Source organism: Delphinus delphis, chromosome 5 (assembly GCF_949987515.2).
Source record: "Delphinus delphis chromosome 5, mDelDel1.2, whole genome shotgun sequence".
Classification (NCBI taxonomy): domain Eukaryota; kingdom Metazoa; phylum Chordata; class Mammalia; order Artiodactyla; family Delphinidae; genus Delphinus; species Delphinus delphis.
In genome coordinates this window covers 35,199,926-35,488,283 of record NC_082687.1, presented here as the reverse complement: position 1 = coordinate 35,488,283, position 288,358 = coordinate 35,199,926, and the positions used below count along the sequence as shown (strand labels likewise).

The 288,358-nt window shown below is 38.5% G+C and overlaps 2 protein-coding genes and 2 pseudogenes across 3 annotated transcripts in view; 3 read left to right on the top strand and 1 right to left on the bottom strand.

Moving 5' to 3' along the window:
• Nucleotides 1-18,144, top strand: part of MSMO1 (methylsterol monooxygenase 1) — a 23,406-nt gene extending 5,262 nt beyond the window's left edge. Inside the window, exons 2-6 of one of the 2 annotated variants that reach the window (XM_060012186.1) lie at nucleotides 326-611; nucleotides 6,152-6,300; nucleotides 7,242-7,368; nucleotides 9,020-9,174; nucleotides 16,509-18,144. In XM_060012186.1, the coding sequence (XP_059868169.1) occupies nucleotides 357-611; nucleotides 6,152-6,300; nucleotides 7,242-7,368; nucleotides 9,020-9,174; nucleotides 16,509-16,704 (882 nt within the window). In that variant the 5' untranslated portion in view covers nucleotides 326-356 and the 3' untranslated portion in view covers nucleotides 16,705-18,144. The remainder of the gene's footprint in view (nucleotides 1-325; nucleotides 612-6,151; nucleotides 6,301-7,241; nucleotides 7,369-9,019; nucleotides 9,175-16,508) is intronic. The other variant, XM_060012187.1, reaches the window with a different exon arrangement.
• Nucleotides 18,145-47,549: 29,405 nt separating this feature from the next.
• On the top strand, nucleotides 47,550-159,933 carry CPE (carboxypeptidase E). Its single transcript, XM_060012184.1, has 9 exons — nucleotides 47,550-48,038; nucleotides 126,505-126,701; nucleotides 128,357-128,524; nucleotides 137,883-138,004; nucleotides 139,435-139,613; nucleotides 146,049-146,188; nucleotides 151,321-151,420; nucleotides 154,000-154,118; nucleotides 155,720-159,933. Exons 1-9 carry the CDS (start codon nucleotides 47,735-47,737, stop codon nucleotides 155,816-155,818), a joined length of 1,428 nt encoding a protein of 475 aa, XP_059868167.1. The 5' UTR covers nucleotides 47,550-47,734; the 3' UTR covers nucleotides 155,819-159,933.
• LOC132425836 (ubiquitin-conjugating enzyme E2 K pseudogene) lies at nucleotides 124,346-125,009 on the top strand (annotated as a pseudogene).
• A 4,099-nt stretch (nucleotides 159,934-164,032) lies between the features above and the next one.
• LOC132425350 (tetratricopeptide repeat protein 19, mitochondrial pseudogene) lies at nucleotides 164,033-164,812 on the bottom strand (annotated as a pseudogene).
• Nucleotides 164,813-288,358: the final 123,546 nt, after the last annotated feature.

Here is a 288,358-nt window from a genome sequence, read left to right as displayed (position 1 = left end):
ACCCAACTATTGCTCATTGAAATTACAAGTTTTTCTTGGAGACCACACTGAAAAGTCTCTAAAGATGGCTTGAAATTTCTTATCCACTATTGTTCTTTAGATCCTGCTCTTGAAAGTTAACAGGTGACTTTGAAATCATACACCACAAATGGAGGTGATGATGACATCCTGTAGACTGGGGTTTTTAATCATGTTTAGGACCTGAGCGATTGGCACTCCTATAGTAATTTAAAAATTAATCAGAAGCATTTTAAAAACTGTTTTCTTAGAATTTCATTGTTTAGCTTGCTTATTTATATATTTATTTATTTACTTATTTTTGCAGAATTATAAGGCTGTCTGCAGAGATTTGAAAAATGGCAACAAATGAAAGTATCAGCATCTTTAGTTCAGCATCCTTGGCTGTGGAATATGTAGATTCACTTTTACCTGAGAATCCTCTGCAGGAACCATTTAAAAATGCTTGGAACTATATGTTGAATAATTATACAAAGTTCCAGATTGCAACATGGGGATCACTCATAGTTCATGAGGTCCTTTATTTCTTGTTCTGTTTACCTGGATTCTTGTTTCAATTTATACCTTACATGAAAAAGTACAAAATTCAAAAGGTGAGTATGATGGACTTGCAGTGGAGTATTGTCATTAGTCTTGTTGAATATTTTTAAGGTAAATATAACTTTATAACTCAAAATAGACTAGATCAGCGCTGTCCAATAGACATACAATGAAGCCACATGTGTAATTTTCTAGTAGAATACATTAAAAAGTAGAAAGAAATAGGGAAAATAATGTTAGCAGTATATTTTATTTAATCCAATAAATCTCAACTGTTGCATTTCAGTAAGTAATCAAAATTTAAAAGTTTTAATGGGATATGTTATATTCTTATTCTTATAATAAGTCTTTGAAATCCAGTGTATATTTTACACTAATTTCAGCCCATCTCAGTTAAGACTAGCTGTATTTAAAATGTTCAATAGCCACATTTCTAGTTGCTAACATATTGGACAGCACAACCCTAGAGCATTTATTGTTAAGGTTTCAAGAATAATTTGTTAAATTGTACCTTAAGTAGATGTGATGTTTATCTAATTTGGGTTTATAAGTTTTAATTAAAAAAATTTTTTTTACTGAGATATAGTTGATATACAGTATATTAGTTTCAGATGTACAACATTGTGATTCAAAATTTTTATACATTATACTCCATTTAAAGTTATTATAAAATATTGACTATATTCTCTATGCTATACAATATATCCTTGTTACTTATCTATTGTATACATAGTAGCTTGTACTTCTTAATCCCCTACCTCTCACTCCTTCCCCCTTTCCTCTCCCTGCTGGTAACCACTAATTTGTTCTCTATATCTGTGAGTCTGTTCTGTTATATTTGTTCATTTATTTTGGGGTTTTTTCCCCACATGTAAGTGATAACATACATATTTGTCTTTCTCTGACTTATTTCACTTTGCATAATACCTTCCAGGTCCATCCGTGTTGTTGCATATGGCAAAATTTCATTCTTTTTTATGGCCAAGTAGTATTCCATTGTGTATATATGCCACATCTTCTTCATCCATTCATCTGTTAATGGACACTTAGGTTGCTTCCATATCTTGGCCATTGTAAAGAATGGTGCTATGAACGTTGTGGGTGTTTTCAGATTAGTGTTTTTATTTTTTTCAGATATATACCCAGGAGTGGAATTGCTGGATCATATGGTAGTTCTATTTTTAGTTTTTTGAGGAACCTCCATACTGTTTTCCACAGTGGCTGTACCAATTTAGATTTCACCAACTGTGTACTAAGTTTCCCTTTTCTTCACAACCTCGCCAGCATTTGTTATTTGTAGTCTTTTTGATTATAGCCATTCTGACAGGTGTGAGGTGAAATCTCATTGTGGGTTTTTTTGTTTGTTTTGTTTTTTTGCGGTACGCAGGCCTCTCACTGTTGTGGCCTCTCCCGTTGCGGAGCACAGGCTCCGGACACGCAGGCTCAGCGGCCATGGCTCACGGGCCCAGCCGCTCCACGGCATGTGGGATCTTCCCGGACTGGGGCACGAACCCGTGTCCCCTGCATCGGCAGGCAGACTCTCAACCACTGCGCCACCAGGGAAGCCCTCATTGTGGTTTTGATTTACATTTCCTTGATGATTAGTGGTGTTGAGCATCTTTTCATGTGCCTTTTGGCCATCTGTATGTCTTCTTTGGAAAAATGTCTGTTCAGTTCTTATGCCCATTTTTTAATCAGTTTTTTTTTTGATGTTGAATTGTATGAGCTGTTTGTATATTTTGGATATTAACCCCTAATCAGTCATATCATGTGCAAATATTTTCTCCCATTCAGCAGATTGTCTGTTTTGTCAAAGGTTTCCTTTGCTGTCCAGAAAAGCTTTTAAGTTTAATGAGGTCCCATTTGTTTATTTTTGCTTTTGTTTCCTTTGCTTTAGGAGGCAGATCCAAACAAATATTGTTACGATTTATGTCAGAGTATTCTGCCTATGTTTTCTTCTAGGAGGTTTATGGTGGTTACATACAAATTTTAAAATTATTTGTCCTAGTTCTGTGAAAAATGCCACTGGTGTTTTGATAGGGATTGCATTGAATCTGTAGATTGCCTTGGGTAGTGTGGTCATTTTAACAATATTGATTCTTCCAGTCCGTGAACACAGTATATCTTTACATCTATTTATGTCGTTTTCAGTGTCTTTGATCCGTGTCTCACAGTTTTCTGTTCTTTGTATTAATTTTGTATCCAGCAACTTTACCAAATTCATTGATGAGCTCCAGTAGTTTTCTGGTGGCATCTTTAGGATTTTCTCTGTATAGTGTAGTATCATGTCATCTGCAAACAGTAGCAGTTTTACTTCGTCCTTTCCAATTTGGATTCCTTTTCTTTCTTTTTCTTGTCTGATTGCTGTGGCTAGGACTTCCAATACTATGTTGAATAAAGTGGCAAAAGTGGTCATCCTTGTCTTGTTCCTATCTTAGAGGAAATGTTTTCAGCTTTTCACCATTGAGTATGTTGTTAGCTGTGGGCTTATCATCTGTGGCCTGTATTATGTTGAGATATGTTCCTTCTGTACCCACTTTATGGAGAGGTTTTATCATACATAAATTTTAATTTTAAAATTAGCTGCAAGGGAAGGTTATGGGGATTCATGAGTATTATTTTGCACTTCACTCCAGCCCTTGATATCTCAACTCTTAAATGTATGTTAATATGCTGAGACTTTGATCAAGACTGTTAAGGTTTTGTTTTTACCCTAAATATATCATGGTAATTCTGCAGCATTCATGTCATCCCCCCCAAAATGATGATGTTCCTAGCTTCTAGGTATTCACTTCAGTGTACTAAATGTTTCTTGAGAGCTTGCTATGCATGACAAAGTGTTGAGATATACGCAGTGCCTCTTCTCAGTTTTAAACATAGGGAAAATAGTGAACTCTAGTAATGTGTAGACTAATGAGTTTGACACAGTTCCCAGGAAGGAATCTGCACCACCTTGTTAGAAAAAGAAATGATTTGTTGACACTTGGTAAACCCACGATAGTTTCTAATGCTTACTGTTAACTTTTTTCAACAAGTCATGCCAAACTCAAACTCAAGGGCACACAGTCTTGGTGGAAAGCAGGCATCTTGGGAGTGTTCACCTAAGGAGACTGGTTTGTACTCATTGAGTCCATGGCGGGTGGCAGTCAGTGCACACATCCTCTCCGACCAGTCTCTTCTCTTTGTAGCCTCTCCCAGTGAGTCTCACTTCAAGCAAGTACTAACATTGATTCTCTCTGGGGATAGTGCAGAGGGTCAGCTGCCTGTGGACTCCAAGCCAAAGGAGGGAAGAACAAAGGGTAAAGGGAGAAGGAATTAAAAGGGCTGTGGCCTAAAGGAGAGTATCCTGTTACCGTAAATAAAGGGCACAACATTTCCAGAATACTTCTTATAAAAAGGCCTACTTTGAAAGGCAGAATTGAGTTTGGATGTCTAAGTTCTCATGCATGTTTGGAATTCTGGCTGCCACGGGTCACCCATTGGTTTATTTATGGGGCTGATTTGTTGTATGGCTGTCCAGGCCAAAGTATCCCTGTCTGTCTTCTGCCCTCTACAGTTGACTCACTGGTCAGAGGTGGTAACTTTTTCAGAGAGAGAAAGGCCTGTTTCATTCAAGGTTTTATGAAGACTTTAGAATAAAATGTGGCAAAAGAAAGGACGAAGTAATCTAGTTTACAACTAGTTACTGATAAACAGAGATCGAAAGCCTTCAAGTCTGTACTTAGCATGTCTTCCTTGACTTTCACAACCATTAAGGTCCCTGCTTTGAGATTTTTTGATACTAAAATTAGTTGTGAAGATAATCAGTACAAGTTTTCACAATATAAGGGGGTTTAAAAACAAGCCAAAAAATCAGTGTACACAGGTTTACACATTTTAAAGGCAGATACCCTGAAACAGTGAGGGTACAAGGAAAAAGTTGCTGGTGGAGCTAACACTGAAAACTCTGCTTTGAAACAGAATAGACAGCTAATGCACATGCTTGCTACTGGGGAGAATATTCACAGGAATGAGAGAGTAATGAAGTAGACCTTGCAGGATTTTTTTAAGTCTTACGTCTTGATAATTCTCTAGGGATTTTCCTCAAGGATTTATACACTAAAAACATTCTGTCTGAAGTCTGTGGGCCTGGTAAACAGTAAAACATGTGATTTTTTAGTTACAGTTGATTCATTTTTGTGTTAATTTCTGCAGCTACATCAGTATTAGAGTCTAGCCAGGATATCACAAGTCAGTTAAACATAGTTCTAGGGGAAAAAGAGTGCCTTTGCCGGCCCAAGCCAGAATCTTCCGTTTATTTTGTCCCCAATCACAGACTGGAAGTTTGGAGGAGCGGGGTCAGATCATGCTCAGAGTAGAAATAGACAATTATAAATTATCTCGCCTAATTTCCTCATTTTATTATTGAGCAGACTGAGATGTGAGCTTCACAGAGCCCCAGAGGTTAGAGCCAGCTCTCCAGACTGATTACCAGTTGAATGCTGTTTCTTTTTTGTCAGGGAAGGTAACTCTCCCAAAGAATTTCAAGAACAACACTGCAACCCTAGACTTTAGTTAGTCCAAGTTCCCCTAATAACTGCGTGTGTGATCCTGGGCAGGGAGGTTGACCTCTGGGCCTCTGCTGAGGTCAGTGGTTTCATCCTTGGGATATTACAGTTCAGTTAAAACACTTGCATTGGTAAGTTTCTGAATTTTTAGGTAAGGACATTTAAAACAAAGCAGTAACTATTTATTATCACCATCTTTTTGTAAAACCAAAAGCACTTTTTAACTAATTGCACCCCTTTAAATTGAATAAATTTTAGACTTTTATATATGGCTTTTTAAGCAAGTCGATAATCCTGATGAGGTTTTGTGAACGTTTCACTACAGTAATCTCACTTCCTCATTTTGACTTTAATCTGTGAACTTCATCTGTGGGCAGTAGCTCTCCGTTCTTTGGGAACCACTGGACACATTTGTTTTCTAAGTTCTTCCAGCTCAGAGAGTTTCTAATTCTGTCAATGTATAAGAACAAAAATGCACTTATTTCTGGGAATGAAAACCGCTGAATGGCTGGCAGTGTTGAGGTACCTGTGTAATAAGGCTTCCAATGCTATGTGTGCAGCTGCCTCAGCAATTGGGAGAACCCAACTGTGATCTTAGCGTAACACATTTCTTCCTCTGGCATTCCTGATAAAAGAAGTAAATGATCTGTGAGCAGCAAAGACAAGAGTTATTCGTTCTGTAGTGCTCCTTTGGTTTGTAGAGATCATTGGGACCATTATGCCTGGGTTTGTCTATTGACAATTTCTTCACCTATTTAAACTAGTGATAATATCGATAGTTGTCAAGGTTTTAGAAGTGCGTGTGTGTGTGTGTGTGTGTGTGTGTGTGTGTGTGTGTGTGTGTGTGTGTTGTGGTTCCTGGACCTTAGTTACTGTAACACAGCAATTATAATATAGAATTCACATAACATAGGATTAATTAAATAACATAAACTTAAGTCCCCATATAAACGTTAGAGAAAAAGCTAGGAATTTACTTCTAGTTTTCAGGTGAAACTCCTGATAGCAGAGGCTAATACTAAATATTTTGATTTTTTTCTCCATAGGATAAACCAGAAACGTGGGAAAATCAATGGAAATGTTTTAAAGTACTTCTCTTTAATCACTTTTGTATCCAGCTTCCTTTGATTTGTGGAACCTATTATTTTACAGAGTATTTCAATATTCCTTATGATTGGGAAACAATGCCAAGATGGTATGTAGATGAAGATTTGCTTTTTATACTCAGTCATGGTTTATCATTGAATTAAAATATCCTTAATGTTATTTTCTTTCTTCATTGGGTCAGTGTTTGTTTCTTCTAAACTTTGGAAATAAATAAAATGTAGAAAAGTAAACCGTAACAGAAACTTAAAATGTCCCCATTTTTATATGTTTCTATATTTTAGTGTAATATTTTTATTGGAAGGTGAGTTTCTTGCATCAGAAGTTTCCATAGCATCCATTATATGATTGTGTACAGATACACATGCTTATGCCAAGAAAAAATATATTGCATTTTAAGTCTAAAATGAAAGAAAAAATGAGAGAATAGTTTGTGAAGTTTATAAAAATTATGTCCATACAGACAGAAACATATATTATCTGAGCATAAATATTTGTGTTCAAATACTATTTGTATTCAACTGTCTGTTCTGACTTAACCTGAATACAGATGTACAGTATATAGATATGTGCTTTTCCTATTACTGTATATTCAACATATAAAAGAATTTCTGTGTATGTGTTCATATGTATATAAAATATATTTTGCCCATTGCACTTATATGCTTCTCTTTGTCAGGAAAAAAACGATGATTTTACTCTTATTAATCTTAATTCAAGTCCTTTATCAATGTTACTCTTTTCCTAGAAATTTTGAGTTTTGTTTCTTAACTCTGACTTTATACCTGTGACTTTTTTTTAAGCGAATTAGAATTGGTATAGTGGTCAGCTTCTTTAACCCTTCTTCAGGTGGTATCATATAGGTAGCTTGCATCTATATGTATTGTTTTGAGAATTTGTTGATCAATAAAACCAGTTAGGTCAAGCTGGTATTTGCTTTTATGCAGTGTCTCCAGCAGTGATCCCAGGTAAAAGTCTAGATTGTTTAAGTAAAAGTTATTTAATCCTCATTACAGTATTTTCATCTTAAAGGTACATGCTTTTGGCAAGATGCCTTGGCTGTGCAGTGATTGAGGATACCTGGCACTATTTCCTGCATAGGCTCTTACACCACAAAAGAATATATAAGCATATTCATAAAATTCATCATGAGTTTCAGGTATGTTAGAACTATATTTAATCCATTTTTTTCTATTAGAGGCAAAAATGTCATTTAAAAAAAAGTCTCCTGGACTTTAAAAAAAATTGTCAGTGATGTTTTTATTTCTTTTTCCTTTGGCATGATTGTTAAGAATATAATACACACACACCTAAACACAAAGGGAGTTCTACAGATTTTCTTTAATATCTTAATTTCATGGTAAATTGAGACCTGAAAGAAAAATGTTACGTGAAATCGTTCATTTTTGTCTTTGGGTCCAGAGCACTATCCTCACACAGTTGGGTCCCTGGCAGTTTGATAGAGGCCTCTAGTGCTGTTAAGGTCATTTAAGTGGGAACCCAAAACAACAAACCTTGAATCGTTAAATTCCTAAAACAATTTCCAAGTTAGTTTTAACACATTTCCACATAATTGCTAACTCCTTCCCACAAAACAGTGATTTTTATCAGAACTGCTTTGATGTTAGCTTTGTTGAATTTGTTATTTTGGTATGTTCTGCATTGATCCTAATTACATGATATGATAAACCAAACATCCCTTTCTTGGCAGAACAAATTCAGGTGCATAAACCAAAATTAGAATTCAAGTCAATTGTTTAATGCCTTTATCTCACACCATCAAAGACAGCTATTAAAATAGATTGTTTTAAGGACATCCCTAGACCTTTTAATGTTTGGTAAGAACAAAAAAAAATTTTATTGAGAATTACTGTTAATGTTTATATATGTATGACTAGATATATAGTTGATCCTCAGTATCCATGGGTTCTGAATTCATGAATTCAACCAACCGAGGATTGAAAATATTTGGGAAAAAAATTCCAGAAAGTTCCAAAAGGCAAAACTTGAATTTGCCTCGAGTGGACAACTATTTACATAACGTTTAAATTGTATTTACAACAATTACACAGCATTTACATTGTATTAGATATTACAAATAATCTATAGATGATTTAAAGTATATGGGAGGATGTTCATAGGTTATATGCAAATACTGCTCCATTTTATATAAGGGACTTGAGCATCCTTGGAGTTTGGTATCCATGGGGGTCCTGGAACCAATCCCCCTGGGATACCTAGGGATGACTAGGTATATGTTATGATATATCATAACATATAGAAGAGATATAATTTTATAAAACGATATACATAAATAAATTAGAATATATATATTAGGGTTCTCCAAAGAAACAAAATCAATAGGAGACACACACACACACATACACACACACACAGATTTATTTTAAGGAACTGGTTCATGCACTTGTGGGGGCTGGTGAATCAAATCTGTAGGGCAGCTCACAGGTTGGAAACGCAGGTGAGAGTTGATGTTGCAGGCCTGGATCTCAATTCCTTAGGGCAGCAGGCTGGAAACCAGGCAGGGTTTCTGTATTGTAGTCTTGAGAATTCCATCTTTCTTGGGAAGCATCAGTCTTTGCTTTTAAGGCCTTCATCTGATTGGATGAAGCTCACCTGGGTTATGGAGGGTCCTCTTCTTTACTCATGGTCTACTGACTTAACTGTTAATCACATCTAAAAAAGACCTTCACACCAGCATCTAGACTGGTGTTTGACCAAGCAGCTGGGCACCGTGGCCTAGATAAGTTGACACATAAAATTAACCATCACTGAATTCTTACTTATTTTAGGCTCCATTTGGAATGGAAGCTGAATATGCACATCCTCTGGAAACCTTAATTCTTGGAACTGGATTTTTCATTGGAATCATGCTTTTATGTGATCATGTTATTCTTCTTTGGGCCTGGGTAACCATTCGTTTGATAGAAACTGTTGATGTCCATAGGTAAGCTATGGTTTCTATTCAGGTAAAAGTATCATAAAATATCCTTTTTTCATGGTCATAGATTATCTTTATTTCTCTTTTTTTTTAATTGAAATGTAACTGACATGTAACATTGTGCTTTAGGTGTGCAACATAATGGTTGATATATGTATATATTGCAAAATGCTCACCACACTGTTCATCTCTACACAGAGTTACAAATTCGAGAACTCTTAAGATCTACTCTCTTAGCAACTTTCAGATTCACAGGATTGTTGATTTCAGCCTCCATGCTGTACATTACATGTCCAAGACTTATTCATCTTATAACTGGAAGTTCATACCTTTTGACCACCTTCACCCATTTCATGCACCGTAATCATTGTCATAGGTTATCTTTTTTCCTAAGTAGAGTAATAGGAGAAGTTAACCTTGTTAATGTTACTATTTTTAATAAACAGGAGAACATAATTGGATAAAAGTTCAAATCATAATTTTTGGGTTTTTTTACATTCCTATCTATGGCTGTAGTCATTTTTATGGTGAGAGTATATTCATGTATCATTTGAGAAAATGAAATAAAATTCTGATAAGTGCTGCAGAACTGCCCTCCAAAAGGGCCCCTCTCTACACGCCCAGCAGGAACCTGTAAGAATGCTTTCCCTGCACCCAACACCCTTTGCAAACTGAACATTACAGTCTTGTTAATCTTGGTCAGTAGGAGGGCAGAGAGCCTTCAGGGTTATGCACTGCATTCCCCAGGGGCTGGTGAGGCTGCATGGCTGTCTTTGTTCTGGGTTTTTTCTTTTTTATTCCCAGTCTCCCGATTCATCCCACCACCACCACCTCACCCCGCCGGCTTAGTGTCTACGTTTGTTCTCTACATCTGTGTCTCTATTTCTGCCTTGCAAACCTGGTTCATCTGTACCATTTTTCTAGATTCCACATACATGCGTTAATATACGATGTTTGTTTTTCTCTTTCTGACTTACTTCACTCTGTATAACAGTCTCTAAGTCCATCCACGTATCTGCAAAGGATCCAATTTCATTCCTTTTATGGCTGAGTAATATTTCATTGTATATATGTACCACATCTTCTCTATCCATTCCTCTGTCGATGAACATTTAGGTTGTTTCCATGACCTGGCTATTGTAAACAGTGCTGCACTGAACATTGGGGTGCATGTGTCTTTTTGGATTATGGTTTTCTCTGGGTATATGCCCAGTAGTGGGATTGCTGGGTCATATGGTAATTCTATTTTTAGTTTCTTAAGGAACCTCCATACTGTTCTCCTTAGTGGCTATATCAGTTTACATTCCCACCAACAGTGCAAGAGGGTTACCTTTTTTCCACACCCTCTCCAGCATTTGTTGTTTGTAGATTTTCTGATGATGCCCATTCTAACTGGTGTGAGGTGATACCTCATTGTAGTTTTGATTTGCATTTCTCTAATAATTAATGATGTTGAGCAGCTTTTCATGTGCTTCTTGGCCATCTGTATGTCTTCTTTGGAGAAATGTCTATTTAGGTCTTCTGCCCATTTTTGGATTGGGTTGTTTGTTTTTTTAATAGTGAGCTGCATGAGCTGTTTATATATTTTGGAGATTAATCCTTTGTCTGTTGATTTGTTTGCAAATATTTTCTCCCATTCTGAGGGTTGTCTTTTCATCTTGTTTATAGTTTCCTTGGCTGTGCAAAAGCTTTTAAGTTTCATTAGGCCCCATTTGTTTATTTTTTTAAATTTTCCATTACTCTAGGAGGTGGATCAAAGAAGATTGTGCTGTGATTTATGTCAAAGAGTGTTCTTCCTATGTTTTCCTCTAAGAGTTTTATAGTGTCCTGTCTTAACATTAGGTCTTTAATCCATATTGAGTTTATTTTTGTGTATTGTTGTTGGGGAGTGTTCTAATTTCATTCTTTTACATGTAGCTGTCCAGTTTTCCCAGCACCACTTACTGAAGAGACTGTCTTTTCTCCATTGTATATCCTTGCCTCCTTTGTCATAGATTAGTTGAACATAGGTGTGTGAGTTTATCTCTGGGCTTTCTATCCTGTTCCATTAACCTATATCTCTGTTTTTGTGCCAGTACCATACTGTCTTGATTACTGTAGCTTTGTAGTATGGACTGAAGTCAGGGAGTCTGATTCCTCCAGCTCCGTTTATTTCCCTCAAGACTGCTTTGACTATTTGGGGTCTTTTGCGTCTCCATACAAATTTTAAGATTTTTTGTTCTACTTCCTTAAAAAATGCCATTGGTAATTTGATAGGGATTGCTTTGAATCTGTAGATTGCTTTGAGTAGTATAGTCATTTTAACAATATTGATTCTTCCAATCCAAGAACATGGTGTATCTCTCCATCTGTTTGTGTCATCATTGATTTCTTTCATCAGTGTCTTATAGTTGTCTGAGTACAGGTCTTTTACCTCCTTAGGTAGGTTTATTCCTAGGTATTTTATCCTTTTTGGTGCAATGGTGAATGGGAGATTGTTTCCTTAATTTCTCTTTCTGATCTTTCATTGTTAGTGTATAGGAATGTAAGAGATTTCTGTGCATTAATTTTGTATCCTGGGACTTTACCAAATTCATTGGTTAACTCTAGTAGTTTTCTGGTGGCATCTTTAGGATTATCTGTGTATAGTATCATGTCATCTGCAAACAGTGACAGTTTTACTTCTATTTTGCAATTTGTATTCCTTTTATTTCTTTTTCTTCTCTGATTGCCATAGCTAGGACTTCCAAAGTTATGTTGAATAATAGTGGTGAGAGTGGACATCCTTGTGTTGTTCCTGATCTTAGAGGAAATGCTTTCAGTTTTTCACCATTGAGAATGGTGTTTGCTGTGGGTTTGTCGTATATGGCCTTTATTATGTTGAGGTAGGTTCCCTCTGTGCCCACTTTCTTGAGAGTTTTTATCATAAATGGGTGTTGAATTTTGTCAAAAGCTTTTTCTGCATCTCTTGAGATGATCATATGGTATTTATTCTTCAATTTGTTAATATGGTGTATCACATTGATTGATTTGTGTATATTGAAGAATCCTTGCATCCCTGGGCTAAATCCTTTTAGCCCAGGATAAAAGGATTTTATCCTTTGATCTGTCCATTGGTGTAAATGAGGTGTTAAAGTCCCCCACTATCATTGCGTTACTGTCGATTTCCTCTATTATAGCTGTTAGTATTTGCCTTATGTATTGAGGTGCTTCTATGTGGGATGCTTATATATTTATAATTGTTATATCTTCTTCTTGGATTGATCCCTTGATATTGTGTAGTGTCCTTCCTTGTCTCTCATAACATTCTTTATTTTAAAGTCTACTTTATCTGATATGAGTATTGCTACTCCAGCTTTCTTATGATTTCCATTTGCATGGAATATCTTTTTCTGTCCCCTCACTTTCAGTCTGTATGTGTCCCTAGGTCTGAAGTGGATGTCTTGTAGACAGCATATATACGGGTTTTGTTTTTGTATCCATTCAGGGAGCCTGTGTCTTTTGGTTGGAGCTTTTAATCCATTCACATTTAAGGTAATTCTTGATATTTATGTTCCTATTACCATTTTCTTAATTGTTTGGGCATTGTTTTTGTAGGTCCTTTTCTTCTCTTGTGTTTCCCACTTAGAGAAGTTCCTTTAGTGTTTCCTGTAGAGCTGGTTTGGTGGTGCTGAATTCTCTTAGCTTTTGCTTATCTGTAAAGCTTTTGATTTCTCTGTTGAATCTGAACAAGATCCTTGCCAGGTAGGGTAACCTTGGATGTAGGTTCTTCCCCTTCATCATTTTAACTATATCATGCCACTCCCTTCTGGCTTGTAGAGTTTCTGCAGAGAAATCAGCTGTTAACCTTATGGGGTGACCTTGTATGTTATTTGTCGTTTTTCCCTTGTTGCTTTTTTTTTTTTTTTTTTTAATGTTGAGTCTTCTTTTAATTAATTTATTTTTATTTTTGGCTTGTTGGGTCTATGTTTCGGTGCGAGGGCTTTCTCTAGTTATGGCAAGCGGGGGCCACTCTTCATCGCAGTGCACGGGCCTCTCACTGTCGTGGCCTCTCTTGTGGAGCGCAGGCTCAGTAGTTGTGGCTCATGGGCCTAGTTGCTCCGCGGCATGTGGGATCTTCCCAGACCAGGGCTCGAACCCATGCCCCCTGCATTAGCAGGCAGATAATCAACCACTGCGCCACCAGGGAAGCCCTCCCTTGTTGCCTTTTTTTTTTTTTTTTTTTTTTCGGTACATGGGCCTCTCACTGCTGTGGCCTCTCCCGTTGTGGAGCACAGGCTCCGGACGCACAGGCTCAGCGGCCATGGCTCACGGGCCCAGCCACTCTGCGGCATGTGGGATCTTCCCGGACTGGGTCACGAACCCATGTCCCCTGCATCGGCAGGCGGACTCTCAACCACTGCGCCACCAGGGAAGCCCCCTTCTTGCTTTTAATAATTTTTCTTTGTCTTTAATTTTTGTCAATTTGATTACTATGTGTCTTGGCATGTTTCTCCTTGGGTTTATCCTGCCTGGGGCTCTCTGCGCTTCCTGGACTTGGGTGGCTCTTTCCTTTCCCATGTTAGGGAAGTTTTCGACTGTAATCTCTTCAGATATCTTCTTGGGTCCTTTCTCTCTTCTCCTTCTGGGACCCCTATAATTCAAATGTTTGTGCATTTAAGGTTGTCCCAGAGGTCTCTTAGGCTGTCTTCATTTCTTTCTGGTCTTTATTCTGTTTCGTGGCAGTGAATTCCACCATTCTACCTTCCAGATCACTTATCCATTCTTCTGCCTCAGTTATTCTGCTGTTTATTCCTTCTAGTGTATTTTTCATTTCAGTTATTGTATTATTCATCTCTGTTTGTTTGTTCTTTTATTCTTCTAGGTCTTTGTTAAACATTTCTTGTCTCTTCTTGATCTTTGCCTCCATTCTTTTTCCGAGGTCCTGGATCATCTTCACTATCATTATTCTTAATTCTTTTTCTGGAAGGTTGCCTATCTCCACTTCATTTAGTTGTTTTTCTGGGGTTTTATCTTGTTCCCTTCATCTGGTACATAGTCCTCTGCCTTTTCATTTTGTCTGTCTTTCTGTGAATGTGGTTTTCATCCCACAGGCTGCAGGATTGTAGTTCTTCTTGCTTCTGCTGTCTGCCCTCTGGTGGATGAGGCTGTCTAAGAGGCTTGTGCAAGCTTCCTGATGGGAGGGACTGGTGGTGGGTAGAGGTGGGTGTTGCTCTGTGGGCAGAGCTCACTAAAACTTTAATCCATTTGTCTGTTGAAGGGTGGGGCCGAGTTCCCTGCCTGTTGGTTGTTTGGCCTGAGGCAGCACTGGAGCCTAGAGGCTCTTTGGTGGGGCTAATGGCAGACTCTGGGAGGGCTCACACCAAGGAGTGCTTCCCAGAACTTCTGCTGCCAATGTCATTGTCCCCACAGTGAGCCACAGCCACCCTCCGCCTCTGCAGGAGACCCTCTAACACTAGCAGGTACATCTAGTTCAGTCTCCTATGGGGTCAGTGCTCCTTCCCCTGGGTCCTGATGCACACACTACTTTGTGTGTGTCTTCCACGAGTCGAGTCTCTGTTTCCCACAGTCCAATTGAAGTCCCACAGTCAAATCTTGCTAGCCTTCAAAGTCTGAATCTGGGACTTCCTCCTCCCATTGCTGGACCCCCAGGTTGGGAAGCCTGATGTGGGGCTCAGAACCTTCACTCCAGTGGGTGGACTTCTGTGGTATAAGTGTTCTCTAGTTTGTGAGTCACCCACCCAGCGGTTATGGGTTTTGATTTTATTGTGATTGTGCCCCTCCTACCATCTCATTACAGCTTCTCCTTTGTCTTTGGATGTGGGGTATCTTGTTTGGTGAGTTCCAGTGTCTTCCTGTCGATGATTGTTCAGCAGTTAGTTGTGATTCCAGTGCTCTCACAAGAGGGAGTGAGAGCATGTCTTTCTGCTCAACCTGTCTTTGTGCTTGTTGACCAACAGTAATTTTTTCTTTGAATTACCATTTTATATCATTTGCCAGTTTTTCTGTTAAGGCTATACGTTTTATAACCTATTGGTTCATGTGTAAGCTTTGTTTGTTACCTATGTTGTAAATATTTTCTCTCCATCTGTCATTTGAATTTTAACTCTTGATGGTTCTTTTGCAGTTGTGAAGTTTTAAATTTTTATGTAGTAAAATCTGTCAGTTTTTTTTTTTACATCTTTATTGGAGTATAATTGCTTTACAATGGTGTGTTAGTTTCTGCTTTATAACAAAGTGAATCAGTTATACATATACGTATGTTCCCATATCTCTTCCCTCTTGCGTTTTGGATTTCATGCCTTGCAGAGTCTTCCTGAAACATTGTTCAAATGAAAATATTCTTGTTGTTTTCTTAAAAATTTGGTTAAATACTGTAATTCAGGAGCAGCAATTACTTTATCCTTCTGTAATGAACCTAAACCTAACTCTTACTTGAAAAAAATATTGAAACATCCACCGAATGGATTCACTGAATAAAACATTTGTGTACTCCACTGCCCAGCACTGATGAAAACTGCTTGTGATATGTTCATATTTCACATGCTTCCTTTCTGTTGATTGGAAGGCATTTTTTGGTAAATTATTTCTATTAAATGCCTTTTCAAATTCCTAATATCCTAATTTTTCATCATTTAAAAATGATTATATATTTATTGCATTTTTATTTGGGAATTTTCATCTGTGAAAGCAGAATATGAAATTCTAGGAATTGTTTCTGAGTCACTAAAGTAGCAAAATTAATGCTTCTAGTCTTAGGCAGAAAAGTGGTAGATGGTGTTTCCTTCAATCTTTCCTTCCATCGCTCTTTTCTCCTTCCTTCCCCCTTCATACTCCTTAAGGATGGGAAGGATTGGGGTGATTCAGACTGGTATAATTGTAGATATCAGATTTTAGACTTGTAGTTAGAAATAAAGGTGGGTACTCTAGAAGAAGTTGCAAAACAGTAATCCTCAGGTTTAACCTTTGTAATGCTTGGTACTAATTTTATATAAATTTAACTAAAAAAAATATGTAGTATTATGGGTGTTACAAACTATGGTGAGAAAGTCCTCTAAAACAGAAAAAAAAAAAGTCATGAAAATCTATGTCTAAAGATTCATTACTATAACCCCTCTTTCATCCCCTGATGTGTAATATTAATGTCTATTAATTGTTGAAGGTGTTTTTAAATTTCTTAAAGTGGTTTCTAGAATATGCACCATTTGCTGTGAGTTTTTGTCTTTTGTAAACATGTCAGAAATAAGTGACTTAGGTAAAGTGGAATGTTATTTGAATAGTTAACAAGCATATTACTATCAATGAAAATGTCGATTAAGGTGTATTTACTTTCTTAATACTCCTTATCATTTTTATTTCAGTGGTTATGACATTCCTCTCAACCCTTTAAATCTCATTCCTTTCTATGCTGGTTCTCGGCATCACGATTTCCACCACATGAACTTCATTGGAAACTATGCTTCGACATTTACATGGTGGGATAGACTTTTTGGAACAGACTCTCAATTTATTGCCTACATTGAGAAAACGAAGAAGGTTGAGAAAAAGACTGAATAAGCATCTCACATAAACCTTCCTGCAGATACACATTTCCTGAATTGAAGCTAGTAGCTAACATTGCTTCTGGGGAGTGGAAATAAACATGTGTCTTGGTTGCTAAGTGATAAAAAGAACATTAACAACTTTTAATTATCTTCCTAGTGGGAACTTTTATATGTTTAAGTACAGTTTCCCTGAGGAACCTTTAAAGGCCATGTTGCTAACTTTACAAAAAGGATTTAAGTAATGGAAGGAATATTAATGTATGTCTTTTTCCCAAGTTGTACCATAGGCCTGAAGCTGAAATTGGTCTTCAAACCTTTTAAATATATAGTGACCATTTCAAGAACTCTTAGTAGTACTGAACTTTAAATACTATTTTGGAATTTGCTTAAAGATCAGATGCCATGGGTTGAACCACACCAATCTGTATAGTGTGAGTGAGTGCTAACTCTGAAATAGCCAGCACCGGGAATTTCTGCTCGTATCTGGAGCTGACCAGTTTGGGGTGATTCTCTTTCTGAGAAGTCCTTTTTGACTGTAATGTACTACTCTTATCTATAAATTAAGGCATTTCTGAAAGACTATTTTAGTCTAAAGGTTTTCGGGTTACTTGAATTTTTTAAACATTGAGCTTTATTTCTGCTATTTACCCTTTCTTTTTTGTATATCAAGTTTTCATTATACTTAAAGCTGTATCTTGAAACTTTGTGTACTGACTTGCTGTATTTGCACTTGGAGCTATTGAAATAAATGTGATTTTGTTTGATTATTTGGTTTCCAATTTTGAACATCATTTGTCACCTTTTATTCTTATCAGGAAATGTATAGAAATCACTAAATTATTAAATTTTGTCATAAAAGGAATAGTTTTTATCTTTTTAAGTGCTTCATTTGCTAAACTTTTGGCAGTCTCAACATGTATTTATCAGGCTACCTATTGTGGGAAATTCTATTGACCTAATAAAATGGAGGATATCGAAGCAGGTCTTTTCTCCACTTAGAAAATGTAAAGAAGAATGGAGCTAAACTTATTAGGGCTGGTTTAATTTCAAGTATCTAGAGTCTGATTTAAAGCAAGAGGTGATAATTCTAACTTTGTATACGGTAGTACCAAATTATAATTTTTAAAAAATATGGAGCCATCTTCTGGTAAGTTTCTTTTTTCTTTTTTTTTTTTTGTTTGTTTTGTTTTTGGTTTTTTTTTTTGCTGTACGCGGGCCTCTCACTGTTGTGGCCTCTCCCGTTGCGGAACACAGGCTCTGGACGCGCAGGCCCAGCAGCCATGGCCCACGGGCCCAGCCGCTCTGCGGCATGTGGGATCCTCCCGGACCGGGGCACAAACCCGTGTCCCCTGCATCGGCAGGCGGACTCTCAACCACTGCGCCACCAGGGAAGCCCTCTTTTTTTTTTTTTTTTTTTAACACTTATACAGTAAAGAGGTTCAAATAAGAGTTGAGAAAGTTACAGCTGAGACTCTTGCTAGACCATGTTTTCTAACTAGTACCTGGTTCTATGGCCTTTTTCATTCTCCTTTTCCAACCCTTACTGCTGTGTGTGTGTGTTTGTGTGTGTGTGTGTGTGTGTGTGTGTGTGTGTGTGTGTGTGTGTGTCTATTTAATCAATCTCTTAAATCTCAAACAGCAAGTTGCGGGCTGTACCTAAAACTGTGCTGTTTAGTTGTAAGGTATATAAGGGAATTCTTTTATCATTTGCTTTCATTCCCTAATACTTATGGAACACACAGGTGTCTGAACTAACAGAAGGCAACGCCTTCCAGCACTTAGGGAGAGAGCGACACCTACTGTTAAAAATGGTGCTAAACATTTTTAAACAACTTGGTACATTCTAATTTTCTTTCATACTTAGTTATGTTTTACTGAGCACTGACAGTACACCCTGAATTGTGCATGGTCTCACTTATCGATCTGACGTAGATGCCATTTTTTTCCATTTATATTTGTGGGAATTGTCTGAGAGGTGAAGTTACCTCAGACCCACAGGACCAGACTTGACTTCAGAAGCCATGGTTGTGGCCACTACATTGACCATTCATGCACTGCAGACTTGCATCTGCGAAAATCTCAGGGGATACTTCCCAAATACCCCCTCATTCTTATGCACAGTCTTTAAGAAGACACTTGAAAAGAAAGAAAGTTCTAAGCCAGTAGCCATCCAGAAAGTAGTAAGACTCATTCACAAGCACTTTAGTACAAATGGATTTTGATATGATTCACTGGCCAGACTTAAAGTTACCTGAATTAAGCGTTCTGTCTTTTAGCACTTGACGGTGAGACAGAAATAAATACGAAGACTAGAGTACAAAAACAATACATAGATCTGAGTCTATTCTAGAAAACAAGAGATTCTTTGTTTCTTGGATTATCTATTTTGGATTTTGCTAATGTAATTTGAAAGCTTAAAGTTAATATTGTAATTAAAATGGATAGGATATGCTTAGAGTTAGTATCTACAAAGTCATAATTAACTAGAATTTTATTTTTTTCTATATAATCTAGCTAAAGACATGTAGACCTTTGGAAAAGCTTGGGTCTGCAATACTTAAATTCTCATCCCAACTTCCGATTCATAAACTCTCGCATAAAGCCTAGGGCTATTAAATTCCCCTAGCTGGAGAAAGACGCTGTTCAAGATCTTCATGCATGAGTGCACAGAGGGCTGTATGTTTGTCTCTGAGGATTTAGCTTCTAATCCATTCTTCGAAAAGATCAGAATCTTTCAGCTAATGTTCAGAAGAGTGACGTGCCCTTCGTCAAATGGTGGCTGTCAAATGTTGACATTCTTCCATAAAATCACCAGAGGACCATGGTAAAATGTCTTTACGACACACTTAGGAGTACTGTTGTGTTTCGAACATTGAAAGGAAGGATGTGAGAGGGTAGAACCCACTATATGAAATACTACCTTCAAACTATTGAGAAAATAAGCAAAAATCAGGATGGGTGGAGGCTCACTGCATACTCGGAGGCTCGGAGCCCAAGGTACCTTCCCAGGAGACCTGCTCACAGGAGACTGAACCCATCACCAGGCAGGACAGGGAACTGAGCTGCAGCCGCTGGGACAGCAGGCCTTGCCCCTTGGCTCCAGGTAACTGGTCCACTTCCTAGAAAGCCCTTCCCCCTCCTGCTACTCTACACTGATTTCCTCATCCGTGAAATGAGGATGATAACATTTCATAGGGAGTTTGTGAGGATTAGTAAGACGCTCCATGTGAAGTATGTGTTGCTGTGCACAATAAACGTTAGCTATTGTGTTATAAATTCCTTCCCCTTCTCTAATGAACCAGCTCCAGCCTCCCCACCCCAGCCCCACCTTCCTTACCGAGGTCCTATCCCTGCTTCAGGTGACAGCAACCTCTCGCCACTCTCCCTCACTCCTCGTTCTGCATCACTCACCTCTATCACACCTCAGCACGTGCTGCCTTGTATTGCTACTTCTTTTAATCCAAAGATTTCTATTTTGCACTATGTAATTTCATTCTCCTGTACCTTTTCTCATGCTAATCTCTTAGCCTGAAACAGGCTCAGTGAGGGTTATTAATAAGGTCAAAGTCATGCAGGTCATGAGTGGCTGCACTGACTGCAGAGCTAGGACTTTGCTATTCTCCATCTTTCCTTCCGTATCCTCTGTTCACCTGGCGCGATGCCTTGTACATGGTAGGAGTTCAAGAAATGTCTTACTGATTTTTTTTTTTTTTTTTTTTTGCGGTACGCGGGCCTCTCACTGTTGGGGCCCCTCCCATTGCGGAGCACAGGCTCTGGACGCGCAGGCCCAGCGGCCATGGCTCACGGGCCCAGCCGCTCCGCGGCATGTGGGATCCTCCCAGACCGGGGCACGAACCCGTGTCCCCTGCATCAGCAGGTGGACTCTCAACCACTGCGCCACCAGGGAAGCCCCTTACTGATTTTTAAAAGGGGAGAATATTGTAACAGCAACTTAATGTAGGATTTGGCAATTACATTGCCATTTAAACAATCAATTCAGAAAGTTTTAAATAATAACAGCATATAGTGGGGGTGCCAGAAGAGAGAGAGAGGGGTGTTTGATGTGCACTCCAAAGCCAGAGCCAGATGTGGGGCTGCCGGGGCCAGTTGAAGTCTGACTGCATGCTGATACTTCGGGATCCTAAGGTTTGACTTAATAAGTGCAGATTCTCATGGGATATGCAGCTTGATGTGTTCTTTTAGGGAACAAATTACAGGTTAGAGGGCGTGTGTGTATTTAACTTGAACAAAGACTGTATCTACCTGATAAGGAAAATGTAAAACTTTGTTTAGTCTTTTGGAAGATTTGAGCCAGACTTCTTGTATTCCATGAAGAGTCTCTGAGGGCTTCCCTTGTGGCACAGTGGTTAAGAATCCACCTGCCAATGCAGGGGACACGGGTTCGATCCCTGGTCCGGGAAGATCCCGCATGCCGCGGAGCAACTAAGCCCGTGCGCCACAACTACTGAGCCTGCGCTCTAGAGCCCGTGCTCTGCAACAAGAGAAGCCTGCAATGAGAAGCCCGAGCACCGCAACGAAGAGTAGCCCCCACTCACTGCAACTAGAAAAAGCCCGCATGCAGCAACAAAGACCCAACGCAGTCAAAAATAAATTAAAAAAAAAAAAAGAGTCTCTGAGATTTCTTTTGCTAGAAAATAATTCATCTGCTAGTGCTAGAAGAAGGTAAAAAGGAAGCCGTGAGAATAAAGCAGGGGCCACTCCTCAGGGGTAGGTGGCACACCATTAACATGCTAGGGGGCTTCAGAACAACTCAATTCTTGCACTCCTTTATCAAGGGAAAGCCATGTTCAAGGTGGAAAAGGAAGCAAAATAGCCCTGTTGGGAGGGAACTGAATCCCAATATAGTGGAGGAGATATTTCATCAAGCACCTAATAGATTTAAATTAACTTTGAAGTTTCCAGCTTCAAATGAGTTACATTTTTGAGGAGGGAAAGGATTTGAAATGTGATTCTGAAACCATTTTAGACGATCAGGCAGCACTCCATCTTTTCAGACTTTGTGTTTTTCTGTAGGTTGGTTTCAGTTTCTCCAGAGAAGAATTTCCTAATTTGTCTGGGGAAGAATATGCCCAGATGCCATCATTCTGGGGATCAGGTATGGAAAGGGGACCTAGGACCCCAAGTTTAGCAGGTGCCCTTTCACAAAATCCTTCTGTTCTCAGCCTCATGCCCACCTCACACGAGGCCTCCCCAGTATCTAGAGAGTCCTGAGCCTCTCTTGTTCAATTTCTATTCAACTTCTCCAGAGAATAAACCTGCTCCCTAGGAGGGGTGGCCATGCAGAGCTGGGGAAGAGGCCTGTGACCTAAAGCCTTTGTGAACAGAGTTCTGAATAGAGATTGCAATGCTGGATGTCAGTATTTTTCAATACTCTGTTAGAAAGTTTTAATTGAAGTACATCATACAAACAAAAGCCCACAGCTTGATGAATGATCACGTCCATGAGTCACTATCCAGATCAAGAACTTGACTACCTCCTTTTGACCAGGAATATAGTTATAGTTATAGTTATAATATAATATAATATAATATAATATAGTTATAATATTCTTACCTGGTTGAACAACTGAATACAAATTATCTTGATTAATGAGAGTTTCTAGTGTCGTGACAGGGGACTTTGCTGTGGCCTTGTCCTGTTAAACACATGTATCTTCCTTGCATAATGCCATTGAAGGTGAGCTTATCAAATTTATGATCAAGGCAAAGGAAAAACAGAAAGCTAACGCTCTGTCCTACATGACAGAGTCAAGAACCAATAAATTTTTGCCTTCATTTAAGGATCAGCTGTTCAAATGGAGGTTGAGAGTTACAGACTTGGATTAATAGCAACACATATCCAAAAAACTTAAGAATTTTAGTAGACTACAGGCACTAACTTACCCCAATGTTAAGACAATCTTAAACTGAATTATTGGCAAGCCCAAACTGCAGAGAAGGTAATCAATCATCTTATTTGGTTGCTTGGTTGGCTGCACACGGAAAAGCATATCATGTTTATTGTGGTGCATTTTGATTCAAAACAGTAACTAGGAATGGCTTAAGGCCTAGCAATAATGACACAAAAATAGTGTAAGTGAATGTAGAGACCTAGTCTAGAGCAGCTCTATCGAGTATGGGAGTGACTGGCTACATGTAGCTACTGACACATTGACAGAGTAGATTATAGAACATTTTCGTCATTACAGAAGGTCTTTTGGAAAGCACTGGTTGCTGACAATAGGACTAAATAGAAATATCAAAGTTGTCTTCAAATATCTGAGATGGTTTTCTGTAAAAGAGGGTGAGGCATTCTTTATTGCCCCAGATGGAAGAACTTTACTAGGAAATAAAGTTATAGAAAATTTTTTTAATAACTCAAACTTTGAAAGAACTTTCTAACCGTCAGAGCTTGTTGCCTGCTCCTTCCTTGATGGTTTAGGCAGCAGCTATAGGATCCTTAATCAGTATGTCACAGAGAGATCCTTGAAATGAGGGAGAGTTTGAACCAAGTTGTTTCCAATGATACCTCCAGCTCTGTCCGTTGTTCTAGTGGAGATATTTTACTTTATTGTTATAACAATTTTTCATATGGTTACAAGGTTTTGTCCCAATGGATCCTACTAGCACCGCTCCAGCTGGGTCCACACAGAGCTGCTCAGCCCTGCACACAGCCTTGTTCTCTCCTTCCTCTTGGCATTTTTATTTTCTCTTCCTGATGCCTAGAACAATCTTTCTTCTCTAAGAACTTTTGTCCTCTTCACCTAACTAATTAATTCCCACATGTTCTCCTGTCTCAGATCAGACATTTCTGGCGATCATTTTCTGATCTCTTCTCTCCAAGTCTGACGTGGGCACTTCTCTGATGTACTCTCTTAACACTGTTCTTCCCCTATCATGGCTCTCAGCACACTGCATTGCAAAGACCACTTTACTTGTCTGGGTCCCCCAGTAGACTGGAAAATCCTCAAGGACTGTCGTAGTGGTTATCTCACTCATAGTAGCCTCCCCAGTTCCTACACAGTGTCTGGGGTTACTAGGAAAGCCAAATAAAATGAAAACATGACTATTTGGGACTGAAACCAGAATGAGTTGACAAAAAAATGCCTAAAAGTTATTTCAGTGTAAATATTAAGTGGATGAATATTCAATCAATTGTTGACCAAAATCAGAATACCTGGGCTTCCCTGGTGGCGCAGTGGTTGAGAGTCCGCCTGCCGATGCAGGGGACACGGGTTCGTGCCCCGGTCCGGGAGAATCCCACATGCTACGGAGCGGCTGGGCCCGTGAGCCGTGGCTGCTGAGCCTGCGCGTCCAGGGCCTGTGCTCCGCGCCGGGAGGGGCCGTGGCAGTGAGAGGCCCGCTTACCGCAAAAAAAAAAAAAAAAAAAATCAGAATACCTATAGGTACACACACTTTTCAAGAAAGTGAAAATACTTGGCAGTGACTTGAGAGAGAGAGAGAAAAAAAAAATAGTAACTGTTTATCATTCAGTTAACACACATTCTATGAGACCAGTATTATGCCGATACCAAAAGCAGGCAATAATATCACAAGAAAGGAAAACTACAGACCAATATCCCTTATGACTATAGATGCAAATATCCACAAGAATATACTAGCAAACCAAATCCAGTAACATATAAAAAAGATTATATACCAACATCAGTGAGATTTATCCCAGAAATGTAAGGTTAGTTTAACATCCCCAAACCAACAAACATCATGTTAGTAGAATAAAAACCATGTGATCATCTCAATGAAAAAAGAGAAAAAAGCATTCAACAAAAATCCAACACTATTGTGATGAAAACACTCAACAAACTAGCACTAGAAGGGAACTACCTCAACCTGATAAAGAGCATCTACCATAAACCCACAGCTAATATATTTAATGGTGAAATACTAATGGCTTTTCCTGTAAGATTAGGAACAGAACAAGGATGTCTGTTCTTGCCACTTCTATTTATCATAGTAATGGAGGTTCTAGGCAGGCTAATTGAGCAAGAAAAAGAAATAAAACATACCCAGATTGGAAAAGAAGAAGTAAAATTACCTCCATTTGCAGATGGCATAATCTTTTATATTAAAAAATCCTAAAGAATCTACTAAAACTAATTAAAATAACTAAATGGGTTTATCCAGGTTGCAGAATACAAGACCAATATACAAAAATAAATTGTGTTTCTATACATTAATGAAACCAAGCAGGACACTGTGGGAAACTCCCAGGAACAAAAGCCCTTCCATGTCCCCTGTTTCTTGTTTGCAGAAAAAGGCTTTAGTCACTAGGGGCATCCCCTGAGTCACAAAAGCATCGCTCAAGAATTAATGATTGAAAAGATATAGACTTGTATGACAAAAATAGCTGTTAGGCCAAGAGAACTGGTAACAGTTTAAACAGTAAATTGGCCATATAGCAGTCACAGAATCTTTAGTTCCTCCCTGAAGGACATAGATAACACTGTCAGATGCACATTCCTGAGTTGTTTTGCAGATACTAAAACTGCCACCAGAGGGAAAAAGCTAACTGCATGGTGCCCAGACTGTAGCCATGACATAAGCTACTCCATCTTGAGTAGTACTAAATCTATGGCTAGGACAATTCCAGGAACTGGCCTCAAGGGAATGGGAAAAAAAACAACCTGGAACTGAAAATTAACTGCTTAAAACAATCAAGATGACCTTGACCAGAACATTGCATGACCAATTTTAAGATGATTCTCGGAACTGACTGTGCTGTTCTGCACATAAACCCCATCTGCATGTCCTTGAAGATTTACTTTAAAAGCTCTTGCACTCTGATTGGGAACTTGGAGCTGGTTTGGGGGATGCTAGTCCACCATCTTCCCAGGTTGCCAGCTTCCTGAATAAAGCATCTTTCTTTTTCCACCAACCCTTGTCTCTCAAACATTGACTTTTGAGTGACAAGCAGCCGAACCTGAGTTCAGTTCTGGTTCTGGCCAGTAACACTAAGAATGAACATTCTAAAAACTAAAAATAACAAAAAAATTACATTTCCAATAGCATCAAAAAGAATAAAATACTTGGGTATAAATTTAACAAAAGAAATACAAGACATACACTGAAAACTACAAAACATTATTGAAAGAAATTAAACATCAAAATAAAGGTAAAGACATCCTATATTTTCAGGGATCACCAGACGATATTGTTAAGGTACTTCCCCAATTTATCTATAGATTCAGTGCAATCCCTGTCAAAATCCCAGCTGTCGTTTTTGTAGAAGATGGTAAGCAGGATCCTATAATTTATATGCAAATGCAAGAGACCCAGAATAGTTAAAATAATCTTGAAAAAGCACAAAGTTGAAGGACTCGCATTTTCCAATTTCACAACTTACTATGAAGTTACAATAATCAAGACAATGTGGCACTGGCTTAGGAAAGACATAAGTAAAGGGAACAGAATTGAAAATTCAAAAATAAATCTTTAATTGATAATCAATTGATTTTGACAACAGTACCAAGACAATTAAATGGGTATAAAATAGTCTTTTTAACAAATGGTGCTAGAACAGCTGGATATCCACATGCAAAAGAAAGATGTTAGATCCCTACCCAGTCCATACACAAAAAATAACCCAAAATGGATTCTAGCACTAAACGTAAAAGATTTAAATATAAAATTCTTAAAAGAAAACATAGGAATTGGGTCAATCGTTCCTTAGAAATGACCCTAAAACACAAGCAACAAAAGAAAATAATAGATAAATTGGACTGTATCAAGGTTAAAAACGCTTGTGTGGCACACAACACTACCAAGAAACTAAATCCAATCCAAAGAATGGGAAAAAAAACATTTGTATATTCTATATCTTATAAAGGACTTGTATCTTCTATATATAAAGAACTCAAATTTAATAATAATAAATAACTCAATTTAAACTGGGCAGCAGACAATATTTATCTAGCACACTGAGTTAAACAGATGAGGCTGCTTGCCATCAGGGACATCTGTACCTCATTAATAGTACACAGGCTGCAGCACACTGATTGGGAAGCTCTGGGGTAGTAAACGCAATTTTCCAAAGTGTGGACAAGTAGTTTTTCATAATTACATATTTACCTTAACATATTAGAAAACAACTAGCCAGTACATCCTACACATCATTTCCTGGACATTACTGCTTAAGATAAAATTGAGTTAAAAAAAATGGGCAGAAGTTTTGAATAGACACTTCTCCACAGAAGATATATAAATGTCTAATAAGCACAGGAAAAGATGCTCAATATCATTGGTCATTAGGAAAATGTAAACCTAAGCAGCAGTGAGGTATCACTTCACACCCATGGAGATGGCTATATCAAAAAGACAAACAATAGCAAGTGTTGGCAAGAATGTGGAGAAATTGGAAGCTTCACACAATGCTGGTGGTTGCAGCTGCTTTGAAAAGAGTTTGGATTATTGTCACACTGGCCCTGGCGATGGCTGCCTTTAATACATCACAAATACATCTACACGTGGAACAACTCCTACAGAACACCTACTGAACGCTGGCAGAAGACCTCAGACCTCCCAAAAGGCAAGAAACTCCCCACGTACCTGGGTAGGGCAAAAGAAAAAAGAATAAACAGAGACAAAAGAATAGGGACGGGACCTGCCCCAGTGGGAGGGAGCTGTGAAGGATAAAAGGTTTCCACACACTAGAAGCCCCTTTGCGGGTGGAGACTGCGGGTGGCAGAGGGGGAAAGCTTCGGAGCCGAGGAGGAGATCACAGCAACAGTGGTGCGGAGGGTAAAGTGGTAAGATTCCTGCCCAGAGGATCGGTGCCGACCGGCACTCACCAGCCTGAGAGGCTTGTCTGCTCACCCGCCGGGGCGGGCAGGGCTGGGAGCTGAGGCTTGGGCTTCGGTCGAAGCGCATGGAGAGGACTGGGGTTGGCGGCGTGAACACAGCCTGCAGGGGGTTAGTGCGCCACGGCGGGCTGGGAGGGAGTCCAGGCAAAAGTCTGGACTTGCCGAAGAGGCAAGAGACTTTTTCTTCCCTCATTGTTTCCCGGTGCACGAGGAGAGTAGATTAAGAGCTCTGCTTAAAGGAGCTCCAGAGACGGGCGCGAGCCACAGCTAACAGCATGGACCCCAGAGACGGGCATGAGACGCTAAGGCTGCTGCAGCTGCCACCAAGAAGCCTGTGTGCGAGCACAGGTCACTTATCCACACCTCCCTTCAGTGGGAGCCTGTGCAGCCCGCCACTGCCAGGGTCCCGGGATCCAGGGACAACTTCCCCGGGAGAACACACGGCGCGCCTCAGGCTGGTGCAACGTCACGCGGCCTCTGTTGCCGCAGGCTCGCCCCGCATCCACACCCCTCCCTCCCCCCCGCCTGGCCTGAGTGAGCCAGAGTCCCCGAAGCAGCTGCTCCTTTAACCCCGTCCTCTCTGAGCGAAGAACAGACGCCCTCCGGTGACTTACACGCAGAGGCGGGGGCAAATCCAAACCTGAGCCCCGGGAGCCGTGTGAACAAAGAAGAGAAAGGGAAATCTCTCCCAGCAGCCTCAGGAGCAGCGGATTAAAGCTCCACAATCAACTTGATGTACCCCGCATCTATGGAATACATGAATAGACAATGAATCATCCCATGTTGAGGAGGTGGACTTTGAGAGCAAGATTTATTATTTTTTCCCCTTTTCCTCTTTTTGCGAGTGTTTATGTGTATGCTTCTGTGTGAGATTTTGTCTGTATAGCTTTACTTTCACCAATTGTCCTAGGGTTCTATCCGTCCGTTTTTTTTGTTGTTGTTGTTGTTTCTCTTAAAAAAAAGGTTTTTCCCTAATAATTACTTTTTATTTTAATAACGTTATTTTATCTTATCTTACATTATTTTATTTTATCCTTTCTTTTCTTCCTTCCTTCCTTCTACTTTTACTCCCTTTTATTCTGAGCCGTGTGGATGAAAGGATCTTCGTGCTGCAGCCAGGAGTCAGTGCTGTGCCTCTGAGGTGGGAGAGCCAACTTCAGGACACTGGTCAACAAGAGACCTCCCAGCTCCACAAAATATCAAAGGGCGAAAATCTCCCAGAGATCTCCATCTCAACACCAGCACCCAGCTTCACTCAACGACCAGCAAGCTACAGTGCTGGACACCCTATGCCAAACAACTAGCAAAACAGGAACACAACCCCACCCATTAGCAGAGAGGCTGCCTAAAATCATAATAAGTCCACAGACACCCCAAAACACACCACCAGACATGGAGCTGCCCACCAAAGACAAGATCCAGCCTCATCCACCAGAACACAGGCACTAGTCCCCTCCACCAGGAAGCCTACACAACCCAATGAACCAACTTTAGCCAATGGGGACAGAAACCAAAAACAACAGGAACTACGAACCTGCAGCCTGCAAAAAGGAGACCCCAAACACAGTAAGATAAGCAAAATGAGAAGACAGAAAAACACACAGCAGATGAAGGAGCAAGATAAAAACCCACCAGACCTAACAAATGAAGAGGAAATATGCAGTCTACCTGAAAAAAAATTCATAATAATGATAGTAAAGATGATCCAGAATCTTGGAAATAGAATAAACAAAATGCAAGAAACATTTAACAAGAAACTAGAAGAACTAAAGATGAAACAAGCAATGATGAACAACACAATAAATGAAATTAAAAATACTCTAGATGGAATCAATAGCAGAATAACTGAGGCAGAAGAACGGATAAATGACCTGGAAGATAAAATAGTGGAAATAACTACTGCAGAGCAGAATAAAGAAAAAAGAATGAAAAGAACTGAGGACAGTCTCAGAGACCTCTGGGACAACATTAAACGCACCAACATTCAAATTACAGGGTTTCCAGAAGAAGAAGAGAAAAAGAAAGGGACTGAGAAAATATTTGAAGAGATTATAGTTGAAAACTTCCCTAATATGGGAAAGGAAATAGTTAATCAACTTCAGGAAGCACAGAGAGTCCCATACAGGATAAATCCAAGGAGAAACACGCCAAGACACATATTAATCAAACTGTCAAAAATTAAATACAAAGAAAACATATTAAAAGCAGCAAGGGAAAAACAACAAAGAACACACAAGGGAATCTCCATAAGGTTAACAGCTGATCTTTCAGCAGAAACTCTGCAAGCCAGAAGGGACTGGCGGGACATATTTAAAGTGATGAAAGAGAAAAACCTACAACCAAGATTATTCTACCCAGCAAGGATCTCATTCAGACTTGATGGAGAAATTAAAAGCTTTACAGACAAGCAAAAGCTAAGAGAGTTCAGCACCACCAAACCACCTTTACAACAAATGCTAAAGGAACTTCTCTAGGCAAGGAACACAAGAGAAGGGAAAGACCTACAATAACAAACCCCAAACAATTAAGAAAATGGGAATAGGAACATACATATCGATAATTACCTTAAATGTAAATGGATTAAATGCTCCCACCAAAAGAAACAGACTGGCTGAATGGATACAAAAACAAGACCCATATATATGATGTCTACAAGTGACCCACTTCAGACCTAGAGACACATACAGAGTGAAGGTAAGGGGATGGAAAAAGATATTCCATGCAATTGGAAATCAAAAGAAAGCTGGAGTAGCATTACACATATCAGAGAAAATAGATTTTAAAATAAAGACTATTACAAGAGACAAAGAAGGACATTACATAATGATCAAGGGATTGATCCAAGAAGAAGATATAACAATTGTAAATATTTATGCACCCAACATAGGAGCACCTCAATACATAAGGCAAATACTAACAGCCATGACAGGGGAAATCGACAGTAACACATTCATAGTAGGGGACTTTAACACCCCAGTTTCACCAATGAACAGATCATCCAAAATGAAAATAAATAAGGAAACACAAGCTTTAAATGATACGTTAAACAAGATGGACTTAATGGATATTTATAGGACATTCCATCCAAAAACACCAGAATACACATTTTTCTCAAAAGCTCATGGAACATTCTCCAGGATAGATCATATCTTGGCTCACAAATCAAGCCTTGGTAAATTGAAGAAAATTGAAATTGTATCAAGTATCTTTTCCGACCACAATGCTATGAGACTAGGTATCAATTACAGGAAAAGATCTGTAAAAAATACAAACACATGGAGGCTAAACAATACACTACTTAATAACGAAGTGATCACTGAAGAAATCAAAGAGGAAATCAAAAAATACCTAGAAACAAATGACAATGGCGACATGACGACTCAAAACCTATGAGATGCAGCAAAAACAGTTCTAAGAGGGAAGTTTATAGCAATACAATCCTATCTTAAGAAACAGGAAACATCTCGAATAAACAACCTATCCTTGCACCTAAAGCAATTAGAGTAAGAAGAACAAAAAAAACCCCAAAGTTAGCAGAAGGAAAGAAATCATAAAGATGAGATCAGAAATAAATGAAAAAGAAATGAAGGAAATGATAGCAAAAATCAATAAAACTAAAAACTGGTTCTTTGAGATGATAAACAAAATTGATAAACCATTAGCCAGACTCATCAAGAAAAAAAATGGAGAACACTCAAATCAATAGAATTAGAAACGAAAAAGGAGAAGTAACAACTGACACTGCAGAAATACAAAAGATCATGAGAGATTACTACAAGCAACTCTATGCCAAAAAAATGGACAACCTGGAAGAAATGGACAAATTCTTAGAAGTGCACAGACTGCCAAAACTGAATCAGGAAGACATAGAAAATATAAACAGACCAATCACAAGCACTGAAATTGAAACTGTCACTAAAAGTCTTCCAACAAACAAAAGCCCAGGACCAAATGGCTTCACAGGCGAATTCTATCAAATATTTAGAGAAGAGCTAACACCTATTCTTCTCAAACTCTTCCAAAATATAGCAGAGGGAGGAACACTCCCAAACTCATTCTACGAGTCCACCATCATCCTGATACCAAAACCAGACAAGGATGTCACAAAGAAAGAAAACTACAGGCCAATATTACTGATGAACATAGATGCAAAAATCCTCAACGAAACACTAGCAAACAGAATCCAACAGCACATTAGAAGGATCATACACCATGATCAAGTGGGGTTTATTCCAGGAATGCAAGCATTCTTCAATATACGCAAATCAATCAACGTGATACACCATATGAAAAAACTGAAGGAGAAAATCATATGATCATCTCAATAGATGCAGAGAAAGCTTTCAACAAAATTCAACACCCATTTATGATAAAAATCCTGCAGAAAGTAGGCATAGAGGGAACTTTCCTCAAAATAATAAAGGCCATATGTGACAAACCCACAGCCGACATTGTCCTCAATGGTGAAAAACTGAAAGCATTTCCACTAAGATCAGGAACAAGACAAGGTTGCCCACTCTCACCACTCTTATTCAACATAGTTTTGGAAGTTTAGGCCACAGCAATCAGAGAAGAAAAGGAAATAAAAGGAATCCAAATTGGAAAAGAAGAAGTTACACTGTCACTGTTTGCAGATGACATGATAGTATACATGGAGAATCCTAAAGATGTTACCAGAAAACTACTACAGCTAATCAATGAATTTGGTAAAGTAGCAGGATACAAAACTAATGCACAGAAATCTCTGGCATTCCTACGCACTAATGATGAAACATCTGAAAGTGAAATCAAGAAAACACTCCCATTTACCACTGCAGCAAAAAGAATAAAATATCTAGGAATAAACCTACCTAAGGAGACAAAAGACCTGTATGCAGAAAATTATAAGACACTGATGAAAGAAATTAAAGATGATACAAATAGATGGAGAGATATACCATGTTCTTGGATGGGAAGAATCAACATTGTAAAAATGATTCTACTACCCAAAGCAATCTACAGATTCAATGCAATCCCTATCAAACTACCACTGGCATTTTTCACAGAACTAGAGCAAAAAATTTTACAATTTGTATGGAAACACAAAAGACCCTGAATAGCCAAAGCAATCTTGAGAACAAAAAAAGGAGCCGGAGGAATCAGGCTCCCTGACTTCAGACTATACTACAAAGCTACAGTAATCAAGAGAGTATGGTACTGGCACAAAAACAGAAATATAGATCAATGGAACAGGATAGAAAGCCCAGAGATAAACCCATGCACATACGGTCACCTTATCTTTGATAAAGGTGGCAGGAATGTACAGTGGAGAAAGGACAGCCTCTTCAATAAGTGGTGCTGGGAAAACTGGAGAGGTACATGTAAAAGTATGAGATTAGATCACTCCCTAACACCATACAAAAATAAGCTCAAAATGGATTAAAGACCTAAACATAAGGCCAGAAACTATCAAACTCTTAGAGGAAAACATAGGCAGAACACTCTATGACATAAATCACAGCAAGATCCTTTTTGACCCACTTCCTAGAGAAATGGAAATAAAAACAAAAATAAACAAATGGGACCTAATGGAACTTCAAAGCTTTTGCACAGCAAAGGAAACCATAAACAAGACCAAAAGACAACCCTCAGAATGGGAGAAAATATTTGCAAATGAAGCAACCGACAAAGGATTAATCTCCAAAATTTACAAGCAGCTCATGCAGCTCAATAACAAAAAAACAAACAAACCAATCCAAAAATGGGCAGAAGACCTAAATAGACATTTCTCCAAAGAAAATATACACACTGCCAACAAACACATGAAAGAATGCTCAACATCATTAATCATTAGAGAAATGCAAATCAAAACTACAATGGGGTATCATCTCACACCAGTCAGAATCGCCATCATCAAAAAGTCTAGAAACAATAAATGCTGGAGAGGGTGTGGAGAAAAGGAACACTCTTGCACTGCTAGTGGGAATGTGAATTGGTACAGCCACTATGGAGAACAGTATGGAGGTTCCTTAAAGAACTACAAATACAAATACCATATGACCCAGCAATCCCACTACTGGGCATATACCCTGAGAAAACCAAAATTCAAAAAGAGTCATGTACCAAAATGTTCATTGCAGCTCTATTTACAATAGCCCGGAGATGGAAACAAGCTAAGTGTCCATCATCAGATGAATGGATAAAGAAGATGTGGCACATATATACAATGGAATATTACTCAGCCATAAAAAGAAATGAAATTGAGCTATTTGTAATGAGGTGGATGGACCTACAGTCTGTCATACAGAGTGAAGTAAGTCAGAAAGAGAAAGACAAATACCATATGCTAACACATATATATGGAATTTAAGGGAAAAAAATGTCATGAGGAACCTAGGGGTAAGACAGGAATAAAGACACAGACCTACTAGAGAATGGACTTGAGGATATGGGGAAGGGGACGGGGAAGCTGTGACAAAGTGAGACAGTGGCATGGACATATATACACTAGCAAACGTAAAATAGATAGCTAGTTGGAAGCAGCCGCATAGCACAGGGAGATCAGCTCAGTGCTTTGTGACCACCTAGAGGGGTGGGATAGGGAGAGTGGGAGAGAGGGAGATGCAAGAGGGAAGAGATATGGGAATATATTTATATGTATAACTGATTTATTTTGTTATAAAGCAGAAACTAACACACCATTGTAAAGCAATTATACTCCAATAAAGATGCTAAAAAAAAAAACAACCAATGAAACAAATACTGCAGGGCATGGATATACTCCCCCACCCCAACTCCAAGCAGTTTAGCCTGTGTTTGCTGATTTTTTTTCTTTATTTCTCTTTTTGGCACATCAATAAACAGTAAGAAATTCAAGAAAAAAAAAAAGAGAAGAGTTTGCAACATACTGAACATAGTTACCATATGACCCAGCAATTCCCCTCAGTGCATATCAAAGAGAAATGAAAATGTATGTGAGCACAAACACTTGTAAGTGAATGTTTACAGAAACATGGTTCACAATAGCCAAAAGGTGGAAACAACCCAAATGTTTATCAACCAGTAAATAAGTAAATAAAATATGCAATATCTGTAGCACAGAAATCATTGTCATAAAAATGAATGAAGTACTGATTCGTACTACAACATGAATTGTTGAACCTTGAAAACGTGCTGAGCAAAGGAAGCCTGTCACAAAAGATCACATATTGTATGATTCCATTTGTATGAAATGTCCAGAAGAGGCAGTTTATAGAGACAGGAAGTAGAGTACTGGTTGCTTAGGTCTGGAGGTGGGTGAAGGATGGGAGTAGCTGAAGAATGGGAATTGACTGTTAATGGGTATGTAGTTCCTCCACGGGAAATGAAAATACTCTAAAATTAGACTGGTGATGTGGCACAACCCTGTCAATACACTAAAAGACATTGAATAGTATACTCTCAAAATGGTGAATTGTATGGTATGTGAATTATATCTCAACAAAGCTGTTAAAAACAAACGAACCTTAGTTAACGATGTGTTAGTTTGTCATAACAAAAGTACCACAAATTGGGTGGGGGTTAAAGTAGAGAAATTTTTGTCTCACAGTTCTGGAGGCTAGAAGTTGAGATCAAGGTTTTGCCAAGGTTGGTTTCTTCCATAGTCTATTCCATGAGGAACAGTCTGAGGGAAAGTCTGCTCCATGCCGCTCTCCTAGCTTCTGGTGGACTACTGGCAATCTCTGGTGTTCTGCGGCTTATAGATGCATTCCCCAGACCTATGCTTTCACGTTCACATGGTGTTTTGTGCGTGTGTATCTCTGTGTCAAATTTTCCCCTTTTTTATAAGGATACCAGCCCTATTGGATTAGGGCCTCACCCTAATGACCTCATCTTAACCTGATCTTCTGCAAAGACCCTATTTCCAAGTAAGTTCACATTCACGAGTCCTGCGGGTTAGAACTCCAAATTCTTTTGGGGGAACACATTTCAACTCATAAGCAACAGTAAGGACATTATTATTTTCTTTGATTCTAAATAGAAGGCCAGGATGCCAGAATCTTGCTTCCTTCTAAAGAACACATCCCATTCTCTTTTTAAGACTGTAAGACTGTAATACAGAGAGAAGATATTTTTCTACCTCCTATTAGCTTGAATACTTACCTGGAGGAAGTGGAGCTTTTCCAGAGTTGGTGATGAAATTTCAGAATGTTTCTGTATCCTTCAATGACCTTAAAAGTCATTTAATTTAATCACCTACCTAGACTTGAATCTCCTTTCTATAATGGATAGACCTGAAACCGGGCTTGGAAACGGGACCACTGGCAAGCAATTCACCATCCAGCAGTAGCTCCCTTGCCGATAGGTGACAGTATCTTGTTTGAAGCCCTGAGGTCTGAGGAAAGGACACAGGAACTACAACGGACCCTGGTTTGGAGTCAGTTTATTGTGCGGCCTGTCTGTGTGACCTGGGTGGGTTGCTTAACTGAGTCTCTGCTTCTTTGTCTATAAAATGGGACTAGTAATGCTTGCCTTGCACAGTTACCTATAAAAAACTTTTTTATAGCAAAATGCCCAACACAAAATAGAAACAATAGCAACAAAAAGCTGAAAATTAAACAAAGCAACCAAGGTTTGATTTTCTAAATTAATTGACTAATGTTTTTCAAATGCACTGTCAAGGAAATGAAAAATTTTGAACCAATATTGATCGTTTTCATTGGAAAGTCCTATTTTCCCATATGCACGCTAATTGATAATATACAGCCTTTACAAACATTTTTCTGTAAAATGTGGTGGATAGATATACTCAATAAATTAAATTGATATAAGTACCAAATGCACATTTAAACTTATAATAGTTATTAGTTCACAATATTATAACTTAGCATATTTATTAAAAATAACAACTTGAAAAATTTGTCTTCAATTTTTTTGACTTTTTTGGGGGGGAGGGTGGCATGCTGTGAGGCATGTGGGATCTTAGTTACCTGACCAGGGATTGAACCCGTGCCCCCTGCAGGGGAAGCATGGATTCCTAACCACTGGACCACTAGGGAATTCCTGATTTGTCTTCAATTTGATTGGAAAGTTTATGCTGGAATGATGTTTATCAGCCATTTTACCAGGTTTTCTTAGTCTAGACAAATCATGTTTTATTTTTCAGCATCTCTTATAACACTTCAAAAATGAAAGTGATTTTCCTGCTGGGAGGAGGACTGTTCTGGACTGAAAGCATAAAATAACTCTGGAACTAGATGGTCCAGGTGGCTATTCCCCCTGACAATTTAGTTGACCAAAGTTAATGGTCTTCTTAAATTGTGTTCATTCTATTCCACTTTATTTTTACATTCCCTTCCCTCCCTTCCTCCCTCTCTCCCTCCTTCCTCCCTCCATCCCTCTCTTCCTTCCTATTTACTTATGCAGTTTTGAATTCAGTTTATTTTAGTTGCAACAAAGCGAGTACTGATCAGTTCACCTACTCAGGACCTCACAGTCACTGGACTATATTCCAGGTTCTGTCTGGCTCCAGGTGTATTTCCACATAAACTGGCTGAAGTAGGCAGTGAGGAGGGGGTCCTTCCTCAAGCTCAGAACGCCACTCCTCTCAGATCTGCATTCATCCATAACTATGAGCTGCTTCCTGTGGTGACGGAAGTGGTTGCAGCTTAGTGAACATAGATTTTAACCAAGTTATTTTTGAATTGTTGAGGCGTAACTGGTGGTGTATCAGATGTCAACTGAGAGCAGAGCTTGATGTCTAAGAATTTATATATTCTTTCAGTCAAATTTTTTATTTATTTATTTTTTTTTTGCAGTATGCGGGCCTCTCGCTGTTGTGGCCTCTCCCATTGCAGAGTACAGGCTCCGGACGCGCAGGCTCAGCTGCCATGGCTCACGGGCCCAGCCGCTCCGCGGCATGGGGGATCTTCCCGGACCGGGGCACGAATCCGTGTCCACTGCATCGGCCGGCAGACTCTCAACCACTGCGCCACCAGGGAAGCCCTTTTCAGTCAAATATTTACTTAGTTTCAATTATGTATCAAACTCTTATAGGCACTGGGATACACTAGTAGGCGTGAGAGAGGTGATTCCTGCCTTCACAAAATGTAAAGTATAAGGGAGATAAAAGTTGATTAAACAAATAATTATGAAAGAGCTCTGAGAAGGAGAGAGGCACAAGGAACTTTGGGGTCACAGAGCAGCAGGATCTTTCTTGCCTGATGGAGGCTGTTAGAGAAGGTTCACATAGGAAGTCATGTTTATCTGAGACCTGAATGACAGCAAGTTACCCAGGAAGTGGGGGGGGAGGGAGGGCAGAAGGGGATGATTCATCCAAGTCAGGGGACTTCATGCTAAGATCTGGTGATGAGAGAGTATGGAATACAGTGCCATACACTGAAAGAAGGATGGAAGCAATAGGGGTGAAGGTGAGAGAAGCTGTGCTTGTGCTTGGAGTTGTTTGGGAGACACTTTAGACAAGAGAGATTGCCCTGCCCTGTGGCCGGCAACTAGAGGCCAGCTGGATGGAAGAATGGCCGAGGGTCATGTGGCTCATTTTCCATCAGAGCACCCGTGACTCTCACTGGCTCACTCTTTCCTCTCCTACGTAATCCCATCAGTTCAAGGTACCATTTCTGTGCTGCTGTTGCTCAGCCCCTGTCAGCTGCCCTGCTGAGCCTGAGTCACTCGTAGACATCCAGGGGTGGATGAATTAAATGGCTAACGAAATAGCAGAGGTTGGTAGGCAGCCTGAACAAGATAAGGAGATAAAAACTAGCTCCTAGGAAGAGGTGAAACTAGACTAAAGACGGGACAGTAGTTGGGCTATCAGGGTTTCGCAAGTGTAAAATAAAATATAAGCAAAGTCAAGAAGTCAAAAGGTTAATTTCCTGAGGCCAGGAATCAGACAGAAGTAAGACACTGAAGTTTGGAAGAATCTTTCATAAAACAATTTGAGCAATGTGGTGGCTGAACCTAATTTCTTTACCCAGCTAGGAAGACTTAATGACTCAGTGTGTTTGGTGACACTTCCTGCCACAGGTGGGTTACCAAACAGCTAGAGTGTAGTGCATTCTGAATCTGTGAATTAATTACTTGACCAATCTAGTTATTGGATATTTATTGTATATCGCTTTCCAGGTGTTTAAAACACTCAACAAGTCACTTCTTAATAGTATGTGTTTTTCCCAGACTTTAATTCTGCTAAATCCCAATTAAAACAAACTCTCCCATTCACAGTGAACACACTCATCATGGACAAGACTATCTTGGGTTTCCACACTGGAGAGTGAGCTCTGAGCGCCTCTCTGGCAGGAGCTATGTGTTAATCAATTTTGTATTCCTCACTGACCACATTCCACCAAGTAACTACCAAGTACCTGGTTCTAAATAAAAGTTTGTTGGATGAACGGGTGAATTTAAAGCCCTACAGTACTCCATGGAAATAAAGCCATGTTTCTCTACCATCTTGCTCTCATCACTTCCTATTCATATAAACTTGTACTAATTATTTAACCTCTCTAAACCTTAGTCTTCTTATCTGTAAAATGTGGTAAGTTGCTGGAGGATTAAAGCCAATAATTAGTACAGTGCTTAGTTCAAAGATTTTAGATATTGAGACTATTAGAAATGATACTCTTCTTTTAGAGGTAAATTGGTTATTTCCATGATATCTTTAAAGTTTAAAAGGCACAAAGTTCTTGTGGACTTAAATTAACATGTTAGGACGTGTCTCATTTTCCAACAAATATTTATTATCTTTTTTATGGGCTAGACTCTGGTGGTAGGGGCCTACCATTAAGTTGCTCACCTTCTCAAGGGAAAAGAGACAACACAAGTAAAGAAACATTACCTTGTGATGAGTGTGAAGATGGAAATGAGCCTGAAGACTTGACAGGTGGTAACAGGGGTGCCTGGGAGACCTAGGAGCGGAGATGGGAGAGAGGAGATGGGAGAGGGAGGGGGAGGGGAGGGGTGATGGGGGAGAGGAGATGAGGGAGGGATGTGCCATGCACACCTGGGCAATGTTTAGAGTTACCACTGTAGATTCCTGAGCAACTTAACTCACACCATAAATAAAGATCTTATTTATTTACAAGACTGGTTAATTTATAATACTTAAAAATTGGTAAGATGGTCAACATAAACATCATAGCTAAAGAGTGTATTTGTGACGTGGTAGACATAAACTGACAACATAGACAATAATAATGAAGACAGAAATAGGAACTACATTATATAAACTGAGAACATTAGCAAACGACTTGTTACATGCAAGCAACTTGGTAAATATGGTTGATGAGTGCAGAGGGAACTGAACTGGCTGTGTCACACCTAGGAAGGGATCCTGCAGGAGAATGTAAGAGCCCAGGAGTTTGCAGAGTGAGCAAAGCATTAAAAACACAGGCATAAGTCTGAGTGCCAAAGGTAGAAGGTAGATGGTGGCAGTAGTAGTTCATCCACTCATGGCAAGCATACTGAGCCCCAGTGGCCGTGGCTCTCACTGTGCTGGGCTGTGGAGGCAAACACACAAGCAGGCCAGTCTCTGTCTCTCAGTGGGAGGGAGTGGATATAGGACTCAATCTTAGGAGCTACAAACAGGGCAACAGAGAGGTGATACTTGACACCATGAGCACAGATAAGTTCACCCAGACAGATCACGTGAAGAGAGAGCAGAACAATAGGCTGAGTGTGGGCTTGAGGAAGCCCAGGCAAGGCCAGAGGACGTTAAGTCTGGTTGGGTGGGTAGAACCCACAGAGTAGAAGTCGAGTGGGAGGGGAATGAGCTATGAGAAAGTTGAGGTGTTTGGATGATAACTAATGGGGAAAGGAAACTCAAATGAGAATTTCAGTTTTTTTTTTCCAGAGGAGAGAAGAGGGTTGACCAAAGGGAAGTGCAAGGAGAGCAAAGAGGTACAGTTTCAGGAGAGAGGAAGCCTGCCTAGTGGGGACGTGGGGCAGGAGTTGGGTGGGGGATTAAGGCTGGCCTGGGGAGGGGGAAGGACGGCACAGCGTAAGGATGGGGTAGGTGTAACTACATTGTGGCTTGGGGGATGACGGTGCAGGAATTTGAGAGAGAAAGTGTGGTAGTGAAAGAAGCAGGAGGGGGCGCAGGAAGGAAGTGAGTTTTCCTAAGGCTCTCTAAGGAATTCTCCGAGGAAGAGGACCACGGCTTTGGCTTTGATCCCTGAGTGATGGACAGGACAGGATGGTGGATGGCATAATCAAGGTGAATGATGGAGAAGGTGGTTTTGGCAGCAAGATTAGAAACTGAGATTAACTGGTGATGAGAGGAATAATCTTCAGGGGAGGATGTTGCCATAGTCCAGGCAAGAAATAACCAGAGCCTGGACTAAGGCATTAACTGGGAAGATAAAACAGGAGGAATAATTTTAGAAGATAGGAATATAAGAACAGCAATATATCTCAACTGTCCAATACAGCTGTCACCAGCCACTTGTGGCCAGTGAGCTCTGGAAATATGGCTAGTCTGAATTGTGCTGATGTGCTGTGATGTGAATTACACAACAGGTTTTGAAGACTTAGTATGAAAAAAGTATTTCATTAATATATTTCTATTGTTTACAAGTTGAAATGATAATAGTTGGAATATATTGGGTTAAAAATTTTACTATTAAAATTAATTTCCCCTCTTCCTTTTTACTTTTTTTTTTTTTAACAACGTGGCTACTAGAAAGTTCCAAATTACATATATGGCTCAAAATGTATTTTTGTTGGGCAGTGCTGCTGGGAGGTCAGTAATACTGGGGTGGCCACTGGGATACGGAGGAATTGGTACAAGGCAGAGCTGTAGTGATAAACCATATTTAATTTGAGTTGGTAATTAGGTTTCAGGCTGTGATACCTATACATGGAGTTTTGTCCTGCTGATTCATTCAGGGGGTTCAGAGTACCTTTGGCTGTTACCTGTCTGCTATGGTACATCCACCCTCTCGGCTGATAGAACTGGATATGCAGTGGGTGGTTAATGGAAAAAAAATCAACTAAAGGAGAGAATCATAAAAAAAGAAGCACAGGGCTTCCCTGGTGGCACAGCGGTTGAGAGTCCGCCTACCAATGCAGGGGACACGGGTTCGTGCCCCGGTTTGGGAAGATCCCACATGCCGCGGAGCGGCTGGGCCCGTGAGCCATGGCCGCTGAGCCTGCGCGTCTGGAGCCTGTGCTCCACAACGGGAGAGGCCACAACAGTGAGGGGCCCGCATACCGCAAAAATAAAAATAAAAAAAAGAAGCACAAAGCACACTTTAATTAGTTTATTTAAACTTAAAACATGTGTCCACTCATCCATCAGTTGGTTGTTGGTTGTTGGAACGAGGCCTTCTCCCCACAATGTGTTTTCTACTGTTACGGTTTCTTTAAAGTGACAGGTTTTGAACAAATCTAAGAGCAGAATCCTTAAAGATTTTTATCTTTTCCTCAGTCCTTCACTGTTTTTTCATTCATACCTAATTCCATTTTTAAAGTTCAAGTGTTTCCTGGACTTTCCTGGTGGTGCAGTGATTAAGAATCTGCCTGCCGATGCAGGGGATACGGGTTTGAGCCCTGGTCCGGGAAGATCCCACAACCCGCAGAGCAACTAAGCCTGTGCGCCACAACTACTGAGCCTGCGCTGTAGAGCCTGCAAGCCACAACTACTGAGCCTGTGTGCCACAACTACTGAAGCCCACGTGCCTAGAGCCCATGCTCCATAACAAGAGAAGCTACCACAATGAGAAGCCCACGCACCGCAACGAAGAGTAGCCCCCGCTCGACGCAACTAGAGAAAGCCCGAGCACAGCAACGAAGGCCCAACGCAGCGAAAAATAAATTTATAAAAAAATTTTAAAAATTCAAGTGTTTCCAAAGCATCCAACTTTTTTCTACTCTTGTATTTATCAGTTTACCCAGTTTTTTAACTTAATTACACAATGACAAGTAAAAGTGGCATGAACATTTTGGTGACACCTGCCTGACGCTTGGTTTGCATACAACCCAGTGATGAAGGAAATGGGAAACGGGAGAAATGAGAGACCGGTGAGACCAGCTGCAGCCCCGGTCAGGTTGGGGACACAGGCTCCCGACAGTGGCTTCATGGTGTGGACGGGAGAAGGTCAAGCAGAGTTTGGTCAGAGAATTTCTTCAGGGCTTCCCAGGAACGCCCGGCACTGGTGCTGGGAGTTCACGGGGGAGGGAGGATTCTGAAGCAGGATGTCTGGATGGGGCTGCAGTGCCAGTGAGACGTACCACGCCTGAAGTCTGTCCCAGCAGGGAGTGAAGGGGCTCAGAAGGCTTTGTTTAGCCAGCACTCCTCTTGTGAGCGCCCGCCTTGCCGGCGTGGGAGGACGGGTATGACGTCGAGCTCAGCCCTGTGGACCAGGGCTCACTGAGTCTCCGCTGGCCCAGAGCCCCTTCTTCGAGGCGCTGTCTGGGCTGGGAGCCAACGAGCTGTACAGGAATGCGGGGACGACCACCTGCCGCCCTCGTGACCCGCGCCCGCCTGCGGGGCATCCATGCGGCCTCTGCGTCAGAAACAGAACAGTGTGGTCGTTGAGCTCTTTTACAGAAAATGAAGTGCGTTTGTATGTAGATAAATTCTTATTTATTCAGCACGTAAGCTGGGGAAAAAAAAACAAAAAAAGGCCTTAGTTCGTTTTCCATCTTCTTTCCCCGGCCTTCCTTGGCTTGGCGGCTCTTTCCTCCATCTTCCAAGCCAGGAGCATAGCATCTTCTCTCTTTAACTCTGCTTCCCTCTGCTTCCATTATCACGAGTTCATGGGATGCTCATCGTGCCCCTCATTTTGGGGTGAAGTCACTGAGCAGCTTCCAGAAACAAGCAGACCTGGGATTAGAACGCTGTCTGTCAAACCTCAACACCAGTCTCCTGAACCAGTGTCCCTCCAATCCTACTGTGCATCAGAGTCACCCTGAGGGGATGGGGGTGGGGGGAACTTATTCAAGTGCAGACTTCCAAGCCCCACACCCAGCTGAAAATTGGATTTAACCGGTCTGGCATGTGGCCATGCTCACCAGGTGATTCTGATGCAGCAGGTTCATGAACCCTGAAGTTCAACGCTACATGGCCTCTCTGGGGGGCCAGAGAGGAGGGCCAGCCGGAAAGGGATACTGCTGAGTGAGGAATAGGGCCTGGAGAGGGAAGAAGAGAGATTTGCTGGAGCCGGTCATACCAGCTTGTGTGGAAGGAAAATCAAATGCAGGCGGGACTGCTAAGAGAGCTCTGAAATGAAGCCTCAAGGCCACTGAGGAAGTGATTCCGGATGAAATCTGACCTTTTGACCACTTACTCTCTTAACGCGGGCATGCAGAACACCTGCCCAATGTTCCAGAAACTCGAGACGCTTATTGGACCCTTACCCCAAATATCTGCTTGCACCAGGGTCAATCATGATTCTTGCCAGACAACTTTAACAACCTTGTGGCTTTTGCCTTTATAAGCCCCTGACTCTTTCTCTTTCTTGGAACACTGGGTTTTATCTGAATCTGTGTCTCTGGTATTGTAATTCCTAAGACCCCCCAATAAACTCTTTTCTTATTTGCAGCCTTGTGTGTTTCTTGGTTGACACTTGCAAGAGCCAATTGTTAAAATTAAAGGAATCTTATGAGTCACTTGTTAAACACAGCCATTATTTATAAAAAATAAATTATATAAACTTGCAATTAAATAAATTATATGAAGAAAAAGGGAATAAACACTCAAAACCCACCACTTGTTCATTATGCTGCTATATTTTATTATCCTCTGTGCTCTCGAGGTTTTTGTGTCTATTGTATCTGTACAGGAGAGATGCTGTATGTAGTAGTTATCCTCAGCATATGGAGCTTGAAACAACACACATTTATTCTCTAACAGTTTCTGTAGGTTGGGAACCTTTTGCTGCCTAGCTGGTGGTTCTGGCTCAGGGTCTATAAGGAGGCTAGAGTCAAGCTGTCAGTCAAGCAGCCCTCCCAGACTTGACTGGGGCTGAAGGATCTGCTCCGTGGCTGTTGACAGCCCTCAGTAACTCACAGCTGCTGGGCTACAGACATAGGTCCCTCTCAGGCTTCCACAGAGGCCTTCCCAGTCCTTGCTGTGTGCATCTCCACAACATGGCAGACAACTTGCCCAGGACAAGTGATATGAGAAAGAGGGGGAGAGAGAGTTTTGTCATAACCTAATTTTAGTAGATATATCCCATCAGTTCTGCCATATTATGTTCATTAGAAGCGAGTCACTAAGTCCTGCCTAAACTCAAGTAGAAGGGAATTAAGCTCCCCCTCTTGAAAGGAAGGAGTGTAAAGAATTTGTATAAAAGTGTGCTGTGTGCCTCTCCTCAACGCTGTGCTCAGTGATATCACATCGGCAATTTGGAATCAGCCACGGTGGGAATATTAATACCACAGAAATCAGCAAACACTCTAAATCAGATTTTACCATGTATGGAGAGCTGAGTGTCAAACATTTACCAGCACACCACTAAAAGGATATAAAGCTATGTGTTTACTGAACCTTTGTGGACTAGATGAGTTTTAGACATGGCTTTGGAAGGAGGGAATACAGGGTTTGGGATATAGGAAGAGACGGTTTCTGGGTTTGAAAATAGTGGAGGTGATGCAGGAAGTGAAGGTTTGGGGAGCTTAAATATGCTCATACAGATGTTCAGAAATAACACAAAAAACAGATCTCTTCCTTGCATGCGTGTGCATGCATGTGCATGATTTAAAGTGTGGGTGCACACTAGATTTAACTATGGGTACACAGGGTCAAACACATTAGACAGTTAGCATGCAAGATTTTCTATGTAGCAATCGGGATGGGTATATAACCTTTTACATAATTGCTTATGAAACCACAAAAGTAATTATGCTCCGGTGAAGCTGTCCTACACATAAAATTGCCCAGAAATTTAAAGACAAAGTTTTAATTCCTTTGAACTGATTCCTTGGTGTATGTGGTGTGTCCCAGAGCTTTGGTGAGCAGGAACTTTTCTCAAAAAGAAAACTTCCAGGATCACAGCATTTGAGATTTGAAAAGACTTCAGAAAACCCATAGAACAAACACTTTGTTGAAGTATGTTTGTCAATCAAACATCAAAATCAGAAATACCTGGTATTCTTGTTAAAACCTGGAACATTGTTAACACCTGAAACCCATCGCAGACTTTCTGCATTGGTGGGGGATTGGGAATCTGCATACTTTACAAATTCTCTAGATGATCCGGCTGCACACAAATGAATCCAAATCTTTCATTTTATAGATAAAGAAAACAAACTTCTAAGATTCACAAAAATCTCCCTCAAGTGAGGCCACAGAGCTGGTGGGATTCCATCCATTTTCAAAAAAAGTTTAAAAAGAAATCCATAAAACTGAGATTTGGGAGAAAATAGAAAACACCCTTTGTTCGAAGAGAAGCTTAAGGGCAACAAGATTTCACTGAATCATATGTTGTTTATGTGTGTCATTACCAGTATATGGCCCACCTTGCCTCAAATTAGTGTGGTTACCTTAAATTGCTAACATGAAAATCCTAACCTTCTACTTCTGAAGTTATTGGCTTTGGCTACACTGTTTTCTTTTTCTAGATTTCCAAGATTGCTCTTTTGGGCATGATTTTAGAAATCTAAGTATAACTCTGGTTTCAAACTTCTGGACCATGTAATCAAACTCAGACTGGTCATAGAGAAAAATATATGGTTCTTAGCTCTGCCTACATTGACAAGGATCATGGTGGCGTCCAAATTCAACTGAGTGGCATGTCTTTATAGTGGCAGCTTTTCCCAAAAAAATCCAAAAAAGAAGATCCATTCTGCTGTGGAAACGTAGACAGTCAGAGGGTTTTGAAACCAACCTCTCCAGCAGCATTTTTTTTTTTGATCCAATAAAGTCATTTAAATATCTGGATTCTTTTCCAGGAGAAAGTTTTTATTCAGTGCACTGCACTGTTAGACAGGTGGAGAAAAGAGTAAGTTAAGAAAAAAAATGGCTAACATGAAAAATCACCCACATGATGTCCAGTTTTACTGTTTGGTTGAAATACCCAATGGATTATTTATTTATCTAGATTTGTGCTATTTTTTAATCCAAATGGCAACCTCTTCAGAATGACATCTGCTCCAGAGTTGTTCCAGGACTACAAATCCTGTGTAAAGGCTGGGTATTTAAAGCTGTAAATGATTTTATACTTTTGCAACAATTATGGGAATGGAGATCTTATCTTTCACCATCAGAGTTTTCTTTCTATAACAGGATTTGATCTTTTATTTTTTTCTTGGATGAAGACTCTCCAGCCCCATTCAAGCCTTTTAGATGACTGCACTCCTGGCCAACATCTTAGTTTCAACCAGGTAGGAGACCCTGAGCCTGAACCACCCAGATAAGCTGTTCTGGAAAGATTTAACCTTAATATCAAACTAAATCCCTTGTCCAGCACTCCCCAGAGGCACTCTGTTTTCCCCACAGGAGTTAGAGAAGGGGGTTGGCATAGGCACTGGCAGATGACATTATCTCATTTGTGCGTCCCCCCACGAAGAATCCAGGAATGTGCATAAATACAATTAAAGACAGTATCTACAAATTGATAGAATGCATTTTTAGTCTCTTAAACCTCTGAATCACAGTGCATTGTGTTCTGTTTTCCAGCCAGACCTTGCAATCAATGAACATCCAACCCGTGGGTTTGTGTTTGGACTATCAATACAGTTATTAAACACACATCACGGGGAGAAGGCAAGCGGCTGCCAATACTTCTTTTGTGCTTCTTTTTTCCTACAATATTCTCTAGTTTTTGGAGCATCAGGATAGAAACCTGGTCGGCTTGGGATTGATGGCACATTAAAAGGCTGCACTAACAATCCCAGAGTGTTTTTTCCATAGGCAGTAATCACGGCTCTCTCAATGACAGCAACATATCCAGACCCAACCTTAGCTGTCATCCCACATGGGTCGTTCCGGCGCCATTTGGCTCTGACGTAGCTCCGAGCCCGCAAATCGTGCAGCTGCCCCCGGTTATCCGCAAATCCGGCCCGCGGCACCGCCCCGCCCCGCCCCGCCCGCGCGCCCGCGCGCCCCGCCCGGCTCCGCGCCACCTCCCCTTCGTCCCGCGCTCGGCGGCGGTGCGTCCTGCGCTCCGCTCAGGCTCCGCGCTCGCTGCTTGGGTCTTCCCTCCGCTGCCTGCTCCAGGCCGCCGGGAGGCGAGGCAAGGGGACCCGCGGGCTGTGCGCCCCGAGGCGCCGGGCATACAGGAGGCCGCACGGGAGACGCGTGGCGCGATGGCCGGGCGAGGGGGCCGCGCGCTGCTGGCGCTGTGCGGGGCGCTGGCGGCCTGTGCGTGGCTGCTGGGCGCCGAGGCCCGGGGGCCCCGAGGGCCCCCGGCGGGCGCGAGGCGGCGCCGGCGGCCTCAGGAGGACGGCATCCCCTTCGAGTACCACCGCTACCCCGAGCTGCGCGAGGCGTTGGTGTCCGTGTGGCTGCAGTGCGCCGCGGTCAGCAGGATCTACACGGTGGGGCGCAGCTTCGAGGGCCGCGAGCTGCTGGTGCTCGAGCTGTCCGACAGCCCCGGCGTCCACGAGCCGGGTAAGGGCGCCGCGCTGGGTGGGCTGGCGGTGGGGGAGGAGGGAGAGGGGCACCCGGGGTGGAAGATGGGACGTGGAGGGAGGGATGGCGATGGGGATTGCCTTCACCTAGTCTCGGCCAGCCGCCCTCCCCAACCTCGAGGCCCCCCTTGGGTGAGCACAGGCCCGAGGGGCTGCGGCGGATGGAGGTAGGAGCGCAGCGAGCAAATCTGCGCGCCTGCAAACCCGCTGTCACCCCCACTTCGCTGTACCGAACACCGCAGGGAATAACTTCGAGGCCTCTGCAAGGAGGTCGCCCTTCCTTGCAGACAGGAGTAGAACGATAAGGTGCAGAAGGCAGGAGCTTGGAGAAAATGAGGAAAAGTCAATTATCATTTGTTTCCTAATTTCCAGTTTATTGGTGCTGATGACTCTACGTACCCGCCTCTACCTGTATGTGCGCATTAGGTACACGGGCTGCTGGGATACTCAGGGAATGTTAAGGACCTTGGCAACACTGGGTGGTAGAGGGTGAGAAAGTGGCCTCTGGCAGGCATTCGGATCTTGAAACTGCACACAGTTTTTCTAAGGAAAAAGGAATATTCCATTTTCTCTGCTCTAGCCCTTGGAGATGAGTAGTTTGTGACCAGGATTTTATTCCAACAGATGTTTCCGTATGGCCATTTTATGCATCTTCCTCCTGAGTGTGTTAGGGCACGTTTTAACTTATGTTAAATGTTATGCATTTGGTATTAATAAAGAGGTATTTTAAAAAATGTTCTTGGTGCTTCTTTTTCATTGCTTTTTGGAAATGATATAACTCTTAAGGCCTGGTCTTACATCTTATGATCATAAAGGTACTGTTGAAGTTATCTGGGCTAATGACATTAGCATGGGATGCTTGTTTTTTTGTTTTTAATGACAAAGAAAGCAAGAAAACAGGTAAAAATTCTCAATGTAGCGCCGGGATAGTTTTATAATGATATTTATAAACTGAGAAGGGATGAAAATAGGTGATCGATGGAGACACTTTGATCTTGAAATGGAAATAGTATGGGTTGATAAATAATAAATCTTCAAATGGGAAATATCTCTTATCTTCAAATAATGTATACAAAAATGTGTGATTTTGCAGTCAAAACCCTAAAATCAGATCCTAGAAAACATTTTCAGTAATGCTCTCTAGCAGGATTCAGCATGTAGAATTGGAAATTTGGAAAATTAGTTTCGTGTTTGTATCTAAAGATAAAGAAAAATTTTAAATGTGACAACTCATTTTCAGTTATTTCAGATAATCAAAGTCAAGACATCCTAGGCTTAGATAAAGATAATCTAAATATTTGTGATTCTCCTGCCTACTTAATTAGAGCCTTTGGTTATTCTGTTGTAGATTGCTCCTCACATTTTGTTAATTGTCTCTTCAAAGAGATTATATGAAAGCGAATGTTAACTTTTTGTTGTCTTGCTTCAAGTTTAGAAACAAGATTGTAAAGCGATATTATTGTTAGAATGCGATATGCTTTTGAAAATGAAAACCATAATTTTTTTGCTTAAATATCCGGAATGTATAGTCTGTCAAGATCTGCAGATCCCTCTCAGACTACAGGCTCCATGAGGTAGGGCTGTATCTCCAGCACCCAGGCCGGGTCTGGCACATAGCAGACACTCAGGTCACATTAGGGAAAAAATGAATCAGTCATTTGCTGAGTAACACAATGCCTTCAATGTTTTATTCCTTTTAAACACAAAATACACCAATTAAATTCATTTTAAGAAGGTGGACAAAGAAACGTTTACATGTTAAATGAGGGAAACTAAGTTCATGGTATTACTTAATAAATAGAATACAAAATGTCTACCCATTGTATTTTTAAAGGTTGAAGTAAACTATTATGAGCAAACACTAAAAAAACACAGGGTGATTTCCCCCTCCACCACCTTTTTAGAGGAGATGAGCAGGTTGGAAATCTTCAGGGAACTAGTGTTAAAAAAAAAATTCAACTGGGTAAATTTTAAAGATCTTATTGACTTTATTCAGTGATTCATGAATTAAATGTCATTCAGTCTAGCAGATAGAAAGGTGTTCTAAGATCTGTACAAAATGAAAGACTTTTATAGGCAGAAGGGAGCAGGAACAAGGAGGTTACACTAGGCAAAAGATGGGTTGGTTATCACAAGGTTACTTTCTTTTAGGGGATGGCAGGGGTCCTTGATTACCTCACTTGTGCTGATCACAGGGTTCCTGATTGACTGGTTTAAGATTCCATTTCTGGGAGAACCAAAACTGTAATTAAGTTTCAGTTTGGTGATGTGGGACTTAGCATAAGCGACTCCATTTGGGGCCTATTGTCTTGTTTTTAACATTAGTGAATGCAGAGATCTGATCAGTATATGAGTTTGATAGCACTTGTGGGGATTAACTTTTTGGGAAGTTTTGAATGAAGGTAAGTATTCACCATTCTTAAATGGCCTTCATATTCGTTTTTAGATTAAAATATTTTAAGAAATGAGAAGGGAATTTCCATACTTATCTTGAGATAGAAATGGATGCAATCAGTGTGTTTTGAACCATCCACACACACTGTAGATGGGGCAAGTTGTGTGGGCTGTGCAGCGATACACAGGATGGTCCTTGCCCTGTCGGGGATTGAGAATTGGGAGGTTGGAGGACAGTGTAAAGGTGGTCAGTGCTGCAAGAAGGGAGTGGGGGGCCCAGAGAAAGGAGACTGCGAACGTTAGGTCAGGGCATTTGGTTATTGAAGAATAGATGACAAGAAGCCAGGAAATGTACAGATTAGTGAAATTTACCAATTCCAGTGTAGCTCATACAGATGTATGTTTTAACAGAGCCCCTGCTTTTGAAAGAGGGCAACTGTCTTCACTGTTTTCACATTATAAGTGTTTTGGGGAAGGTTAAAATAATGTTTCTGATGATGCTATTCAGAAATAATATTTAGCTTAACAAATTCATTTACTTGACTAAAACTTTGATCAAGTTGCCCGTATTCATTTTATCCTCCAACAAGAGAGAAGTGTCAGGTTTGTTAGTCCTCTTAGTCTAAATTCTTTTTCTGAACTTTAAAAAAATAGAGCTAACGTCTAAGTATTTATCATAATAGAAAAACTCTCCCCAAACAAAACAACATATATACATCAAGTCTTTCCCTGTGGTAGAAGTTGATGTGGTTAGATTTGCAGATTATGGACAGAGGGAATTCCTGGATCCCACCAACTCCCTTCCTGAGCGGGAAAAAGTGATCATTGGACTTGTTTGGTACCAGGCCATGGGCTGAATTTGAACCGATCTCCTGAAAGTGATCAATTCTCTCAGATATTCCACATTTGAATTCATCAAAAGGGAAAGAAAATTCTATTTGGAATTGGTCAGGGAGGAATATCCATACCTATTCTGTCTGCTTGATTCCTGACCAGCTGGACGTTGGGTCTCAGTTTTCATTTTGATCACTTTGGAGGCCTGCACAAATCTACTGGAGGAGGGTGGTGGGTCTCAGCCATTCTCAGAAGAACTGCGCGTGGTCTTGGCCCCAGTCTCATCTCCTCACACATCATGAATCTGGACGCCAGACGTGGGGCTGGGATGGAGCATTGGCTAAGATTGAGTCTCTGCTCTTGGGTATGTTCCCATGAGGTGTGATAACTGCCAAGCCTGATCATGTTTCCCATTTTTCTTTCTGCTTGCTTATATTTTATACATTTAAAATGTTTCTACACATAGGGACTCATGTTCTCAAACCCAAATATATACGCTCCTAGGCATGCATAGCAATTATTGCATTACTCATAAAAGAAGCCTTTCTTAATTTATGACTAAGCAATGGAATCTGTATTCCCAGACCAATCCTCCTAGGGTTAAACGTGAGTTAAGATTAGTTTGTTTAAAACACTAATTCTTTCACGTGTAGTTTAAGATGGCTCTTGGGGAGAAAATCTGATTTATAGCTAAAATGTTATCTTAGAAACATTCTTTAGGGCATAGATTTTCCTCTCTCAAAGGCTGGAATGATTATTTTGGACTTGTTCCTCCCCAAATATGTTCACATTTAAAGTGTATGAATGCCAGTGTGCATTTGCCAAATATCGTGAGCAACATTAAATGCTGGCAAAATTTCTATACAACTCAAAAAAAAAAAGTGGGGTTTTGGTTATTTCGTATGGCCTCTTTTAATACCAGATTAGTGTGAACTAGTGGGCAATGATTACAGCTGAGTAGCACCTTATAACTGGTGAATATTGACGTTAGATTGTGGAGAAGGATCTAGATATACCACATGTGGTCAAGAGTTATTTTTAGACCCAAGTGAGTCAATGTAGCTCTTGCCAGAAATAATGTACTTGATTGACTTGTGATTGGCTAAAGGAAGAGAGGAAATTGAGCTGGCCCCTAACATTATATCCTGTACTCAGACAAAGTGTCTTTCTATGGAAACTGATTTGAGAGGTGGCAAAGGAATCATCTGCCCGCATCTCCCTCATTGTGTAGCACAGAGGATATTCCAATACCCACCTTTACCGTTCTTTGGGAAAGATATTTTTGACAAATACAAAAACAGCTCCAGTAAGAAGCGGTGATACATAAACCAGCTTTCCCCAAAGTGTATTCGATGGAACGTTAGTTCAGCTTGGTTTGAGAAGGATTAAGTAAACAAAGATAAACAGGTTTATATATTGCAAGACTTATCAGAGCCTTTAATATACTAATGTATGTTTCAAACCTCCAACTTAGATGTTTGCTGTACAGTATTTTCCAATCTTTTTCAGCATGGAACTCCCTTTTATCCCCCAAGGAGCTTATTTTGTACCTGGTATTGCACTAGTTAGAGAAGCACAGCACTAGCTCATTATTATTCATTATCATATTTTCAAGGATTGATTTGGTAATTCTGTAGCAGAGACACTCAAATAGGGAGTTCCTTAGGGGTGGGGAGCATATGTTTTCCATTTTTTTGCCCATAAACAGCTGACTTATTGATTTATGTAGAGTAAGCTCTTAAGTTATGCTTATTGAATTGAGAACATGATTTTTGAGGCAACGAGGCATAGGACAGATGCTTTCGATTGGAAAGATTAAAGTGACAAATGCATTACCATTGTTTTATTGTTACGTAGCTTCATGCTTTTAACTTCTGTGTACCTCCTTTTCTTGTCTATAAAATAGGAATACTTTAAAAACTCAAACCTCACAGGGCTGCTGTGAGGCCAAAGTAGTATAGAAAAGAATTTAATGCAGTTGCTTTCATCTGGTTATTAAGAACATGGGGTAATTTGTTAAAATGTTTCTTCCCAACTGGAAGTTGGTCTGGAGTGTGCTCCATCAGCTTTCATCATTGGGAGGGGGCCTCCTTGGTGTGTCATCACAGGAGACCTTGGATGCTTACGTGTTCCAGTGGAAGCCCATCTGCACAAGCCCGGCAGGCAGCCCTGATGGACTTCTACCCTCTCATCGTCAGTGTTTCCTTGTTCACAAACGTTTGTCTTCTATCGATTTTTAAAATGTAGGACATTCCTGCTTTGCTTCAGCTTGACATCTTATTTTGCTTCATTCAATGGAAACAGTGTAAGTGTTCATCGTTATTTGATGAACTATATCTTCAGGCAGCTAAACAAATCTAGGGCAATTCCAGCATTTACTTTGGCAAACTAACTTATTTTTCTGAAGAATTTATAATAAAACTGCTCAGGTCCTGACTACTTTATTCCTTTACTGACTCAGTGTAAGTGAAAGATCTTCGAAACCTCCTTTCTCACCCCTCCCTAATTTTCTTACCCCTACTGGGGTCTTTTCTTTGTGTTTCCACAGTTCTTCGAAGAGAGGTGAGGTAGCATCAAGGTTTACAGTATATGCTTCAATGTCAGGGGACCTGAGTTTAGATCAGGGCTTCCTATTTTAAACTAAATGTTCTTGGGCAAGTCACTTAACTTCTCTCAAAGCCCCAGATTCGTCACCTACAAAATGACAATAATGTGATGATTAAATGAAGTAGTAAATGTAAAGCTCTTAAGTAAGTATGTCAACAATTATTATTATCTCTATTATGGCATTTTCTGTTGTTGGTATACGTGTTCCCCCAGTAAGCTGTGAGATCCTTGTGGTCAGGAGTTGTATTTTGCACATTTCTTTATCCCAAATGTCTAGTTCTATGCTTAGGACATAGCAGCCACTCAGTGAATGTTTGTGGAATAATTGAAATTTCTCAAACAGGCAAGAATGGGCATCACAAAACAAAGCTGTGTTGAAGTTCGGTGTTGAGTTAATACATGTTAGCAAGCCAGAAGCATGATATCAAGAAAGGATAGAAATGGTATTTTCCTTATGTGAACACTTGTATTTTGTTGTGATGCATCCGGTTTTGCATAATGGAGAAATCCATCTACTGCACGTCTTTTCGAGTGTGTTTATTGTAAGTGAAGTAGTTTGAGGCTCGTTTCCTCTTGGCCTCTTTCCTCTTGAGACATTTTATTGATAGAAAGTTAAGCTGCTTTTTAAGCGTTAAATAAAAGTTCTGAAGATAATTAGTAAAAATTCACTTAGTAAAATTTTTGGCTTTTAAGCTATCTATTCTGATTCCTTAGTATGGCTGTTTTACACATAGAAGCCATACATCTCCAGGTTTTAACTTTCCTTCCCTCATGAAAATGGCATTCAAATCATGGACTTGAAAATGCTGAAGAGGAGGAGATTTATCTGAAAGTTAGCTGATGGGTCAAATGAGCTCAAATTTGAGACATGTTTAAATTTGCTCTTTCCTTCCCATCTCATTAATTACAGGAATTGCTGCCAGTCCATTGCTCTGCAAATGTTTCTTTTGAAATTCAGGATGTGGTGTTTTGTAGGCCTTCCAGCAGCCAGCTCTTTCTAATACAATGTGGCCTCAGAGAAGAGACTGTGTTGCCAGTACCTCTTACTATGTTCCAATGCTTTACCTACAACTTTAACTGTCCCTACGTAGTAACTTTTAGTAACTTTTAGGGTGGCTCGTGTAGAGAATTACAAAGTTGATTCTTAAACAAAAATAAATAAGTTAATTATGATAATAAACCCTGAAACAACTTTCTACTACTGGTAAATATTTTGTTTTTTTAATAGAAATCTGTTTACTATGAAATCACTCTGAGCATCATAGTTCAATAATAATAATGCCATTCACTTTAAAGCTGTTTGAGTTCAAACAGAAGCTGTTTATTTAAAAAGTGGATACAGATTACTTATTTTTTAAATGGGACCTTTAACTTAAATCCAGGTTCTAAAAAAATCCCTTGCTGTGGTGATTCATGTCAAGGTAATTGGGAAAAGCAACAATTATCTCATGTATTTGCACATGCAGGCAGCTACTCAGATGTTCAGATCCCAAAGTGATGCCACCAGAATGGGCCTACACAATTTCCCTTCCTGCATAGCCTAAAGTATTCAAAACCAGAAAATCTTCCTTCACTGCCATTCTGTAATTTTTCCCCAAGAAATATCTTGTTTCTAGAGCTCAGTTCAGCAACTTGTACAAATCATAAGCTTTGACCATGAGTTCAGGGTAGGAAAACTTGAATATACAGGTTGGACCATCACATCCCTGACCAATGTCCTCAGTACTGTTATTTTTATTTTCCTAGCCAAGGGGTAATTTTTAAAACAACCTTTTCTCATAACCTTTATAAAAATTGCTGTGTATCATTCTAAGCTAAAATTGACTTTCCAAGAGGAAAAGAAGCTGTAGGCTTTTGTCTATATAGCTAGTACTGTCAATTTAATTTAGGGAATAGTTAACAAATGCCCACTCTGTATATGCTATTTTACTCTATCTGCCGGTCACCCTTTTAAGCGGTTCCTTTGCATATTGAAATGTGTATTTGGGTACTGGTCTTGGATTCACTCTTTCGCATGTTGAGCTTAACTGACGTGTTTTATAACCAGTGGACATATCCCTTGATTCTACAAAATATGTGCTGCATATAGATGCAAGGGTCAAATAGTTCCCTATACTATTCTTGATGTAGCAGATATAAAGACAGTATCTGTAGGTGAAACTACTGGGAATGTTAGACATTTGCAAAATAGAATGTTTTTTTGCCCTTTTTGTGTTTTAGGTGTGGTGTCGGACATTTGATTTTAAAGTACAACAGATCTATTGAAATAGTTCTATTTGTCTTAAGTCGTGACATGGTTCAGCATAATTTTTAAAAATTTTATTGGAGAAAACCAGTGTTATTCATTGTGGGAACTCAGTAAATGTCAGGCCAGATTCTGCACATAATCAGCATCATGGGAATTAAGTTAATGTACTTTTGGAAACAGCACTAACTCTACGTAATCAGCAGAACCTATACAGCAAAATATATATAGAGAAATTGCTTGTTAAATGTATTTTCTGGAGTCAAATTCAGTTTTTGGAAGATGTTAAAGCAATACAAAATATAGGTAGATATTTCTCATGTGAATATTTTATAGCTGTATAGTGACTAATGCTATATTGACACATGGACTGAAATACTGTATAGACATGTAGGTTTTGTCTAGTTCTTGATGACAGCAGGATAATCATGAGTGGAGCCGTCATTTTACAGTATTTTAAATTTCACTTGCATCTATAAAATACCCTTCAATTTAATTGTTTTTACTTCTTTCTATAGCTTTTATCAGGAATTGAAGAATTTTCTCTTTTATCTAAGTGGCTTATATGGAAAAAATCATTTCTCAAAAGTTTTTTTCTTTCAGAAAGTTTTCTTGGGCTCTTGTTGCCTTCTTTAAGTATGGTCAGATATTCCACCAGGATTTTAAATATTTGGCCACATTTGCCTTTACTTTCATGAGGATTCTGACTGGGTACCCACTGAGGCGGGTTTGGAGACCCTAACAGATGGATGTGGCCCTGCCTGTTCTTCTCCCCCATACCCCTCTGCTTCCCCCTCTTCTGTGGGTATTAGAATAAGAAAGGGTCGTTGTCTGGGTGTCAGCTGGGAGGCTTTCATCTGATAAATGTGGGTCATGAACCCACTGGGACATGTGTTGGCTCATTTGTCAGCCATTTACTCGATGGTTCCCCATAAACAACCTCGTTTAGTCCTAAATGAACAGCTTTTTCATACCTATCACAGGTGAGGAATTAGATAATATTTACCTTTATGGGGACTTAAAGATGCAGGAAGAGTCTACCTATTGTTGAAAAGTATTTAAAAGAAAAATTAGAAATGTGGATTTTCTTGTTTTTTAAAGATCTTGTCACAATGATCTTAATTCCCTCTGAAAAGGTACATAAATTTATGGTACTGATATTTTTGGTGTTATTATGCTGTTATTTATGTTTTGGAAAATCTTGTGAGTCTTAAAATATGCACATTTTGGTTAAGTCTGTGTAGTCATCCCTCATTATCTACAGGGGATTGGTTCATATATGTGAGTTATACACAATCTTACTGTATCTCTGAAACCTACATTAGTGCCTCATTTGCTCTTCACTGGTACCTGTGGACTGGCCTGGAGAAACTTCGTTGACAGAGTATATTAATTTCACTTCAGTGTCTACATGGGGGGCTGTATGTTGAGGACAATGCTAAGCCTTGCACGAGTGGTAAAAGCCATGAACTATGTGATAAGTGTTTTTAATATTTTTGAGACCTCTTTTCCATTATTTCTAGATTTTTTGGTGTGCTTTTCATAGTTGATTCAAATTCCTGGATAGATGGGAGTTGGGGGCACCTGGTATTCTAATAAACCATTTCCCCTTCTCTTTGGACTCTACTTCAGTTTGCACAAACTGTATTTTAAAAAGTGACATGTAACTTTTAGGAACATCAAGCATTTTTCCTGAATAGTTTTAAAACTTGTATTGTTGCTGTTGTTATTTTAACATTGAAGCTGAATCGCTGGCAGCGGTAATTCTATGACCTGTGTGCACAGGGAGAGGGAATGAATGAGAATGTGTTTCTGAAATGAACGTACAGAGGGTGAGACTGGCTGGTATTTTCCCCAAACTTATAGAATAAAGGTAAAATGTTTTATAGCCTCTGTAAAGACAGTAGCATAAGCAAAACATTCATACACCTACCAGCATTTCCAAGAGGCCAAGAAGGCTCTCCTTTATAGCCCATACCACATTTTCCATGATGTCCTCAGTTCCCAGACCAAGGTAGTAACACTTTATTATTTTTAGACCCTACTAACAACTTGCAGGTATAAATCACCCTAATTGGACAAATCACCAAGAAAACTAAAGTCATTCATTCACTAGACATTTGGAAACACCAGATAGAAATGCTTTTAAATCAGTTCACGTTTAGAAATCAAACTCTTTTGAGTACTGCAGGTCAGAACGAAGTACATCTTTCATTACTGTGTGTGTTATTATATTTGTAGTTCGAATGTACTTCACAAGAGTTGCCAAGTACCTGCTATATTAGTGACATTTTGCAAATTGAAGAGATACTTACAAAAGGAGCAACAAACAACAGTATTTTACAGAGTACTTAAGATGAAGATATTAATTCAATTTCCACAGGAAGTTGAGAGAGATCATCAAAGGAGGGCTTTCAGAAGGAGGCGGGGACTTGAGCAGGTCTTAAAGGATGAACCACATCTGGAAAGTAGAAGAGAGGACTTCATTCTATGCCAGTGTAAGATCATTCACGCTTCTTGAGTCCTTTTCTCCACTATCCCCCATAGCGGTGACATACCAATATTCAGTAAGTATTGTGACAGATAATTACATTCCATTAACATGTGAAATTTCCACCTTGTTAGAGAGAATATAGTTTTTAGAGTGTTGTCCTTTAGGGTTGATTTCCCTCATCATGAGAGTAAAACTATTTGGGATGGAGATTATGATATATATATATATATATATATATATATATATATAAAATGATATGGCTATATATAATATAAATATAATGATATGAAGCATATAATGTATATTATATTGTAATAGGCAATAATTGATTACAATTCCTTTTCCCCTCTAGGTAGCTGTTATTGAACACTCTCTTGAAGGCATGGAGTAAAAAGATGTCAAGTAATTTTGATTTTATTAGGCCAATTTCCAGCAGTTATATACTGCTCAATTCATGTTCTGTTTTGATTATGCATTTCAAAAACTGTATTTAACAAAAATAAGAACCACAGTAAGAAAGTGCTATAGTCTGAGTTATTGAAGGAGGATGCAGCCCATAGCTGCATCCATGCCCTGCAGCCACTCCAGAGCATTCATCTAGCTGCTCTTGTCTAACACTTATATATGACCATGTAGTTTGTTGGATGCTTTTGGGAGAAAAATTCACTATGCAGAAATGTTTATTATTTAAAATTTCCAACTATACATTTTTGATTAGGGTAAATTTATTTTGAATCACTCCTTGTGTTAAGCCCAGTTTTCATTAGTGTTACATAGAACTGTGAACATTGAATTATAGTTTTTTTTCCTAGCTGGAAGGAACACTTTTATAGATGAATAAATTGAGTTTCAGAGAGATTTTAAACAACCTGCTTGAGCTTGTGTAGCCTCGGAGGAGGCTAGAACCCATTCCCTGATACAGGAAGTTGGGCATTCTTTTCAGAATATTCCTTTCAGAATATTCCTCACAGCAATGTATACAGATGGGGGATAAACATAACTTCTGTGGCCCTTGAGGGTCATGAATTATTTACGTGGACTGAAGTCTGTGAGGGAGTGTACAGGAATGTAACTTATCAGTGTGTTTTCAATTTCTTAGAGCAGTTTCCTGACCTATGTGCTGTAATGGGTATGGGTGTTTCCAGGTGGAGGGACCGGGCCTGGGTGGCGGGAGACTACGTTGAGCGGCAAAAAAATCCAGAAAGGATTGAAGTAAATCACTTTAGTATACTGTAAATATATACAGGAAATATTATTTTTCTTGGCAGTAGAATCCTCTCTCAAGGAAGAAACAAGCTTTTGTTGAAAGGCTGTTCTGATGAACTCTTTTGAGGTCTGGGCCTTCAGGGCTCAGGAATGGGCTAAACTTACTCAGTTTAAATACATAAAAATATTGAATAAAAAGAAGAGGCATATTTTCAGAGACTGGGTGGAGAGTCAGAGAGGGAGAAAAAGACTTAATGGCTGGTGGCTTACAAGAACTTTGGGGTTCACAGACATGTTGAATGGTGACGTCACAGAATCTTCTATGCTCTGTGATGCTTTGTGTGGTAGATTGCTTTGGGAGATGGGATGAAGTACTTAATCTTGCTTCAAGATTGGCAAAACCAGAGGTTGTCCAAGGAAGGACAGTTACACAAAAGTTATAAAACAAGAACTTATTAACCTTATTAATAAAGATCAGATATATACTATACTATAGTGCTTTCTAGAAGACATAAAGGCAATTTTTTTGGAATGTCAGCCAGACATCCCCCATCTCACTGACCATTTACAGTGAAATCCCACATTCCTGAGTTGTGTATTCCAAATTGGAATCCTGATCCCAGGAGAATGTAAACACTGGGAGAGAGCCTTTAGGTTATGGTTTGTAAGCCAATTCGAGGTTCGTGTGCGCCAAGCAGAATGAATTTTATGTTGGAGATTAGGGGCATGGAGTATAAATAACTTAAATTGGGTGAGGTTTCCTTTCAGGAAAATAGTGCTCATGTTGACCTGTTCATGTGTCTGCATTAAATATTAATGTTAAAAAAGTTATTTGTGCTAAAGAGGATTACGTATTTGTTCCGAATTTTTCCACACCAACGGTCAGCATCCAGTTTCTTAAAGAACTTTCTTTCCATATTTGTGAATCCTTTATAAAACATTACTATGGTATAAGAATTATTGATACATTACATATCTAACAAACAGCCTATATTAAAAGAATAAATATGTATAGGAACTATACCTGGAATAAAGTGCCTCCTTAAATTATTGTTCAGGGGCTTCCCTGGTGGCTCAGTGGTTGAGAATCTGCCTGCCAATGCAGGGGACACGGATTCGAGTCCTGGTCTGGGAAGATCCCACATGCTGCGGAGCTACTAGGCCCGTGAGCCACAACTACTGAGCCTGCGCGTCTGGAGCCTGCGCTCTGCAACAAGAGAGGCCGCGATAGTGAGAGGCCCGCACACCGCGATGAAGAGGGGCCCCCGCTCGCCGCAACTAGAGAAAGCCCTCGTACAGAGACGAAGCCCCAACACACACACACATACACACACACACACACACACACACAAAAGTATAAGTAAGGTAGAAAATAAAGTTTAACGATGAAATAGAAAGGCTAAAAACAAGCGTATTTAAATGTTGTGAAAATAAAACGCGTATACTTTTTCTCCCTCATACTTAAATAATGCTTAGTATATGTCAAGTACTGTTTAAAGGTTTAACTCATCTAATCCTCAACCCCTATGGAGTTGATACTATTATTAACCCCATTCTATAAAGTAGGAAGCTGAAGCACAGAGAGATAAGTGATTTGTTCCCTTACCTGAGAGATCATGGGCTTATAAGTGGCAAAACCAAGATACGAAAAATATATTTATATATAGCTACATTGTTAAATAAATACAAAAAATCAGTGCATTAGATACCATTTGCTTCATCCCCTTTCCTTCTTCTGAACTGTCTCCTTTCTTCTTGCCTTTCTCCCTTTCCTTTTTGGAGAATTCTTCTTACCATGTGATTTGAGTGGAAGCTGCTGCCATGTTCTAAGATACCCTGTCTCCTTGCTTCCAAAGTAAGCCTCCTTTCCACACACCCCCCATCATATCTTGATTCTACAATATATTTCCAAACATTATTTCAGATACCCTGCATTTTCATGAGGTAAAACAAGGTCATCTCCCTTGGGGAAAATTATCATTTCAACTTAAAAATGAGGCTGTATTAAAAGTAAGATTTAATTGTTACTTTGAACATTCATATTAGGTATCTTAGGTAACAATAGGAATGTCATTCTGGTCTTTCCACATTATTTATTTTTTTGATTATTCTCTTGAATCAGATATAATAACAGACTGATAAGAGTATGTACCGGTGAAAAATTTCTAAGACAGTAACGTTTGTCATTATATTTAGAACTGTTAGCCTGCAAGTATATGCACATACACACACCCCTTTAAATGGAGTGTGTTTATCTAGGAAGTCAATAAAGTTAGAAACTGAATGTACATAAATATTTTTAAATGGAAAGGCAAATGGCTTTTCATAGGTAGACCTGATTTGAGATGAGTGAGAAGATCTAGGCAGTTCTTTTAGCTGAAGTATCTGATCATAAGCTTGGAGGATACTGGAGTTTTAAGACGGGTGGCCCATTTATCTTGAAAATCCAATATTTTTTCTGAACTAGGTGTTGCCATGGTGACAGAAAGGCTTAGCAACTGAAGACTAATTTCATTGGTTGAGTGTCTGCAGACTTGCTTGTTGAGTAGCATTAATATGTTGCCTCCTGCTGTTTTGTTATTGAGGAGACCATCTGGCATTAGCCGTATTTAAAGGTACAGTTCTGTTGGACAAAGAATACCGGGTGACACACACTGAGGTGTTAAAAATAGGTTTTGCTGGCGTTCATTGTTTTAACTAGTCAGTGACTAAGAAGTTCTACTTCAAATCACTGCCTATTATAGCCAATTAGTAATTCATAATTCTAGGCTATGACACTAGGAATTAAAGGGCTTTACTTTTGAGCTTGCTTATGTTATACAAATTTAATTGTTTAAATATACACCTTTACGTGGTCACATTATTTTTGATGTACCTGAAAATGGACCCATTCAATAAAATGTTCTCTCACATTGCATGTCCATAAACTATATAGTTAGAGATATATTTTTCAAAATAATGATTACTAAGGATGCTTAATATGTCAGAGCATGAATAGTCAGTTTTTCTTTTGTATTTGAGGGTGATAAACATAATGGATTTTCAAGTAAGGAATGAAAAGATGTCAAGTGCATCTGTTACACAAATGACAACTATCCATTCTAAATAATAAATAGCTGTTGTGTGTCTATTAAGAGACATACCCTAATTTTAAGGAGCTTCCAAAATAGTAGGGAGGATAATGTACATGTTATGTACATGTTATGATAATCAAGACAGAATATGTCTTAAGGACTTGCAGTGCCATAGAAATACAAAGTTGAGTTTGAGATTACAGAATGACGTGGGACATTCAGTAAGGATACCAAGAAGTCCCTGTGGAAGAAGTGGGGCCTGATTGGCCAGAATCTTAGCCAGTGTAAGATGAAGGGAGAATTCTAGAAGAAGCAGTAGCATTCATTAAAGTTATAACCCCCACCTCTCTAAGAGTGGATTCCCACATAATGTGCAGTGAATACTGACAGAACACTTTGTGTCTAGAGCTTACTGCATGTGTAGTAGAAGCAAAGTCTTAACAGGTAGGCTCTAACCATACCTTGACTACCAGGCTGAGGGTTTAGATGTCATCTGTGTGGCAATTTGTAGAAAAGAAAACGTACAGATCGCTGGTTTACAAAGAAGGTAATGTGCAGTTTTGACAGGTTTGGTGATGTGTTGTGGACCAACTACTGGAGAGAGATGTATGGTCCTTCGTTTGAAATGAGGATCTTCATTTTAGGAGAAAGTTTTGAGGACAGAGGAAAAGATTTCAGATTCATTTGTGTGACTGGTGAAGGTGAAAGTGGTGATAGTGGATGAGACCACGAGGGAGAGAGAATAAACAAAAGAGAGAAGGTGTCTCAGGGCAGAAACTTAGGATCTATTGATGATTTTAAGGTTAGGAGAGGTAGATGAGAGCAGAGAGTAGTCAGAGAGATAGGGACAATTGATAAAATTCAGTGCCTCAAAATCACGGCAAGAGAGAGTTTCAAGGGCTAGCGGCGTAGGACAATGCAGATGCTGTGGAAGTGGTTGAAGCAGAGGACACTTATTCTCTGCCTGAGCTGGTTGGAAATCACTGGTGCCATTTGGGGAAGCAGTTTCAGTAGAGTTGAGAGGAAGGAGCCAGACAAAGGAAGAAGGAGGAAGTGGGGGGTGGATTCCCCTCCAACAGTAACCTTTTTGTTACCCATCAATCAAACCAAAGTTCTTGAAAGACTAGTCTCTCTCTCTCTACCTCTTCATCGCAGATTTCATTCTGAACGCACAGCAGTGTGTCTTGCACTGCATCTCTCTATTGAAACTGTTTGTATGAAGGGCACAGGTGACCTCTTTACAGGGTGTCCATGTGTCCTGGTTTGCACGGGACAATTTTCCATGGTCCTGGGATATTTGCTAATAGAGCCCTCTTTCACTTTGAAAACTGTTCAGGTTTGGATGATAAGTTCTGAGTCACCCTAGCTCTTAACCAACAATTCCAGTGAGCGGTTTTCAATCTTGACCTTACTTGACCTTACTTAATTTTTTTTGCTTTGTGGGTTGATCGTGCTCCTTAATTGTGACTTGAAATTCCTTTTCTCTGACTTGTGCTGGGTAAGTCTCCTGGTTCTCCTCACATCTTCTCAGTATTTTCCGAGCTCCCCTTTTGCTCAGAATTCTGTTCCTGTTTTTTCTCTTTTTATTATACTCCCTCTCTGTGGACAAGCTCATTCTTGGAGATAGGTACAGCTAACCATAAGACAATAACTGCAAAATATCACTCTAGTTTCTCTTCTTGAATTTCAGATTTGCATATTCATCTGCCCAGTGGACAGTTTCGCTGTAAGTGAAATTCAACACGTGGGCAAGAATTTGAGTGTTGGAGTAAGACAGACATAGGTTGCCAGCTGTGCCATTTAGTTGCTTAGAAACCTTGAAGAAGATATTTAATCTCTATGTGGCTCAACGTTCATTCTGTAAAATCAGGAAACCTCTCACACACACATTTATGTAGGGAGAGAATGAGATAGCACATGTAATGTGCTTTATGTCGTTCATGGCACATGATAATCTTTAGTAAATAATGGGGACTGTTATTATTCCCCAAACCTTATTGTCTTACCATATATCCCACCTTGATGAAATGTAGAACACCTACCTATCTGAGTGGAGGAGGGTCCATGGTTGCGGGAACACAAAATATTTTTGAAAAGACTGAGTGTTACCACAGTATGTGAGACCCTGAAAGCTGGACAAAGAAGCTTAGAGACGATGGTGGATAATAGGGGCATCCATAAGCTTTTAAGTATAGGGGTGGCTCTATGAAAAGTGGTGTTTTACTAAACTTAGTTATTTTATTATCAAGCCAGATGTATTAAAAGTTGGGACAGGGAAGAGGGCCAGGAGGCTGTTGAAATAATAGTGGCATAATTTGATGAGGACTTAGAAGAGGGTGGTGACAGTGGGATAAAGAGGAAAAGATAGGTAGGGGAAGGTGATAAATCTGTAGATTACTTTTTTTCGTATCAGTTTTTCAGAAGACGATAACTTCATTGATATATTTATTAAATATTTAGTAAAACTTCATTATAGATCAAGATATCATGACTTTTTTGAGCCACTATATGTGTGAGAGAGAAGGAGAATGTGTAATAATGATGGAAAATGTCTTCAGCCGGATTCACCCACTGTTTACTTAGGTGTTAATTTGCCTCTTCATATCTTGCATGACTTTTGTAAATGACTGTTTCCAGTTGTGATGTCTTTATTATTCTTACAGTTACAGAGACTTCTCCTGATACATAATTCACTTTTGGAGGATATTTGTACCTCAAGTGATTCTGGTCTGTTACATGTTACCATGTGAGTTAAGATATAGACTTTGAAATATATCACAGAAAGATTTATCTCTACTGAAGAGGAGGAATGATTCAATATGGAAATCTAATAAATTTGGCAAGTTGAAGAATGGAAAGGAGAAAACTACCGATGTCTTTAAAGTACTTGTAAAAGTTTTTCTTTTTCTTTGGAATAATTATTGCTTTGAAATCTGGAATGTAAATTGCCAGACTTCCTCCTCTTTTCAAGATTTGAAGCAAATACTGGGAGATGGTCTTGAACTGAAGTGTAGACACACCAAATTTGAGCTCAGATTTAAGAAGTCCAGCACGGGGAAAGAACTAAAAATGAATGGTGATTATGAAGAGTTTTTAGGTTGCTACTTGATTCTTTTGTAGTTCTGTGTAACTATCTAGACAAGATATTAAAAGGAAAAAGCTGAAGCGTGAATGATTATGATGTATGTATATCACAAAGAAAACCATCACCACCTACCAAAACAACAAAGGTTCAAATGAGCAAAGCTTGAAAAGAAGACAGTGTGAGAAAATTAAGATAAAAATAAATCTGCATACTTGAGGCCATAAAACACATGTTCCAGAAGACAACTTATTAGAATTGCATTAAGTAAAAACTAATGTTTGCATACTAGAGGGGAAGTAATGTGGAATGGTATGAAAAATGGTAGAGAAGTTTATTTTTGTAGAAACTGGGAGTTGAAATAGACAATCACTAGGGCCCCAGCTCCAAAATCTTGCCATTACTATTAATGTGACAATGGTTTAATTTTTGAACAAGATTTAAATGACAGTATATGCCTTGGGAGATGTATTTTCTGGTTGCTAATGACATAAAAAGATGAAGTCACTAGCTCCTTGTAATTCACATTTTTAATCTCATTTTCATCTTTTAAAAAAATTTCCTTTGACACACTGTAATCAAGAAGAATATAATTGAACTGACGTCACAGTTTTTTCCCTGAGATTTCAGTCATACTGTTATCAAGCTGTATCCTAAACCTTGCTTCTTTTATTTTAATGGCCAAAAAGCCTTGCTGTTTTATTATTATTTTATTACAGTATATTTATTACAATAAATTTTATTATTGAGATAGATATCACACACCAAACAATTCACACATTAAAGGATGAAATTCATTGGTTTCAGTGTATTCACAGTGCTGTGCAGCCATCACCACAGTCAATTTGAGAGCATTTTCATCTCCCTAACGAGGAACCCTGTATCCATTAGGAATCATTCTCCATTTCCCCATTTCTTCCAGCCCTCGGCAATTACTAATCTACTTTTTGTCTCTATAGATTTGCCTGTTCTAGGTATTTCACATACATGGAATCATACAATATGTGGTCTTTTGTTAACTGGCTTCTTTAATTTAGCATAATGTTTTCAAGATTCATCCATGTTGTAGCATGTATCAGTACTTAATTCATTTTTATTGCCAAATAATATTTCTTTATATGAATATGCCACAATTTATCCGTTCACCTTGATAGACATTTGGATTGTTTTCCACTTCTTGATGATTATGAACAATGCCACTATAAACATTCATGTACAAGTTTTTGTGTGGACATATGTTTTCATTTCTTTTAGGTATATTCCTAGCAGTGAAATTGCTAGGTCATATTGTGACATTTAGGTTAACATGTTTAGGAAATGCCTGACTGTTTTCCAAAGTGGCTGCACCATTTTACATTCTTACCATCAATATATGAAGGTTCCAATTTTTCCACATCCTACTGACCTTGTTATTTTCTGTCATTTTGATATGGCCATTCTACTAGGTGTGAAGTGGTATCTCATTGTTATTTGATTTGCATTTCTGTAGTGGCTAATGATGTTGAGCATCTTTTCATGTACTTATAGGCCATAGTTATATCTTCTTTGGAGAAATACCTTTTCAAATCTTTTGCCCATTTTTGATTAGGCTATTTGTCTTTTTAGTGTTAAGTAGTAAGAGTTCTTTATATATTTTGGAATCAAGTCTGTTCTCAGACATGTGATTTGGAAACTTTTACTCCTGTGGATTCTCTGTTCTTGATGGTGTTTGAAGCACAAATGTTTTTAATTTTGATGTAGTCCAATTTATCTATTTTATCTTTTGTTCCTTGTATTCTTGGTGTTACATCTAAGAAACTGTTGCCTAATCCAAGGTCACAAAGATTTACACCTATGTTTTCTTCTAAGAATTTTATAGTTTTCACTCTTTTACTTAGGTCTTTGATTCATTTTGAGGTAACTTATATATGGTATAAGATAGGGGTCCAGCTTTCTTCTTCTGCATGTGGATATCCAGTTATCTCAGCACCAGTTACTGAAAATTATTCTCTTAAAATAACCTTCCCCCACAGTATTTTCAGCTGTCATGAATGGGTTTTATTGGTTTCCCCAGATATCAGGGATAATTCTGTGAGGTCAAACTTTTCTAAATCCTGGACTACAATATGGGAGGAAAGTTAGCTATTTCCAACTGAAAGGAGTTATTTAGCAAATAACTGCTATAGTATAAAGTTTATGTGGGTACCATAACTTATTCCCAGTGAGTATTACAGAATTTGGGAGATTGATGGGATATTTATCTCTAACAGAGAATGGAATTCTTATTGTGGCAAAGATATGGCAGGAATTTGAGATTACAGGAGGGTCATTTTGAGACAAAGCAGTCAAGATTACTGACCTGGCATATTACCTCATTGGTGTTTTATGTGACTTTCCTCCTTATCCATTACCTGTATCTTTCAGTGGTGTTGCTTGCAGGTACACTACCGTTTGGTTCCCAGGGGTTGTGTCTATTCTTCTCATTCCATTCAGTTCATTTCATTCAATTAAGTAAGTAAGTATGGAGGGCAAAGTATTTTCACAGTGTTGACTAGACACCAGTTTTGAAGATACAAAATATAAAGGCAGTAGTATTTACTGAGGTCTTATTAAATGTCAGGCATTGTTTAATATTCTCTCCATTTCACAGATGAGGAGAGGCAACTCAGAGATGTCAAATGACTTGCTTAATGTCATCATCAGTGGTACAGTAGGAATTAGATTGTCTGCTTCCAAAACCCAGACTTGTTCAAATATACCAGAGGTTCTCAAACTTGACCCTGCATCAGAAGCACTTAGAGAACTTGTTGAAACATAGGTTGCTGGGCCCTACCTCTAGAGTTTCTGATTCAGTAGGTCTGATTTGGGACATGAAATTTTGCATTTGTAACAAGTATCCAGGGATGCTGATGCTGCTGGTACAGGGACCACACTTTGCGAGCCATTGTAAGACACTGTCATGCTTCCACTATGTATGATTCCTGATACTCAAAGAACTTTCAGTTGGGATGGAAGGAGACTTGAGAGAAAATAATATAAAGTCAATATAGATAAAAGGGGCCTAGAGGGCACAGAGGAGGGAAACATTAATTCTGGTTAGACAGTTGGAAAAAGTTTCTGTTGGAGGCATTATGGGAATGGATTAATTTATGGGTAAACTCAAGAGTGGGGAGAACAGGATCATATGGTAGCTCTATTTTTAGTTTAACGAACCTCTATACTGTTCTCCATAGTGGCTGTACCAATTTACATTCCCATCAAGAGTGTAGAAGAGTTCCTTTTTCTTCACACCCTCTCCAGCACTTATTATTTGTAGACTTTTCAATCATGGCCATTGTGACCAGAGTGAGGTGATACCTCACTGTAGTATTGATTTGCATTTCTCTAATAATTAGTGTTGAGCATCTTTTCATGTGTCTTTTGGCCATCTGTATGTCTTCTTTGGAGAAATGTCTTTTTAGATCTTCTGCCCATTTTTTCGTTGGGTTATTTTTATTTTTTTGATACAGAGCTATATGAGCTGTTTGTATATTTTGGAGATTAATCCCTTGTCAGTCATATCATTTGCAAATATTTTCTCCCATTCTATAGGTTGTCTTTTTGTTTTGTTTATGGTTTCCTTTGTTGGGCAAAAGCTTTTAAGTTTAATTAGGTCCCATTTGTTTATTTTTGTTTTTATTTTCATTACCCTAGGAGACAGATCCAAAAAGATAATTGCTGCGATTTACGTCAGAGTGTTCTGCCTATGTTTTCCTCTAGGAGTTTTATAGTATCCAGTCTTACATTTAGGTCTTTAATTCATTCTGAGTTTATTTTTGTGTATGGTGTTAGAGAATGTTCTAATTTCATTCTTTTACATGTAGCTGTCCAGTTTTCCCAGCACCACTTATTGAAAAGACTGTCTTTCTTCCATTGTATTTTCTTGCCTCCTTGGTCCTGCAATCCCACTCTTAGGCATATATCCAGAGACAACCGTAATTTGAAAATATACATGCACCTCAATGTTCATTGCAGCACTGTTTTCAATAGCCAAGGCATGGAAGCAACCTAAATGTCCACCAACAGATGAATAGATAAAAAGATGTGGTATATATGTACAATGGAATATTACTCAGCCATAGAAAAGAATGAAATAATGTCATTTGCAGCAACATGGATGGACCTAGAGTTCATCATACTAAGTGAGGTAAGCCAAACAAAGACAAATATCATGTGATATCGCTTATATGTGGAATCTAAAAAAAGGATACAAATGAACTTATTTATAAAACAGAAACAGACTCACAGACATAGAAAGCAAAGTTATGGTTACCAAAGGGAAGGGGGGGACAGGATAAATTAGGAGTTTGGGATTAAAATATGCACACTAGTATATATAAATTAGATAACCAACAAGGACCTACTGTATAGCATAAGGAACTATACTAAATATCTTGTAATAACCTATAATGGAAGGGAATGTAAAAAAAGAATGCATGTATTTACATGTATATGTATAACTGAATCACTTTACACCTGAAACTAACGCAACATTGTCAATCAACTATATTGCAATACAAATTTAAAAAGTTAAAAAAGAAACCACCTCAAGCCTTTGCCTCCAGCTGGTGAAATCACGGAGCAGAACTATCATGTTTGTTTTGTCACAAATATGCCTAGAGCAGCTGAGCTGTTGAGTGCATGGGCAAGCTTATTGTGGAGGGGGTGGTGGTTGGGGAGTGGTTGATGGGAGAAGTACAGAGAGAGCAGCTGGACTGTGAATCTGAATCAGGAAAGTAATGTGAGTGAGGCTGGTTATAATCTTCTATCCCACAGTCGGGTTCAGTGAATTGACGCCATTTGTATGAGAGACTAAAAATAAGTAATGGACTTAATTTGATGATTCTTTTTGGCTTTAAGTCTTTCAAAGTACAAATGAAATCTCGATAAAGAAAATATAAAAATAGCAGTGTATCAATGCTTTTCTAAGAAGCTATGAAATACTGTGGTGATCTCGCTCATCCTGCAGCAGACATGAATGGGCCAGTCTTTATTGTTTTACACTATAGTTTATTTAGCCTTTATGCTCACCTAGTAACCTTCATATTGCTGAGTTCTGTAAATTCATTGCAGAAGCAGTATTAATGGGATTTACAGAATCTCAGGATTGGACTGGTTGCCCCTCTATCAACCATACAAGGCTTTTAAATTAATAAATTAAAAAAAATCAGAGATCTTAATGGATCAGTCTTGAACTGTATGAGCAATCCATTTCAGAAGAACAATTCAATTTATAAGGATCAAAAAATAATCATTGATGCCCAGAGCTATGAACTGATCCCTTTTTGATGCAGCCTGACTATTAATGGTCCTATTCACAGCTGTGCCCAAAGTAGAACTCACACCCTTGCTGGGTGAGTAAATGAAAGAGACCAGTAACTCTCTCAGCTGCCAAAGACCCAGCTATTAATGGAGATTTATTTTCATTATACATTTGGATGGATTCTTGTCATCCCAGAATGTGCTGAAATAGAATCTCAGTACTACTTGAGTTGAGACAGAGGTTTTATAAGTTTGCCGCTATTAAAAAAAAAAAAGAAAAGATAACTAAGGGGAGTGGACCAAATTGTCTTCACTTTTGTTCCTTTCCCCAAATGGAAGGTGGAATAATTTACTAACAGATATTTTAAAGGCTTAACTGAAAGCCTGGGATTAGTTTAGATAATGAGAAAATCTTGCTCTAAATTTCTTTTCTTTTCGCTTATGGTGCTACCTTTTGCCCCTTAGGTACATGGTTTCTGTGTGTTTGTTGGGGTTCCCTTTCTGTGGATGCTACCGGATTGAGGCTAAATGACAACAGTTCAGCAGGAAACCTGGTTTGGGGGATGTCAAAGGTGATTGACGGACTACATGGGGAGATGAAACCAGGACCAGAGAGAGTATGAATGGAGGGCATTACTGTCTTTCAGACCTGAAGGAAATAGGGAAGTGATTATTTCAGCATTACCATAGGGGATCTTGACCACACTGTTACTTAAGATAATAATCTAGCTCATTGTTTCTGAGAGTTGACCTTTTTCTTCTCTGGAGGAAATATTTCTGCCCTTTTTCTCCTCTGTGAAGAGAAATTATTAAAACAAAGAAGTATTATCAGGGAGTTTTTTTAGTCACATAAGAGAGGTGCCGTCAGTACTTGTTTATTTAAGAATGGCCTTTCTTTGTCAACTTTTTTCCTCCATCTTTCCCATTTTCTCTTCCTTTTCCTCTTTCTCCCTCCCTTTCCTCCTTTCCCTCTCTCCCCTCCTCCTAACTCCTTCCTACTCTTTCCCCTCAACTTCCTATAATCCCTTGTTTCATTGAGTTTATCTCATTTTGGGGCTCACAGTCAACCATCTGGTAGAATCCACTTGACATTGAACACAGTTGGTCAGTCAGTGCCATAGAAATTGCTAAATGGCTAACAACAGCCTTGATCACTGAATGTACCTTCCCCTCCTTATTCTCCATTGAATGAAGAGGGAAACCAGGGTTTCCTCTTTTTTAGGTATGGCCGCTTGAATTCTAATTCTTTATGGTACACAGTGGAAACCTTGTGATGTGACTGAAGCTGCTTTCTCATGGGCATCTAGCTGCCTGTCAGGGGGTAGGGGTACATGGCAAACACATTTTGTTTATGATCAAGTGATTAATTCAATTTTATTCAGAGTGAAGACTTTGCTCTTATTACAGTATATGGTGAATTGTTCAGTGGATTCTGGCCCTGCTGGATGAAGCACTACACCTGTTGCTGGTGATTCGAGGAGAAAACCCTTCTTTACCCGAAAGAGTGGGGAGAGGGGTATGTGGAACAGTAGGGTCTTAGTATCTCTAAATTCCTCCACGAGAATGATCCCTCTCTTCAGATATGAAAGCCCTTTCTTTCTATAGCAGAACCATCTTTTTTGTAATCATTCATAACTTTTGGCACAGCAAGTGGCTGCCATCACCCAAGAAACAGCTCTTCTGGTGGAACAGCGTCTGTCCATGTGCAGAGCAGTTTTAGGTGATGTTAGAGGGCATTTGGGCCCCAGCCAGCCTGAAACTTACGGTTAACAAATGCATTCAACAGAAGGGGTTTTGTTTGAAAGAATAAAGCACATTATGGAAAAGTTAAGGAAGAAGCAAAGGAGAAGGATGTAAACTTACATTTTATGTTTAAAAGAACAGATGTGCTGTTAACAAAGATTGTGGATTTTTTTAGTACAGTTTGTTGGTGGGGAAAATTGGAGATGTTAAATACATTTTATAGTTATGGTGACTCCTTACAATTACATAATCCTTTATAATTTTCAACTTAATATTAACATTAATAAGCACTTACTACATACCAGGCACAATTCTAGATGCTGGAGATAAGGCAATAAATAAAACAGGCATTATTCCATTAAATCCTGTCAACAAACACAATTTATTAGGTACCAGTACTATCTCTATTTCACATATTAGGAAACCGAGACACAGAAAGGTGACATAACTTGCCCAAAGTTTCATAGAGAAGGCAGAGCAGACAGGATTGGAACCCAGACTTTCTCACTCCCGAGTCTGTGCTCCTACGCACCGTATGGCCCCGTCCAATGCAGTCAGCACCCCGACTGTGTGGTGTCTTAGCCTTAATGATGGCCCATGAAGCAGGCAGGGCAAGTATTTTTCTTCACATTTAAAAAATATGAAAAAATAAAAAATTTAGAAAGTGCCCTATTTGAAGAGGTACATCAGGGAAGTTATGGAGACTGCTCCTCATCTGTAGCTTGGTTAATGCCCCAGGCTGCTCACTGGCTTCCCAGCCTCCAATCAGCACATCCCTCCATCCCTATTCACCCCTCTGTAGCAGAGTGGTTTCCCCCAAACACAAATCTATACTGCTTCTCTGCTCAAAACCCTCCAATGATCCACTTGTACTCAGGTCGAACTCAAACTTCTTAGCATGTTCTCTCTCTCTCTCTTTTTAAATTGAAATTTAATTGCCATACAACTTATAATGGAGAGTCTGAGGGACTTCATAATCAGATAGCTGTTAATTGAATTACGGCTTTATCACTTACTACTTTTGAGACTTTAAGCCAGTTACTTAACCTTTCAGAGCTTGTTTTCTCAAATAAAAAAGGGATGACTAAAATGGCTTGGGAACTTTTGTGTGGGAAACTGACTTAACATAATTATGGCGCATGATGCATATTATGGGATAATGCTGTGGGAACACAGAGGATGGCAGCTAGGGCAGCCCAGGGGTCCGGGAAGCCGACATTGAAGCTTGTCTTCGTCCTCCTTAGAGCTTCTGGCATAGACGTGCCCAGAGATACTGAACATTGGCCAGCTGTTTATCTCTCTGGAAAAGTGTAGTCCAGGGTCTTTCTGAGTATTGAGATAGAGCAAGTGATCTTCCATTCATGCATATTTATGATTCTATTCTAGGTTAAATTATTAATAGCACTTGGAGACTACTGTTTTTAATATGGACAAGAAGAGTGTTCAGTTTGAAACATTTTCTGAGCTTTCTTATAGCTTACTGGGAAAAAAAAAGTCTTAGCTTTATTATTTTCTCAAAAGATTTGTTTATTTTTCCTGGAATAGAATAGCAAAATAAAATCCATGAAGGATTTAGAATTTTTAAAGCTATGTAATTCACATTTTAAGTTTTTACTCTTTCATCAGTTTTCCTAAAATAACTTGAGGAATTACTCCTTGAAGAGGCTTCATGTATCAAATTGGTCAGATGAACATATTTTGAAAATAGTTCTGCCTCTTTGGATAAAATTTATTTTATGCCAAAGGAAGCTTTTTCATGACAAATGCAAGCAAAGCTATAAATTTTAAAGAATCTTGTAATGAATAGGATGACCTGCTTTAAAGAAGGGTGAATTTAAATAATGAGTGTATTTGTATACAACTTAAAGCCAGATGTTCTTATTGAAAAACAAAATTTGTTATGCTTCTAAGAATAGTTTTTATGTAAGAAAAATGAAAAGTGATGCAGTCAGGAAGCTAAGAATATTTTTCTTGCATAAATTGTATGTATTAACAGGCTGAACAGTGATCCCTTGAAGGCTGCCTGGCTCCATCGTTATAGTAGTTTGACAAAAATCAACTGGTTTATACTATTTGTCCAAAGAAATGTTTGACAAAAATAACCTGGATGACATATATGTATATATACATATATGTGTGTGTGTGTGTGTGTGTGTGTGTGTGTGTATTTATGGAGTAAAGTAATTCAGACAAATGCATCCAGAAATAAAATTGAGCTTACCACCTCACATGACCACAGTGACAGCTGGTCATTTGCTTAGAATAATATTTGCATTTTGAAGTGAATTTTAGTGACTTTACAAAGTGCCAGATTGGGAGGGCAGGAAGACAGTTTTTTTGTTTGTAGCAAAATTAACACTAAGAATGAGTTTTCCAGTAATTACTTCATTATTATAAATTAATTCCAAATTAATATGTTTGAGGGCTTCTCTGGTGGCGCAGTGGTTGGGGGTCCGCCTGCCGATGCAGGGGACGCGGGTTCGTGCCCCAGTCCGGGAGGATCCCGCATGCCGCGGAGCGGCTGGGCCCGTGGGCCATGGCCACTGGGCCTGCGCGTCTGGAGCCTGTGCTCCGCGACAGGAGAGGCCACGGCGGTGGGAGGCCCGTGTACCGCAAAAAAAAAAAAACAAAACAATATATATATATATATGTGTGTGTGTGTGTGTGTATGTGTGTGTGTTTGAAAGAAACATTGGTCTAGAATCTTTATTTCATCCTTAGCCTTGCTGATCACAAATCTTAAACAGGTAAAATTAGTGAAAATGTTAATAATGCCAAACCTGAAAGTTTCTCTGCATCACTAACCTTCTGGTTGGGAAAACCTTCACAGAAAGGTTTTTACAGGTTTCTGTGGCAGTGAGCTAATCTGCTTCTAAACACACAGGAGTGTGTTTCTTCCCATGTCACTTGTAGAATCAGTTGTTCTCTAGGGAGCGATTGTGTAAGAACAGACTTGGGTTTTCTTTTAAAGCTACTACTACCTGGAGGGTAATTTTAATAAATTATTTTACCATTTGGATTAAATACAGCAAAATGAAAGCGTCATTATTTAGGATAGCTGTCACCACAGTCTTTAATACTTTAATACTTTCTCAGTATTATTTTCCCTGAAGGTATGTTTTGGGATAATTAACAATGACTAATACTTAAATTTTCACCACAAGTATAGCCTTTTTGGTGATCATTTATATTCTGTGTCTGTCTCTGTTTCCCTAGCATCACCTAATTATTTCATAACTTGAAAGTATATAATCTTGATTATGTAGAAATGTATAGATCAAAATTAATTCAAGTATATCTTTGTCACGCATAAGTCCTTTGTCTGCTTTGTAAGTAATATGGGAGAACTGGACTAAACTTCATTGTCCTATTATATATAGCTCTCAAAAGGAGACAGCCTTTTTGGTTGTTTGTTTAGTTTTTTTTTTTTTTTAGGATCTAGATCCACTAGATTTAAACAGTAAATGTAAAATAGAGAATTCGAACTTGGCTTGGGTTCTCCAGTTCTAGGCATGGCACTTATGCTGTTTTGGAGACTTAGGTGCTGGTCCAGGTGAGGTACGTTCCCACTTGTGCTCCCTGCCAGCTCAGTCACCATCCACACTCCTGTGCCAACTCAACCATAACTTTAACTGAGACCAAATCAGTGCCTTCTGGTTCAGTGCCAGGAGACTCTGGCCTCTTTAGTCAGCCTGATCTTCCATGCTGGGTGATGGAGGGAGAAGATGTTTCCACGGAGGGTGTAACCAAGCCTGGCCCTGACTCTGCCCACTCTCCTCCACTCACCTGCCCCTCTGTGCTCTCAGCAGTTACGCTGTCACCACTGGGCTGGTTCTGAGGGGCTGCTCTCTTAATGCTCTCCCCCACGTGGGGACACAAAATACTGTTTCAAATTTCCAGTAGCATAGCTCATAGCCGGGTGAAGCACTTACACATGGGGGAGGTAGGGTTAACAGATTGGAAACCAGAAAGGGGAGAAAATGCAATAGACGATTTGAGCCCTTCCATGTAACTTGCTTCATTTCCACTGCTCCAAAACACTGTTCCATTCCAGGCTTTGCACATGCTGTTTCTTTTGCCTAGACTACTCTTCCCACCATTGTCTGACTAGCTTCTTCTCATTCTTCAGATTTCACAGTCAGTAAGATGCCCCCAATTCCCAAGGCCTGGCTTAGACTGACCCCATAAGCTCTAGTAAACCCACAGCTGCCTGCTTATCACTCTCTTTTGCAGTCACACATCCCATTAGGCCTTCCATTTGGAGAGGTGGGCACTTTGTCTTTTCCAGCACTGTATCCTCAGCACCCAGAACAGTGCCTGATGCACAGTGGGCATTTAATAAATAGGACGAGAAAAGTCAGAATCATAAATCATTTTCTGTTCAGTATTAGCAAAGTCTTTTTCCCCCCCGTGATTCTGTGTAAGGGGCATTTCACTGAATGTAAATTATGAAGGACTTCAAGGATCAAATTCAAGTGCTACTGTTACACTCACTGTTGGAATGAAATTCTGAGAAGAACTGAGTTTCTTGTCCTCTACACCTTTACTCTAAGATGGAGGATTCCAGGACTTCACTGGTGGTCCCGTGGCTAAGACTCCATTCTCCCAATGCAGGGGACCTAGGTTCGATCCCTGGTCAGGGAACTGGATCCCACATGCCGCAACTAAGGGTTCACATGCTGCAACTAAAAATCCTGCATGCCACAACTAAGCGTCCGAATGCTGCAACTAAAAGACCCTGCATGGATCAACTAAAGATCCCACATGCCTCAATGAAGATCTTGCACATGACAACAAACATCCTGCATGCCTCAACTAAGACCCAACTCAGCCAAATAAATAAATAAATATAAAAAAGATAACAAGACAGCATACCAATGCAGCAGTCGTTCAGAATAATAGATACAGGAATTTAATAAATGTGTTGGCTTAAAACGCAAGCATCATCAGCTGGCAGCAAGGCAAACACATTTTGTGTGAATGAGAGCTTAGCCCATTGATTGACATTCAAAACCCACTGGAAAAACCAGGAACACATGAGTACGAAGAGCTGAGACTTGATCAGACTGCAGCAGCTCTCCAAAAATACAGAAGGCCAGGAGGTGGTGAGAAAAATGCCAGACAACAGACTGTGCAGAAAAGGAAGCAAGCCAAGAAATGTTCTATTTGGCCTTAAAAGAGGCAGAGGGTGACAGGAAGTATTCAGTGAGCAGTGATTGTGCTAAAAATCACAGACTATAAAATTATCCATCGGTATTTTGAAGTTTTGGAGAAAAGTTAAAACTCTTGGCTAGTATTTATTACAAGAAAGGGCGATAGTACAGAAACAGAATATTAAGTGTGTATTTGTGTCAGGATGCATTATTCCATTAGAAATTTTGTTTACTTAGAGATTGTGACGAAAATTATTTTAAAAGTTTTGTGTTTCATAAAAGGAAGGACTGATTTGTATTAAATCTGTCCCTTTCACATTTTTGATGTAAGAAACAATTCTCCTAAGAATGGTAATAAGTTGCTAGGATGGCAATAATAATTTTCCAACTGAAAGAATATACAAAATATTTTTTGATTTTTTTCCCCGTAGAAAGGTCTTTGGTGTGGGATATAGAAAAGGAGAAATAAAAATGTTGAGACTTAAGGTACAGAATTTTAATTAGAAAGTTGAGGAAAAAATATAACAGTGAGAACCGATCATTTTGCATTATTGGGAGAATTTGAAAAAAAATTCATTGTCAATATTTTAAGGCAGATGCAGTCAAAAAACATTTAGAATTAGGATTTGTTTTTAAGTAAATTAGGACCTAATTCTCTATGCTTCAGTTTTTTATTTATTTATTTATATTAATATTGCTTTATTGTCTTATTTTTGATTTTTCTGTGGACTTTCCCCCTCTTTTCTTGACTTCTTTTTGTTTTGACTTTTATTTATTTTAGACAGCAGGTTCTTATTACTTATCTGTTTTCTACATATTAGTGTATAAATGTCAATCCCAATCTCCCAATTCGTCCCCCCCCACTCCATTTCCCCCCCTTGGTGTCCATATGTTTGTTCTCTACATCTGTGTCTCTATTTCTGTCTTGCAAACTGGTTCATCTGTACCATTTTTCTAGATTCCACATACATGTGTTAATATACAATATTTGTTTTTCTCTTTCTGACTTACTTCACTCTGTACGACAGTCTCTAGGTCCATCCACATCTCTGCAAAGGACCCAGTTTCGTTCCTTTTTATGGCTGAGTAATATTCCATTGTGTATGTATGCCACATCTTCTTCATCAGTTCATCTGTTGATGGGCATTTAGGTTGCTTCCATGACCTGGCTATTGTAAATAGTGCTGCAGTGAACACTGGGGTGCATGTGTCTTTTTGAATTATGGTTTTCTCAGGGTAATGCCCAGTAGTGGGATTACTGAGCCATATGGTAATTCTGTTTTTAGTTTTTTAAGGAACCTCCATACTGTTCTCCATAGAGGCTGTATCAATTTACATTCCCACCAATAGTGCAAGAGGATTTCCTTTTCTCCACACCCTCTCCAGCATTTGTTGTTTGTAGATTTTCTGATGATGCCCATTCTGACTGGTGTGAGGTGATACCTCATTGTAGTTTTGATTTGCATTTCTCTAATAATTAATGATGTTGAGCAGCTTTTCATGTGCCTGTTGGCCATCTGTGTGTCTTCTGTGGAGAAATGTCTATTTAGGTCTTCTACCCATTTTTTAATTGGGTTGTTTGTTTTTTTAATATTGAGCTGCTTGAGCTGTTTATATATTTTGGAGACTAGTCCTTTGTCCGTTGATTTGTTTGCAAATATTTTCTCCCATTCTGAGGGTTGTTTTTTCATCATGTTTATAGATTCCTTTGTTGTGCAAAAGGTTTTAAGTTTCATTTGGTCCCATTTGTTTTGTTTTTATTTCCATTACTCTAGGAGATGAGTCAAAAAGATCTTGCTGTGATTTATGCCAAAGAGTGTTCTGTGTATGTTTTCCTTTAAGAGTTTTATAGTGTCTGGTCTTACATTTAGGTTTTTAATCCATTTTGAGTTTATTTTTGTGTATGGTGTTAGTGAGTGTTTTAATTTCATTCTCTTACATGTAGCTGTCCAGTTTTCCCAACACCACTTATTGAATGGGCTGTCTTTTCTCCATTGTATATCCTTGCCTCCTTTGTCATAGATTATTTGACCATTTGACCATATGTGGGTTTATCTCTGGTCTTTCCATCCTGTTCCATTGATCTATATTTCTGTTTTTGTGCCAGTACCATATTGTCTTGATTACTGTAGCTTTGTAGTATAGTCTGAAGTCAGGGAGTCTTGTTCCTCCACCTCTGTTGTTTTCCCTCTAGGTTGCTTTGGCTATTCGGGGTCTTTTGTGTGTCCATACAAATTGTAAGATTCTTTTGTTCTAGTTCTATAAAAAATGCCATTGGTAATTTGATAAGGATTTCATTGAATGTGTAGATTGCTTTGGGTAGTATAGTCATTTTCACAATATTGATTCTTCCAATCCAAGAATATGGTATATCTCTCCATCTGTTTGTGTCATCTTTGATTTCTTTCTTCAGTGTCTTATAGTTTTCTGAGTACAGGCTTTTTACCTCCTTAGGTAGGTTTATTCCTAGGTATTTTATTCTTTTTGTTGCAATGGTGAATGGGATTATTTCCTTAATTTCTCTTTCTGATCTTTTGTTGTTAGTGTATAGGAATGCAAGAGATTTCTGGGTATTAATTTTGTATCCTGCAACTTTACCAAATTCACTGATTGGCTCTAGTAGTTTTCTGGTAGCATCTTTAGGATTCTCTATGTATAGTATCATGTCATCTGCAAACAGTGATAGTTTTACTTTTTCTTTTCCAATTTGGATTCCTTTTATTTTTTTTTTCTTCTCTGATTGCGGTGGCTAGAACTTCCAAAACTATGTTGAATAATAGTGGTAAGGTGGACATCCTTGTCTTGTTCGTGATCTTAGAGGAAATGCTTTCAGTTTTTCACCATTGAGAATGATGTTTGCTGTGAGTTTTTCATATATGGCCTTTATTATGTTGAGGTAGTTACCCTCTGTGCCCACCCTCTGGAGAGTTTTTATCATAAATGGATGTTGAATTTTGTCAAAAGCTTTTTCTGCATCTATTGAGATGATCATATGGTTTTTATTCTTCAATTTGTTAATATGGTATATCACATTGATTTATTTGCATATATTGAAGAATCCTTGCATCCCTGGGATAAATCCCACTTGATCATGGTGTATGATCCTTTTAATGTGTTGTTGGATTCTGTTTGCTAGTATTTTGTTGAGGATTTTTGCATCTATATTCATCAGTGATATTGGTCTGTAATTTTATTTTTTTGGTATCTTTGTCTGGTTTTGCTGTCAGGGTGATGGTGGCCTCAGAGAATGAGTTTGTGAGTGTTCCTTCCTCTGAAATTTTTTGGAAGAGTTTGAGAAGGATTGGTGTTAGCCCTTCTCTAAATGTTTGACAGAATTCACCTGTGAAGCCGTCTGGTCCTGGACTTTTGTTTGTTGGAAGATTTTTAATCTCAGTTTCAGTTTCATTACCTGTGATTGCCCTGTTCGTATTTTCTGTTTCTTCCTGGTTCAGTCTTAGAAGATTATATCTTTCTAAGAATTTGTCCATTTCTTGCAGGTTGTCCATTTTATTGGCATAGAGTTGCTTGTAGTAGTCTCTAATGACGCTTTGTATTTCTGCGGTGTCCATTGTAACTTCTCCTTTTTCATTTCTAATTTTATTGATTTGAGTCCTCTTCCTCTTTTTCTTGATGAGTCTGCCTAAAGGTTTATCAATTTTGTTTATGTTCTCAAAGAACCAGCTTTTAGTTTTATTGATCTTTGCTATTGTTTTCTTTGTTTCTATTTCATTTATTTCTGCTCTGATCTTTATGATTTCTTTCCTTCTACTAACTTTGGGTTTTGTTTGTTCTTCTTTCTCTAGTTCCTTTAGGTGTAAGGTTAGATTGTTTATTTGAGTTTTTTCTTGTTTCTTGATGTAGGATTGTATTGATATAAACTTCCCTCTTAGAACTGCTCTTGCTGCATCCCCCAGGTTTTGGATCATTGTGTTTTTGTTGTAAATTGTCTCTAGATATTTTTTGATTTCCTCTTTGATTCCTTCAGTGTTCTCTTGATTATTTAGTAATGTATTGTTTAGCCTCCATGTGTCTGTGTTTTTTTTTCATTTTTTTCCCTGTAATTGATTTCTAATCTCATAACGTTGTGGTTGGAAAACATGCTTGATATGATTTCAATTTTCTTAAATTTACTGAGAGTTGATTTGTGATTCAAGATGTCATCTATCCTGGAGAATGTTCATGTGCACTTGAGAAGAAAGTGTAATCTGCTGTTTTCGGATGGAATGTCATAAATATCAATTAAATCTATCTGATCTGGTCTATTGTGTCATTTAAATCTTTTGTTTCCTTATTAATTTTCTCTCTGGATGATCTGTCCATTGGTGTAAGTGAGGTATTAAAGTCCCCCACTATTACTGTGTTAACTGTTGATTTCCTCTTTTATAGCTGTTAGCATTTGCCATATGTATTGAGATGTTCCTACGTTGGGTGCATATGTATTTATAATTGTTACATCTTCTTCTTGGATTGATACCTTGATCATTATGTAGTGTCCTTCCTTGCCTCTCATAACATTATTTTAAAGTCTACTTTATCTGATATCAGTATTGCTACTCCAGCTTTCTTTTGATTTCCATTTGCATGGAATATCTTTTTCCCTCCCCTCACTTTCAGTCTGTATGTGTCCCTAGCTCTGAAGTGGGTCTCTTGTAGACAGCATATATATGGGTCTTGTTTTTGTATCCATTCGGCGAGCTTGTATCTTTTGGTTGGAGCATTTAATCCATTCATGTTTAAGGTAATTATCCATATGTATGTTCCTATGACCATTTTCTTAATTTTTTCGTGTTTGTTTTTGTAGGTCCTTTTCTTCCCTTATGTTTCCCACCTAGAGAAGTTACTTTAGCATTCGCCGTAGAGCTGGTTTGGCAGTGCTGAATTCATTTAGCTTTTGCTTGTCTGTAAAGCTTTTGATTTCTCTGTCAAATCTGAATGAGATCCTTGCCGGGTTGAGTAATCTTGGATGTAGGTTCTTCCCCTTCATCACTTTAACTATATTGTGTCACTCCCTTCTGGCTTGTAGAGTTTCTGCAGAAAAGTCTGCTGTTAACCTTATGGGAGTTTCTTTGTATGTTATTTGTCATTTTTCCCTTGTTGCTTTTAATAATTTTTCTTTGTCTTTAATTTTTGTCAGTTAGATTACTGTGTGTCTTGGCATGTTTCTCCTTGGGTTTATCCTGCTTGGGACTCTCTGTGCTTCCTGGACTTGGGTGGTTATTTCCTTTCCCATGTAAGGGAAGTTTTCAACTATAATCTCTTCAAATATTTTCTTGGGCCCTTTCTCTCTCTCTTCTCCTTCTGGGACCCCTCTAATACGAATGTTGATGCGTTTAATGTTATCCCAGAGGTCTCTTAGGCTGTCTTCTTTTCTTTTCATTCTTTTTTCTTTATTCTGTTCCGTGGCAGTGAATTCCACCATTCTGTCTTTGAGGTCACTTATCCGTTCTTCTGCCTCAGTTATTCTGCTATTGATTCCTTCTAGTGTAGTTTTCATTTCAGTTATTGTATTGTTCATCTCTATTTGTTTGTTCTTTAATTCTTCTAGGTGTTTGTTCTTTAATTCTTTCCATGTTTGTTAAACATTTCTTGCCTCTTCTCGATCTTTGCTTCCATTCTTTTTCCGAGGTCCTGGATCATCTTCTCTATTGTTATTCTGAATTCTTTTTCTAGAAGGTTGCCTATCTGTACTTCATTTCATTGTTTTTCTGTGTTTTTCTCTTGTTCCTTCTTCTGTTACATAGTCCTCTGCCTTTTCATTTTGTCTGTCTTTCTGTGAATGTCGTTTTTATTCTACAGGCTGCAGGATAGTAATTCTTGCTTCTGCTGTCTGCCGTCTGGTGCCTATCTAAGAGGCTTGTGCAAGCTTCCTGATGGGAGGGACTTGTGGTTGGTAGAGCTGGGTGTTGCTCTGGTGGGCAGAGCTCAGTAAAACTTTAATTCACTTGTCTGCTCTTCAGTGGGGTTGAGTTCCCTCCCTGTTGTTTGTTTGGCCTGAGGCAACCCAGCACTGGAGCCTAGAGGCTCTTTGGTGGGGCTAATGGCGGACTCTGGGAGGGCTCACACCAAGGAGTACTTCACAGAACTTCTGTTGCCAGTGTCCTTGTCCCAGTGGTGAGCCACAGCTGCCCCCCACCTCTGCAGGAGACCCTCCAACATCAGCAGGTAGGTCTGGTTCAGTCTCTTACAGGGTCCCTGCTCCTTCCCCTGGGGTCCTCACGATGAGCACACTACTTTGCGTGTGCCCTCCAAGAGTGGAGTCTCTGTTTTCCCCAGTCCTGTTGAAGTCCTGCAGTAAAATCCCACTGGTCTTCAAAGTCTGATTCTCCGGGAATTCCTCCTCCCGTTGCCAGACCGCCATATTGGGAAGCGTAACATGGGGCTCAGAACCTTCAATCCAGTGGGTGGACTTCTGTGGTATAATTTTTCTCCAGTTTGTGAGTCACCCACCCAGTGGTTATGGGATTTGATTTTATTGTGATTGTGCCCTTCCTACTGTCTCATTGTGGGTTCTCTTTTGTCTTTGGATGTGGGGTATCATTTTCGGTGAGTTCCAGTGTCTTTCTTTCAATGGTTATTTGGCAATTAGTTGTGATTCCGGTGCTCTCACCAGAGGGAGTGAATGCACGTCCTTCTACTCCACCCTATGCTTAAATTTTTTAAATTGAAATATTGTTGACATACAGTATTATGTTAGTTTCAGGTATACTACATAATGATTTGACATCTCAGTACCTTATGAAATGATCACCATGATAAGTCTATTTACCACCTGTCCCCATACAACATTATTACAATATTATTGACTATATTCATTATAGTGTATTTTACATCTTAGGATTTATTTATTATATAACTGGAGGTTTATACTCTTAATCCCCTTCACCAGTTTCCTCCACCCATTCCCACTGCCCTCACTTTTGGCAACCACATTTGTTCTCCGGATCTATGAACCTGTTTTCATTTTTTTTGTTTGTTTGTTTTGCTTTTTAGATTTCACATATAAGTGAGATCACGCAGTATTTGTCTTTCTCTGTCTGACTCATTTCCCTTAGCATAATACTCTCTAGATCCATCCATGTTGTTACAAATGGCAAGATTTCATTTTGTATGACCGATTAATATTCCATTGTATATATACACCATATCTTCTTTATCTATTTATCAATTGATGACCACTTAGGTTGCTTCCATATCTTCGCCAATGTAAATAATACTGCAGTGTACATAGGGGTGCATATATCTTTTTGAATGAATATATTTTTTTTCTTTATATAAATACCTAGAAGTGCAACTGCTGGATTGTGTGGTAGTTCTATTTTTAATTCTCTGAGGAACCTCAATACCGTTTTCCATAGTGGCTGCACCAGTTTACATTCCCACGAAGAGTGTATCAGGGTTCACTTTTCTTCACATCTTCACTAGCACTTGTTATTTGTTTTCTTTGTTGATAGGTGTCAGGTGACATCCTGATAGGTGTGAGGTGGTATTCCGTGGTTTTGATTTGCATTTCGTTTTTGGTTAGTGATGTTGAGCATCTTTTCATGTGCCTGTTGGCCATCTGTATGTCTTTCCTTGAAAAAATGTCTATTCAGATCCTCTGCCCATTTTAAAATAGGGTTGGTTGTCTGTTTGATGTTGAGTTGTGAGTTCTTTGTGTATTTTGTATATTAACCCTTTATCAGCTATATAGTTTGCAAGTATCTTCTTCCATTCACTAGGCTGACTTTTCATTTTGTGGTAGTTTCCTTTGCTGTGCAGAAACTTTTTAGTTTGTTGTAGTCCCATTGTTTATTTTTGCTTTTGTTTCCCTTGCCTGAGGAGAAAGATCCAAAAAAATATTGGTAAGACTGACATCAAAGGGTGTACTATCTATGTTTTCTTCTAGGATATTTATGGTTTCAGGTCTTACATTTAAGTCTTTAATCTATATTGAGTTTAATTTTGTGTATGGTGTGAGGAAGTAGTCCAGTTTGATTCTTTTACACTTAGCTGTCCAGTTTTCCCAATGCTGTTTATTGAAGAAGGTTTCTTTTCCACATTGTACATTCTTGCTTGCTTTGTTGTAGATTACTTGACCATATACATATGGCTTCATTTCTGGGCTGTCTATTCTGTTCCATTGATCTATGTGTCTGTTTTTGTGCCAGTACCATACTAGCTTGATTAAAGTACCATTGAAGTAGAATTTAAAATCAGAAGTTTGATACCTTCAATGTATTTTTATTTCTCAAGTTTGCTTTGGCTATTCAGGGTCTTTTGTATTTTCATACAAATTTTAGAATTATTTGTTCTAGTTCTGTGAAAAATGACTTTGGTATTTAGATAGGGATTGCATTGAATCTGTAGATTGTATTGGTTAGTATGGTCATTTTAATAGTATTAATTCTTCTAATCTACAAGCACAGTATATCTTTCAATTTGTTTTATTGTCTTCAGTTTCTTTCATCATCTTATAGTTTTCTGAGCACAAGTCTTTTACCTCCTTGGTTAGATTTATTCCTAGGTATTTTATTCTTTTTGATGTAATTGTAAATGAAATTGTTTTCTTGATTTCTCTTTCTGATAGTTTGTTGTTAGTGTGTAAAAATTGAACAGACTTCTGTATACTAATTTTGTATCCTGCAACTTTACTGAACTTATTGATGAGTTCTAAGTTTTTTGGTGATATCTTTAGGACTTCTTATATATAGTATCAGTTGTGTGCGAACAGTGACAGTTTTACTTCTTTCCAATTTGGATTGCTTTTGTTCCTTTTTCTTGTCTGATTGCTGTGGCTAGGACTTCCAATAATATACTAAATAGAAATGCCAAGAGTGGGCATCCATATCTTGTTTTGTGATCTTAGAGGAGATGCTTTCAGCTTTTTTCCATCGACTATGATATGGCCTTTATTATATTGAAGTATGTTCCTTTAGGTGTAAGCTTAGAATGTTTATTTGAGATTTTTATTGTTTCGTGAGGTAAGCTTGTATTGCTATAAATTTCCTCTTAGAACTGCTTTTGCTGCATTCCATAGATTTTGTATCATTATGCTTTCATTTTCCTTTGTCTTCAGGCATTTTTTATTTCCTCTTTGATTTCTTCAGTGACCCATTGGTTGTTTAGTAACATATTATTTAGCATCCACGTGTTCATGTTTCTAGAATTTTTTTGTAGTTAATTTCTATTCTCATTCTGTTTTGGTAAGAAAATATGTTTGATATGATGTCAGTTTTCTTAAATTTGTTGAGCCTTGTTTTGTGTCCTAGCATGTGATCTGTCCTGGAGAATGTTCCATGAAAACTTGAGAAGAATGTGTATTCTGCTGCTTTTGGATGGAATGTTATATATATACTTATTAAGTTTATCTGGTCTAATGTGTCATTTTTTAAAATTTATTTTTATTTATTTATTTTTTTGTGATACGCGGGCCTCTCACTGTTGTGGCCTCTCCCGTTGCGGAGCACAGGCTCCGGATGCGCAGGCTCAGCGGCCATGGCTCATGGGCCCAGCCGCTCCGTGGCATGTGGGATCTTCCCGGATCGGTACACGAACCCGTGTCCCCTGCATTGGCAGGCGGACTCTCAACCACTGTGCCACCAGGAAAGCCCTAATGTGTCATTTAAAGCCAGTGTTTCCTTACTGATTTTCTGTCTGAAGTATCTGTCTATTGATGTAAGTGGGGTGTTAAAGTCTCCTAGTGTTCTGGTACTTCTATCAATGTATCCCTTTATGTTTGTTAATATTTGCCTTATGTATTTAGGTGCTCCTATGTTAGGTGCATATAGTTTACAATTTTATATCTTCTTGTTGGATGGATCCCTTTATCATTATATAATATCCTTCTTTGTCTCTTATTACAGTCTTGTTTTAAAGTCTGTTTTGTCTGACATTAAGTGTTGCTTCCCCAGCTTTCTTTTCATTTCCATTTGCATGGAATACCTTTTTCCATCCTCTTACTCAGTCTGTGCTTGTCTTTAGATATGAAGTGTGTCTCTTGTAGGAAGTATAAAAATGGGTCTTGTTTTTTTAATCCATTTACCCACTCTGTCTTTTATTGGAGTCCTGTTACCTTTAAAGTAATTATTGAAGGTATGTACTTATTGCCATTTTGTTAACTGTTTTCTGGTTGTTGTTGTAGTTTTCTATTTCTTTTTCTTCTTTTGTTCCCTTCACATGTGATTTGATGAGTGTCTTTAGTGTTATGTTTGGTTTCCTTTCTCTTTTGTGTGTGTGTGTGTGTCTATTATGGGTTTTTGTTTTGTGATTACCATGAAGTTCATACATGTATGAGATTATTTTAAATTGATCTTCTCTTAAGTTTGAACACATTTTAACAACTGCATTTTTACTCCCTCATTTTCATTTAATATTTTTGATGTTATATTTTACATCTTTGTGTTTTTTGTATTCTTTGACTACTTATGTAGATGTAGATGATTTTACTATATTTACTTTTTTACTATATTTACTTTTTACTATATTTACTTTTGTCTTTTTAACCTTCCTACTAGCTTTACATGTGGTTGATTTACTAGCTTTATTATATTTGCCTTTACCAATGAGATTTTTCATTTTGTAATTTTCATGTATCTAGTTATGGTCTTAGAGAAGTCCCTTGAACATTTCTTATAAAGCTGGTTTGGTGGTGCTGCACACTTTTAGCTTTTGCTTGTCTGTAAAACTTTTGATCTGTCCATCAAATCTGAATGAAATCTAAATGAAAGCTTTGCCAGGTAGAGTGTTCTTGGTTGTAGGTTTTGTCCTTTCATCATTTGGAATACATAAAGCCATTCCTTCTGGCCCACAAAATTTCTGCTGAAAGGTCATCTGAAAGCCTTATGGCAGTTCATAAGGTTTTCTCTTGCTACTTTTAAGATTCTCTCTTTATCTTTAATTTTTGCTGTTTTAATTATAATGTGTCTTGTGGTGGACTTCTTTCAGATCCTCTCATTTGTGACTCTCTGTGCTTCCTGGACCTGGATGTCTGTTTCCTTTCCCAGGTTTGGGAAGTTTTCTGCTATTATTATTCAAACAAGTTCTCTGCCCCTTTCTCTCTCTCTTCTCCTCTGGTACCCCTGTAATGGCAAATGTTAGTACACTGATAGTGTCCTAGAGGTCTCTTAAACTATCCTCATTTTTAAAAATTCTCTTTTCTTTTCAGCTTGGGTGATTTCCACTACTTTATCTTCAAGTTCACTGATCCATTCCTATGTATCATCTAATCTACTGTTGATTCCTTCTAGTTTATTTTTTATTTCAGTTATTATATTCTTCAGCTGTTTGGTTATTCTTTATATTTTCTAACTCATTTTAAAATTCTCACTTCCTTTCTTCTCCTGAGTTTATTGAGCATCTTTATGATCATTACTTTGAAATCTTTATTGGGTAGATTGCTTACCTCCACTTGATTTAGTTTTTTTTTCTGAGGTTTTGTCTTGTTCCTTCATTTGAAACATATTCCTCTATCTCCTCATTTTAATTCTCTGTGTTTATTTTTATGTGTTAGGTAGGTTGGTTATGTTTCCTGATTCTTGGAGTTGTGGCCTTATATAGGAGCCATCCTTTGGAGCCCAGAATCACTCTCCCCTCTGGTCACCAGAGCTGTATGATCTAGGCATGCCCCCTATGTGTGCTGAGTGGACCCTTCTGTTGTGGCAGGGTTAACTACTATGGGCATGCTAGTAAGCAGAGCTGGCCACTGGCATACTTAGCTGCCAGGATCTGGTTCATGCAGTGGCTGCTGGCCCACTGGTGGATGCTGCTGGGTCCAGGGACAGCTGGCTGTGGGGCTGGGTGCCGAGTGGTGGGCAGGGCCAGGTCCTGGGGTGGCTGCCTGCCAGGGCTGGGGGTCCCATGCTGGTTTTGGCTCACTGGTGGGTGGGCCCCAGTCTTGGAGTGATTGGATGCATGGGCTTGGGGGTCCATCCTTGCCTCCTTGTGGGTAGGTAAGCCTCCAGTGCTGATAGGCTACAGGGATGATTCTGAAATGGCACTTGCCAGTGCCATTGTCCTCATGGTAGAATGAGATCCTTAAAATGGCTGCTGCCAGCATCTGTATCCCCAGGGAAAGTCCCAGTTGCCTCCCACTTCTCTGAGAGGTTCTCCAAGATCAGCAAGTGGGTCTGACCCTGGCTCCTTTCAAAATGCTACTTCTGCCCCGAGTCTCAGCACATGTGAGATTTTGCACACGCACTTGAAAAGCCGAGTCTCTGTTTCCTACAGCCCTCTGGCTGTCCTGTACGGAAGCCCTGCTGCCCTTCAAAGCCAGACATTCTGGTGTCTCATCTTCCTGGTGCAGGACCTCTGGGATGGGGAGCCTTATGTGGGGCTCAGATGCCTCACTTCTTGGGGAGAAACTCTGCAATTGTGATTATCATCCTGTCTGTGGGTCACCTACCCAGGGGTGTAGGTCTTGAGTATACCATGTCTCTGCCCTTCTTTTCCTTCTTGTTGAGGTTCCTTCTTTATGTCTCTAATTATGGAAAACCTTTTCTGCTAGTCTTCAGGTCATTTCATAGGTAGTTGCTCTGTAAATAGTTGAAATTTTGCTGTGTCCACGGGAGGAAGTGAGACCAGGTCTTCCTACTCTGCCATCTTGGCCATGCCTCCTTCTATGCTTAAATTTTAATTCAAACCTACTTATTTCATTTTTTTAGGGCAGTATCCAATTTAAGGAATCAAAGAAGTCTGAGTTTTTATAGCCTTCTTCTAGACCACCTAAGCATTTCTGCTGTGTGCTTGAACATGTCTTTGATTTCATATGTAAGAAATATTAGATGCTTCACTCTCCTTTTTTAGAAGAAATTATTAATAATTTAATATATTGGATTCTTATCTATTTTTGTTGATTTGCTCTTGGATTTTTAACCATACTGACCAGTAAGTTTTGTGTTTTAAGTTTAAATGGCTACAGTGAAAGGCTGGGGGGTGGATTGTATAGTGGTGCTTCTGCCTTTTACCTTGAGAACTGAAGGCAAAAAAGCATATATAAAGTTGACCCTTGAACAACATGGATTTGGACTGCATGGATTCACCGATAGGCAGTTATTTTCTCAACAGTAAGTACTACAATACCTCTTGGTCCTCAGTTGGTTGAATCTGCAGATACAGAACTGCAGACAAGAGGAACTATGAATATGGAGGAACTTTGCATACGGAGGGCCGACTGTAAGTTGTACATGTATTTTTGACTGTGTGGAGGATTAGTGCCCCTAACCCCTGCATGGTTCAAGGGTCAACTGTATCATGAAAATTTATTTTACTTTTTAAATACATGGTTTTCCAGACAGAGAAACAAGCTTGTGTATTGGTATATTTTTAAATGAACCAGAATCATGATATCTAGACACTTTACGTAAGTTATTTAATCCTCAAAATAACATTTTAACAGTTATTATCTTCCCTACTTTATAATTGAGGAAACAAAGGATCATAAAAACCAAGTCAATGTCTTCACCTAATAAGCGACGGAGTCAGGATTTGAATTCAGTTTTGTTTGTCTCCCAGCTCTTTCCATTGGTAGTGCATCTTAATAGGGGGAGGGGTTTTGCAAATAAATCCCATTGTCCCCTAGACTGCCTGTCCTTTACACTTGTCCAGGGTAGAGCCTAAGCATATGTATATGGAAAACGTTTCAGAGGAGGTTCTGATTCCAGCCTTCAGTTGGGAAATGCTAAAGTTCAAAGTTTCCAAACCAACCAACCGACCAACCCACCCATCCACCCACTAAGTCTTTATTGTATGGTGGTAGGTGCAGACCTAAACATTATTTTCTACAAGTTGCTAGCCAATTGATCCAACCTCCTTTATTGAATACTATCTTTAAACCACAGATTTAGAATGTCTTTTTATCAGGTATTAAGAAATGTAATAGGTTATTTCTGAGAGATATATGTACATATACACATAATTGTTTCTCTCTTGTGCCCATATTTTTTTCACTTTTATGGCTTATATGTGTGGGTATCTCATAATATCTTTCAGGATTAGTGCTTTCCTCACCCTCATTCTCAGATCTCATCTCTTTAATTATTTTCTTTGTTTTGTTATTCTCACCATTTCTGTTCTATAAGAGAACTTCAGAATCATTTTATCATGTAACAAAAATATCCTCTTTTATACTGACTGAAAATGCATCAAAGAACGAATCTGGAAAAAATGAAAATATTTTATACCTTTTGTTTCTTAGAAAATTCTAGCAGTTTATTAATATTGGTAATATACTTTTCATTATAGTCATTCCTATATAAACAATATTTTTATTACTACTGTGGATGAATTGTCTTTCAATTATATTTTAAAGTTATTGCTGGAGTATAAGAATTATCGATTTTTTGTATATGTATCTTATTTTGGGCCATTTTGCTGAACTCTCAAGTCTAATAGTAGTCCAGTTGATTCCTTTCAGTTTTCCTGAATATATGATATAATTTGTATACAGTGTTTACATTTTATTTGTCAAAGTTTATATATCTTAATTTCTTCATGTGTGTATATTAAAAGTTAAGAATTTCTAGTGCATTGTTACATAATAATACCATTAGGTGTCTCTTTCCTCTGGCTTTTGAGAGAATCGCTCTTCTGTGTCACTGCATGATGGTCCACATGCCTACACTTCTGTACTTGCAGATTCAATATGTTAAGCCTTTACAATAATTAATTAGTTTTATCAAATGTTGTTTTGACTTGAAATGAGTTTTTATTTAAAAGATATTAAAAACTCTGGGGCAGATTGTTCTTCTGATATATTCTGTTTTCTGATATTTCATTTAGATTTTTATATCTATTTTCATAAAGGAGATTGGCCTTGTCAATGAAAAAATGTTGCCTGCCATATCAGTAAACAAAGGGTGTTGCAGCCTTCAAGCCATCACATAACAGCCACCCTGACAGTGTGCACGGAGGGGACTCAGGATAGAAACAGGGTGCCCTGCCATCTGACAGTCAGACACTGCAGCCAACCCCCACCTGTGCACCTGAGGGGATTCAGGATGGAGAAAAGCAGGATATGGCCCTAGATAGCTAAGATGTGTATCAAAGGAATGATTTCAATGAGACCAGACTCTTGAATCTTCCCATACAAAGAAAAGTGCTAAACTCATTAACTTGAGATGTCTGGTTGTCTTTAATTAACAGTAATCTTTTGATGTTCCAACTGCCTGGTCTTTGTTGCAAAAACTCCTGTGTAACCTGGCTCCTCCCTGACCCCTTCAGAGCCATCTTCAGAGCTGCTGAGACCTGTTTCCCCAGCTTAAGTCCTCAGTTTTGTCTGCCAAATAAAAGATAATTCTCAACTTTAAGGTTGTGCTTTTTTTTTTTTTAGTTGACAGCCTATACTTTTCTATTTTATATAGTTTTTGTCAGATTTGGAATTAGAGTTGTAATTTATTTTCAGAAAATTATTTAATGGAGATCTACATATTTATTAATGTAATGGGAAATGTACTTAGGTCTGTATCATACAGGAAAATTACATAAGTATTACAGTTCTTAATACTCTGCTTTAATTGCCTAAGACTGGTCAAATTAAGCATGATCTTAAGGCAGACATTTAAGTGCAGTAGTAAAGTAAAAAATATTTTATCATCTAAATCTGTTTTTTTCTACTCTCCCTGTAGTAGGATTTGGAGACTTTTCATTGCTGTGATCTGTAGGCTGATGGTTTCTTCAGGGCAGAAAACAACAGGTATATTGAAAGATTTACTTTCAGGATGTGCATGCCTGGCTCCTTTTCCTCCAGTGGGCAGAGAAGGGATTGAATCTTAATTTTTATGTCCCTTGTGTGGCTGGTCAGCAAATAACCTCTGCCCCTATTCCATTCCCTGAACTTGGCAGTTTAAAGCTCCCGTCCTGGTGTCTCACTGTCTGAGGTAGGGCTTATTCCCAATGGGCGAATTCCCTTTTCTTCTCCAAGTTTGACCAAAGTACCCCTAACATTTGCCTAACAAATCCCCTATCCTTGCTTTTAAAAGAGGAACACTTGAAGCTTCTTTGTCTCCCTTCAAATAGCCTATCTTTTCACCTGGGAAAGGACAATTTGAACTGCAGTTATAGAATGCTCACTTAAAATTGGATTTAGGCTAAATATTTTGTGCTCACATTTTCTTCCATCTTATAATCCTAATTAATATCATGTCCTGATTTAAAACAAAAGTTAAAATGAGAAGGCAATGCTTTCTTAGTGTGTTCTCCCATTTTAATTAATGTGTGTGCATAGTACCCCATTTTAACACATTTTTCTCTATATATTATTTCCATTTTATTGTTTCTAATCTAATCATTTCTGCTTTTTTCATTAATAGTTTTGCTAGGGGTTTGTCTAGTTCAGCATTTTGCAAGCTATTCTCAGAATACTAAAAAAGAGGGCAAATAAGCTTGGGAAATTGTAGTAAATACCCTTCTTAAGGATTCAAAGTACATATTAACATAAGAAAAGATCTGAGAAGTTTCAAAGTAAAAGGGAAAACTTGTGAAGTCTATTTAATGTTTTAAAGAACTTAAAAATAAAGAACTTATTTGTGTAGAGGAAGACTTTTTCTTGGCACAGTTATTGACTTTTTCCTTAACACCAATTTGGCAAGTGTTAGTCTATTTCATCAACATCATTATTTCTTCAAGTGAGGAGTTTTGGAATTTGTTTATTCAAGTCATAGTTTTTCTCTCTAATTTTTTTTTACTTTTAATTATTTTTAAAGGAATTTTTCTATCATTTTATAATTTAAAAAGTTTTGTCCATTTATTTTAATATTTAAATATGAAAAAAATAATGGCAGTGTCTCTGAGTACATATACTTTTGACCAATCCTAAAGGTTTTGATAAAACAAACTCATTATTGCTATTTGATTTTAATTTTTTCTTTAATCTCATTTTTTAGGAAAACGTTTTAAAATTTCTAATTATATGCCTCTTTTCAAACTTTTATTAATTTCCAGTTTTATTGTATCGTTATTAGAGAATGTGATCTATAGTCTTATTTATACAATTTTGCCTTTTGAAATTTCTCAAAAATGTCTTTATGACCAATTATGTAATTAGTCATTATGTTTCATTTGTAAGTTAGAAGGTGAATTTCCCATTTCTAGATTATCAAATTGGATATGTTTTGATTAATTTTCATCTTTCTTTTTAAAATCTTCCCATCCTTCTTTTTGTCTGCTTGACCTACTGAAAACCGGTGGAGGACAGTTGGTCTCTTATGTAAGTGTACTTTGACCATTTTCTACTTATATCTCCAAAGGTTTTTGTGTATATACTTTTCTTGATGCCTTATTCAGAGTTATATGTACTCAGTAGATATTGTAACTTCAAAATATTACTTACTTCTTAGAAAAAGATAAAGTCAACTTTGCATAATTAGTTCACTTTTTTATTTTTGGGTTTGCTTTATATGCATTATACATATTCTTTTTAAAAAAAAAAAATTCCATGTTATTTTATTTTAGGTATATTTACCAGAAGTTGTAGAATTAGGCTTAGGCCTTTATCGTTTTGATAGTAAAATATAAAAGATTTATAAAAGTAAAATATAAAAGATTTATATTGATTGCCATAATTATTATGTTTGATTTTATTATTCTTATGGTTTTATTTTTCATTACTATTTACTTTCTATTTTGCATTTTACAACAAAGGCCATCATCTTTATTTTTAGCTTATATAATGATTTTAAAAGTAGAAGGCTCTTTTTAATTTCACTGTTGCTTACCATAAAGATAATATAGATTTATAATCTTTTTATTCTTATAAAAATATAAATCTTTCAACATTGGTTGGTTCTGTATATTTGTTAGGAGTTTTTACTCTGATTTTTTTAGCTTCTATAGTTTTATCTTGTTAAAAAACTGCTACAGGTCTTTTTTTACTGCATCTTCTGGTTCTTGAATTAATCTCCTGAGTAGAAGGAATTTGTAGAACTCTGCTCAAGAAATATTTTGGATTAATATTCCCTTTATGTGCCTACAGATAGAAGATAGGGTGAAAGCTTTGCCTGATTCTTGTTTAGGAAAATAGAAAATTCAACCTGCCTGTTTCTTAGTTGGATAAAGATGAGCCAGAAACGAAAGATAATCTGTCAGAGTTGCTAAGATATTGATAATGCACTCAAAATCATACAAAGATTGCTCAAAGTCAGATATGTTTACAAGCAAAATATTCCTCTAAAAACTACTTAATACCAGTAAGTTCAAGTAGATGTTTTAGATTAGTGGTTTTCAAGGGGATATTTTGCTCCCCAGGGAACATTTAACAATGTCTGGAGACATTTTTCATTGTTACAGCTCATGTAGAGGTGTTACTGGCATTTATTGGGTCGAGGCCTTAGGTGCTGCTAAACATCCTACAGTGCATAGGACAGCCCCACAATGAATAATCTGATCCCAAAGGGCAATAATGCCGCAGTTATACCTCCTTTAGCTTAGGTGATACCTTAGATTAAGTGGTTATGTATGGTAGTAGATGTTGTTTTTTTTAATAATGTTAATGTGCATTGTATAACTTTTCTAAGACAGAAGCAAAAATCCAAATACCTATCCATGCCTGAATGAATTGCATGAAGACGTCAGCAATAAACTTTTCTGTATTCTCTGTATTTTGGATTTCAGGACTCTTACTGGCTATGATCTAGAGTTTTCAGCCAAGTCAAAATAACTGGTAATTTTACCACACTGAAAAAAATTCTCTTGGAGAATGCCTTTCAAGAGTAGAAATTTAAGGCTTTATTTTAGTGGCTCAACAAAAGCCTATGTAAATCTATAAATACTGTTTCTTCAAGAAGGATGTGAAGCAAACTTCTGTATTTTTAAATTTTTTTTATTTTTTTATTTTTTTGCGGTACTCGGGCCTCTCACTGTTGTGGCCTCTCCCCTTGCGGAGCACAGGCTCCAGACGCGCAGGCTCAGCGGCCATGGTTCACGGGCCCAGCCGCTCCGCGGCATGTGGGATCTTCCCGGACCGGGGCACGAACCCGCGTCCCCCGCGTTGGCAGGCGGACTCTCAACCACTGCGCCACCAGGGAAGCCCAAACTTCTGTATTTTAAAAAAGTAAAATTGAAGGCTAGGTTATTGGAAAATTTCTTTTTACTGAGTTAGTTTCCAAGGTTAGCCTTTGTTACGTATGGTGATTCATTCTGTTTAAACAGGTAGGAAAAGTGCTAAATCCCACATCCAGTTATAGCGAGTAAGTCATCTCAGGTGCTCCACGCCACCTGCTCCCTGTTTCTTTCCTTGCTGCCTAAAGTGTGGTGCCCACCCCGCCCCCTCTACCAGCAGCACTGACAACACCTGCCTTAGAAGTGCAGGCTCTCAGGCCTTAGACAGACTCACTGGATCAAAGTCTCCGTGTTAACAAGGTCCCAGGTGATTCCTATGCACAGTAAAGTTTGAGACACCTTTTGTTGGTCTTGGTTTTACTTTTCAATTTCAGTGTCTAGTTTATGTAATGTTAAATTATGTAAGCTGCCTCAAATTCTTTTAGAAGTAGGAAGAAGTAAAAATCTCCTGTGTCTATCTGAGGTGGACCATTTCTGGTTTATAAAAGAAAGACATGCACACACATTTGGGAAAATTAAAAATATAAATAACCACAGTAGTGCTTTGGCATTACTCCTTTTTTTGTCCTCTTTCCATGCATATGTGTATGTAGATATTATAGTTTTGTGTATGTAGGTGTTATAGTTTTGTCTTGCCTTTTTAAAGCATTTTATCAGAAACATCTCCTCAGCCATTTCCTATAGGGATTTGGAAGACATATTAATGGTTGCATAATACTCCATTTTATGGATGTAGCATAGTTTACTTGTTTTGTGGAGAATATTTTCTGAATTAAAAAGAAAAAATTATATGGACATTGGGTAAGAACCTACAAAATTTTTTGATTCTTTCTTTCTGAATATTAGATCCTCTAAAGGAGACCCTGTCTTCTACAGAATGGACAGAACTCCTTGCTGCTGATGCTTTACATCTCTAAGACTCTGTCAGCAGTATCCATTATCCTTGTTACATGAATACAAGTGGATATAACTCATCTCAGTAGTTTTCATCGAATTTCCTCTAGCAATAGGGGATAGTGATTTAGAATCTCCAACAGTCTCAGAGTGTATTCCTAAGCACCCATACCTTGTACATTTGATATTTATTTTAGGTGTAATTTTCTTCTTGAAAAAAATCATATGAATTTGTATTGCATTCTATAACATAAAAATAATGTGTTTTAAAAAATTTATTTATTTTTATTTTTGGCAGTGTTGGGTCTTTGTTGCTGTGCGTGGCCTTTCTCTAGTTGCGGCGAGCGAGGGCTACTCTCCATTGTGGTGCGTGGGCTTCTCATTGAGGTGGCTTCCCTTGTTGCGGAGCACGGGCTCTAGGCGCGCGGGCTTCGGTAGTTGTGGCACGTGGGCTCAGTAGTTGTGGCGCACGGGGTTAGTTGCTCCGTGGCATGTGGGATCTTCCCGGACCAGGGCTCGAGCCCATGTCCCCTGCATTGGCAGGCGGATTCTTAACTGCTGCACCACCAGGGAAGCCCCCAAAATAATGTTTTTATTACTTATTAGTGAAGTGGACTCTTTCCTTAAGATTATGTACTTTATGGTACTTTCTTACTCCTTGGCAAGTTTTAAGTATTCCAAAGTGAAAACACTCAAAGAATGACCTGCTGCTCAAAGAAAAAAGATTTATCTGTAATGGCAGATAATTTTTCCTTTGACGTCATACATAAAGACAGCCTGTCTCCCATATACATGCATTACCCATTGTATTAGTTTCCTGTGGGTTCTGTAACAAATTACTTGGTGGTTTAAAACAACAGAAATTTATTCTCTACAGTTTTGGAGTCCAGAATTTCAAAATTAGCATCACTGGGCTGAAGTAAAGGTGTTGGCAGGGCCATTGCTCCCTACAGAGGCTCTAGGGGAGAGCCCCTTCCTTTCCTGTTCCAGGTTGTGGTTGCTGCCAGCATTCCTTGGCTTGTGGCCACCTCACTCCAGTCTCTGCCTTTGTAGTCACACTGCTTTCTCCTCTTCTGTATGTGAAATCTCCTCATAACATATGGAGTCACTTTTGCTGAGCCCCATATCACCAAACCAAGACTTAATTACAGTTTCAGCTCTCCCAGAAGTGGAATCTTAACCCAGTCAATTAGGAATCACCTGATCAGCACTAGTAGCACTAGTAACCTGCCTGATAGACCCCTGCCATCCACTGAAGGAAAGTAACCTTGCAATAAGCAACCTGCTTCTTTTGCCTATTATAACTTGCTCATTTGTGCTCCCTTCTGCCTGTAAAAATTTTCCATTTTGTACAGCTTCTTGGAGCTCCTTTCTATCTGCTAGATTGGATGCTGCCTGACTTGAATCGATTTTTGCTCAAATAATCTCCAAAAAATTTTAATATGCTTCAGTTTATCTTTTACCAACATCAGTCTTTACTGTTTCTCTTAACCAGTGTTGTCACTCTTCTCTCCTGTATTAGTTTGTTATCTATTGCTGCATAACAAACCACCCTCAAAACTCAGTGACTTAAAAACAATCATTTGATTTTTTTCATAAATCTGTAGGTCAGCAGTTTGGGCTGGGCTCAGTTGGGCAGTTCTTCTGGGTTTGCCTGAGTTCGCACAGAAGCTGGTGGGTTCATGGCTGCACTTATATCTGCCTGCGCAGGCTGTGGGTTACCAGCAGGCCAGAGGGGATGGCACAGGATGTGGACTCAGGCAGTTGTGATTCTTTGAGAGCCATTAATTTAACAGTTTCTAACAATTCCCTGCATCTCCCATATTTAATACTTTTGGAAATCCAAGTTTGTACAAAAGCATTACCAGAGTAAGTATATTCAGAAGATTCTTTGTTCTTTTGCACACACTTTAAAAATTATTAAGCTTCTGTCATGTTACCAACACTTTAAATTTATGAGAAAGATTAAATATACGTACATATAATGTAAAAACAATAAACCACCACGACAAACCATAAGGGATTACAAATTCTTGTTTATGCTGTGCTTGTGGTTCTGGATTATTTTTCATGCTGTATATATGACTAATGGTTAGGTAAAAAAGATTTTATGCTTAACTTCTAATCCCTGGGGAAGTCATAACCTCAACTGGCATGAGTCCAGCCAGGATTGTGTTGGGACTCATTATAAAGCTGAGTGTAAATATCAAAGAAAAATAGAAATAATGTTATTATTGCTACCATACTCTTTACAATGGATTGATTTTAGTCTTTTTATCTTTGTATCAGTTTTTAATAGATATAGAAATCACATAGCCTAGAGGTAGTTTTCATTTAAAAAATTTAACTTATTTAATATAAGTAACCATATGTGGCCACGTTGATTGCATGTGCTGACTCAACTTTGGGAAGAAGTAGTCTTAGTCATACTTGCTACAAGACTTCTTGTTCCTGAAGAAAATGTCACTTTGGGAAGTTTGCACAATATTTTTTTAAAGCAGTGCAAAACAACGTGTGACAAATTAACAGAAGTATTTTTGGGGGGCCTGATTCCAAACCTAAGTGCTTGTGTGGGATTTCAGAATGATGTTTATAGATATATTCTGCAAGATCCCATTTCAGTGACATTTTGAACAGACTAGAACTGTTGTCAATTAATATTAAGCTTCATCATTTCTAGCACAAAAGGAAGATGATAAGAGCTGTCTGAAATTAACAGTATGATTGATGGTTGAAACTGTGTGCTGGTAAAATGTATAGTTTTCATTCCATGTTGGAGTTTGAAAAAAATATAGATCTGTATGAAAGTGATTTTTATTTATATCTACTATATATGCCTTACAAAAGAAATGTAAACAGAAAGTTATTTAAGGATATATACTTTTCAGGCTTACTAAGGGAGAATGAAATTTAGAGTGAGGAAGTTGTATTTCAGAAAAAGCAAAAGGAACAATCAGAAAATGATTTCAGTTAAATATTTGGATTTAGGTTGAAGGATGCTGACACAGTCCAGAGGAAACTAAGGACTGAATGGGACTCTGGGCAAGTCCAATGCAGCACCTGCATCCTGTTACTGATGCAGCACCTTCCCTATTAGAGGAAACTCTGGCTTTGGTGGTTGCTCCTGACCAGCCCTGCACTCTGGCCTTTTCCAGTAAACTTGCCTCCAAAGATAGCCCTTCAGCACGTGGCCTCAGCCCCCTGCTGCACCTGCTCACTCTGGAAAGATGGAGCCCCAGCCCCATTTCCTAGTGAGTTTCCCACATGTCCCCTGCCTTTTCCCAGCCTCCTGGCTTTTTTCCCTTAGATCTCCTTATATTGATCTATGAGCCATATTTCCTCTGAGCTCAGGAGCTGTAGTGTTGAGTGACATCCATACCTGTTATATCCTGCTCTGGTACGACTCCCTCGTCCTGAAGGGACACCTCTGTTGCCCACTGTCCATGCCTACATTACGCCACCCAGGTTAGCATCAGCGTTTGTTTTTGCATCTGCTCCCTACCTGTCTGGCTGTGCTTTAGGTGTGTTAAGACTACAAAATCACCCTTACACAAAGGGTAAAGGGCTAGCAGAACTGATTGTCTTTCTGTATAAGAGAGAGGAGGGGAAGGGAAGAAGGGGAAGAAGATAACTTGGGGGCACTTTCCATATGTAATCTCTGTATTTAATTCCCTCAGCTCTCTATGAAGCCGGCGTTCATAGCCCCATTACGTCAGGACACACAGTTAATAATAGGAGGAATTTTTCTGACAAAAATCATTCTTTTTCCACCACAACATGCTGCTGCCTTACAAGTTTGAAACATTTGAAATGGAAAGTTTCTGCTTTTTCTGTATAACATACAATGGTGATAACTGAAATTAAGTACTTGAAGAACTTGGAATTTGGGGTAGAGACTTGTGAAAGCTGATTAGGCTTCTGTTTGAACATGAAGGCATTAAAATATGGTAAAGGATGATAAAGATCCCAGAGTCATAAGAACAGTTAAATATATGAGAAAAGATCTGAAGGGAAGGGCATATATTTAGGGCTTCACAGAATAAAGTAGATATTCCCATCCATGGCAGAGGCTAATAGAGAACATAGGTAACAAAGGCAAGAGAGAAGAATGTGGTAGATAGAAACACAGAACAAAACACATCCACAGGGTTTGGTGTCCTAGCCATGGTTTGCTGAGGATCCTGCTTTACACTGTGGCTAGTGATGCTTCTTAAATGCAGAGTGAATGGTGTCAGGCCCCTGCTTAACGCTGTTTAATTGCTTCTCGCAGCTCATGGGAGTAAATTGGAAATGCCCGCGTCTTTGTTCTGCTTATGACCCCCTTCCTTCAGATCATTTTGAGCCAGTCCTTTTGGCCTTATTTCACTGAGGTCCTTGAAAGCTCCAAGTTCCTTCCTGACTTGGGGTCTTTATACAAGTTGTTTTCCTTTCCCTGGAAACCTTCGCTTTCCTAACTCTCACTCAACTCTCAGCTTACATGTCACTTTCCCAGGGAAATCGTCCCTACCCCCTTCCAGACTAATTTAGTTTCTTTCTGCTATATCCATACCTTTTTTTCATAGTTTTAAACTCAATTTAATTAAATAAATACTTGTGTCATTGTTTTTTGTTTTTATTTTTTGGTTGCACTGTGTGGTATGTGGGATCTTAGTTCCATGACCAGGGATCGAACCAGCACCCCCTGCATGGGAAGAGTAGAGTCTTAACCACCGGACTGCAAGGAAGTCCCAATTGTGTCATTGCTTGTCTAACATTTAGCCCCTTACTAGACAGTAAAGCCTGAGGGTCAGGAAACATGTCTGGAGTTTCACCTATGAATTCTCAACATCAAATCCTGTGCCTTTATAGTAGGCACTTAGCAAATATTTGCTAAGTAAATAAATCTATAATTGCTATCTGTAATGTGAAAATTGATATTAGAGAAACTGTTTCTAGTTTCTATTATCAAGGTGAAATGGAGATTGTTGTAGTGTTTGGCTAGCAGCTATGGAGGACATACAGATTTTGCAAGAAAAACTTTTTCTGCAGAGGCTGAACCATATGAAACTGCTTATTTGACTATCCTTAACCTACAAAAAAGGCAATTTCATGTGCCTCAATCTGATACTAAATATTGTGTGCCCTCTTTCTTATAGCTTCTTACTTCCAGCACCTAAAGGACTCATTGGAACCAACAAACACCAACAAAGGGATCACAGTGCCCACCTGGACCATATTGCCTTGAACACTGGGTTTAATGAGCTATTGATGGAGATGAAATCCTGGAAGTAAGAGTGAGGGAAACTGCCTGTGAGCAGGTACAAGAGCTGTAGCAACACCTGGTGATTGATGTGTGATAACAAAAGATCCTTGGAGCTAGTTGGTCAAACCTATAGGAAAAAAGATGGAAAAGTTATAGCCTCAAATACTGTATACAGCCTCCATGAAATGAAAAGAGACCGTGATTTTGCATGTCATGACTTTCTGGGAGAATTGAAATGCTAATGCTTTTTGGGCTATAGGAGAAAACATACCTTGAAAAATAATTCACAGATGCAAAGGAAGAAAGGATGAAAGCTTGAGTTTGTGTTTTTATAAAGAATAGATATATAATTAACTCAGTGGAATATGTTATGGGTTGTTTAATTATAGGAAATAATTATAACTATGATGTGAAATATTAACAATTTCTGAAAGTTTTGGAAATATGAGGACTATGACCTCTTGTGTGCCCTCTTAGCTTTATGATTCATAAAAGGTATAGAAAGGGAGCAAAAAATAATATGACATATACATTTGAACATATTTTATATACCATGATTGATACCATGTGTACTGACATTTACTCACTTCATTGGTGTCATGTCCCTCACACATTTTAAATATCAATCTGTGCCATTTTACTGCAAAACCTTTGTGTTGGAATCTTGGCTTTCCTTCCTGTTGAATAAATTCCAGTTAAGCTTTTGCTCCCTCAACCCCAGTGAAAGTTACCATCTCCATCACTGTCAAGACTGTCATTGCCCACGTTGCTGATACGGTAGTAATTGAATTAGCAGTTGACCTTGCTGGTCATTTCTTACTTCTTCAAACAAACACTTTTTTAAAAAAATTAATTAATTCATTTTGGGCTGCATTGGGTCTTCGTTGCTACGTGCGGGCTTTCTCTGGTTGCAGCGAGCGGGAGCTACTCTTCATTGTGCATGGGCTTCTCATTGCGGTGGCTTCTGTTGTTGAAGAGCATGGGCTCTAGGCGCACGGGCTTCAGTAGTTGTGGCATGTGGGCTCAGTAGTTGTGGCTCGTGGGCTCTAGAGCACAGGCTCAGTAGTTGTGGCACACGGGCTTAGTTGTTCCGTGGCATGTGGGATCTTCCTGGGCCAGGGCTCGAACCCATGTCCCCTGCACTGGCAGGCGGATTCTTAACCACTGTGTCACCAGGAAGCCCAAACAAACACTTTTTGACTTGGCTTCCAGGACTTGGTTTCTTAGTTCTCCTCTTTCCTCATTGGCTGATTCTTCTCTATCTACTTTATAGTTCCCTTCAACTCCCCAGACTCAAATACGTAGGGTATCTGGGAATTTGTTCTTGAGCCTTTTCTCTGTCTGTATACATTTCCTAGTTCAGTGACTTTCAAACTTATTTCGATTCCTAGGTAGTTAAAAAAAAATACATTTTATGACATTCCTGAGTACACACACGCACACACACATACACACTGAGTCAAAGTCCTCACAAAACAATGCACTTTGATTTATTCTTTTTTCTATTTCATTAAAAATTCTCTTCACATCCACTAAATTGATTGCACTACCCACTTATGAGTCACAACTAGCGGTTGAAAAAACATTTTTCTGAGTAGGTCTCACACAGTCTCATAGCTTTAGATGCCACTTTTGTGCTGATGATATGTAAATATATAGGCAGTTTTCACTTTGTGTGGCAGTATAGGATCATAAAAATCACTGGTCATGCAGAACAGTCTTCATGATCAATGGGAAAACTTACAATCTTTAAAACTTTTTTGTTAAAACATTAAAAACTCTTACTCCTGAAATATATAGGGAAATGAAAAAGTAGTAAGCTTGCTATTATTTAGCATGAAGACTGGGAAGAGGCAGAGATGCTTGGACTGACTCCAGTGCTAAGACTGACCCCTTTCACACTGAGCAATCTGGCATAAGACACTCCTGTCTAATAATGTGTCCTGGTGTTTTAAAGAGTAAGTGTATTTTTCAGAGGTGACTGATTTGCAGTCAGGAAGAGACTTAAACCTTCAGAGAATCTGGCTCGTATAATTGACACAGAAAAAAAGGAATAATGAGAAACCCTTCATTTGCCTGGTTTACTAAAGATGTTTTTGGATAAATAGTCCAGCTTCATGTTTGAGAAAAACCAACCCAACCAACTCAGTTAACAACCACCACCAAACAACCCCACCCCCAAATAGCAAAAACATAAAAACCAGTTGTCTGGTAATTGCCAAAAGTGGCCTTGGGTTAAGCCAACTTTAAAATTTGGCAAGGCAACAAAAAGATCATCTGAAAAGGGAAATAGATAAGGTAGAAGAGGGGGAAAAACATAGAATTAACTGGGGAGGGTTAGGGTTAGGGAGGACAGTAGACCGTGACTTTGTTGTTTATTTTATTTATTTTTTATTTATTTTTTTAAAATTTATTTATTTGTTTTTGGCTGCATTGGGTCTTTGTTGCTGCGCGTGGGCTTTCTCTAGTTGCGGCGAGCAGGGGCTACTTTTCATTGCGGTGCGCGGGCTTCTCATTGCAGTGGCTTCCCTTGTTGCGGAGCACAGACTCAAGGCATGCGGGATTCATTAGTTGTGGCACGCGGGCTCAGTAGTTGTGGCTCACAGGCTCAGTAGTTGTGGCGCATGGGCTTAGTTGCTCCGCGGCATGTGGGATCTTCCCAGACCAGGGCTCGAACCTGTGTCCCCTGCATTGGTAGGCTGATTCTTAACCACTGCGCCACCAGGGAAGCCCTGTTTATCATTTTGATTTATAAGTCAAGAGGTGGGTCATAAAAGATCTTGCTGTGATTTATGTCAAAGAGTGTTTTTCCTATGTTTTCCTCTTAAGAGTTTTATAGTGTCTGGTCTTACATTTAGGTCTTTAATCCATTTTGAGTTTATTTTTGTATATGGTGTTAGGCAGTGTTCTAATTTCATTCTTTTACATGTAGTTGTCCAGTTTTCCCAGCACTATTTATTGAAGAGGCTGTCTTGTCTCCATTGTATCTTCTTGCCTCCTTTGTCATAGATTAGGTAACCATAGGTGCGTGGGTTTATCTCTGGGGCTTTCTATCCTGACCCACCTCCTAGAGTAATGAAAATAAAAACAAAAATAAGCGAATGGGACCCAATTAAACTTAAAAGCTTTTGCACAGCAAAGGAAACCATAAACAAGATGAAAAGAGCACCCACAGAATGGGAGAAAATATTTGTAAATGAAGCAATGGACAAAGGATTAATCTCAAAAATATACGAACAGCTCATGCAGCTCAATATCAAAAAAACAAACAACCCAATCAAAAAGTGGTGGAAGACCTAAATAGATGTTTCTCCAAAGAAGACATACAGCTGGCCAAGAGGCACGTGAAAAGATGCTCAACATCACTAATCATTAGATAAATGCAAATCAGAACTAAAATGAGCTCTCACCTCACACCAGTCAGAATGGCCATCATCAAAAAATCTACAAACAATAAATGCTGGAGAGGGTACAGAGAAAAGGGAACCTTCTTGCACTGTTGGTGGGAATGCAAGTTGATACAGCCACTGCGGAGAATAGTATGGTGGTTCCTTAAAAAAGTAAAAATAGAACTACCATATGACCCAGCAGTTCCACTACTGCATATACCCTGAGAAAACCATAATTCAAAAAGACACATGTACCCCAGTATTTATTGCAGCACTGCATGGAAACAATCTAAATGTCCATCGACAGACGAATGGATAAAGAAGATGTGGTACATATATATAATGGAATATTACTCAGCCATGAAAAGAAATGAAATTGGGTCATTTGTAGTGATGTGGATGGACCTAGAGTCTGTCATACAGAGTGAAGTAAGTCATAAAGAGAAAAACAAATATCGTGTATTAACGCATATGTGTGGAATCTAGAAAAATGATACACATGAACCTATTTGCAGGGCAGGAATAGAAAGGCAGGTATAAGGAACGGATGTGTGGACACGGGGAGAAGGGGAGGGTGGGATGAATTGGGAGATTAGGTTTGACATAAATACACTACCATGTGTAAAATAGATAGCTAGTGGGAACCTGCTGTTTAGCACAGGGCGTTCAGCTCAGTGCTCTGTGATGACCTAGATGGATGGGATGGGGTGGGGGGAAGTCCAAGAGGGAGGAGATATATGTATACATATGGCTGATTTGCTTCACTGTACAGCAGAAAGTAACACAGCATTGTAAAGCAATTATACTTCAATTAGAAAAAAAAGAAAAGCCTGTGCTGGAAACCCTCACTCCAGAGGAGTGGTTAAGAGCAGAGTTTGGAGCCAGATTGCTTAGGTTTGAACATTGGTGCAGCTCTGACTAGCTGTGTTTCCTTGAGCAAGTCACTTAACCTCTCTATGTCTACTTCAAAGGGTTGTTATGGAGATTAAATAAAGCATATGTGTGAAGCATTCAGAAAAAATAAGGCAAGAGGAATTCATTTTGTAGTTAAATTGTTAGAAGTAGATTATTCATCTGTGTTCTCTATTGCTAATTTACCACATAGGAAAAACAAAGTATTGTGGCAGAAGTCTGCTGAAGCAATTTTTTATGTGACTTTGAAGATTTACTTCAGTTTTAAAATTATTTCTCATGTAACAGAAAATTCATGCTGCATTTCCTACTCATAAAAAATTCAGAGAGACTAACAATAAAAGGATACTATTACTAATAATATAAATCTGCAGTTGCTGCTAGAACTTTCCAGAAGATTGGGGCAGCCATCTGGTTAGAAAAGGGGAGCAGATTTCTTAAATTGAGAGAATGTCAGTGTAATAGGTAAAAGAATGTTGAGGTGATGGGGAACTGATGGAGTTATGAGTGAGCTAAACTATTCCCAAGATCAGCTCATTAACCCGATGAATGAACAAAATGCAATTTGCTTTGTTTGAAGATTTACTTCTCTGCTTTCTAGAATTTTTTAGATTTTTTTTAGATTTTTAAGATTTTTTTAAGATATTTTTTCTAGAAATTTTTAGATACCTTAGCTCAAAGACTATCATTTGCATAATAAGGCTGTTATGTAGCTTCACATAAGACTTCCACATCAGCCTTTCTTGCTTTGTTTAGTTTTTCCTACTAAAAACACTGTGTGTATATGTGTGTTTTCTGTTTTTATTTTCTGTGTATCCTCTCCAAGTTTTCAACATGCTTCTCATGCTGTGATGTCTTTAACCAGAAAGGCTCCTAGTTTTTTTGTCAGTGCTGAATCACTGGGCAGCAGGACTATTGGTGGTTTTAGAGTTAATCTTCACCATCACAGAAAAGAAGTTTGTCTCTTTAATTATTCAGAAGTCAGATCAGCTAAGCCCCTCTTATAACATACATGTTGGCAAATGGAAGTATTACCAAGGTATTCATTTGCAGCAGAAATGAACAAAGCATAAGTTTCAGAATTCCCCCAGCTACTGCCATACCCCTTCCCAAGCTGTGGCTTCTGGAGCAGTGGCATGACTTTCAGGGTTTTGGGAAATGTCACTGATTTTATGATTCATGTAAATACCATGCGAATGAACAAGAGTAAATTTTTATAATAATTTACATACTTTAAGCTTTATCCATTTACAGGATATCCTCTTCATACCCTCCCAATTGAGCTCCTTTATAGTGTCACTATGACCTATAGTCCTTAGTAAATATAAGCATCAATGCTGGGGGAATTCCAAGGAGTGTGCAAGAAAGTATGGCCACCTGTGTCTCTATTTCCAATGGGGAAATGCTTGCCTTGAGGGGCTTGCCTCAGGGACCTGTGAATTTTTTTGTTTGTTTGTTTGTTTGTTTTTTTTTTTTTTCGGTTCGAGGGCCTCTCACTGTTGTGGCCTCTCCCATTGCAGAGTACAGGCTCTGGACGCACAGGCTCAGCGGCCCAGCCGCTCCACGGCATGTGGGATCTTCCCGGACCGGGGCACGAACCCATGTCCCCTGCATTGGCAGGCGGATTCTCAACCACTGCGCCACCAGGGAAGCCCCAGGGACCTGTGAATTTTTGATAAGCACTGGCTACTGAATGTCTGATATCCCTCTCTGAGGTAGGGGCTTCTTGGTTCCCAGTGAGACTCCCATGCTCCTTATCGCATGGACAGCATTAGCAGACGTCAGTATGAGGTAAATCTTAAAAGTCCAGCCCCTACAATCTAATCTCATCAGTAAAAGAAGAATGTAAAATGCTGTTACCTTAAAGGAACTGCAGGATGTCACTGGATGGAAAATTTCATCAGTACAAAGGAGACAAAGTGAGGGAGATACAGGTGCTGAAACATCTCCTGACCGCAAACTGAGGCCTTTGCACCAGATGCCCAGCATTGCTAGCATAACCACCTATCCTGGTTTGCTCAGGATGGGCTGGTTTATGACTGTTTCCCTGGAGTAATTAGTCATTGAGAACTCTTGTACTCTCAGGAGTCCCAGTTTGGTTGGTTATCTGCTGAATGTTGAAGTGTTTTTAATTGCTCAAATGCATAAGTATTGTTTATCCAGAGAACTGAAGCAACTTGCAGAAGAGGTGGCTCGTGTATATCCTGAACTCATAGAGAAGGCTGATCAGCACTTGGTGGATCTCAGCTTTCCTGTGACAGAGGACATCACAGTAACTCAACTCCATTTTGCTAAAGAATGATGCCATCATTTGAATGTCCTGTCAAGGCCTGCCTCTGGAGTAGGCCACTGTGGTCCTTTGAGTCTTCAGGGCACTCACTTGCAAGCCAGCTCCACACACGCACTAACTCTATTTTCCAGGTAGCAGTCTAGAACCAATAATAGTAACTTTCAGGGTGGGCATTTTCCATAAGGTCCTGGTTTCAGTTACTCTCAATTATTTAACACATCATATTTGGGCTTTCTTTACAGATCCTTTTTATTTTCCTTTGGCTTCACTCAGAATCTTGGGTTTGACTTTCATCACGAGCTGGAGGGTGTGGGTTATGGTTGAGGACCTATGGATGTTTTGACCACACCAAAATGACCTCTATTGCTTCCATTCTCTCGCTGCTGCCCTAGGTTGTGGATGCAGATGTGTTCAAGGTGACTTTTGTAAATGGTTCTAATCATTGGTCATCTCTGCTGCTAAAAAAAGGGAGTAAATTCTTATTATTCAGATAGAATTTCTGGTTTGGCAGAACCTTTTAAAATTTCCCCCCTAAGGACAGTTCCTTTCTACAGCAAAACAATGAGTTTTTTATTCCAAAATATAACTGCAGCTTTTGCTTGTTTGTCCACAGTAGTGCTTCTGAGTTTCCTTCCAGTACTCCTCAAACCTTTCTTTTTGTAATGTAAATAAACTCAGCATACAGGGAATTCATACAAAAGTGCCAAATTCGGTTTCCAGATTTTAACAAACAAACAAAAAAGCTGTAAGGAGTTTAGTCTGTGTTCTTCAGTATGGTAGCCACATCTATTTAAATTAAAATTAAGTATAATTAAAAATCCAGTTCTCAGTTGCACTAGCCACATTTTGGGTGCCCTCGTGTTACTATACTGGACAGCACAGATGTAGAAGATTGCCACCAGTACAGAAAGTTCTACTGGATGGCGATGACAAAGAGGAATAGGCAGAGCTTGTATAAACAGTCCTTTTATTCTCTGGTGAAAATATAGTTGATCAGCCTGCAGTGTGTCTTCAGTTCCGAGTCTGTGCCAGTGAGTCAGAGCTCTAGGAGACGCCCTTGTGTTAGTTTGAGGAAGAGCAATGAAACCTAAAAGTGGTCCCAGAACTCAGAACCTAAGGTCCAGGAGACTTGAAATTTCATGAACGTAAGGTCTACGTCTGCTTTGTTTTCCATTGTAATTCCAGGGCCTGGCTCATAGCAGACACTCGATAAACACTTCTGTGAGTGAATAAATGAAAGAACTCAGCAAAGACCAATTAAAGGGTCCTTAAGTACAAAGATGTGAGCATCTCTTGGGGTTTGGATCATTTTGAAGGTTCTCTAGGAATTATGAGAAGGAGCAGGTAAGAGTCATTGGAAGTGTCTTCCATGTAGAAGTCAGACCAAAGAATTTAGCAGACAGTTTTCTGAGTGCTTCCTCCTTTTTCCTCTCTTCCTTCTTCTCCCGTCTATCCTCCCTCCTCTTCGTCATCATCATCATCATTATCAAATAGTTAACCTTTTGGGGCATTTATTACATGCGAGCCATTATGCTAAGTGCTTTTAACAGATTTTCTAATTTAATCCTCCCAGTAGCCCTATGAAGTAGTAGTATTGTTATTCCTGCATCCGAGTTGAGGAAACTGAGGTACAGAGGATAAATACCTTGCCCAAAGTCTCCCAGCTGGTAAATGATGGAATGCAGATAAAAATCTAGCCTGTATGCCTCCAGAGCTTGCATTTTTAACCCCTTGGAGGAGTACTGCATTTTCTTAAGCTGGCCACCCAGTTGGATTTGAAATGTATTAGAAAGAGAAATAACTGTTGATTGAGATGGAGCTTTGGGGGTGATGATGACCAAGTGGGGAAAACAGGTCACAGGTTAGATGTAGTCCCACTTGTTTATTTATCTTTTGTTGCTTTGGTTTTTTACTACTAATAAAAGTTATTTTAACTTTGTCTACATTTATAGTTCTTTTTCCTTTTTTCTAATAGTATGTAAATTTCTTTTATCTTTTTTTTGTTTCAGACTCAACAGAATTTATATTTTATTAATATTTCCTATCTTAGTGGTTAATTTTTGCTTGTAGCTTTGAAAATTCCCTACCTTCTTTTGTTGATTTTGACATTTTCTTTGCATTTGAAAAAATAAAAGAAACAACAAAAAAGTTAACAGTTTTTTAAAAATAGTAGCAATAATAAGTTACATATCGTATTGGAAAAATATTCCTTTCACAGTTATATATCCATGAATAGATTTAACAAGAAAGGCGCAGCTTCTATGTGAAGAAGGATGTACAGTTTTATTGAGAGGAGTTGAATAAATGGAAACTGAATTCACAGAAATACTTAAAATCGTGAAATAGTAATTCTGAAACTAGTAATCATGAATATAGTAATTCTTCCAAAATGAATGTGCATTTTTAATGAAATTCCAGCCAGAGTCTTATGTTCCTTATGAAGGAAATTATTTCCACTTTTACGTGAAAGAATGAATGTATCAGAATTCTAGAGAAAATCTTGGAAAAGGAAAATTATGTTGTCTTACCAACTGTTAAAATATACTTTTAAGATTATCTAATCAAAACAGCATGGTGTAAAGTCCAGAAAGAAATAACTAGTAGTATAGAAAGACATCCAGAAATAGACTAAAGTATATATGGAAATCTAATTTGTGATAAATGTATAATTTAAATTCAGGGGGAAAATGATGTTGGTGTAATTGGCCTCCATCTGGAATAAGATAAACACTACCTCACATCATATTCATATATGGAAGTGGAATAAAGATCTAAATGCAAAAATTAAAATGATACAGTAATAGAAGAAAATTTAGGATTACATTTGTTTAATTTTTCTTAAAAGAGAAGAAAAATCTAGATGCCATTTAAGAAAAGAGTTGGATAGTTTTTGACTAGCAAAATTAGGAATTTTTATGTGGGAAAATATATGACAAAAAGTAAAAAATTAAAATTATAGACTGAAAATATTTACAAGACTGCATGATAAACTAGAAACTTGTACTTAATGTACTATGAGCTTCTATAAAAAATAAGAGAAACAGAAACATGATAGAAAATAGGCAAAGCTTGCAATTAAGCAAGATACATATGATGGAATGCAGATGGCCAATACAAATGAATGAAATATAGGAAAAAGGTTCAACTTCTTTAATAAAAGAAATACAAGTTAAAATGAAATTGAAATTATTATTAAAATTAAAAACAGACAATAAGCTCCATTGCTGGCCATGGTATGGGTAAACAGATACTGTCTTACATTGCTTATGGGCGTGTGAATTGCTATAACCTTTTTGGAAGAAGCTATTGAAATATACTTATCTATCTGCGTAGATAGAACTGTATACATTTTTGTTTGTTTTGATTTCATGCAATTTCATGTGCAATTTTTCTGTTTTTTTTTTGTTGTTGTTATTTAATTATGTTCCCAGAAAAGAAATTCTTTCTCTTGTTGGGCTTGGGATACAGTTATTTTTCTTTTTCTGAGCTGTTAAGCAATTAGAAAATCTTCTTAAATGGAAAATTTTGATACACATGATGATTTGTATCATTAAACTTGAAAGCAGACAACTTTATTTTGTTCACCAAGAAATGTTTCAGTAAGACTGTTTTTGACAAGATATCTCAAACCATCCAAATACAAAATCTTAAATAGCTTTAAAAGAATTGTGAATAAAAACAATGATAGCAAAAACAATAATAAGGTTCAATATAAAACTCTTTGTTGACATTTTGGGATTCTAGATATGGTTTATTTGTGATCACATGAAATTAAAGATGATTAGTTAATATTTAGGACATTATTTCTTCATTGTCTTTATTTCTTCATTGAAGCCATGTGGCTTATATTTTATTTAGCAGAACATTTCAATATTATTTTTACTTTTGAATACTTGTAGAACATTTATTTAAATTAACATAAAAGAATCCCTAAGGGAAGGAAAAGTTAAAATACTAATATCGATACAAACTAATATAAAATATTACAAGATCAGAAATCTCTAGTCTTTTGGGGGCCACGTGTATCTGTTTAGTTGTCTACTTGACCTCGTATGAGATTTTGTCCCTTATTTTACCTCTTCTCTTCATTGCAAAAAAACCCCCACAAATTCTCTATAGGTTTTATCTTAGTCTCCGAAGAAATAAAAAGGGTAGCAGAAAATGGGTGAGATGGAGTGGGAGGTAAAATTAGAATAGTTTCAATCAGTGAAAATCTTGAAAGTACTTTAGTGAGAGAACTATAAACAAAATAAAAATATGATAGTACATAATCCTATATGACTCTAATTACTCAATTTATTCATAACTATAATAAAAATTTAACCCTGTGTATAATTATTTAATGTATATTTAAAGTGTAAACATTGATATTAAAATCGAGAAGAGCAGTGTACTTTCCTATGATCTGAATAGTTCCGGAGCATTATAGGGTTATTTCAGTAAGCCCTGTAATAGTCTATCATCTTCCCACATCTAACATTGGGTTCAGTGTACTCCAGCAGATACTTTTTTGGTCATGCAGTTTAGCATTTATTGTGAATCTTAGACCTAAGGCCATGTCATGGCCTCCAGAATTATGCTGTGTCCCTTTGGGGAGGTAGGGACACAGGTTGGTTGGAGTAACCCAACAATAAGAAGAAGCACTCAAGTTTCTAAAGGGTTTTTTGTTATTTAAAAGTCAGTCTCTCTTGCTCTTTCTCTCCACTACTCTTGATTTTAGAGGTTTCAAATAGTCTTTCTACACTGAAAGAGTGGTCCATAGACCAGCAGCAGTATCTCTGAGGAGATTATTAGAGCTTCAGCCTCTCAGGTCCCACTGCAGACCTACTGAATCGGAATCTGCATTTTAACAGGATCTCCACGTGATTCACATGCACGTCCAAGCTCGAGGAGCCTGCCATATGGGATAGGTTGACACTAGGCTGAAATTATTATCTACACTCCTGGAAGGACTGGTTAGTTTTCCAAACCCATTTACATTCCATAGCTCTTTGAAAGATCCCAACGCACCTCATATTCCTGTTGGAAGCTTCTAGCTTCTATATGCCTTGAGTAGAGAAGATTGTTCATATTATAACAGCGTGGGTCATGGGCAATATTATTTCCATTTATTGGTTACCTACTATTTGTTGGGCATGGTGCAGAATGTCTTGTCTATATTTTCTCATTTAATCCTCAACAACTCGACAAAAGAGGTTTTAGTAAGCCAATTTATAGAAAAGAATACTAGGGCTCAGGGAAGGGGTTGCTTGCAGAAGTTTAGATATGTTAGAGCTGAAATTCAAACCCAAGTTGGTCTCACCAAAATCCATGCTCTGCACCTCCCCAACGTTTTAAAACAGTGCCAAGTTGCTGCTGTGCTGCCATGTTCCACGTGCAGCAAGGAAGTGCATGCAATAGTCTCCTATTTGTCTGGAACAGAAAAGAAACCTGTGTAAGAGATTGATATTTATGGTGGCTATGATTTCCCCTCTTTCTTGGCACATAACTGTTTAGTATAATATTCCTTAAGTTTGTAAGATCTTCGCATAATTTTGTGGATTTTTTTTCCTTGCAAATGTGGGGGAAGAGAATTCATAGTTTTGTTTAAATCAACTTCTCAAAAAAAGTCCACGACCTGCAAATTGTTAAGAACGAACACCCTACTCAGGCTGTATCCTGACGGAATTGGCTGTTGGAATTCCCACCTGTCTGCTGGCATTATTGACCTCCTCTCTACCTTTAGACTTTCCCTGCACCTACCTCCTTAACCACTCCTTCTCAATCCTGGAAGGGCATCAGAATCACCTCTAGATCCTTTAAAAAATACATGTGTTCAGGCCCCTTCTCAGACCTTTTGAAGTATGATCTTTGGTAACGGAGCTCAGAAATCTGTATGTATAGGAAGTCCACAAATGATTCTGACCTACAGAGCTGTTAAGTCAGCACACTTTTCTTTAAAATCTTTGAAAAAAGAGGATACTTCATGCATGCCCTGGTATGGAGTAATCTCCTGGAGGGAGACCTGGAGTAGACTCAGTCCTCCCACAGGTGAGTCATCACCAGCTAGGTATTGAGGCAGCACAGAGACCAGACTCCATTTGGCCCTTTACTCATCTTTGAAGATTCTACTATGTTGCCCACTTCTGCTGAGACTGGTATATATTTAGCACTGCAAGTCTTTAGTTATGATATTGCAAAAAATAACATCTTGAAGATGTTTTGACAAATAAATTTGACTTTTCAGTTATTCCTGAGAGAGTTAAAAAGAAAGTTCCAAGGAGTTTCTGGGGAGAGATTGTTCAGCTAAGCTTTTACATTGCTGATTTTGCTTTAGGTAGTTACTTGTGCTACTACTTTATCTGCTTATTAGCAAATTGAAGTTTTTCTTCTTCATTCATCCTTGTCTGCTAGAAATGCTTGTCATATTCCATCTGTACAGGTTCTGATGACTTCACTTTACTCATCCTCTCAAATATTTATCTTTGAAGTAAGATGAGCTCTTTATTCATGGGCATAAAGAGAGATGATTGGTAGAAATGGACTCGTGCTTTTCCATTACATTTCATAATCATGTCTTAGTTCACTATGATGATCCACCATTTTCTCTGTTTCAGAGAACTATCAAAATTGTCAACTATCATGTATTGAGGGCTATGATTTGTATAGGACAAGTTTAGAAGCTTGAGTACCAATAGTTTGTCAAAGGTCCTGTTTCAGTGGAATCATAGGATGTTTTAAGAGACCATCCAGTCCAACCTCTATACCGTATCTCTGAGATAGCTTTGTGCCTTCCAGGGGAATTAATGACTTCATTGCAACCATTCTGTCTTCCGAGAGCTCTAGCTGAAAGAAGGTTTGTTCTTCAGCTGTATTAAATGCTCTCTCTCTGAACCTTCTAGTTTCAATTCTAGTTTTGTCCTTGGACTTTTGCAGAGTCAAATCCTTCCCCACATAACAACCTTAGGAAACTTAAACTTCAACCTTCAGAAACTTGACGCTGCACCTAAATTTCTCTTCTCAAGCTACAAAAAGAGTTCCTCATAAGCATTGTTTTCCAGAATAAACATACCAGTCACAACCAAATACGTTAGTGAGAGAGTTGGCAAAGACCTGAATCATAATCACTTGTCTGAAACTGGGTCCTTTCCTGTTTCCTCTCTTCTAGTGCCAGTTCATTTAATTCTGTTCCTGGCCTCTTAGATAAATTTAACTTTACATTTTATTTTATTTGATAAGAATACTGGTGAAAGCAGAATCTTTTAAGAGAGTTATCTAAAATAATATATAACTAGAAATTAATAACTAGAAATTAATATTTCTGAAGGATGCTTTAAGGTCCAAAAGCCACCTTTAGTAAATGAGTGTACAAAGGCATCCTGCCAAGCATTTGGGGAGATCCATAACTGTTGCAGTGCTTTAAAGCAATTCTGTGATTAGTATTACAGAAAGATAATCTATCATGAAACTACATCATTAAAATAATCTCTGCCATATCTTATTTCTGTATTAAAAGTTCTCTGTGTTCACTTCAAGATGCTCTTAAAGATTTTTCTGAATCTAAAGGCTTTTGTAGGCAGTCTCTCCTCAGTAATTATAAAGTGTTTCATATTACTAATTTTAATTTAAAAAATTTTTAAAAATTTGTTTTATTTATTATTTTTGGCTGCATTGGGTCTTCATTGCTGTGCGCGGGCTTTCTCTAGTTGCGGCGAGCGGGGGCTACTCTTTGTTGTGGTACGCGGGCTTCTCACTGCAGTGGCTTGTCTTGTTGTGGAGCATGGGCTCTAGGCGCGTGGGCTGCAGTAGTTGTGGCACATGGGCTCAGCAGTTGTGGCTCGTGGGCTCAGTAGTTGTGGTGCATGAGCTTAGCTGCCCTGCGGCATGTGGGATCTTCCCCAACCAGGGCTCAAACCCGTGTCCCCTGAATTTGCCACAACTGTGCCACGAGGGAAGCCCCATGTTACTAATTTTAAATAACTGATTTCTGTGAGTGGGCACAGAAATTATATTACCTTTTCCACTGTAAAGATAGCCTTATAGGTCAAGACTGTAGGAAGAACAGAGGAACTTTGAAAATGTGAAACTGCTGATAAATATTTTAGAAAAACTATTGACTAGGTTAAATTTTTTGCATTGATTTATTATGGGCAGATTTAGAGCAAAGGGTGATATAATCCAGTGCATTAGTCCCTTCTGGGATAATTAACTCAACCAAAAAAATTCCCCACTTCTCTCTATCTTCCCTTCCTCCTAGAATGAATGGATGATGGTGCAGTGCTTAGGAAAACAGCTCTACATCAATACAAGAAAAAAAACCCAAACAAACCTCTTTTAATTCTTCCTGTATAAAATTAAACATGAAGAAAGACAGTAGAGTAGAGACTAATCTGATTATATTTCTTATCATGTGTTTGAAAAGTCTTCAAATATCCTAGACTTCAGATTCCCCTTCTGGAGAACTTATGAGGAAACTGGGAGCCATACATCCCAAATAATTGCTGTCCAGTGGTGTGCTAGAGTAGGCTTGTACTGGCTTAGGAGACCTATTTTTACTATTCAGTAAATTTGTGAGCTAATTGACCTCATATAGATAGCTTCAAATTGGCCATGGTAGGAATATTTACACCATGGAAATTGGCATATGCTACAGATCAGAGCTGGTTGTTAAACATTTACCAGCTTCTCACTGTATCTGACATACTCATATGAAAACAAACATTTTAATTAAAAAAAATTGAACGTATTCATTAATATTAGAACTCTTATATTGTTTTATGGACTTGTATGGCTAGAAATATCTTCTGGTCTTTTGTTTACCCTCTTCAAGTAGAATATTACTAGAAACATTCTGGATGTCATATGTAAGAAAACTTTAAAATTATGTGTAATGGCTAATACATAATATTTTCAAAAACAATTCTGTAATGCATCTCTACAGAATAATTCTGTAATGTATTCTATATTGACTGACCATTAAAAATCAGGTTTCCCTTTCAAGATGTCATTTAATTTAATTATTTAAAAATATTACTCTGAAGGAGGGAGTGAGGGGAGATAATATAATCTTCTAATTCTGTAATTTCTTCTGCAGCTGTTTTTTATACTTTTCCTTTCCTTGGTTTCTCTTTCTCCCTTCTTTATTTGCTCCTCATCTCTTCTGTAGAAGAGGAATCGTTTTTTAAAAGCATACCCATCCTCTTCCATTGTTTCTTTGGACCCTGAAGATTTGCATTTCTTTTAGGAATTTGCTCAGCATTTAAGGTTGCTAAGATGTGCTAAAACAGGAACCAATTTATGACGTATTTGTCCACGAGTTCTAGGAAACTTGCAGGGTTCATTCTGCAAGAATGATTTACAGGCTATAATATGTTAGAATGTCAAACAAGTGGAAACCATTATCAGCACTAATGTCTTAACCCCAGTTTCACAACTGAGGGAGGAACGTCATCGATTAAAAGGTCCATCTGTTCCAAAGGTGTGTTTGACTTGCTTGCCCAGTGTTTTGTGAATCAAGTCAGTTCAGTGATTGTGCTGCTTGCGTAACTGCTTATCAGTTTCTCAAAATCATTGGTTATGAGAGCATTTTACCATGATATCTTTGAGAAATGGGGTTTTGTTTTTAGATGCTATAGTTGTTCAGCAATGTGTTTAGTATATTACATGTGCCAGGAACATATATTTTGAAATTGTCCCTAGCTCTAAGAATTATGTAATCAGTGAGTTAAGTATATACACTTCGAATGAGTTAGTGAACTTATATTTTGGCAATAATTTGATGTTGGAGGATTCATCTCAGTGTGAGTTTCATCTCTGTTTACAGGATGAAAGATGAAGGGTTCTGTTACTATGATCAAGTTCTTTCTTAAAATACCCTTAATCTACTTATATTTTCTAAATAATGATGCTATACCTCTTAGATAGAACTTCACAATTTACCACCCACTTTCACATTTATCTCATTTTCCATTAGATATTTTCCCTCTGCAGTTTTCTTCCCATATAAGGTCATTGAATAATTGACTCTGAGATGTGAAAGGGACCTTAAATTTATCTGATCAATTACTCTACCCAATAGTCAGCCTGTTTGTTAGCTATTTAGAGGAGGAGAAAATATTAGAGAGACTAATTGGGTCAAATAAGGAGGTGAAAGTAAATTTTGCTTTTTGTGGGAAAGGCAGACAGTATTATTTTTTTACTTTTGCCCCTTTATTTGATCATTTTTTTCAGGATCAACCTATTGAGTATGGATTCTGCTTCAGAGTCTCTGGTCACTTTGAGACCATTAATTCTCCCATTTGGGGGCTTTGCCAGTCTGCTGTCAGCTGCAGACTTGCCTCAAATGCTGAGCCTAAGGGTGTGGGGTTCTGGGGTGTAAAATACTTATGTTTTATTTTTAAAGCAATAGAAATTAATTCCTCCCTCCCTCCCTCCCTCCCTCCCTCCCTCCCTTTTTCCCCTCCCCATCTCCCTCCTTACTGATTTAGTTATTTCAAATTACATCAATACACAACGGGCAAATTAAGAGTTACAACAAGTATGGAATTTAAAATTATTTGCTTGCTCCAGGTGGGGATTTATTATTTCTGACTTCAATAAAAGTTTGGATCTTATGTTTAAAAAGTCTTATCAGTTATTCTTATCTTGTTCTGATGAAGAAAATACAGATCCACTGAGGTACATTGATCGTTCTACGGCACAGATGAGGAAGATAGAAACGCAGCCCAGCCAGGCTGAATGTGGTTTGTGAGTTGATTGTCTTTTAATGCTAGCTTGACTGATGACTGTGTGCCATGTGAAGTGACTGGAAAACTGATAGTTACACAAAACTGTGGAAAAATTGGTGCAACAGGGAAACTGTACTTCCTGAGCCAATGTGATGCAGGCTGTGCAAGTGTGATTCCTCAGGAACAGGGTAACTACTTTGTAAAAAGATAGTGAGGAAAGTAAGATGAAGGTAAAAACAACTGTCCCCCAGTGTACTAGGAAGAGTGCCTGCTGCCTTTTCCTCCCGTTGCCAGGAGAGAGATGAGCCAGTGCCTGGGTACATGTGCGTCACCAGTTATAAACACAAGGAATGACGTCTTGGTTAAACCTGGCATCTGGTCCACGCAGACACTATAAACAGGAATGCATATGTCATCCTGTTGTAAACTCCATCTTTATAGCCACAGAAAAGAAAATTAAGTGCTGAGGAAAAGCTGTCACCCCTTTGTTAAACAAATTGAAAGTAAATTGACAGCGAGAGGCTTATTCCAAAATCTTCCATTTTATCTCTATTTCTGGATTAAACATTTTGAAGGCAAAGTCTTTTCAGAACCCTTTGTTTAGACCTTACAACAAAAATAGCCTTAGGGAAGTGTATGCCTGGAGAGCTTTATGGTTCTCTGTGACCATGGAGATTAATCTTTTTGGGAAATCAGCTATCCACAACACTGCTGCCTTCCTCCCCAAAGAATTTCCATTCCTGTCTGAGAATGCGGGATGGGGCAACAAGCACTGAGGACTCGGGGCGCAGCCTCCCTGACACTGCCTCAGGCCCCCTTCAGTTATTCAGTTATTCCCTTCACTGTTCCAGAAAGGAACATCTCAAGGGGAAGCTCTACTCTCAGCTATGCTGCTGGGAGCATGGGATTTAGGAAAAGACCATTCCTCTATTCATTTAGTCATGAATTTATTTAACTGATGTATCTGTGCTCTCACTGCATAGATGCCAGGCACAGGTGATACACACATGAGCTGACATAGACACCATCCCACTACATACAGTGTGGGATGGGGATTAAGCACATAATCACACTGATTAATGTACATTTTCCAACTGAGGTATTAAAAATAACAGAGGAACTGGACTTGGATGAAAGATACTTTAAGGAAACCATAGTTATCTGTGATCAGAGGGATGAGAGGGCAAAATATATGTGAGGAGTAGACAGCATCACAGAAGAGCCCTGTGCTGAAGGAGGTGTGGCTGGAAGACTGGAGAGGAGATGGTGCTTCAGGAGATGAGAGGTCCTCAGGCCAGGCCCCTTGGGGGTTAGAGATCCTATTGTTCTTGTGAAAGTAAGGTTCTTGTCTCCTCACAGAAAGAATTCAGAAAGGAGACAGGGAGGTTAAGAAAGTAAAGTGAGAATTTATATAAGCAAGAATACGCAAAAAAAAAAAAAAGAATACGCTCTCAGAGGGAGAGTGGGCAGACAGGTAAGGAGCTGCCCTGGGTTTCTTTGGCAAGCCAGTTATGAGGGCCATACAAATGAAGGGGTGGAATTTCACTGGGGAAGGAGAGGTTTGGGGGTCGTCTTCCCTGATTTTCATCCCAGCTCCACCTTCCCAAGGGGAGGAGGGATTTCTGTCCTTATTTAGCTTTGATTGGAAGTGTCATAGCTTTGGTGCGTGATGGGAATTTCTTATCTGCAAGGCTAATTTTATTGTAATGAGAGCATAATGAGCAACAGGTTACATTCAGACACTGGAGATTCCTGCCTTTTCCCACCTTTCTTTGTCTGTTTCCAGGACACTTATAACCCCAAAATGTGTGGTTTCCTTTCAGTCTGGAAGTTCCTGCTTTTCTTTATCTGCCCGTGAACCCGCACTGTTTACAAGAGGCGTGGTTTCCTGCCACCTGGCCCCTGCCCCCCTTTCTCTGCTCACACCTAGTTACCTGCCTGCTCTAACACTATGGAGAACTTTGGTGTTTATGGTGAAGGCCAGTGGGAAGTTAACTGATGGATTTTCAGGTAGAGGGAACTATCTTTTGAAAAGATAGCTCTGGCTTTGGGAGGATAAAGGGCCAGAGAGAGGCCAGAGAGGTGGTGGTAACATTTCATTTTGGAGCCTTGAAGCTGGTTGGTTGTGGATCCAAAGTTCCTGCATGGTTGCCTCCCTCATAAACACTGTTCGCATGTCAGCGCCCTCCTCCAGACCCTGTGTTCCCTGAGTTCAGGAATGCTGCTTTACTTGCTTTCGGGGTCCCTATAGTGTCTGACACTGGGCTTTGCATACATTCAACAAAGGCTGTATTTAAACTGTGGCTCTTCCCCAACTCACAAGATGTGTCAGTCACCTTAAAAGATCACAGCCCTTCTGTATTCTGGTGACAGTATTATCTAGCGATCTAATTTGTTCCTTAAGACAGAGGAAGTGTATAAAAATACACTTTCCTTTTCTTTTGCTAACTCATATATGCCTTGTACTTTATTTCCACAAGTTAATATCTTCTATAAAATGACCTTTAGAGTCTATCTTTATGTCAACCTAAAGCATTGCTAGTGTCATTACTACCTCCTTACAAATATAATAGACATATTGGGGAGATTGGTTCCTGAGACTTCCTACAGAGCAGGAAGCAAAACCACATTGGAAATTTTCTGACTCTGGAAACATAAATAAATAAAGCAGTGATATGGAGTGGCACGGCCTGTGGCAGACTGGAAAAAGCACGCTCTATCCCAAGCATTCAAATTCAAACACAAGATAGTCTCTGATAGCCAAACAAAACACTGGGATGCTAAGTTTAGCTGTGTGACTATGAGTTTGCTATTCCTCCTTCAAGTGATTAAAGAATTTTAGTTTTTCAATCCAGAGGAATAATAGGAAATTTCAATGTGCTCACGTACTCATTATGAGTTGTGGGCCAAGCTCTTTTGAGTGACGAAAGCTCCAAAGTTGTGTTGGGGTAAAGCAGCAGGACCAGAAAGCCTCCAACACTGCAATCTTCTCTAATAACTTTGGGAGGCAGGCTTCTGAGACCCCACTGGCTTCCTGGTCTCTTGCTTTCTTCCATAGTGGACTGGTGCAGTGTCCCCTGTGCCTCCATCCCACTAACACACACACTGAAGGGGTGAGTTTGACAGAAAGGAGGAAGATTATTATGACTTGAAATCAGAAACAAAGAAAACATCTCTTCCCACATGCATACCTTTGGCGCGTGTCTCTGGAGGTGGTTTAAGTGAGACTTTCTTTCCCTCTAAGTGAAAAATGAGGGACATATAAATACAGCCCTGACCCTGCTCCCACCTGATCCTTAGATTAAGATTAGCTTCAGCTCAGGCTGAGAGGTCACACAGGACATGGTCTCTGCAGCTGGCGGTCACTCAAATCACACACCCAGAAATCTCATGCAAAGAATATTTAGGTAACATTTCTAAGAGAAGGATAATTCCAACTTCTTTTTTTTAACCAGGGGTGGGCAGTCCTAGTGATTTTGTAAATGGGAGGATCTTGTTCACTGCAGAAATTGGGTCTTTTGGGTGGATGAAGCAGAAAGGAGCAGAACAATAGGATTAATTAAGATTATTTTGGATTTTGGGGGCCGGGTGCGGAGGTGATTGCACACTCAGGAGAGCGCGGCGGCAGGGGTGGTATTGGCAGCGTTCGTGTGCTCGGGTGTGAATCGCCGAGGGAGGAGGCGGTGGAGGAAGAGGTGGCGGCGGTCGTAGTGGTGGCGGAGGAGGCGGGCACGAATCAGCTGCGGTGGGAGACATGGCCAACATCGCGGTGCAGCGAATCAAGCCGGAGTTCAAGGAGGTGCTGAAGAGCGAGGAGACGAGCAAAAATCAAACTAAAGTAGATCTTGTAGATGAGAATTTTACAGAATTAAGAGGAGAAGTAGCAGGACCTCCAAACACACCATATGAAGGAGGAAGATATCAACTAGAGATTAAAATACCAGAAACATATCTATTTAATCCCCCTAAGGTCCGGTTTATCACTAAAATATGGCATCCTAATATTAGTTCCATCACAGGGGCTATTTGTTTGAATATCCTGAAAGATCAATGGGCAGCAGCAATGACTCTCCGCACGGTATTATTGTCATTAGAAGCACTACTGGCAGCTGCAGAACCAGAAGATCCACAAGATGCAGTAGTAGCAAATCAGTACAAACAAAATCCCGAAATGTTCAAACAGACAGCTTGACTTGGGGCACATGTGTATGCTGGAGCACCAGTTTCTAGTCCAGAATACACCAAAAAAATAGAAAACCTATGTGCTATGGGCTTTGATAGGAATGCAGTAATAGTGGCCTTGTCTTCAAAATCTTGGGATGTAGAGACTGCAGCAGAATTGCTTCTGAGTAACTGAGACATAGAGCTGCTGATATAGTCGAGCTTGACCCTTCTTGAGGAGCGTCAACGTCTGCTATTTTTAGGATTCTGCATAGATTTCTTTTAAACTGGCATTCTTGCCTAATGATGTTATCTAGGCACCATTGGAGACAAAATAATCTCTGCTCTGTAAATAAAGCTAATTAAACATCTCTGTAAATTAAAAAAAAAGATTATTTTGCTGCCATGCTCTGCAATTTTATTACTCCTCCTAAAATGCAATGGGATAGGCAGCATGATTTATGTTTGAATTCTGGGGCCTTTGGCAAAATTTATCCTCTTTGGCTGCATTTCTACAATAATGATAATAAAACTATCTGTCTCCTGTATTTTAGTGGACTGTTATAAAGAGAAAACTAGATTATGTATGGTAAAGCACCTTACAATGACAAGACAATGTGATGTAATAATAATAATATTAAAAAAAATAGCAAACACATAGCACTGTTTTTTGCCAGGCACTGTTCTAAGCACTGACACTCATTATTTAACTTTATAATAATCTTATGAGGTAGAATCTAGGATCTCATTTATAAATGGGGAAACAGAGCCACAGAAAACTGAAGTAACTACTTGAGGCCAGCCAGTAAGAATTGGTGCCAGGATTTGAAACTACCCAGTCTGGCTCTAGAAGTTAATGCTTTTAGTCACTATGGTTTAAAAAAGAATGAAAAAAAGTAGATTTTTAACTAAATGAGAAGACCAGCATTTGAATCCTGGGTTCATTGGCTGTGTAACTGAAGTCAGGCCTCTCAAGCAGTCTGAACTTTAGTTTGCTCACCTTAAAATACAGATGGGTAATAATACCTATTTTTAGCTGTTTGGTGGGGACTAAATAAGAAAACATGAAAGTTCACTGTTTAATGGTAGGATGCACACGATGTACTATTATTAGTTATGGGGGGGGGGTGTATATTTGTCTGCTCGGGCTGCCATAACAAAATACCACAACAGACACTTATTTTCTCACAGTTCTGGAAGATGGAAGTCCAAGGTCAAGGCACCTGCAGTGTTAGTTTCTGATGAGGCCTCTCTTCCTGACTTGCAGGCAGCTGCCTGCCTGAGGCGTCCTCATATGGCCTTTTATTCATGCATGTGGAGAGAGAGACAGAATCTTTGGTGTCTCTTCCTCTTCTTATAAGGACAACAACCCTTCTGGATTATGACCTCATTTAACCTTAATTACCTCCTTAAAGGTCTTATCTCCAAATACAGTCACATTGGTACTTAGGGCTTCAACCTATGATTTTGGGGGGCATAATTCACTGCATAACAAGTGGGAAGCTGGGGAGAGAGAACTAGAAGGACAGAGGGGCATTTGGAGTATTTTATTTTTAGCACAGATTTCTTAGGCATCAGCTGTGGAGGGCAAAGAAGTTATCAGCTGTGTGTAATAAATTGGTAACTATACAATACTTTTTACACTATGTCATTTGCCTTCTCTTTGGTGCGATAGAAAAAGTCTCCATACTATCTATTTTTGCGCTTTTAGGTGAGCCTGAATTTAAATACATTGGGAATATGCATGGCAATGAGGCTGTTGGACGGGAACTGCTGGTTTTCCTGGCCCAGTACCTGTGCAACGAATACCAAAAGGGGAATGAGACAATCGTCCAGCTGATCCACAACACCCGGATCCACATCATGCCCTCCCTCAACCCTGATGGCTTTGAGAAGGCAGCATCTCAGGTGGGTGTGGGCCAGCTCACAACAGGGCATGCTTGCTTTTTTTTAATGGTTTGTACATATATGCTCACATATAAGGAATATATGCTCACATGAAGCTTACAGATAGTGCAGGGGCGGGTATAAGTGATATGGTGTTTAATTTGCTGGTAAGGAAAAAGTGCAGAAGGTAAGGGATGGTGGGCGAGGGTTTCTTCAGCAGAGATCGTGAATGAGAGATTTTGTTAGTCAATATTAAATTAATGTTTTGTTTTCGTTGTTAAATGAATCATATTTATTCATTCATGTGTGTGACTAGGTAAATTTCTTCCTAAAAATCTAGAAGTTTGAAAACTATCTACTGCCATGTATTGAAGAGTGAGGCCATTGCTGTCTCTGAATGAGGCGATATCATAGCGCCCTCTACTGAAATCAAGGAATGAGGATTTTTGGCCAATGTTTCACTGATGTATAATCCTTATCTATATGTGATGTGTAAAGTAAAAAGAAACAAACAAATCAAAACAAAACCCTCCTATCTACAAATCAAAATTAATTTAATACATTTTAACTGTTAGAGAAGCTGAGAAGTAATTATGTTTTCACAGTTAAGTGTGCTCCCTTTTTGTTTAGACAGGGATGGAGGACATTTTATTTTCTACAGTTTGAAATAATTTTCTTATTTTACGGGAACATATTAAAGCATATATTTAGTATGTTAATCTATAGTTAAGAAGTTGTTTTGTACCTTAAAAATAAAAGATCAAGTGACCAGACAGTGAATTTCTGTAAGTATAATATTGATATAATTTCTAAAGTTATGAGAGAAAAATTCTAGTAACATAGAGAATTAAATTATTGACTATTTTAAGGTGATATTCAGAACTGTAAGACAGGATAGACAAAAAACTGTCATTGCTATTTTCTGTCTTATAGGTTTTGATTCCTCACAGTCTAAGGTATCTGAGTTTACATGACTTTAAGAATATGGGTATTATCTCTATATTAGAGATCTAGGAAAATTTAACAGTAAAACAAGAAAATCTACATTATGGAATATAACTGAATATTCTGGAAATTTATTAAATTTCCAGATTATATCATTAGTGAAATGAAAGGTTTCAAATTGAACAAAAAATTTTCAACTTACAAAGTTGAAACAAAAGTTCTAGAGCTCATATATTTTCATGAAGACGGTAAGAGAGAGGTATATTATTAATATGTAAACAATTCATGTTAAACTCATTTTAAGCATCTAACCTTCTCTAGTAATTTATTCTTTTGAATATTTAGAAGTAGTTGCTGTGGTTTTCAGAGGCAGTGAGTATTTTACTTAAACCAAGTACAGAGTGGCATGCTGTGAGATGGCATGCCATCTACTACTAACACACATGGACTTTTTTTGCAGTTTGATATTGAATATCTTTTAAATAAAATTATTATTGACATGTAAAATATCGTTCGTTGAGAATATTTTCAAAATATCCATAATATATACTTTAAACCTGATACTTTCATGTGTATATCAGTAAGATAGTGAAAATGCCATTGTAGGAGGATATTGTTGAAATGAATAATCTTAATAAATTATTTTAAAAGCCATTAATGAAGACCTTAAATAGATGGTAACAATAATAATAAATAACTGATGATTTTCCTCTGATTTTTTTTTTTTTCAGCCTGGTGAGCTGAAGGACTGGTTCGTGGGTCGAAGCAATGCCCAGGGAATAGATCTGAACCGGAACTTTCCTGACCTGGACAGAATAGTTTATGTTAATGAGAAAGAAGGTGGTCCAAATAATCATCTGTTGAAAAATCTGAAGAAAATTGTGGATCAAAACACAAAGGTAAAGAACATGTATGGTTTTCCTGGGTTCTGTCCTCCAGCCTAAGGAAAGATGTCTATTATCTTCATCACAATGAAGGACACAGGAGTGTTGTGAAAGCTTGTATGGGATAGTTCACTATGGCTGTGAAAGTCAAGGCTGGGACGCCTGGGGCCTGGAAACTAGTCCTGCCCCTAGAAGTGGTCAGGGGTTTAGGGAGTGGGAGGCAGGGACAGGGGTAGGAGGGAGAACCCAGTTGTCTAGAAAGTCTTTTTGGCCTCTTTAGAGGCCCTTTATCAGCACATCTGATTAGCAACTCCTACAGCATTCCACCTTGTTGAACTTTTTCTTATTTTCCAGAACTTTCTCCTCTTCTGCCTTGCACAACTGCACTTCCTCCTACCTCTTCTAGTACCTTTCAAACCACTCCTCAGTTTCTTTCCCTGCTCCTTCTGCCTTGGCCTAAATGCTGGCCTTCAGGGTCCCATCTGCTACCCTCCTGTCTCTCCTTGGGTTTCCATCCTCTCCTGGACCTTCAGTGTTGTCCATTATACAGATTCTCCCAGATCTCTTTTGCCTGCTCACTGAGTCCCTTTATCTGGTGACACCTGGGGCCTCAAGCTCAGCATGACCAGAAATAAATCATTCCCTAAGAAAACACTATTCTCTCCTTTACTTGATCGTCAAAGCCTTGATTTTTCCGTCTCTGTCACCACTCACCACACATGTAACCAGACCTTGGCGATTTGGCCTCCTGACACCTTTCAGCCTCTCCTTCCTCTGCCAACTCAGGCCCTGTGGTTTGCTCTGACGAGGAAGGGAGCCCCCATTCCTGTTTGGGGTTCAGCCTCTCCCAGCTCCATTCAGTCTTCTCAAATTCCTCCAGAGTGATCTTCATACACAAATTATTGCTCTATTGCTGAAAAACCCTAACCTTGCCGGGTCTCCACCGCCCAGAGGATAAAGGAAAAGACTCAAAATGTCAGAATAGTGTGATGGTTTAGTGTGGAGGCTCTGGAGGCAGCCACTTTGCTTCAAATTCTGGTTCTGTCCTTGCTGTGTGAGTTTTGCAAAGTTCTGTAACCACTGTGTGCTTCCTCCCCTTCATCCGAAGTGTGGACGTGACAATAGCATCCAGCCCATAGTGAGGTTATGAGGATTGGATGAGCCAGTACATGTGAAGTGCTGGAGGCCAGGACCTGGAATTGTTACTGCTGTGTCAGCGTCATTGCTCAGTGCTCTGTTACAGACCACAAGGTCAGATGGACGCACACACCCACTAAACACTGGGTTTGAACACTATTTTCAGTTCCACAGAGGGGAGGCGAGCCCATCACAGAGGAACGGCAAGGACTGCTGGGGGCAGCCCCCACTGCGTCTTGTGTCTTTCCAGGCAATGCAACTCTGGCTTATCAGCTTCCTCTAGTATTTTTCCTAAGTGAGAGCTTGGAAAAGACGGTGTCTCCATTTTATTACAGTTCCAGGGCCATTCAAGTTTCCCTTGGCTGCTGGCAGCTGCCAGCTCAGCCACTCTTTAATCTGGCTTTGATATGCCATGTACTCCGTAAGCATACTGTCTTCTACTAACTTTATGTTCACAGTGCTCTTCCCTTTCCTTCCATGTCACCTCCTCTGTGAAGCCTTCCTCTCCTCCTCCAGACAGATCCTGTTGAGCCTGCCTTTATGTTCTTTATATATATTTCCAGTCTGGTGCTTATAGTTGTATAGAACTTTATAGATGTTATATTATTATTTGTTTACACAGCTGTTTTTCTTTGTGATTCTAGATTTCAGTCCCTTGATTACAGGAATTAGAATTCCTATTTGAGTCTGACTCATAGTAGGCTTGAAGCCTATTATGAATGAGTGCAGTCCAGCCTGGCAAGCAGATCGCAACACCAGCTGCTGGAGTTCCAGACACGCACTCAGCACGTGGCTGGGACACTGTGTAGAGGATCCAGGAGAGAGGGAGTCTCAGCTTATTGGTCTAAAATTCTTCAAATTCTCCTGCCTGTATTTAAAGTTCATCCCAGAAACCTGGACTGAGCCTATAAGTGGGGACTGGTCTGTGAAAAGGGCTGCCAGGGGCTGAGGATTTTGGCAGAACTTGATAAGTGACTCACTTAAACACTCCTGTTTCTTATTTTTTTAAAAAATTAATTAATTTATTTATTTATTTTTGACTGTGTTGGGTCTTCGTTTCTGTGCGAGGGCTTTCTCTAGTTGCGGTGAGCGGGGGCCACTCTTCATCGCAGTGCGCGGGCCTCTCACTGTCATGACCTCTCTTGTTGCAGAGCACAGGCTCCAGACGCGCAGGCTCAGTAGTTGTGGCTCACGGGCCTAGTTGCTCCACGGCACGTGGGATCTTCCCAGACCAGGGCTCGAATCTGTGTCCCCTGCGTGGGCAGGCAGATTCTCAACCACTGTGCCACCAGGGAAGCCCCAACACTCCTGTTTCTGAGTCACAGATTTGCAGTTTCTCAGCCCCTAAACCATCTTTCCCTGGAGAAGGAAGAGCTGGAAAAGCAAAGGGCAGGGGCAATTAGAGGGGAAAAGAGGGTAGTCTTGTGTGATGACCTGTGAGGCCTAAGACTGAAATGAAAAACTGTTCTGGAAGCCCAGTGTGGGTATCAGCCCAAACTTTCCCCCTTGCCCATGCTGTCTGTTAAAACTAAGGAATGAGAGAAAGAATTCCTGTCACCTATCATAGAAGAATTGAGAAATAAACTCACGTTGACAGGATATGAGATTAGCAGCCTTCATGTAAGTGCCTTCATTTTCAGCCAGCACTGCCTTCCTCTTCCTCAATGGGACTTGTATCATATTTATATTAGATGTTTCATATTTCTAGTTTAAGCAATACTTTTTAAAAATGATGTTTGTTCAAGGCACTTTAAAAAAAATTAGAGCTTTTATTTTAAATAGTCTCAATGTCAATACTTTTTCTGGGTAAAGGTAAAATTAAAAAAATGCATAAAAATTAAATTTTAGTCTCTTTTCTGGAACAGAAGTAAGATTTGTTTACATTTTACTAAATCTTCAGTAAACCTGCTTAAATCACGGGATGATATTGCCCATGTCTGGCTCATCTCCTTTTTCCATCTTTGTCAATTAGACACAGATAGTGTTTGGACCCAGCCCAGTACAAGATACATAGTAGATATTTCATTAATGTTATTACACATCACCCCTTTCTCACTTCGCCTTCTTGGCCTTGTAGTGGTGTGTGTGTTTGTAGGTATGCGTGTGTGTGTGTGTGTGTGTGTGTATGTATTTACTGAGATATAATTTATAGCATTATTTAATTTGAGGTATACAACATAATGATTTGATATTTTATATATTGTGAAATGATCACCATAATAAGTCTAGTTAACATCCATCACCATACACAGTTACACTTTTTTTTTCTTGCGGGGAGAACTTGTAAGATCTTCTCTCTTAGCAACTTTCAAATATACAGTACGGTATTATTAACTATCTACTCTATGCTGTACATGGCATGCCTAGGACTTATTTATTGTTTAACTGGAAGTCTGTACTTTTGACTCTCTTCACGTATTTCATCCACCCCCAGCCTCCTGCCTCTGGCACCCACCAATCTGTTCCCTGTTTCCTTAGAGTGGTTTTAAAATCTCTATGGTTGTAGGAATCAGGGGTTAAATATACAGATTCCTTATTTACAACAGCCAAGATATGGAAGCAACCTAAGTGTCCATCAACGGAGGAATGAATAAAGAAGATGTGGTACATATATACAATGGAATATTACTCAGCCATAAAAGAGAATGAAATTTTGCCATTTGCAACAACATGGATAGACTTGGAGGGCATTAGGCTAAGTGAAATAAGTCAGACAAGAGAAAGATAAATACTGTATGATATCACTTATAGGTGAAATATAAAAAAAGAACAGGCTAGTGAATATTACAAAAAAGAAGCAGACTCACAGTTATAGAGAACAAACTGGTGGTTACAGGGAAGGGGGAGGGGCAAGATAAGGGTCATGGATTAAGAGGTAAACTACTATGTATAAATAAGTAAACTACAAGTATATATTGTACAGCACAGGCAATATAGCCAATATTTTATAATAGCTACAAATGGAGTATAACCTTTAAAAATTGTGAATCACTGTGTTGTACACTGAAACTTATATAATATTGCACATCAACTATACGTCAATTTTAAAAACTGTAGATTCCTGTGATTGCTGAATCAAGAAGCCTGGGGTGTATATGCTATGGGAATGAGTGATAGAGAGGAACTTACATTTTACCAAGTCCTCCAGAGGCTCTCCTTGCTCTTCCGAACCTCTCTGAATACAAGGTCTCTCCTGCTCCCCGGAGTTCTTCCTGCTAAGTCATTTCTCATCTGCTCTCAAGCTCTTCAGCCCGGTCACTTCCACTATTATCTGGGCTCGGTACATGAGCCTTGGCTTGGACTGCATGGAAACAGAGTGATTAAATCAAATAATTATATTAAATACTTGTCTTTAATGGCTAGAGTGGTGAAGAAAATGGAATAAATATAGCTTTGATATATTTTAAGAGCCAAAGCCATCTACTTATAGAGCATAACATTTGAGTTATATTTACAGTCTTTATGTAGTTTTTTTTTTTTGCTGTACGCGGGCCTCTCACTGTTGTGGCCTCTCCCATTGCGGAGCACAGGCTCCGGACGTGCAGGCTCAGCGGCCATGGTTCACGGGCCCAGCCGCTCCGCGGCATGTGGGATCTTCTTGGACCGGGGCACGAACCCGTGTCCTCTGCATCGGCAGGCAGACTCTCAACCACTGCGCCACCAGGGAAGCCCATATTTACAGTCTTTAAATGGAAGTTTTAAAGATAGGTCATAATTGGCTCTGGATTCTGTTAAGGGCTCCATCTAAGAGGTGCTCCAAAGCCTTCTCTATGGATTAGTTAAATATGTGATTACAATACCCAGGAGATTTCAGCATTTAGTCAGCCTAAAAGACTCTATTAATAGTCAAAGAGAAATGAGTTCAACTTATCCAATTGTGGAGTTTGCTTGCTTGCTTTTGAACATCTAGTAACATGAATATTAGCAATAGTGTATGTAATAGGAATTAACAGTAGGCTAAACCTAATAGCCACATACAACTTTGTGTATTCGGGACTGTATCTTTTTTTTTCTTTTTCTCTTTTAAAAAAACAGCTTTGTTGAGATATGATTTACATACCATAGAACTCACCCATGTGAAGTGTACAATTCAGTGGTTTTTAGTACATTCACAGGTAATGAGCAACCAATACCACACAGTTTTGGAATATTTTTATCATCTCAGAAAGAAACCCCATACCCTTTAGCTATCACCCCACTATCCCTCCACCCCCACTCCAGCCTTAAACCACTAATCTGCTTTCTGTTTCTGTGGACTTCCTTGTTCTGGCCACTTCATATGAGTGGAATCATATAATATGTGGTCTTTCGTGCCTGGCTTGTTTCACTGAGCACGTTTTCAAGGATCATTTATGTTGTGGCGTGTGATATTTCAGGACTGTATCTTTAAATTTGCTTCAAAAAACATTTTCTTTAAAAACTTTTTTATTAAAAAATTAATATTTTATTATAAACAAAAAGATAAAGCAAATATAAATAAGCAGAAAAATAACCCATTACCCAGCATTCTTAAATGACCACCATTCACATTTTGGTATGTGTCCTTCAAAATTATTTCTTACACATGAATCAACATATAAATATATGGAAACATGCCATTTTGAACCTTTTCAGGTGAATAATAAATACAAGAGTACAGTCTGCCGCAGAATGGTGTTGCCTCCTGAGCTCACATTCAAACCTATCCTTCGCTCCAGGGAGTATTTGCTTGCTTCTCTGTCCAAATCTACCTTATTTTTCCCCCGAGACATTGTGAAGTTCTACCTCCTTCCTGAAATCCTTAGTGATTTTCCAAACCACAGAGATTTCTGTCTCGTCTGAACTCAGTGAAATATTTGTCAGAGCCAATCACTGGGTTTTGAATAAATAGGAAAGATGGGGCAGATGTACAAACAAGAGGACTGACAAGGAATTCAGCAGTAAAAGAAAAACTTCTGAACAGAATATTATAGAAGGATGTGTGACAAACCCATATCATATACTATTAATGCCATTCTTGAGCAATCGAGCCTAATAAACCGTAAATTCGTTGCAAAAAAGCATAAACGTTATAGATTTTTTGATTAAATTGTCCTATATTAGTTATTTTAAAGTTGATTTAAATTAAAATTTAAACTGGATTTGATTTAAATTAATTTAAACTTTAGAAATAAATTTAAGTGTAATAAGAATTTAGTTTATGAAAAGGGAGTGTTTCAGATTATTATGGAAAAATAGATTATTCAATAAATGGAATTGAGACAAATCCATCTCACAAATATTAGCATAGATCAAAATAAAATCTAGATGTATTATGACTTAAATATAAAAAGTATGAACCTAGTAAAAGAAAACTTTGGTAAATTTGTCATTTTTGGAGTGGGATAGAACTTTCTAAATCCCAGTATAGAAAACTGGCATATGGTGGCCGCTTAATAGTTTTTGAATAAAGGAATGAAATATAAAAGCAAAGGACAAGACCATAAAAAAAGATCAGTAGATTTGACAACATAAATATCTTAATGTTTTATATTTTAATTATTATTATTCTTAAATTTGAAAGGCAAATAAGAAACTTGGAAAATATCTATAATATGTAGTAGATAGAGGATTAATGTTTTTAATAAATAAACAACTCTTGCAAATTAATAAGAAAATATGCATTTCAATAGAAAAATCAGTTAAACCATGTATAAACATGTCACCAAAGAATAAACCTAAATGGTCACTAAACATTTAAAAAACTGCTCTAGGGCTTCCCTGGTGGCGCAGTGGTTGAGAGTCCGCCTGCCGATGCAGGGGACGTGGGTTCGTGCCCCGGTCCGGGAGGATCCCACATGCCGCGGAGCGGCTGGGCCCGTGAGCCATGGCCGCTGGGCCTGCGCATCTGGAGCCTGTGCTCCGCAACGGGAGAGGCCACAGCAGTGAGAGGCCCGAGTACCACACCCCTCGACAAAAAAAAGAAAAAAAAAAAAACTGCTCTAGTTTTATTAATCAAAGAATGAAAATTTAAAAAATTCCATTTGTCATGTATCAAAGTGACAGACTTAAAAAACGCATATCCCATGTTGGTAAGAGTAATTACAAATGACAGGTTTATTATAGTGTTGCTGGGTATATTGTTGTATCTTTCAGGGGTGCAGTCTGGAATACATTTAAAAATTTTTTTTCTAAATGTGCTTAGTTTTTGGTCAATTCTTTCCATTTCTAGGGAAATTTCCCTTAAAAAAATGTGGATCTGCACAAAGAGTGCAGCTACAAGTGTGTTCACAGCATTTTTTTTTTCATAGTAAACAAGTCAATACCCAGCAATTGACGATCCACCCCCCACAGATTTATTGAAGTATAATTGACACATAAAAATTGTATAGATTTAAGATGTACAGTGTGATGATTTGATATACGTATATGCTGTGAAATGGTCACCACAATCCAGCTAATTAACACATCCATCACCTCCCATAGTTATCTTTTTTTTTTCTTTTGTGTTGAGAACACTTGTGACCTACTCTCTTAGAAAATTTCAAGCACACAATACAGTATTATTAAGTCATCTGGGGATACATTAGATTCCCAGAGCTAATTCGTTCTGTAACTGAAAGTTTGTACCCTTTGACCAACATCTTCCTATTTTCTCCTCCTCTTCCACCAAGTGGAGGTCCCTAGTAGTGCTCATGTAGTAGCTCTGAGCCATACTGCTGGGTTTGAGTCCAGTCCTACTACTCCCAATGAGGTGGCCTCACGCTATTCCCCGACTTCTCTGTGTCTCACTTTACGCATCAGTAAAATGGGGGTATGTGCAGTCCCTATCTCATAGGGTGGATGTGAAAATTCAGTGTGTCACACAGAAAGTGTTTAATAAGTATTAGCTGTTATTTTTTCCATGTTTAAGAATATGTCCATACATTGGATACTACTCAGTCATTGAAATAATAATTCAGTGACATGAAAAAGGGTTATCTGTTGAGCAAAATAGGTGGCATACAAAATGGTATATAAATGATATTAATTTCCTTTGTGTTTATCTCCTCTACATTTTTTACAATGAACATATTTTTTTATAGTGAGAATAAGATAAACCGAACAAATAATAAAGACAATGTCCTATTCTAAATCACAATCACACTTTTCCACAATTAGAAGTAGCCTACATGAAAAATAGGATAGTTTTGATACATTAAAGCTGACATACTGAAAACAATGTGGGATTTATAGTTTATATACTGGATTTGAATCTTAAATGTCTGAACTTGGACACGTCATTAACACTCCCAACTCTCAGATTCTCCCCTGCAAAATGGGGATGTATATCCCCTATCAAATGGGGATGTTGTGAAGCTCAATAAAATAGTGTATGTGAGAGCTATTCATAAACTGAACAGAGACATACAAATACAAGATCTAATTATAAACCATCAAAACCTACTGATGCTTTTAGTTATTCTGTCCCAAAGAACAATATGAATCACATCTCCAGTAAAAAGCTTTCTTTTTTTTAAATCAGAGAGGTACTTGGTAGTTTGAGAGTCTTCCTAGTTGCTATTAAAAACTTATCACATAAAGTATCAAGCTTTTGGCTCAGTTTAATTCTTTGGTATACATTTCGTTCCTCCTTTGTTTTGCTTCCAAGGTATGAGGGGCTGTGAATCATTCAAAAGACAACATGAATTCCTGAAACTTTTGCCTTTGTTTTAAAATTTAAGATGATCATCCCGAAGTAAACTACTTGATGGTGAAATCTGGAAGAGACCCAATTTAATTTTTTTCTTAGGAAAAATGTTTAAAGTAGTTGAAGGGAATTGGAAAAATAGTGAGCAAAAATTGGAAGGAAAATCAACCATGTTTCTTCAGTTGCACCACCACAGAGAAAGAACCCTGTTCTGCGGCTCAGCTATTTTCTTTTCTCCTTGTCTTATCCTTAATTATTATTAACAAAGATCAGATGGAGTTGTGCCCAAATTTGTAAGTGATTTGTATGCTGTTTTTCACGTTACAAAGAAAGAAAAGCTGGCAGCTTTTAAGTAGAACTTTCAAGGAAATCGAAATATTTTTTATAAGTCTGAGAAAGATAGAGATGGGGAATGCTGCTCCTTTCTTTCTACGAAAACAATCACAGAGTGCTTGGAATATGACCAGCTTTCAGTTGTTGTTTTCGGTTTTTGTTGTTGTTTTTACCTTTTCTATGTCTTTTCTGTCAAGTGATCCCACCAATGACTGCCACATTTAGAATTCTTTTAATCTCTAATCTTTAATACAGCTTGCTCCTGAGACCAAGGCTGTCATTCATTGGATTATGGATATTCCTTTTGTGCTTTCGGCCAATCTTCATGGAGGAGACCTTGTGGCTAATTACCCATATGATGAGACACGGAGCGGTAGGTGTCCTTCCTGCTTCTGTAATTGGTTCAAGGTTTACAATTCGTTTACAAGAGTTTATTGGATGATTTCTGTAATATTCTTTTAAGGGACTGGTCATTCAGTGATTTTGCCTGTAGAAATACATCTACTGAACTGGAATATCCCCTATTTCATGTGGTATTGGCATATATATCTGGCAGAAAAAGACTATAAATTTAAAAAAAAAAGTTTAGGTGAAGAGAAACATGATCTTGACTGAATACTTAGAGAAGGGAGAGGGAGAAAACAGACGTCATGAACTTGGGTCACTCTTGGACTCTGGTAAAATGGAGGAGTAATGGAATTTATGTAGGTTTATGTACAAGATAGCTTAAAAATGGAGGCAGCCTTTTGCTGCTCCATCAGGGCCCATATACATCTCTGCATGTGTCTTTTTGTGCACTCACACTTATGTATTTGTTTTTTGTTTTTTTTTTGCGGTACGTGGTCATCTCGCTGTTGTGGCCTCTCCCGTTGCGGAGCACAGGCTCTGGTCGCGCAGGCTCAGCGGCCATGGCTCACGGGCCCAGCCGCTCCACGGCATGTGGGATCTTCCCAGACCGGGGCACAAACCCGTGTCCCCTGCATCGGCAGGCGGACTCTCAACCACTGTGCCACCAGGGAAGCCCCCACTTCTGCATTTGGAACTGTTTCTTGGTGGTGTCAGGGAGGGGAAGTGATGCTTTGGTTTCCTTTAACTAGTTTTAGTTAAGCTTTAACTAGTTTTAGTTAAGCACAACAAACTTTAGCCAGATAGATATTATCAGCTTAATTTTTGTTGTTCCAGGAAATTTCCTGCTTTGAATGGATTCTTAGGAGCCTTTGAAAAGTTAGGTCTTTGTAAACACAGGATAACTGTAGGTATTGGAAACTGAGTTTTGAAGAGTCTTTGGTAAAACATCCTTAAAATTTGGAGATTTTGTGGTTTGTCAATAGCTGGAAATTTGAAGGACTGGCATAGTTGATAATACAGAATAAGAATACCGTGTACTAAAATATTTATTTATTTCAGTAATACACATAGGAAATTTTTTAAAACTGTAAATTTAGATACTGAAAAATATGTGTGAGAGTGGTTCATAGTGCCTGTGAAGTTAACAATGGAAATCTCCTTGCTGTCTTCCCAAGTCCAATTTACTATGAACTTGTCACCTTTTCTTGTGAAGCTTTCAATTCATAAGCAGAATGTACATTCTACCCAGTTTCTGCTTTGTGGTATTAGGAGTGGACGTTATACAACCTAAAAACTAAGGTGTAATTGTTGAGTACGTAAACCTTCACTCCTTTCCCATAGTGATGTAGCTAAAAAATACGTCAGCAAGAGATCAACACCACATCACTCTTCAGAAAACACGCAGTGCTTCTCAGCCTGTGTCAGTTTCTTTAGTCTTGTGGGTTTATTTTCCAGGTAGTGCTCATGAATACAGCTCCTGCCCAGATGATGACATCTTCCAAAGTTTGGCTCGGGCGTACTCGTCCTTCAACCCCCCCATGTCGGACCCGGATCGGCCCCCGTGTCGCAAGAATGATGACGACAGCAGCTTCGTAGAAGGAACGACCAACGGCGCAGCGTGGTACAGCGTGCCTGGAGGCGAGTTTCCCTTTTGCTCTTTATGTGATTAGTGGCTTTTAAAAAATAATTACCGTTTACATTTAGGGAAACTTCAATCTTCAATCATTAAGAAATAGACTGAACCTATAGATCATCCATTAAAATTAGTCTACTTTATGCATGGATGATTGCTATTATAGTTTTTTGTTGATTTTTAAGAATCAAGATGCTAATTGAAGAGCTGTAGTAAACGAACTGAAGACATCCGCTGGGAAAATATAGATTGAATATTGTTAATTACCCTACTTTTCAAATTCTGGCCTTAGGGAATAAGATACCATCCCGGTTATATGTTAGTCATGCTTCGATTGTAGGTAAATGTATATTTTAGAGGGCTGGCTTTGGCCTTTAGTATATCTTGGTCCACATACCATTTGTTTTCATTTAAAAAATTTCACTTCATGTGGAATGTTTATTTTGTATTCACTGCTGCAGTAAACACTATTATTAGATCAGGAAGCACTTCACCTTTTATTGGGTCTGAAAAGGGAAAAGCCCACCTCAGCACAGCTGGAGGAAGCATCTCTAGACACCAAGGCAGCTCATGTGGCAATCTAGCATGGACTTTGAAAAGCTCTCATTTTTTGAAGAGCTCTCATTTTTTGGGCTGGATCACTCATAGTTGTGTAATATTGCCTCTACCATGGATGAAGAGTGAAATGTAAAGATACTGATTTTTTTTTCCTCTGCCTAAGAACAATTTTCTGTGGCCTACCTGGAAGTGAAAACAGAATTTAGGACAGTAGCAGCAGTGGCTAATTATAGGATTTTGGTTTGTTTAATATGTTTTTTTTTTTTGGTTGAATTATGCCCTGAGAAAAATATTCTTCCAGATTTTTTCTTTCTGATATATGTTTATTCTGTTTTTTTAAAAAATTGAGGCATAGCTGATATACAATATTATATAAGTTACAGGTGTACAACATAGTGATTCACAATTTTTAAAGGTTGTATTCTATTTATAGTTATTATAAAGTATTGGCTGTATTCCCTGTGCTATACAATATATCCTTGTAGCTTATTTTATATATAGTAATTGTACCTCTTAATCACCTACCCCTATCTTGCCCCCCACTTCCCTCTCCCCACTGGTAACAACTGGTTTGTTCTCTATGTCTGTGAGTCTGTTTTGTTGTTGTTATAGTCACAGCTTTATCTTTTAGATTCCACATATAAGTAATATCATACAGTATTTACCTTTCTCTGTGTGACTTATTTCACTGGGCATAATACCCTCCAACTCCATCCATGTTGCTGTAAATGGCAAAATTTCATTCTGTTTTATGGCTAAGTAGTATTCCATTGTATAAATATACCACATCTTCATCCATTGATCTGTTGATGGACACTTAGGTTGCTTCCATATCTTGTCAATTGTAAATAATGCTGCTATGAACATTGGGGTGCATGTAACTTTTTGAATTAGTGTTTTTGTTTTTTTCGGATATATACTCAGGAGTGGAATTGCTGGGTTGTATGGTAGTTCTATTTTTGGTTTTTTCAGAAACCTTCAAAATGTTTTTCACACTGGCTGCACCAATTTAAATTCCCAACAACAGTGTTGGAGGGTTCCTTTTTCTCTGCATCGTTGTCAACATTTGTTATTTGTGTTATTTTTGATGATAGCCATTATGACAGGTGTGAGGTAATATCTCAGTTTTTTTTTTTTTTTTGCGGTACGCGGCCCTGTCACTGCCGTAGCCTCTCCCGTTGCGGAGCACAGCCTCCAGACGTGCAGGCCCAGCGGACATGGCTCACGGGCCCAGCCGCTCCGCGGCATGTGGAATCTTCCCGGACCGGGACACGAATCCATGTCCCCCACATCGTCAGGCGGACTCTCAACCACTGTGCCACCAGGGAAGCCCTCAGTTTGGTTTTGATTTGCAATTCTCTGATGACTAATGATGTTGAGCATCTTTTCACGTGCCTTTAGGCCACCTGTGTGTTTTCTTTGGAAAAATGTCTATTCAGGTCTTCTGCCCATTATTTAATCAGGTTGTTTGGTTTTTTTTGATGTTGAGTTGTATAAATTCCTTATGTATTTTGGATATTAACTCCTTATGCAATATATGATTTAAAAATACTTTCTCCCATTCCTTAAGTTGCCTTTTCATTTTGTTGACCATATCCTTTGCTGTGCAGAAGCTTTCAGTTTGATGCAGTCCCACTTATTAATTTTTGTTTTTGTTGCTTGTGCTTTTGGTGTCATACCCAAAAAACTTTACTAAGACCAGTATTGGGAGCCTTGTCTCTGTTTTCTCCCAAGAGCTTTACAGTTCTGGTCTTGCATTTAAGCCTTTAATCCATTTGGAATTAATATTGGTGTATAGCATAAGATAAAAGTCCAATTTCATTCTTTTGCACATTTGCATCCAGTTTTCCCAAAACTTTTTTTTAAAGAGACTGTGTCTTATTCCCATTTAGTATTCTTGGCTCTATTGTCAAGTATTAGTTGAGTGTATATATCAGGGTTTATTTCTGGGCTCTTGATTCTATTACAGTGGTCTGTGTGTCCGTTTTTATACCAGTACCATCACTGTTTTCATTATTTTAGCTTTGTAGTATAGTTTGAAATCAGGAAGTGTGATGCCTCCAGCTTTGTTCTTCTTTTTCAAGATTGCTTTGGCTAGTCATTGTCTTTTGTAGCTCTGTATGAATCTTAGGATTGTTTTTTTCCCCCCATCTCTGTGAAAAATTCCATTGGAATTTTGATAGGGATTGTATTGAATCTATAGATAGCTTTGAGTGGTATGGACGTTTTAACAATATTAAATTTATGAACATTGGATATCTTTCCATTATCTTTGTATCTTCTTCAATTTCTTTTATCAATGTCTTATAGTTTTCAGTGTACAGCTCTTTCACCTCCTTGGTTAAATTTATTCCTAAGTATTTTATTGTTTTTGATGCTATTGTAAATGAGATTGATTTCTTTATATGTTTTTTGGATAGTTTGTTATTAACATATAGAAATGCAACTTACCTTTGTACGATGATTTGGTATCCTGCAACTTTTATGAAATATTTTATTAGTCCCAACAGTTTTTTTTTCTTTGTGTGTGTGTGTTTGTGGAGTCTCTAGGGTTTTCTATACATAAGGTCATATCGTTACAGACAGAGATAATTTTACTTCTTCCTTTCCAACTTGGATGTCTTTTATTTATTTTTCTTGCCTCATTTCTCTGGCTAGAACTTCTAGCACTATGTTGAATAGGAATGGTGAGAGTAGGCACCCTTGTCTTGTTCTTGATCTTAGAGAAAAAGCTTTAAATCTTTCACCATTGAGTATGATGTTAGCTGTGGTGTTGTCATATATGGACTTTATTATGTTAAGATATGTTCTTTTTATACCCAATCTGTTGAGGGTTTTTATCATGAAAAAATGCTGAATGTTTTCAAATGCTTTTTCTGCATATTTTGAGATGATGATATCATTTTTATCTTTCATTCTATTAATGCAGTATATTACATTTGTTGATTTGTGTATGTTGAACCATCCTTGCATCCTAGGGATAAATTTCACTTGATCATGGTATATGACTTTTTTTTAATGTACTGTTGAATTCAGTTTGCTAGTGTCTTGTTGAGAAATTTTGCATCTGTATTCATCATGATAATTAGCCTGTAATTTCTTTTCCCGTAGTGTCCTTATCTGGCTTTGGAATCAGCATAATGCTGGACTTGTAAAAAAGAGTTTGGGAGTATTCCCTTCTCCTCAGTTTTTTGGAAGAGTTTGATAAGGATTGGTGTTAATTCTTCTTTAAGTGTTTGGTAGAATTCACCAGTGAAACCGTCTGACCCTAGGCTTTTCTTTTTAGGAAGTTTTTGATTACTGATCCAATCTCCTTACCAATAATTGGTCTGTTTTGATTTTCTATTTCTTTATTGTTCAGTCTGGGTAGGTTGTATGTTTCTGTGAATTTATCTATTTCTTCTAGGTTATCCAGTTGTTGGCTTATAATTGTTCACAGTAGTCTTTTATGATCCTTTGTATTTCTATGGTATTAGTTGAAATGTCTCCTCTTTATTTTTGGATTTTTTTGAGTCCCCTCTCTTTTTTTTCTTGTTAAGTCTAACTAAAGGTTTGTCTATTTTGTTTATCTTTTCAAAAACCAGCCCTTAGATTTGTTTATCTTTTCTATTGTTTTCCTGGCCTCTATTTCATTTATTTCTGCTTTGATCCTTATTATTTCCTTCCTTCTGCCAATTTTGCCCTTGGTTTGTTCATTTTCTAGTTTTTTGAAGTGTAGGAATAAATTGTTTATTTTACATATTTCTTTTTTCTTTTTAATGTAGGCATTTATCATAATAAACTTCTTTCTTAGGACTGCTTTTGCTGCATCTCATAAGTTTTGGCAGGTTGTGTTTCTGTTTTCATTTGTTCAAGATATTTTGGCTTCCCTTTGACCCACTGCTTGTTCAAGAGTGTGTTGTTTACTTTTCTACATGTTTGTGAATTTTTCAGTTTTACTCTTGTTATGATTTCTAGTTTTGTACTACTGTGGTTGGAAAAGATACTTGGTATGATTTCAGTCTACTTAAGTCTGCTGAGATTTGTTTTGTGACCTATCATATGATCTACCCTGGAGAATGTTTCATGTATGCTTGAGAAGAATGTTTATTCTGCAGCTGTTGGATGGTATGTTCTGTATGTCTGTTAGGTTCATATGGTATAAACTATAGTTCAAGGCCAGTGTTTCCTTACTGATACTCTGTCTGGATGATCTATTTATCCATTATTGGAAGTGGGGTACTGAAGTCCCCTACTATTATTGTACTATTGTCATTTCTCCCTTCAGACCTGTTAGTATTTGCCTAATATATTTAGATGCTCCAATGTTGAGTGTTTATATATTTTTGATAGTTATATCCTTTGATGAATTGACCACTTTATCAAAATATAATGACCTTCTTTGTCTCTTGTTTCAGTTTTTGGCTTAAACTGTATTTTGTCTGAGACAAGTATCACTACCTCTCCTCTCTTTTGGTTTCCATAAGCATGGAGTATTTTTTATCATCCCTTCAGTTTGAGCCTACATGTGTTCTTAAAGCTGAAGTGAGTTTCTTGTAGGTGCCATATAGTTGGGTCTTATTTTTTTATTTATTCAGCTACTCTATGCCTTTTTTTTTTTTTTTTTTGGTGTTACTTGGGCCTCTCACTGCTGTGGCCTCTCCTGTTGTGGAGCACAGGCTCCGGACGTGCAGGCTCAGTGGCCATGGCTCACGGGCCCAGCCACTCCACGGCATGTGGGATCTTCCAGGACTGGGGCACGAACCCATGTCCCCTGCATCGGCAGGCGGACTCTCAACCACTGCGCCACCAGGGAAGCCCCACTCTATGCCTTTTGATTGGAGAATTTAATCTATTTACATTTAAAATATTGATAAGGACTTCCCATTTTATTGTTTTCTGTTTTGCAGTTCCCTTGTTCCTTTCTTCCCCTCTTGCTGTCTTTCTTTGTGAACTGATGATTTTCTGCAATGGTAGGCTTTGATTCCTTTCTGTTTAGTTCTTTTTGCATCTACCATAGGATTTTGCTTTATGGTTACCATGAGGCTTACATAAAACATCTTATAGCATAACAGTCCATTTTAAGCTGTCAACAACCTAACTTTGATTGCAAACAAAAACTTTACCCTTTTACCTCCTTCCCCCCACATTTTATGTTTTGATGTCACAATTTACATCCTACCATTTTGTGTATCTATGAACAAATTATTGTAGCTATTGTTATTTTTAATATTTTTAAACCTTTATACTAGAGTTAAGTGATTAATACACTACCATATTAAAGTATCAGAATATTCTGAATCTGACTATATACTTACCTTTACCAGTGTGTTGTATATTTTTATATGTTTGCATATCACTAAATTAGGTCTCTTTGGCACTGAGCTGTGCCACCTTAGAGAAGGGGGTGATGCACACTCCCTTCAATGTGTCCAAGCTTGGATTTTTTTTTCTCCAATGATGTGCTTTAACTTTTCCATTAGATTCCTGAACTTCCACAAAGGCACTCTATTCATGGGTAATTGTCAAAATTGGTGTTCTTTGGGGAGGGAAGACAGTAGAAAACTCCTATTTCACCATTTTAATGACGTCACTCTCAGTCTTCAAAGCTGATTCCAGCATTGTGGAATGTGGCTGATACTTGCTTTAGCACTGTAAAACAGCAATGTGTTACACTAAATGACTGCTTAAGAACCTGAGAGAGTTTGTGCTTGTGAGGTGGTAACTATTTCCCAAGTATGTTGTTCCATCGCTTATGGAAGGTGATTTCACTTGCGATTTCCCACAGTCTCCCCAAGATGCACTGGTTGGTACATATTTTACTTGGCCCTCAGCAGAGCAGTCTGTGTAGGGTTTTAGTCACCACATGCATATTTTGACTTTTCATTTCTTTTTTTTGGCAGGAATGCAAGATTTCAATTACCTCAGCAGCAACTGTTTTGAGATTACCGTGGAGCTTAGCTGTGAAAAGTTTCCACCTGAAGAGACTTTGAAGAGCTACTGGGAAGATAACAAAAACTCCCTCATTAGCTACATTCAGCAGGTAAACACAGTCTCTAGCATAAAATGGGAGATTTAAGAACATTTAAACCTGGAGTACAATAGTTTCCTAAGAGGATCCCAGCCTACAGGACTCCATCTGACCCAGAATGAGGATGCTGCGTTTGGAAAATGTGTCAGTAGTGATTCAAATAGGCTTTCATTTGTCATAGGTTTTGTGGTTCATGAATATTCACTGAGAACTGACTAAACTGGAGAGTTGTGGAGAAGTGAGGTGACACCCTACTTTCTTTCATATTGTACTAAGCAAGGGCAATCCTAGGATCCTCCTCCACCCTTATCACCTTGTCTCTCAGGCATCTGAGGCAGGACCAGAACTAGAATGAGGTAAGTGAGGCACATGGGATGCAAATTTAAGGAGCCTTTCACTCTCAGGGTCATGCAGGTATAAGATGTGAGTATCTCCTTAAATTCTGTGCCCCACATGCCTAACTTGTCTCACCCTAGACTCAGCTGGATCCATTATCATCTTCTACTCCCTCATCATCATCATCCCCGAATTAAAAATGAGGAATCAGAGGCACAGAGAAGTTAAACAGCCAGAATGTCTAGTTCCAGAATCACCATGCCATGTTGCCTCTCATGACATAAGCTTAGATCTTTACCAGAGAGTCACTGTACAGAATTTGGGGGAATCTCACAATGTGTCAGAATAAAATACCTACCTACTCAGACTTAACCCAGGCCAGTGCCCTGATAGCCCTAGCCCTCTGTACCAGGTAGACACTGGCACCAGGGGCAGTGCTGGTGGGAAAGACCTAAGGACTCTTTTCTTTGCCTGCAGTGCCTTGACAATTTCACATTCCATTCTGTATGCGGCCATTTACACCCAAAGTCAGGGAGAGTGATGTTAGTTTCACATGCTGGCAGGTAGTCCAGACTAATGTTTAAGCTAATTTAACATAAACAAATGCTGTTTGCATATATAGGTACATATAAACATATACACATGAACCCAGTGCATTAAAAAATGTAAAATCAGGGCTTCCCTGGTGGCGCAGTGGTTGAGAGTCCGCCTGCCGATGCAGGGGACACGGGTTCGTGCCCCGGTCTGGGAAGAAACCACATGCCACGGAGCGCCTGGGCCCGTGAGCCATGGCCGCTGAGCCTGCGCGTCCGGAGCCTGTGCTCTGCAACAGGAGAGGCCACAACAGTGAGAGGCCCGTGTACCGCAAAAAAAAAAAAAAAAAAAAAAAAAAAAGTAAAATTAGCTTAAGAATTCTTTTACACATGTCATGTATACATATAATACCTTACCAAAAGGAATTATCATGGAATAGATCCAATGATGACAGACAGTGATTAAAAAACACACATTACACAGGATTTTTTTAATCAGTGGGATTCTGCTGCATGTTAACATAAAAAGGCATTTTTCAACAACAAAACTAAGGATAATTAGCCATGTTGACCCTGGAACAAACGTAGTGGGTACCCCTGTAGAATGTCCTTTGAGGAGAGCTATATTTGGATGGACCTTTATTTATTTATTTTTTTTGCGGTACACGGGCCTCTCACTGTATTGGCGTCTCCTGGTGGACACTGCGCCACCAGGGAAGCCCTGGATGGACCTTTTAAGAGCAAAATTTAAACATATAGTTTTAGGCAGAGGAAGTAAGATGGGCCAATTTGGTGTGTTCTTTGCCTAGGTATCAAAGAATGCCTCCTTAATACAATGCTTTTCATTTTATGTACATATTTTTTCAACAAAAATTAAGCTATTTTCATGTCCTAGGTACCCTGTGAGGTACTGGGGAGAGTGCCCTCAAGAAGGCTTTGTATTAGTGAGGTTCAGATATCAATACCTAATTACAAGAGAGGATGATAAATGCTAAAATAAAGAGCAGTGGCAGTACACAGAAGGGTCCCTAACCCAGTCCTGCCAGTTCAGAAAAGGCTTATTGGAGCTATGCTATAGGATTCCCTATAGTCCATGTCAATAAGATTATTACCCTGTCAACAATTAAAAAACTAATTCAGCTGCTACTTAAGTTCTCTCTTAGTTCTTGAGAAAAAAATGCAATATAAAACAAAACCCAAATGTGTGCCATTGGAAAGAGGAGAATGCTTGTCATATTTATGGTGGCAGGTGTATTAATTCATCTAAAAGCTGTTACAATTTATGTAAGAATAATCTGAAAAGAAGAGGGACCAGGTCATACAGTCCTGTTTTATGCCACTTGGAATGAGAATTTGATCTGTCCACAGATACCTGTGACCCACCCTGGCATGACATCAGTGTTATGGTGCAGACTATATAGAAGCAGTAAGAGTGGTATTTGCAGTGAGCTCACACAGCTTGCCTCGGAGGACACTCTAGTTTAGGGAATCAAAGGCTGGCGGAAGATCAGTGAAGACTGCCAGAAGTTCTGTGTTGAAATTTTCTTGACAATGGAACAATATGGTGGTGATTAATGATTGAACACCTGGGCCTAAAATCTAAGTGTGGACTAATTTTACAACTCGTGGAAAGTAGGTGATTAGGGGATCCAATTCAGTAATTGGTTGAGAGGAAATCTCTTGCAGAGTTTTAAAGGAATGTTTGCAGGAACTGGAACTGTAAAGTTAATTAGGGTAAATAGTTTGCTAAGAAGAGCTCCCACACAATAGCTTTGGAACCATCTAGTTCTCAAAATTTCCAAAGAATTTTTCAAGAATGGTTCATGAGCACCTGCATCAGAATCATCTAGATTCTTGTTAAAAATGAGTTTCCTGTCCCAACACTGAATCACAGTCCTAGCAGGGCAGGACCCCAGAGTCTCCATTTCAGCAAGCTCTCTGGGGGGCATTTAAGTATTCAAGGATTTAAGGGCTATTGACATAAACAGTTCTAGTAACAATGAAGAATATTCTGGATTTTTTTTTAAAGCCTTGGTTGATTGAAATGTCCTGGAATCTGGGGAGAGAGAATTATAGGAAGGACAAGTGTAGTAAAATAGCTTCCCCAGGTATGAGTGAAATTTGAACTTCTGGGATTTCTTTTGCAAAAGTCATAAAGTGACAGTATTTTCTAGTCTGCATTCCTGTGGAGTCGTGACAGCCTATAACACTTCAGTTGAGATTTATTCCTACAGTGGAAAATTTCAAACAGAAATATTGTGCTTCACAATTGGCATATCAGAGATAGACATTTACTTATTTAACTATTTGTTAATCACATACTGTAATTTAAGTCTTGGGTTGCAAAGGCAGAAAAAAGTAAAGTTATGAATATTAACTGGGTATATTTGTGCCTAATGTAGGTGCATTATATGTTTTTGAAATGATTGATTTATTTTCCAAAGATGAGGAAGTTTAAAACTTTCATTTCTTTAAGGTTTATAATATATCAGGATTATAGTGCCTCAAGATGAATAAATTCATCTCAACAATTTTTCTGATCCCAGTGACTTTTACCATGTGAATTTCATTCAGAAAACTAACTTTTCTTGTTTCCAGTGGCTAAATTTCAGCCTCTTACAATTTTGGTTAGCTAATCCATAGGTAAGTCTTGGGGAAAAGTCTAAGAATGTCTTTTTGTTTTAAAAAAGTGTTTACTCTCTTCTCACTATACTGGTTGCCATTAAAATATTATTTATTATTACTGACAACATGTATAGCTTTTTACCATTGGTAAATTGCCTTTAGAGAAAAGAATTGTGTGTTACTTTTATAGAGTTTCAGAGGTTTTGCTTTTTTAAAAAACAGCAAATGGGGGCTTCCCTGGTGGCGCAGTGGTTGAGAGTCTGCCTGCCGATGCAGGGGACACGGGTTTGTGCCCCGGTCCGGGAAGATCCCATATGCCGCAGAGCAGCTGGGCCCGTGAGCCATGGCTGCTGAGCCTGCACATGAGCCTGTGCTCTGCAACGGGAGAGGCCACAACAGTGAGAGGCCCGCGTACCACAAAAAAAAAAACAAAAAAAAAAAACAAATGAAAAAAGAATTTGCTGATATCCAGGGCTATCTCTTTGATAAAACATTGTACCACTGCCAAATTTATTCTCCAGTGACAAAGGGATACATGAGACTTATTCTACTTTCTGTAGGGAAATATTCAAATATCATCAGTAGCAAAAGAAAATTCATTTTCTGGGGCCAGATGAGTGAGGAGCAACTGGAGCATTGGGGAGGGGGATGTTTTGTTAGGTAATCAAGCTTAATAGATTATCATTTGATATTTCAGAAGCAGTACCTTCTCAGAGACCTTAAGTGGCTCTCCGTCACTTCAAATACGTATTGACTTAGTTGAATTATCATTTAAAAGTAAAGCTGTTTCTGGGGCTTCCCTGGTGGCGCAGTGGTTGGGAGTCCACCTGCCGATGTAGGGGACATGGGTTCGTGCCCCAGTCCGGGAAGATCCCACATGCCGCGGAGCGGCTGCACCCGTGAGCCATGGCTGCTGAGCCTGCGCGTCCGGAGCCTGTGCTCCGCAATGGGAGAGGCCACAGCAGTGAGAGGCCCAAGTACCGCAAAAAAAAAAATAATAAAAAGAAGAAGAAAATAAAGCTGTTTCTGTAGTTTGCATTGCAGTAGTTAGTTGATGACAGCAACTTAATTCACAGGCTTGTCTCAATAAAAGCTCTTTCATTTTATTTCTAAACCCAGTTTTCAGTTAGTAAGTTCACTGACCTTTCATGCACTGATTATCAACCAAAATGATATTATTAATTGGTTTAATGCAAAAGTATTCACAGTGTATATCCTTTTATCTAGAAGTAAAAAGTATTGAAGGGCTGTAATGTGGTTATCTTTTTAAATGACAGCTGCCATATAAAGTATATGCAAGTGACCAAATTTAAAATAGAGAGAAAAACAATGAAATGTGCTAAGACCAGAACTGTTTTACACATTGACAGACCTTTTTGTTTTGTTTTTGCTTTGGTGGTTTGGAAGGTACTTCAAAGTCTTCTTTGACTCAGAACAAGATATCAGTTTTCAGGGGATTACTTCTCATTTGTCTGCTTGCAGAAAAGCAGAGTAAAGAGTACACAGAAAATTCAGTGGCTTTTTTTAGCTTGTTTTGATTCTTAAACAGTGGGGATCTGCAGTATTTTGCTAGAAAATAAGATGTTTGATTGAAGCATGTTTTTAGGTCGTTTCTAATACAGATTTTTTGGTTGTTCTTGACCATCACAGATACACCGAGGGGTTAAAGGATTTGTACGAGACCTTCAAGGTAACCCAATTGCCAATGCAACCATCTCCGTGGAAGGAATAGACCATGATGTCACATCTGGTGGGTGTTCTCTGCCGTGATCGGAGGCTCTAGTATTGCACACGAGAGCGTGGTTACTTCTTAGCATAGTTATACTTCTTACACTGTTCTAAGCAAAGCAATTATATGCGTCATGTCTCTTTACCCCCTCTCCCCCCAGCTTTGATCTAGTTAAATTTTTCTGGGGAGCAGGTCAAGCAATTACTTAGGATGGCTGCTGCGCTTAGAAATTGGGGTGCAGCAGGTGGCGCCCTTTCCTCAGCTGTCTCACCCCAGAGCTGTGAGGTGGGGCCATCTGCGGGAGTCTCTGCAGTTGTCGAGGCAAAGGAAGATGAACCAGCTGGAATTAAAATACTCATCTCTTCTAAGAAGAAGTACTAATGAGCTGTTAATTGGTGAACCTCAGGAGGGAGCAGAAGAGTAGGAAGGACGGTAACTGCCAGTGTATTGTGTGTCTAGGATTTCCCATCCATTTCTTCATTTAATCTGTATCATAAATCCAGGATGTTACAGGATTGAGGTTGATGTTAGTTATTTCTAAGTTTAAAGCCTCATTTCCATTTTCCTACTTCGGGGAAAATGATGTATTTTCCTGGCAAACCTACCTACTCCTGTTAATAAATATCTATCCAGCTCGTTTTAGTGTAACTCTCATTTGTTGGGATCTTTTCAACAACAACAATATCTTTTTAGCTATAAACTCTGCATGTTTGTAGACCTTAGCATTAATGAACCTTTAGTGCCCAAACATCCTATACCATTACCTATTTCTTAACCTCCACATTTATAATGTGTATTTTTTAAATTCTGAATATTTGTTCTCTAAAACTCCATTTATTTATTCATTAAACAATACTTATCAACACCCCATGAAGTGCCAGCCCAGCTTCCAGACCAATATGCCAGAACCTGTGCCAAGTTATTGCTCCCTTCGCCCCCAGGGAGGGGCTCCTGAAGGACCCAGGCCATGTCCCCTGTGGCCACAAGTAACTGCTTCTGTTAACTCTAGCGTAACATACAAACATTATTTTCTCTGCATTCCAGATGTGAAAAATTTAGAAAAATCTGGACGTTGGGAATAATTATAGGTAGAAAGGAATGAAATCTGAGGAGTGGGCTCTGGGACACTGCAGCTTTTCTAGGGCAGGGTGAGGTAGTAGGGAGGGATGAGCAACAGGGTCTAAGGTGGAGAGAAAACCCAGTGCCTTGTTCAGGAAGACTGGAATGTTTCGGGAGGGAGAGAGTGTGAAAAGTGTCAGGAATGAGGCAGAGTGGAGAATCTTGTGGATAAGGCAGAGTGGAGAGTCTTGATGAGTCTATTTCAGTGGACCAGCGGAGCCCAATTGGGGAGGGTCTAAGGAGAGAGGAGGAGACACATTTGAAATGAAGAGTAGACAAGTCTTTCCAGAGATTTTGCTGTAAAGCAAAGAAGATAAATGAGGCACTAGCTGAAAGGAGATGTAGAGTCCAGAGGTAGAATGGAAGAGATGGTGATGGGGGTTTATTTTTTTCTGATGGTTTCCATATTCACAATGAAATACAATGTGAAGCATCAACAGAGAGTGAGGATGAAGAGGATGCTTTACAGGTGTTAGGAAAAGGGAGACTGTCCACTAGATCCTTGGTATTCAGAGTATGACCCCTACCAGCAGCTGAATTCAGCATCACCTGGAGCTGGTCAGAAATGCAGAAGCTCAGGTCTCATCCCAGAGCTAGTGAATTAGAATTTGTACTTTACTGTTTCCCAGGTGATTGATGCACACTAATCTAGGAAATGGGAGAGTGAAAGGGCTTGGGAGGAAGACAGGGCAGGACCAGGGCCTGTGGAAGGCTGGTGTTTGTGGACAGGAGACAACCCAGCTTGGGTATGTGTTTTCCCCAGCCCCTCACAGCCACAGGGGCAGGCAGACAGTAGAGGAGGTGGGTGTTACTCAGCGCTGGTGGTTTGCCAGGCCTATAAGCAGGTGGGGAACAGCACATAGGTTGAAGGATATGTGTATCGTTGACTGGGGTGCCCAGGAACCTAAGCTGCTCAAGGAGAAGACGGGGGGGGGGGGGGGGGGGGGGGGCGGGGGGGTGTGTGTGAGGGGAGGAATGGTAACAGAAGTCCTCTGGAGGGCTGATTGTAAATGCAGTTCCTAGAAGGCAGCCAGACCAACTATTCTGAGTCTTTAGAAATTTAAATTTCTAACAAGTCCCTGAGGGTTTCTGACGAGGTGCCTTCAGCCACACTTTCTGAGACTGACCTAGACTCAGACCTCCGGGTCTTCACAGCCAGATGCTCGGCAAGAATCAAAACATGGTGCCAGATGGTGGGATCCCACTGCTTGGGGACTTGATATAGCTGTTAACCTGTGTTACTCCTGACATGATTATGATGATTCATCATATTAGAAGATTTATTAGATAACTTAACATTAATGTCTGTAAAATTGCTGTAAGTAACGATGCCCTCTAGAGAGTGTCATGCTCTTTTCAATGGAATTTCATTAAATTCAGTAAACATCTACTTTTAAAACAGGGAAGCAAAATTGAACTTAGATGGCATAACTATGCATTTCATATATGTGCCTGTGACTTGAAATTTTGTTGCCCTGCAGCAAAGGATGGTGATTACTGGAGATTGCTTGTTCCTGGAAACTATAAAGTTACAGCCTCGGCACCAGGCTATCTGGCGATAACAAAGAAAGTGGCAGTTCCTTATAGCCCCGCTGTCAGGGTAAGTGATCGTGATAATAGCTAAAATGTATTAAGCACTTACCATGGGTCAGGCATGTTTAAGTGATTATATTTAGCTCTCATAATAATTCTGTGAGATAGAAGCCATTATTATCCTGTTATCCATCTGTTAAAAGATGAGAAAACTGAGGCCTAGCAAAGTTAAGTGACTTGCCCAAGGGCTCAGTGATTGATTTAACACCACTCAGTGTGAAGCTCTATTACCATTTCTCAGTTTTTGAAGAGATCCACCAGAAAATCAAATAAAACCTTAAAAAAATGAAGCTTTTATTTGCTGACCTTGATTTCAATCTCAATAATATTCTGTTCAATTTATCTTTTTATCCCTAGCACCTAGTATAATACCTTACTCAATAAGTATTTGGAAAAATAAATTAGGCCTGCAAGGTAAATTTAGGCATTAACTAAACATTTATTAAGCACACACTATGAGCAAGGCCCTCTATGCTAAGAACTATCAAGAATGATACCTATTTAAGTAAATACCATTTATTTTACTAGGAAGGTGGTGGTGATAAGACCAAAACTCCTTTAGAGAAGGATTTTACTATTGTCCTTGTATTACGTTTACTATGGAATGGCCTACAGAGTTTCCAATTAAAAAACTTGAAAAGAATTTATTATGTTTTTGTTTATGTCCCCAAAGTTTGGAGTATAAATGCTTGGTTTTGCAAACTAAATATCCTGAGTTTTTAACTGTTGCTTTGGTTTCGATTGTGTGTATGTATATATTAGGCTGGATATGTATTAAAATCAGGAGGTAAATTTGGGCAAATAAAACCTGGACAAAAGTAGCTCCAGAGCCAGGTTGAAAAGGTTCAACTATTTTGACCCTTAGCCTTTCTAGCCCGTGTGAGTTCAAGGAGGTATTGAGTAGTCACTTTCTTAAATAACCACAGGCTCAAGTGGCCAGATCAAAGAACTCTTAGATCCATGGGGAATGGGGCATGGCTATCTCCTGGGCCTGGGGAGGACTGGGGTTTGGAGCTGCGTATTTTGAACAGTCCTTTGTGCAGAAGTGTATGAATTCTCCATAGACCTGATGAGGATGCCCAGTTCATAGGAGAGTTGAGTTCCTGGACTACTGGCCTTCGTGGTGGTTTGGAGATGTGTGTATTTCCATCAGTTTTTTTAGCAGATTCAAGGTTCTAGAAAGCAGAACCTTGTGGTTTGGAACACCAGGACACTGAACTGCATTCTTCCGTATTTCCCCAGCTTTTAGGAGAAAATTCAGGGCTGGCAGGAGAAGCTCACTGAATAGTCAAAGGCAGAAAACTAATTATAAGTTACAACTTTTTATGGGGGAAAAACTGCCTTTAAACAATCTGCCTCTAAATAATCTGCTTTCCAATAATTCTAGAAAGCTATTAGATCAAAGCACATTTGAAACATAATGGCTTTTGATATTTTTTTTCCCTAAAAGTGTCTTGTTGCTTATCATGAGAGGTTTTTTAGGATATACTTTAATTCAGGTGGCTGGATTGAGCTTATTTTAATAAACTCTAAACCTGCTGTTCTTTTCTCAGTTTTTAAAAGTACGTAATCAGTTTGATAACAATATACCCTTATTTTCTCCTTTAGGTTGATTTTGAACTGGAGTCATTTTCTGAAAGGAAAGAAGAAGAGAAGGAAGAATTAATGGAATGGTGGAAGATGATGTCAGAAACTTTAAATTTTTAAAAAGCCTTCTAATTAACTGCTTTTAATCTATATAATGTAGTATGATGTAATATGGCCATTTTCTTTTAGATTTTGTGCAGTTAATATTTAACATTGATTTATTTTTTAATCATTTAAATATTAATAGGCATTACTTAAAATAGACTCAAGTAAAAATATAAGAACTTGGTCTATAATGTTCATTTTCCTACATATAAGACACAGAGGACCATAGAAGAGATTTAAGTGATTTTGCCATTTTAGGTGTAGATGCAATAGTCCATGTATTATTTGCAATACAGAACTTTTTGAGTAATTCTAGATTTTAAAAGTTAGTCCTTTTAATGTAATTGGTGACAATGTCACATAATGAATGCCATCGGAAAGGTCAACAGCTATAGCTTGAGTTGTGAGCACTCTACTGCAAGACTTAAACCAGACCTGTGTAAATTGTCATTGTCTCTTGTGCTGACTAGCTATATAAGCATGATCTCGTTAATGCATTCTTGATGGGAAGAAAATGTAAACGTTTAGCAAGAGGTTTTATGAAAGGAATGGAAATTGACTTCTTGGTTGTACATATCGGGGCAATACTGTTATATTATTCAGCTGGCTAACACTGCTTCACAGTGTAGGGTTTCTCTTGGTTGTCGATTGTCCCAGAATTGCATTCTGAATGATTAAATATTAAAAAATCCCTATGATATATATTTTAATTCTCTATGATTTTTGGTCTAGAGTTGTGGTCTTGTGATAAAAAACATATGTATTCCCTTGAGAGTGGCCTCTCATTGGTTCATCCTGTATATTTTTAAATTTATTAAGTGACTGTTGTATGCCAAGCACAGTGCAAGCTCTGTGTATATTATTTTGGTGAACAAAAGGTTCTGATTCCATGGATCTTATGGACCAGTTGTGGACATAGACTTTAAATAAATATAACACAAATGAATATGTAATTAAGCATTGTGATGAGTAAAGTGACAGGAAGGACTAGTGTGTGAAGAAAGAGAATGTCAGCACAACTTAATTTAGAGTGGATGAGGGGATTCAGGGATGGCCTCCCAATGCGTGTAAGCCCAGACCTAGGCTATGAGTAGGTGTGAGCAATGCAGAGTTACTGAGTGTAGGGGTGCGTGTGTGTGTGCATAGTGGTGGTGGTATGGTTGAGCAATGCTCCAGGTACAGGTTTTTGATTAAATAGTGCTAACCATTGTAATAATAGACCCCCAAATATATACTGGCTTAAACACAATAGAAGTGTATTTCTTACTCAGATACCTGTACTGGGCAGAAGACAGAAAGATGAGATAGCTTTTCTCCACGCAGTCATTCTGAGTCTCTTTCTGACAGATGATCTTCCATCTTCTACATGTGGCTGCGAGAGTTGCCTGGTGGTCATCTCCATTGCAGCCAATGGGAAAGGGGAAAGAGCACGGAGGAGCATGTAGGGGATGTCTGTATGGGCCAGGTCTGGAAGAGGTATACGTGACTTATGATCACATCATATTGTCTAGAATTGTATCCTCTGGCTATAATGACTGCAAAGGAGTCTGGGAAATATAGTCTAGCAGCACACCTAGGTAGGTGAAGAGAATATGATCTTTGGTGAGCATGTAACAGCCTCTGCCAGATAGAAGGAAGAGTAGGTGAAGATGCATTAGGGTAGGAAAGAACATGGCTTGCTGGAGGACTAGAAAAAGGACAGAATGACTGGAGCAGAGATGTGGGAGGTGGGAAGTAAAGGCCAGGAAAGTTGACAGGTACAAAATCATGCAGGACCTTATGGACCAGAATTGAGGATTCTGTTTTTAGAATCACTGAATGGTCTGAAGCTAGGAAAGGACATGATCTAATTTAAGTTTTAAAGGTCATTCTTGCCGCTGTGTCCAGAGTAGAAGCAAGAGTAGAGACTAGTCAGGAAGCTATTGCAGGGCCCAGAATAGTGGCGACTTGGATCAGGTTGTGGCAGTAGAGATGAGAAGATGTGCGTGGTTTGTGATGTATTTCAGAGGTGGAATTGACAGGCCTTGGTGAGACATTGGATGTGGGCGATGAGGAGGCAGGTGTCAGATGACATCATGTTTCTAACTTGACCAAATGGGTACATGGCATGTGGCATATTGGAGAAGCAGCAGATTGCAAAGGTGAGAAGAAAAAATTTCAGTATAGGAAATGTTAAGCTTGAGATGCCTATGCTTGTGATATATACAAATGGAGGTGTTGCTTGTATGGCTGCATAGTCTATGTGTGAAGCTCTAAAAGAGGCCTGGGATTGGAAATAGAGATTTGACAGTAGTTGACATATAAATAAGGTGCTATATTATTTAATTATCCGAACCAGGGCATATTTGAGAATGAAAGGGGCACAACTAATTTTGCCAGGATGGCAAGTACAATTCAGAGCTGCCAGGGGCAACTTGGGAGTAGGCTTACCTACCTATAGATGGTATTTAAAGTCATGAGAATGTCTAAGATCCTCTAGGAAGAGCCCATAGAGTTAGAAGGAAAATAGGATCCGGACTGATCTCTGAGGAACTTCAGAATTCTGCTCCCTGTGTTTCATCTCAGACAGGATAAGCTAGGCTATGCTGCAGTAAGAAGCAAAACCCTAAATCTTAGTGGTTTAACTTAGTAATTTCATGAAATGCCTATAGGTCCCTGTAACTTTCCAGGAAAGTTGTCCTGCAGCGTGTAGTGACGCACCAGGAATGTTTCAGGCTCTGCTGTGGCTCTGCTGTCTCAACATAAAGTTTCCTTAGTCTCTTGTCTTAGATGCAGGGACAGATACCTGGAGTCACTTCCGTCCACAGCTTATTGACAAGACCTCGGCGCTTAGCCTCGAACCAGAGCATTTGGTGAGCAACACTGTCACCACCTTAGTCTTTCCTTCTGGCCACCAACATACCTTTGCTCTTCTTTTTCCAAATATAGATTTCACCTAGCTCCTCCACAGGGGAGGCAGCTTAAAGTCACAGCAAATCAAGGCTTTGAGCTTCAGGTTTGGGATTTTTGAGGAGTCCCATGATAGCCTCTGTATGAGGTCTGCATATGGTCACTCTTGCTCCAGAAACTTGTGAACTAAAAAGAGAGGTTCTTTGCATCCCTCACACCCAACATACAGTGACAGAACAGAGTCAACACTCCATTCAGAATGGTAAGGAGTAAGAGGTGCCCAGCATTCACTGATCTGCAGCAATTCTGAAATCTTGCTGAACAGATATTTTATAGGCCTCCTCTTCAGGGGATGAAGAATGTTCCTGGATTCAGAATTGATTCTACGCTCTGGGAAGCACTTCCTTCCTCATTGTTCCCCTTGGCCATGGCCTTGCCTTCTTGAACGTCTCTCTCATTCACTCAAGACCTAGGTTGACAGAGGCCCCAGGTCACTGCAGCAGTGGGTAAGAGAGACCCAAGAACCAAGAACAGACTTGCCTTAGGCTGCAGGTGACACGTCAGCCCTGCTCACAATTCACTGGGCAGGACTAGACACATGGCCTTGCCTAACTGAACAGGATGCAGGAAATACTGGGGGGCAAGTAGAATTTTGGCCTCTGCCACAGGGCCATGCAGACAAATCCACCACTCATTTAGCAGTTGGAAGGAAGGTGTTAATTTCACATAGTTCTACCCTTACAGCAATTTGTGATTATGATACAGGGTTTCAAAGGTCCGAACTATCCTGGTCATGGTGTCAACATGCTCAGATTTTATCTGATGAGGAGTCTAGAATTGAGTGTTGTTGAGAAGGACTCTCCTTTCATTTGGTTAACGTTTCTATGTTGAAGGACCCCTACTGGAATGAGACTCTTGGCCTCTAGTCCATCCCTCACTCACTCTTTCCTACAGAGAAGCCAGCCACTCACTTGTTAGGTGATGACTGGTGAGCTAATTGGGTGGAACAAATCTATTAATATAAAAGGACAGTAATCTTCCCTTACCCTCCCTTCCCTGCCCCAGGCAGAGGCAGCTCCAGACTCTCCCCCAGTCACTGAGGGAGGCTTTGTGTGTGTGGGCGGTGCTGGGATGCAGGAAGGGCTTGTAGGGTACAGTAGTAATAGGCTCTTTTGTCCACAGATCTAAGGTCACTTTCTCCAATCAATTTATCAGTAATAAAGCTGACAGTTTAACCTGTTGGTCTCCTGTGTCTTATTTTTTGGCTGGTTCTGAACTCAGGAATGGAAGAATCCCTAAAACCTTTAAGAGATATAAATAATATGTTAGGTGTAGTGCTTTTTTTTTTTTTTTTTTTCCAAAAGTGAAATGGGACCAGCACCTCTTGCATTCTGAATATTGTACTTCTCTTATCTCTAGGATGATACTTACCTTTTTTGGAGGTTATGTTGCATTGTTGCCTCACATAAATTTGGCATAAATGTAAACTCTGAACTAAGGGTTTTGATTTGGTTTGAAACTACAGGTTAGAGCAGACAAGAACATGGGGGATATGAGAGCTGAGCGTTAAGCAGATCGGACTGTGAACAACAAGACCAGATTTTTTTAGGTAACGAAAATCAGAAAGGGAGAAGAGTGGGCAGTTGATTTTAATGAGATAATGAACATATTTGAACTTTTTTCCCCTCATTGACAAAATCAGACATTACTATGGAAGGAATAGCTAATGTCAACTCACATTTTGATTTTCAATTCTTCACATAAACAAAGATAAACTTGTGGAAGGGGAACTATGAACTTCGATATTCATATTTTATTTATACAATCTCTGAAATCTTTCAACAATTTGGTGTTGTGGGAGAGTAAAAACCCATCATTTGTTCCAACATACGACTCAACTTGTCTTTCCAAAATTCTCATGAGGATTGTCTTCTGTGGCGGGATTGGATGGCATTTGGGGTGTCTGCCTCAGGAAAGTCTGACAGAATAATGCTGACTTTCAGGTCTCACTTTATGTCTGCACTACTTCCTGCTTTTGCTGTTCTTAGGTAAATATCATTCTAGGTACTTATGAATGTTCTGATTCTTTATTTATTTCTACTAGACAGCCAACTCAGTTATAACTTGAGTTTGTAGCATAGTGTAGTACATACCTTTAGTTTCATGTGATTAATTTAAATCATTGCAAATTCCCTGAGAATCAGTGTTTTTAAAAACAGAGCAAAACTTAGTTGGGTTAAGGGTCCTCAGTGCAACCCAGGCAGATACTGAAATATTCTGCAGTGGCTGAGAAAAGAAAAATCAACTTTTGAAGCTTCTAGGAAATGTTTATGATGCCAGGGGCCACAAGGCTGGTTTTGTATTGCTCTACTTTTTTCTGCCTCTTCTAGTTTTTAAACTATCTTAGCTCTTTTTCCCCTTTCCCTTCCTTTTCCTTTTTCCATTCTTCTCTTTTGATGTTTCATTCATCAGTTACCAAATGCTCATCCTGTGGTCTCTCCCAGAGAGCCAAATAGCATATCTCCATGGTCCATGGCCATGGCCATGGTCATCATCATTACATCACTAGCGTCCTCACCACTACTGAGCATGTATTTGTGCCACACTCTGTGCCAGGCACTTTGAAATGCCATATTTTGAAACCCCACTGCAGCACTGAAAGAAGTGTCGCAGCATTTCTATTTAACAGATGAAGAAACAGATGCAGAACTTAAATTCCTTACCTCATGCAGCTGGTAAATGGCAGACCAACATTAAAACTCCTAATTGCTTGACGCTGAGCCTGTCCTGTTACCTCATTTCTCTAGCATGACCCAGAAAGAGTTGTATTCTTCTTGATTAAACATATTGTTTTATTCTTTTGATTACTTCACATATGCTGATTGCTATGCTTAGGGTTTCTGGGGAGTATTTATTACCTACTCTGAAAGAAACCCTTTAAAGATAATTTTAAAACATTTTGCAAATAAGTACAATAAGGTCCTGTTTTATAGTTTCTTGCTACATGGAATTAGTATGAATCAGTTCGTTCCGTCAAGTACCCTGTGGACATGGTGATGTTTGGCCCTGACATGAATGCCGTAGAGAGATGCATTTCAGGATTTACTAGGACATGTCAGTAATGGGCAGCTGACCAACTGCAGGCTCTGGTTGCAGAAGTTGTCTGTCTTGAGGTTGTAGTCAGGACAAGCTACAGCAGGAGTGGATGGGAGGGTATAAAATGAAATGCTAAGGGCCCTAAAATCCAGTAGAAATTGATGTAGACAACACTTCAATAATGGGATGAAGGGATCAAGACCCTTAGTGTTAAGGCTGCTCTCCATGCAGAGAGAGGCTTCTGCTCGTGGACAAAGTTCCCAGTCGGTTTACAATTCTAGGAGGAAAGCTGGCAAAGGGGGCACCTCCGATGCACATATTAAATGAATTAATGTGTGTAATGCATTTTGAAAACTGCCTGGCATGTAGCAAGTGCTCAAGAATGTAATTATTGCTATTATTATTCAACGATGTGTTATTATTACTCAAAGATGTGTTATTATTTTTATTACTACTGCTGTTATTGCAAGGTAGGTTATGAGATTTGGTACTGAAAAACTGGGACCATGGAAGAAACCCGGGTAAAAGACCCACAGGTGGGACCAGTGCTTGGAAATGAGGTGAAAACCTAGTTATCAGAACTGCAATGGTGTAATATCGAGATGGAGATAAGACTCTTGGAGCTGTTTAAATATCCCTCTGTTAGATCAGGATCAGTCCAGGCAGCTGAAGTTGACTTGAGTCTGATGGTGGTACCAGTGGGCAGAAAAGGGAAAAAGATGGGGGCCTCATGCAAAAGGGTCTTCTTCCTTTTGTTTTATTTTATTGTAGAGTGTCTAGTTTATTATGAAAGGGTTCTCCCAGTATGTACACAGGAACCCAACTATAAGTTTATCCTGCCCACCCCACCCCCACCGGCATACCAGCAGCAACAGGGTTCCTTCGTGGTACCTAGAAGAACCGCAGAACTGCTGGGGTGAAAACATCATCGATGTTTTAAAGTACCTGTGAAGCAGATGCAATGTTTAAAGTGTTTTTAAAGTACCCTGTGTTGTGTACTTTACACACTCTGAGGCAGTGTGATAAGGCTCTCAACACAGCGGCCTATCCAGGTAAGGTCATCCACCAGATGCCTTCTTCCAGGACTAAGAGAGACTCTCACTACACACGAGGATACTGAGACCCAAACTCCAAAAGCCAGAGCTAGGGTCCAGGGCACTGGTTCTTCTACAGCACCAGCGAGACACATCAGAATGACTGGGAAGCTTTCAACACTACACCTACAGGGCCCCACTCGGAGTCAGAGGGTTTGGAGACACCGTGACCAGGTGCAGAGGAGTGAATGCTCAGAGAGCAGGGATACAGGGCGTCATCATTCCTTGCCCTCCTTTTTTCACAGTTGTATATAACCAGATACATACAAAAACATACAGTTCACTTTTATTTATAATCAAATGGGCACTATGCTTTCAAGTGCCTAATTCCCACTTTAAAACTTCATGCTGTGGCACAGGGATATTGGCTCGGTGCTTTGTGACCGCCTGGAGGGGTGGGATAGGGAGGGTGGGAGGGAGGGAGACGCAAGAGGGAAGAGATATGGGAACATATGTATATGTATAACTGGTTCACTTTGTTATAAAGCAGAAACTAACACACCATTGTAAAGCAATTATACCCCAATAAAGATGTTAAAAAAGTAAATAAAATCAACTATATTTCAATAAAAAATAAAAATAAAATAAAATTCTAAAAAAAAAAAAAACTTCATGCTGGATGCTGGTGGCAAGCCAAGATACTACTTTTTTATGCATTAAATCCCACACTGGGCTTCAGGAGGTAGACTATAAGAGAAAATAATTCACCGTCATCCCCCTTTGCCATGAGACCGGTAGCTCTGTTCTGCCAGGTATTGATAAGAGAAGACAGCAAATTGGTGGACAAAACTCTTGTGGGAGAGACGCCTGGCTGGCTGAAATGCCAGACCCCACCCCAGAGGGAAACTGGCCCCTCTTAATCTAGAGTTATTCTCGGACCAGCATGGACAGCACCTAACCAACCATCTGCTACAATGAAAAGCATTAACTGACACCCATCCCTAGAAGCAAAATCAGGTGGGGGTGAAAGTTTTCTTTGCAAAACAAACATGGCCGTGTATACAGCTTATCCTCCAGCAAGGCTAAGTTGAGGGGACTTGAGTATCAAGGATAAGGAATTTAAGCCATTGATCAGGGTGCCACTGGGACTAGAAAAAGAGGTGTTACTATAAATTCCCTACAACAAAAAGAGGTCTAGAGCTTGATAAGGTTACGACAAAGGTCTCCTTTTTCTTGACATCTCAGCCAGTTCTTCCCTGATGTGCTGCAGAGAAACCTCATCTCTTTTCAGCTTTGCTCGCTTCAGTGCTTCCTGGTAGATCTCTTCTGCTTGTGCATATCGTTCTCTGTGCATCAGGATCGCAGTTAGATTCCTGAGCAGCACGTGGAGCTCAGGGTGCCCCACCTGTCTCGCCAGGTCTGATGCCCTCTGCGCGTGAACACAGGCCTCATCGGAGCGGCCCTGTGCATCCAGGGTGGTGGCCAGGTTACTCAGCAGCACGATGGTCTGTGGGTGTCTTTCTCCTAGTATTTCTTCAGAAATCTGCAAAGCTTTTTCATTCATCCTTTGTGCCTGTGATGGCTGCTTGGAGAACAGAAGGTAGCGGGCATGGGTGTCTAGGCACGTGCCCAAGAGGAGGTGGGTGTTGGCTTTCTCTTCCACTGACAAAGTGTCTTCTGATAATTCCTTTTCTCTTTCAATTTTTTCCTCTAGAGTTGAAATGCAGAATTCATAACCAACAAGAGCCAATTCCTGTCTATTCTGAGCAGCATAAATAGTGGCCAGCTTTAGAGAGATTTCTATTATTGCATTGTCTTCCTGTTCCATGGCCCTTCCAAGCAGGTAACTCATTGGTTTAAAAAGTTTTCCCACCCAATCGTAAGTGTAAGTGATGGCCTTCTTGTTATCACTCTTATAGGCAAGATGAAGAGCATCACACAAAATTAGCTCTGCCTCTGCTGGCTCATCTTTCATGATGCACAACTGCCAGCAGTGGCAGCAGGCCCGGACCCCGGCCACACGGCGCCCCTCGGCACGGCAGCACGTACACCGTGGGCGCCGGGCCTCCTGCTGACCCCGGCCCTCCTGCTGGCCCCGGCCCTGCCACCCCGCCGCAGCCGGTAACAAAAGGGTCTTCTTTAGTAATATTTTTAGTGTCAACTATAGCAGTATTTGAATAACTTAAAATGATCTAAAATAATTATTCGTATTTTTTCTACTCATTTCTGTGTTTAATCAGCAACGATTTAATATTAAGGCCAGAATGATACAATGAAAAAGAGCAATAAAACCATAACGAATTTATACTTCAAGATTTGTGAGGTTAGTGTCCAACCTCCACTGTGAAAACTTGGTGTTTCTGAAATGTCATCAGCTAAACATCCATGTGGCGAGTACAGTGGTGGAAGTTGGTGGGACACGGGGTTACTGGGCATGGGTGTCTGTCCTCAGGTATCTCTTGGAAGGATGATGATGTGAGAGAGGAAGGTGCATGGTGTCAGGTGAGCAGCCCCGCCTTGAACAAAGGTGTCCCAACATCGACCCACAAATACAATCAGAGCCTGATCAACAGCAAGCAATCCATCTGACACATTTAGAAAACTTACGGGGAAGAAAACACTGATGAAGTAATAGACACAGGGCTTCCCTGGTGGCGCAGTGGTTGAGAGTCTGCCTGCTGATGCAGGGGACACGGGCTCGTGCTCCGGTCCGGGAAGATCCCACATGCCGCGGAGCGGCGAGGCCCGTGAGCCATGGCCACTGAGCCTGCACGTCCGGAGCCTGTGCTCCGCAGTGGGAGAGACCACAACAGTGAGAGACCCACGTACCGCAAAAAAAAAAAAAAAAAAAAAAGACACAAATAAACCTGCCCTTTTTACTATATAAACACTTAAAATGTACCTACTGCAATTGCTATAAAACTGGAAGAAATACAGTCTGTTTCTCATATATCTTTCCTATATGATTTTTCAGAATTAAACTGTAACTGGCTCTGTGTCTTAAAATTGATCTGGCTGAAAACCTATTCATGGACTTAAAAAAACTGACTAGTGAATAATGAATTTCTAAGAAATCACTAATTGATTACAATAAAACAAAGCATAACACATGTACAAAATATGTACAATGATACAATGATACAATGACTTTTTGAATAGCTTAATCAGTGGATGAGTTAGTCAAATTTCATGAGTTTGAACATCCTAATAATGCATTCTCCTTGTCTTGATTAGATGACTTATGATTTTCCAGTGAACGAACATTCTGGCTAAAACTGCTGTTTCTTCTCACATTTTACACTAATATTTATTCTAGAAATTCCTGAAAAATCAGCCCTGACACCACCACGCCCACTTCCATCCCTCCCCTTGCAATGAAACAGTCTACAAGCAGCTGGCCACAGTCATTTGCCCACTGCTACCCTCCAGAAACTTCCCTGCATATTTTCCTTTGTGTTTATTTTAAACCTTAAATTTGAAGAGCAAGATGGTGAGGAAAACAAATTGAGCCTGACCAGGGCTCTGTGCAGTTGTTGGAGTCCTGGCTCGTCTGGTCACATGAAACATGGCTGTGGGATTTGGAGTCTGGTCAGAGAAGATTAAAGCGGCGGTGGCGCAGCATTCTTCACTTTAAACCTCAATATACTTCCCTGTGCACTAAATACACAGAGGTATTTCAAAGCCAAGTGTGTGTGTGATTAACGTAAGAAAGCGCCAGCTATGTGTGTCCACCTCAAGGTCCGGCCACATGTGCTCTTTCAGTCTGCAGGAGGCACCGACAGACAGGCAGAGCTGACAGGCAGATGTGGAAAAGGGATTAGGTGCTGGAGTTTTGGTCGAGTCCTTTGCCAAGTGAATGGTCCTGCAGGCTCCTGCCCGCACAAACTTGGTCATGGTATCTCTTCTTGCTTTTATTCCCCCACACAGAAATGAGAATGCGACCCCCCTGGCAATCACAGCACGAGACAACATAAACTCTAGCTTCGTATCTGGGGCAGCTGTGAGCCTCCATAGACTGTATGTGGCCTACGTGGACAGATTCTTTGGGATTATACGTAAACAAAGAAATGGAAAAGCAGAAAGTTATTTTTTCCCCACTTAGGAGTCACTTTCAAACCCGATATCATTATTTTTGAGTTTTTGCAACATAAAACATGCACCCATTTCTTTCGCATTTCTTCTTTTCTGTTTTCCTGATCACGTGTGTCTCAGGCACATTTTATCTGTCATGAGTCTCCATGACTTCCCTTCGCCCGTGTCTTTCTGTCTCTTCTGCACTCTCCCCCTTTGCCCCTCTGGTCCTCTCTGGGTCACGACTGCATTTAGCCAAGATAGGGCTGAGGTCAAGCAGCCTAGGTGTCTCCTTCCTCCTCCTTCCCACAGGCCCTCCCTCTGGGAGGGGCCATCCTCAGTCTCAGCCTTTATCTGGCAGCTCGCCCTCTAGAGGACCCCATGGATCTTCTCACAACCTCTAACCCCAGTAACCCCACCCCTGACCCTGGGAGCCCAGATCCTAATTCTGGAATGTGTCTGGCTTATCTGCAATCAGGTCCCTGAGTGAAACAGAAATTTAGTAGAGAATTAAGTTGCTTCCTTCGCTATTGACAAATGAGAGACTGCAACCTGACTAACTTAACACTGGGAAAAATGAGCTCGAAAGAGAAAGCCCTGGGCTCTGCTCAGGAGACCTCACTGAATGATAGGTGGGGTGGGCTTGACACCTTCCGGAAGCTCAGTCTCCTCATATTAACTAGAAGACAGTATAGTTGTTATTAAGATATTTATTAAAGTTCTTTTCCTGATAATCCCATAAGCCTACAAATAGGAAATTCTCTATAGAATGTAAGGGAAGGTAAAAATGGAAGGCACACTAAAATCTTCAGGTTGTGGTATTATGTTTTGGTTAAAATGTACCATGGCTCAGACATAGCTTTGTAAGGACCAATAAAATCTGGCCATAAAAAAATTATGGCTCCTAAGTGTCAGTAACATGACTTCCTGAGCAAGACAAGCACTCAAGTCCTTAGACACACTCCCTCCACCACACACCCCTCACAGAGGGGATCTCAGGAATGTAAAGAAGCCCAGAGTCTGGTGTAGCAGCTTTAGGGGGAGAGGAATTGGTGAAAACTGTTGCCATAATGAAGGCAAAGGGCAAGGCGGGGAGGTGGCAGACTGCGTACTGCAGCTGGTGTCAAACTGGGAGATGGTGCTCTGGGTACAGCTCCGTGCTCCTGACACAGGAAGTATCTCTCTCTCCATCTCCATCACTGTGTCAGCTATGCCCAGGAGCTGTTAGCACAGAGCCCTGAGAGGATCCTGTCCTGGAACCAGAGATGTGAGAGAAGAGGACAGGTAGGCAGATGGTGGTGCCATTTCTATCCTTGTCTACTCTCTATTATTAAATAGACCTGTTTCTTTTTCATTATTTAGGATCTTGCATTAAGAATGCCCAATTCTTAGACAGAGCTGAAATGAGCTGTCTTTAAACTTCTCACCATAGCTTAGAGTGCATTTTAAAATAGTTTTCCTGTTACTTATCAGAATAGTGTTGAAGAACAAATAAGATTATGAGATTAATGAGATTATAGCTACTGTGCTATTATATTGATACATGTGAGACCCTGATGACGTATATTTCCATATATGCATGTGTGCCAAGTAAGAGCTAAACAGTTAAGATGCTGTGGGTGGAAATTGTGCATAACTGTTTGGGAAAGTATTTCTGAATTTTAAAAGGGATATTATTGATTTTTTTCTTGCAGTAGGTTGTTTTGCTAAAAGACAAAAGCAAGTACGTAACAGCAGCCAAGTGATAAAAAAGACACTCTGGCTCCAGCTGCTTTTGGTAATCTGCAGCCACAAATATTCTTCATGGTATAAATGCTCTTAGTAGAGTTCAGACAGATCATGCAAATTTTTAGTTTTAAAATATTGCCATTTATGTGAACTTGTGATGTTTTTTGAATGTCAGACTTTGTCATGGTCTTGCAACTCTTTTTTTCCCTTTCCTTTAAAGACCATCATTTTGGAGACAAGAAGGAGGCTAGAGGATGAGGGTCAGCCAGTGACTAATGTTGCAGGATGCGATATAACCCTAAACAACAGTAGCCCCCACTGCTATTCTGCGGCATTCGGTGCCTCATGTTTGCTGGAAGTCAAATGTCAGAGGAGGTTCCTCACACTCATTCTTTTCGTTTTTCTCAATACAATTCCATACTGCTGACGGTCGGTGAAAAGTTCTTGGCACAGGGCCTGGGTAAGTGCTCAACAAATGCTACGTGTTAAGTCTGCTTCTGGTTTATTCTGCACCCTTTGAACGGTGAATTACAGGATGTGAGAGAGAGAGAGAGCATCACAGTCTGTCAGGAAAACAAGCCCCGCTGGGTGCCCAAGATCTAGAATAAATTAAGATGGGAGAGAACGAACTCAGGTTGCATGAGGGAATGAGGGCAAAGGACAAACATCCCTGTCCTCTTGCCCCATCCTGTTGGGTTTCTTTGGAATCCCCTTTGAGATAACCCCAGGCATTCCTGCTCTCTGAGCTCAAAGACCATCAGGGCCTGGATGGCAGGGTGGGTGGATGATGCAAATCACATGTGAAATAAGGGGCAGCAAAGTGGTGGACTTGGTACCAGGATGAGGCCTGGGATGTTTCACAGGTGTTTTAAAAGCTGTTGGAGAGAGTCTTTGGTAAGAGAAGTGACTGCTCTTCATCAGGTTTTTGCTGCAGATGAATTAGGTAGAAACTCTGCAGCCCAGTGGGGACACTCACTGCAATCACCTCCTCAGGTGTCCACCCCTGTGAAGGCCCAGAGCACGGTGAGTCCGGGCAAGGGCACTGGCTCTGGGGAAGGACAGCTCTGGGTTCCAGTCCAGGCTCAGCCACTTAGAAACTGTGTGATGTTTGGCAAGTTATTTAATCTCTCAGGGACTTAGTTTCATAATCCAAAACCAAATAAAAATACCTCCTTTGCCTGGTTTTTATGAGGATTACTTGAGATAAAGTATACAAAACCTCTGCTTAGAGAAACCGAGCCATATCTTTTTCCATGATTTAGGGAAAGCAGCCTTCCACCTTTTTAAAAGACCTATGATAAGTTAAAACAAACTTAAATAAGGTTACCAAACCATGTAACCAGCTTAATTTGCATAGAAACAATAGAAATATTTCTTAGACACACTACTGAGCAGTGAAAAATCCAAGATTGTTCTGGCCAAATTAAGAAAAAAACAAATAGAGTCTAGGGATGTTTTTCATTTTATGTATGAAATAAGGAAATGGCAAAGGAAGACTGAGGCTGTCTTAGCAACGATCATTCAAGGAAAGCAAGACTTCCATTAGCATTTAGCTACAGGTTAATATGTTTTGGTGAGAGGATTTGGGGTTAGTTTTAGAATTTTTGTCTGAAATCAGCAATTCATTTTTCCAGAGATCGCATGGAGTCAGGTAATGTCAAAACAGTGAAAACACAGAAGTGAGATGAGAGAGTTATTCTGGACCAAAATATTGGTGGGGTGTATGGTCCCCAAGACTCAGGTAGTAGCAGTTGTAATAATGCTCATGTTGATAATAATAATGGTGATAATAATAGTTGTAGTTGGCATTATAGGGGAAGTTACTGTGCAACAGGGAACAGGTCAAACACATTTCCTGCCTTTGCTCCTTTACTCACCCTAACAACATTCGGTACTATTTTTGATCCCCATTTCACAGATGGGAGAATCAAAGCACGGTTAGAAACATTGTCAGTGAACAAGTGAGAGGGGGACTGGGGAGCCTGCATTTGCAGCTCCTGGTGAGAAGCGTCATCTGGCATCTCTGAGATTACGGCTTCTGATAAACTTCATAGGGTTAAAACGGATTTGTTCACTGTTAATGCACTGACAAATTATTTTCCCACCTCACATTCCTGCAATATTCCTGTGGCTCAGGGCTTCTCAGCCTCAACACTGTTGACGCTTTGCAACAGATAATTCTCTGTGATGGGGGCTGGCCTGGCAGCTGTGGGGTGCTTAACCGCCTCTGTGCACTAGATATGAGCAACGCCTCTAATTGTGACCACCAAAAATGTCCCCAGACATTGCTAAATGGCTCAAGGTGTGTGTGTGTGTGTGTGTGTGTGTGTGTGTGTGTGTGTGTGTGTGTGGTTGGGAGGGGGGTGCTAATAGCCCTTGGCTGAGGACCACTGCTTTAGAGTATATAGAAATGCTTCTAACATAATCCCACAAATGTCATATATAGGTTAGTTATAGGAAAAGTTGCCTTGCCCAGGAACTGGTTATCTAGAATGGTCAGCACTACAGAATTCATGAACATTAGTAAGCCCACTGCCCTTTTCTTTTAAAACCACAACTCGTCTTCCTTTGCAGGAGCATTGCTGCTGGAATAATCTTTCATGTGTCATATTTTGTCTGAAACACAGGAACATTTGGTGCTAATACAGGATCTATATATCATCTATTGTATACGAGGTCTATTAGTTTTCTGTGGCTGCTGTGATAAATTACCTCAAATTTGGGTGGCTTAAATAAATTGATTGTTTCACAGCTCTGGGGACTGGAAGTCCAAAATCAAGGGAGAAGCAGGGCCTTGGACTCTTCAAAGCCTCTAGGGGAGGACCTTGTCTTGCCTCTTCCACCTTCTGGTGGTGGCTGGCCATCCTTGGCATGTTTTGGTTTGTAGGTGCATCTCTCCAGTCTGTTCTGTAGCCACATAGCATAATCCCTGGTCTGGTTCCAATTTTTTCTTCTAAGAACACCAGGCATTGGATTAGGGCCACCCTATTCAGTATGACCTCAATCTGCAAAGACCCTATTTCCAAATAAGGTCACATTTATGGGTACCAGGAGTTAGAGCTTGCATGGATCTTTTTTGGCGACAAAATTCCACCCACAGCACATGGTGTATTCCCACATAGTATAGAGCACGTATTGACTAGTTGTGTTTCTCCTTCCAGACCCACTTGTAATTTTTCATGCTCTGTTCTGGGCTGCATCCGCCAGCTCCTTGGTCTTCAGACTTGTGACTGGGTGACGCCAGGGGAAGGCCTCAGCAAACGATGGGTGGTCAGGAGGAATGCGTTAATTCCCTGGGCTACCTCCTTGCCCTGACACTGTGGGCTGGCTGTGCTGCTCTGTCAAAGCCCACAGCTACTGTCAGAAGGCCCTCTTGGTACATCTGCTGTCTCCAGGGCCTCTCGCCTCGCCCTGGTCCCAGCGTGGTAGTGAGTCGCTTGGCCATTGGCCCTAGTGAGGCACCATCCCTGTTTGTTTCCCTCAAGCCTATCTCCCTGGGCCAGCAGGAGTGTGCCCTCCGAGCTCTGCCAGACCCTGACATTGCAACACTGACACAGCAATAGTTTGTCTAGAAATGATGGCTGTGCCTACCTCTTTAAATTACAGCCCCAAACCTCATTTGAAATTCCTATTTCTTCTACCTCTTACATGAGCAAACAAAGTTTCTGACAGGTTGGCTCTGCACCACGTCAGATGAAGACACGCAGTCTCCTGTTTGGTCTTTGGGACGGATTGTGGTAAAGTCGCACTGGCCTTTGCAGGAAACAGGCTTCCATTTCAGGAACAATGCATGTTGCTTTTTGGCTTCTGAAATCTCATCTGCCCTCAGCAGCAGCAGAGCACAGGTGAGGAAAATTGGTCTCTTCAGCACTGAACCATTCAGAGCTTATCAATCATTCATCAAAATGGGAAGAAATTGCATTTCTGGGCTGGCCCACAGCATCTAGAGCCGAGTTAGGTGCCATTAAGCAGCTCTCCTTGGGGGGTAATGAGTGTCAAGGCTGGAGCTCTGTGGCTCCCTCCTTCCTTCCTGCTTCCCTCCCCCCTCCCTCTGTGAATGAACAGACCTCCCAGGTACCAGGTCTGGGCTACATCTGACCCTACTCACTGAGCTTTGCAAGAGAAGTACTAGTGATCATGAAAGGACGCCAATCCTGCTGATGGAAAAGGCAGTGCATGATAACTAGTCACCTTCTTTCTTCCTTCTCTCTTCATTCTCCCTAAGTTCAAAGGAAGCGGGGAGGGGGTCTGGGGCAGGAATGGGGGAGGGGAACTTTGGAAGGAAGAGAGAAGACATTATAGGTCCTGGAGAATAGAAGGTAGAGTGATGGGGTTGTGGAGTTTTTGCAGCTCTGGTGGCTTATGGAGTGTTTGGTTTGAGTGCACCGTCCCTGTCCTCTTATGTCTACTTGGCTCTGTGGAGGTATGAGGTGCTGAACTGAACTGGGCCTGGTGGAAAAGAAGCAGGAACTGCCTTTTAAGACTTAAGAGAAATCCTTCCTTCCCAGTTATCCAGCCAGCTCACTGGGGCAGGAAAAGAAGAGGGCTTAGGGCTCTGCCCACTGGCTGGAGCAGGGCGTTTCTCCCAGAACTCCAGGGAGTGAGGGAGGGTGACCCAGCCCAGCATCAGGTTTCATAAACAAAGAGGTCTCAGAGTTTCTGAAAGAACAAAAACTTACATGGGACAGTATATCACCCTTATCTGTCAAAGTACTGTATATTCTAAACAAATTTTTGAAGCTCTTATCTTCCAATTAAGTATTTATGATTGAATAAGTGCTAAGGAGAGAGTATAGGAGTAAAATATCCCAAATGCTACTTAATCAAGAAATGGAGAACACATAAAAGTACTGAGGGGAGTTGGAGGAGGAAATTCAGTGATCCGCGTACAAATTGTTCCGTTGATTTGGATGTGACCTAAAGGACACTTCCTGTGGCACATCGATCACTTTCTTCAGCACTTTCCAGGGCTCCAGTCTCCTGGGGATAGAAGTTCCAACACCTGAGGGCTTGACTTCACCATTACCTTTGATAAACTTTGCTTAACAAGCATTTTCACATATATATGAAATCCATTTTATTTCACAACCCTGTGAGGCAGACCTGGCAGGTGTGATATCTCCATGTTTAGATGAGGGACTTGAGGCTTAGAGAAGTTAAATGGCTTGCCCTAGATCAGAGATCTGATGAGGGCTGGAACCAGCTTTTCTACCAGTGCTTGACCCAGTGGACTCTCCACTGTGATGGGCTAGTTCTCCTGATAATAGAGAGTGTCTGCTCTTGAGGATATTGTGCAATGAGAATTATCGAAGAACTCTTTGGAATGTGGGGTTTGGAGGCAAGAGTTATTTACAATATTTGAGCCAGACACAGAAACTACTCTAGTTTAGCAGAAATCTCAAAGGATTCTCTAAAGTGGGATTTTTTTAAATCTAGAAAATTGTTTCACCTTTTATGAATTAAGGCCTAAAATTCATAAGGTTGACATGATTATTCTCATTTTATAGATGAGAAAACTGAGTCTCAGAGTTGTTAAGTAATGTGTAGTAAAGATTTTGGACTTGTCCAAAGAGAGTGCTGGCCTTTGCCCTTGACTTCTGGGAGGTAATCTGTATCACACCCGGTAGAATGCGTTCGTTTATGGTGGGGGCTGAACACACCTGACAGTCTTAAGGTGGGAGCTGGCCATACCAAAGAGACCAACCATGTGATTTAGGGTGGGGGCGAAGTATTATTTGACCTGGATGCTGAGTTCAACCATGAGGGTAATCATTCAATCCTGTCTAAGTAATGGAGCCTCAATAAAAACTCTTAAACTGGAAACTTGCAGGAGCCTCCCTGATTGGCAATACTCTATGCACATGATCACACATGGATGCTGAGAGGGTAGCGATGTCCTGAGGACCATAGAAACTTCACATTTGGAATCCTTCCAGACTCTGCCCTTTGCCTCAATTCACTTTCTGATTTTAATATGCACCCTTGCCTTTTAATAAACCATAACCATAAATATAACAGCTTTCGGTTCTGTGAGTCCTTCTCATGACTGTCATACTCGAGGGTGGTTTTGGGAATCCCCCAAACTTGCAGTTGGTGTCAAAAGTAAGGGCGGTCTTGTGTGGACTTTCCCCTCTAACTTTGCAGATGGTGTCAGAGGTTTTGAGCAGACTTGGCAGCCTGCAGGACTATGCCCTTGAACTTTGCATTTTGACTGACTCCAGGTAAGTGACCTATCCAGAGTCACCAGAGCCAGAAATGGATCTCACTTATAACACAAATACATAAAGCTGCATATGTAATCCAAAATGCTGCCAATCCTTTACTACAATGTACCCTACCAGGAATATGCCAAATAGTGCAGAAATTGCAAAAGCATCTTGCAGTAAAAACAATGGCAATCAGAGCATCAAGAATGTGGGAGGAATATGGAGAAGTCAGTCCACCAGGACATGAAGCAGAGGCTTTGAAAGGGAGTAGCTGGGAGATCTTGGAATTGGTTCAGTTGGCATGTGGCAACAGGTACAGTGATGACTCACATATCCTACCCTTCGTAGATCTTCAGGAAAACTCTTAGCTGCACTTAGCTGTGCTTCCATCCATCAAAAGCAGAGGTGGCTAAGCCTCTCTAGCATTTCATCCAAGAGCTAGCTGATGGGCCAAGATACAGTCATCAGAGACTCCAGCTTTCTAAGTCCCATTTCTACAGGCTTGTGGGCTACGCTAAGCCAGTGGAATGAGTTATGATTTGAAAGCATCACACATAATGTTATAACTATGGTTCATCCCAGGGGACTAAGTAAGGAATTCTGAGGTATGAACTAAACTTTCTTTCTGATTCATAGGATATGTGTGGGTGTGTGTGTGTGTGTGTGTGTGTGCGTCTGTGTGTCTGTGTGTCTGTGTATCTCCCTGCCCCCTCAAGTCAAACAGTCATTGTCCAAATGTGTAGAATTCAAATGAGTTCAACACATACTCACTAAGCATTCATTTGTCCAACCACTTTTTCTCCTTTTCATAGGAAAGATTGGTTTCAATTTATGAACAGCAATGAAAGGTTAGTTCACTTATGTTGTCTTTCTTATATAGTTTATACCCAGAATTGTGTTGACACTATCTCTTGAATATATACATACTATAATATGCTCAGTGTTTCACTTTGAAATGATTTCTGCCTTATGATGTCTGTGTTATGTATTAATAATAGGCAGCCTGCGGAGGCATGGTAGATTTGGCGCTGAGTGATTCTACCAGCTACACCTTACATAGAGTGCCCCCTTCAGGCTCTATTTTTGAACATTTTCATTCACTTAATAATTTCTTAATGTACCTCATTCAATTCTTTGACTATAAAAGGATGTCCTTACCTTTAGTGATTGAGGCTTCAGTCACACAAATATTTATTATATGTCCCAGGAGCTGAGCCAGGCATTGAGGATAAAAACACTGAACCTAACAGACCTGAATCCTGCCCTTGGGGAGCTTCTGTTCTCATGGGACACCTCCACCAAAACTCCTACTGTTGAGTGTCTAAGCTGGGTGTGTGGCAATTTGATTAGCAGATTATAGTGTGTCAAAGTAGGATGTGAGGGACTTACAGGGAGTCTTTGCTTAAAAAAACAAGTATTAATTTAAATATCCTTCTGATTGATGGAAGACAGGTAAGAGGTATATAGCCACTCTTTCCTCCTTTCCCCTCCTGTGAGATGGATTTTTTAACTCATAAATAATGAATTATAGAAAAAAATGTTTTACAGGGATATTTAAAATTAAACTATCACATTGTAAACTCTAAAATTAAAGGCTATTCTCAAGAATTAAAAAAATTTTCCCTTTGTATATGTACGTTATATGTTTCATGTGGATACCACTGGGATAAAGATACTTTCTCAAGTTCACACAGCCAGCAAGTGAGAGAGTAAAACCTCAAACCCAAACTAATTTCATTATAAGACCAGTGTTCAATTCTCTAAACTCTGGCTGACTTTCTACATCGCTACACATAGTTTTAACACAGTGATTACTATTGACATAAAACCCTGAAACTTAGTGCTATCTTGTTTTGAAACTTGCAGTGGCAAACAAGGAAAATACAAAAGATAGATTTCAATGTCACTGTAAGTCTAAAATGGAGACAACCTTTTAGGGGTATGAAATATATCTCTTGTGGGTCACATTAAGACCCTTTCTACTTGTTAGCTATATATCAGCTGTTCTCAAGTCAAAGAGCAGTTCAGATAGGCCTGACACTGCTGCTTAGAATACAGTTTGCTTTGGAGATGACTCTTTTCTTGTTATGATAGCATTTGGCATGAAAACAATTTCTGCTGCTTTAACTTTTTACTGAATTACATATCCAGAGGTAGTTTGACATGCAAGATCCTATGATGCCAAATACAGATCTTTGCATAGCTGTAAGATTTCAAAGAACAATTTAAGAAATTACGATCAATTTGTTTTTTATGTATCTGCTCTCATAATCTTATGGAGAAATAAAACAATCTCTTTAACACTGCTTTTGGAAAATTTTAAAGTTATCAAAAGAACAGATCTGAGAATAGAGAATAGGTATCTGCTATTGAAATGGTATTAGAACATCTCATTATCCTTTTATTGAGTTTGGATGTTGTTAGCAGATTGTTATCAACGTTATCATAAAATCTATTTGTAAATGTTTTAATTGAAGAAACACTCTGTCTTGACTTGCCAAAAAAATTAGAAATTGGAAAAGAAATTGAGCAACATAACCCACTTTTCTCAGGTGGGAATTACCCACACAGGTGTTCGGAAAAGGGGAATTTGGCATGACTATCAAATGGCCACGGGTGAAACAAACCAGAATTTCAAGTGTAGCCTGGAATTTGTAAACTACATTACTGTTGACAACACGCTTCTCTGCTTTTTGCTAGCATTACAAGAGAATAGTTTTATTGGATAAACCCAGACTATGAGGTGTGAACATACTTGTTCGGTTTTATATTCTAGTCAAATATAACTCGTAATAAAAATATGTTTATGATATATTATAACTAAGCTGTGTAATAATTAAGCACAACTAGTAAACAGTTTCCATAAATGATAAAATGTGTGTTCATTTACTGAGACAAATTCCATTTCTACTTTTTCTACTTATTTTTTAAAAATTTACTGTACTAATAATTAGTTTCGTATTTCCTATTTGGTCTAATATATGTAGGTTTTAGCATCATTATGTTCATCATAATGTTCATCATCATCAAAAAAAAAGAACACAAAAAGAGAGATATTCTGGATTTTACCTGGAAAGGCAGGGGAAATTGGTTGATGTTACACAACATGGACAGTGAGGATGCTCTTTGGAACTCAGAGGATCCTCTGGGGAGCCTCTTAGCATTTCCATATCCATTCGTAAAAGTTAGTGGAAAATGACAGCAACAAAAGCCAGAGCCTGAGGATTCAGACTCCTCTGGCATGAAGATTTGGTCATCCCGTTGGTTAAGAACCCTGACTAACTGAGGTCCTAGTTGAGGGTGTAAAATCTTGGAATTAGAAATGGAAGAAGGAAATTGTAAACATCAACCACAGGGCTCCCAAACCTCCCAGGTTTCTAAGTTTTAATAATTTCAACCTATTCCCTTTATTCCCTCAGTTCTGCTTCCTGCAGTGACTACACTTATGATACTTCTTTTTATCCTTTTAAAGAATTTTTTTTTACTGGAGTATAGTTGCTACAATGTTGTGTTAGTTTCTACTGTACAGCAAAGTGAATCAGCTATACATGTACATATGTCCCTTCTTTTTGGATTTTCTTCCCGTTTAGGTCACCACAGAGCATTGAGTAGAGTTCCCTGTGCTATACAGTAGGTTCTTATTAGTTATCTATTTTATACATAGTATCAATAGTATATATATGTCAATCCCAATCTCTCAATTCATCCCATCCCCCCCTTTCCCCCTTGGTATTCATACATTTGTCCTCCACGTCTGTGCCTCTATTTCTCCTTTGCAAGTAAGATCATCTATATGGGGATATATATATGCATATGGCTGATTCACTTTGTTGTACAACAGAAACTAACACAGCATTGTGAAGCAATTATACTCCAATAAAGATGTGTAAAATATATCCTTTAGTGCTTCCCTGGTGGTGCAGTGGTTGAGAGTCTGCCTGCCGATGCAGGGGACACCGGTTCGTGGCCCAGTCCAGGAAGATCCCACATGCCGCGGAGCGGCTGGGCCTGTGAGCCATGGTCACTGAGCCTGTGCGTCCGGAGCCCGTGCTCCACAACGGGAGAGGCCACAAGAGTGAGAGGCCCGCGTACCGCAAAAAAAAAAAAAAAAAAAAAAAATCATGTATACAGTTTTTCTAGATTCCACATTTATGCGTTAATATATGAATTTGATTTTCTCTTTCTCATTTACTTCACTCTGTATGACAGTCTTTAGGTCTAGCCACATCTCTACAAATGACCCAATTTCACTTTTTTATGGCTGAGTAATATTCCATTATATATAGGTACCACAACTTTTATCCATTCCTCTGCATGATGGACATTTAGGTTGCTTCCATGACATGACTACTGTAAATAGTGCTGCAATGAACATTGTGGTACATGACTGTTTTTGAATTATGGTTTTCTCAGAGTATATACCTAGCAATGGGATTGTTGAGTCATATGGTAGTTCTATTTTTAGTTTTTTAAGGAACCTCCATACTGTTCTCCATAGTGGCGATATCAATTAACATTCCTACCAACAGTGCGAGAGGGTTCCCTTTTCTCCACACCCTCTCCAGCATTTATTGTCTGTAGATTTTTGATGATGGCTATTCTGACTGGCGTGAGGTATAGTTTTGATTTGCATTTCATTGTAGTTTTGATTTGCATTTCTCTAATAATTAGTGATGTTGAGAATCTTTTTATGTGTTTGTTGGCCATTTGTATGTGTTCTTTGGAGAAATATCTACTTAGGTCTTCCACCCATTTTTTGATTGAGTTGTTTGTTTTTTTGATATTGAGTTGCACAAGCTGTTTGTATATTTTGGAGATTAATCTTTTGTCAGATTCTTCATTCGCAAGTATTTTCTCCCATTCCGAGTTTTCACCTTGTTTATGGTTTCCTTTGCTGTGCAAAAGCTTTTAAGTTTCATTAGGTCTCATTTGTTTATTTTTGGTTTTTTTGGTTTTCATGACTCTAGGAGGTGAGTCAAAAAAGATCTTGCTGTGATTTATGACAAAGAGTGTTCAGCCTATGTTTTCTTCTAAGAGTGTCTAGACTTACATTTAGGTCTTTAATCCATTTTGAATTTATTTTTGTGTATGGTGTTGGGGAGTGCTCTAATTTCATACTTTTACATGTAGCTGTCCAGTTTTCCCAGCACCACTTACTGAAGAGGCTGTCTTTTCTCCATTGCGTATTCTTGCGTCCTTTGTTGTAGATTAATTGACCATAGGTGTGTGGGTTTATCTCTGGGACTTCTATCCTGTTCCATTGATCTATATTTCTGTTTTTGTGCCAGTACTGTACTCTCTTGATTACTGTAGCTTTGTAGTATTGTCTGAAGTCAGGGAGCCTGATTCCTCCAGCTCCGAGTTTTTCACAAGATTGCTTTGGCTATTCGGGATTTTTCTGTTTCCATACAAATTGTAAAATGTTTTTTTCTGGTTCTGTGAAAAATGCCATTGGTAATTGATATGAATTGTATTGAATCTGTAGATTGCTTTGGGCAGTATAGACATTTTCACAATATTGATTCTTCCAATCCAAGAACATGGAATATCTCTCCACCTATTCGTGTTGTCTTTGATTTCTTTCATCAGTATCTTATAGTTTTCTGAGTACAGGTCTTTGCCTCCTTAGGTAGGTTTATTCCTAGGTATTTTATGCTTTTTGTTGCAGTGGTAAATGAGATTTTCTCCTTAATTCTCTTTCTGATCTTTCGTTGTTAGTGTATAGGAGTGCGAGAGGTTTTGGTGTATTAATTTTGTATCCCGCGACTTTACTAAGTTCACTGATTAGCTCTAGTAGTTTTCTGGCAACATCTTTAGGATTTTCTATGTGTAATATCATGTCATCTCCAAACAGTGACAGTTTTACTTCTTTTCCAATTTGGATTCCTTTTATTTCTTTTTCTTCTCTGATTGTGTGGCTACAACTTCCAAAACTATGTTGAATAAGAGTGGTGACAGTGGATACCCTTGTCTTGTTCCTGATCTTAGAGGGAATGCTTTCAGCTTTTCACCATTGAGTATGATGTTAGCTGTGGGTTTGTCATACTTGGCCTTTATTATGTTGGGGTATGTTCATTCACTCTATGTCCACTTTCTGGAGAGTTTTTACCATAAATGGATACTGAACTTTATCAAAAGCTTTTTTTTTTTTGGTATCTATTAGATGATCATATGGTTTTTATTATTCAATTTGTTAATGTGGTGTATGACACTGACTCATTTGTGGATACTGAAAATTCCTTGCATCCCTGAGACAAATCCCATTTGATCATGGTGTATGATCCTTTAGTGTATTGTTGGATTCGGTTGGCTAGTATTTTGTTGAGGATTTTTGCATCTGTGTTCATCAGTGATATTGGTCTGTAATTTTCTTTTTTGTGTTATATCTTTGTTTGGTTTTGATATCAGGCTGATGGTGGCCTTGTAGAATGAGTTTGAGAGTGATCCTCCCTCTGCAATTTTTTGGAAGAGTTTGAGAAGGATATGTGTTAGCTCTTCTCTAAATGTTTGATAGAGTTCACCTGTGAAGCCATCTGGTCCTGGACTTTTTTTTGTTGGAAGATTTTAATCACAGTTTCAATTTCATTACTTGTGATTTGTCTGTTCATAGTTTCTATTTCTTCCTGGTTTAGTTTTGGAAAGTTGTACGTTTCTAAGAATTTGTCCATTTCTTCCAGGTTGTCCATTTTATTGGCATGTAGTTGCTTGTAGCAGTCTTTTATGATTCTTTGTATTTCTGCAGTGTCAATTGTAACTTTTCCTTTTCATTTCTAATTTTATTGAGTTGAATCCTCTCACTTTTTTTCTTGATGAGTCTGGCTAGTGATTTATCAATTTTGTTTATCTTCTTAAAGAACCAGCTTTTAGTTTTATTGATCTTTGCTGTTGTTTTCTCTGTTTCTATTCATTTATTTCTGCTCTGATCTTTATGATTTCTTTCCTTCTGCTAACTTTTTTTTTCTTTTGCTCTTCTTTCTCTAGTTGCTTTAGATTTAAGGTTAGGTTGTTTATTTGAGAGTTTTCTTGTTTCTTGAAGTAGGATTTTATTGCTATAAACTTCCCTCTTAGAATGGCTTTTGCTACATCCCATAGGTTTTGGGTCATCATGCTTTCATTGTCATTTGTTTCTAGGTATTTTTTGGTTTCCTCTTTGATTTCTTCAGTGATATCTTGGTTATTTAGTAACATACTGTTTAGTCTCCATGTGTTTGTAGTTTTTACAGTTTTATTTTTCCAGTAATTGATTTCTAATCTCATAGCTTTGTTTTCAGAAAAGAAGCTTGGTACAATTTCAATTTTCTTAAATTTATTGAGGCTTGATTTGTGACCCAAGATGTGATCTATCCTGGAGAATGTTCTGTGTTCACTTGAGAAGAAAGTGTACTCTGCTGTTTTCGGATGGAATGTCCTATAAGTATCAATTAATTCTATCTGGTTTATTGTGTCATTTAAGGCTCGTGTTTCCTTGTTGATTTTCTCTCTGGATGATCTATCCATTGGTGTAAGTGGAGTGTTGAAGTCCCCCACTATATTGCGTTACTGTTGATTTCACTTTTTATCGAGGTGTTAGCATTTGCCTTGTGTATTGAGTTGCTCCTATGTTGGGTGCATAGATATTTACAATTGTTATATCTTCTTCTTGGATTGATCCCTTGATCATTATGTAGTGTCTTTCCTTGTCTCTTATAACAGTATTTATTTTAAAGTCTATTTTCTCTGATATGCATAATGCTACTCCAGCTTTCTTTTGATTTCCATTTGCATGGAATATCTTTTTCCATCCCCTCACTTTCAGTCTGTATGTGTCCCTAGGTCTGAAGTGGGTCTCCTTTAGACAGCATATATATGGGTCTTGTTTTTGTATCCATTCAACCAGTCTATGTCTTTTGGTTGGAGCATTTAATCCATTTACATTTAAGGTAATTATCAATATGTATGTTCCTATTACCATTTTCTTAATTGTTTTTGTTTTTGTAGGCCTTTTTCTCCTCTTGTGTTTCCCACCTAGAGAAGTTCTTTTAGCGTTTGTTGTAAAGCTGGTTTGGTGGTGCTTAACTCTCTTAGCTTTTGGTTGTCTGTAAAGCTTTTGATTTCTTCATCCTTGGTGGGTAGAGTAATCTTGGTTGTAGGTTTTTCCCTTTCATCACTTTAAATATGTCCTACTACTCTTTCTGGCCTGCAGGCTTTCTGCTGAAAAATCAGCTGATAACCTTATGGGGATTTCCTTGTATATTATTTGTTGATTTTCCTTTGCAGCTTCTAATATTTTCCCTTTGTATTTAATTTCTGTTAGTTTGATTAATATGTGTCTAGGCATGTTTTTCCTTGAATTTATCCCGTATGAGGCTCTCTGCACTTCCTGGACTTGAATGACTATTTCCTTTACCATGTTAGGGACATTTTTGACTATAGTTTGTTCAAGTATTTTCTCAGGCCCCTTCCCCTTCTCTTCTTCCTCTGGAACCCCTATAATTTGAATGTTGGTGCATTTAATATTTTCCTATAGATCTCTGAGGCTGTCCTCATCATTTCTTTTCATTCTGTTTTCTTTATTCTGCTCCACAGCAGTCATTTCCACCATTCTATCTTCCAGCTCACTTATCCTTTGCCTCAGTTATTCTGCTATTGATTCCTTCTAGTGTATTTTTATTTCAGTTTTGTGTTGATCATCACTGATTGTTTGTTCTTTAGTTCTTCTGGGTCCTTGTTAAATATTTCTTGTATCTTCTCGATGTGTGCCTCCATTCTGTTTCTAAGATCTTGGATCATCTTAACTATCATTACTCTGAACTGTTTTTCACGTAGGTTGTCTATTTCCTCTTCATTTTTTGGTCTTGTGGGTTTTTACCTTGCTTCTTCATCTGCAACATATTTCTCTGTTGCCTCATTTTGTCTAACTTACTGTGTTTATGGTCTCTTTTCCACAGGCTGCAGGGTCATAGTTCCTCTTGATTCTGTTGTCTGCCCCCTGGTGGGTGAGGTTGGTCCAGGGGCTTGTGTAGGCTTCTTGTTGGGAGGGACAGGTGCCTACACTCTGGTGGATAGAGCTGAGTCTTTGCCTCTGATGGGTAGGGCCTCATCAGGTGGTGTGTTTTGGGGTGTCTGTGATCTTAGTACGACTTTAGGCAGCCTGTCTGCTGGTGGGTGGGGCTGTGTTCCTGTCTTGCTGCTTTTTGGGCATGAGGTATCTAGCACTGGAGTCTGCAGTCAGTTCGGTGGAGCTGGGTTTGGTGTTGAGATGGATACCTCTGGGAGAGCTCCTGCTGATTAATATTACCTGGGCCTGGGAATTTTCTGGTGGTCCAGCATACGGGATTTGGCACTTCCACCCTGGAGGCCCAGGCCCGACCCCTTGCTGGGAAACTAAGAGCCTTCATGCCATGCTGCCACAGGAAAAAGAAAGAAAAGAAAAAAATAAAAGGAAAAGAAAACAAACAAAACCCAAGACAAATAACAAAAACAAACAAACAGCAACAACAACACAACACATGCACACAAACAGAAACACCAAATCCAAGACAAATGATAACAACAAAACCAAACTAACAGAAAAAAAGAGGCAGACAGAAAAGAAAAAGACAAAAAGCAAAAAACTAAGAGAATAAACAAACAAAAAGAATTTTAAAAATGAGAACAATCAATAAGGAGTTAAGTAATAAAAACAAAAAATGAAAAATAAAATAAAAACAGAAAGCAAACAAAAAAAGCAAAGAGAATATAAAATAAACATATAGAAACAATCAAAAAAAGAAAAACTAAAATAAAATTAAGGGCTTCCCTTGTGGTGCAGTGGTTGAGAGTCCGCCTGCCGATGCAGGGGATGCGGGTTCGTGCCCTGGTCCGGGAGGGTCCCATGTGCTGCGGAGCAGCTGGGCCTGTGGGCCATGGCTGCTGGGCCTGTGTGTCTGGAGCCTGTGCTCCACAGCGGGACAGGCCATGGCGGTGAGAGGCCCGCATATCGCAAAAAGACATAAAATAAAATAAAATAAAATAAAGTTAAAAACAAAGAACAAAAATAAAAAGGCACAAAAAGACAAAAAAGTAAAGTAAAATAGAAAAATATATATTAAAAAAATAAAAAATAAAAATAAAGGATAAGAAATAATAAAAACAACACCACCATCAACTGAACAAAATGAAACAAAGAAAAAAAAAGAATAATAGTAATAAGTATATTTTCCTGGGGCCTCCTCTGTCAGTGTCCTTGCTCCCTCAGTGAGCCAGAGCCAATCCCCACCTCCACTGGAGGCCCTCCAATACCTCTAGGTCAGTCTCTGGACCTGCTGTGGGCACTGTGGGGCCAGCTCAGACTCTGACCTGGCCCACATCCTGTGTGTACTTGCCCCCAGAGGCCACTGCTGCTAAGACTAGACCCGTCTCCATTGTGGGAACACTCATTGCCTATTCAGATATTCCACAGACACAGGATTTACCAAACCAATCATGGGGATTTAATCTGTGACTTATGCAGGTGCATAAAAGATTTCCATTCCTCTTCCTTAGTCACACCGTCCCTGGGGCTAACTTTTGGTTTTGCCCCACCTCTGCATATGCGCCACCCACAGGCATCTGTTCCCTGCCCAGGTGAGAGGGAGTGAAAGCAGCAGCTGATTGGGGCACACTTACTCCCTCAGGCCAGCGAGAGGTACGGCAGCCACAATTGGGATGTGCGCAAATTGCCATGGCGATGGGGACCAGCAGGCAATTGCAACAGACTGGGGTGCGCTCGCTCTGGTGGGAGTCCCTCCCAGTGTCCACAGAGGCAGAGGTTGGCATGTGGGGGTGGTGGTGGCCCCACCCCTTGCACACCACTCAACAATGGTGCCTCATTTCCTAGGCAGACCACACTTCCTCTAGGGGAGTTCCTGGCCACAGAGCCTCTTACTCCCATCCCCTCTGTTGTATCCGGGCAGCCAACAGTGGTCCTCTCCCCCAATGCACTCTCTTAACCCCACTCTTTAGCACTCAGTCCCCACCAGCATTGCCGGATTCCTGTCTCAGGCTGGGGTGCCCAGGGCTGATTCCTGAGGGGACTTTGGGATGGGCAGCGCTCAGGACCCCCAGGGCCTATGCATGTGGAGGCCTTGGCTTGAGGGGTTGGTAAGCCTGCTCAGATGGTTGCCCCTCCCAGTGCCTGCAGAGGCTGAAGGAGCCAGTGGGTGGGGAAAGGGGTAGTAATGGCAGCCCTACCCCTTGCACACTACTCAGCAATGATACCTTGCTTCTATGGTGGAGCACCTTACTCCTGTCCCTTCAGGTTGTCTTTTCACAGCCAACAGCTGTCTCCTGCCTGGCTCCATGCTCCAAACCCCACTTTCCAGCAGCAAACCCCCTCTCTGCAACAGGAGACTCATGCCTCAGGCTGGGGTGCGCAGAGCTGCGGTGCAGACCACGCATGCAGTTTTTACTTTGTCCTGCCTTCCACAGACCATCTGCTGCATTCACCTTTGATCTCCCGAAGGTCCCTTTCTGTCCCAGCTGATTTCCTCACTGTGAGGGGGTTTTTCTGAGTGTGGGGACCTCCCCTCACCTTCAGCTTCCCACCAAATTTGCTGGTCTCTTTTTTGATTCCTCCTTTCCTTTTTTCTTTCTTTTATCCTACGTGGTTGTAAGGGGATTTTTCTTGTCCTTTTAGGCATCTGAAATCTTCTGCTAATGTTCAGCAGGTGCTCTGAGAGAACTGTTCCATTTGTAGATGATTCTTGATGTACTTATGAGGAGTGACAAATTCCTTGTCCTCCTATTCTGCCACCTTCACTCCTCCTCCTCAGAGCAGGACTTCGAACCTAGGTTTAAAGGATTCTAGCACCAGTACTCTTCACCCATTTCACCCTGGGCCCTCATTTCCCTTAAGGATCAGACAGTTTAAATAAAGACCAGTTTTCCTCTCCCTTAGTCCACAAAATTCTGCCAGATCACTGTGAGCAAGACACAGCAGGTACATTTGGCAACCCTGAGACGTGAGTGGAGGAAGCTTCTCGGCACCCCTCCCCAATGTGACCCAAAGACGCAAAAGTCCCAGTCTGCCCTCTTGCAGGAGAGAGAGGTGCCTGCCTACCAGGCTGAACTAAAGCCTGTCCACAGTTGACTAGGTCTTTCCTGCACCCAGAGGACCCTAAGGCTTCAGCCCACTCCCAGCCTGGGTACCCTGGACCCGCGCTCTAGGAAGCTGCAGACTGGGATCGACTGCACGGAGGTCGTGGATGGGAAGATGCAGGCAGCGGAAGAGGCCTGTCCCCAAAGTCACTTTCAGGCCTCTTGTGGAATCCTGGATGTTTCCACAGGTCGTGGTTGGTCAGCTTTTCAAGAATGCCCCCGCTGCTGTAGCTGTGTCTGAAATGGCTGCAGGACAGTGCATTCTCGGGTCCCCCCAAACGAGTCTCCTCTTCCTCCTCCTGGGGACCCTGTGCTTCTTTCCAGGTGGGAACCTCAGTGTTTCTGCTCTTTTTATCCTTTTAGTTACCTATTTAACAGCTTTATATCTAATTATTATTTATATTAAATTATCTCTATTCAAACATCCAGTGTAGTTTCTGCCTTCTGACTGGACCTTAATGTATATAGTTCTCTTATTCAATACTTCAATTTATAATCCCTTCCTGTTTCTTAAAACTCTAGAGGCCTTGAGCATGACTTCCCATCTTCCTAGTTGTCTTACTAGGCCTACAGCACTGCTCATAGATCAGCCTGTCTTCAGCAGTGCTGTGAATATCAGAATGTAGGACCCGGGGAGCTATTGAGGATTCTTGCACCGAGGGTGGTGTGAGAGAAGCTGAGAAAGGGGAGCAGGTGGGGAGATCCCACAACAGGCAGACTCGCTGGGAGTCTGTTGCAAGTCCTGTGCACTGTGAGGACCATTTGTTTTGGGGCTGTAGCAGTGGGAATCACACTGCAGATCCCGAATGCAGAGTGAAGGGAGCGCTGTGACAGAGGGCTTTAGGAAAGAAAGTTTTATGCCTTTTCTCCTAGAAAGCCATTAGCTTGGATGTAGGGGGAAGAAGGCAAGTCAGTCTAGATTGTAGTGGAGCTGGGTGTGGGCTTTATTGGTGCTTTAGTGAATCAAAGTCTTTATATTCCTTAGTGGGTTACTGCCCTGTGCTTAGGATGAGATGTGGAGCATGAACCTTTCTCTCAGCATCTTTGTTCCACTCTCAGATTTCAGCTGCTTTTGCATGACTGTGCCATGGAGGGGTGTATCTCCGTGCCATCTACTGATGGTAGATGACTGTTCTTTGGTATTTGCTGTAAGACTTATCATGGGGAGAAAATGTTTCTTGGTTTTCCTGCTCCAGCCTCAGTCTCAGGGAGGCCTATGTGCTTGAATCTCAGGGATAGGATTTTTTAGAAATTCCTGATCCTCCCCAACAGGAAATGCCCTCTGCCTCTGACTTGGTATAAAGTCTGGAGTACAGGCAAGTTTTCTGTGTCTCCACAGAGGCAGGGGAGCACTGCCTTATGCCAGTGGAGTGTCTTGGATGGTGGATTTCTTACCTATATTCCTTCCTCAACAGCAGAAAATGACAGTGAAGGATCTGGGAACAGAAGGTAAGTTCCTGCTCTTCCTTCATTGGCTGACAGCTTTTACTGGTCATATTAAGGGTACTTTGTAGTTTCAAATTGTTCCTTTTTCCAGAAATTTGTGTGGACTACCTCAAGAGTTCCCCAAAGTAAATACCAAGATTTGGGGGCTGACTTTGAACTTTTGGAAAAGCAAATTCTTCTAAATCATCCCCATCGTTCTTCTTGACCACTAGATTCTCCTTGTAGATTACTTATAGTTTATTTGTCTTTAGTTCTCACAGTGCAGGTAGTTCCTCATTTCACCCCCTGCTGCTTTGTAGATGAGAAAAGGAATCTTAAGCAACTTTTCAATTTAAAAGGGTGAAAATTACTCAAGGTTAAAAGAGTTAACTGCATTATTCTTCATTGTAGATATCTGAAAGTTATATATTGTGAACAGTCAAGTTACTTTAAAATAAAAAAAATAATTGATTTCATGTTTTTCTGTTTTTAAGTTAGATTTGTGGGCTAGGATGAAGTCGGGAAGAAGGGAGTTTTTCTAAGTACAGTGCTCAGTTATTCTGAGGAAGTAAGGTGCATGAGGATAAAAAATTCTTCTGTGCATCTTAGAAGGGCAGTGGCAGTTCTTCATGACTAGGATGATATATGGAAACTGCTTTTACCATATGGTCAATTGCATTTGATGCAGAAAAATTCACAACTGCATGTTTCTGGGGCATCCAAGGTTAAGATTTTAAGATCACTTAAGATTTTTGAACTGATCTCTTAGAAGATTGACTTCTGGTCTGCCCTTTTTCTCCTGTGGGATATACTTTTTTTTTTTTTTTTTTTTTTTGCATTAATGATGTTCAGGTATGTGCTCTGTCTTTCCTTTTACGTACTGTTTCTACAACTTGGATCACACTCTTAGGTCATAGACTTCTGAAAGAATTAAATAACTTTGTGTATCTTTTCAAGTACATCTCATTATGTACAAATTTTGTAATAAGAAAAATAACACTATTTTTTTTCTGTGAGAAATAAGGATATTTCATTCTGAAGAAATAATAGTGAGTCCCTTGCACCTGTTTATAAAGTGGAGATATCTTCATAATTCATCATCCTGGCTTCTGTAAGTGTCATGCCTACTTTGTTTAAGGGAGTCCCTTGTCCTGCACAAGGTGTAAGTTCATAGGCAAAATTTTCAAAGTAATTATCTTCACCATATTTTACACTGTATTTACCTTTTTCTTATTTCACTTAACAGAATGTCCTATAAATGATAAAGAAAAGAGAGAGCATGCTTTATAAAAGTGAAATGAATGTGTTCTAAGAACTTTTGAGGTTCACTTTCAATGAAGTTATGGTTACTTGATTCTTACTGCCTTGGGCTTTGCTCTGGTGCCCCCTTGGCTTCTAAAAGAACTGCAGTCCAAACTGGCCTTGCAAGTTGGTACCAAGAGGTCTCTGAAAGGCAGACAACACAATTGCATTTAGCTGTTCTTTCTCTCTCTTAAACACTTGTGTTTCTGAGGACACGTGTTCTCCCTGTGTGCTAACATGTGTTAGTGTCCACAGCCATGCCATTCTGTGATGCCAGCCAGCCCTACTCTCCTCCTTTTTCGTGAATTACTCAACATTTTTGTGCTCTCAGAACCTTGTAACTCTCTCATTGAATGTATCACACATTGAATTTTTGTTTATATTCTTATTCCCAGTGTAAGCTTGATGGCAGAGAACATGCCCTATTTTTTTATTGACAAAATCTAGCGTAATAGTTTCTCAAGAAATATTTGATTAACTGAGGTGCATGGAGTGTATTATTTATTGGAGGCAGTAGTGCAGTATTTAGAAATCACAGGTCTTGGGGACTCCAATATCAGTTCTGGATCTTTATTCACTAGCTGCTCTTACTTTTCTAAACCTGATACATAAAATACAAATTTGCTATCTGTGGAGACAGAGTTAGAGCAACTGGCATATGATCCATTTCTACTCCTGATACTCCTGATTAATACCCAGGGGAAACAAGAGAAGGCAGGCCACGAGTCCAGTCTCTTTATAAACAAGGCATCTAGGCCTCCAGGCCAACAGATTAGTGATGCTCACTAAAAGGAAGAATCCTTATCTCTGGTATGTTTTCAGCAGGATGTCTCTGGTTTAAGGCTGCTTGTAAGACCTACAATCTATGTATTTATGAGGCATGGCTCCCTGAAGAATGTCATACAAGCTGCACAAAACTCCAGATTAAAATGCACATGTTTCATAGCTTAACTGCTCCTTGCTGTGTGTGAGGTAAACTACAAATCTCCTTAGAGAGCTCACCCATTACTCTGGGCCACAGAGTGTGTGCCACTATGAAAAGGAAAGACCTGGACATCTGGGACATCCAGAGTGCTCCCTGCTTTGCTTGTGCCCCTTGATTGCTTGTATCTTTGAAATTATTAGTAAAGCTTGACCTTGGGTAAGTTCTGTGAGGCTGCGAAACTGATTCAATAATGCCAACTTAGCTTAGCTCACTACCTCATGGAGTTCTTGTGAGGATTAAATGATTGAACACTTGTCACGTACCTAGCATAATACCTGGCATATATTAAGTACTTAAAAGTTTCACTATTGTTATTATTGGTAATAATTAGTAATAGTATAGTACAGGTAGTAGAAGGAGCAGCAGTAGTTTGGTGGTACCAGGTGTGGGCTGAAATGACCAGTGGTTCTTTACACTGTATGTACCTACCTGTAAGTCTGTTCTATTATATACAATAGCTGCTGGTTGTAACTTTGTCTCCAACAGCTCAAGTGTATAATTCAACTTCGATTAGTGAGTCAACTATTATTTATTAAATGCTTACAGTATATCAGACACTTTTCTAAGCTTTATTTAAAATTTTTGCTATCAAGACAAGGCAAAATAAAATAAGTTAATTACTTATTATTCACAGATGAGCTATTTCTTTAAGTAGAGGAGACTCAGTCTCAGCTTTTGGAGTTTCTATGAACACCTTACTCACTGTCCCTTCTTATAAAAATATATTGGTCACATGACCTATAGACTGAATGTTTTTGTCACCCCCCCCAAATTCATATGTTAAATCCTAATGCCTAACGTAGTGGTATTTGGAGGTGGGGCCTTTGGGGAGTGATGAGGTTGTGAGGATGGAGCCCTCATGAATGGATTGGTGCCCTTATAAAAGAGACCACAGAGAGCTCCCTTGTCCCTTCTGCCATGTGAGGACATAGTAAGAAAATAGCTATCTATGAACCAGAAAGTGGGCGAGGGTCCAGACACTGAAACTGCTGGTGTCTTGATCTTTGACTTCCAGCCTCCAGAACTGTAAGAAATAAATATCTGTTGTTTATATAGCACCCAGTTTATGGTATTTTGTTATAGCAGCCTGAGTGGACTGAAACAGCATACAGTATCCATAACTGTAATGATCTTTCCCATGAGGAATATTTAATTCCCTTGAATAAAAATAAGGGATGTCCTTGCTTTTCCAGTGGCAATGGATTGCCAGATTACAAGGCCTGTAACACCATCTCTGCTTCATTTTGTAAACATGCTTCCATCTCTCTGGAGAGGTTCCCTGGAGACCTCCTTATTCCCTAGATATATCCATGCCAGATGTTAACCAGACAAGATGAACTTACAAGTGTACACCAGTCCCTTTTTGTTCATATGGGAGCAAATAAGTGAATGTATTCTAATTTTTGCATCACATTTTTTCTTTATATGTTATCTTTAGAAATGTGGAAGTTATTGAGAAAGAGATAAAGACAATTAAAGTATTTATTATAGAAATTATTATTGCTCGTATTTATTATATAAAGTAAGTGTGGTGAGAGATGAAAGGCAAATAAGCTAGCAGCTTGGGCTTATTAGGCAGAAAAATAGCTCTCTATAAATTTTATGGTCTTGTTGGATATGCTACAGTATACCGTAATCTTGAAGACTTTTTTTAAAAATTATTCACAAAAGCTAGTAATTTCCAGGGACTTAAGTGTCAGTTGAGTGCAATAGTATAAATTTATTAGAAAATTAATAAATTTATATAACATGAGTATTTTGTGATTATAGCTGATGCCAAAAAATATGCAGAAATGTTTGTGTTCACATACATCTAAATGGAAAGAGGCTTCCATTTGCCTGTCTTTTACTACACTGGTCTCAACAGTTTCTCTGTTTTGAAGTAGATGGAAAAGTGTATCAAGTCCCTGACTGAAGCATCCCCTGATTGCCATGAAGCCAGAAGAGACATTAATGAATTACATCCTCCAAATAGGGTGTTTCCTTCATGAGTGCAATGGAAGTGATTTATAAAATTTGTAAAAGTTGCCTATTTGGTACAGGGAAGGTATCAAATATAGAAATCATTTTTCATGTTGGGATGTGTCAGGGGCAACTATTAGTCAGGAGGGGGCTCTAACACAGCGGATTGTCTGGAAGGGATGTCCAAGGCAAAGCCTGACAAGCTGAGTCAGCTATGTGGAGCTTTTAAAAATTAATTTTTATTGGAGTATAGTTGATTTACAATATTGTATTAGTTTCTTCTGTACAGCAAAATGAATCAGTTATACATATACATATATCCACTCTTTTTTAGGTTCCTTTCCCATATAGGTCAGTACAGAGTATTGAGTAGAGTTCCCTGTGCCATACAGTAGGTTCTTATTAGTTATCTATCTTATATAGAGTAGTGTGTATATGTCAACCCCAAAGTCCCAATTTATCCCCCCCGATTCCCCCTTGGTAACCATAGGTTTGTTTTCTACATCTGTGACTCTATTTCTGTTTTGTAAATAAGTTCATTTGTACCATTTTTTCAGATTCCACATGTAAGTGATGTCATATATTTGTCTTTCTCTGTCTGACTTCCTTCACTCAGTATGACAATCTCTAGGTCCACCCATGTCACTGCAAATGGCATTATTTTGTACTTTTTTTTTATGGCTGAGAAATATTCCATTGTATATATGTACCACATCTTCTTTATCCATTCCTCTGTTGATGGACATTTAGCTTGCTTTTATGTCCTGGCTATTGTAAATAGTGCTGCAATGAACATTGGGGTGCATGTACCTTTTTGAATTACGGTTTTCTCCAGATATACGCCCAGGAGTGGGATTGCTGGATCACATGGTAGCTCTAAAACAAAAATAAACAAATGGGACCTAATTAAACTTAAAAGCTTTTGCACAACAAAGGAAACTGTAAACAAAATGAAAAGACAACCCACAGAATGGAAGAAAATATTTGCAAATGAAGAGACTGATAAGGGATTAATCACCAAAATATACAAACAGCTCATGCAGCTCAATATCAAAAAAACATACAACCCAATTAAAAAATGGGTGGAATATCTAAATAGCTATTTCTCCAAAGAAGACATACCGATGGCCAAAAAGCACATGAAAAGATGCTCAACATCACTAATTGTTAGAGTAATGCAACTCAAAACTACAATGGGGTATTACCTCACACTGGTCAGAATGGCCATCATGAAAAAGTCTACAAACAATAAATGTTGGAGAGAGTGTGAAGAAAAGGGAACTCTGCTACAGTGTTAGTGGGAATGTAAATTGGTATAGCCACTATGGAGAACAGTATGGAGGTTCCTTAAAAAGCTATGTGGAATCTAAAAAAAAGGGAACAAATGAACTTAGAAGTAGTCACAGATGTAGAAAACAAACATATGGTTACCAGGGGATAAGGTGGGGGAGGGATAAATTGGGAGATTGGGATTGACATATACACATTACCTTATATAAAATAGATAACTAATAGATAACTAAGAACCTACTGTATAGCACAGGGAACTTTACTCTCTGTAATGGCCTATATGGGAATAGAATCTAAATAAAGAGTGGATATATGTATAACTGATTCACTTTGCTGTACACGTGAAACTAACACAACATTGTAAATTAACTAGACTCCAATAAAATTTTTTTTAAAAAGCTATGTGGAGATTTTGCCTCTGGCTGCTGTTACTCACCTTTTAGTTGTGCATGAGTCATTTTTGTGGTCACTAGATGGCAATGTAACACCAACGAAAAAGCTAGGAGCATCCATTTTCCCAACTCCAAAGCAAGTATAATGTATGCTATGACAGTTTAAAGAAAACTGTCTTGAGTGGGGTAATTGTGTACTGGAAGTAAAAAATAAAAAATAAAAAGTACACCTAATTAAAAAAAAATAAAAGTGCAAACCCAGCTTACTCTCAAGAGTGAAAAATTGTCTAACCACTCTTCTTTCAGCCTTCAGACAATTCAGGCTTGTAACTTGGTTTTTCTGTTTGGAATACACTGAAATAATCCTGTAACATTCTCCTTTCTTATTCTCTGAAGAATTTTTGATACCTCCCAGATGCAAGCAAAGCCTTTGAAGAAGCATGTTCATATGGAATTCTTTTAGTGTGCTTGTTTAGGGACAAACAAAATAAGCTAATTTGGTAGTATATTGGAAGGTAAATGTAATGAAGAAATATAAAGTCATGAAGGGAGAGAAGCAGCACTGAGGAGGAATTTGCGATTTTTAATGGTGCAGCACAGAGGGCCTTATTGAGAGAGCAACACGTGCCTGAAAACTTGAAAGAAATGAGGGAAAGAGCTGTGGGCAGAGAGGAGTAAGTACAAAGCCTTGGAGTAGGAACACGTGTGGTGAGTTCCAGGAGCTGCATGGAGGCCAGCGTGGCTGGAGGGAATAGAGAAATTCAGGGGACTCATCACAGAGGTAGTGAATGTCAGACCACGTAGGGCTTGTAGGCCCTTGAAATGTCAACTTGGTTTGAGCCAGGACGCCATGAGCATTCTGAGTAGAGACATCGCTCTGTCTGTTGTGATAAAAGTTTTAGAGGATCAGAGAGAGAAGCTAGGAGACCAAAAATTCAGGGGAATATTGTGGACTTGGCAGTATTGAGAAGTAAAATTCAGGCTGGATTTTGAAGGTAGAGCCAAGAGAATTTCCTGATGGATTGGATGGGACATTTTAAAGAGAGGAGGAGGTAAAGAGAGGAGGCGAATGACTGACAGACATTTGGTCTTATCAGCTGCAGGGCAGAAGAGCCACTAATTGAGATGAACAAGACTGAGGGTGGAGTAGGTTTTTGGGGCAAGGAACGGGAGTTCAGTTTAGAACACGTCAAGATTGAAGTGTCTGTTGGTCATCCAGAGGTCAATACCTTATTTTACTTGGTCTGTGTTGGAGGTATAAATTTAGGAACTGACATCATTACCATTTCATGTTATCAAAAGTGGCAAGCTGGATGAACAAGTGGCTTAAGGGTCTATGAGGGGGAATGGAAGTCTTCTCTGAAAAAGTGACATTCCAGGAGGGATCTGGAGGATGAAGAAGTTAGCTGGGTGGAGAATAGTAGGAAGAAATCTCTCCCCTCAATTGCATCACTAATCTACTTATCCACTGACACAATGAAAAATGGAGGAACAGTCTAATGATGGGCATTCTTTATTAGATACCAGACAAGATTCTTGGAGCGAGAAGGCAGATTTCCTTTAATAGATTTATGTACTTTCAATGTAATATGAAAGTAGGTGGAATCCTAGAACATTTCCTGATAGTTCCTAAAGAATCTCATATAAAAATGAGGTGTGATCTTTATCGCTGAAAATGACTTTGTACATGTACATGTGGTAGCAGTAGAGGTCTGAGGGCAGTTGTTACCAAGTGGTGGAAGCACACATTGTCTCTCTCACTGGGAAAAAAAGCATTCTGGGAACTTTGTGTGTGCTCATCATCATAGCTAATCAGGGAAGCAATAGTTTCTGAGAGCATGGGCCCTTAAGTCAGACTGCGTGGGGCTGAGTTCCAGGGCTGCCACTTATAAGTTGTGTAACTTTAAGCATGTTGTTTAAGCTTTTTGTGCTTTAGTGTCTTCCTTAGCAAAATAGACCTAAAGCTGGTTTTGCCATGAGGATCAGATAAGAATCTGATAAATTACTCAAAGTGCTTGGATGATAGTAAGGATTCAGTAGTAGTAAAGTAATTACACTCTTTATTGCTGTGAATCACCATGGAATTCATTTTTAAGATGAAGTATACAGAAGTAGTCAGACATATTTCTGGTTGAGAAAAATAGACTATATGGGATAATAAAATACCTATTTACCATCTATCATGGAGTCTTACTTAGACTCAAATAGCAAGACTGAAAAATAATGGCAGACATTTGTTGAGCACTTACTACAAGTCAAGTACTATACATGCATTATCTTATTTTATCTTTACAATCCTGTATGGTAGGTAGAATTTATCCTATTTTATAGATCAAGAAACTGAGACTTGGAGTCTTAACTAAAGGTATTGTACAAACCTAGTGAGTGGCAGGTCCATGATTTGAAAGAAGTTGTCATCTTTCAAGTTCTTCAAACCACTATTCCAGCTTTTTCCTTCTACAGAAACGATTTTGTTTCATCAGATCATGTTTGAAGTATACTGCTCACAACTGATGGCTTTAACATAGCAATTCACCTTTGAGAAGTAGGAAGCAGAAAACCACATGAGAACATACCCGTTATTTCAAATGATAATATAGACAAATGCACTTTTTCCCCTTTTGTGGCAGGAAGCAGGGTAATTATGTTTTAAAATTTGCTTCTGTGAAGATTTTGAAACCTGGGCAATTCTTTCATATCCACCTAACATTTCTAAACACAGCCAAACCTCTAAGACGTGGTTAGCCCAACGATGTCTGGAAGAGCTGAAGAGCCAGATTCTTCCTTTTCTTCTTCATTTACAGTCAGTCCAGTTGTTTGAATACCATAATAACATTGAACAGCAGCGATATGACCCCCTTCACTGTCTTTATGTTTCCAGATATATTGGCTTGTAATCCAGTCTATATAGGTTCATTGAACTTGTATGTTATTATTTTCTACAGATGCCTTTAACTCCCTTCTGAAACTAGCCAAAATCCACATCTCTAAGCCCTCCTAGGCCTGGCTTAAAGTAGGCTCTGCTGATATCACTACTGCATGGGAGTGAAATGTTGTCTGTATACTATTTAGCTGTTTTCCTTTGTTTTGGAAGCACTCTCAGTGCTTAAAGCTTACGGAACTTACAGCACTAATCTCATTTCTAATGTAAAGGTTCTAATGTAAAATATCAAATTGCTTATTGCCTGTGAGATTAGAAATTCTAGGTAGATACTTATTGGTTAACTCTATGAATTATCCAGACAGGCTTCCAAGAAACAACTCTAGGACAAAGGGGAACATTGCTCACATTTTTCTCCTAGAATTACATGATTTGGGGTCCAAAAAGGCCACATTTTGGACTATATCCAAATCACCATGTACATGTTCCTTTTTTGACCAAAATTATTCCAACACAAATCAAACTTAGAAGCTTCATATAGTTCCAGATGATCAGAATCTGAACATATCAAATTACCACTTCCCACTGGAATTCATGCCAACTAGGGCCTGAACTTCTGCCCAAATAATATTTACTTTCTCCTAGTAAGTTCTGATTTCTGCACCTTGCCTATTGCCATTACTAAAGTGAAATTAAAGTGTTCAGTTTATTTACAGAGTTCCTGTCTTCATTTATTTTGTAGCATTCAAAGGGAGAAACAGAAAATGTTCTTTTTTTTTAAAAAAAATTGAAGTACAGTTAATTTACAATATTGTTTTAGTTTCAGGTGTACAGCAAAGTGATTTATATATATATATATACATATATATACATATATATATTTCAGATTATTTTCTGTTGTAGGTTATTATGAGATATTGAATATAGTTCCCTGTGTTATATAGTTAATCCTTGTGGCTTATTATTTTATGTATAGTAGTTTGTATCTGTTTATCCCATACTCCTAATTTATTTCTCCCCCCACTCCCTTTCCTCGCTGGTAACCACAAGTTTCTCTATGTCTGTGAGTCTGTTTCTGTTTTGTATATAGATTCATTTGTATTATTTTTTAGATTCCACATATAAGTGATAACGTATAATGTTTGTCTTTCCCTGTCTGACTTACTTCACTTATTCTCTAGGTCCATCCATGTTACTGCAAATGGCAATATTTCATTCTTTTTTATGGTTGAGTAATATTCCATTATATATATATGTGTGTGTGTATATATATATAATGTCTTCTTAAATCAATTGTCTGTCGATGGGCACTTAGGTTGTTTCCATGTCTTGGCTATTGTAAATAGTGATGCTATGAACACTGGGGTGCATGTATCTTTTCAAATTAGAGTTTCATCTTTTCTGGATATATGCCCAGAAGTGGAACTGCTGGACCATATGGTAGCTCTACTTTTAGTTTTTTAAGGCACCTCCATATTGTTTTCCATAGTGGCTGCACCAATTTACATGCCCACCAACAGTATCTGAGGGTTCCTTTTTCTCCACACACTCTCCAGAATTTATTATTCATAGACTTTTTGATGATAGCCATTCTGACTGGTGTGAGCTGATACCTCATTGTGGTTTTGATTTGCATTTCTCTAATAATTAGCAATGTTGAGCATTTTTTTTTCATGTGCCTGTTGGTCATCTGTATGTTTTCTTTGAAGAAATGTCTATTTAGGTCTTCTGCTCATATTTTGATTGGGTTGTTTGTTTTTTTGATATTGAGTGGTGTGAGCTGTTTGCATATTTACAAATATTTTCTCCCATTCCACAGAGTGTCATTTCATTTTGCTGATGGTTTTTTTTGCTGTGCAAAAGTTTTTAAGTTTGATTTGGTCCCATTTGTTTATTTTCGCTTTTATTTCAATTGCCTTGGGAGACTGATCTAAGAAAATATTGTTATGATTTATGTCTGACAATGTTTTGCCTATGTCCTCTTCTAGGAGTTTTAAGGTGTCATGTCTTATATTTAGGTCTTTAAAGATTTTTGAATTTGTTTTGTATAAGGTGTGAGAGAGTGTTCTGTTTTCAGAACATGAATTACATGTAGGTGTTCAGTTTTCCCAGTGCAACTTACTGAAGAAACTGTTTTTTCTCCATTGTCTATTCTTGCCTCATTTGTCATAAAGATGGTTCAACATATGCAAATCAATCAATGTGATTGACCACATTAACAAAAGACAAAAACTATATGATCGTCTTGATAGATACAGAAAAAGCATTTGATAAAAATCAACACCTGTTCATGATAAAAGCTCTCACCAAAGTGGGTATAGAGGGAACATATCTCAACATAATAAAAGCTATTTATGACAAACCCACAGCCAACATAATACTCAACAGTGAAAAGATGAAAACCTTTCGGCTAAATTCAGGAAGAAGAAAAGGATGCCCACTCTCACCACTTCTATTCAACATAGTATTGGAAGTCCTAGCCACAGCAATTAGACAAGGAAAAGAAATAAAATGTAAACAGATTGGAAAGGAATAGGTAAAATTGTCATTATTTGAAGATGACATGATATTCTATATAGAGAACCCTAAAGACTCCACATAAAAACTATTAGAACTAATAAATAAATTCAGCAAGTTATCAGAATACAAGATTAACATACAGAAATCTGTTGCATTTCTTTACACTAACAATGAAATATCAGAAATAGAAGGTAAAAAAAAGTCCCATTTAAAATCATATCAAATAATACCTAGGAATAAACTTAACCATGGAGGTGAAAGACCTATACGCTGAAAACTATAAAACATTGATAAAGGAAACTGAAGATGATTCAAAAAATGGAAAGATATCCCATGCTCTTGGATTAGGAAGAACTAATATTGTTAAAATGGCCGTACTACCCAAAGCAATCTACAGATTTAATGCAATAGCTATCAAAATACCCATGACATTTTTCATAGAACTAGAACAAATAATTCTAAAATTTATACAGAACCACAAAATATCCAGAATTGCCAAGGCAATCCCGAGGAAAGTGTTTAGTTTGATGTAGCCCCATTTGTTTATTTTTGCTTTTGTTGCACTTGCATGAGGAGACAGTTTGAAAAAAACATTGCTAAGACAGATGTCAAAAGTGTACTACCTATGTTTCCATTTAGGAGTTTTATGGTTTTAAGATCTGACATTTAAGTCTTTAATCAATTTTGAGTTTTTTTTTTGTATGGTGTGAGAAAGTAGTCCAGTTGGATTCTACTGCACATAGCTGTCTAGTTTTCCCAACAGCATTTATTGAAGAAGCTGTCTTTTCCCCATTGTATATTCTTGCCTCCACTGTTGCAGATTAATTGACCATATATATTTCTTTCTGGGCTGTCTATTCTGTTCTATTGATCTATATACCTGTCTCTGTTCTAGTACCATTCTGTTTTGATTACTATAGATTTGCACATTTCAAACTGTAGTTTGAAATCAGAGAACATGTTACTGCTACCTTTGTTCTTCTTTCTCAATATTATTTTAGTTATTCAGGATCTTTGTGTTTCCATACAAATTTTAGCATTATTTGTCCTAGCTCTGTGATAAATGCCTTTGGAATTTTGATAAGGATTGCATTGAATATAGAGATTATCTTATCACCTAATCTACTTTTGATTCTTCCCAGTGTATTTTTTTTTATAGATCTTTAGTGGAGTATAATTGCGTCACAATACTGTGTTAGTTTCTGTTGTACAACAAAGTGAATCAGCCATATGCATACATTTATCACCATATCCCCTCCCTCTTGAGCCTCCCTCCCACCCTCCCTATCCCACCCCTCAAGCCATTGCAAAGCACCAAGATGACCTCTCCGTGTTATGCTGCTGTTTCCCACTAGCTAACTATCTTACATTTGGTAGTGTATATATGTCACTACTACTTTCACTTTGCCCCAGGTTCCTCCTCCCCCTCCCGTGTCCTAAAGTCCACTCTCTATGTCTACATCTTTATTCCTGCACTGTCACACTGCACACAGGTCAGAATGGCCATTATCAAAAAATTTAGAAGCAATAAATGCTGGAAAGGGTGTGATGAAAAGGGAACCCTCCTGCACTGTTGGTGGGAATGTAAATTGATACAGCACTATGGAGAACAGTATGGAGGTCCCTTAAAAAACTAAAAATAGAACTACCATATGACCCAGCAATCCCACTACTGGGCATATACGCTGAGAAAACCATAATTCTAAAAGAGACATGTACCACCGTGTTTATTGCAGCTCTATTTACAATAGCCAGGACATGGAAGCAATCTAAATGTCCATTGACAGATGAATGGATAAAGAAGATGTGGTACATATATACAATGGAATATTACTCAGCCATAAAAAGAAATGAAATTGAGTTATTTGTAGTGAGGTGGATGGACCTAGAGTCTGTTATACAGAGTGAAGTAAGTCAGAAAGAGAAAAACAAATACCATATGCTAATGCACATATACCGAATCTAAAAAAAAATCATACTGATGAACCTAGTGGCAGGGCAGGAATAAAGATGTAGACATTACTTTTCAATTACTGTATTCTTCAACTCTGTTTGATTCTTCTTTGTGTTTTCTAATACTTTGTTCTCTCTTTGTTCATCCACTTTTCTCCTGAGTTCATTGAGTGTCTTTATGATCATTACCTTGAACTCTTTATTGGGTAGATTGCTTATCTCCACTTTGTTTAATTCTTCCTGTAAGGTTTTGTTTTGTTCCTTCATTTAGAGCATACTTCTTTGTCTCCCCGTTTTGCCTAATCCTCTGTGTTTATTTCTATGTGTTAGGTAGGGCAGGTAAATTTTCTGATCTTGGAGAAGTGGTCTTATGTAGAAGATGTCCTATGGGGCCCAGCAGCACTCTCTCCTCTTGTCACCAGAACTATATTCTCAAGGTGCATCCATGTGGGCTGTGTGCACCCTTCTGTTTTCTTGGGGCTACTATGAGAGTGCTGGTGGAGGGGCTGGCCCTTGGCCTGGTAAGCCTGGTTGGCTGCTGGCCCACTGGTGGTGGGGCTGGGGCTTGGGGCAGCTGGCTGTGGGGACAGGGAGACTGGGGCTGGTGCCAGCCCACTGGTGTGTGGGACTGGGTCCCTGCGTGGCTGGCAGCTTGGCCCAGGGTGTTGCAGCACTAGTGTCGACTTGCCTGCGTGTGAGTAAGCCCCTGGTGCTAATAAGTTAGAAGAAGGACACCAAAATGGTGCTTGCCATCACTAGTGACTTTGTGGTAGAGTGAGCTCCCCAAATGGCTGCCACCAGTGTCTCTGTCACCAGACGGAGTCTCAGTTGTCTCTCCGGGAAGCTCTTGAAGATCAGCAAGTGGGTCTGACCCAGGATCCTTTCTAATTACTGCCTCTGCACTGGAACTTGGAGTGTGTGAGATTTTGAGTGTGGCCTTTAAGAGCAGAGTCTCTGCTTACTATAACCCTCCATCTCTCCCTTATGCAAGCCCCACTGGCCTTCAAACCAGATGTTCTGGGGGCTTGTTTTTCTGGTGCACAATCCCGGGGCTGTGGTCCTGATGTGGGTCTTGGATCCATCACTCCTTGGTGAGAACCTCTGCAATTGTGATTATCTTCCTTTTTGTTAGTCGTGGACCAGGGATATGGGTCTTGACTAGACTGGGTCTCTGCCACTCCCACCCATCTCATTGTGGGTCCTTCTTCATATCTTTTGTTGTGGAAAATCATTTCTGCTAGTCTTCAGGCCATTCTCATTGATAGCTGCTCTGTAAATAGTTGCATTTCTGGTGTGGCAGTGGGAGGATATGAAGTCAGGTCGTCCTACCCTTCCATTTTTGCCTCCTTTCCAAAATAGCTATTACTTTTGAAGTTACTCTTTCTCTTCTTTTTTGTATTCTGAATCAAAGTTGTGTGAGCACAGATTTTGTATAGTTAACAACATCCCACATATTTATGTAGCATATACTATGTTTATTGAACTCTGTTAGCTATTATGAGAGATGTAAAAATTGACAAGATTCAGTTCTACCCTCTAGGAATATATAGTTTTGTATGGAAGCAGACATGTTCAATTCAGAATATAATACTACCAGTGTGTGTCACAAGGAATTAAAAAATTCTTTGAGGGAAGAGATTAAGATCAGTGGTGGACAAAGGTTTTCCTTTCTATCTTGAATGTGCTTTCCTTCTTACATAGTTACAAATAATTCCAATACATTATTTCAGAAAAATAAAAGTAAAAACCCATAACGTATGACAAAATGTCATTTATTTTCATAGAATTTTATAGTATTTTAAACAAAATATTCAGCAGGAGTAAGAATAGAAAATTAATTTTACCTGGGAGCTTCTGGGTAGTCTTTGTAAAGGCAGTACCACCTGAGCTGGTTTTTTTTCTTTTTTTTTTTTTTAATAGATTTTTATTTATTTATTTATTTATTTGGCTGTGTTGGGTCTTTGTTTCTGTGTGAGGGCTTTCTCTAGTTGCAGCAAGCAGGGGCCACTCTTCATTGTGGTGCGTGGGCCTCTCACTGTTGCGGCCTCTCTTGTTGCAGAGCGCAGGCTCCAGATGCGCAGGCTCAGTAGCTGTGGCTCACAGGCCCAGTTGCTCCACGGCATGTGGGATCTTCCCAGACCAGGGCTCGAACCCGTGTCCCCTGCATTGGCAGGCAGATTCTCAACCACTGCGCCACCAGGGAAGCCCCTGAGCTGGCTTTGATGGGCAGAGATGGGAAGGAAATTTCTGTAGGCAGAGAGCAAAGCACTCGTGGGGAAATTAAGGGCATACTGGGGGTGTAGCAGGGATTGAAGTTTGGCTAAAGAGCAGGATAAGTGAAAGCAGGAGACTGAGAGGCTGACCAGTGGGTAGAACTTTGTCCTGGAAGCCCTTCAAAATCAAGGGAAGGAACTGAGATTTTATTTTCTACTTCAGCAGTTCCCTAAGTCACATCTGCAATGTACTGGTCCCAGGAGACAAACTGAGTATGAGATTTACGTATTTGAAGATTCATTATCGACATTACAATATTTAATATTGTAATGAGAATTCATACAGTGAAGATTCTTACTTTGCTTAATTTAACCTGGTATTTTCTAAAGGCTTTTGACCACAGAATCCTTTAAATAATAATAATATGAAAGGAAGTCCTTAAACCTACATAGAGCTACTACCACTGATACCGCATAACTATGTGCTAGGCACAGTTTTACGTGTGTTACATGTTTTTGCCCATTTAATCCTTATGGCACTTTGTGAGGTAGGTACTGTTTGTTATTATTATTATTATTATTTTTTTTTGCAGTACGCGGGCCTCTCACTGTTGTGGCCTCTCCTGCTGCGGAGCACAGGCTCCGGACGCGCAAGCTCAGCAGCCATGGCTCACGGGCCCAGCCGCTCTGCGGCATGTGGGATCTTACCGGACCGGGGCACGAACCCGTGTCCTCTGCATCGGCAGGTGGACTCTCAACCACTGCGCCACCAGGGAAGCCCGGTACTGTTATTATTATTGTCATTTTACATATGTGGAAGTTGAGGCACAGGGAGGTTAAGAAACGTGTCCAGGTTCGCAACTAATAAGTAGTAACTCTGGGACTTGAGCCCAAGTGGCCTGACTGCAGGGTCCACGTTTTTCATCAGTGTTATTAATACACAGTGTCTCCAATGCTGTGAGGTGATTTGGGGAGCCCTTGAAGGTTTTTGAGCAGGAGAGTGACATGATTATCATTAAGTTTAAGGAAGACAGTGATGGTTGCTTTGCAAAGACTTAGAGGAAGAATAGGATAAATCCGTTAGGGAGTTATTTTTCCTTATTTTACTGTAAAAAATTTCAAACACACAGAAAAGTTGAAAGAATTGTACAATGAAAACCTGTATACCTAGCCTCTAGATTCAACTGTTAACATTTTGCCATATTTGCTTTATGCATTTTTTCCTCCTGAACCATTTGAGGGTATGTTTCATGCCTCCTCACTACCAAATAATTCAACATGTGAGTTCTAAAAATAAGGACTTCCTAGGACGTTATGTTAAAGTCTAAGTACTGAGCACCTAAGCCAGAGCAGTAACAAGACAAAGAAGGGCTGAAGTAAGAGAAGTGTGAATTACTCATTTGAAAATTACCTTCAGAAGACAGTTCACTTAAGGTGGTTTTTCTTATATCTTCATAAGGTTCTGGTACACTTTGCCTCATGTTTGTCAGTGTAAACTCCAAGAAGGCAAGTTAATTTCTTAACGAGTTTAAGCAAGATATAACTTGGACAATAAAGTTATTGTCAAAATATAATCCACATAATCTGTGTCAATATCTGATAAAACTTCACTGATTCATGTTATTATTATTTTTATTAAGGCATAATTGACATAACATTATATTAGCTTTGAGTCGATAACACAATGATTCAACCCCTGTATATACTGTGAAATGATCACCACAGTAAATCCAGTCAACATCTGCCACCACACATAGTCAAAAAAATTTTTTTCTTGTGATGAGAACTTTTAAGATCTCTCTCAGCTGATTCATATTATTAATATATCTTTTTATTAGCAATAATAAGGTATAGTTTTCAAAGTTTGGGCACATACAGTGTCCTGAGCATTGTTGTGGACATTTATACATGTTAGGTGTGAAAATAAAGGAAATTCATTGTTAATTTTATTTCTTTAGAAATTTGGGCCAGAATTATCACTTTACTTTAAATTTTGACATTGTTTGATATCCTTGTGAGGTTCTATCTTTTGTACTTTCAGTTCAAGCTAGATACCTCTTCACTGTGAGCACATATAGTGCCTGTCACCCACTGAAATGAATTAAGGTTCCTTGGAGAAATGGATGATTCCAGACCTGAGGCAGGAAAAGTCCAGTTTAACCTGGAATATTTTATTGCCCAGAAAACAAGAAAATGCTCAAAGAATGATGTAAACATGTCAGAAAACTCAAGAGCTGACTGGAAAGAGATCTTATTAACCAAATTTGGCACAATTTGAGTTTCAAAAACAAAAATAATGATAATGAAACATAACAAATATAAATATTCCTTGATCCCATAATGCTATTAGAAAGAAAGAGAGAAAAACAACCAGAAAGAGAGAATGAAAATAAAAACCCTTCTTTAAAGCAATATGCCAGCTAATGAATGCAGAATGAATGATAGAATTAGAAATTTTCTGTTGTAAACTTCCCAGTGTAATAATTAATTTAAGTGAGGTACATCTCTAAATGCCAAAACTATTGGATGCCAGGTTATTGAGGGACAGAGTATTGAAATGGTTTCAAAGTATCACACCACATATTACTTGTTAATTTCAATGGGACAAAATATGCCTTTACAGTGGAAAGACCTGGCAGCGACCACTGTACAAAATGGTGGAGCTCGGCCCTGCAACAATGGCCCAGCCTGACATTAAGTGCCTTCAGGTGTGATGAAGCAGGGGGTTACCCAGCATCATCTAAGTGGGTTTTTTTTTTTTTGCGGTACGCGGGCCTCTCACTGTTGCGGCCTCTCCCGTTGTGGAGCACAGGCTCCGGACGCGCAGGCTCAGCGGCCATGGCCCACGGGCCCAGCCGCTCCACAGCATTTGGGATCCTCCCAGACCGGGGCATGAACCCGTGTGCCCTGCATCGGCAGGCAGACTCTCAACCACTGCGCCACCAGGGAAGCCCCCAAGATCCTGAATTTTTAAAAAAGCTATGATGAATGTATTAGGGACAAGTGGGGCCATTTGAGTATGGCTTAAATGTTGAATGCTGTTATTAAATTCAGGTAATGCTGTAATAGTGTTGGGTTGAGTGGGAGAATGTCCTTGTTTGTGGGAGATATGCACTAAAGTATTTAGAGGTGAGGTGTCTTATTCACAACTTACTTTTCGATGGGTCGGCAGAAGGTAGTATCTATAGGTCCTTACATAGAGAGACGAAGCAGGTGCAACAAGCTTATTAAGAGTTGGCATATATAGATAAGGGATATACCAATGTTCATTGTACTGTTCTTTCATTTTTGTGTGGACTTGAACTTTTTCAAAGTAAAAAAGATACTATCTATGGGAATCATTGGGAGAAAATATTTTTTCCATCCACTTTTCATGCCTCTTGTCTTCCTACACTTAGTCATCATTCCAGGAAGTAAAAGTTCTGCTTTGACTTGTTAGCTTTGTCTCTTGTGTGGAGTTTAGCTCTAAGGGCTTCAACTCTCTCTATTTCCCAGCAGTGATAAGGATGTTTCAGAAACAGCAAGTTTGGACTTCTAGAGTACACCTTCTTTTGGGACTCTTCTTTCACTGATGTGTGAAGTGGTAGCAATGGACTTTGAGAAGATCTTGACTCTTGTTATTCTCAGCAGTTGCAAGAGTGGGTTCCAGAAGGCTAGTGGAGAAATGTGATGAAATACACAGCACATTCCTTGTGGCTCAGGGGAAGACTGGAAAGATCCTTAGAATGGGTAGGAGGGAAACACCCTAAGACTTTTTACATGCACGTCTGTTAGTGTCATCATGTCAGTGCATTTTACAGCATTTTGCCTGCTTCCTTTCATTGACAGATTTTGGCAACCCTGACAAGGTAGTCATGCATTATGAACTACAACTTGCAAGGGTAGTTCTTGGGTGCCTCTGCACGAGAAAAGATGGTAGAGAGGAAAGAAAGTGGGATTTATTTTCTCCCAAATTTTATTCTCCAAAGATAAGATAGAACTCAAGTCAGAACTCTGTAGTTGTCATAGGTCTTTTGAAAAAGTAACTGGTTGGTAAGTAACAAAATTTCATTAAATAATTGTTGGATGAAGGAGATGAAGGAGGAGAAGATGTGGCATGATGAGATTCTTTGCTAAGCAGTGTTTTTGTACTAAAATGACAGATACAAATAATGGGTGACCTTAACTGAATACCGTCTATATTCTTCCTTTTGATACAATAATTTGGCATTACTTTACTACTTTTTCTTCAGAAACTCAAGAATACTTTAAAGACTCTACCTTAACCTTCTTAATGTTTATATAAATAGAGAATGTCTGACTTTTATATTTTCACTGAGTTTAAGCAGTATTTGTGGGATTGCAATTCTGATAAGTTGTTGGATTTTTGTTTTCCTTCTCCCTAAGAGCAATGACATAGCAGATTGAAGATAAATGATGGTTTGGAGGGTACTGGGATATACAGATTTTATTTGATGTCATTGAATGAATATGCATTGAGTACCCACCATATACCAAGCACTGTGCCAGTGCAGGTAAAAATGCAATAAATGACATTGCACAGAGTCTATTTGGTGACTGTCAGTGACACAAGAACACATGTTTGGAGGAGCTTGGCTGTTTCCTGCTCTGATGGTCCTCATGGACTGACACTACTACACTCTTTTTATAATATATTAGATCCATAAACAAAAGAGCTCTAATCAATCCCTTCTTGGATTATTCCAGTTTTTTCTCATACAATTTATTGGGGGAAATGAGTTCCATATGTTTAGTAAAGTTTTTCCAGAACCACCTCCTTTCTGGCTCATTTTTAGTATTTTGGGATTTGGTGGTTGGTGTTTATGGTCAACAAATGCATGCTCTTTGTGACTCTATCATTTTCTTTAATACATATGCTTTTTCAACCACTTTATCTTACAGAGGTGAAAATTTTTGCCTTCTTTGTCCATAATAATTTTTTCTTATACATGTGTGAGATGGGTTGACAATCCTGAATACCATTAGCTTACCATTCCAACCCTGTTTTCTAGGGAAAAGAATGTGTAAATCTCCTTTAGGAAGTAGGTGAGAGAAAGTTTTCTTTCCCTTGAATAAAAATACAAAACCAATTAGAATTACCCTTGAAAAGTTCTAGATCAATCATCCAGGACTAATACATCACTTATGGAGATAAGTTAGTGGCATTCTCATGAATAATCATCTGTGATTACAGAGCTGTGGCCATCCCAACATTTTGTTCTCCCTGTGAGATTCAACATCATTGATTATTTTAGTTTCTTTACATCAGCTATGATCAGAAAGTCTTGATGGGACAGTATGCAAATTGCATAATCATTAAAATTTTCTCTTTACCTTAACAATAAGCCAAGGTTATTTAAATATTTGTAATCATTTCTTTTTCAATAGTATGTACTTTATAGGAACATGGCTCATCATTTTATTTATGTATTTATTTATTTATTTTTAACATCTTTATTGGAGTATAATTGCTTTACATTGTTGTGTTAGTTACTGCTGTATAACAAAGTGAATCAGCTATAGGTATACATATATCCCCATATCCCTCCCTCTTGCATCTCCCTTGCACCCTCCCTATCTCACCCATCTAGGTTGTCACAAAGCACCTAGCTGATTTCCCTGTGCTATGTGGCTGCTTCCCACTAACTATCTACTTTACATTTGGTAGTATATATATGTCAATGCCAATCTCTCACTTTGTCCCAGCTTACCCTTCCCCCTCTCCATGTCATCAAGTCCATTCTCTACATCTGCATCTTTATTTCTGACCTGCCCCTAGGTTCTTCAGAACCATTATTTTTTTTTTTAGATTCCACATATACGTGTTAGCATACAGTATTTGTTTTCCTCTTTCTGGCTTACTTCATTCTGTATGACAGACTCTAGGTCCACCCAACTCACAACAAATAATTCAATTTCATTCCTTTTTACGGCTGAGTAATATTCCATTGTATATATGTGCCACATCTTCTTTATCCATTCATCTGTCGCTAGGCATTTAGGTTGCTTCCACATGTCCTGGCTATTGTAAATAGTGCTACAGTGAACATTGTGGTACATGACTCTTTTTGAATTATGTTTTTCTCAGAGTATAGGCCCAGGAGTGGGATTACTGGGTCACATGGTAGTTCTAGTTTTAGTTTTTTAAGGAACCTCCATACTGTTCTCCATAGTGGCTGTATCAATTTACATTCCCACCAACAGTGCAAGAGGGTTCCCTTTTCTCCACACCCTCTCCAGCATTTACTGTTTGTAGATTTTTTATGATGACCATTCTGACTGGTGTGAGGTGATACCTCATTGTAGGTTTGATTTGTATTTCTCTAATGATTAGTGATGTTGAGCATCCTTTCATGTATTTGTTGGCAATCTGTATATCTTCTTTGGAGAAATGTCTTATTTAGGTCTTGTGCCCATTTTTGGATTGGTTTGTTTGTTTTTTATGATATTGAGCTGCATGAGCTGTTTGTATACTTTGGAGATTAATCCTTTGTCAGTTGCTTCATTGGCAAATATTTTCTCCCATGCTGAGGGTTGTATTTTCGTCTTGCTTCTGGTTTTCTTTGCTGTGCAAAAGCTTTAAGTTTCATTAGGTCTCATTTGTTTATTTTTGTTTTTATTTCCATTTCTGTAGGAGGTGGGTTAAAAAGGATCTTGCTGTGATTTATGTCATAGAGTGTTCTGCCTATGTTTTCCTCCAAGAGTCTTCTATTGTCTGGCCTTACATTTAGGCCTTTAATCCATTTTGAGTTTATTTTTGTGTATGTTGTTAAGGAGTGTTCTAATTTCCTTTTTTTACATGTAGCTGTCCAGTTTTCCCAGCACCACTTATTGAAGAGCCTGTATTTTCTCCATTTTATATTCTTTCCTCCTTTATCAAAGATAAGGTGACCATATGTGCATGGGTTTATCTCTGGGCTTTCTATTCTGATCCATTGATCTATATTTCTGTTTCTGGGCCAGTACCATATTGTCTTGATTACTGTAGCTTTGTTGTATAGTCTGAAGTCCAGGACCCTGATTCCTCCAGCTCTGTTTTTCTTTCTAAAGGTTGCCTTGGCTATTCAGGGTCTTTTGTGATTCCATAGAAACTGTGAAATTTTTTGTTCTAGTTCTGTGAAAAATGCCATCAGTATTTTGATAGGGATTGCATTGAATCAGTAGATTGCTTTGGGCAGTATAGTCATTTTCACAATGTTGATTCTTCCAATCCAAGAATATGGTATATCTTTCCATCTATTTGTTTCATCTTTAATTTCTTTCATTAGTGTAATAGTTTTCTGCATACAGGTCTTTATCTCCTTAGGTAGGTTTATACCTAGGTATTTTATTCTTTTTCTTTCAGTGGTAAATGGGAATGTTTCCTTAATTTCTGTTTCAAATTTTTCATCATTAGTGTATAGGAATGCAAGAGATTTCTGTGCATTAATTTTGTATCCTGTTACTTTACCAAATTCATTGATTAGCTCTAGTAGTGTTTAGTAGAGTCTTTAGGATGCTCTATGTATAGTATCATGATATCTGCAAACAGTGACACTTTTATTTTTTCTTTTCCAATTTGTATTCCTTTTATTTCTTTTTCATCTCTGATTGCTGTGGCTAAAACTTCCAGAACTATGTTGAAAAATAGTGGTGAGAGTGGGCAACCTTCTCTTTTTCCTGATATTAGAGGAAATAATTTCAGTTTTTCACCATTGAGAATTATGTTTGCTGTGGGTTTGTCATATATGGCCTTTATTACATTGAGGTAAGTTCCCTCTATGCCTACTTTTTGCAGGGTTTTTATCATAAATCGGTGTTGAATATTGTCAAAAGCTTTCAATGCATCTGTTGAGATGATCATATGGTTTTTATCCTTCAATTTGTTAATATGGTGTATCACATTGATTGATTTGAGTATATTGAAGAATCCTTGCACTCCTGGAATAAACCCCACTTGATCATGGTGTATGATCCTTTTAATGAGCTGCTGGATTCTGTTTGATAGTATTTTGTTGAAGACTTTGCATTTTGATTATGCAAAAATAAGGGTGATTGTGGCCTTGTAGAATGAGTTTGGGAGTGTTCCTCCCTCTGCTATATTTTGGAAGAGTTTGAGAGGGTAGTTGTTATCTCTTCTCTAAATGTTTGATAGAATTCACCTGTGAAGCCGTCTGGTCCTGGGCTTTTGTTTGTTGGAAGATTTTTAATCACCATTTCAATTTCAGTGCTTGTTATTGGTCTGTTTATATTCTCTATTTCTTCCTCATTCAGTCTCAGAAGGTTGTACTTTTCTAATAATTTGTCCATTTCTTGCAGGTTGTCCATTTTATTGGCATATAGTTGCTTGTAGTAATCTCTCATGATCCTTTATATTTCTGCAGTGGTAGTTGTTACTTCTCCTTTTTCATTTCTAATTCTATTGTTTTGAGTCTTCTCCCTTTTTTCTTGATGAGTCTGGCAATTTTGTTTATCTTCTCAAAGAACCAGCTTTTAGGTTTATTGATCTTGCTATCATTTCCTTCATTTCTTTTTAATTTATTTCTGATATGATTTATAACATCTTCTGCTAACTTTCAGGTTTTTTTGTTCTTCTTTCTCTAATTGCTTTAGGTGTAAGGTAGGTTGTTTATTTGAGATTTTTCTTGTTTCTTGAGGTAGGATTGTATTGCTATATACTTCCCTCTTAGAAATGCTTTTGCTACATCCCATAAGTTTGGGTTGTTGTGTTTTCATTGTCATTTGTTTCTAAGTACTTTTTTTTTATTTCCTCTTTGATTTCTTCAGTGATCTCTCAGTTATTTAGTAGTGTATTGTTTAGCCTCCATGTGTTTGGATTTTTTTAGTTTTTTTCCTGTAATTGATATGTAGTCTCATAGCATTGTGTTTGGAAAGCATACTTGATATGATTTCAATTTTCTTAACTTTGCCAAGGCTTGATTTTTGACCTAAGATATGATCTATCCTGGAGAATGTTCCATGAGCACTTGAGAACAAGGTGCATTGGACTGTTTTTGGATAGAATGTCCTATAAATATCAATTAAGTCCATCTTTTTTAATGTGTCATTTAAAGCTTGTGTTTCCTTATTTATTTTCAGTTTGGATGATCTGTCCATTGGTGAAAGTGGGGTTTTAAAGTCCCCTACTATGGTTATGTTACTGGCGATTTCCCCTTTTATGGCTGTTAGCATTTGCCTTGTGTGTTGACGTTTTCCTATGTTTGGTGCATAAATAATTACTATTGTTATATCTTCTTCTTGGATTCATCCCTTGATCATTATGTAGTGTCCTTCCTTGTCTCTTGTAACAGTCTCTATTTTAAAATCTATTTTGTCTGGTATGAGAATTGCTACTCCAGCTTTCTTTTGATTGCCATTTGCATGGAATATCTTTTTCCATCCCCTCACTTTCAGTCTGTGTGTGTTCCTAGGTCTGAAGTGGGTCTCTTGTAGACAGCATAAATATTTGTCTTGTTTTGTAATCATTCAGCCAGTCTATGTCTTTTGGTTGGAGCATTTAATCCATTTACATTTAAGGTAGTTATCGATATGTATGTTCCTATTACCATTTTCTTAATTGTTTTGGCTTTGTTATTGTAGGTATTTTCCCTCTCTTGAGTTTCCTGCCTAGAGAAGTTCCTTTAGCATTTGTTGTAATGCTGGTTTGTTGGTGCTGAATTCTCTTAGCTTTTGCTTGTCTATAAATATTTTGATTTCTCTGTTGAATCTGAATGAGATCCTTGCTGGGTAGAGTAATCCTTGTTGTAGGTTTTTCCCTTTCATCACTTTAAATATGTCCTGCCACTCCCTTCTGGCTTGCAGAGTTTCTGCTGAAAGATGAGCTCTTAACCTTAAGGGGATTCCCTTGTATGTTATTTGTTGTTTTCCCCTTGCTGCTTTTAATGTTTTTCTTTGTATTTAATTTTTGATAGATTGATTACTATGTGTCTTGGAGTGTTTCTCCTTGGATTTATCCTGTTTAGGACTCTCTGTGATTCCTGGACTATTTCCTTTCCCATATTAGGGAAGTTTTCAACTAGAATCTCTTCAAATATTTTCTCAGTCCCTTTCTTTATCTCTTCTTCTTCTGGGACCCCTATAATTCGAATGTTGGTGCGTTTAATGTTGTCCCAGACGTCTCTGAGCCCGTCCTCAATTCTTCTCATTCTTTTTTCCTTATTCTGCTCTGTGGTAATTATTTCCACGATTTTATCTTCCAGGTCATTTATCCATTCTTCTGCCTCAGTTATTCTGCTATTGATTCCTTCTAGAGGATTTTAAATTTCATTTATTGTGTTGTTCATCATTGTTCATTTGCTTTTTAGTTCTTGTGTGTCCTTGTTAAACATTTCTTGTATTTTCTCCATTCTATTTCCAAGATTCTGGAACATCCTTACTGTCATTATGCTGAATCCTTTTTCAGGTAGACTGCCTATTTCCTCTTTATTTGTTTGATCTCATGGGCTTTTACCTTGCTCCTTCATCTGCTGTGTATTTCTCTGTCTTCCTAGTTTGCTTAACTTACTGTGTTTGGGGTCTCCTTTTCACAGGCTGCAGGTTCATAGTTCCTGTTGTTTTTGGTGTCTGCCCCCAGTGGCACAGGTTGGTTCAGTGTGTTGTGTAGGCTTCCTGGTGGAGTGGACTTGTGCCTGTGTTCTGGTTTTTGAGGCTGGGTCTTGTATTTCTCGTGGGCAGGACTGCATCTTGTGATGTGTTTTGGGATGTCTGTGAACTTATTATGATTTTAGGCAACCTCTCTACAGATGGGTGGGGTTGTGTTCCTGTCTTGCTAATTGTTTGTCATGGGGTGTCCAGCACTGTAGCTTTCTGGTCATTGCATTGACCTGGGTCTTAGTATTGAGATGAAGATCTCTGGGAGAGCTCTCGCCAGCTGATATTAGGTGGGGCCGGGAGGCCTCTGGTGGTCCAATGTCCTGAATTTGGCTCTCCCACCTCAGACACTCAGGCCTGCCACCTGGCTGGAGCACCAAGACCCTGTCAGCTGAGCAGCTTTTGGGAAGTCTCAGGTCTTCTGCCAGCATTCAGTAGGTGTTTTGTAGGAGTTGTTCCACATGTTGATGTATTTTTAATGTATCTTTGGGGAGAAAGATGATTTCCATGTCTTACTCCTCCACCATCTTGAAAGTCTGCCCTATCATTTATTTTAGAAGAAGAAATGAGGCTTTATTTTGAGCCATTCAACCAATATTAGACTTAGGCAACTGGTGAGACTTTCATTCTTCCTTGCCAGCCATGTTTCATATCTGCATTCCTTCTCACTTCCTTCCTTCAAATATTTAATTTAAACCAACCACCTGACATAAGAGTTGTATGAATGGCTTTTGAAAAGAAGTTTTCACTTAACATATTTTAATTTTTGACAATGTTTTCCATTCTCCAATATAATTTAAAATAGTATTAGTCCATTCAATAAATATGCCACTATTTAATCTTAAGTAGTTGGACATTTCCCCCATTGTTCACTGCTATAATACCATTGAAATAGATATTCCTGTAGCTAAAATATTGAACATATTCATGATAATTTCCTTAGCTGAAATTCTTGGATATGGAATTATCATATCAAAAGTAGGTACATCTTAAATCTACTTATACATGTTGCCAAATATTATTATGTGAGGATGCACATTTCCTCTTACCCCCTACAAAACTGGGTGTTATAAAAATTCTCTGCTTTAATAAGATTTTTTTTTGGATATTGTTATCTTTTTTTTTAACATCTTTACTGAAGTATAATTGCTTTACAATGGTGTGTTAGTTTCTGCTTTATAACAAAGTGAATAAGTTATACATGTACATATCTTCCCATACCTCTTCCCTCTTGTGTCTCCCTCCCTCCCACACTCCCTATCCCACCCCTCTAGGTGGTCAAAATCCACCGAGCTGATCTCCCTGTGCTATGTGGCTGTTTCCCACTAGCTTTCTATTTTATGTTTGGTAGTGTATATATGTCCATGCCACTCTCTCAGTTTGTCACAGCTTCCCCTTGCCCTTCCCCATATCCTCAAGTCCTTTCTCTAGTAGGTCTCTGTCTTTATTTCCACCCTACCCCTATGTTCTTCATGAACTTTTTTTTTCTTAGATTCCATATATATATATGTGTTAGGAAATGGTATTTGTTTTTCTCTTTCTGACTTACGTCACTCCGTATGACAGACTGTAGGTCCATCCACCTCACTACAAATAACTCAATTTCGTTTCTTTTCATGGCTGAGTAATATTCCATTGTATATATGTGCCACATCTTCTTTATCCATTCATCCGATGATGGGCACTTAGGTTGTTTCCATCTCTGGGCTATTGTAAATAGAGCTGCAATGAACATTGTGGTACATGACTCTTTTTGAATTTTGGTTTTCTCAGGGTATATGCCCAGTAGTGGGATTGCTGGGTCATATGGTAGTTCTATTTGTAGTTTTTTAAGGAACCTCCATACTGTTCTCCATAGTGGCTGAACCAATTCACATTCCCACCAGCAGTGCAAGAGTGTTCCCTTTTCTCCACACCCTCTCCAGCATTTATTGTTTCTAGATTTTTTGATGATGGCCATTCTGACTAGTGTGAGATGATATCTCATTGTAGTTTTGATTTGCATTTCTCTAATAATTAATGATGTTGAGCATTCTTTCATGTGTTTGTTGGCAGTCTGTATATCTTCTTTGGAGAAATGTCTATTTAGGTCTTCTGCCCATTTTTGGATTGGGTTGTTTGTTTTGTTGTTATTGAGCTGCATGTGCTGCTTGTAAATTTTGGAGATTAATCCTTTGTTGGTTGCTTCATTTGCAAATATTTTCTCCCATTCTGAGGGTTGTCTTTTGGTCTTGCTTATGGTTTCCTTTGCTGTGCAAAAGCTTTGAAGTTTCATTAGGTCCCATTTGTTTATTTTTGTTTTTATTTCCATTACTCTAGGAGGTGGGTCAGAAAGGATCTTGCTGTGATTTACGTCATAGAGTGTTCTGCCTATGTTTTCCTGTAAGAGTTTGATAGTTTCTGGCCTTACATTTAGGTCTTTAATCCATTTTGAGCTTATTTTTCTGTATGATGTTAGGGAGTGATCTAATCTCATACTTTTACATGTACCTGTCCAGTTTTCCCAGCACCACTTATTGAAGAGGCTGTCCTGTCTCCACTGTACATTCCTGCCACCTTTATCAAAGATAAGGTGTCCATATGTGCGTGGGTTTATTTCTGGGCTTTCTATCCTGTTCCATTGATCTATTTTTCTGTTTTTGTGCCAGTACCATACTGTCTTGATTACTGTAGCTTTGTAGTATAGTCTGAAGTCAGGGAGCCTGATTCCTCCAGCTCCATTTTTCATTCTCAAGATTGCTTTGGCTATTCGGGGTGTTTTGTGTTTCCATACAAATTGTGAAATTTTTTGTTCTAGTTCTGGGAAAATGCCAGTGGTAGTTTGATAGGGATTGCATTAAATCTATAGATTGCTTTGGGTAGTAGAGTCATTTTCACATTGTTGGTTCTTCCAATCTAAGAACATGGTATAACTCTCCATCTATTTGTATCATCTTTAATTTCTTTCATCAGTGTCTTATAATTTTCTGCATTCAGGTCTTTTGTCTCCTTAGGTAGGTTTATTCCTATTTTATTCTATTTGTTGCAATGGTAAATGGGAGTGTTTTCTTAATTTCACTTTCAGATTTTTCATCATTAATGTATAGGAATTCCAGAGATTTCTGTGCATTAATTTTGTATCCTGATACTTTGCCAGATTCACTGATTAGCTCTAGTAGTTTTCTGGTTGCATCTTTGGGATTCTCTATGTGTAGTATCATGTCATCTGCAAACAGTGACAGCTTTACTTCTTCTTTTCTCATTCGGATTCCCTTTATTTCTTTTTCTTCTCTGATTGCTGTGACTAAAACTTCCAAAACTATGTTGAATAAGAGTGGTGAGAGTGGGCAACCTTCTCTTGTTCCTGGTCTTTCCAATTTTTCACTATTGAGGATGATGTTGGCTGTGGTTTTGTCATATATGGCCTTTATTATGTTTAGGAAGGTTCCCTCTATGCCTATGTTTTGCAGGGTTTTTATCATAAATGGGTGTTGAATTTTGTTGAAAGCTTTCTCTGCATCTATTGAGACGATGATATAGTTTTTCTCCTTCAATTTGTTAATATGGTGTATCACATTGATTGATTTGCGTATATTGAAGAATCCTTGCATTCCTGGAATAAACCCCACTTGATCATGGTGTATGATCCTTTTAATGTGCTGTTGGATTCTGTTTGCTAGTATTTTGTTGAGGATTTTTGCATCTATGTTCATCAGTGATATTGGCTTGTAGTTTTCTTTCTTTGTGACATCTTTGTCTGGCTCTGGTATCAGGGTGATGGTGGCCTCGTAGAATGAGTTTGGGAGTGTTCCTGCCTCTGCTGTATTTTGGAAGAGTTTGAGAAGGATAGGTGTTAGCTCTTCTCTAAATGTTTGATAGAATTTGCCTGTGAAGCCATCTGGTCCTGGGCTTTTGTTTGTTGGAAGATTTTTAATCACAGTCTCCATTTCAATTCTTGTGATTGGTCTGTTCATATTTTCTATTTCTTCCTGGCTCAGTCTTGGCAGGTTGTGCATTTCTAAGAATTTGTCCATTTCTTCCAGGTTGTCCATTTTACTGGCATAGAGTTGCTTGTAGTAATCTCTCGTGATGTTCTGTATTTCTGCAGTGTCAGTTGTTACTTCTCCGTTTTCATTTCTAATTCTATTGATTTGAGTCTTCTCCCTTTTTTCTTGATGAGTTTGGCTAATGGTTTATCAATTTTATTTATCTTCTCAATGAACCAGCTTTCCGTTTTATTGATCTTTGCTATCATTTCCTTCATTTGTTTTTCATTTATTTCTGATCTGATCTTTATGCTTTCTTTCCGTCTGCTAACTTTGGGTTTTTTTGTTCTTCTTTCTCTAATTGCTTTAGGTCAAGGTTAGGTTGTTTATTTGAGATGTTTCCTCCATCTTAAGGTAAGCTTGTATTGCTATAAACTTCCCCCTTAGAACTGCTTTTGCTGCATCCCATATGTTTTGGGTCGTCGTGTCTCCATTGTCATTTGTTTCTAGGTATTTTTTGATTTCCTCTGTGGTTTCTTCAGTGATCTCTTCGTTATTAAGTAGTGTATTGTTTAGCCTCCATGTGTTTGTATTTTTTACAGATATTTTCCTGTAATCGATATCTAGTCTCATTGCTTTGTGGTCGGAAAAGATACTTGATACAATTTCAATTTTCTTAAATTTACCAAGGCTTGATTTGTGACCCAAGGTATGATCTATCCTGGAGAATGTTTAATGAACACTTGAGAAAAATGTTTATTCTGTTGTTTTTGGATGGAATGTCCTATACATATTAATTAAGTCCATCTTGTTTAATGTATCATTTAAAGCTTGTGTTTCCTTATTTATTTTCATTTTGGATGATCTGTCCATTGGTGAAAGTGGGATGTTAAAGTCCCTTACTATGAATGTGTTACTGTTGATTTCCCCTTTTATGGCTGTTAGTATTTGCCTTATGTATTGAAGTGTTTCTGTGTTGGGTGCATAAATATTTACAATTGTTATATCTTCTTCTTGGATTGATCCCTTGATCATTATGTAGTGTCCTTCTTTGTCTCTTCTAATAGTCTTTATTTTAAAGTCTATTTTGTCTGCTTTGAGAATTGCTACTCCAGCTTTCTTTTGAATTCCATTTGCATGGAATATCTTTTTCCATCCCCTCACTTTCAGTCTGTATGTGTCCCTAGGTCTGAAGTGGGTCTCTTGTAGACAGCATATATAAGGGTCTTGTTTTTTTATCCATTCAGCCAGTCTGCGTCTTTTGCTGGGAGCACTGAATCCATTTACATTTAAGGTAATTATCGATATGTATGTTCCTATGACCATTTCCTGAATCTTTTTGGGTTTGTTTTTGTAGGTCTTTTCCTTCTCTTGTGTTTCTTGCCTAGAGAAGTTCCTTTAGCATTTGTTGTATTGCTGGTTTGGTGGTGCTGAACTCTCTCAGTTTTTGCTTGTCTGTAAAGGTTTTAATTTCTCCATCAAATCTGAATGAGATCCTTGCTGGGTAGAGTAATGTTGGTTGTAGGTTTTTCTCCTTCATCACTTTAAATATGTCCTGCCACTCCCTTCTGGCTTGCAGAGTTTCTGCTGAAAGATCAGCTGTTAACCTTATGGGGATTCCCTTGTGTGTTCTTTTTCCCTTGCTGCTTTTGATATGTTTTCTTTGTATTTAATTTTTGATAGTTTGATTAATATGTGTCTTGGTGTGTTTCTCCTTGGATTTATTTTGTATGGGACTCTCTGTTCTTCCTGGACTTGTTTAACTATTTCCTTTCCCATATTAAGGAAATTTTCAATTATAATCTCTTCAATATTTTCTAAGTCCCTTTGTTTTACTCTTCTTCTTCTGGGACCCCTATAATTCGAATGTTGGTGTGTTTAATGTTGTCCCAGAGGTCTCTGAGACTGTCCTTAGTTCTTTTTATTCTTTTTTCTTTATTCTCCCCTGCAGTAGTTATTTCCACTATTTTATCTTCCAGGTCACTTATCCGTTCTTCTGCCTCAGTTATTCTGCTATTGATCCCTTCTAGACTATTTTTAGTTTCATTTACTGTGTTGTTTATTGTTGCTTGTTTCCTCTTTAGTTCTTCTAGGTCCTTGATAAATGTTTCTTGCATTTTCTGTATTCTATTTCCAAGATTTTGGATCATCTTTACTATCATTATTCTGAATTGTTTTTCAGGTAGACTGCCTATTTTCTCTTCATTTGTTAGGTCTGGTGGGTTTTTACCTTGCTCCTTCATCTGCCGTGTGTTTTTCTGTCTTCTCATTTTGCTTACCTTACTGTGTTTGGGGTCTCCTTTTTGCATGCTGCAGGTTCATAGTTCCTGTTGTTTTTTCGTGTCTGTCCCCAGTGGCTAAAGTTGGTTCAGTGGATTGTGTAGGCTTCCTGGTGGAGGGGACTTGTGCCTGTGTTCTGGTGTATGAGATTGGATCTTTTCTTTCTGCTGGTCAGGTCCACGTCTGTTGGTGTGTTTTGGGGTGTCTGTAACCTTATTGTAATTTTAGGCAGCGTCCCTACTAATGGGTGGTGTTGTGCTCCTGTCTTGCCAGTTGTTTGGCATAGGTTGTCCAGCACTGTAGCTTGCTGGTCGTTGAGTGAAGCTGGGTCTTGCTGTTGAGATGGAGATCTCTGGGAGATTTTTGCCATTTGATATTACGTGTTGCTGGAAGATCTCTTTTGGACCAGTGTCCTGAAGTTGGCTCTCCCACCTCAGAGGCACAGCACTGACTCCTGGCTGGAACACCAAGAGACCTTTATCCACACAGCTTTCATGCTGCCCTAGTCTTGAAGCTCCCACCCCTGCTCCTCAAGCCATGTCCCCCTTAATAAGATTTATGAAAATGAAATCTCCTAGGTGTTTATATTTTTTATTATTAGAAGTTCAGAAGTTTTCCTAAATTTTGTTTCCTACTGTGTTATATTGGAAAAACACACAATGCAGTGATAAATCAGATCCTAAAATTTCATAATTTATGAGCTTTGCTGTTGGTTTCCAAGGAATATCTCTTCTTAGTGCATAGAGTTTTAAGTTAATAAGGTGTTCAAACACATGCTTTCTAGGATCACACTAATTGCTGTCTCCCTTCCAGAGTGATGTTGATTGATTTGATTGGTTTACATTGATATCAATGTAAACATCTATTTACACCATTCTTTTTTATTTATTTATATATTATTTTTATTATTTTAAAATTTTATTTATTTTTTAAAAATTTATTTATTTTATTTATTTTTGGCTGCGTTGGGTCTTTGTTGTTGCATTCGAGCTTTCTTTAGTTGCGGTGAGCAGGGGCTGCTTTTTGTTGCAGTGCGTGGGCTTCTCATTGCTGTGGCTTCTCTTATTGCAGAGCTCTAGGTGCACGGGCTTCAGTAGTTGTGGCTCGAGGGCTCATTAGTTGTGGCTCATGGGCTCAGTAGTTGTAGCTCATGGGCTCTAGAGCTCAGGTTCAGTAGTTGTGGTGCAGGGGTTTAGTTACTCCGCAGCATGTGGGATCTTCCCAGACCAGGGCTCAAACCTGTGCCCCCTGCATTGTCAGGCATATTCTTAACCACCGTGCCACTAGGGAAGCCCCATAAACCATTCTTTAATTTCTTTGAATTTCCTTTTTACATTTGATGTCAAATAAATATATTCTTTAAGTATCAAGGAATGGTGACTATGATAGCTAATGAAAGTTAAGGTAGACATTGATCATTGGGTGTTAGATCTCTGGATCACTGGATGTACACGAGACCATTCCTGTCAGATAATGACAGTTTGCCTTTTACAAGGGTCTAGTGGTACAGGGTCCTTTCAGCATCTCACAGGTTAGCCATGCGATCCACTCAGAGGAACGCTGGCTGATCTTCCTTTTCTCCTTATTCTTTTCATTTTCCTTCTTCTATATCACTGTATCTTCACCTCTTTCACTTCTACTTTTCCCCTTCTACCTTACCTATTATTTCCTCTTCTTTCACATTTCCTTCTTCTGCAATGGTATAATGTGTTTTGAAATATTAACTAATTTTTCATCCATATTCTTTTCTCCTTTTGTTTTTCTCTATCCCCATTTATGGACAAGGTCATTTAGACTTACTTCAGTAGGAAAGGAAAGGGCTGTGCTAAGGTAGGGATCTCCTACTTGCTTTGAGTTTCAAAAAGAGGTGCCAAGGAGAAATCTTGCTTAAATCTGAGATCAAAGTAAATGAGTGAGAGGAAAACGTACCCAACCACAGCATGGAGTGTGCACACATGTGCACAAACACATACCACATATATATAAGTATATATACATGTATATGTACTTACATGTATAAGTATATATTTGTAAGTATTTACAAACTATATATATATATATATATATATGTATAGATTAAAGAATTATAATAGAGGGAAAAACCATATACATATCACTCACTTTAGAAATAAAATAATTCTAGTAAGATTGAAATGATCAAAATGCCTCTCTTTTAATTGTACCCAGAGGAAAAACATTATGTGAATCATCCCACATATTTTCTCTTAACCTAATAAGCGTGTATATGTGTATTCTAAAATGCAGTGCATAGTTATGCCAATTTTTTAACATACCTAACTTTACACAGTAGACTGCCCTCATATTCTCAGGGCTTGAAATTCTGCTTCAGAACTTCTTCACTAGGTAGCTGGGTCAGTTAGGACAAATTATTTCATCCCTCTTATTGCAATTTCCTCATCTATAAAATGAGAACCATGATTGTACATATTATTACTATTCTTCAGTGACTCAGTGCCCCATATAATGTTGGTGCATGTAGCTATAGTTTATTTATTGTCACTGCCATATAGTGTTCCATTATATATACATGATTGATGTCTCAATTTTTTTAAAAAAATTTATTTTATATTGAAGTCTCAATTTTAATGCTGATGAACATTTGGGCTGTTTCCAGATTTTGGTTGTTATGAACATTACTGGTAAGAATAGTTCTGTACAGGGCTTGTTGCACAAGGGCAAGAGTTGCTCTGTGATTTTAGGATACATTCCTAAGAAAATTGCTGGGTCATAGGATTTGTGCACACTGAACTCTATTAGGTAATGTAAAATAATTTTCTAAAACGATTATTATGATCATTTACCCTCCCAATAGAGTGTATAGGACTTGCTTCATAGCCTATACATATCAACATATACATATATACATATACATATATAGCCTATACATATACATATCAATTGTTTTACCAATCAATTGTACATATCATTTGTTGATTGTACATATCAATTGTTTTACCAATTGATATGTTTTACCAATTGATAATACTGTTTTACCAATATTGTTATTGTTTTACCAATCCTGTGTGTATAAAATGCTGCCTCTTTTTGGTTTGCATTTTATTTATTTGATTATAAGTGAGATTGATTCATAGGAGTTGTTTAAATAGTCTAGATATTAATTTTTATGTGGTCACTTATGTTGCAACTGTCCTTTCCAAATTTGTGCCTTGTTTTTCAAGTTGTTTGTGGTATCTTTTGATGAACAGAAGTTCTTAAATTTGATGTGGTTAAATTTATCAGACTTTTCCTTTATGATTAGTGTGATGACTAATTTTATGTCAACTTGACTGGGCCAATGGTTACCTTGACTGATACAGATTTTGGTACCAATAGTGGTTTTAGAGGACCAAAACTTTAAGGATGAGTTTTTTGATTGGTTCTGGTAAAAATTCAAGTTTTCTTGAATTGGTTTTTAGAATTGGCTCTCTAATATGATTACACTTAAAGATGCTAATGGCTATATTTCTAGAAGTAAAGAGAACACTGATAATCCATGGCATAATCTGGCAGTGGAGATACCACCATTGGACACTCTGAATCCATCAAAAATTAAGGAGATAGGTGTGGGTTGGTTGTCCTAATGTCACTGGCCAAAGTGGTGAAAGAAAAGGATGAGCTTAGAAGTTTGAATTCAAATGCCCTGAAGGAGATTTTTATTTCCTGTAGGGACGGGGCTGAGACTGCTGAAAATCAAATGAAGAATCTCATCCTGCAACTGACTGCATTACAATGGAAGACTAAATCCCAGCTTCATAGGGTGTTTGCTACTAAAGTGGGGTTCTCCCAAAGGCTGTATATGCTCTGAATCAGCATCAAATATATGGTGCTGTTTCTCTCATAGCCAGGATTCACAAGTCTAGGAATGATGAAAATGGGAATGACACTTCTCATAATTACCTCTAGTGATCCAATAGCAAAATCTTTGCTTCCTGTTCCCATGGTGTTATGCTCTGCTGACCTAGAGGAAGAGTATGTCTGGAATACAAGAGATTACTTAGGGCATCTCTTAGTGTTACCTTGCCATGTGATTAAGGTCAATGGAAAGCTACAAACAACCCAATCAGGAAGGACTACTAACCGAATGAAGGTTTGAGTCATCTGACCAGATAAAGAACAATAACCAGCTGAGATGCTTGCCGAGGGTGAAGGGCCTATGGGATGGATAGTGGAAAAAGTGGTTATAAATACCAACTATGACTGCATTTCCAGTTACTGAAACAAGACCTATAACTGTCATGAGTATTTCTTCCTTATTTTCTTATGAAAGTGTGTATGTAAGTATATAATATTATATATATATATATTTATATATATATAAGACTATATATATAGTCTTTTTTTTTCTTCTCTCTCTTATTCCCTTATAATGTAACAAAAGGTGTATGGACTCTATATCATAGTATTTAAGCATTGTTAATTTTAGATCATAGTGTTTAGGTTATAGGACATCAAGGAGAAGAGTAAACATAACTCAAGGATTTTACCTCCTCTTCTGCGGAAGGGGTTAGTACATTTTTCGTTGTAGGTAGGATAGTTATATTGTGTTAGAGTGAATTATGACCTTGTTATTGTCTTTCTTTGGAGATTAAGTATGGTTTAAGGAGATGTGTATGGGTACCCAGTTGACAAGGGGTGAACCTGTAATGATTAAGTTTATGTATCGACTTGACTGGCAACAGGGTGCCCAGACATTTGGTCAAGAATTATTCTGGGCGTGTCTGTGGGATGTTCCTGAATGAGATGAATAGTTGAATCAGTAGACTGAGTAAAGTGGATTGCCCTCCTTAATGTGAGTGGGTCTCATCCAATTAGTTGAAGCCCTGAATAGAACGATAATGATGACTCTCCTTCAAGTAAGAGGGAACTCCTTCCTGATTGCCTTGACCTGGCACATCTATTCTTTTTTGCCTACAAACATGAACTGAAACATTGCCTTTTTCTGGGTCTTGTCATTTTCTTGTATTTTCCTGCTGACATTCAAACTAAAACTACAGTGTCAGCTCTCCTGGTTCTCAGGCCTTCAGACACAGACCGGAACTTATAATCAGCTCTCCTATGTCTCCATGTTGCTGACTTCAGATCTTGGGACTTCTTTGCCTCCTTAATTGAGTGAGCCTATTCCTTATAATAAATCTATTTCTCTCTATCTCTATTTTTATATTTATATCTATATATCTATATTTATATCTCCTATTGGTTCTGTTTCTCTGGAGAAAAACTAACACAGCTAGCTTTTGTTTTGTCTTAAGAAACTGTTTGTTCTCCCAAGGTCCTATAGAAAGTTTCCTATACTGCCTTCTAAAAGTCTTATAGTTTTCCTTTCCAAAGAAAAGATTTTAATCTACCTTGAAAAAATTATATTCACTTCTATTTTTGGAACTGTTTCTGCACTCTGTAATTCTTCAATTTGGTCAGCCTGCTTATCTTTGTACTATCTCAGTTATTACAGTTTTACAGTAGAACTGGGCAAGCCCCTTTTGACAGAATATCTACATATATTATTTGTATAGACAGTATATTGTTGAGTCTTGCTTTTTAAAATCTAATGTGAAAATCTCTGCCTTTTTATTGTATTGTTAAATACTACTAACATTTCATGTAGTTATTATTTTTTCTATTTTATTACTTATTATTTTTATATTATTATTATTTTCCATTTGTGTCCTCTATTTTCTATTTCTGCTTCCTTTTGGCTTTTTAGGTATATGCTTTTTTATTTAAAAGTCATTGTTCTAGGAATAAAAATATACATCTTTAACTTTTCACATTCTACTTAGAGTTAATATTAATACATCACTTCATGTAAAATGTAGAAAATTTTCAACCATATAGGTCCATTGATCAGCCCTCTGTTTTTATGCTGTAGTTGTCATATGTATTACACTTATGTACATTATAAAATACACAAGATACTATAGTTTCCACATTAAACAGTCATGTTTTTTAAAGAAATTAAGAGCAAAAGAGGCTATTACTCATATATTTACTAATTTCTCAGATACTATTTTACTAATTGACTTGGATATTTCTAATGTTCTTCATTTCTTTGTGAAGGTTTTTTCTCTCTAATATTAGTTTCTTCTAGCCTGAAGAACACTGCTTAGCATTTCTTGTTACGTCTGGTGGCAATGGATTCTCTTTAGTTTAATATCACCTGAAAATTAATTTTTTCACCTTTATTTTTGAAGAATATTTTTACTGGACATAGAATTCTGGGTTGATGGATGTTTTTTCCTACTTTAAAAATGTAGTCCCACTGTCTTCTGGCCCCCGTAATTTTGGATGATGTCAGTCATTGAAACTATTAATCTCCTGTATTTCCTATGTTGTTTCTCTCTACATATGTTTGAGATTTACTCTTGTTTTTGCTTTTCAGAAGTTAAACTATTAGATACATAGTGTGTTATTCTTTACAGTTACTTTGATTGGAGGTTTCTGATCTTCTTGGTTCTATAAATTTATGTCTTTCACCAAATTGGGAAAAATTTCAACCATTTTATCTTCAAATATTTTTTTTATGTTCCTTTTTTTCCTCCTGTCTCCTTTTGGGACTCCAATTACGTGTGTTCTAGATTTTGAATAATCTCCCATAGGTCCATGTGGCACTATTTTTATATATAAAATCTTCCTTTATTTCTATTTATCAGAGTAGATATATTTTATTGACTTATCACTGACTCTATTTCCATCTTTTTCATTTTTCTGTTCAGATTATCCTGTGAATAATTTAATCTAGATATTTTAATTTACTTCTATAACTTTCATTTCTCCTTTCTTATATTTTTAATTTTGCTGAGATTTCTATATTTTCTCTCATTGTGAGTACATTTTCCCTTATCTCATTGAACATAGTTGTAGGAGTTCCTATAAAGCTCTTGTTTACAAATTCCTATATTTGGATCTTATGTCTTGTGATTGGTCTACATTTATTGTGTTTTCCCTTGATAATGTGTCACATTTTTCCAGTTTTTCATATGTTGAGTAATTTTGGACTATATTCTAGAAATTGTGTATGTTAATGATATGGAGATTGTAGATTTTTTTATATTCCACTGAAGAGTGCTGATATTTTGCTTTCAGTAGGCCATTAATTTTGTCAGACTAAAATTGCATACTGTGCCTTTTAATAGTCATTGAAATATCATTTCAGTTTTTTCCTCCTTAGCTGGAATGTTCAGTCTACCCAGAAAATGCATGGTTCATGGGTTAGCCAGATAATTGGAAAGAGTTTATGTCCAGAATTAGGGCCTCCTCTTCTCTGGCTTTCTAAATCTCTGCTTTTCTGCCCCATTTTCCAGTGGCTCTTTTTGTTCACAATTATTTCTTCTGGTTCTTCATATTGAATATTATGTAGGTTTTCATAGTTGTAGCTGCCCTATGACTTCAGCCTATCCTCAGGCTAAAAGCTAAAAAAAAAAAAAAGCTTGTTATGTTCACTTCATTCTGGTCCCTTCTGCTAAGTTTCAATGCTCCTTCTGAATGTTTTTGCTTCCGTTTACTCTCCAGATTATTCGTATCATATTTTTTTAAATTTTGTATAGGTTATATAGGTATTATATGCAGGAGGATCCATTGATTAACAGCATTTTCTCTTATACTGAAATCAGAAATTCCTAGAATATATGTGTATTTAGCAGTGGCTATTATGCTGGTTAATCGATGTAGCTGTCAATTTTAATTTCAATTACTTTTTATTCCAAGAAATTCTATAGTTTCATCTATTTAAACTGAAATATAGTTGACTTGCATTATATTAATTTCAAGTATACAGCATACTGATTCAGTGTTTTTACAGATTATATTCCATTAAAAGTTATTACAGAAAAACCACAATCACAGAAAGATAGACAAGATGAAAAGGCAGAGGGCTATGTACCAGATGAAGGAAAAACATAAACCCCCAGAAAAACAACTAAATGAAGTACAGATAGGCAACTTTCCAGAAAAAGAATTCAGAATAATGATAGTGAAGATGATCCAGGACCTCGGAAAAACAATGGAGGCAAAGATTGAGAAGATGAAAGAAATATTTAACAAAGACCTAGAAGAATTAAAGAACAAACAGAGATGAACAATACAATAACTGAAATGAAAACTATACTAGAAGTAATCAATAGCAGAATAACTGAGGCAGAAAAATGGATAAGTGATCTGGAAGACAGAATGGTGGAATTCGCTGCTGTGGAACAGAATAAAGAAAAAGAGAAAGAAAAGAAATGAAGACAGCCTAAGAGACCTCTGGGACAACATTAAACGTAACAACTTTTGCATTATAGGGGTCCCAGAAGGAGAAGAGAGAGAGGAAGGACCTGAGAAAATATTTGAAGAGATTATAGTCAAAAATTTCCCTAACATGGGAAAGGAAATAGCCACCCAAGTCCAGGAAATGCAGAGAGTCCCATACAGGATAAACCCAAGGAGAAACACACCAAGGCACATAGTAATCAAATTGGAAAAAATTAAAGACAAAGAAAAATTACTGAAAGCAGCAAGGGAAAAATGGCAAATAACATACAAGGGAACTCCCATAAGGTTAACAGCTGATTTCTCAACAGAAACTCTACAAGCCAGAAGGGAGTGGCAAGATATACTTAAAGTGATGAAATGGAAGAACCTACAACCAAGATTACCCAGCATAGATCTCATTCATATTCGATGGAGAAATCAAAAGCTTTACAGACAACCAAAAGCTAAGAGAATTCAGCACCACCAAACCAGCTCTACAACAAATGCTAAAGGAACTTCTCTAAGTGGGAAACACAAGAGAAGAAAAGGACCTACAAAAACAAACTCAAAACAATTAAGAAAATGGTCATAGGAACGTACATATTGATAATTACCTTAAATGTGAATAGATTAAATGCTCCAACCAAAAGACACAGGCTCACTGAATGGATACAAAAACAAGACCCATATATGTGCTGTCTACAAGAGACCCACTTCAGACCTAGGGACACATGCAGACTGAAAGTGAGGGGACAGAAAAAGATATTCCATGCAAATGGAAATCAAAAGAAAGCTGGAGGGCTTCCCTGGTGGCACAGTGATTGAGAGTCTGCCTGCCGATGCAGGGGACACGGGTTCATGCCCTGGTCTGGGAGGATCCCACGTGCCACGGAGTGGCTGGGCCTGTGAGCCGTGGCCACTAGGCCTGCATGCCCAGAGCCTGTGCTCTGCAACGAGAGAGGCCGCAGCCATGAGAGGCCCACATACCACACACACACACACACAAACAAGAAAGCTGGAATAGCTATAAACAAATGAGATAAAATAGACTTTAAAATAAAGAATGTTAAAAGAGACAAGGAAGAACACTACATAAATATCAAGGGATCAATCCAAGAAGAAGATATAACAATTATAAATATATATGCACCCAACATAGGAGCATCTCAATACATAAGGCAACTGCTAATAGCTACAAAAGAGAAAATTGACAGTAACACAATAATAGTGGGGAACTTTAACATCTCACTTACACCAATGGACAGATCATCCAAAATGAAAATAAATAAGGAAGCAGAGCTTTAAATGACACAACAGACCAGATAGATTTAATTGATATTTATAGGACATTCCATCCCCAAACAGCAGACTACACTTTCTTCTCAAGTGCACACAGAATATTCTCCAGGATAAATCACATCTTGGGTCACAAATCAAGCCTCAGTAAATTTAAGAAAATTGAAATCATATCAAGCATCTTTTCTGACCACACACTATGAGATTAGAAATGAATTACAGGGGAAAAAAACGTAGAAAAACAGAAACACATGTAGGCTAAACAATACATTACTAAATAACCAAGAGATCACTGAAGAAACCACAGAGGAAATCAAAAAATACCTAGAGACAAATGACAATGAAAGCACGATAATCCAAAACCTATGGGATGCAGCAAAAGCAGTTCTAAGAGGGAAGTTTATAGCTATACAAGCCTACCGCAAGAAACAAGAAAAATCTCAAGTTAACAATCTAACCTTACACCTAAAGGAACTAGAGAAAGAAGAAAAAACAAAACCCAAAGTTAGCAGAAGGAAAGAAATCATAAAGATCAGAGCAGAAATAAATGAAATAGAAACAAAGAAAGCAATAGCAAAGATCAATAAAACTAAAAGCTGGTTCTTTGAGGAGATAAACAAAACTGATAAACCATTATGCAGACTCATCACGAAAAATAAGGAGAGGACTCAAATCAATAAAATTACAAATGAAAAAGGAGAAGTTACAATAGACACCACAGAAATACAAAGCATCCTAAGAGACTACTACAAGCAACTCTATACCAATAAAATGGACAACCTGGAAGAAATGGACAAATTCTTAGAAAGGTATAACTTCCAAGACTGAACCAGGATGAAACAGAAAATATGAACAGACCAATCACAAGCACTGAAATTGAAACTGTGATTAAAGATCTTCCAAGAAACAAAAGTCCAGGACCAGATGGCTTCACAGGTGAATTCTATCAAACATTTAGAGAAGAGCTAACATCCATTCTTCTCAAACTCTTCCAAAAATTTGCAGAGGAAGGAACACTCCCAAACTCATTCTATGAGGCCACCATCACCCTGATACCAAAACCAGACAAAGGTACTACAAGAAAAGAAGATTACAGACCAATATCACTGATGAACATAGATGCAAAAATCCTCAACAAAATACTAGCAAACAGAATCCAACAACACATTAAAAGGATCATACACCATGATCAAGTGGGATTTATCCCAGGGATGCAAGGATTCTTCAATATCCACAAATCAATCAATGTGATACACCATATTAACAAATTGAAGGATAAAAACCATATGATCATCTCAATAGATGCAGAAAAAGCTTTTGACAAAATTCAACACCATTTATGATAAAAATTCTCCAGAAAGTGGGCATAGAGGGATCCTACCTCAACATAATAAAGGCCATATACGACAAACCCACAGCAAACATCATTCTCAATGGTGAAAAACCAAAAGCATTTCCTCTGTGATCAGGAATGAGACAAGGATGTCCACTCTCACCACTATTATTCAACATAGCTTTGGAAGTCCTTGCCACGACAATCAGAGAAGAAAAAGAAATAAACGGAATACAAATTGGAAAAGGAGAAGTAAAAATGTCACTATTTGAAGATGACATGATACTCTACATAGAGAATCCTAAAAATGCCACAGGAAAACTACTAGAGCTAATTAATGAATTTGGTAAAGTTGCAGGATACGAAATTAATGCACAGAAATCTCTTATATTCCTATACACTAATGATGAAAAATCTGAGAGAGAAATTATGGAAACACTCCCATTTACCACTGCAGCAAAAAGAGTAATATACCTAGAAATAAAGCTTTGTAGGGAAAAAATAGACCTGTATGCAGAAAACTATAAGACACTGAAGAAAGAAATGAAAGATGACACAAATAGATGGAGAGATATACCATGTTCTTGGATTGGAAGAATCAATATTGTGAAAATGACTATACTACCCAAAGCAATCTACAGATTCAATGCAATCCCTATCAAATTACCAATGGCATTTTTTACGGAACTAGAACAAAAAATCTTAAAATTTGTATGGAGTCACAAAAGACCCCGAATAGCTAAAGCAGTCTTGAGGGAAGAAAACGGAGCTGGAGGAATCAGACTCCCTGACTTCAGACTATACTACAAAGCTACAGTAATCAAGACAATATGGTACTGGCACAAAGAAAGAAACATAGATCAATGGAACAAGATAGATAGCCCAGAGATAAACCCATGCACCTATAGTCAACTAATCTATGACAATAGAGGCAAAGATATACAATGGAGATATGACAGTCTCTTCAATAAGTGGTGCTTGGAAAATTGGACAGCTACATGTAAAAGAATGAAATTAGAACACTCCCTAACACCATACACAGAAATAAATTCAAAATGGATTCGAGACCTAAATGTAAGACCAGACACTATAAAACTATTAGAAGAAAACATAGGAAGAACACTCTTTGACATAAATCACAGCAAGATCTTTTTTGATCCACCTCCTAGAGTAATGGAAATAAAAACAGAAATAAACAAATGGGACCTAATGAAACTTAAAAGGTTTTGCACAGCAATGGAAACCATAAACAAGATGAAAAGACAACCCTCAGAATGGGAGAAAACATTTGCAAACAAATCAATAAAGGATTAATCTCCAAAATATATAAACAGGTCATGCAGCTCAATATTAAAGAAACAAACAACCCAATCCAAAAATGGGCAGAAGACCTAAGTAGACATTTCTCCAATGAAGACATACAGATGGCCAAGAAGCACATGAAAAGCTGCTCAACATCACTAATTATTAGAGAAATGCAAATCAAAACTACAATGAGATATCATCTCACAACAGTTAGAATGGGCATCATCAGAAAATCTACAAACAACAAATGCTGGAGAGGGTGTGGAGAAAAGGGAACTGTCTTGCACTGTTGGTGGGAATGTAAATTGATAGAGCCACTATGGATTACAGTATGGAGGTTCCTTAAAAACCTAAAAATAGAATTACCATATGATCCAGCAATCTCACTACTGGGCATATAACCTGAGAAAACCATAATTCAAAAAAACACATGCACCCCAATGTTCATTGCAGCACTATTTACAATAGCCAGATCATGGAAGCAACCTAAATGCCCATCGACAGACAAATGGATAAAGAAGTTGTGGTACATATATAGAATGGAATATTGCTCAGCCATAAAAAGGAAATAAATTGGGTCATTTGTTGAGACGTGGTTGGATCTAGAGAGTGTCATACAGAGTGAAGTAAGTCAGAAATAGAAAAACAAATATCGTATATTGACGCATGTATGTGGAACCTAGAAAAATGGTACAGATGAACCGGTTTGCAGGGCAGAAGTTGAGACACAAACGTGGAGAGTAAATATATGGACTCCAAGGGGGGAAAACCGCGGTGGGATGGGGATGGTGGTGTGCTGAATTGGGCAATTAGGATTGACATGTATACACTGATGTGTATAAAATTGATGACTAATAAGAAACTGCAGTATAAACAAACAAACAAACAATACTAAACTTTCTTTGGGTTATTTGTATGGAAATATGTTAATATAAATGTTTCAGACATTACATGAAATTTCTAAAAATCTTATATGTTCTGGTTTAATGTTATAAGTCGCAATTCTAGTTATTACTTTAAAATGTATATCTCAGAAGTAACTAAATTTCCTTGTCAATTTCATTATTATGAACTTTCATCAAATCTTTAACCGTGGTCATTTTTAAGTTTTCTGTCATTTACCAACAGTTTTGGGTGTACTCTGATGCTTTCACAAAAATGTTCCTATAAAAGAGTTTCATCTTCAAGGAATTCATGGAAAAGACAGACAAGTACAGGTTTCTGGTAACTGACTATACTGCTGAACTGAATGAATAAGCATTTTCAGAACTCTAATGAAAAACTGATGAATTCATAAAAGTGCTAACAAAAGATCAAGAGAAAAAAATTAATTACATGTGACTGAGTGAAATGATGAGGATGATTACAATTTTTGTGACTTTCTGTTTGAATAAAAAAAAATCCCACAAGGACTCAGAGGCAAAAAATATACAAATCAATTTTCACTGCAAAGTAAAGGATCTGTTACAGTGGAGGATTACTGGACTGAATGTCAATATTATGATATAGTATGAGTGTGTTTCGTGTTTGGTAATTGCAATCATTGTTTCTTTTGTTGTGGTCATCCATTTACAATGCTTGGTGTCAGTTTATTTATCTCTTGTAAAAATAAAATACAGTGTGTGCGAAAAAAATAATGTAACCCATTGAATGTAGAAGCAGATATGAAAATTCAACTATCATTTATAAAGCCAGACACTTTTAAAAAATGCAAAAATACAAAACAACACTACTCTTCACAGATTTTTGTTGTTGTTTTGGAAAATATAATTATTTTTCCAAAAAAATTTTTTTATTCTAATATGTTATGGATTTATGATGTTATTTTTATTATGTTATTCTTAAAGTAATTAAAATACTATAAAAAGATGCATATAATATATACAATGGAATATTATTCAGCCATATAAAATGAAATCTTGCCATTTGTGGCAACATGGATGGACCTAGAGGGTATTATGCTAAATGAAATAAGTCAGACAGGGAAAGACAAATATCATATGTTTTCATTTATGTATGGAATCTAAAAAACAAAACAAATAAAGAAATAGAAAAGAAATAGAGACATAGATACAGAGAACAACAGATGGTTGCAAGAAAGGGGGATGAGTGAAATAGGTGAGGGGATTAAGAGGTATAAACTTCCAGTTACAAAATAAATGAGTCAGGGGATGAAAGGTACAGCATGGAAAATACAGTCAATATTATTGTATAAAAATTGTATTGTATCTTGTAAAGTATCCTCTGAGGATAAGGGGGAATATTATTTGGAAGTGCTTACTTTGGATCGCATCAAATACCTGTTTGCATTGTTATTTGGCAGTTAAATGTGTTGAATCTCTCCCCTAAGTGACATTGGGTGCTACAATGACTGAATATCAGTTTTTTAAAAATCTTTGGGTGTATAAAGCCTTTGTTCATTCTTCTGAAGGTAACCATTCACTTATTCTGCAGTATTGTAATAACTTTGTGTTGTAACACATGAAAACTAGACTTATTGTGGTGATCATTTTGTAATGCATTGAAATATCAAATCACTATGTTGTGTACCTGGAACTTAAAAAAAAGTTATTACAAAATAACGGCTACAATTCCTTGTGCTATACAATACGTCATTGTTGCTTATCTATTTTATACATAGTATTTACACTATTTACATAGTGTCTCTTAATCCCATACACCTCATTTGCTCCTCACTCCCTCCTTCTCATTGTTAACCACTAGTTTGTTTTCTATATCTGTGAAACTATTTCTGTTTTGCATATACATTTATTTGTATCATTATTTTTAGATTCCACATATAAGTGATATCATCGAGTACCTGTCTTTTTCTGTCTGACTTATTTCACTAAGCATAATATTCTCTAGGTCCATCCATGTTGCTGCAAGCAATAGAGTTTAATTCCTTTTTATGGTTGAATAATATTCCATTGTATATGTGTATCATATCTTCTTTATCCATTCATCATTCATCTGTTGATGGGCATTTGGGTTGCATCCATATCTTGGCTGTTGTAAATAGTGCTGCTGTGAATGTTGGGGGTGCATATATCTTTTTTGTTCTTTTTTAAAAAATGTGTTTTTAATTGAAGTATAGTTGATTTACAATGTTGTACCAATCTCTGCTCATATCTTTTTGAATTAGTGTTTTATTTTTCCAGACATATACCCTGGTGTGGAATTGCTGAATCATATGGTAGTTCTATTTTTAGTTTTTTTGAGAAATGTCATATTGTTTTCCATATTGGCTGTACCAATTTATGTTCCCACCAACAGTGCACAAGGTTTCCCTTTTCTCTACATCCTCCTGATTATTTGTGGTCTTTTTGATGATAGGCATTCTGGCAACCATTCTGTGTGAGGTGATATTTCATTGTTGTTTTGATTTACTTTTCTCTAATAATTAATGATGTTAAGCATCTTTTCATGTGCCTATTGGTCATCTGTATGTCTTCTTTGGAAAAATGTCTCTTCAGGTCTTCTGCCCATTTTTTAATCAGGTTTTTTTGGTTGATGTTGGGTTGTATGAGCTGTTTATATATTTTGAATATTAATCCCTTGTTAGTCATAGCATTCATAAGTATTTTCTCTTCTTAAGCAGATTGTCTTTTTGTTTTCTCAATGGTTTCCTTTGCTGTGCAAAATCTTTTAAGTTTAGTTAGGTCCCATTGGCCTATTTTTGCTTTTGTTTCCTTTGCTTGAGGAGACAGATCCAAAAAAATATGTCAAAGAGTGTTCTGCCTATGCTTTCTTCTAGAAGTTTTATGGTTTCCTGTATTACATTTAGGTCTTTAACCCATTTTGAATTTATTTTTTATATGGTATTAGAGAGTATTCTAATTTCATTCTTTTACATGTAACTGTCCAGTTTTCCCAGCATCACTTATTGAAGATTGTCTTTTCCCCGTTGTATATTTTTACCTCCTTTGTCATGGATTAATTGACAATACGTGCATGGGTTTATTTCTGGGCTCTCTATTCTGTTCCATGGATCAATGTGTCTGGTTTTGTGCCAGTACCATACTGTTTTGATTACTGTGGTTTCATAGTAAAATCTGAAGTCAGGGAGCATGATACCTCCAGCTATGTTAATTTTCTCAAGATTACTTTGGCAATTTGGGGTCTTTCGTGTTTCCATATAAATATTAGGATTATTTATTCCAGTTCTGTGAAAAATGTCATGTGTGTTTTGATAAGGATTGCATTAAATCAGTGGATTTCTTTGGGTAGTATGGCCATTTACCAATATAAATTCTTCCAATCTAAGAAGATAGTATATATTTCCATTTTTTGTTATCATCTTTAATTTCCTTCATCAATGTTTTATAGATTTTAAAGTGTATATCTTTCACCTCCTTGGTTAAGTTTATTCCTAGGTATTTTATTCTTTTGATTTGATTTTAAATAGGATTTTTTCTTACTTTCTCTTTCTGATAGTTCATTATTAGTGTGCAGAAAACCAATAGATTTCTGTATATTAATCTTGTATCCTACAACTTTGCTGAACACATTTATTAACTCTAATAGTTTTTGGGTGGAGACTTTAGGGTTTTCTATGTATAATATCATGTCATCTGCAAATAGTGACAGTGACTGTTTCCTTTCCAATTTAGATATGTTTTATTTCTTTTCTATTCTGATTGCTGTGGCTAGGACTTCCAATACTATGTTAAACAGAAGTTGTGAGAGTAGGCATCCTTGTCTTGTTCTTGATTTTAGAGGGAAAGCTTTCAGCTTTTCACCATTGAGTATGATGCTGGCCATGGGTTTGTTATAAATGGCCTTTATTGTGTTGAGGTATATTTTCTCTATGCCAACTTTGATGAGAGTTTTTTTTTTTATCATGAATGGATGTTATATTTTGTCAAATGCTTTTTCTGTGTCTATTGAGATAACCATGTGGTTTTTATCCTTCATTTTGTTAATGTGGTGTATCACATTGATTTGTGGATATTGAACCATTATGTATCCCTTGAATAAATCTCACTTGATCATGGTATATGATATTTTAAATGTATTGTTGAATTCAGTTTGCTAATATCGTGTTAGGATTTTTGCATCTATATTCATCTGAGATATGGCCTGTAATTTTCTCATTTTGTAGTGTCTTTGTCTGGTTTTGGTATCAGGGTAATGGTGGCCTCATAGAGTGAATTTGGGAGTGTTTCCTGTTCTTCAGATTTATGGAATAGTTTGAGAAGTAATAGGTATTAGTTCTTCCTTCCATGTTCGGTAGAATTTCCCTGTGAAACCATCTAATCCTGGACTTTTGTTTGCTAGGAGTTTTTTGATTACCAATTCAATTTCACTACTAGTAATTAGTCTGCTCAAATTATCTACTTCTTCCTGATTTAGTTATGGAAGAGTATATGCTTCTAGGAATTTATCCATTTCTTCTAGGTTGTCCAATTTGTTGTCATATAACTGTTTGTAGTATTCTCTTATTGTTTTTTTTTGTATCTCTGTGATATTGATTGTAACTTCTCTTTCATTTCTTATTTCGTTTGTGTCCTCTATCTTTTTTTTAACGAGCCTTGTAAAAGACTTATCAATTTTGATTATCTTTTCAAAAAAACCCAGCTCTTATTATTGATCTTTTCTATTTTTGTCTCTATTTTATCTGTTTCCTCTCTAATTTCCCCTCTAATTTGTTCCTTTTGCTGACTGTGGGCTTTGTTTGTTCTTTTTTGAATTCCTTTAGATGGTAGACTATGTTGTATATTTGAGTTTTTTTTGTTTCTTAAGGTAGGCCTATATCATTATAAACTTCCCTGCCTTTGCTGTGTCCCATAGATTTAGAAAGTTGTGTTTTTATTTTCAGTTTTCTTGAGGTTTCTTCTAATTTCCTCTTTGATGTCTTCATTGATCTATTGGTTTTTAGTAGCATGTTATTTAGTCTCCATGTGTTTCTCATTTTTGCTTCCTGTAATTGATTTCTATGTTTGTACTCTTGTGGTTGGCAAAGATGCTTGGTATGTTTTCTATCCTCTTAAATTTTTTGAGACTTGTTTTATGACCAGCATGAGATCTATCCTGGAGAATATTCCATGTGCACTTGAAAAGAATATGTATTCTTCTGTTTTGGGAAGTAGTGTTCTGTAAATATCTATTAAGTTCAACTGATCTAATGTGTCCTTTAAGGCCACTGTTTGCTTATTGATTTTCTATCTGGATGATCTGTCCTTTGATATAAGTAGGGTGTTAAAGTCCCCTACTATTATTGTATTATTGTCAATTTCTTCCTTTAATATTTGCTTTATATATTTAGGTGCTCCTATATTAGATGCTGACAAATGTTACATCCTCTTTTTGTATGATCCTTTTATCATTATATAATGGCCTTCTCTGTCATTTTTTATAGATTTTATTTTAAATTCTTCTTTGTCTGACATGAATATAGTTACTGCAGCTTCCTGTTCATTTTCATTTGCATAAAATATCTTTTTCCATCTCCTCACTTTTACTTCATGTGTGTCTTTGGCTCTGAAGGAAGTCTCTTCCTGGCAGCATATAAATATGCTTTGTTATTTTTTTATTTAAAATTTTTATTTTTTATTAAAGTATAGTTGATTTACAATGTTGTGTTAGTTTTGGGTTATACAAAAAATATTCAGTCATATATATATATATATATTTCAGATTCTTTTCCATTATAGGTTACCACAAAAATGTGCCTTGTTTTCTAGCCAATCAGCCAACCTATGTCTTTTGATTAGAGCCTTTAGTCTGTTTTCATTTAAAGTGATTATTGATAAGTGTGTACTTATTGCCATTTTGTTCCTTGTTTTCTGGTTGTCTTTGTATTTCTTCTCTGTTCTTTTCTTCTTAGTTTAGTCTCTTTCTTTGTGGTTTGATGATTTTCGTTAGTAGTATGCTTTGTTTCTTTCTCTCTAGTTTTCATGTATCTATTGTATGTTTTTGATTTGTGGTTACCATGGTGTTCATATATGTTGACCTATAACTATATTTACTTGTTTTAAACTTACAGTCATTTAAGTTCAAATACATACTAAAACATTTACATTCCCCTCACGCATGTTTTTTGTTTTTGATGTCATATTTTACATCTTCATGTCTATCCCTTAACTGTTTATTGTAGTTATAGTTAATTTTACAATTTTTGTCTTCTGGGTTTTTTTCTTTCCTTGTAAACTTTTACTTCTCATTGTAGCCTTTTCTTTTCCACTTAAAGAAGACCCTTTATCATTTCTTGCAAGGTCAGTTTAGAATTGACAAACTCTTTCAGCTTTTGTTTGTCTGAGAAGTTCTTTATGCAAGTTGGAGTGTGTGTTGGGATGATCCTGGCAAGCCAGTCAAAGCCTCAGGTAGTTTTCAGTCTGTTTCCTCTGCACAGTTCCTGGATGTAAGCAAGCATGTGTGTGCACTGTTTATGAGCAGAGTCTTGGTTTCTTACAGCCCTCAGTTAAATCCCACTTATTTTCAAACCAGCTAAGGGGACTGATCTTCCTGGTGTCAGACCCCAGAGCTGGGATGTACAATATGTGGCTCAAACTCCTCATTCCCCAGGAAGGATCTGTGCCCATGTAATCCATCTTCTGAGTCCCCTCCCAGGAGCACAGGTCTTGACCTGATTGTCTCTCCTTCTTTCTTACCCAATTCTGTGTGGATCTTTCTTTACAGCCTCGGTTGTAGAAGAACCTTTCTACCAGTCTCCAGGTTGTTTTCAGTAAGACTTCCTCCACATGTAGGTGTATTTTTAGTGTGTTCATGGGGGGAGGTGAGCTCAGTGTCCTCCTCAGCCATCCCAATTTCCCTCCTGGTCATGTCTTTTTTTTTTAAAGAATATTATAATGTACTGGTTAAGTGGGAACCTGGAGTCAGACTGGTGAGGTTAGCTTCTTACTCTGCCACATATTAGCTGTTCAACTTGGACAAGATACCCATCTCCTATACTTCTGATTCTTCATCTTATAGAGTGAAGATTTGAATGGTACCTAATTTATAGAGCTGTTTTATATTGAGTTTATATATGTAAAGGTTTAAAATAGTACCCAGAGTGTAGTGCCTTCTCTATAAATACTAATTTTGATTACTACTAGACTACTTTTAGATTTAAGCTTAATAGCAATTTCAGTGTCCTTACGAAAATAGGCATACATTTAAAGCAGGAAGAGTAATCATCCACCCACACACACACACACATACACACACACACCATCCTGTGTGTATTAGGAGCATAATGTAGTTTTCTTGGCATAAACAAATCTCTGCTTGGGTAATATGAATGGCCAAAATTTCACTTTCATGATCTGATTTTAATAGTGTTTGTAACACAGGCAAGAGTCTTTGTGCTTCATTTCAGATCCTCTCAGTTTTGCTTTGAGATCTAATGTTAAAATATATGAAGTAGTTCCAGTTATCAGTTTGTTTTAAAAACTACTTTATTTTTCTCCGGAGATACAAAATGAAGGTGTAAAGACATTTGTTATTCTCAAAGCTTTCCTGTTCTTTCTGGTTGGAAAGCTTATTTTCAACTCTGGGCTCTGAATAAAACCCATTATAGTTATAATACATGTCTTTCCAATCAACAACATTCATTTGTTTCTTGTTGTTTTTAAGAAACTTTATTGTGCAAATGAGGAATACAAAAAACTTTAAGAAAAGTTCTTAACCTTTACTGAGTTGATGGTCAAAGAGAAGAAAGACAAATATATCAAAATTATAAGCAATTTAAAATATGCCACTAGAAAGAATATGCTTAATTTCTAGTTGTGAATTAAACAGTAATGAGATAGTCATTTCATTTTGTAATGCCAATTTATGCCAAAGAAAAAAGCTCTCAGTGTAAAAGTTCATATCTTAAAATGGAGGATTTAAATAAAATTTTGGTATTTTGCTTAACTGTAGAATGGCTGGATTTTGGTTCTAGGTTAACAATTTTCTAAAAATCTGGAAATCCTATGTGTGTGAATGGGAGTGGGGGGAGGTTTGGACAAAAGAGAGAATATACTGAAGCTTACTGCTAATACATTTCTTTAGAGATTGGATTTCAATTTAACCAAGGTCTCCTTCTTTGCTATTCAATGGATATAACAAATCAAAGAATCAAAAAGATACATTTCTCCAACAGAGTCCCAGTATGTGGGCATCAGGTTATTGCCCAAACAAGGCTCTAGTGAGTGTGTGTAATGGCTGTTGATTTTGGCAATAAGTATTTGAACTACATCCAAATTATAACAATTATACATTCTACCTGTCCCTTCCCTCCATATGTTTGGTCAGTATAGCTTGGGGACTTTTTCAGACCCTGTTTGAGAAACTTAGAGCTCAGCAGGCTCAAAACACAGTCTTTCAGGCCTCTATGATTGCATGGACTGTGTCCTTTTCTTGAAATTTTCACCTCAGTCCTCTTAACCTTCTGGTCTCCAGTTAGACACCACTTCCTTTAAAGAGCCTTTACTAATCTTTTCCATTTCCAATCATAATTCTCATAGCAACTGTTACTTGGCTCTATTAGGACATGTAATCAGTCTCTTTTAATTTCCTCTTTACCTAGCCTGTATGTTGCCTCCAGGCTCATCTAGTCAGGTTCCATGTCCAGTTGAGATATTTTGATACATTTGAGAAACATTGTTATATAAATAACAATAGAATGTCTTTCATACAATGGTTCATAATAGGCTCTATAATAATTTCCTCAAATTATTATCATTAGCTTTATATATGCATTTTAAATTTGTAGATTGTTTTAGTGTGATAAATATTCAGAATCTTCCCATTTTCTTCTTTATTTACTATATCTTTATGCATAGCACAGAGGAGATTTTGAATTTGTGACCTATTAGTCATGTCTGTAAAAAAGATATATTGATTTGACTCAAACCTCTGAGAAGTTAAAAAATCAACTGGTAATCTCACAAGTTGGACACATGATTAGTAAGAAAAAAATTATTTGTCAGCAACATTTAGATGTTGTTAAGATTTTTACTCTCTGAGTTGGTTATGTTTAGTACTCTTAAAACCTAAACACTTATGTTGAACAAGCTGCATTAACTTAATGAGCTGGATGTGAATGCAGGCACAAACCTCAAGGGGCCACATGTATGGTAGGGCATGGAGGGTCTCCTCTCACAACCAGCACAATGCAATCATGCTGTCATCAGGTGAACCGGCCTTACATCTGGTTTCCCCTAATTCATACAGCTTATTTAGAGACATCAGTAAAAAAAAAAGTGTCCGTGGTCCTTGGTACATTGTCTGTGATGTGCCTCCAGGACATCATGTCTAAGGACCCAGAAATGTCTGACTTTAATGTTCATGCAGCAAGAAGCAAACTCAGCGATTTACCAGGGAGCTTTATTAGTTGGCTGACTACTATATTTCCTAGAACAGTCTGGCATGAATGTTGTAACAAGGCCCTGATTAAAAACGTGATTAATTTAGTTTTGGTTGAAAATGCTCACGATGTTCTGTTTAAAAAGTGAAATGACTCAAAGCTGACTTTTTAGTGTGGATAAAATCAGTGACATTGCCCTAGTAGTACATACTAAACCAATGGTGGGCTCACAGCCACGGCTTTATCAAGCTGTTAAGAATTAAAGCCTGGAATCAGTGACAGCAGCATGATCTATGATTACCTTCACAATGACATGTTTCACAGGTTCATGTGCCAAGACAGTGACATTATTTATGGGTATTTGTAGTAGTGAGATTTTAAGAGCACAGGAAAAATTATCAACTGCTATTGTCCAAGTTCATGAAATATAAAGCCAATTCATGTAAAACTCGCATTGACAAGCATGTACTGCTCACAGGTAATAAAGGCAATGACAGTTATGGGTGCTGAGGAGGAAAACTCCTTTCTTCCTGATTAGGAGTACTAAAGGCAATAAATGATCCTAATTACACGGTCAAATGCAATTACTGACTTGACTTTGCATTCTGTTATCTACTAATGTAATTCTTCAGAATATTTTTTCTGCATCAAAATGCATTTGAAAAATTATTATTGATATTTATTATTTGAAGAATAAGGGGAAAAAGCATTGAAAGAGCTGGTCTGTATCACATAATTTGGTTCTCCAAAGTATATTTAAGTTTTTAAAGTCAATACTGTACCATTTACTATTTTTGATGCCCCTCTACTCTACCTCACTCTTCTGTCATTTGTATTTACCATAATGTGTGTTATGTTACTTTATACTTGCATTTTATCTGTTAATTTATTTAACAAGCAATCATTGAACACCTACTGTGTGCAAACATGATGATATGTGCTGGAGATTCACTAGTCAACACACAGGGTGCCTGACTTAAATGAGCTTGATGGGCATGAGGGCAAAATAAAGAGGCAACCACAAATGGCATGCACTAAGGGTTCAGGAGTGGGCACTGTGAGAATTAGGGTGGGAATGCAAGAGGTTAGGAAAGATTCTTTGAAGCAAATGATATCCAACTTGAGGTCATATGGTTATGAGGACAACAAAAGTGAAGAAGATTTGGGGACAGGGAAAGGGGACAGTACAAATGCCTAAAGGCCTGAGAGACTGTCTTTTGAGCCCAGTGAGCTCTATGTTGAGGACAGTGTGACATGAGACTCGAGAGGTTATTTGTTGGATTTTTTCACTGACAACAGAGAAGCTAACATTGATGTGACATAAAGGAAAGCATCATTCAACATGCTCCTTTGATTTGACCACTGTCATCTTTAAAATACCATAGTTTGAATGCATATTTGAAGTACTCAAAGATCTTTTTAAAAAAATTTTATTTATTTATTTATTTATTTTTGTTGGGTCTTCATTGCTGTGCGAGGGCTTTCTCCAGTTGCGGCGAGCAGGGTCCACTCTTCATCGCGGTGCGTGGGCCTCTCACTGTTGCAGCCTCTCTTGTGGAGCACAGGCTCCAGACGTACAGGCTCAGTAGTTGTGGCTCACGGGCCCAGTTGCTCCATGGCATGTGGGATCTTGCCAGACCAGGGCTCAAACCCATGTCCCCTGCATTGGCAGGCAGATTCTCAACCGCTGCACCACCAGGGAAGCCCTGAAGTACTCAAAGATCTTTATTCATATTTGGTAAGATGGAATTTTTGGTGATGGTAAAATTAAATTTTATCTTGATTACACACTTTATTTTTCTGCTTAAACTTACAAATAAGTCATGTGAATAAATCTCAGTATTCCCAAAAGGGTACAATATGTCCAAGGTATAGGGCATATCATAGAAGTGATTAATCATGAGGAATCAGGCTGGAGAGTTAGACAGGGGCCAAATAATGGAAGCCTTTACCCTGAGGGAGTTCAGACTTTATTCAGGAAGATTGTTACATTGATTTCTTTTGTAGCTGTTTTAGAGAGGTCACCCTAGTAGCAGTTGGAAAATGGAGAGGAGGGGGAAGATGAGTGGTGGGCAAAGTGTAGGATATTGTTATGTATGAGACATGAGGAAAGTCCAAACCAAGGACATGTGGGGGTGGTAAATGAGGAGGAGAGGAAGAACATGAGATCTGTAAAGGAGATAGACTTGAACATGGAAGGTGAGCAAAAAGAGGGGTCAGTGAAAACTCTTGGGATTTTGACTTGGGAGACAAGGTGAATAACAAAGACATTAAGGTTGGAATAAGAAGGATCATGGCCAGAGCACAGATATGAACTCCATTTTGGACAGTGCTAGAGAAGAATTATCCCAGAAGTGGATCTGCATTTGTGTAATTAAAAGAGAGACAGAATTAGAAGGAGTGGATTGAGAATGCAGGAGAAAGCCTAGAATTTGGGTGTAGACTAATGCAGGGACCTTAGCAGATCAATAGGTTACATTCCTCTTCCCCTGCAGTTTGAAACAAATGCAGATCTAGACACAGGAGTAAGGCAGTTAATGATGGAAACATTACCTCTATTACTGACAAAGTTGATTAAAGAATATTTCTGAGGTCAAAAGCATTTCTAGGATTTCACTTAGTAGTCAGACATCTTTACTTACCCCTGGAGTTGGAGAGGAGAGCTAATCAGAACACAGGTGCCTGTGTGCAGCAGACTAGAAAAAATGAGAGTCCCTCTCTGAAGCTCAGAAATCAGAGAAGCCACTTTTTCTTTGTTGAAGAGGACAGGAAAGAAAATGGAAATGTTGTTATAGGTGAAGTTCCGTCACATGACTTGAGGTCATAATAAATGGTCTCCCAGTAACCTTCATTTGAGAGGAGGGCAGAGGAGCAGAATATAAAAGAGTAATATGATGATAATGATGATGACTAAAATGGTTAACATATAGTACGTACTTACTGTATGCCTGGTACCCTTCTAAGTTCTTTATGATCATTAACCTCTTTTTTTAAAAATAGAGTTATCTCACTTTATTGAACATTTCAAGTGTTTTTTAATTCAATGGGGGTAATTTAAAACTTCTTCCAGATTTATTGAGATATAACTAATGTATAGCACTGTAATAAGTTTAAGGTGTATACTATAATGATTTGACTTACATACATGATGAAATAATTACCACAATAAGTTTAGTGAACATTCATCATCTCATGTAGACACAAAACTAAAAAAAGGAAAATATATTTAAAATTTCTCCCTTGTGATGAGAACCCTTAGGATTTGCTCTCTTAACAACTTTCATATATAACACACAGCTGTGTTCATTATACTAAGCATGTTGTACATCACATCCCTAGTACTTGTTTATCTTATAACAAGAAATTTGTACTTTTGACCACCTTCATCCAATTCACCTTCCCCCCACCCCTGCCTCTGGTAACCACAAATCTGATCTCTTTTTCTATGAGTTTTTTTTTGGTTTGTTTTTTGAAGTATAATTCTCCTACAACATCATGTCAGTTCTTGGTGTATAACATGTTGATTTGGTATTTCTATACATTACAAAATTATCACCACTATAAGTCTGTTATCATCTGTTATCATACAAAGATATTACATTATTTTTGACTATACTCCCCACATTGTACATTTCATACCCATGACTTGTTTGTACCTCACCTATTTCACTCACCCCCTATCTGTTCTCTTCTGGAAACCACCTGTTTGTTCTCTGTTCTGTGACTCTCTTTCGTTTTTTATGTTTGTTCATTTGTTTTATTTTAAAATTTCCACATAAAAGTCAAATCATATACTATTCATCTTTCTCTCTCTGACTTATTTCACTTAGCATAATACCCTCTATGCCCATCAATATTGTCAAAAATGGCAAGATTTCATTCTTTTTTATGGTGGTGTAATATCCCATTATATATATATATATATATATATATATATATATATATACACATATATATACACACACACATATATATGTGTATATATATGTATGTATATATATATATATATATATATATATATATATATATATATATATATATATATGTCACATCTTCTTTAGCCATTTATTTATTAATGGGCACTTAGCTTGCTTCCATATCTTGGCTATCGTGGATTATGTAAAAATAAACATAGAGGTGCAATATCTTTTCAAATTAGTATTTTTGTTTTCTTTGGAAAAATACCCAGAACTTGAATTGCTGGATCATATGATAGTTCTAATTATAATTTTTTGAGGAACCTCCATACTGTTCTACATAGTGGCTGCACCAGTCCACATTCCCACCAACACTGACCAAGGGGTCTCTTTTCTCCACATCCTAGTCAACACTTGTTATTTGTTCTCTTTTTTTTTTAAACATCTTTATTGGGGTATAATTGCTTTACAATGGTGTGTTAGTTTCTGCTTTATAACAAAGTGAATCAGTTATACATATACATATGTTCCCATATCTCTTCCCTCTTGCATCTCCCTCCCTCCCACCCTCCCTATCCCACCCCTCCAGGCATCACAAAGCACCGAGCCAATATCCCTGTGCCATGCGGCTGCTTCCCACTAGCTATCTACCTTACTACGTTTGTTAGTGTGTATATGTCCATGCCTCTCTCTCGTTTTGTCACAGCTCACCCTTCCCCCTCCCCATAACCTCAAGTCCGTTCTCTAGTAGGTCTGTGTCTTTATTCCTGTCTTATCCCTAGGTTCTTCATGACTTTTTTTTTCTTAAATTCCATATATATGTGTTAGCATATGGTATTTGTCTTTTTCTTTCTGACTTACTTCACTCTGTATGACAGACTCTAGGTCTATCCACCTCATTACAAATAGCTCAGTTTTGTTTCTTTTTATGGCTGAGTAATATTCCATTGTATATATGTGCCACATCTTCTTTATCCATTCATCCGATGATGGGCACTTAGGTTGTTTCCATCTCCGGGCTATTGTAAATAGAGCTGCAATGAACATTTTGGTACATGACTCCTTTTGGATTTTGGTTTTCTCAGGGTATATGCCCAGTAGTGGGATTGCTGGGTCATGTGGTAGTTCTATTTGTAGTTTTTTAAGGAACCTCCATACTGTTCTCCATAGTGGCTGAACCAATTCACATTCCCACCAGCAGTGCAAGAGTGTTCCCTTTTCTCCACACCCTCTCCAGCATTTATTGTTTCTAGATTTTTGATGATGGCCATTCTGACAGGTGTGAGACGATATCTCATTGTAGTTTTGATTTGCATTTCTCTAATGATTAATGATGTTGAGCATTCTTTCATGTGTTTGTTGACAGTCCGTATATCTTCTTTGGAGAAATGTCTATTTAGGTCTTCTGCCCATTTTTGGATTGGGTTGTTTGTTTTTTTGTTATTGAGCTGCATGAGCTGCTTGTAAATTCTGGAGATTAATCCCTTGTCAGTTGCTTCATTTGCAAATATTTTCTCCCATTCTGAGGGTTGTCTTTTCATCTTGTTTATGGTTTCCTTTGCTGTGCAAAAGCTTTGAAGTTTCATTAGGTCCCATTTATTTATTTTTGTTTTTATTTCCATTACTCTAGGAGGTGGGTCTAAAAGGATCTTGCTGTGATTTACATCATAGAGTGTTCTGCCTATGTTTTCCTCTAAGAGTTTGATAGTTTCTGGCCTTACATTTAGGTCTTTAATCCATTTTGAGTTTATTTTTGTGTATGGTGTTAGGGAGTGTTCTAATTTCATACTTTTACATGTATCTGTCCAGTTTTCCCAGCACCACTTATTGAAGAGGCTGTCCTTTTTCCACTGTACATTCCTTCCACCTTTATCAAAGATAAGGTGACCATATGTGCGTGGGTTTATCTTGGGCTTTCTATCCTGTTCCATTCATCTATCTTTCTGTTTTTGTGCCAGTACCATACTGTCTTGATTACTGTAGCTTTGTAGTATAGTCTGAAGTCAGGGAGCCTGATTCCTCCAGCTCCTTTTTTCGTTCTCAAGATTGCTTTGGCTATTCAGGCTCTTTTGTGTTTCCATACAAATTGTGAAATTTTTTGTTCTAGTTCTGTGAAAAATGCCAGTGGTAGTTTGATAGGGATTGCATTGAATCTGTAGATTGCTTTGGGTAGTAGAGTCATTTTCACAATGTTGATTCTTCCAATCCAAGAACATGGTATAACTCTCCATCTATTTGTATCATCTTTAATTTCTTTCATCAGTGTCTTATAATTTTCTGCATACTGGTTTTTTGTCTCCTTAGGTAGGTTTATTCCTAGATATTCTATTCTTTTTGTTGCAATGGTAAATGGGAGTGTTTTCTTGATTTCCATTTCAGATTTTTCATCATTAGTATATAGGAATGCCAGAGATTTCTGTGCATTAATTTTGTATCCTGCTACTTTACCAAATTCATTGATTAGCTCTAGTAGTTTTCTGGTAGCATCTTTAGGATTCTCTATGTATAGTATCATGTCATCTGCAAACAGTGACAGCTTTACTTCTTCTTTTCTGATTTGGATTCCTTTTATTTCCTCTTCTTCTCTGATTGCTGTGGCTAAAACTTCCAAAACTATGTTGAATAACAGTGGTGAGAGTGGGCAACATTGTCTTGTTCCTGATCTTAGTGGAAATGTATTTGTTCCCTTTTTGATAATAGTCATTCTGACAGGTGTAAGGTGATATCTCATTGCAATTATAAATGGGATTGTTTTCTTAATTTCTCTTTCTGATAGTTCCTTATTAGTGTAGAGAAACACAACAGATTTGTGTATATTAATTTTGTATCCTGCAACTTTACTGAATTCAGTTATTAGATCTAATAGTTTTTGGTGGTATCTTTAGGATTTCATATATATAGTATCATATCATTCGGAAACAGTGACAGTTTTACTTCATTCCAATTTGGATTCCTTTTATTTCTTTTTCTTTTCTGATTACTGTGGCAAGGGCTTCTAATAACATGTTGAATAAAAATCATGAGAGTGGGCATCCTTGTCTTATTCATGATCTTTAAGGGTAGAGTTAGTGTTAGCTTTTCACCACTGAGTATGATGTCGACTGTGGATTTGTCATATGTGGCCTTTATTGTGTTGAAGATGTTTCCTCTATACCTACTTTGAGAATTTTTATCATAAACAGATGTAGAATTTTGTCAAAAGCTTTTTGTGCATCTATTGAGATGATTGTGTGATTTTTATTCTTTAACATGTTAATGTGGTATATCATGTTGATTGACTTGCTGATATCGAACCATCCTTGTATCCCTGGGGTAAATTTCATTGATCATGGTATATGATCTTTTAAATGTACTGTTGAATTTGGCTTGCTATATTTTGTTGAAGATTTTTACATTTATGTTCATCAGTAATACTGGCCTGTAATTTTCTCTATTTTGTGGTGTCTTTGTCTGGCTTTGGTATCAGAGTGATGCTAGCCCCATAGAATGAGTTTGGAAATGTTCATTCCTCTTTAATTTTTTTTCAGTATTTTAAGAAGAATGTCTGCTAACTCTTCTTTAAATGTTTAGAAGAATTCACCTTTGAAACTGTCTGGTCCTGGACTTTTGTTTCTTGGAAGTTTTTTTATAAATTACTGATTCATTTTTTTTTCTAAAAACAGAAAGAAAGAAGACAGGCAGCAAAAAACAAAACAAAACAAAGCCATATACACATCAAAGTCCTGTTGCACCCAATATGACAGAATTTATAAACTACCAGCATTTTCATCAAAGTGAAGAGATTCAGAAACAATAAACCTGAAGGGTCTCCTACTTCATGATGCATGCTACAAGTTTCCAAATTCTCTGGAGATTTCTGTTTCTTAGCTTTCTCTGACCTCAGTTAAGATTCTCACTCCTCCATTCCCCTTCTCAGCTCACATCCAGGACTTATGTGCCTCCTGGTCCCTTTTCTTAACATCTTTTACCATGGGGAAAAATAATACGACTTTGCCTGAATACTAGTGACTATGAAGGTCATTCCCTCTACTTCAGGCTGTAGGACTGGATGATAGCACCAGCATGTGTATTCAGGATACTTGGCCTGTTTTCAAATGTACCCCCCACCCAGCCCATTCAGCTCAAATGAAAGCTGCCATTCTGTGGTATAGCTGCTTAGGACTTCTACTACTATTTTTCATGTACCTCTGTCTGTCTGTACTTATGGTTTAAGTCTACTTTGTCTGATATATATATAGTTACTCCAGCTTTCTTTTCATTTCCATTTGAATGTACTGTACTTTTTTACACTCCTTCACTCTCAGTCTATGTGTATCTTTACAAGTGAAGTGAGTCTCTTGTAGGTAGTGTGTCTGTATATATACACACACACACACACACACACACATCTCGTTTTAAAAAAATCATTAGAAGGGGTAATTAGGAAACACAAGTACACAGAGAAAAGACCATGTGAGGACATAGCAGAAGGTAGCCTTTTGCAAGCCAAGGAGAGGCCTCAGAAGAAGCCAAACATTCAACTACCTGAATTTTGGACTTGTTGCTTGGGAGGTTCCCAAATGAATTAGTCCTCCAAGACAGTCTGTGGGATTGTCTTCAGGCAGAAGGACTCCCAGAGCATTTAGCCTTGAAGGTTAGCAGGGCTTGAGTGCAAGAGCTCTACAGGGCTGGGGGAATCAGAGATGCCGCTCTTGGAAGATGCACACAAGGTCTCACATGCACTGGGACCAGGCATAAAGCAGTACCTCCATAGGACCCTGGACTGCACCTACCTAGGGGTCTTAGAGGGTCTCCAGGAGAGGGAAAAGTTGAGGCAAAAGTTGAGTATCACTCACTGTGAGGTCAAGGGCACTGGTGGCAGAAGTCTCAGGGAATATTGATCAGAGTGAGATCTCCCAGATGACCATAATTCAGCACCAAACCTGGCCCCACTCAACAACCTCCTGGCTCCAGAACTGGAAAGCCTCAGGCCAAACAACCAGCAAGATAGAACAGGTTGCTTAAAGTCATACTGAGGTCATGGCCACCTCAAAACACACCCCTTGACATGGGCCTGCCCATCAGAGGGACAAGACCCAGGTCAACCCAGGAGAGGATAGGCACCAGTTCCTCCCACAAGGAAGCCTACACAAGCCCCTGGACCAACCTCACTTATCACGGGGCAGACACCAGAAGCAAGAAGAACTACAATCCTGCAGCCTGTGGAAAGGAGACCACAAACACAGAAAGTTAGACAAAATGAGAAGACAGAGAAATATGTTGCAAATGAAGGAAAAAGATAAAAAGCCACAAGACCAACTAAATGAAGAGGAGATAGACAGTCAACCTGAAAAAGAACTGAGTAAAGATAGGAAAAGAGATCCAAAATCTTGGAAGAGAGTGGAGGCACAGATCAAGAAGATACAAGAGATGTTTAACAAAATGATATTCCATGCAAATGGAAATGAAAAGACAGCTGGAGTAGCAATACTCATATCAGGCAAAATAGATTTTAAACAACGACAGTTACAAGAGACAAGGAAGGACACTACATAATGATCTAGGATCAATCCAAGAAGAAGATATAATGATTGTAAATATCTATGCACCCAACATAGGAGCAGCTCAATACATAGGTAATGCTAACAGCCATAAAAGGGAAAATCGACAGTAACACAATAATAGTGGGAGATTTTAACAACCCATTTACACCAAAAGGACAGATCATCCAGACAGAAAATCAAAAAGGAAACACATACCTTAAATGACACATTAGAACAGATAGAATTAATTAATACTTACAGGATATTCCATCCAAACGCATCAGAATACACTTTCTTCTCAAGTGCACATGGAACATTCTCCAGAATAGATCACATCTTAGGTCACAAATCAAGCCTTGGTAAATTTAAGAGAATTGAAATCTTATCAAGCATCTTTTCTGACCACAATGCTATGGAATTAGAAAGCAATTACAGGAAAAAAATGTAAAACAACTCAAACACACGGAGGCAAAAGAATATCCTGGTAAATAACCAATGGATCACACAAAAAATCAAAGAGGAAATAAAAAAAAATACCTAGAAACAAGTGAAAATGAAAACACAACAACCCAAAACCTATGGGACGCAACAAAAGTGGGAAGAGGGAATTTTTAGCTATACAAACTTACCTCAAGAAACGAGAAAAATCTCAAATAAACCACCTAACTTTACACCAAAAGCAACTAGAGAAAGAAGAACAAACAAAACCCAAAGTTAGTAGAAGGAAAAAAAAACCATAAAGATCAGAACAGAAATAAATGAAATAGAAACAAAGAGAAAAATAGCAAAGATCAATGAAACTAAAAGCTGATTCTTTGAGAAAATAAACAAAATTGATAACCTTTAGCCAGACTCACCAAGAAAAAGAGGGAAAGGACTCAAAGCAAAAAATTAGAAATGAAAAAGGAGAAGTTATAACTGATACTGCAGAAATACAAAGGATTATATGAGACTACTATAAGCAGCTATATGCTAGTAAAATGGACAACCTGGAAGAAATGGACAAATTCTTAGAAAGGTACAACCTTCCAAGAGTGACCAAGGAAGAAATAGACAATATGAACAGACCAATCACAAGTACTGAAATATAAACTGTGATTTAAAAACTTCCAACAAACAAAAGTCCAGGAACAGATAGCTTCACAGGCAAATTCTATCAAACATTTAGAGAAAAGTTAACACCTATCCTTCTGAAACTATTCCCAAAAAATCTCAGAGAAAGGAACACTCCCAAACTCATTCTGTGAGGCCACCATCACCCTGATACCAAAACCAAAGATATCACAAAAAAAGAAAATCACAGGTCAATATCACTGATGAACATAGATGCAAAAATCCTCAACAAAATACTAGCAAACAGAATCCAACAACACATTAAAAAGATCATACACCATGATCAAGTGGGATTTATCCCAGGGATGCAAGGATTCTTCCACATATGGAAATCAATCAGTGTGATACACCACATTAACAAACTGAAGAATAAAAACCATATGACCATCTCAATAGGTGCATGGAAAACTTTTGACAAAATTCAACACCTATTTATGATAAAAACTCTCCAGAAAGTGGGCATAGAGGGAACATACCTAAACATAATAAAGGCCATATATGCTAAACCCACAGCAGACATCATTCTCAATGGTAAAAACCTGGAAGCATTTTCTCTAAGATCAGGAACCAGACAAGAATGTCCATTCTCGCCACTGTTATTCAACATAGTTTTGGAAGTTGTAGCCATGTCAATCAGAGAAGAAATAGAAATAAAAGGAATCCAAAATGGAAAAGAAGAAGTAAAACCATCACTGTTTGCAGATGACATGATACTATACATAGAAAATCTTAAATGTTACTAGAAACTACTAGAGTTAATCAATTAATTTGGTAATGTTGAGGATACAAAATTAATACACAGAAATTTCTTGCATTCCTATACACTAACAACAAAAGGTCAGAAAGAGAAATTAAAGAAAAAACCCCATTTACCATCACAACAAAAAGATTAAAATATCTGGGAATAAACCTTCCTAAGGAAGCAAAAGACGTGTATGCAGAAAACTATGATACTGATGAAAGAATTCGAAGATGACAAAAACAGATGGAGTGACATACCATGTTCTTGGATTGGAAGAATAAATATTGTGAAAATGACTATACTACCCAAAGTAATCTACAGATTCAATGCAATTCATATCAAATTACCAATGTCATTTTTCACAGAATTAGAACAAAATATTTTAACAATTTGTATGAAAACAAAAAAGACGCTGAATATCCAAGACAATCTTGAGAAGGAAAAACGGAGCTGGAAGAATCAGGCTCCTTGACTTCAGAAGACTATACTTTAAAGCTACAGTAACCAAGACAGTATGGTACTGGCACAAAAACAGAAATATAGTTCATGGAATAGGATAGAAAGTCCAGAGATATACCCATGCACCTATGGTCACCTAATTTATGACAAAGGAGGCAAGAATATACAATGGAGAAAAGACAGTCTTTTTCATAAATGGTGCTGGTAAAACTGGACAACTACATGTAAAAGAATGAAATTAGAACATTCCCTAACACCATACACAAAAATAAACTGATAAGTGGATTAAAGACCTAAATGTAGCGCTGGACACTATAAAACTCTTAGAGGAAATAATAGGCAGAACACACTTTGACATACATTGCAGTAAGATCTTTTTTGATCCACCTCCTAGAGTAATGAAAATAAAAACAAAAATAAACCAATGAGATCTAATTAAACTTAAAAGCTTTTGCACAGCAAAGGAAACCATAAACAAAACAGAAAGACAACACTCAGATTGGGAGAAAATATTTGCAAATGAATCAACCAACAAGGGATTAATCGCCAAAATATACAAACAGCTCATGCAGCTCAATATCAAAAAAACAAACAACCCAATCAAAAAATGGGTGGAATACCTAAATAGACATTTCTCCAAAGAAGACATACAGTTGGTCAACAAACACATAAAAAGATGCTCAACATCACTAATTATTAGAGAAATGCAATGAGGTATCACCTCACACCAGTCAGAATGGCCATCATCAAAAAAATCTACAAACGATAAATGCCGGAGAGGGTGTGGAGAAAAGAGAACCCTCCTACACTGTTGGTGGGAATGTAAATTGGTACAGTCACTATGGAGAACAGTATGGAGTATCCTTAGAAACCTAAAAATAGAACTACCGTTTGACCCAGCAATCTCCTTCCTGGGTGTACATCTGGAGAAAACCATAATTCAGAAAGATACACACACTCCAGTATTCACTGCAACACTATTTACAATAGCCAAGACATGGAAACAACTGAAATGTCCATCAACAGATGAATGGATAAAGAAGATATGGCACACGTATACAATGGAATAGTACTCAGCAGTATAAATAAATAAATAAATAATGCATTTACAGTGACAAGGATGGACCTAGAGATTTTCATACTGAGCAAAGTAAGTCAGAGAAAGACAAATATCATATGATATAGCTTATATGTGGAATTTTAAAAAATGGTACAAATGGACCTATTTACAAAATAGAAACAGAGTCACAGATGTGGAAAACAAACTTATGGTTACCAAAGGGGAAAAGGCTGGGGAGGGATAAATTGGGTGATTGGGAGTGACACATACACATTACTATATATCAGATAGTTAATTAATAGTAACCTACAGTATTGCATGGGAAACTCTATTCAATACTCTGAAATCCCTATATGGGAATAGAATCTAAAAAAGAGTGGATATATATATATATAACTGACTCACTTTGCTGTATAGTAGATACTAACACAATATTGTAAAACAACTCTATTGCAATAAAAAAGAAATAAATTAAAAAAATAAAAATAAATAAATATTAAGCCACTCTGTCTTTTGATTGGAGGTTTTTAGTCTTTTTATCCTTAATGTAATTATTTAGAGGTGTGTACTTATTACCATTTTGGTGACTGTTTTCTGATTGTTTTGTAGTTCTATTCTACAAAATATTCTACAAAATAGTACTACAAAATAGTTCTGTAGTTCTATTCGTTCTTCTTCTTTTGTTCTCTTCCCTTATGATTTAATGACTATATTTAGTGTTATGTTTGGATTCCTTTCTCTTTTTTGTATGTGTATCTATTATGGATTTCCCCCCCACTTCTTGGGGAGAACCTCTGCAACTTTGATTATTCTCTCACTTGTGGGTGCCTACCTGGGGTGTGGCTGTTGTCTATACCGTGTCTCTGCCCCTTTTCCCTTTCTTGTTGAGGTTCCTTTTTTATATCTTCAGCAGTGGAAAATCTTTTCTGCTAGTCTTCAGGTCATTCTCATTGATAGCTGTTCTAAAAATAGTAATAATTTAGGTGTGCCTGTGGGAGGAGGTGAGTTCAGAGTCTTCCCACTCTGTTATCTTGGCCTCTATGGGCTATAGCCATTGACTTCTTTAATCCTTACAACAAGCATGAGGTGCGGGTAAGGAAATGGAGATACATGTAAGTTTCAGATCCAGGATTTGAATCCAGGCAGTGTGGTTCAGAAATCTCTTGAGGAACAATATTCAGAGAGAGTGCATGAGGAGAATAACAAATAGAAGAGTATGGTGGCATGAGGTGGAGACAGGAGGGGGGTTCATGGTTAGCATAAAGTGCAGCAAGGATCTAACTACAGATCTTCAGCTCCATGATGTGATTTGTACATTGCTGACACTATGAGCTTTAAAGTATAATGAAAAAAACAAAATCCAACAAAGCTGTTGTTCAGCCCAAGATTTCAACATGAAGAACAAGTTAACTGGAGCATTAAGGTAAACACCATAAGATCTTGAATCAATCAATTTCTTATATTTTAAGTTGTTTTCATTATTAAAGTCTAAGTACAGTGGATTCTTCTGTGTAGACATAACCTTTAACACTCAATTTTCCCTGGATGGTATTAAATAGATGTTTAAGTAAACAAATCTAATTTGGTTGCCCACAAAGATCAAATTAATTGTATAACCCTGAAATTTCCATTGCACTTTGTACAATCAATGTGAAAGTATCAGTTGAGACTTAGATTTCAAAAGATTGGGCTCTGTGTGCTGCCTTTGCCTTAAAGAATTAAATAACATTCCAAACCCTAGTTCTTCTATAATGGGGCAAATAATGTATACTTTTTACATGATGCCTACATTGATATGAGAAGGATGCTGTGAATCATGAACTTTGAACCACATTTGGAAGATCTCTGAATCTCATCCTTACTGTCATTGTCAGCTGGGGATGCTAGTAAAAACACGATCTTGTGAACTAGATTTCTTGGATCCTTCTACAGTCAAAAATTGGGAAATCAATCAGATGTCTTATTCCTTATGTGAAATATCTGTTTTGAAGAACCTTACTTCTTAAATTACAGGCTTCAGTGCAAGATCCAGATATCCTCACATTGAACTGTGTGCCAGGGCAAACATGTTGAAATCTTTGACTTATTGAAAACACAGCTCCAAATTATACTCAGTGAGGTAATGATTCCCTTTATAGAGATGCAGTGTGTGCTGCTCTTTAGGGTACTGTACCTGGCCCAACTGACTGCAGTATCTTTTGCTAGTCTCACTTAGAAGTTTCAAGATGGTATGTATCTCCTTCATTTTTTGACAGGCAAGTTAAGAATATCATAGTAGGCTCTGGTCTCCCAGAATAATCAAAAAGTCTTGCAGGCATCTGCAATTTACAGCATCCTGTGTCTCTGAAGCTCTTTGACACAAATATCTGTAAATTTTGAAATTTCTGTAATTTCTCTTGCCTGCCAGATTTTAATTCAAAAACAGTAGATGCTTTTGACTGTATAGAAAACTAGCAGCAGTATACAACCTAGGTTTTTAAGATAATGCTAGAAAAAGTGCTGATGGCTGTGGTAAGAAAATCAGAGGGAAAATTGCTTACTCACTTGTTTTATGTGGTCTCTACCACTCTGTGCTCCCAAGTAAGCATAACAGAGCACTCAGCTTCTATTTTCCATTTGGTTTGTCATTAAACATATAGTATCATTAAGCATTTATTCATTAGTCAATATAATCCAAATGCAACAGCTCTCATGCACCAGCAATGGTGCTCAACCACGTGTGTTTACAAAAACATGTTGTTTCTGAATATGAAGAATTCTTAAGAAAGAAAAATGTCAAGTTTTAAATGACCCAATGTAAGAAAAATCATCGTGATATCATCGTGCTAATGATGGGCCTATTTCGGCTCCCAAGTCCAGGAGGATATTTATAAGTACATATAGATCCCTCCCCTCTTGCCCCACACAGCTGTCTAAGTTGGCACAGAGGCAGACTCTCTGGATATAAAGGCAAGAGGTCATAGAGGTTTTTTGTCCCTCTCCCAAGCTGAGCAATAAAATGTCGTGCTTCCTGCTGTGGGGAGGAGTGGCAGAGACTGGAGAGAAATTGGAAGTGTTGCTCTCAGTGAAGCTCCCTCACATGGAAACAAGTGTCCCCCACAACAACCAACACTTAAGAGCAGGGTGGAGGAAGCACAGGCAGAACAATGATATGATGACCATGTACTCTGTAGGTAGATTGTTAAAACTGAGGAACAACCAAGGTTTTTTCCTAGTTTCTCCATTCTCTCCTCTCTGAGCTTACCCTCTGCTTGGTGGAGTTGGCTGGCATCAGAATCACAAACATATCTTATTGTCTCCATCATCTTTTGGAAACTTCAATCCCAAGTTGGAGGAAGGGAGCATACCCTGTACTATTGTCTCAACCCGTTCTAGCTCCTCTCCAGCATCTTTCCCTGATCCAAGAAGGGTTTCTTCTCCTCTTGGGGTGTGGTAAAATGCAATTTTATAATACCCAACATCCTGCCGTGTGCTCTGGTTAACTTTTGTGTATGTTCCGATGCTTTATCTTGGCTCCTTGGGTTACACAAATTCTTTCTTTTTGGAACAAAGTTTAGCTCTCCCAAGTGAAGCTTTGTCTCCAAATTGGGCTTTTAGAACTTGTTTTGTAAGTGTAAAGATGAACATTTCTCCTTTGGTTCTGGGCTCTGTTTTCCTCAGATGATGGACACTACTGTCCTACTGAGGGGAGGCCTGTCTATTAGCAAGAATTGCCACATATGAAATCATCAGATGCTCTTTCACAGTGTATGCCTGAAGTACTATGTGGAAAACAACATTCTCTCCCTCCCACTCCTTATATAGGAAATATTAGCTCTCTTACTTCCTAGATCACATGTCTGCATCGTTACTTCCTCCCAGCTCTAACTATCATTCTAGTCCCAACCAAGCAGTACTTGCTGATATGATAGATACATATCTCAGAACTAAGCAGTCCCAGGGAGAAAAGAGGTCCTTGTCCTACACATTAAAGGAAGCTCAGGAGCTTCATGCCCTGTGGTAATTTCAGTTCTGGATCCTCTGTCTCAACCATGTCATGTATCTAAGGTTCTTGACACATCTTCAGAAGAATAAAGGAACATTTTTCACTATTTAGTCCCATCTTCTCCAGTGCTTATAGGGACTGAATAGAATAGGCCCAAGACCAGGCCACTTAGCAAAACCCAAATGCTTACTTGTGAAATTATTGAAGATGAAACTTTCCAATTCAGGGAGGGCTTTAGAGAATGTCTGATTTTCAGAAGTTTCTGAGAGCACATCCTGGCTATGTGACCAGCATTTACAAGTATAATTAATTCTTCTGGCAAAGAGTTAGTGGAAATGTTGATTTATAGCCGAAATCTGCCTTAGGGAAAGAGTTTTAGGAGTGAAACACATAAAATATCACGCAGGACAGGCTTTTCTTTTGCCCTTCTGGACACGCACCTGTCAGCTGTAAGCCTGGGCTCTGTGCCAGTTTAAAATGCTGGACCACAGATCTGCTGGGTCCAGACAGGGACGTTCCAAACCCAAAGGCCACTCTCTTCTTCTGTTCAGTCTTCTCTGAGGAGCTGGGGAGGCAAAAGTTATTTTTGTTTCATTGTGGGCAAAGCTTTGATCTTTATACACTGCATTTCTATTCTAATGTACCTATTTGTCTTTGGTCTACCCATTCCCTTATAATTGTCCCCCAGAGCCCCGGAATGGGTGCCCTAGCTGTATACTCTCTTATCATCATGTGTGTGTCCTCATAACTTTTAGTTGTTTATAAGTGCTTGCCTTGTGCTTGTCCTCTCCCTCAGCTCATGAACTCTGGGGGTGGGGGGAGTCTCCTTAACATCCCCAGTCCTTAGCCCAGTGCCTGGCACCATGTGCATTTGTGGCTGAGAAGATAATGGGCTTTTCCTTCACTTAACACTCTTGGAAATGGCCCCTTATCACAATTCACTGGAATTGGATATTAAATTTTCATCTCTATCCAGCTAGATATGACCTTGGGCTGTCATTTAGCTTTGGTTTTTTAACCCATAAGAACATTTGAGATACTTTCTGGCTTTAAATGCCTAACAGTCTAAACATCTAACATGTCCTTACATATATTCCAATATTAGCGACTGGAACTTGTACCCCAGTGAATTTAATAGGACAAAACACATTTATCTTTATAGTACTTTAGGAGGAAATAAATGAACATTCTCTGTAGTATTATGCCCTTAGGAAACAAAAGAAGTGACAATTTTACTCCACGGGCTCAAGAGTTTATAATTATCAATAATGTTAATGACTACAGCAAGGACACAAAAGTTCTTTAGTAAAGGATTTTCTTCTAGAATTCTCTCAATTGGCATCTCAAGAGAATTTTCCATTCAATCCTAGAGCGTGGATCTCATTTTTCTGAATCTTTTCCTGGTTAGTTATTATCTGTTCTTGTCTTCGTCTTCATCTCCTTCTCCTTTCCCTTCACTTTCTCTTTTTCCTTCTCCTTCTCATTTCCCATATTCATTAAGTCTGAAGGCCCTTTTCTCTTTCACTCTTGCAAAGTCACACTTTAGTTACTTTTTGGCACACCTGTGACAACACTCTGGGCTGCTTGCAGCCTTGCTAATGTTTCTGTCTTTTCATTTGTAAGCATATTATCCCTTGTCCTTCACAGAGGGCTTCATTGCCTGCAGGAACCTCGTCTCCGTAATTCTAGGAGTCTTTTACTTCCCTGGGTATTTCTGACCTGAATTTTAGCCAATTGTGTCTTACAAAGTCAGCAGGTTTCCTCCAAATATTATCGTTAAGTGTTTCCTGTGTGAAATCCTGTCCTTTCCAGTGTACTTGGAAGAAGGAAATAGAAAAAAACAACGTGGGTATTTATATAGGATCTTTTCTCCTTACAGCACACTGCTTGCGAATCCTTAGATAATTTCAGTGAGAGTAAAGTAAACTGCTGATCGGGGCTGGGCAAATAGAGGTTAAGATGGTTGAAATCTTTTTTAATGTTCTGTAGGGAGTAATCAAGCTTGTTTAACTCCCTTGATGTCAGGGAATCCGAATACTTTTCTAGAATTCAGAGCATTGCTGTGCCCTTTGCAGAGTTGAGAAGTACAAAGCATGCAGACTAACCCTAAGTCTTTAGGCAAGGATCTGATAAGTTCTGTAGAGTAGCTTAGTCCTGGGAAGAATGGAAACTGACAGCTGATACCTAGTTTTTCAGGTCCTAGATATCTGAAATGGGAGGGTGGGGTAGTTCTGGAGATTGGGCAATAATTTTTAAGTTAGAATGATTGGTAAGGAAATGGTGAGAAAAATTTTGAATAGAAACTTTGGATTCAAGTTATTATTAGAGAAAAGAAATGTTGAATGTGGGATATAAAAGTAATGTTGAGTCTTGTTGAAACTTAACTCAGAAGACTTAAGAAAAAATATCTTTGGGTTCATTGTATTTCCATGAAAATATTACATAATTTTCTTTTGTTCCCTAAAACTGTTATATTAGTCAAGAAGATACGGGGCTTCCCTGGTGGCGCAGTGGTTGAGAGTCTGCCTGCTGATGCCGGGGAAACGGGTTCGTGCCCCGGTCCGGGAAGATCCCACATGCCGTGGAACGGCTGGGCCCGTGAGCCATGGCCGCTGAGCCTGCGCATCCGGAGCCTGTGCTCAGCAACGGGAGAGGCCACAACAGTGAGAGGCCCGTGTACCACAAAAAAAAAAAAAAAAAAAAAAAAAAAAAAAGAAGATATGAGAGACAAGAGGCAAAGAGCACTACAAAGGGTCTATTAAAATTATTAGGCTGGACTAAGTTAATTGGATCTCCCTGTCTTCCTTCCTTCCCTCCCTCCTTCCTTTCCTTCCTTCCTTCCTTCCTTCCCTCTTTCCTCCAATCAACCACTGGTGGGGTCTTTGGAGAAGGGCCAGGTTTATGTTTTGCATTCCTGATTTCCCTTTTGTGGGCCAGCATTTCCAACTTTTTTTCAGTCATAAACCTAATGCTGCCTCTATGCCTTCTGTTCTATGAAAACGTCTGATAAACTAGTCAGCAGTAAAGTGATACTAACAATATTTTACTTCTTTCAGAAATATTTACATTTAAAATAATTCCAGGAAAGGTCCAATGCTAAAATCAAAGAAAGGAAGGCACTAGAAAACTTTCAGCCTTCTTGAGTTGATTGAGCAAAGAATTTATGCACTGAATTTTTTCTCTCAAAGCTCAACATATATGAATTTACTGAGATGGGCAATGAAGTATCTACGAAATGACTGTTACCTATTCCAGGCCACAGGAATCCCCATTATTTCAAAAGTTTTCTTTTCCATAAAATGAAAGGTATTTGGCCAATTGTACTCAGGAGTAGCTCAGTGTTAGCCAGCTGTCCAGGAATAGGTGCCGAATGTGAAGCAGGGAAGTAAAAGATTTGCTCAGAAGACAGAACTGGCTCTGGTCTTCACCATGGGGGTCTGCAGTGCATCTCCCAGGAGGTGTGGCAAGACTGTCTATTGCTGCTGCCCTGTGGAGAAGCAGAAATCAATGTCATCAATCCAGGAGTGAGTGAAGGGAGGTGAATGAGTTGGAATAATTTGGGGATACATCTTTAGATATCTTTAGCTATTTCCCAAATAAAACCTGAAGAAATTTATGATGGTGTGAATCACATTTCATTTTCACAAAGTGCAAGTCTACGTCTGTTGTTTGGCCTTGGTTGACTGTGAAAAATGAATCTCAGCCTCAATTATGACAATTATGAAGGTAGTGAGCAGAATAGAAAGAGCAAAACAGGTTGATAAAGTAAATAAATGTTTGTGGTACTGAAGGTGTAAGCAGGTGTTCTGTCTAGAATGAATAGAATTTCCGGGTTATAATTACAAAGAATTAAAGGTTATGGAAAAAGGCCAAAGAGGTCATAGCATGTATTACAACATTCATAGGCAAAATAACTATTAAGCAACTAGTATATTGCAAAGAAAGTATCATTTTCATGGAAGTTATATATTACATAATTAACACAGCTTTAGGACAGTGTGGCCTAGAAAAATGATTTTGTGTGTGAACTTTGGGGTCAGAAAGTCCTGGGTTTATATTCTGGCTCTTACTGGCTGAGTGATCTTAGGCAGTCACTTAAAGTCTCTGTGAGACATTGTCATCTGCAAAAATAGGGGTAACAATGATTATTATAAAGTATTGCTTAGATTCAGATTTTAATTTATGCCATTGACTGGGGAATCATGAGAGACCCAGAAGAAAATCTTTCACTGTCTTTTGTTTGCATTCAGATTAGAGGACTGGGTCTAGTATGGTCTGTTCCCTTATCACACACACACACACACACACACACACACACACACACACACACACACACACACACTGCATGGATTAAAGGAGTTGAAGAAATTCCAGAGAAGTGAATTCAGAAATGAATAATGTTGATAAGTGGTACAGAGAAAAATAGTGCAGTAAAGAGAAGTAGGAAGTATTGTGGGGGAAGAGAGCTTATCATTTTAAATAGCATCATTTAAAAAATTCCTGAAGAAGTTAAAGGAGATGAGCCATGTTAATCGTTGGGGAAGAGGAATTGCAAGTACAAGAGTCCTGCCTGGCTTGTTCCAGGAACAATGAGGAGACCTGTGTGTTGGAATGAAGTGAACAACATAGACTGAGGACATAGGAAGATATGATATCAGAGTGGTAGGAAGGGCCACATCATTAAGGCCCTGTAGGCTGTTTTAAGGATTGTGGTTTTTCCCTGTCACTGAAATGGGATGATATTAGAGGGTTTTGATGGGATCATTTGTTTTAACAGGGTCATTTTGGCTGCTTCATTGAGAAAAGTCTGTAAAGAGGCAAAGATAAGGGCAAGGAGACCTGTTATGAGGCTATTGCAATAATCTACACAAGAGATTATAGTAATCTGTAGAGAAACAGGAAGTCTAGTAGTTTGTACTCAGGTGGTACCAGCACGGTATGCTAACAGAAGGGATGTGTGGTATAAGAGAAAGGAAGATTTCAGCCTAGGCTCTTGAAAGGATGGAGTTGATAGGTAGTAAAATGGAGAAGACTTTAGGAACTGAAGGTTTGAGAGGGAAGATCAAGAGCTCAGATTTGGACATGTTAAGTTTTAAATGGCTTTTGGACAGCTAAGTGAAGTTATTGAGTAGGTTCTTGGGTTTGCAAATCTGGAGTTCAGGAGACATGTCTTGCCTAGGGTTATAAACTAGGGAATGATTAGCATATACATGATATATAAAGCCATAAAGCTGGATGAAATCTTCAAAGGAGTGAGTGTAGAGAGAGAAGAGAAATGGTCTGAGGACTCAACCTCAGAGTATATTGATAATAATGGTTTGGGGAGAAGAGGAGGAACCAGCAATGGAGACTGAGAAAGAATATGAGATAGGAGGCAAAGCAGGTGAGTATGGGTTGCCAGACATTTAATGAATGAAATGTTAAAAGGAGGTGAAGTAAAGAACTGTCTCAAATACTGCTGCAAGTCACGTAAAAGATAGCTTCAAAAAATAGAGCATTGTGTTTAAATAACTTGGAGGTGAACTGGGTAAGAGCAGTTTTGTGGGAGTGGTAGTTGCAAAAGTTCTGTAATTTCCTGAGTGATAAGAGCACTAAGAGCATCCTTTGTTCTAATACTTGGTCTTTGATTCTTGTTCCTGACACAGAGCCCCCAAATCCCTTGGAATTTCCTGGGTGTTAAGAGTGAGTTTTGTTCTCATGAGGTGACTTTGGGTGGGCTCCTTGAAAATTTCTGGATGGGGCCTGCTACCTGAAAGACTAAGTTGTGATGAGAAGCTTGGAACTTTCAGCACTGCCACCGCCTTCCTCCTCTAGAAAGGGGAGAGGAGCTAGAAGTGGAGTTAATAATCCATCATGCGTATGTGATGAAGCCTCTATAAAAATCCTAAAAGTACAGGGTTCAGAGAGCTTCTGGGTTGGTGAAAACATCTAAATTCTGGGAACGTGGTGCACTCCAACTCCATGGGGACAGAAGCTTCTGCACTTGGGATCCTTCTAGATCTCCCCCTATGTTTCTTTTTATCTGACTGTTCATCTGTATCTTTATCATATCCTTTAATAAACTGGTAAACATAAGTCGGTGTTTCCTTGAGTTCTGCGAGCTCTTCTAGAAAATGATCAAACCCAGGGAGGGGAGGGCTATGGAAAAGCTGATTTATAGCTGGTTGGCAGAATTACAGGTGACAACAGATTGCCATCTGAAATGGGGGGGGTACTCTTGTGGGACTGAGCCCTGTGGGATCTGAAGCCATCTCCAGGTAGATAGTATCAGAAGTGAGTTAAATTGTGGGACACCCAGCTAGTATGAGAGTACTGCTTGGTTGGGGAAAATGCCCGCACATCCTGTGTCAGGAGTGTTGTGAATGTGGTACTAGTGTGAGATTAAGGGGACACGCAGAAGTGTGTTTTTCCAACTTAGTAGTCAAAAAGGATGATTACAGTGGGCTCAAAGAAAGAAAGGAAGAATATTGAAGACAGTGAGATCCTTTGAGGTCTCTTATTGCAAAAGGAAGGAAAGAAATAAAGCAGCAGTTAGAGGAGCATGTGAAATAAAGCAAAATTTTGTTTAAGATGGGAGAAATAATGTTTACATACTTTTGGAAAAGATTCTGTGCAGAAAGAAAAATTGATGGTACTGGAAAGAAGTGGGAGAGTTATGAAGCACTGTGTTCAAGTAGATGAGAGGAAACCGGATTTTATGCATAAATGGAGTGTTTGGGCTTTGCTAGGGTAACAAGCACTTATATGCCAAAAACTGATTTTAATCATTGATTGCAGATTTCCAACTCTCCAAAGAAGTAGATGATGAGATGATGGAGGTGAAGAACTGTGAAAGATGGTAGGATCTTTGGATTGTAGACCATGGTGGGTAAAAAATTTGCAGAGCTGGGAACTAGGAGGCATTAGCAGGAATTAGAGAGTGACAGTGACTTAACTGCTTGCTACGGAGATCAGGATAAGGATTTTGTATTTTGTTATTAATTAGAAAGAAGAAGGATGGCAAGATCTGATTCCTTCTCATCCTCTTCCTCCCCCTCCTGTCCCTCCTCCTTCTCCTGCTAAATCACTCTAGCTGCTCTGTGGAGAATGGGTGGGTTATAGTTGTGGCTGGGGAATATGAGCAATAGTAGGAGGTGATGAGAGCTGGAGACACTTGGAATGTATTTTAGAATGAAGCTAACAGAACTTGCTAATGAATTGAGTGTGGGCATGAGCCAAAAGAGAGAATCAAATATTATTCCTAAACTTTTTAGATGAGCCACTGGGTGACAACTGGTGCTGTTGACACTGATGTTGAAAAGGAGCGTGTCCTCTAGGAGGGAAGCAAGAACACTCTTTTGAAGATACTCTGTTTGAGATACTTATTAGTATACCCAAGAAGAAATATCAAGTAGTGTATAGTAAATTCTAAAGCTCAAGAGAGAGGTCAGGGCTGCAGTCTGAGAGTGAGCAAGAGGATGGTGTTTAAATTGGTGGGTCTGTGTGAGCTCACTCAGAGACTGAGACTAGGAAGAGAAAATATACTGTGTGTTCATCAGTAAGCACAGGGACAAACATAAAGAAGAAGACTGAATATCTTCAAACAAATAAAAATCAAGGTTAATAAGCAATGAATTTGTTTTTCAAGGAAGACATATGTTGTCTTCTTTTTTATTTTTTCTAACATCTTTATTGGAGTATAATTGTTTTACAATGGTGTGTTAGTTTCTGCTTTATAACAAAGTGAATCAGCTATACGTATGCATATATCCCCATGTCTCTTCCCTCTTGGGTCTCCCTCGCACCTTCCCTATCCCACCCCTCTAGGTGTTCACAAAGCACCGAGCTGATCTCCCTATGCTATGCGGCTGCTTACCACTAGCTATCTATTTTACGTTTGGTAGTGTATATATGTCCATGCCACTCTCTCACTTCGTCCCAGCTTACCCTTCCCCCTCGCCATGTCCTCAAGTCCATTCTCTATGTCTTCATCTTTATTCCTGTCCTGATTTAATTCCCCCAGGAAGAGAAAACAAAACTATTTTCCAGGATGTTGGGCAGCTGGAAAAAACTACATTTTTTTCCCCTACAGCCTCCTCCAAGCCTCTATGCAACACCTGCTTTAACCAGGTCAGACCATCACCAGAATAACAAAAGAATCTATTTTCCCTCTATAGTTTTGGTAATAGAACAGTCAATGAATGCTCCCAACATATTCTAATATTTGATGAGTCAACTGACACTTGTTTTCATATTGGTGGGTTTAGTATTCAGACCAACCTTGTAAGATTGTGAAGACAAAGGTCAAAGTCTTAGATCTTCAAAATAATAATTTATAAGTAGTGATGTTAGGATAGTAAGGCAATTTTGAATTTTTATTTACGATTGAAGAACATCTTCACGAATGAACACTATTTCACACGGGAACTGAGGGATCCTTAGCTTGTCTAGAATTATTTACTGACTGAGAAGTCTTTCATATAAGTGTATTGCTTCTTTCCACATGGCAAATTCACAGCTTCAAATTTTTTGAATGTTCCTTTGGTAATAGCCTACAAGTACACCAATCAATTTTTTTTTTCAGTTAGATAATAATTTCACTGTAAGGATCTCTAACTATTTTAGGAATATCAGCATCTGATCCCGTATTTGGTGCAAAACAAAAATAGGGGTACTAAGATATAAGATGGATTTTGTAATGTTTCAAAATGAATTAAAGGCCAAATCTAGAAAAAGTCTTGGAATCTAAGGAGCCATGGTTAAAAACAGTGAAAAATGTGTATTTGTTTTGAGAGATCATTTTCTCTTCCCTTCCTGTCTTCCCCTTCCCCCCACCCCCATACTCTCCTCTTCCCTCCTTTAATTTCCCCCGTCCTTTCCTTCCTTTTATTTTTGTCTGAAGTTTTCCTAATCAGAAACATCTACACATGGAATCAGTAATGGTCATTTCTTTTGTTCTTTTAAGAGAGGCTCCCTTTTGTTTCATGGTTTTCGCTACACAATGAATTCAACCCAACAAGTATCTGCTGTGCACTTAGTATTAAGTATTGTGCATGCACCGTTATGGAGGAAAACATGTAACCTTTTTAGTATGGTAAGTTCCTTAACAGAAGAATAAAAGAGTTACAGCATAAAGGTTAATGGTGTGAAATTTGCAGCCAGATTGCATGGTGCTAGTGTATGATGTTGGACGAGTTACTTAACCTCTGTGTGCTTTAGTTTCCTAGTTAATAAAACAGGAATATTAATATTACCTATGTCATAGATATATATTTGACCAGTACCCGGCATGTAGTAAGCGTTATATAAGTGTAAATTTTATGTATAATTATATATGTATGAAAATTTACAAAATTATAATTAGAGTGTTTCATAGGTTGCATCCTGTTCCCCTTCTATTATCAACATACTGGAAATAGCAAGTCATAAATATTCCTCCTTCCCTAGTTTTCCAGTCTTTCTTCTTTTGTCCTCTGCTTGTCTGTCCCTTTTCATTGTTCTATGACTCCATATGTGCTCGGTTTCTAATTGTTGATGTACTCTCCTGTCCTCATTTTTTCTTACTCTATATATTCTTCCTGAGCAATCTTACCACTCCCAGGGCTTGTATAATCAGCCATACACAACTGATCCCAACTTGATATCTAATGTCTAGACTTATGTTCTGTGCGCTAACCTCCATCTCTAACCATCTACTGGACTAAGGAAAATATTGGGTGGACTATGGCACTCTCACCTTATCACCTTTCACCTACCATCCAAACCAGCTCCCTGCCTTGGATTTCCATTCTAATTAATGGTACCACCATTACCTAGTAACCCAAATTGGAAACCTGGAGAGACTCCAGCTCTGTCAATTATATCTCTCAAGGAAACCCCAACCTTCTCTACCTTCCCTACTGTCGTAGAATTCAGGTTCTCTCCTCAGTCATTATATCCACTATAAGGTTCTCATATCTGGTCCTTCTGCCTCCAGGGTCACACTCCCTCCCTTCAGGTCAACCTTCACACTGTCACTAGATACCTTCTACAATGAAAATCAGCTCATATTACTTTCCTGCAGAGTTTCTGAAGTAATGCCCCACTCCTTTATTAAAATCACCTAGGATTTTTTTTAGAAGTGAAAATTGCCTGACCCTGATTAGAAAACTAGAGCCTGAACACAAGTTTAGGAATTTATACTTTTAAAAGCTCTTCAGTTGATTTTCCCCAAATTAAAGTTAGAGGATCATTGTCATACAGCATAAATTATAGACACTTAAGCCATTCCTGATTCTGTTTCACCCTTCTTTGTGATTTTCTTTAAACCTACAGAATTATTAGATTTTTCAGACACAAAACAGTATTTCCTACCTAGGTAGTATTTCTTACCTTCCAAATTTTTCCTACTCCAAATTGTTCATGAGTGCCATTTTTCTCCTCTCCATAACTAACATAACTGATCACAAAGAACATCATTTTTCTTACCAACTCCTGAATATTTACCACAAAAAAATCGCTAAATTACTGAAGGAGTGTAAGTTCACCTTCTCCTTGATCCTTTGTACTCCTTATTTCACTATCATTCTTCAATAAAGTTCAAAATAAAGACTATGGTCCCAGACATGGCCGAGGGTTTTCATGAGCTGCCTCTTGCTCCTGCTGCACCTCCTCTTATATCTAGTCTCCCCTCCCTTTTGTGCTTCATGTTTGACCTTCTTTCAGTTCTCATATGTGCCACTTTCCTTGCTAACTCAAGACTTTCATACATGCTGTTATCTCTGCCTAGAATTCCATCTCTACTATACCTCCCTCAGTAAATTAGTATAAATTCTTCAGAGGTCAGTTTAAGGGACCTTTCACTGATCCTAAAGATGAGGTTAGGTTTTCTCAACAGTGACACTAGGACTTTGTGGAAAAGGTAATTGTTTGTTGTGGGAGAGCTGCCCTATGCATTGTAGGATGTTTAGCAGCATCTTCTGGTAGTACTCCTAAATTACGACAATAAAACATGTCTTCAGACATTGTCTCATGTCCCTTGGGAGGCAAAATTGCTTCCAGTTGAGAACTGTTGCACTAGATTAAGTGCCCTCATTCTATGCTGTCATACTTTTTATTCTCCAAGTTGTGCCTGTTATTAAATCATGTTTAATTACTATTTTGCCTACTAAAATGGAAGTGCTATGAGAAAAGGGACCATTCTTCTTTTTTCTTTAACATCTTGAAGTATGATTGCTTTACAATGGTGTGTTAGTTTCTGCTTTATAACAAAGTGAATCTGCTATATATCTACATAGATCCCCATGTCTCCTCCCTCTTTTGTCTCCCCCCCACCCTCCTTATCCCACCCCTCTAGGTGGTCACAAAGCAATGAACTGATCTCCCTGTGCTATGCAGCTGTTTCCCACTAGCTATCTATTTTATATTTGGTAGTGTATATATGTCCATGCCACTCTCTCACTTCGTCCAAGCTTACCCTTCCCGCTCCTCGTGTCCTCAAGTCCATTTTTTTTTAGATTTCATATATATGTGTTAGCATACAGTATTTGTTTTTCTCTTTCTGACTTACTTCACTCTGTATGACAGATTCTAGGTCCATCCACCTAACTACAAAAAACTCAATTTCATTTCTTCTTATGACTGAGGAATATTCCATTGTATATATGTGCCACATCTTCTTTATCCATTCATCTGTCAATGGACACTTAGGTTGTTTCCATGTTCTGGCTACTGTAAATAGAGCTGCAATGAACATTGCGGTACATGACTCTTTTTGAATTATGCTTTTCTCAAGATATATGCAAAGTAGTGGGATTGCTGGGTCATATGGTAGTTCTATTTGTAGTTTTTTAAGGAACCTCCATACTGTTCTCCATAGTGGCTGAACCAATTCACATTCCCACCAGCAGTGCAAGAGGGTTCCCTTTTCTCCACACCCTCTCCAGCATTTATTGTTTCTAGATTTTTTGATGATGGCCATTCTGACTGGTGTGAGATGATATCTCATTGTAGTTTTGATTTGCATTTCTCTTTTGATTAGTGATGTTGAGCATCCTTTCATATGTTTGTTGACAATCTTTATATCTTCTTTGGAGAAATGTCTATTTAGGTCTTCTGCCCGTTTTTGAATTGGGTTGTTTGTTTTTCTGATATTGAGCTGCATGGGATGCTTGTAAATTTTGGAGATTAATCCTTTGTCAGTTGCTTCATTTGAAAATATTTTCTCCCATTCTGAGGGTTGTTTTTTCTTCCTGTTTTTGTTTTCCTTTGCTGTGCAAAAGCTTTTAAGTTCCATTAGGTCCTATTTGTTTATCTTTGTTTTTATTCCCATTGCTCTAGGAGGTGGGTTAAAAAGGATCTTGCTGTAATTTATGTCATAGAGTGTTCTGTCTATGTTTTCCTCTAAGAGTTTTAGAGTGTCTGGCCTTATATTTAGGGCTTTAATCCATTTTGAGTTTATTTTTGTGTATGTTGTTAGGGAGTGTTCTAATTTCATTCTTTTACATGTAGCTGTCCAGTTATATCAGTAACACATAATGAAGAGGCTGTCTTTTCTCTGTTGTATACTCTTGCCTCCTTTATCAAAGATAAGGTGACCACCATATGTGTGTGGGATTATTTCTGGGCTTTCTATCCTGTTCCATTGATCTATATTTCTGTTTTTGTGCCAGTATCATACCTTCTTGATTACTGTAGCTTTGTAGTATAGTCTGAAGTTAGGGAGCCTGATTCCTCCAGCTCTGTTTTTCTTTCTCAAGATTGCTTTGACTATTCGGGGTCTTCTGTGTTTCCATACAAACTATGAATTTTTTTGTTCTTGTTCAGTGAAAAATGCCATTGGTAGTTTGAGAGGGGTTGCAATGAATGTTCAGATTCCTTTGGGTAGTATATTCATTTTCACAATGTTGATTCTTCCAATCCAATAACATGGTATATCTCTCCTTCTGTTTGTATCATCTTTAATTTCTTTCATCAGTGTAATAGTTTTCTACATAGAGGTCTTTTGCTCCTTAGGTAGGTTTATTCCTAGGTATTTTATTCTTTTTGTTGCAATGGTAAATGGGAGTGTTTCCCTAATTTCCCTTGCAGATTTTTCATCATTAGAGTATAGGAATGCCAGAGATTTCTGTGCATTAATTTTGTATCCTGATACTTTACCAGATTCTTTGGTTAGCTCTACTAGTTCTCTGGTAGCATCTTTAGGATTCTCTATGTATATTATCTATGTATAGTATGTCATCTGCAAACAGTGCCAGCTTTACTTCTTTCCCGATTTGGATTCTTTTTATTTCCTTTTCTTCTCTGATTGCTGTGGCTACAATTTCCAAAGCTATGTTGAATAATAGTGGTGACAGTGGACAACCTTGTCTTGTTCCTGATCTTAGTGGAAATGGTTTCAGTTTTTCACCATTGAGAATGATGTTGGCTGTGAGTTTGTCATATATGGCCTTTATTATGTTGAGGTAAGTTCCCTCTATGCCTACTTTCTGGAGAGTTTTTTATCATAAATGGGTGTTGAATTTTGTCAAAAGATTTTTCTGCATGTATTGAGATGATCATATGGTTTTTATCCTTCAATGTGTTAATATGGTTTATCACATGGATTGATTTGCAGATATTGAAGAATCCTTGCATTCCTGGGATAAACACCTGATCATGGTGTAAGATCCTTTTAATGAGCTGTTGGATTCTGTTTGCTAGTATTTTGCAGAGGATTTTTGCATCTATGTTCATCAGTGATATTGGCCTGTAGCTTTCTTTCTTTGTGACATCTTTGTCTGGTTTTGGTATCAGGGTGATGGTGACCTTGTAGAATGAGTTTGGGAGTGTTCCTCTCTCTGCTGTATATTGGAAGAGTTTGAGAAGGATAGGTTTTATCTGTTCACTAAATGTTTGGCAAAATTTGCCTGTGAAGCCATCTGGTCCTGGGCTTTTGGTTTTTGGAAGATTTTTAATGACAGTTTCAATTTCTGTGCTTGTGATTGGTCTGTTTATATTTTCTATTTCTTCATCATTCAGTCTTGGAAGGTTGTGCTTTTCTAATAATTTGTCCATTTTTTACAGATTGTCCATATTATTGGCATATAGTTTCTTGTAGTAATCTCTCATGATCCTTTGTATTTCTGTAGTGTCACTTGATACTTCTCCTTTTTCATTTCTAAGTCTATTTATTTGAGTCTTCTCCCTTTTTTCTTGATGAGTTTGGCTAATCAATTTTTTTTATCTTCTCAAAGAACCAACTTTTAGTTTTATTGATCTTTTCTATTGTTTCCTTCATTTCTTTTTCATTTATTTCTGATCTGATCTTCATGATTTCTTTCCTTTTGGTAATTTTGGGGGTTTTTTTGTTCTTCTTTCTCTAAATGCTTTAGGTGTAAGGTTAGATTTTTTATTTGAGATGTTTCTTGTTTCTTGGGGTAGAATTGTATTGCTATAAACTTCCCTCTTAAAACTGCTTTTGCTGCATCCCATAGGTTTTCTGTCTTCGTGTTTTCATTGTAATTTGTTTCTACGTACTTTTTGATTTCCTCTTTGAGTTCTTCAGTGATCTCTTGGTTATTTAGTCACATATTGTTTAGCCTATGTGTGTTTGTAATTTTTACAGATTTTTTCCAGTAACTGATATCTAGTCTCATAGTGTTTTGGTTAGAAAAGATACTTGATACAATTTCAATTTTTAAAAATTTACCAAGGCTTGATTTGTTACCCAAAATATGATCTCTCCTTGAGAATGTTCTATGAGCACTTGAGAAGAAAGTGTAATCTGCTATTTTTGGATGGAATGTCCTATAAATATCAATTAAGTCCATCTTCTTTAATGTGTCATTTAAAGCTTGGGTTTCCTTATTTATTTCCATTTTGGATGATCTGTCCATCGGTGATAGTGGGGTGTTAAAGTCCCCTACTATGATTGTGTTGCTATCGATTTCCCCTTTTATGGTTGTCAGCATTTGCCTATGTATTGCCGTGTTCCTATGTTGGGTGCATAAATATTTATGTCTGTTATTTCTCATATGAGAATTGCTACTCCAGATTTCTTTTGATTTCCATTTGCATGGAATATATTTTTCCATCCCCTTACTTTCAGTCTGTATGTGTCCCTAGGTCTGAAGTGGGTCTCCTGTAGACAGCATATATATGGGTCTTGTTCTTGTATCCATTCAACCAGTCTATGTCTTTTGGTTGGGGCATTTAATCCATTAACATTTAAGGTATTTATCGAGATGTACATTCCTCTTAACCATTTTCTTAATTGTTTTGGGTTTGTTATTGTAGGTCTTTTCCTTCTCTTGTGCTTCCTGCCTAGAGAAGTTCCTTAAGTATTTGTTGTGAAGCTGGTTTGGTGGTGCTGAATTCTCTTAGCTTTTGCTTGTCTGTAAAGGTTTTAAATTCTCTGTTGAATCTTAATGAGATCCTTGCTGGGTAGTGTAATCCTGGTTGTAGGTTTTCCCCTTTCATCACTTTAAATATGTCCTGCCACTCCCTTCTGGCTTGCAGAGTTTCTGCTGAAAAATCAGCTGTTAACCTTAAGGCATTTCCTTGTATGTTATTTGTTGTTTTTACCTTGCTGCTTTTAATATTTTTTCATCTGCTGTGTGTTTCTCTCTCCTCTCATTTTGCTTAACTTACTGTGTTTGGGGTCCCTTTTTCACAGTCTGCAGGTTCGTAGTTCTCATTGTTTTTTGTGTCTGCCTTCAGTGGCTAAGATTGGTTCAGTAGGTTGTGTAGGCTTCCTGGTGGAGGGGACTGATGCTTGTGTTCTGGTGAATGAGGCTGGATCCTGTCTTTCTGGTGGGCAGGACCAGGTCTGGTGGTGTGTTTTGGGGTGTCTGTGATATTATTGTGATTATAGGCAGCCTCTCTGCTGATTCTTGGGGTTGTGTTCCTCTCTTGCCAGTTGTTTGGCATAGAGTGTCCAGCATTGTAGCTTGCTGGTAGTTGAATGGAGCCAGGTCTTAGTGTTGAGATGGAGATCTCTGGGAGAGCTTTCATCATGTGATATTATGTCAAGCCAGGAGGTCTCGGGTGGACCAAGTTCCTCAACTCAGCTCTCCTCCCTCAGAGGCGTAGCCCTGATACACAGCCAGTACCCCAAGACCCTGTCAGCCACATGGCTCAGAAGAAAAGGAATAAAAAAAGAAAGAAAGAAAGAAAAATAAAGTAAAATAAGTGTTAGTAAAATAAAAAAAATTAAAAATAAAATTTAAAAAGTAAATAAAAAAAGAAAGAAAGAAAGAAGAGAGCAACCAAACCAGAAAATCAATCCACCAATGATAACAAGTGATAAAAACTATACAAAAAAACACACAAAAAAACAGACAGACAGAACTCTAGGACAAATGGTAAAAGCAAAGCTATACAGACAAAAATCACACAAAGAAGCATACACATAGACACTCACAGAAAGAGAAAAAGAAAAATTATATATATATATATACATATAAAAAAATGGAAGAGAACAACCAAATCAATAAACAGATCTACCAATGATAATAAACTGTAAATACTAAACTAAGATAAACATAATATCAGAAACAAATTAGATGCAAAAAGCAAACCCAAAGTCTACATTTGCTCCCAAAGTCCACTGCTTCAATTTTTGGATGATTCGTTGTGTATTTATGGACTCCAGAGATGCAGGGTACATCAAGTTGATTGTGGAGATTTAACCCACTGCTCCTTAGGCTGCTGGGAGAGATTTCCCTTTCTCTTCTTTGTTTGCACAGCTCCTGGTGTTCAGCTTTGGATTTGGCCCCGCCTCTGTGCAGGTTGCCTGAGGGCGCTGTTCTTCGCTCAGACAGGACTGGGTTAAGGTAGCAGCTCATTGGGGGCTCTGGCTCACTCAGGCTTGGTGGAGGGAGGGTTATGGAATGCGGGGCGAGCCTGCAGTGGCTGAGGCCAGCGTGATGTTGCAATAGCCTGAGGTGCACCGTGTGTTCTCCTGGGGAAGTTTTCCCTGGATCCCGGGACCCTGGCAGTGGCAGGCTGCACAGGCTCCCCAGAGGGGAGGTGTGGATAGTAACCTGCGCTTGCACACAGGATTCTTGGTGGATGAAGCAGCAGCCTTAGCGTTTCATGCCCATCTCTGGTGTCCTTGCTGATAGCTGTGGCCCGTGCCCGTCTCTGGAGCTTGTTTAGGCGGTGCTCTGAATCCTCTCTCTTTGTGCACCCTGAAACAATGGTCTCTTGCCTCTTAGGCAGTTCCAGACATTTTCCCGGATTCCCTCATGGCTAACTGTGGTGCACTAGCCCCCTTCAGGCTGTGTTCACGCAGCCAACACCAGTCCTATCCCTGGGATCTAAACTCCGAAGCCAGAGCCTCAGCTCCCAGCCCCCAGCCCCCAGCCCCCTCCCACCCCAGCGGGTGAACAGACAAGCCTCTCAGGCTGGTGAGTGCTGGCTGGCACCAGTCCTCTGTGTGGGAATCTCTCCTCTTTGCCCTCTGCACCCCTATTGCTGCGCTCTTCTCTGTGGCTTTGAAGCTTTCCCCCTGCCACCTCCAGTCTCCACCAGTGAAGGGGCTTCCTAGTGTGTGGAAACTTTTCCTCCTTCACAGCTCCCTCCCAGAGTGGCAGGTCCCAACCCTATTCTTTTGTCTCTGTTTGTTCTTTTATCTTTTGCCCTACCCGGGTATGTGGGGAGTTTCTTGCCTTTTAGGCAGTCTGAGGTCTTCTTCCAGCATTCAGTAGGTGTTCTGTATGAGTTGTTCCACATGTAGATGTATTTCTGATGTATTTGTGGGGAGGAAGGTGATCACCATGTCTTACTCCTCTGTCATCTTGAAGGTTTCTGGGACAATTCCTATTTAAACTTCCATTGCCAGTGCTTAACACAGTGCCAATTACTAAGTATTATGGGCTAAATTGTGTCCCCTGAAGATGTGTATGTGAAGTCCTAACCCCAGTATCTCAGAATGTGACTGTATTTGGAAATGGGGCCTTTAACGAGGCAAATAAGGTAAAATGTCATCAAAAGGGTGGGTTCTAATCCAATATGACCGATGTCCTGATAAGAAGAGGAAACTTGGGCACAGACATGTGTGCACACAGAAGGAAGACTATGTGGACACACTGGAAGAAGACGGCATCTCCAAGCCAAGGAGAGAGGCCTCAAAAGAAAGCAGTCCTGCCAACATCTTACTCTTGGACTTCTAGTCTCCATAACTCTGAGAAAATAAATTTCTGTTATTAAACCACCCAGTATGTGGTATTTTGTTATGGTAGCCTGTGATGGGACTCTTTTTCATGTCACACTTTTAACTATACTATGCAGTTAGTATCCCGTGTAAATTAATTAAGCTGTATTTAGCTGCAAATCAAAAGACAAATAAACAAACTCAATAACCAAGTGTTGGGAGGTAGGCGTTTCCAGTTTTTATTAATTCACTGGTTCAACATGTCATCAAGCATCCATTTTTGTTTTTGGTTTTACATTGTGCCATCCCCCAGTTAGTTGGGTTTTAGGCTACCCCATCTCAAGGTCTTAAGACATCCTTCAGGCAATACATCCTGATGAAACAAGGTTGAACAGAAGAAGAGGTAATGTTACTTTCTTGTGTTATAGTTGAAAAGTAAAAAATATCTCCTTCTCTCGAGATTCCTTTTATGTCTGTCTCATTATCCCAAACTGGTTTACATACCTATACCTAGGCCTGCCATTGGCAAGATAATGGGATAACTACAGTTGGCTTGGACCAACCAGGATTTATCTATGCTTTGGGCATAAGAATACATTTTCTGGGGGGTGGAAATCTGAATAAAATTGCTGTTCTATTTGAAAGGAAGGAGGGGAGGACAGGTGTTGAGTGGGCAATCAAAATATCTGCTGTACCGTGGAATAGACATGAGTAAACTCATGTAGAAGATTCAGTTATCAGTTTCCAGCTTCTGAATTCCCACTTGTCTTCAATTCCCTCTCAATGATGAAAAGTGTCTTGGATATAAGTCCATTTTTTTTTTTGTATACAGTCTATTTCTGTTTTAGAGGAAAATGTGGCTTTCTTAATTCCTACTGTTAAATCCTCTACCCCACCCTTAATTATAACAGCTTTTACCTGTTGTTCAGTTTGGATATTTCATCCTCTCACTTCTTGTCTCTATTTCAAATTCAAGCCTCTCTAGGTAACAGTCCTTCTTGTAATCAAATTCAAATATTGCTGTGCAATTCTTCCCCTAAATATATCTTTCTACTGATATTCTTCCACCAAACCATTTCCTTTGTGTCCATTGGAATCCATGCTCCTTGACACTTCAGTGCTTTGCATAACACTGTTTAGGTTCTTAAGTGGTGCTTACCTTTGATTTCCCCAAGAAGTCTTCTTGATAGAGCATTCTCCTGTCCCTGTTTCCAGTGTATCATGAATCAGGAAGTTGTAGGGGCCATTTTCTTTGTTGCCTGGTGCTGTTTCTAAGACATTACACTTGACTCTTGTTCTAAATTACTCCTTTGTAGGACTTGAGTATTCCAACTAGGTAAAGTTCTACCTTCCCTTCTAATAAATGGGACAATGAAATATTTACCAAGAACATATCATATTCTTCCTTTCCATTTTTTATTCTTACCATAAATGATTGTTCTGGCCTCACAGTTTCTTTCTTCCATCCTCTCTCCTTCCCATCTATCTCTCTTTCCCTCCCTCTCACTCATTTTCCCCTTCCTTCTCCCTTTTCCTTCCTTCTTTTCTTTATCTTTTTTCTTTCTTTTCAGCTTTATGAAGGCTTAATTAATGGGCATTAAACAGAACATATGTTTAAAAGGTACAATCTGATAAGTGTATGAGTTATCTATTACTTCATGACAAATTACCCCAAAACGTAGTGGCTTAAAACAACACACATTCCTTATCTCATCTTTTTTTTGTGGATCAGGAATCTGGCAATGGCTGAGCTGAGTACTCTGGCTGAAATCAAAGTGTTGGTCAGAGTTACAGTCATCTGAATGTGCACCAGAAGGTGGATCTGCTTTGAAACTCATTCCCATGACTGTTGGCAGGTTTCAGAGATCCACTTCCAAGTTCATTCATGCAGGTTGTTATCTGGAGATATCAGTCCCTTGCCATGTGAACGTCTCCAGGACAGCTTGCTCTCCTCAGAGCAAGATTTGAGAGAGAGAGATGTCTGAGGCTGAAGTCATTGTTGTTTTTTGTAACCTAATCTTGGAATGACAACCTATCACTTCTACCACATCTTATTCACTAAAAGTGAGTCACTATACACCTGAAACTAATATGTTATATGTCAACTATGCCTAGATTACAAAAAAAAAAGTGAGTTACTAAATGCAGCTCACACTTAAGCAAAGGGGATTCCACAAGGGCATGAATCCCAGGAAGTGGGGATTGTAGGAGCCATCTTAGGGACTGTCTACCACAATGAAATATGACATGTGTACAGCATGAAACCATTGCTACAACTAAGATAATGTCATTTCCATCACACTTCGCCCCACAAATTTTTCTCATCTCCCTTTGTAATTCATTCCTCCTTCTACCTCCTTTCCCTGGCAAGTACAACTCTATTTTTTCTGTCACTATAGATGAGTTACAATTTTCTGGAATATTGTTAAATGGAACCATACAGTGTGTATTCTTTTTTATTTTTGGCTTTTCATTAAGCATAATGATTTTGAGAGTCATTCATGTTGCTTGCATCAATAGTTTGTCCTTATTATTAGGGAGCACTATTTCATTGAACAGATATACCATTATTTGCCTATCTGTTTACCTGCTGATTGACATTTTGAGTTGTTTCCAGTTTGGAACTGTTATGAATAAAGCTGATATGAACATTTGTGTACAAGTCTTTGTGTAGAGGTGATGGTTAATTTTATGTGTGCCCTCAACTAGGCTATGGTGCTCAGTTGTTTGATCAAACACCAGTTTAGAAGTTGCTGTGAAAGTATTTTTTAGATGTGATTAATATTTAAATCCACCTTTAAGTAAAGCAGATTACATTCCCTAATGTGATGGGCCTCATCCATTCAGTTGAAGGCCTCAGGAGCAAGGTTGAAGTCTCTAGAAGAAGGAATTCTCCTCAAGATTGCAACATAGAAACCCTGCCTGATTTTATAGCCCTTTGGTCTATGGAATTCAGACCCAGGACTGCAACATCAACTCTTGCCTGAATTTCTAGCCTGACATTCTGCCATACAGATCTCCAACTTGCTAGTTCCTACAACTGTATATGACAATTCCTTAAAATCTTTCTTTCTCTTTCTCTCTCTGTCTCTCGATACTGAGAGTGGTTTTAGAGACATAGAATCTTAAAGATGCGTGTTCTAGATTGGTTCTCAGAATTCTGGAATTGATTCTATAATCTTATTAGATGTAAAGGCACCAATGACTGTATTTCTAGTAGTAAAGAGAACACTGATAATCTATGTCATGGTCTAGCAATAGGTATACAAAAAAATCACCATTAGATACTGCTAATCAAATAATTATAACACATAAGGTTCTGGGTGACCATGTATTTGATACTTATCTTAATCACCTAGGGTTGCTATAACAAAATACAATAGACTGGGTGGTTTAAAGAACAGGAATTTATTTCTCACAGTTCTGAAGATTGGAAGTCCAAGTTCAAACTGCCAGCAAGGTTGGTGTATGGTAAGAGCTCTTTCCTTGGGTTGCAGATGGTTGCCTTCCTGCTGTGTCCTCACATGGCCTTTCCTCAGTGAGCGTAGGTGTAGATAAAGGAAAAAACACGCTCTCTGGTGTTCTTTTCATAAGAACACTAATCCCATCAGACCAGGGCCCTCCCTGGTGACTTCACCTAACCCTAATTATTTCCCAAAGTCCCCATCTCCAAACACAATTACTTTGGGGTTAGGGCTTCAACACAAACATTGGGAGGGACACAAACATTCAGTCCATAACAATACATTAGAACACTTTTGTCAAACCAATGAGTACAATGAGATTGAATGGTTACTTCTAATTATGTTGGACAAAGTCTTAAGGTCTTAAAAATGTATTAGGAATCTTTCCTTTTTTATTATCTTTCTTTTCCCTTTTTGGTGTCTTTATTCCTCTTGGTTGACTTCATTATCAGGATGGCTCTTCTCTTGTGCTGCAGAGAGAACTCCTATAGCCAAGGCTTGCTTGGTTTTGACATGTGGCATTTCAAAAAGAGAAAGTGGCTCTGTCTTGATACTTAATGGTTAAATAATATTCCATAGAGGATTTTGATTGGCTTAGACTGGTTCACATGTCCACCCCCAAATTAGTCATGGAAGGATGTGTTATTCTGATTGGCTGGCCAATCAGCATAATCAAGGTTGTATGCTTATCCTGCAGCTGGAGATCTTGGTCAGTCTTCTCAAATCATGTGGACTTGGTGGACTCAGATGATTCTATAAAAGCATTATAAGAGTTCATTTAATGGAAAAAAGAGAAAATGGATGCACAGCACGTTCTATAACTCCCAGGCACTCTTTGCTTCCCCCTATGTTCCTTTTTTTTTTTTTTTTTTTTTTTTGCGGTATGCGGGCCTCTCACTGTTGTGGCCTCTCCCGTTGCGGAGCACAGGCTCCGGACGCGCAGGCTCAGCAACCATGGCTTATGGGCCCAGCCGCTCCACGGCATGTGGGATCTTCCCGGACCGGGGCACAAACCCGCGTCCCCTGCATCAGCAGGCGGACTCTCAACCACTGTGCCAGCAGGGAAGCCCCCGCTATGTTCTTGATACAATTGGTTCATGCCTTAATTATAGTCATTATTGCATCATAATTTTCTGTTAGTCCTATCTGATTCTCCCTGTGATTATAAATTCTGTGGGGGCAGAAACTGTATATTTTCATCTTCATATCTCCATTGCTTAGCATAGTTTTCAATTCATAATAGTACTTAACAAATATTCATTACTGGATTTTATCTATTTAATTTTATCTAGTTAATTGCTCTCTTGCTGGAGGTTTCATAGTTCCTGAACACTAGGTTTTATCTCCTCAAGTAAATCCTTCTCAGGTGCCTGTTTGAAAGACAGAGTCCTTTAAAAATTCATTATTTACCTCTTACCAAAGAGTCTCTAGTTTTAAATTTCCCTTTCAAGTTTCTTGAAATAGGAGTTAAGACTCTCTGCCTTTTGTTTTCTGCCACCCACTGATTAAACCATTATTTTTCTCTTCATTGTCACCAGTTACCCTGTTGTAGAATCCATCAGTCATTTACCAGTCTTAGTTTTTCTTAACCATGCCATAGCACCTGGCATTGATTTTCCTTTGGTTTTCATTGTTCTGTGTATGTTCCTGATTTACCTCCCAAATCTTTGCTTATTAGCAAAACATATTTTGTCTTTATACAGTATAATGTGCTAGGTACCATGGATATAAAGAGTAATGATCTTGCCATCAGCAGCTTTTAAACTAGTTGTTCACTTTTCATTTCCAATAAAATTTATACCTAGATGGTTAGAATATTCTATCTGAATTTTGTATCTTCAGGTGTCCTTGCCAGTCAATTCAAAACACTGTTGAAAACTTATCATACTAAATCTGCTCAGGAGTCTTTCCTGGCTCTTCCTTGCCTTCTATTAACGATTCATCTCCCTTGGAGAAGGCGTGGCCTCTTTGTGAGGCCGCACCCACTTTGACAGCGTAATCTCTTCTGCTTTCCTCACAGTATCCAGATTTCTAGGCAACCTTGAATGGCTCATACTTATACACTTTCTTTCTAAACCTTGCACTTATGATTTTTACATTCATTCTACATGTAATATGCAGGAATTAGTTTACTTCACATCTCTGCCTTTTGAGGCACTTCCAACCAATTTCAACTTGGTTCTTCCATGATGCCTTCCTGGACTTCCCATTTAGAAGTGATTACTCCTACCTCTAAATGTCAGTAGGATTTAGGTTATGATAATCTTTAGTTTTTGGAACTTAGAGGAGCTGCATTTAGAATTTAACCCAGATCCCAAGTGGGCAGTATCTGCCAGATCATAGGTTTTAACTCAATAAATTTGAGATAAGTGAATGAACAAATAGCTGTTGTAAAACCAGCCCTGCCGGAATATAAAATATTTGCTCAAGAATGCTTCCACTGGCTACATAGAACCCAGTATGGAACTTTTCCAAAGGGTTCTGAGCGTCATGCCAGAAATAGTACACAGTTCGTCAGCTACCCCTGAGCAATTTGTGACTGTCTCAGACAGACTAGATGAGGGAGATCTGGGGCAGAGTAAAATAGGAATAAGCAGATCAACTCCACCTTTCTGAGTGCTTGAGAATTCATTACCTTCCACAGAAGGGAGACTATCAGGTGAAAAAAAATACTGCCAGGCAACCATCTATTCTGGGGTGCTGGTTATGTCATCATCTGTCCTTTTATCTCTAATAATTAGGAAAGGGTGTAAACAGAATTAATTGAAGTAGCATGGTTACCTGCTGACATCATTTTCATCAACAGAGTCCACTTAAGGACTTCTACTTCAGATGCTACATTGATTAGAAATTTTATATGATACTTTAATTAAAAGTGATAATTTGACAACAATCAAATTGACTAAGAATTTTATATAAATATAATAATAACTTAGAGGCAGATTATAGAAGTGTCAGTTTAGTTTTAAATCATGGATCCCTTCTCATCAGGGAATTTATAGTAGGTCTCTAACCTCCTATTATTAGTGGAATAAACCCCATGGCTGTGCCAATATTTCAAAGTTGCTTTTGTGACCTGTGCATCTTTATCTATTGTTGCTTCTGTGTCAAAGCATTCTTTCAGACTCCTTTTGAGGTTCATTCAATTTCTATTCAACATCAGTTCCTTTAACAAGACTTCACTGTCTTTGCTCTGACTCCCCATACATTCATGACACCTTTGTCCTGTACTCTTTATTTGTGGTTGACGTTTTTTCTTTAGAACTCTCCCTTTTATTACAGTCATGCTCTGTGTCTTGCACTACAATAAAATCTCTGCACATTTCCTTTCCCCACAGACTCCCTTCTCTAAGCTTTGCACTACACACTGTTGTCTTTTTATTTTCTCATCCACTTCTCAGTTCTAAGCCTGCAAATAACTCTTTCTGGTGCTACTGTCATTTCTCTATTACTAACTACACTTAATTTATGCTGACAACATTCATATTGAAGCTTACACTCCACATAGCTCCATTATCCTTTAGTTTATTCCTGACTCTACTGGTGAAAGGATTTACTTTTTTTTCCCTAAGGAAACCCTGTTTTTTGGAAGCAAGACTGGTATTTGACAGAAGATCCAAGTATGTCATGCTCCCAGGAGACAAGTAAAGAAGTAAATAAGCAACAAGCATATACAAATATTTTTTCTAGGTGGTGTTTTAAGTTTCTTCTTTTCCTTTATTTACAGCACTCCAAGCTTTCAGCAAAACAATTATCAGCATATACAGTAAAAAGTTGTGGACCTCCTGCCTCTGGGGGTTGTTTGCAAGCTTCCTTTTAAGCTCTTCTCTTTAAGCTCCCTTTAAGGCTTATAATAACATTATTCAAATAGCATAATACTCAAGTAAAAATGTGACATAAGGTTTTAAGATCTTAAGTTTACACTCAGTTTCATTGTGTACAATAAAGGTAACGCTTCTTCCTTGATTATGTTTTTAAATGAACACAACTTCTTTTGTCTTTACAAACCATTCACCTGTGTAGTTTTATATTTAAACCTATCAATTTAGAGTTATTGTGAGTCAGGTAATGGCTTTAAACATTTATGTAGAAAAAAATGGTCCTCTTTTATCAGGAAGGTGAAATATTCATACAGATTCCTCCTGCTCAAACACCATATGAAACTGTTCTCTGGTATAGTGAATAAATGACTGAATGCTAATATGCATGAAGTAAAGCTGCCAATGCATTTCATTCTGATCTTTGGTGTAATTTAGAACCTGCTATTCATTTTCTTTTAAGAAAAACTGTCCATCAAGTTCAAATATACAATGGTTAATGTGGATAAAAGACCATCGGGCATTTATACAAAATTACAAGACGTCTTTTCACTAGCTATCTCAATTTGAGATTTGAATTCAAACTTATCAAAGGAAAAAAATCTATTAAATCTATTAACACATTCTCTAAAGAAAAAAATCAGTATCTTACTTTTTTGACAGTTGAATAAAAGGATTTAGACATATATCAAATGGGAGAAAAAGGGTTTTAATCCCTCTGTGGAATAGGAAGAGAGACATACTATACTGGAAAGACTGCACAGACCATCAGGAGAGAAACCAGAGAATACGCGGCCTCAGTTCCATCATTTCAGAACACAGGCAGCTTGTCTGTTAATTTCTTTCCTCTCAGCCTGGGTGACCTCTCACAAGCTTAACAGTAACAGGGAGTCTAAAACTGCTTCTGAGCAGGTGCTTTCTGCAGACAGGTGCTATTTATCAGTGAAGATTTAGACAGGATAACATTGAGGAGTGATGTGTTACTTTAACCAGATTGCAAAACTGAAAAAGAATAATGAACCTCACATTAGTTAAATAAACAAAGCGACAGTAAGCACAATAAGCAGACAGGCATGATGCTTACAGAAGAGTCACCTCTTTTTGTGTACAGTGTGCCACATTGCACTTGCTGTTCAAATATATGTTTTAATAAATGTCCTTTAATGTGTACATGAAATAGAGTAGGCATTCAACTATTTGTTGAATGAAAATAACAATATATTATGTATAAAGAAAAATCTGATCTCATATCATCAGAAACAGATTTTGTCAACCACTACTTTTGACCTTTTGGACCAGATAGATCTTGTTGTGAAGGGCTATCCTGTGTACTATAGGGTGTTTAGCAGCACCCTTGGCCTCCAGACCTACCAGATGCCAGCAGCTACTCTCCCTGTTGTGACAATCAAAAATGTTTCCAGATGTCAGCAAATGTCCCCTGGATGTCATATCTCCTCTGATTGAGAACTACTGATGAGAAAGGAAGTTACAATTAGCACGATTCAATTTTACCTACATAGCTTTCTAGTCTTTCTATTTTCAAGGCTAGTTTGTGATTGAGTAGGAAGGATAGGTTTACTTTCCTTTTAACTGTTAGTAAATTAACATATATATTAGTTTAGTAGAGCCGCTGTAAAAATTTACCACAAATTGGGTAGCTAAAACAGCAGAAATGTATTGTCTTACAGTCCTGGAAGCTAGCCAGAAGACTGAAATCAAGGTGTCAGCAGAATTGGTTCCTTGTGAGGGCTGTGGGGGAAAATCTGCTCCAGGCCTCTCCCCCAGTTTCTGGTGGCCTCAGGCATCCCTTGGCTTGAAGATGGCACTCTCCCGGTGTCTTCAGATGGTCTTCTCTATGTCCATCTCAGTCAAATCAGTGTCCATATTTCCCCTTTTTATAAGGATGCAAGTCATATGGGATTAAGGCCCACACTAATAACCTTGTTTTAAATTGATTACTCTGTAAAGACCCTATATCCAAATAAAGGCACATTCTGAGGTACTGAGAGTTAGAATGCCAACACATATTTTTTGAGAGGGGACACAACTGGACTCATAACAGTATGATTCCGACTATTGTGCATTTAGTGCCAGAAATGAGGCTCTGGCATTTAACCATTAACTGTTTTAAATTCTTCCTACTCTTTGGTTCACATCTCTGCTTCTTGGGAGACAAAAATGGTGTGATGTATTTTTTTTTTTTTACATCTTTATTGGAGTATAATTGCTTTACAATGGTGTGCCAGTTTCTGCTTTATAACAAAGTGTATCAGTTATACACATACATATGTTCCCATATCTCTTCCCTCTTGCATCTCCCTCCCTCCCACCCTCCCTATCCCACCCCTCCAGGCGGTCACAAACACCGAGCTGATCTCTCTGTGCTATGTGACTGCTTCCCACTAGCTATCTACCTTACGTTTGGTAGTGTATATATGTCCATGCCTCTCTTTGTCACAGCTTACCCTTCCCCCTCCCCATATCCTCAAGTCCATTCTCTAGTAGGTCTGTGTCTTTATTCCTGTCTTATCCCTAGGTTCTTCATGACATTTTTTTTTCTTAAATTCCATATATATGTGTTAGTATACGGTATTTGTCTTTCTCTTTCTGACTTACTTCACTCTGTATGACAGACTCTAGGTCCATCCACCTCATTACAAATAGCTCAATTTCGTTTCTTTTTATGGATGAGTAATATTCCATTGTATATATGTGCCACATCTCCTTATCCATTCATCCAATTATGGACACTTAGGTTGCTTCCATGTCCTGGCTATTGTAAATAGAGCTGCAATGAACATTTTGGTACATGAGTCTTTGAATTATGGTTTTCTTAGGGTATATGCCCAGTGTGGGATTGCTGGGTCATATGGTAGTCCTATTTTTAGTTTTTTTAAGGAACCTCCATACTGTTCTCCGTAGTGGCTGTATCAATTTACATTCCCACCAACAGTGCAAGAGGGTTCCCTTTTCTCCACACCCTCTCCAGCATTTATCGTTTGTAGATTTTTTGATGATGGCCATT

Coding starts and splice junctions, on each gene's coding strand:
- CPE (XM_060012184.1), top strand. CDS start 47,735: ATGGCCGGGCGAGGGGGCCGCGCGCTGCTGGCGCTGTGCGGGGCGCTG. Junction 126,702..128,356: donor TTGAGAAGGCAGCATCTCAG/GTGGGTGTGGGC, acceptor TTTTTTTTTCAG/CCTGGTGAGCTGAAGGACTG. Junction 128,525..137,882: donor TTGTGGATCAAAACACAAAG/GTAAAGAACATG, acceptor TCTTTAATACAG/CTTGCTCCTGAGACCAAGGC.